We start from the raw sequence: 288358 nt of genomic DNA on the forward strand, positions 1-288358 counted from the left end.
TCTTGAGCAAAGAGACTTCTCCAATGACATCCAAACTTGATTTTTTATTTTTTTGCAGATCCATACTTTGCAAGGAGCTGGCCGGCCGGACAGTTCAATGGTTTAGGCATCTGGCCATGGAACAAGAGGCTGGGACTTTGATTCTCCGCTGTGCCTCCAGGGAGTCTTGAGCCAGTCTTGAGCAAACTGCACAGTCCCTGGGAGCCCCCTGAAGAAGAGAATTCTAAAGTACTTCTGTGTATTCTCCAACTAGAAAACCCTAGAAAGCGTCACCCTAATTCACAATTGTCTTGATGGTGTGGCATTATTATTGCTCATGTAAGGGGTTATTCTCCTGAGCTGGTTGCATTTAGTTTGGTTTGGACTTTATTGGTCCTTTTCCTTCCCTGCCCTGCTTGTACTTATCGAGAAGTATTTTTTAACAAAACTCAACAAATATGGGTTTTCTTTAAGAAGGAAATATGAGAATATATTGTTATGTGCAGGCTCTCTCCCTGAGCAGTAAGAAGGATGAGGGAAGCCATGCTTATCCAGGTTTCCTTGGAAAGGAGAGATCCGTTAGGAGCTCAGATGCTTTTTTAAAAAATATTTGAGTTTATTTGAAAATAGGTCAACACTAGTGGAGGTGGACAACTCCAATGCATTGATTTATTTGTTTGGTTTTTGCCCCACCTTTCTCCCCTAGTGGGAATGAATTGAACAGATTCCACATTAGATCTCCAGATCTTTGGATTCTTTAGTTTGTAGAGATTACAAAACAGAACCAGCTATCTGTCCAATAGCGATTCTCCCACATGGAACACTTGTAATCCCTTGTAGATCTCCATTAAGAACTGAATATATGAGAAATCCCCCCCACTCCCACGTGATGTTCTTATATCACTTTGACATGGCACCCAAATCAGTTTAACAGAAAAAAACCCCCCAATAATGTAAAGCTTATAGTTGGTGCTTGCTCTCATATTCCATTGCTATACCATTCCTTCATAGTTGACATTTATTGTTCCTTTTTACCACTCAGTGGCTGAAATCTTGTTGCTTTGTATAACAAAAGCTTCCAGCCTGCAGTTAAAGAGTCTCTGCTGCATTTCTCAGGGGCACCTGGGACTGCTGGCTTGCTGCATGCTTGGGACTCTTTAATTGCTGGCTATAAGTAGGTCGTAGGTCAATGTTACACCTTTTATTAAGCCAATGTGAGAGCCTAGGCTGACTTGGGTTCAAAATCCCTACCTAGGTACAAGCATGGTCGCCTTCTCTATGATATCATTCTCTATGATATCAGGAAAGAGAATGTAAAATCAGATGGTGGGCCCTTGTGATGCCACAAGGGAAGGTCTTCTTGATGTCATGGGTTGGTTTTTGTGTAACAATTGCAAAATATTATATGTGTAAATGGATTCCAATAGATATTCTGTATGGAGAATTAAGGCAGGGAAATCGCCCCAACGGGAGACCACTGACACAATACAGTGGTGCCTCGCATAACGATCGCTCCGTTTAGCGATGAAATCGCTTTGTGATGGACTTTTTCCCATCGCAAGAGCGATCGTTTTGCGATGGCCCCTATGGGGAAAATTCGCTTTGCGATGATCGTGGGGGAGCGCTCCCCTACGATCATTGCAAAGGCCCCGCCGGTCAGCTGTTCCAAAAAATGGGCTTTGTGCTGCTCATGGGGTAGCACTTCCCTGGGAGCAGCCCAAAGGCTCCCTTTTTGGAACAGCTGACCTTTGGGCTGCCTTTGGGCTGCTCGCGGGGATGCACTTCTCTGGGAGCAGCCCAAATGCCCACCCCTCAGCTGTTCTGAAAGGCAGGCGTTTCGGCTTCTCTGGGAGAAGCCCAAACGCCCGCCCCTCAGCTCTTCTGAAAGGCAGGCGTTTCGGCTTCTCTGGGAGAAGCCCAAATGCCCGCCCCTCAGCTGTTCTGAAAGGCAGGCGTTTCAGCTTCTCCCGGAGAAGCCCAAACGCCCGCCCCTCAGCTCTTCTGAAAGGCTGGCGTTTTGGCTTCTCCCGGACAAGCGCTTCTCCGGGAGAAGCCCAAATGCCTGCCCCTCAGCTCTTCTGAAAGGCTGGCGTTTCGGCTTCTCCCGGAGAAGCCCAAACGCTCGCCCCTCAGCTCTTCTGAAAGGCTGGCGTTTCGGCTTCTCCCGGAGAGGGAGAAGCTCAAACGCCAGCCCCTCAGCTGTTCTGAAAGGCAGGCGTTGGGGCTGCTCCGGAGAAGCGCTTCTCCAGGAGAAGCCCAAACGCCCACCCCTCAGCTCTTCTGAAAGGCGGCGGTTTCGGCTGCTCCCGGAGAAGCGCTTCCTGGAGAAAAGCCGGTGTGCGCTTGGGAGGAGGGTGGGGGAGCCTTTCCCCACCCTCCTGGCCAAGCGCCGGCCGGTCAGCTGGCCGAAAAAGCCGGTGTGCGTTCGGGAGGAGGGTGGGGGAGCCTTCACCCACCCTCCTGGCCAAGCGTCGGCTGGTCAGCTGGCCGAAAAAGCCGGTGTGCACTCGGGAGGAGGGTGGGGGAGCCTTCCCCCGCCCTCCTGCCTCAGCGTCAGCCCCATTTTTGGCCAGCTGATTGGCGGTTCCAAAATGGCCGCCGCAACCATTTTCGCGCAATTTCCTCGCTTACCGAGGGCGCGAAAATGGCAGCGCTATGGAGGATCTTCGCATAATGGTGAGTATTCGCCCCATAGGAATGCATTAAACAAAGTTTAATGTGTTTCTGTGGGGTTTTCCCACCCGCATTGTGATGTTTCCGGATAGTGACGATTAATCCGGAACGGATTAACGTCGTTATGCGGGGCACCACTGTACCAGGATATCTGCAAGTGGGATCTGAAGGCCTTAGGAATGGATCTCAACAGATGGGAAATCCTGACATCTGAGTGTTCAGCCTGGAGGCAGGCATTACATCATGGCCTCTCCCAATTTTAGGAGACCCTTGTCCAGAAGAACGAGGCAAAGAGGAAGTCGCAAAAGCAACAAAATCAGGGAGCTGGACAGGGGACAGACTGTATTTGCCTTCAGTGTGGAAGGGACTGTCACTCTCGAATTGGCCTTCTCAGCCACAATAGACGTTGTTCCACGTCCTCCATACAGAGCACGTTATCATAGTCTCTCGAGGATGCCTAATTCATGTATATGCATGACAGAGTAAGACAGGCAATATAGATTTCCATCTGTGCTTCCTAAACAAATATGAAGTACAGTGGTGCCTCGCTTTACGATTGCCCTGTTTAACAACGAAATCGCATTATGACGAAGTTTTTGCGATCGCTTTTGCGATTGCAAACCGATGTTTCCTATGGGGGAATTTCGCTTTGCGATGATCGGTTCCCTGCTTTGGGAACTGATTCTTCGCAGAACAATGATTTTCCAACAGCTGATTGGCGGTTTCAAAATGGCCATCGGGTAAACAAAATGGCCCCCCGCTGTTTTCTGGGACAGATTCCTCGCATTATAGACACCGAAAATGGCCGCCCTATGGAGGATCTTCACTGGACTGTGAGCTTCAAGCCCTTTGGAACATATTAAATGGGTTTTAATGTGTTTCAATGGGTTTTTTCTTTTCGCTTACAACATTTTCGTACTACAGTACAGCGATTTTGCTGGAACAAATTAACGTCGTAATGCAAGGCACCACTGTACTGGAGAAATATACAAGCATATTTGTGCTGAGCTACCAGTCCCGGGCACTAGTTGCGAGTGAGAGACAAGATGTGTGCCAGGCATTAAAGGCACCACATGAAATAAAACCAGACTTCCTCCTCCTCCAGCACAACTCACTCCAAGATTTGTCTCCCTGTCAAGAGGTCTGGAGAAACATAGCAACCCAGAGACCTCAGCTGGTGTTTTGAGACCTAGCAACATCAAAATGGAGGCTCCCATTAGGCAGGGTGAGGTGGCTTCTTCAGCCATTAGATTTTGGATGTTGCAGAAGGTTAGCAAATCGCTCATTATTTAACTTGTTATCACTGTATTTTAATTGCCATGTGTTGAGGGAGTTTTCCCCTCATATATGCAAAAAAAATCTTGGCTGGATTTGAGTGTTGTGCATGTTAGCAGGGTGCGTGAGGGAGGTTAACTTTCCTACTGTGCTTCAAGTGGCAGAATGTCTTGGTCTGCCTCTACTGAGCTTTTAACTTGGTGGATGATCTTGTCTATAGATGATCTGAGAGGAAAAAGGAAAAAATAAGCCTCATGCAGACTGTCACGAGCATTTTGAAAATATAAAGGTGATATGCAAAACAGACATTACAGTCATTCCTCGCTTTACGATTGCCCCGCATTACGACGAAACTGCATTACGACGATCTTTTTGCGATGGCAATTGCAATCACAAAATGATGGTCTAAATGGGATTTTTTTGGTTTGTGATGATCGGTTCCCTGCTTCGGGAACTGATTCTTTGCAAAACAACTATTTTAAAACAGCTGATCAGCGGTTTCAAAATGGCCACTGGGTAAACAAAATGGTTCCCCGCTGTTTTCTGGGATGGATTCCTAGCAAGACAGACAGCGAAAACGGCTGCCCTATGGAGGATCTTCGCTGGATGGTGAGTTTTGACCCCATTGGAATGCATTGAAGGGGTTTCAATGGGTTTTTTCTCCACTTTACAATGTTTTCGCTTAACGGCAATTTTCCTGGAACGGATTATCACTGTTAAGCGAGGCACCACTGTATAGATAACCCATCAATCGTGTTACCAACCTGTTATTCAATAGAAGCAGAAAGTCCTTAAAGGCTGCTTGTGTTAAGAGTATCACAGCAATATTTTCTCTCATTTGCCAAAATGTACACAATATTCTGTTTTGTTTTGTGGTTGGTCTTAGGATTTGAAATACCAGATTTCTTCAAAGTCTGATTTCTTGAGTATGGAAGTCTGCCTGAATCATGTATTTCCCACATTGACATGCTTTCAACTCTAATAATTGGTCATCTGTAGCATTGTACAGAACTGTTGAAACTGTACTAGTGTAGAATAAAACTGAAACAAGAAAGCATGAAAATGTGATCTACTTTTTGAACACCATGTGACATTATGAAATTAGGCTGGATATTAGTATAATATGCAAAATAGGACAAAGCAGACTTCTAAGAAAACATTAAAATCAATGAGAGAGAAAATCTGGCCTTGTTTGGAAAATGATGGAACAAAATTGTATTATTATGAACAATTGTATATAATATATAAAATGAAGGAAGGGACTCAACAGTGAATTAACTGGGTAGACCATTTGGAATTTCTTCATTTTAGTTCCTCATTTTTTAAATGACATAATAATATTAATAGCCCATTTTGGAATAGGCAGGATGATTAATGAAATTATCACTGTAAAGAACTTTTTCTGGTAAAACACTACATAAGTATCACTCTAATTTCTAATAATATTCAGTGTTCCCTCTTTAAAAGAACATTAAATGCATCAGAGAAGATGAAAGAATAGGAACAGGACTGCCTGAAAATGAACATCCACATAAGTGATTTTTTATTGTTAGAAGCAAAATGAGAAGCAGTGCGGTCTAGTAGGTACAGCCTGTACTGTTTCAGAAGATCTGGGTTCAAATTCCTGCTCTGCCATAAACCTCACCACTCATCCTTGTCAGCCTGACCTACCCTCAGGTTTGTTGTGAGAACAGAGTAATGAGGAGAAGTGCCATGTACACCATCTTGAGCTCATAGGAAGGGCATTACTGACATCAAACACTGATCTAGAACTGGAACAGCTTCCTCGGATTTTGATGGAAAGGAGAGAGAGAGAGAGAGTTGGGTGTCATCTACATACTAGTGACAACAAACCCCAAAACTCTGGACAACCTCTCCCTGCAGTTTCATGTAGATGTTAAATAACATAGGAGACAAAACACAACCCTGAGAGACACAACACGCCAACAGTCAGGGCGTGTGGCTCCTACATCAAATCACTTGAAAAATATACTGTACTTCGCCGACATTATATTCTTCTAATTCATCTCTTGTTCTGCTTTTCATTTTCTCGTACTGACCATTAGCTGTTCTCACACTGCTAAATTCATCATCTTCAGAAAATTTTAAAAATATTTTCGCTTAGTGGCTGATGGAGATCCGTGTCCGCCCAGTTCCAGGAAGCCCACGGACCAGCGCCGGGCCACAGACTGGAGATTGGGGACCCCTGCTTTAGAGTATCCCAAGGATGATACTCATTTTTTTTGTAGTGTGCCTGCCCTCCATTTTTGGAGAGGGTGGGTGGAAGCAGAGAAACTCCTGGGTCTTGTCATGGGCTCATCAGACGGGTTCCATGTTCAGCTGGCCTGTTTGCCATTTCCTTCACTCTGAAGCGGAGTGTCTCAAGCTAGTGTGCATGGTTAGGGAGAGCAGGGTCCATGCCCTTCCTGCAATGTATTTTATTCTTCCTTAATTTTGGCAAGCTGGGTCAGAATCCCAATCAACAACAACAGCGACAAGGACAACCTGTAGTCCGTGTCAAGGATGTCTCAAGAATCGAACACCCAACCTTTGGCTTCGCAGCCGGAGACCTAAACCACTGAACTAGCCACTATCAAGATAATTAGATGCTACCAAGTCAACCCATCTTCTTTATGTCTCTGCTAAGAGGCCCCTTCCTCTGCTTTTTGTGGGGCTTGCTGAACCTCAAGAGGCGACTTCTGTTTCTTAGGCATGTCCCTGAGAAGCCACGGCCACCTAGTTTATAACAAAGTGGAGAGCCAAGGACAGCATCCTAGCCGCTCCCTTGCTGGCCCTTGGAGCTCTGGAGAACCTCCCAGAACCTCTGACACCCTACAGAGTCCTGACTGTGGCTGCTCCTGGCCTGCTCCGGGTCATGATGGGTGAGCGGGGAGGAAGGGCGTGCTTGTGCAGGGCCATCACCACTTCCTCCTCTTGCATCATGCAGCTCTATACAGGGCAGTGCTTCCTCTCCCTCCCTCCCTCTGTCCAACCATTGGGGAAGACCTGATGACAAGGAGGTGCTGGCGCTGCTGTCATCACCTCCTCCCTTTTTCCTCCTCTTTTGGCTTTATCAAGAGCTGCGCTTGGCACCTTGTACTCCCCCCCCCCCGTTTTTTTCTTTCTTTTTGCTGCCTTCCTACCCCTGGTGATAGCTGTTTGTGGAGGTGGAGAGGCCACTGCACCCTCCTCCAGGTCTATGTAGAGCTGAGGTTGGCACAGGTCTCTCCTCACTTCTGCTGATGCCCTGCCAAGTGGCTAATAAAAACTGTCTCTTCCTTCCTTCCTTCCTTCCTTCCTTCCTTCCTTCCTTCCTTCCTTCCTTCCTTCCTTCCTTCCTTCCTTCCTTCCTTCCTTCCTTCCTTCCTTCCTTCCTTCCTTCTTTCTTTCTTTCTTTCTTTCTTTCTTTCTTTCTTTCTTTCTTTCTTTCTTTCTTTCTTTCTTTCTTTCTTTCTGTCTGTCTGTCTGTCTGTCTGTCTGTCTTTCTATCTATCTATCTATCTATCTATCTATCTATCTATCTATCTATCTATCTATCTATCTATCTATCTATCTATCTATCTATCTATCTATCTATCTATCTATCTATCTATCTATCTATCTATCTGCCTGCCTGCCTGCCTGCCTGCCTGCCTGCCTGCCTGCCTGCCTGCCTGCCTGCCTGCCTAAGCAACTCCTGTGCAGGCCCTTCTTTCACTCTCTCCTAATTAGTTTTTTTCTCCCTCCCTCCTTCCTAATGTACTTCTTTCTTTCTTTCTCTTCCCATGGTGGAGGGGCACCCCTGCCGTGATATGCAACACACTACCATCACTGCAATGCAAGTGCGGAAAAGATGGCACTTCTTGCTTGTCTCAAGCAATGGAGAAGCTTGGGCTGCTGGGAGCTCTTGATCCCATATTGCCCCCAGTATTTCGGCCTCATCTCTCTTCTTTTGTACATTATCCCTTTGACAATGTAGACAGGAAGTTAGTTAGTTTGTACTAACTAACTAACTAACTAACTAACTAACTAACTAACTAACTAACTAACTAACTAACTAACTAACTAACTAACTAACTAACTAACTAACTAACTAACTAACTAACTAACTAACAAGTTATGTGTGTGTAATGCATATATGTATTTCAGTTTTCTAATGCTTTTAAAGACTTAAATATTTTAAACTACTTAATGGATTTTAACTATTATTGTAGTTTAATTGCTTTTTAATCTGTAATTTATTGTGGTTTTAGTATCACTTGTTTTAACATTGGGAGTCGCCTTATCAGAGGAAAGGCAACCTACAAAAGATTCAGAACAAATAATAATGAAATGTGTATGTGCATATGTGCCCTTGCAGCTAGCTACTTTATTTTTATCCCAACTTTCTCCCAAAAAGAGACCCAAGGTGCCATAATTAAAGGGCTCCTTCCAAATACATTGTGGCTGAAATCCTGTTGCTTTGATTTATTCTATGTATGACTGATGATAGCATCATCAGCAATGATTATTTTTCAGAAACTGAACATTTCCAACTTATTTATTTATTTATTACTTAAAATATTTTTACCCCACCTTTCTCCTTGAAAAGGACCCAGGGCAGCTTACAACAGTGAAAGACAATATTTCATTGAAAACAATGACTATACAACGGTGGTTAACATCATTAAAAAACAATGTTTAAAGCCAAAAACAATGAGTATAAAGAGCCATCTTACATCATTAAAAGGCAATGTTAAAGCTTTTCTCTCCAAGCCTCCTGTGTAATCCCTTTTACAGCCAGAAAGCCTCAGGGCAGCAGGGGGAAGTCTTTAATTACTGAAAATCACTGCTGCCAGGATAACTTTACTAGTAGAAGCAATTTCGGGTAATTAAAGACTTCCTTCTCTTGTCCCATGGCTTCCTAATGATGAAAGAGATTATATGGCAGCCAGGTGAGCTTGAGGAATGAAGTTGGAAATGTTTGATTTTATGTCATCAGCATTATGTGGCACAAGTTATCGCGAATAGCTTACAGCCATTGAATAACAATAGAGAGCAGTGTAGTCTACCTCAGAGCTTTAAAAAGTTACTTTTTTTGAATTACAGCCAGCCAGCATGAGGGACTTGGGGAACTGTAGTTCAAACAGGTGACGTTTCCAAGCACTGGTTTATGCCAACACCCCAAATAAAGCCCAGATCTTTGTTTAAAAATCATATTTAAAGCCAGTATCTTCTTAAAGAGGTACTAGCTTTCTCACAAAACTTCTCACTGGCAGGGTTCATGCGAAGCCAAGGCCTTTTTTGGGAGCTCTGGATTACCAAGGAAGAGAGGGATGGTGGTACACATGTCCTAGTCACTCCTCCTTGCTGCTAAAATTGACCAAATTCTCTCCCTCTGGTCCATGGTGGATTGATTCTGTTGGGCAAACCTAGTAAGGAGCCAGCTCTCTGTCTTGTTTCTCCCTCAGCAAGCCAGAGAATAAAACCAAGGCTTGTTCTTTGGAGAAGGTTCTGCCTTGTCGGAAGGTGAGAAGCGAGCCAAAGGTTGTTGGCTTCTGGCAAGGTCTGCCTGTCCCAAGAAACACAAAATGGACTGAAGGTCTCTTGCTTGTGTTGCTGCTCTTACTGTCGACTGGGGCAATTTGCCAGTGTGAACCAGTCCAATGGCTCATCCCCAAGAACACAGCTATTTCTTGGATTCTGGCTGGTTGTTGTGACATCCAGACTTTGCCATTGAACCTTCCAGACTTGGAAGGATGTGCAGCTGTCTGCCACTTGGAGATACAAACCACTGTGTCTACACAGGACTCCTTCTCTTTTTTTAAAGGAACATGCAGGAGTGCATCCTTTAAGGCAGGCATAGGGTGTTTGGGCAGATCTGTGGGGGACAATCTACCCAACAGGCCACCCAACACCCCCCAAAACAAGAAAACAGAAGTAGCTAAAAGTCCCATTCTGGGCAAAATAATGGGGAAGTCAAGGGTGTCAAAAGTAAAAATATATATGTCAGCTGATTATCTAAAGTTTTCTTGAATGCCTCCAGTGTTGAAGCACTCACCAACTCCCGAGGTAACTGGTTCCACTGTTGTACTGCTATGACAGTTAGGAGGTTTTTCCTGAGATTCAATCAAAATCTGGCTTCCTTTAACTTGAGCCCATTGACACGTGTCCTGCACCCTGGGATGATTGAGAATAGATCTTGCCCCTCCTCTGTATGACAGCCTTTCAAATATTTGAAGAGGAAATCAACCCTGAGTGCTCACTGGAAGGACAGATCCTGAAGCTGAGGCTCCAATACTTTGGCCGTCTCATGAGAAGAGAAGATTCGAAAAGACCCTGATGTTGGGAAAGTGTGAGGGCAAGAGGAGAAGGGGACGACAGAGGACGAGATGGATGGACAGTGTCATCGAAGGAATCAACATGACTTTGACCCAACTCCGGGAGGCAGTGGAAGACAGGAGGGCCTAGCGTGCTCTGGTCCAAGGGGTCATGAAGAGTTGGTCATGACTAAACGACTAAACAATAACAATCATATTCACCCCTTAGTCTTCTTTTATTGAGGCTGAGAAAATTGATTCCCAAGTGAGCAAAGCAATATGACTGTCCAAAATGCAAAAATAAACCAATCCTCCTTTTTGAAAGACCTTAGTTTTGCTCCTGTTTTAATGAATTCAGAACCTGAAATAATCGTACCAGTTTGATATGGATTGGATGTAACTATTTTACTAAATTACAATATAACAAAATTGCAGTATTTGCAAGAGGAGTCTCTAGTAGGAATAGAATGTATATTCATAACTTTGTTGTTCTTTAAGAAAAACCTTGTTGGTTTAGGCTATCTCAGTTGGATAACAAAGATCAGTGAGGGATTTTAAAGCTGAGAGGGGTACAAATAGGTTTGTTCTCCTCTCAGCTTTAAAATTCCTCAGCTGTCCCTGTAATTAGTGTAAAATATTCCTAGTGCACAACACACACACACACACACAGCCCGAACACACAAGGACTGAAAGATGCAAATATACCATCACGTGCTTCAATTTTTTAAATATAAAGCAGCTACCAACCTAGTTTGGCACAATTTGCACAATCCTATGCAAAGTTGTGCGCAATGAATTGCACAAATGAATTGCCCAAATTGCAATTGCACAAACTGTGTAAAGTCATGCACAACAAACCGTTTTGCACAAGACAGCATTGCTTGCCGAAGAACACCAGGAAATGCCTCTCCATCCTGGCTGGGGAGGAAAGAATATTTTAACAAGGATTTGTGTCCCCAGTCTGTAGTTCCGATCGTGATTAGCAACTAGCTTTACAGAAGCACCCTCATGAGGACGGGTCCAAAGTTTCCCCATTTTCTAAAGTTGACTGTCTGCAAAACTTTGTGCTCCTGGCAGCGCTGCCAAAGTTCACAACAACCTGGCTGGGGATATGAATTTCTCCAGCTCATAATGTTCTGCTGAGATCGACATGGAAGATCATTTCCCTGAAGTTCTTCTGTAGCCTAGGATGTAAATGTGCTCTCCCACATCTACAAGTCAGCTCTCAGACTGATGGGTATGCTTTGTAAATGAATAAGAAAAGGCTATTCAAACGTAAATTCCTTACTTGGGATGAAAATTCACTTTTCACAAAAGATATATTGATTGTGATGAACCCATGTCACCTTACAAGCTGGTGAAAAATTCTCTTTTCCCAAGAATTCTATGAGAGAGGTATAAATGCATGGCAGAGACCGAGAGTAATCTTGTAAACCTCCACACGTTCTTGGATGGCAAGCCTGTTCTGTGTCATCATTGATTATAGAAGTTGGGGCTGATTGGGGTTGTAGTCCAATTACCTTAGTAGGACCACCTATCTTTCTCGGTTGCTGTGCTGAATACTGCCTTTGCTAATTCATTCAGCAGTATCATAACTAACAGTCCTTCTAGCATGGTTGTACAAGGAATTCACTTTAGAAGGCTTTTTATGTGGACTTGATTGTCCACACTCCGCTCCCCACCAAATATGGATGTGGATGTATTCAATATTAGCAGAATGCAAATAAATACATACACACAATATATTCTCGAAGCCTTGCACGGCTGAGATCTGATGGTTGTTCTAGGTTTTTTGGGCTGTCTTTTTCCTAATGTTTTGCCAGTCTCTGTGGCCAGCATCTTCAGAGGACAGGAGTCAGAACTCAGCTATCCCACAAACTGCACCAGAGCACAGACAGAGGTCTGACTCCTGTCCTCAGAAGATGCTGGCCACAGAGACTGGTGAAATGTTAGGAAGAAAAATCTCAAGAACACAACCAGGCAGCCCGAAAAATATGCAACAGCTATAAGTACACACACTTTGGTACACAGAAAAATGCACATACTTTGAGTCCACGTGAAAACACCATAAACATACTGGATTGGGGGTGTGTGAATGCATGCAAGGAACACACCTGAACTGAAAAATGTCCCCCAAGATGTGTGCATATTTATGAAATAAGGAAGAGAGGGAGAGGGAAGGGGAAGGGGTGGCTATATGATATGATATGATATATTTAAAATATTTTACATCCCCTTAAAAGGACCCAAAGCAGCTTACTTCATTAAAAAGCAATATTAAAAAACTGAAAACAGTAAGTATACAAGTATTTTGAAAAAGAATTAAACAAGTACTGTATAAATAAATAAAATTGATGCTAAAAACACATTTTAAAGGAATAGAGCGCAACAATCCATTTCAAAGCCCTCTCTCAAGCAGCCAGTCACTAAGGAAAATCCTGCCTGAAGAGAAAAGTTTTTGTCTGCTTGCAGAAGGACAGCAAAGTTGGGGCCAGCCTGGCCTCCTTTGGGAGGGAGTTTCAGAGTCTGGGAGTAGCGACAGAGAAGGCCCCTCTCTTGTGTCTCTACCAACTGCACCTGTGCGGGTGATGGGGCCAAGAGAAAGGCCTCCCCTGATAATCTTCATGCCAGGGCAAGCTCAAAGAAGGAGATGCTGTCTTTTTGATAGCTTGGACCCAAGCCATTTGGGGCCCAGCACTTTGAACTGCCCAGAATTCAAAATATAGATTTTGTTTTAAAAGAAAAATGGAAAGAAAGCAGGTACCTGAAGGAAGGTTCAGAGATATACACAGATATTCACACATGTGTCTTTGAAAGACATGCCCTCCACTCACCTCTTACATGGAACTCAGAAGTTATTCGTTTGGACTACAATCCCCAGAATTCCCAAGCAGAATGGCCTTGTAGTCCAAACAACTAAAGTTTCTAAGCACAGCTCTTTCCTCTGTTTTGACATCCAGACAAGGCTGGCGAGTAGATACCTCTCTCAAAGGTGATCATTGACATTCACGAACTAAAAATCAGCTCCAGGATACAGAGTCCAGCCTAAAATCCTGCCATCGAGCTGTTAGGAACCTCTTCCTGGTGCAACAGCAGTTGGCCTTTTCCCCCCAGAAAATCTGAAATGCTGTGACTTCTGTTTCCCTCCCCTTGCAAAGCAGGAGCCAGGCGGTGATTCTTCCTGGAGCAAAGAGAGGCTGGAATGAGTCAAGAATCCTGAGAAAGCCTGCAGAGCGATTAAGGGAGAGCCTGACCTACTGTTTCAGAGGGCCTCCTGCTCTGGAAAAGAAAGATACAACAGATCTGGTTCACAGAAGTCCAGTGGCTGGACGCTGATGATCATCTTGCTCCCGGCCGTACCGGAGTCTCCCTGGTTTCCTCTTCTCCAAGCTAGCTGTGTATAGCACCTGAATGACCCACTTAAGCATCCTCAGGAAAAGCTCCTTTCTCCTCTCTTCTGCTTAGTTCAGTGAACGTTGCTGCCTCTGAAATTGTGACCCAGCATGAGAAGGGAACATTTGGCCTTGCAGATGATGCAGGACTTCAGTTCCCATCACCCCCGGGCAATCTGCCTAATTGTAAAAGAGGAAGGGATGAGGGTTGTTGTTGTTCTTTTAATGGATGGTGGTGCTCCATTGTTTTTAAAGGTGCTTGTAGTATGGATTACCATTTTTTAAATATAATGCTTGTTTAATTTCCTTTTAAAATTTTTTGTATACTTACTGTTTATAGGTAAAGGTTCCCCTTGACGTTTAGTCCAGTTGTGTCTGGCTCTAGGGTGTGGTGCTCATCCCCGTCTCCAAGCCGTAGAGCCAGCGTTTGTCTGTAGATAGTTTCCGTGGCCAGCACCACTAGACATGGAACACCGTGACTTTCCCACTGAGGTGGTACCTATTTATCTACTCGCATTTTTACATGCTTTTGAACGGCTAGGTTGGCAGGAGCTGGGACAAGCAACAGGGGCTCACTCCGTCGCGTGGATTCGATCTTACGATGGCTGGTCTTCTGACCTTGCAGCACAGAGGCTTCTGTGGTTTAACCCGCAGCGCCACCACGTCCCGTGTTTTTTTTAGCTTTTAAATATTGTCTTTTAGCTGTTGCAAGCCACCTAGGGTCCTTTCAAGGAGAAAGGCAGGGTACAAACGAATGAACAAATGAATGAACAAACAAACAAACAAATAAATAAATGTGCTGAACATCAGGAGGGCCACAAGTTCCTCAACCCTGATTCACAGTGAGCCTGTTCTCCAGATTCCCCCCCTTCCTTCTTTTTTCTTTCTTTCAAATAAACGAATTCCTGCTGCAGGCTTCATGTCAACAGCCCTTTCATATAGACTGTAGCAAAGCAAATCACTTCAATTGCCAGCCGTTCTCTGAAGCCTGATCCCAACCGCCAAGGTCTGATAGGTCAGAGGCTGAAGGCCCACGTGTACCACGTCTTCTCTAAAGGAGAGCCCCTCCTTCTGCTTGCTGCTTTTTCTTCTTCCCTGAGGCAAAGAGAGACCTTCCTACAGGCTTGCGTTGGGAGATCTTCCGGGCATCTTCCAATAACTTTGTAGAACTGTTCTTTTAATTGTCAACACTTACATGAAGCCTGATTCTGCTGATTCAAACGACATAGTTTCCAAGGACGTTCTAACTCCCTTTCTTTTCTTGTCCTCCAGGACCTTTGATAAAATACCCTAGATTACCTGCGCGATTGAGGTCCAACAGGAAGATCAGAGAAAGAAACACAGAAAGTCCTTTTAAAGATGGGCCTGGGATTTAATGTTCTGATTCGGAAATGAGATGCAAAGCTTTTAATTGAATCGGAAAATCAAAGCATTTAGGCTGGTTCTTGGATATTTATATTGTCTGTATTCCCTTGCATTTATTTGATTAAATTCTGATTTAGCTTTGCATTCACTTACTTTGCTTATGCGACTGATCTGCAGTTTCAAAAGGGAGATGCATGCTTAACATTGTGCTTATTCCATCAGATCAATGTTGGGAGTCAAATAACTGCCGATACCAAGTTTTGGAATGCGTGAAGTAAGCAGCATCCATTTTGCATGAGGAGAAAAAGGGGACATGGGGGAAGAGTGATAGAAAAAGAAAACACCCTTTTCTGCACCCTGTTTGGGACGACACTTGTTTTTATTTGAGTGGAAAATAATATGAAATGCATAATAGATGTCATGTCCATGTTCAAGAAATGTTGCACAAGATATCCTTGAACTCTTGGGAAGAGTGTGCAAAAAAACCACGATTCCTCCTTCAGTACAGCACTATTCATTCTTCCATTTTTCAGGGGTTGGGGATGGGGCGGGGGGACAATTTGGGCAAGATGTGAATAGAAGCAAGCCCCAGTAGCCATGTTATGCACATATCCCTAACAACACAATGAGCAGTGTGTGCAAACCATCTCTGGCTCATCTTCCCTGTTGACTTGCTGAAAAAAGCATGCATAGAATCCTTTCCTAAAAGCTATAGCTGCACTTATCAGCAGTTTCGGAGAGGGATTGGATTATAATACGTCTTGATAATAGCTGATCATCAGTGTTTGGAAGACGGCTTCCATAAATGTATAAGCCCATCAAAGTCCTGAGATTTTCTTTCACAAAAGATTCTTTTGTCCCCTTTCTCTTTTTCATCTCCTTCGTACATTTCCAACTTCGTTCTTTATTAACTCTTTTCTGTTATACAGTGCTCTACTATTCTATGCAAGCTGCCTGGATAGCTCAGTGATTTAGGTATCCGGCTGTGGAGCCAGAGGTTGGGTGTTTAATTCCCCACTGTGTCTCCTGGGAGAAGAGCCAACCTATGTGGCCTTGGGCAATCCGCACAGTCCCAGGACACCCCCAGAAGAAGGAAATGATGCACCACATCAGAGTCCACTCTGTCTAGAAAACCTTGAAAAAGGTTTCCATAAGTCAGAATTGACTTGACATCATCATCATCATCATCATCAATTAATTAATTAGTTGATTAATTAATTAATTGATTGATTGATTAAACACCAGGCACAGTAGACATTATAAAACATTGACTGGTATTATATAACAGATACAAGTTTTAACCAAAAACCTAAGTATCTGTTAAATATCGGCACGCTATGTTTCTAGTATTGCCGTTTTTTGTAGCTCAGATGGTGTGATTTCTGAGATCTGCTTCTGCTTATAGTACTGGGTGAAGTTTCTTGATATTGTTCCCAAAGCCCCAATGACTACAGGGACCACTGAAGTGTGTTTCTTCCCAGAGGCTAGATGTTTCGATTGCCAGGTCTCTGTACTTTGTTAGTTTTTCCAATTCTTTATTTTCAACTCTGGCATTCCCTGGAATTGCAACATAAATGATCCAGTAATTTCTTCATTCTATTACTACTATGTCTGGTATGTTATGTTCAAGGTGTCTATCCATTTGAATCCGGAAATCTCACAAGATCTTGACTTCCTCATTTCTTGACACCTTCTCTACCTGATGTTCACACAGGTTTTTGGAGGCCAGCAAGTTATAATTTTTGCATAATGACCAGTGCACTAACTTTGCCCCTTTATAGTGTCTAACTTTGTAATCTGTTTGTGCAGTCTTTGGACATTCACAAATGAAGTGTTAGACAGTTTCATCTTTTTATTTTTCAGATTTGACATTTGCCGTTAGCACTAATTCCTTGGATCTTAGCTTTCATCACGTTAGTTTGGAGTACTTGTTCTCGTGCAGCAAAAATCAGTCCTTCAGTTTCTTTCTTAAGGGTCCCCAGTTTTAGCCATGCCCATGTTGAATTATGATCATGCTTTCCATCAATATTTCCCAGGTGTTGTCCATGTAGTAGTTTATTTTTCCAGCTGTTTAATTTATTTTCAAATTGTTGTTTCTTATTTTGAGCTTTTGTTTCTGTTGTTTTCAAAATATTATCTATTTTCACTGTCTTAAGTAATTTTTCTCTGCTTGTACTGATATAATCATCTAGGCTTCTTTTTTCCTCCTCTACTATCTGCTGTATTTGCAGTAATTCCTGGCCTCCAATTTTTTGTGGTAAATATAATTTATCCACATCGCTTTTTGGATGCAGTGTGTGATGCATGTTCATTAGTTACTGTATTTTTCCATCCAGTTCTTCTAATTCGTTTTGAGTCCAATCCATTATTCCAGCTGGTTATCTAATCACTGGAACTGCCCATGTATTTATGGCTTTGATTGTATTTTCACCATTTAATTTTGGTTTTAAGATTTTCCGCAGTCTTTTGATATATTCTCTTTCTGTCAGTTCTTTAAGTTTTGAGTGCACGATGTTATCTGCTTCTAGCATTCCAAGTATTTATAATTTTCATTCCTTGATAGCATTTTACAATATTGCCATTTCTAAACTCTATTCCATCTAGTTTTTGGATCTTGCCATGGTATATAGACAGAGCTGCACATTTGTCAATTCCAGATTTAATTTGGATATCTTCACTAAATATTTGCACTGTGTTTAGCAATGATTCTATCTCTGTGGAACTTTTTGCATATAGTTTTAGGTCATCCATATATAAGAGAAGATTGATTTTTCCAGCTTGTTCTGAAATATAGTAGCCCAATCCAGTTTTATTTAAAATTATTGACATGGGGATTAGTGAGATGTTAAACAGCAGCGGTGACAAAGAATCCCCTTGAAATATTCCTCCTTTGATGCTAACTTCCCCAATTTCTTCACCATAGGCCATTAAGACTTTTTTTTCCATTTTTTTCTTGAAGAACTTCTGAGTGTTTTTACTATTCCCAAACATTTTTGAGGCAGGTATGAATCCAGCTGTGGCAATGAGTCAGATAACTTTTTATAATCTATCCAGGCCATGTTAAGGTTGTTTTTTGTCTTTTTTCATTCTTCAGTATCATTTTATCAATAAGCAGCTGATCTTTCAGGCCTCTTGACTTTTTAAAGTTCTCTTTCTGTTCAGCTGCACATAGGGACTTTTCAGTTAAGTAATTATATATTGATCTTGCAAGTATTGTTGGAAGGCATGTATTATTATTATTATTATTATTATTATTATTATTATTATTATTATTATTATTATTATTATTATTATTATTATTATTATTATTATTATTATTATTATTATTATTATTATTATTATTATTATTATTATTATTTTTTTTTTATTTTTATTTTTATTTTTATTTTTATTTTTATTTTTATTTTTATTATTTTTATTATTCTTATTCTTATTCTTATTCTTATTATTCTTATTATTCTTATTATTCTTATTATTCTTATTACTGCTACTGCTACTGCTACTGCTACTACTACTACCATCATCATCATCTATGCAGGTATTATAAAAATAAAGTTAGTAATAATTATCCAATTGCTTGTCCCAACTAGAATAGGTCAAATGACTCAATGAGATTTATTTAAAGGATCACCATAAGTCAGTATTGAGTTGACGGCACATGATCATTATTATATTAAACTTGGATGGAATGGGATGGAGGGGTAAAGAATAAAGAGAGGGGAAGAAAACTAAATAGGAAATGTCTTAGTGAACTGGTCAGATATAAAAAGGAATAAGAAAAATGAGAGCATACTAGGGAAAGATCCACCAATATTTTCATTAGAATGCATTGGTCCCCTTCAAAGAAAAACATCAGAAATTCACTGAGTTTTTGGCAGCCATAGAAATGGAGTGAATTAATTTAATTTAGAGGAATGGCATAGAGGATTATGATATATGGCAATTAATGATAAATTGACATGTGATATGAAAATAAGATAAGGCCTATCAAAAATGGTGATTTTAAGAAAATATGGAGTATATTTTTGGAATATGTATTTTGGAGAGGGAAGGGGTATACATCGAGGGAAGAAACAATGAAGTATTGGAGAGAAAATGGATTGAATGAATTTTAAAAATATTATTAAAGCTAGCCCTGAGGGTGAAGGTGGCACTGCTGCATTATATAATTGTATTTTATTGTGGTGTTAAGTTTATGTTGTTTAGGTTGGATGTTTATTTAATAAAAATTAAAGATTTATATTAAAAATGCAGTGAATTCTTATCAAGAGAATATCTATACAAAACAAAGCACTGTGTGTGAGGTCCCTAATTTAATACATTTAGTAGCTGGGTCTTTCTTCCCCTCCCTTTAGAAAATGACCATAGCTCATTGATAGACCACTTTGGTTTGCCTGCAGAAGACCCCATGATCAGTTCCCGATAGGGCTGGGAGGGATCCTTGCCCGGAGAAGGCTACGGGTCATGGCACATAACGGTGAGCAAGATGCACCAGGGGTTTGACTCAGCAGCTTTGTCTGCCCCTGGAGATTAAGAACCAGAACGGAAGAGAACATTCTTTTCCTGTGTTCCTCACTGGTGTCCTTCTCTCCAGTTCAGCATTCAAGGCTGAGTGCCAGAAATCCAAGTCTGGGCTTTGCCTTTAACGTCTCCTACTGCTTCTTGACAAGGTTGAGAAAATAATTTGCTCCCCATTCCCAAATCTGAGATGGGGTGATGCAGGCTGAGGGTCTGGGGTACCCTCTTCCATGGATTTCACAGCTGGAAGGAAGGGAGGGAGGGAGGGAGAGAGAGAGAGAGAGAGAGAGAGAGAGAGAGAGAGAGAGAGAGAGAGAGAGAGAGAGAGAGAGAAAGAAAGAAAGAAAGAAAGAAAGAAAGAAAGAAAGAAAGAAAGAAAGAAAGAAAGAAAGAAAGAAAGAAAGAAAGAGGAAGGAAGGTAGGTAGGTGGGAAGGAGGGAAGAAAGAAAGAGAAGGAGGGAGAGAAGGAAGGAAGAAGGAAGGAAGGAAGGAAGGCAGGAAGGCAGGAAGGAAGGAAGAGGGAGGGAGGGAGGGAGGGATGAAGAGAAAGAAAGAAAGAAAGAAAGAAAGAAAGAAAGAAAGAAAGAAAGAAAGAAAGAAAGAAAGAAAGAGGAAGGAAGGAAGGAAGGAAGGAAGGAAGGAAGGAAGGAAGGAAGGCAGGAAGGAAGGAAGGCAGGAAGGAAGGAAGGAAGGAAGGAAGAGGGAGGGAGGGAGGAAGGAAGAAAAAGAAAAAAGAGAAGGAGGGAAGAAAGAAAGAAAGAAAGAAAGAAAGAAAGAAAGAAAGAAAGAAAGAAAGAAAGAAAGAAAGAAAGAAAGAAAGAAAGAAAGAAAGAAAGAAAGAAAGAAAGAAAGAAAGAAAGAAAGAAAGAAAGAGGGAGGGAGGGAGGGAGGGAGGGAGGGCCTTGCACCATGAACTAGGAAGACTTCGGTTCTCTTTGCGCTTACTTGGGAGTAAGTCCTATGGCAGTCTGTTCGAATTGCTTCCAGGATGGAATGGGAATGCACGTCTGCAAATTTACCTACACATCCTTACAATTAGCCGCTATTAAAGCCAGCGAGCCACGAGTAAGGCTGCACAGGATCGATCTGATGATCAAAATGCCAGGCTGGACAGCTTTCCCGGAAATTGCCTGTTAGCTCCGGCCATTCTCAGAGGCAGGACCAGCGTTTCCGCGTCTGACCCGATCCAGGCCCCAAGAACCTGCCTCAGGGGAAGCCGGCCGAGGGAGCCTGAAGCCCAGGCTGCCTTGTTTAATTTGCTCGCCTCTCCAGCGCCCGAATCTTCAGATGCAGCTTATATGAGGTCTCTTGCTCTTGAATATGGAGGTTCCATTCAGCGCAGAGCGAAGGCGGAAAGGACGGAGACAAGGGAACTCCTTCTGGTTTCCTCCAAGAGACACCTGAAAACGCGGCTGTGCCTTTCTCAACGTTTGAATCTTTCTTGCAAGGCAGAAATAAAGTTGTCCCGTCTTTTATCTCCACCTACCCCGACTTCGGCTCTCCTACGGCGCCCAACCAATTGCTCCCTTCCTCCCCACTTCCCTCCCCTCCCTTCCCCTCCCCCGCCCCACCTCCTCTTTGCCTCACACCCCCCTCCCCCGTTTCTTTCTTTCCGAAACAAACGCTTGGGTCTGATGAATTATTCAGCCTCCTTCTCTGCCGGCGGAAGGCAGCCCCCCCCCCAGTGGGAGCCCGGGCTCTCTTGCCTCTCTGGAAGACCGTCCCCACTGACGAACTTTGAGAGTCCACCTCGGGGCCTCGAAGAGAAGGATCCCGGGTCGGGCTGGGTCGGAGGATCGGACTGGGTCGGAGCTTGGCAGCCCTCCGCCTCCCATCGCTGAGCATCCACGGATTTCAGGGACCTGCCAGGTCCGCTTCAGCCGCTCAGGGACCCACTTCTTTAGGGAGAGGCGGTGGAGAGGTGTCGGTGCCCCCCCCCGTCCCTCCAATCCAATCTCGATCAAGTTGATCTACCTTTGGCCAGATCGGTCCTCTTTCCCGATCCCAGCGGAGGAGGTGTGAGGATCTCCGGGGTGCCACCGACTCACTCATTCACACACACACATACAGACACACACACACGCACACACACACACACACACACACACACACACACACACACACACACACACTGCCTTTTCCGCGTCCCCCACCCCCCCGCCGCCCCAGCGTCAGTGGGTGGCAGAGCGGACGCCGGGCCGCCGATCCGCCCCCCCTCCGAGCGAAGGGGACGAAAGTCGGGGCGAAAAGGAACCACCGCCGGATCGGTCCCGGACGTCGAGCCGGACGAAAGGATGCCGAGAGCATCGGGCGGCGGGCGGGCGACGGGGCGGCGCGGATTCTCCAGTGAAGGCGCGGCCGCCGGGAGCTGTCCAGGGTACTGAACGTCTCCGGTAGCCCAAGAAGCCCCTGCGCGGAGCCCGTCCTCTTGCCGGAGAGCGCCGGCTTTGGGAAGGCGAGACCAGCCTCTGACTCTCCTTCGGAGACTGACCCGCACCAGCCGCCTCGCAGCCGGGAAGCGTCGGCTTTTGTTCGGGCGCCTTCCGGGGCTCCCCGATCGTCGTCTCCGCTTCCTCGACGGACCGCGCCCGGAGCTGCGTGGCGCAACCCCCCCCCGATCCTGAGCGACAGGGGTGGCCAGATCTTGCGCTCCGCCTGCCTAACCCCAGCTGGCCCCGGGAGTGGCGGCGGTGGGGACTCGAACTTGTGCCGGGGCGCGGGGGTGGGGGGTCATGGTGCCGGCCCGCTGGGCTGGGGAGAGGGTCAGGGGCCGGAGCGATCGCCGGTGGGTCGCCGCCGCCGCCTCTGCCGCCGCCGCCGCGCAGGCGCAATCCTCCCCGGATCGGCTGAGCCTGCATTTCCCGAGCTGTGAGCGCGGCGTTGCTGCCACAGTCCGGGCTTCACCGGCCGCGGGAGCGCCACTACCATGAACTGCCTCGCCCGCTTTCCCACCGCGACTCCACGACGGCCCTGGGCGCTTCCAGACACCGTCCGAGATCCCCCTCCTCTTCCTCGCCGCCCCTGCCGCTGCGACCCCTTGGCCCCAGAGCCCGGCTCTGCAGCCGCAGGATGCCGGGGGGCAAGCGAGGGCTGGTGGCACCACAGAATACCTTTCTGGAGAACATCGTCCGGCGCTCGAGCGGTAAGAGCGAGAGAGAAAGCGCACCTGGTCTCCTTTCCTCCTCTCTGGTTGTCCCTGGACGGGCTCGGGGCGGGGGAGAACATGTTGGCGGAGTTGGGAAGGAAGGGGTTAATTTGCCCCCCCCCCCCCGCCCCGCAACTCTGGGAAACGTGGCTAGAGCGCGTCAGAAAACGGAGCAAAGTGGCACTTTTGACAGGGTTGGAGTTGCGAGGGGAACTTTTCCGGGCTTGTCCAAAGCGTGGAGGGTGCGAGTCGTAAGGACTTGCCAAGGGAAGGATCGGGCCCCGGGTTGCTGCTTCTTCTGTCGCCCTGGTTCTTTTCGCGTTTGCCCGGGATGGATCTGGAGAGAAAGATGGAAAAGGAGAACTTGGCCTTCTGGGGAACTGACAGGCCCTTGAAGGAAGGGCCTGGCGGGGGCTAAAGGGGGCAGCCAGGGCCCTAAGAGGGATGCGGCCCCTCCTTGTTGTGTCTGTGGGACACTTGGAAAGTCTTCGTGCGTGCGGGCTTGTGAAAGAGAGAGAAGGAGAGACGTTGGCCGGTGTCATTTAACTGGGGTCTCCTCGAGGTTAGCACTTTGTTTTAGCACTAGAATGAACTGCGGGGTGTCTCCTTGAATTCAGTAGGGCTTACTATGGAATTAGGCACTAAACTGCAACCTTAATTACCTTGTGCTTCCGCTCTTGAATATGGAAGTTCTATTCACCTAAGAACCCTACTTTGGAGGCACAACAACTCCCATCTGTCACCTCCAGACCTGAAACCAAAGGTCTGGAGAGGCATCGAGGCAGTTCTGTGTTTAGGAGCAGAATCAGTGGAGTAGGTTAAATGGCCGTCTTCCTACTTACTTTTCTCCATGCACATTTCTTTCTTTCTTTCTTTCTTTCTTTCTTTCTTTCTTTCTTTCTTTCTTTCTTTCTTTCTTTCTTTCTTTCTTTCTTTTTCTTTCTTTCTTTCTTTCCTTCCTTCCTTCCTTCCTTCCTTCCTTCCTTCCTTCCTTCCTTCCTTCCTTCCTTCCTTCCTTCCTTCCTTCCTTCCTTCCTTCCTTCCTTCCTTCCTTCCTTCCTTCCTTCCTTCCTTTCTGATTGGGAAAAGGGTTTTGCCCCCCCACTGCTTGGTGAGATGGATAAAATCTTGGGAAACGCCAAGAACTGATTTTTTTTAAAATCCAACTTGAAGCTGAGTGGGAAATTCGTTGAAAAGAAGGAAGGAATGGCTGGCTTCCAAACAGCACTTTTTGTTATTAAGATATTCATCAAAAGTTTGCATGGTGGAGTGTCTGTAGGAGAAACAGAACATAATGTGTTCAAACTGCATGTATACATGTGTTCACACAACATGTATTCTTGTTCAGATGTTTGTGACACCCTCTGTCGCTGTGCTTATTTCTAGTTTGTACTCAAGTATAAGAATCTTGTTAAACATGGAGTGCATATCAGCTTTCTTTGAAGCTAAAAAGTTGTAGGATGAGACCTGTGGCTGCTTTCCAGCCCAGGACAGAGCAGCAACAGACAAGCCTGAGATGAAACTCGAAGTGGACAACATTCTACAAATCTGGATTACTTATATTCATAAACATTAGAATAGCATGAACAACTTTTCTAGATAACTCAACACTGTACAGGTCCTGCTTCTTAGGCCCTATTTTGGGAATCAAGTAGGAAGAGAGAAATTACGAATAATGTCATCCTTCCATAATATACCTCGACAAAATCATATTGCCTGTCCCAAAGAGGGCAGAATAAATTGCTAAATATCAGGCCACACTTATCTAAATCTAGCTGATTCAACAGATCTATTCTATTTGGACCTAGCGATGAGATTGAAGCTTAGATACTGCAACAGAAATGTAAACCCAGAAACCCCACATAAACATATAAACATTCCATTTACCTATGAATAACTATACAGGAGTACAGATTGTCAGTCTACTTACATAAACTATATTTGTGCCTAATTTAGCATGTGAACATTGCTAGAGAGTATCCGGAGTTGTCCTTAAACCAGATGCATAACAAACTTTCATTGCCTGTAAACTATCAAGAGAAAGGGAACATTACTTATTATACTTCATGGATAGCTTTCTGTGGTCAAATTGATTGCCAGACATAGCAGGCTATTACCAAAATAATTTTTTAAAAAATATCTAATGTATAGTATCACTGTGCTTCTAGAATAAGTTCCTGTAACATACATGTAATAATTTATATTTAAAAGCATTCTTTACAAATCAATTGATCTATTGTTTTTGTATACTGTATTCTACTTTTCTCCCATGGACCTTGGGGCATGAGACATTGAATTATTTTATTACTGTGTAGAGAGACAGAGTAGGCTGAGAGGATACTGATGGGCTCAAAGGCATTATGGGAATTTTAAAAACTCATTCTACATTTGAACCCAAGACATCCCCACCCAACACCGGCACACCTCTGGTATCTTTTTATCCCTTCACATTCTGGATAGAAATGATCATTGGTTTTATTAAAAAAAATTCATATTCACTTCTAAAGGGTCAAGGCATCTTTTCTTTTGCTTATGTCTTATGACCAAGGTGTATCATTAATTGGTTTCTAAGAAACAAGGTGGTAGATGTCCTGTTGCTCTAGCAAAGGTGCAAAAAAAAAGACTTTGTTATCTGCACAGTTTCTCTGTTAAGATCATTTTTATAAAACTGTGACTGTACTTTTTTTCTTCCTCTGGAAACTCTCTTCTCTTATTTCAAATGGGACTGGAACTACTGCACACTGTTCCATTAAAGTAACTAAAGAGAATGCAGATAATTCCGTAAAGATACAGTCAGCAAAACCCTGATTAAGAGAACCTCAACCCCTCCCTTCCTCACAAGAAGTTTATTGCAGGGATGATGGATAGTCTATCAATCCATTTCCCCCTTAACGATTATTATTCTTGTATGGATTTGTGCACAAAGTTTCTCATACTCATAGGCATCCTTCAGTCTCAAGAGATTATGGTAACGTGCTCTGTATGGAGGACTTGGAACAGCGTCTCGTGTTTTGACGTGTATGCTAAGCTGGAGTGTCCTCTCCAGGGCACGAAGCCTGGGTAAAATAATATGGAGGATAAGCTGTTACCCAACCAGCAAATCCCCCCTCTCCACGTCACTGAAATAGTCCAATGGAAGGGCAAGAGCTAATGTTTCTAGATTCCTCCAATACCACATGATATAGACACAACTTGCACACTATTAGACATGAGGTAAGGACCTGTTCTGTCCCTGGACATTTTTTAAAATAAAAATGGGAACCATACAGGAGCATAGTGTGGAGATGCTACAACAGATGAACCATCAAATCCACTGTGCTGGGCTTGTAATGTGAAAGCAGACGGGGGGGGGCAGTCATTGTAGCATCCTTCTAATGCTATGTTTTGTGGGCTTCCCCCCCCACTTCTAAAAACAACCCCCCGTTCCCAGTTCTGGAGGCATGTTTGGAGGCAGGAAGGCAGGGAAGGTTTTCGACCTGTCTGTCTTTTGCTGTTTCTGCCATCAAAGTATCCAGTGCAGGGGAGCAACAGTGGTAGACCTACCCCTAACGGATGGGATGTCAGTTCTGTTGAACCTGCTTCCTTCCATGAAAAGAAAGAGAGCCATAACATCCCCCTAGGGACTAGAAGATTGCATCCTAAAAATTGTTTGTGAAATCCATAAAGGATAAGCCTACCAGTGACTACTAGATGTCATACCAGAGTGGAACTTCTGTCGTCAGAGGCTCCCTAAATACTGGAAGCTGACCAAATAATAGAAGGTATCCATTACATCTGTGGGATACCCAGTATGGAGTGTTGGACAGAGTGAAAGACTAGGATTCAGAAGGCCTGGGTTTGAATCTTTGCTCAGCCATGGACACTCACTGGGGGTCTAGACCTGGTAAATATTTCACTTACCTTGAAAGCCTTATTAAGGTCTCTATAAGTTGATTCCGACTTGATAGCACATAACAACCCATGACATATTGACAGAACCATCTCATGGACCAGAACTGGAGGGCACAAGATTTTCAGGGAGAGATGTCGTTGTACCCCAATAATGAACAACCTCACATGTAGACAAGCTCTCCAGAGGTGGACATCTAGTTGGTCAGTTTAAAAATGGGATGTTACTTTTGAAGAGCCTTGCATGATTTTTGTGTACACACTGTGGGTTGGAAGCAAGGTCTGCTAATGGAAGGGTTGAACAGTGTGTGTCTCTTTGATTTCTAGGCACATTTTCCTGCCCCCAGTGTCACAGCTCATCCCCCAGCCCTATGCCTAAGTATTCTACCAGTCTTGCCACGGGTGAAACTGTTTTGGCAAAGAAGGGATAAGGAAGCTGCTTTCTATGCACCCAATTACATGCACCTCAATCTAGATCCAACACAATAAAATTCCCTTAACAAAAACATGGACAAATATTTCACACCGAATGCAGGAAATGTAACCTTACAGGACTATTTTGTGACTGAGTACTGTCTTATTTTCAGCCTTTGAATACCGGAATATTAATTCAAAACAATTTGCGGAATGTTGGTCTGTAACACATATCAAGTTAAAATAATAATAAATCTGGTACTTCAGGAATGATGCTCGTCAGTGTTCTCTCCCTCAAATGAAAGTACTGAGCTGCAATAGGAATACGGTACTAGTATTAATAACTAGGTGTCGTCAAATCAATTCTGAACCTTTTCGGAGTTTTCCAGGGATACAGCACACAGATGTGGTTTCCAATTCATTTCACTCTTAATTCCATTTGCATTTTCTGTCTCTTGGAGGCCTGTGTATCCAGCCAGGATATGATGACTGTAATTTAGTTCAATAATCTTGATACACCAGGAAACATTTTAAAAAACCAACAAACCAACACAAACCCAGAATGAAGAGGCTCCCTTAGATGGGTCTAAGCAGCTAAGCATGCTAATTTTTAGGTAAAGGTCCCCCTTGACATTTAGTCCAGTTGTGTCCAACTCTAGGGGGCGGTGCTCATCCCTGTTTCCAAGCCATAGAGCCAGTGTTTGTCCGAAGACACTTTCAGTTGCCACATGGCCAGCGTGACTAGGGAACGCCGTTTTACCTTCCCACCGAGGTGGTACCTATTTATCTACTCACATTTACATGCTTTCGAACTGCTAGGTTGGCGAGGAGCTGGGACAAAGCGATGGGAGCTCACTCCGTCGCGTGGATTCGATCTTATGACTGCTGGTCTTCTGACCCTGCAGCACACAAAGGCTTCTGCGGTTTAGCCCGCAGCACCACCACGTCCCTAATTTTGCTTAGAAAATTTAGGACTTCTCTAGGTTGCTGTTATAAAGCACAGCCAGTGTGGTGTAGTGGATTGTGTAATGGGTTAGAACTTCGGAGACCTGGGTTCAGATCCCTGACTTTGCCATGGAAACTCACTGGGACAGTGGTGGAACTCCTTAAATACCTCATTACTTTGAAAGCCCTAGTAGGCTTGCTATAAGTCGATTCTTACTTGACAGCACATAACAAGGAGTTATAAAACATGCATATTTCAGAGAACATCCAGGATTAGGGGTTTGTGAGCTTTGCATGCCGTTTCTTTTTTTTTTAAATAAAAGTTTATAAAAATTCACAAACATGTTCATGTCTGAGATGAAACAAACGTAAGGTTTTAAAAAACAAAGGTATGCATCTGGCAGATTTCTCCATCCATGTTGGCGCTTTGAACGCTTCACCTGTAAAAATTAGCCCTTGTATATTTAGTTTGCTTAGTTCAGAATCAGGGTTGCCGACTGTTTTTCCCCCTCAGGGATTCCTCATCTTTAATACCTGTCTAGCAAGGACAGGCAATGACCATCCTGTCCTTTATAAGGAATAGTTGCACCTCTTGGATTTGCCTGGGCTAAAGGGAAGAGAAGTTTATCTTAATTCATTTTTGAAAACATTACCACATTCTTTTTTTCCTACTCATCACAAATATCCTGGGCCGAGTGTGCAGGCATCCTTCAGTCTTGAGAGACTATGATATCGTGCTCTGTATCGTGCTCTCTATGGAGATCTTGGAACAGTGTCTTGTGTGGCTGAGGAGGCCAATTTGAGAGTGACAATCCCTTCCACACTGAAGACAAATCCAATCTGTCCCCTGTCCAGCTCCCTGGTTTTGCTTGTTTCAGGACTGCCTCTTTGCCTCGGCCTGCTGTACAAGTGTCTCTTCAAATTGGGAGAGGCCATGATGCACCGCCTGCTTCCAGGATGAACGCTCAGACGTCATGGTTTCCCATCTGTTGAGGTTCATTCCGAAGGCCTTCAGATCCCGCTTGCAGATGTCCTTGTAACACAGCTGTGGTCTCCCTCGGGGGCGGCTTCCCTGCACTCATTCTCCATACAGGAGATCTTTTGGAATCTGACCATCAGCCATTCTCACGACATGCCCAAGCCAACGTAGATGGCGCTGTTTCAATATTGTATACATGCTGAAAATTCCAGCTCGTTCTAGGATTACTCTATTTGGAACTTTGTCCTGCCAGGTGATACCAAAAATGTGTTGGAGACAACGCATATGGAAGGTGTTCATCTTCCTCTCCTGCCGTGCACAAAGGGTCCAGGACTTGCTGCAGTATAGGAGTGTGCTCAGGACACAGGCTCTATAGACCTGGATTTTGGTGTATGCCGTCATGTCAAGTATGTCCTGATTATTAAGTGGCATCAAGTGGACACCAACCATTCCTGAGATTCTCAACGTGTAAGGGACTCAGAAGTAATGGTTGTTGTGGGTTTTTTGGGCTCTTTGGCCATGTTCTGAAGGTTGTTCTTCCTAACGTTTCGCCAGTCTCTGTGGCTGCCATCTTCAGAGGACAGGAGTAGCACTCTGTGCTCTGGTGCAGTTTGTTTGGGAGTTGAGTTGAGTTTATCTGTCCCTCCTTCTGAAGGCTCTGGGATAATTCAGCTTACCGAAGACCTCAAAGGTATACTCCTCTCTGGGACACATAGGGTGGGGGAATCAAATTCCCCAGTCACTTCAATGTACTAGCTATCTGGCCAGCTAAGTGTTACTCGGAGGATTTCTGCAACATGTCATTTTTTTTTTCTGCAGCCTGTGTTTGAATTTATAAGTGGGTTTGGACATGTTTATGAGTGATCAGGTGAGAAAGGGCAGATTGATCATAAACATGTTTAAATTCACTTCTGGGCTGAAGTATAAATTGCAGAGAAAGTGTGAAATGTCATAGAAATCCTTCCTGTCGTATTTAGGAATCTTTAGCATGGGTCTGCCCATATAAGTTGCATTTTCTTTTGCACTTGGATCCCCACTCAGGATCCTGGCAAAAAACACAAACACAGAAAAATGGATCCTTAATCCTAGATTCTGCCCACCTCTGGCTTAACTCTGGCACAGGTCAGAATCAGACGCTCAAAGTGGTTTCAGTATGCACGGAGCTCAAACAGTCAATTGTAGATGAGTAATAGTGGATGTAGGTCAGATCTAATGAACAGACTCAGAGACTTAAATCCTGTTGCTTAGAGTAGGCCCATTGAATCAGTGGAGATTTTGTGAATCAACTCCTCCATAAGTTCCACCAATTCAATAGGCCTATTCAAGTTGTGACTTACTACACTAATGAACAAGAGTATCATCCAGAGCATACTTCCTTCCATGGAGATTACAGATCATATTGTGGCACGATATGTTATGTGCTATCAGGTCACTTCGGACAAGTGCTCCAGGTAGATCACAGAGATTCCACAGCAGTGTGCAACTACTTTATTATTATTATTATTATTATTATTATTATTATTATTATTATTATTATTATTATTATTATTATTATTATTATTATTATTATTATTATTATTATTATTATTATTATTATTATTATTATTATTATTATTATTATTTTCCGTTTACTCTCAGCAACACAACTGCAATTCTGATAAACTCAAAATCATAATTATAATAACAGAATGTCTGTATATGTATAATACAATATTATGTGCTGTCAAGTCAATTCTAATTTATAGTGACCTTTTTTCAGGTTGTTCAGGAGGAAAATATTCAGAAATGGTTTACCATTCCCTTTCTCCTGGGGGGTGCCCTGGGACTGTGCAGCTTGCCCAAGGCCACACAGGCTGGCTTTGCTAACAGGGAATTCCCCGACTTCTGGCTTCGTAGCCAGATGACTCATATGTAATTATACGACCTCAAGCAACATGGGCCTTTTGTTTCTCTCATGGTGAGATCTTGTATTCTTGGTAGAGTGACTAGGGGACACACAAAGTGTACAATTGTGCTGTTAATATTCCACCTTGTATCCATGACGTGGAGTAGTAAAGGACAGTCAGGTGAACAATAAGCAGTGAAGCTGGAGCCACACATGAATGACAAGGGTTAAAGCGTGCTGCTTATATATCACCTCATAGTGGTTTTGCATGGATGCATTGCTGAGGTTTTTTTTCCTGGGCTTTCTTTTTGTCTCCTGACCGCATGGCCTGGGGGTGGGGCCTAGGGGTGGGACTTCCTGCTTTAAAAGAGCATGTCCCAGGACCGCGTGCCTAATGGCGCACGAAATTCTCAAATTTTGTATCTGGCTTTAATATGGTAAATAGGAAAGCCAATTAGATTTGCATAAGCCGGGGAGTCAGGAAAGTTTTAAGGATCAGATCATACTTTTGCACTATTAAAGAGCAGGCCGGGTAGGTGGGGCTCATCAGCTTTGGGAGGCAGCCCATCTAGGAGAAGGAAAACTCTGATTTCAAACCTCCACTGCCTTGTGGCTATATCCACCAATGGAAAAGGCTTCAGGAGTTAACCTAGAGGCAAAAATCCGGAGCTGGAGTCCCGAAGGCAGCATGTGTCGTTCTGCCAACTCCTGCGACGTTGCTGGAACCAGTTGTATTGGCTCTTGCCTTTCCATTGGACCATTTCAGCAATGTGGAGAGGGGGGATCTGCTGCTTGGGTAACAGCCTATCCTCCATATTACCTTACCCGGGCTTCATGCTCTGGAGAGGACACTCTTTGAATCAGAGTATGTTACCATAGTCTCTCGAGACTGAAGGATGCCTATGAGTGCTTAAAACACTCTCTGGGCAGTTTACCAGTTAATGATGGTGGCTACACAAAGGTTACTAAGGATCCTCCATTCAAAGCTACTATCCAAAAGGCAGGCTGTTTTGCTTTTGTTACTTTTGACTCTGGCAAACTGAAGTATGAAGGATATACATTTTCAGTCCATCATTCTGGTTCTATGAGTCATAAATTTGCCTACTCTTTTAAAAATTCAGTTGTATTATCCATACCAAACCACATTCTTAATAGCACATAGGTAGTTTCTTCCTGCTTGCTAATCTCGTGTTTGTTGATTTAGGGTCTGATCACTTAGTCTGGCAAATGCATACTTCAACTTCTCAGAATATTATCCTTCCAGGTATGCAAATCTTTCAGTGCACCATACCTGAGACATGAAACTTACAAACAAAGCCAGGGTGTCTTGTGTTATAATAAACAGGAGTTTTCCCTTAAGGGTGTACTGATCCTAGATCCCTGCTGCCATTGGTTTACTTGCTTTGATGTCACGGGAACTAAAGAAACATTCTAACTGCTGATGGTTGGGTCATTTTGACAAATGAAAGGAGCTGTAAAAGAAGCAGAAAGTGTGTCTGGCTGGAAATATATTTCATGAGGTTTTGGAACAAAATTTTGTTTACTCACTCAAATAATTAATGAAATACAAGGAGCAAAATGGGTTTGAATGGAGAGTAATGAAGCTGTAGCCCAACAGATGTTGTTGAACATCAACTTCTATCATCCATCACCCCCACCTACGAGTAGAACTGATGGGAGCCACAATCCAGCAACAAGTAGCTGATAACACTATTCACACCCCAGGACTCTAAGCAAGTGCCAGATGGAAAGAGGGTGGCTGAGCAAAGTAAGTTGAGAAGGGCCATAAACAGAGGTGTGAAGCATGGTAGCATCCATTGTAATCAAATCTGAATGCACTTTCTGATGCTGTAGTTAGTCTGTGGTTGACCTACTTTTCACTTATTTTGTCTCTCTCTCTGTCTCTCTGTCTTCATTGCTGCATTATGGAACAAGGCAAAATAAAAGGGCACATCAATTGAAAACATGACGCGCTTCTAATTCTGACATCATTTTCAACATAAAATTTAGCCAGGGCACCACGACTAGAGAGAATTGTGCAGGGGTGGTTGTGAGAGAGAAAAAGCTACAGCTTGCAAAGCATCTAAGGGGTTCTCTCATATTTGCTATTTCTTCCTGGCTGTTTCTTACCCAACATGTCTTCATGATAAAAACTCCCTTTGCCTTTCTTTCTTCTTCTTTTTTTACTGAGGGGTTTCCACCTATGTACCTTTGCACTCTTATCTTTTAATTTTGTTTTCACTGAAACCGAAGCGAATTATTTTGTTACGATCCAAGTTCCTTTCCCCTTTTTTGGCACATCAGCGACCGGCCTGAATTTATTAGATCATAGCCGTGGTGCAATATGACAGCGTCAGGGTCGTTTTTTTGGTTGCATGTACGTGCGCTGGGGCAGGGTGTGTGTGTGTGTGTGTGTGTGTGTGTGTGTGTGTGTGTGTGTGTGTGTGTGTGTGTGTGTGTGTGTGTGTGTGTGTGTGTGTGTGTGTGTGTGTGTGTGTGTCCAGTGAGCTTGGAACTTTAGTTTTAAGAGGAGTGGCTGCTCAAAGAGCCGTCCATAACGGAGCGATGGGAGGTTGATGCTCGGCACATCATTGTGCCACTGCTGAGTTACAGATGGTTCCAGCATATTGTTATGTTTATTTGTCCTAGAAACAGCTTCCTATGCTTTGTCTGGGGAAATGGCTTCGCTGTGCAGTTCTGATAGACAGAAACTCAAGAAACTGTACCGGGGTCATGAAAAGAAAAAGCAGTAGCATGGAAATGACGGCCTTCTCCATGAAATGAACAGCTTTTTGAAAGTCTCTTTCAGTATTCAAATTACATCTTATAGGCTGTCCCATTTCTACATAGGAGTGATTTTGCCGCAGGCCATTTAATCAGCTCATTTATTTCATTTTATTTTGTTACCCCACCTTTCTCCTTAAGAGGACTCAAGGCAGCTAAAAGCCCCTTAAAAGCCAATATCGAAGCAAACAACAGTGAGTATGAAAAAGATCAAATAAACACTGGACTAAAAAAAACCACAAGCAACACTAAAACACATTCCATGCAGTACAACAGTCCATTTAAAAACCCTCGCAGGTTGCCAGAAACTCTGCCTGAAGAGAAAGGTCTTTGTCTACCTGTCGAAGGGCAGCAAAGATGGGGCCAGGCTGGCCTCCAGTGGGAGGGAATTCCAGAGTCTGGGAGCAGCCACAGAGAAGGCCCCTCTCTCCTGTGTCCCTACCAGACGCACCTGTGAAGGGGGTGGGACCAAGAGGAAGGCCTTTCCTGATTATCTTAGCACTTAGGCAGGCTTATAAAGACTGATGCAATCCTAGAGATAACTTGGACCCAAGCTGTTTAGGGTTTTATAGATTAGAACCAGCACTTTAAATTATGTCCAGAAATGGATAATCAACCAGTGAAGCTGCTGTGACAGGGGGGTTGTGTGATCCCTGGAAGCAGCCTTAGTTAGCAATCTGTCTGCTGTGTTTTGGACCTGCTAACGCTTCCTATAGGTGGTCCCGCATAGAACACATTACAATAATCTGGCTGGGATATCACTAAGGCATGTATTACTCTGTCAAGATCAGACCTCTCCAGGAATGGGCACAACTGGTATACTAGTTTTAATTGGGCCACCACTGAAATCTGGGCATTCAGACTCAGAGAGGATTCCAAGAAAAACCCCCAGCTGTGCACCTGTGTTTTTACAGGGAGTGCAACCCTATCCAGCACAGGCTGCATCCCTATTACTTGATCTACCAGCCTTTCAGCTGACCGGGAGCACCTCTGTCTTGTCTGGATTGAGTTTAAGTTTACTCACCCCATCCAGTTCATTACTGACGCCAGACACCAAACTAGAGCTGAAACAGCTTCCTTCGATTTAGATGCAAGGAGAGATGGAGTTGGGGATTATCCATGTACAAAGCCTTGGGATCAATCTAACATGGCCTTTCTCTTCAATCTGAAAGGCAACTGCATTGGTCCCAATCCTTACGAACACCACATAGGGAACTATATTACAAAAGGAAAGGGATGGTGAAAACAACGTAGTGAATGGTATAGTAAGTAACATTTATAATATATCATTGGAAGCAGATGATCAGGACTTACTTAAATTCTTTTGGGAATTTGGTATGGAAGAAGAAATACGTTTTAGTGCTTGGAAAAATATATGGAACGTTAGAGTAGTGAAATATTATGTCAATAAGGATAAAAGAAACATTTTACAAATCAGTTTGGATATGGTATCTAACTCCAGTGAAATTAAACAAAACAGATGGTAATTGTTCCAAGATGTGCTGGAGAAAGCGTCAGAAGTACTTACTTTCATAGGTGGTGGGAATGTGAGATTATTGTTATAGATAGCTATTAATGATAAACTTGAATGTAATGCATAAGTTAAGAAGTGTTGGTTGTGGTAACTGGTAGAGATGTATTTATAGATATATGGGGATAATGTATTTATTTTGTATTAATAAAGGGGAAAGGACAACACCCAAAGTCAATGAAATTCTAGAAAGGAGATGGGGCTCCACAAGGGTAAATGTTATATAGCTGGTTACTTCCAAATGATCCTGGTGCGGGAGGGAGAGCACTGTGTATTTAGATATTTATTTATTAGATTTTTTTCCTGTCTGTTGGTTTTTGTTCAATTTTTTAAAAATTGAAATAATCCAGACAGTGGACACAGATAAGTCTTTTTCCTCCACCCCCCCCTCTTTTCCTATGCCCTCTTCTCTTCTTACAATATTATAATGACCTTGCCAAGTGGATCAATGCTGAAGAGTGTCTCCCATCAGGAGAAGACCCTAGCTGGACCATCTGGAAGTCTCTTAATAGACTGTGAAGGAAAGTAGGAAAATCAAAGAATAATCAAGTAAATTGGATACTTGGATACAGGATGAATTTTCTGGGACTGTGGAAAAATTCGATCAAGGCAGCACTTAACGTGCCTGCAATTTATGCCACGCCACTTGTACCAAAGAAGGTTTAGTAAATGGAAGGAAGGAAGGAAGGAAGGAAGGAAGGAAGGAAGGAAGGAAGGAAGGAAGGAAGGAAGGAAGGAAGGAAGGAAGGAGGACGGATGGATGGACGGACGGATGGATGGATGGACTAACTGACTGAATCTAGTGAAATAGTCTGGCAATAGATGTAGAATGGGGTTTTTCAACAATTTTGGTTGAAACCTGATTTTCCAGCACATAGTCTTTATAGGGACCTGTTTGTATAAGTTTGTATTGAAGGAGAATGCCCAGATCTTTGGGGGTGGGGGTTACAGCAAGCCCAAATTATAAATTAGGGTACAAATTGTATGAGATGCAGCAGAAATTGCTTAATCATTTTTGGTTTTTTTTGTTTTTTTGGAGGGGGGGGAGCACATTTACTCAATACACAAACCCACTGAAGCTAGGTGTGTAAAATCTGGCAGGTTTACCCCTTCTTTAAGGTTTATTTTGTCTCTCAATGTCAAGTATTCCAGTGCAAAAACAGAGCTATTTATGGTTTCCCAGTGCAAATCAATGAAAGGCAGGCAGCCTGAGTTTACAGATCGATTCAGATCCAGAGAAGAAATTGAATTGAACGGGACACAAATGGCTCCAGATCAATTCAGGATCTACTCTAGTCCCCAATAAGCTTCTGAACCCATGGAGGGACCTAATTTAAAACTATCAAAAGCATTTTTCCCATAGAAAATATAACATACTGGATTCATTCTGGGAAACAGAAGGTGAAGACCTCTGATTGAGATTATTTTGACAAGAGATTTCACATGGTTTATGGTACTATGGTGGCTAAAGAGGGAGTTTTCAGGCAGCATCAGAGGGAAAAAAGCTTTAATTAGAAATGAGCTTCTAGTCCTCAAGTTAAGCATGAAAATGTTGGGGTAAAGCTGGCAAAATGTCATATTTCAGATGGGAAGAGGACACGAGAAGATTCCTAGGAGTTATCAATGCTGTTCTCAGCTCTTTGTCATGAAGTATTAGAAACAGGACAAATTATTTCCAGTAAGCAAATGTTCCTTTTGTTTAATAAAAGGCACGTTATTTTGCTTTTCATTGTGTAGAATTTAGTTCCTCATGGAAATAATTTTATAATAATAATACTGCCTTTTAACAGTAGCCTTTTAAATGTCTTTCAGTATTGCAGACATAATTGAACATTATTAAATTCCATGGACAACCCGGATTCTTGATTTGATTTCTGTCTCAAACCACTTTTATTGTGGAATTAATCATACAGCTCTTCATACGGCATGCTGGCATGCTTTTCGGGTAACAGCTATGAAACTTCTGCATAGTGATTGGCTGATCTGCCCTTGTGTCATAGAATGGCAAAGCAGGAAGAGGTTTATGTAAAGTTTTTGTTAGCAGATTGCCAGTTTTCCCCACTAACCTAGACCCTCTGGTGGACAGAAGAATTAAAAAACAAAAGAGAGAGGAGTGGAGGCAGCTGTGTCAGGGTTCTGAACATATGACAGAATTGCACCAAATGGTACAAGGGTGCACGGATGTTGGGAGCCGGCAGTAAACTGCTCCAGGGAGTTATTAAGATTTACCAGGTTGTAGGCTTTAACGTAACCTTAGAAGGGACGCGGTGGCTCTGTGGGTTAAACCGCAGAAGCCTCTGTGCTGCAAGGTCAGAAGACCAACCATTGTAAGATCCAATCCATGCGGCGGAGTGAGCTCCCGTTGCTCGTCCCAGCTCCTGCCAACCTAGCTGTTCGAAAGCATGTAAAAATGTGAGTAGATAAATAGGTACCACCTCGGTGGGAAGGTAAATGATGTTCCATCTCTAGTCACGCTGGCCACATGACCACGGAAACTGTCTTCGGACAAAACGCTGGCTCTATGGTTTGGAAACAGAGATGAGCACCGCCCCCTAGAGTCAGACACGACTGGATTAAATATCAAGGGGAACCTTTACTAGGCTTTAACTTGCACGCCAACTCTGTCAGGGACGAATACCGAAACACTCACAAAATGGAAAGGGGTTCAGGTAGGGGGCATGAAGCAATACGTTTCCTAAGTATAAAACCCTCTTTTCCCAAGAATAACTAAACCGATGTGGTTTTTAAAAATTATTTTATTGTAGATGTTACAAAAAATTAAAAGAAATAAAGCCACAAGTAGTTTCAATAAGTCAACCCCCAAAAGTTCAAAAGTAATCAATATGTTTTCAAAGCAAATACACATTCAGAAGATTTACGGCTAGAGCAATTTCAAAGTAGTTCTACAAAAAAAATTAGAAAGCCAACTGTCCTAAACTACTTAGATAGAAATAGAAATTTATCAAAGTTCCAGAGCATATGCAGAGCATAAATCAATACTGAGGCATAAGAAGCACCCTGCTGGATCAGGCCAAGGGCCCCTCTAGTTCAGCATCCTGTATCTCAACAGTGGCCCTACAAGATGCCTCTGGGAGCACACAAGGCCACGAGACACCCATCTCCTGATATCCCTCCCCTGCATCTGGCCTTTTGAAGTACCTCCCTTTTAATCCTGGAGATTATAACTCCCCATCATGGCTCATCACCTGCGATGGACTTTTCCTCCAGGAATCTGCACAATCCTCTTTGAAAGGCATTTAGGCCAGATGCCATCACCACATCCTGTGGCAAGGAGTTCCACAGACTAACAACACACTGGCTAAAGAAATATTTTCTTTGGTTTGTGCTCACTCTCCCAACACTTCATTGGAGTGGATGTCCCCTGGTGCTGGTATTGCATGAGAGGTAAAAGAGCTTCCCTCTATCCACTTTATCCTTCCCCTGCATAATTTTATACATCTCAGTCCTGTCCCCCTTCAGGCGCCTTTTTTCTAGACTAAAGAGCCCCAAACGCTATAGTCTTTCCTAATGAGGGAGGGCCCCAGCCCAGTCATCATTTAAGTTGCTCTCTTCTACACCTTTTCCAGTTCCACAATGTCATTTTTGAGGTGTAGCCACCAGAACTGTACGCAATACTCCAGGTGCGCATAGCATTCTCCTCAGATAAACTAAGCCAATTCCCAAACCATTTAATACCCATTATCCACCTTTTCAGTGTGTTCCACCAATCAGTCTCAAATTGCCCTGAATCTTCCAGAAAGCAGTAAAGTTTTTGCTCAAGTAATTTCACTTCTTTTCCCTCCCTTTTTCTCTGCTGAAACCAGTTCCTCACTAATTAGCTTGGTATCAAAAGAGAGTATTTTCTGGCCTTGAAAATCCTTCCCTCATACTGATGGGATGCAGCCAGCAAAACCCTTCCAATTCACACACAATTTCTTCTGGTCTACCCTCTCCCAGCAGAGGCTAACGGGCTCAAGTTTCAAAGGCATCTCGATAGGGCACAAATTAGTAAACATGGACAGGAAGAAGAGTTTCCAGGCAGTTGAATGTCTCTGGTTTGCCATTGGCTGAGGTTCTTTGGAGGTCTCTAAACCACGACTGGCCAAGGACAAAACTATACATTACATATAGCCAACCATTAGAAGCTGAAATCACATTAGCCTTCAAGAGACATGATTCAAGCAGACCTTCATGCCTGAGCAATTATACTTGCTAATGAACTCCCCCTCTAACTCGTGAAGAGGAGGAGTTAGCCGTCACCTTCAGATGCCTGCAGCATTTAAGGAATGCCCTCTTCTTTTAACATATGGCACGTTTCTCAGTTGCTCTGAAGCCTGAGAGGACAGCATTGACTAAAAAAGGAGATCCTAAAACAGAGCAGGTGGTTAGTTCCCTAAGAGGGCTTTGCCCTTACCGATGAGATTTGATTAAGAACTCTGACTGAAGATTTATTGATTCTAAATGTGAACGAACTAGTTTTCATGGACGCAAAGAAGAATATCTGCCAGTACACCACACAGTGTATTCCTGCAAAAGATCCAGGTCTTTTTTTAAAATTAAAGTTAGTTTTCTTTTTGTTTTCTTTTTCTCTTTTTGCAAAGCCATCCCATCACTTCAGATACCTTAGAGAGAAATTGGATTGTGATCTTATGTGCAATGGTGTTTGAACTCTTCCCCCCCTCCACTTGGTAAAAGTCATGATCTGTTTCTCTCCTGCCAAGGACCCTGGCAATTCATCGTTGTCATCATGACGTGCCTTAAAATAAATTCTGACTTGTGGCAACCCTTTTCAGTATTTTTCAGATAGAGAATACTCAGAGGTGGTTTACCATTCCCTTCTTCTGGGGGAGCCCTGGGACTGTGCAGTTTGCCCAAGGCTACACAGGCTGGCTGTACTCTCAGGAGGCACAGTGGGGAATCGAACTCCCAACCTCTGGCTCCACAGCCAGATACCTAAATCACTGAGCTATTAAGCCACTTCTGACACATAGAGGAATACAAAGAATTTGGGGAAGGATTTTGAAACAGATGTCCACACAGAGGTGCCTAGAGAAGACATGGGAGTTTTTGGTTCTGTCTCAGCTCCCAGACCGAACATTGCCAGATCACAGGCTTTAGAACCGAGAGTTGAGTTTTGGGGTCCATTCTCCAAATCCCAGACTCTGGACTGGATGTTGTTAATATGGCAGTCATAGGTTTGGGGTTTATTCTTATTCTCCCTTCAGCGCTATCTGGAGGCTGTACTGCAATGGATGCAGGAAAATGGGCTGAAGCTGAACAAGACAGAGGTCCTGAGGGTGGGTGGCCCCCACCATTGGCAGTTTGGGGAACTCCCTCCCTTTTGGGGGGGACTCTCACCGCAAAGAGTGAGGTTCACAGCTTGGGGATCCATCTGGACCTGGCGTTCACCATGGGAACCCAGGTGGCGTCAGTGGCCCACTCCGCCTATTTCCATCTTTGACGGATTGCCCAGCTGTGTCCCTATCTTGATGTTGGGGCGCTCACCACTTTGGTCCATGTGCTCGTAATCTCGAGGTTAGACTACTGTAATGTGCTCTACGTGGGGCTACCTTTGAGATTGGTGTGGAAACTTCAAATGGTGCAGAATGCGGCAGCCAGACTTTTCAGTGGGGTGAGAAAACATCAACATATCTCTCCCTTGCATTGGCTGCCCATTTGTTTCCACATTGATTTCAGAGTCTTAATGATTACATGTAAAGCCCTAAACGGTGTAGGACCTCGATACCTGGCAGAACGCCTCCTCCCACCTAGATCTACTCGTATCACTCATTCTAGCCAGGAGGGCGGCTGAGGAGCCTAACGCCAAGGGAGGCCCGGAAGGAAAAAAACAAGAAACTGGGCCTTCTCGGCAGTGGCTCCCCGTCTTTGGAATAATCTCCCCGGCGAGATCCGCTTGGCCTCTTTGCTGGGTATTTTCAAAAGCCAACTCAAAACCTGGCTATTTAGGCAGGCCTTCCCTCCGGACACCACTTGATTTATCGTTTAACTCCATCTTGAATGACTGTTCACTGTTGTGAAATTGTTGTTATATATTAACTTTTTAATCTATTTGATGTGAGCCACCCAGAGCAGACACTGTCTAGATGGGCAGGATACAAGTTCAATAAATAAATAAATAAATAAATAAATAAATAAATAAATAAATAAATAAATAAATAAATAAATAAATAAACACACACACACACACACACACACACACACACACACACACACACACACACACACACACATTGTGTGATCTAGACATGTTGCTGATCCTGAGATTAACTTGTTAATGACTTTTACATTTCTTTTCCTGCTTTTGCTTCAAGCTTCCTCCAAAAATGATGCCAATGTTTAAATGCTTAATCATCTGCATGTTATGGACTACACGTTGAGCCTTCCGATGACTCCACAAAGACCTTAGAGTCATCCCCCTTAAAAGGATAGATACACCATTGTGTCTCCACATTGTCTCTCTCTCACACACACATTCCATTCTGCAGACTGGGCAATGAGCCCTCATGATATCAGAAAAACTCATCTGTCTCAAGTAGAGATGGATATGAAGCACTTCATTGCACTTTGTCCCAATTCGTATGGGTGGCATCACAGGTGCCATTTGTTTCCTCCCCCACCCCCAACCCAGCATGCCACCTAGGTTCTCCTTCTTGGTTGGCCCAATTTGGGCAGGAGCTCGAGCTTACCTTCCCCATCTCCTCTGGCAGCCGACCACTCAAGAATCCCCACTCTGGGTGGTTGGCTGCTGGAGGAGGCGGGGAAGGGAAGTCTGAGATCTTGCTTGGAATGGGTAGCTGACTGAGAAGGAGGACCCAGGAATAACGGATTGTGAGTGGAACAATGTGCTGAGGGGTTCTGGGAAGGGCACCTGTGAAGTTGTGTTGAGACAAAGCACAACAAAGTATAATAAAGCACTTCATGACCATCTTTAGTCTCAGGTTTAAAACCTAAAATCTCAGAAGAATGGGATACTGTTGGCCACGTGACCCTACACAGAATCCCCACCTAACATGACCATATGGAAAGATATCATGGTGTTTGTTATCCAATATGCCAGAAGGGGCCAGTGTTCCTCGACTTGTAGACAACCTATGTTTTGAGGAATGCAACTGAGCAAGTTTTTTAAAGAAGGGTTCTTGGCCCTGACCTTGTGGTAACAATAAGTATCAGAGTACCATGCTGGTCTTCAGATTACGGATTGAATTTGTCAGGGAAATCTGTAATTTAGCTCTTAAAACCCAGAGGTAAAGGTCCCGCTTGACATTTAGTCCAGTCACGTCCGACTCTAGGGGGCGGTGCTCATCCCAGTCTCCAAGCTGTAGAGCCAGCGGCTGTCCGTAGACCGTTTCCATGGTCACATGGCCAGTGCGACTAGACACATAATGCCATTACCTTCCCACCGTGATGGTACCTATTTATCTACTCGCATTTTTACACGCTTTCGAACTGCTAGGATGGCAGGAGATAGGACAAGTGACAGGAGCTCCCTCCATTGCATGGATTCGATCTTACAACTGCTGCTCTTCTGACCTTGCAGCACAGAGGCTTCTGTGGTTTAACCTGCAGCACCACCACATCTCACTAACACCCAGAACTGTACTCCAAAAAAGTAAGATTTCTTCACTCCACAGGAATTTTTGTTTTGTTGTTGTTGTTCAGGCTGTAGTAGTACTCATCTGTTGTAACAAAATTAAAAAATTCTGTTCTGCTGCTAAGGCAATAAACTCTGTTAAGTAGAGTGATAGAATCCTAGAAGACAATTTGAATATTGTTTAGTCCAGGACAGAGACAAATACAAGAAGCTGGCAACTGACAGAGAGCTGTCCAGCCTCTGTTTAAACATCTCCAAATAAACCAATGTATTGTGACCTTATGTTTTGCAAGAAAGAACTTATATACAGCCAAAGTGTACACATTGTTTCCTCAGAAGTAAACACCACTTTGTTCAGATGGGCTTGTTCCCTGATAAATGTGTCCAGGACTGTAACTGAAGTAGGCTTTACCCTGTAAAAGTATAGTGGTGCCTCGCTTAACGGTTACCTCATTAAACGACAAATCCGGTTTATGATGGGTTTTTTGCGATCGCTATTGCGATCGCATAACGATGTTCCTATGGGCTTTTTTTCGTTTGACGATGAGCAGTTCCCTGCTTTGGGAACCGATTGTTTGTTTAACGATGATTTTAAAACAGCTGATTGGCGGGTTGCAAAATGGCCACCCGCTGTGCAAAATGGCTCCCCACTGTTTGCAACACTGATTTCTCGCTTTACAGGCATCCGAAAAAGGCTGCCCTACGCAGGATTTTCACTGGAAGATGAGGTATTTCACCCATTAGAACACATTAACTGGTTTCTAATGCATTCTAATTGGATTTTAATTTCACTTGACGACGGTTTTGCATAACAGCGATTTTAACGGAACGGATTAACGTCGTCAGGCAAGGCACCACTGTATATAGTGTAGTAATCTCTATTGTAGCTGTATGGATAGCTCAGTGGTTTAGACTGCAGAGCCTGAGGTTGGGACTTCAGTTCCCCCCTGTGCTCCTGGGAGAAGAACCAGCCTGTGTGGCCTTGGGCCAACTGCACAGTCCCAGGGCTCCCCCTAAAGGAAGGGAAGGATAAACCACTTCTGAGTACTCTCTACCCAGAAAACGCTGGAAAGGGTCATGACTCACCATCAGTCAGAACTGACTTGATGGCACACAATTATTATTAATAGTCTTCATTGTATTTTATTGTACAGTGGTACCTCGCATAGCGACGTTAATCTGTGCAGCAAAAATTGCTGCTAAGTGATTTTGTCGCTATGCAATTTTAAAAAGCCCATAGAAATGCATTAAAACCTGTTTAATGCGTTTCTGTGGGCTTAAAACTCACCTTAAAGCAAAGATCCTCCATACGGCGGCCATTTTTGCTGCCTCTTATGTGAGGAATCTGTCCCTAAACACAGCGGGTGGCCATTTTTTTACCCGGTGGCCATTTTGGAACCGTAGATCAGATGTTTAAAAATCATTGCTTTGCGATGATCTGTAAGCGAAACAGGGAACCGATCATCACAAAGCAAAAAAACCACATAGGAAACATCGCAATGCGATTGCTTCTGCGATCGCAAAAAGTTCGTCGCTATGCGGTTTCATCACTAAACAGACTGCCCGTTAAGCGAGGCACTACTGTATTCTGGAATTTTCTTTTCTTTTGTTTTGTTTTTTTAAAATCTCTCTGGGCTTTTATCCAGGCCTTCAATTACTGTGATTAGAGACCGGCCTGAACCAACAGTTCTTTCTGAAAAACTGTGCATTGTGGCTACCAGCCCCAGAAAATTACAGGGAAATGTTCTCTGGTTCCCTGAGATAATGTACCTTCAAGCTATTTACAAAAGCTGGAATATTTACAATACTTCCCTTGCTATTTGAAATGTATAAGAGAATCGCATAAAACATGAGAATTCCGGTTAAAACATCTCTGACAATGCCTTAAAATGCCTATAAAAAGTAACTTTGAAGGTGTGTCTAAAATGTCATTTATTTTGAAGCTAGTTGCTGCATTACTTTCGAAATGGAACAGTTGAATCTTGTAACTATTCGCTGTTGGCAACATTCCTTCCAGTCTGTTCCTCTCAAGTTTTGAGCTATAAAAAGGAGTTTTGAAAATTAACTCTTAAGCCTCAAAAGAAGAGCCGTATGTCTCACTAAACTTCAATCGTAATGTAAATTCAATTACTGGGAAAAGGAATTGAATTTGGAAGCAATTAGTTACTTCCAAGTTCTGAGTGAGTCAGAATGCGCCAACTGTAGTCCACAGCGGCTTACCTGGCACAGATGTCTGGCACAGGTGATGGGAACAGGGTGTAAAGAACAGGTAAAGAACAGGTAAAATTGGAGGATCTCTACGGATCCCCATGGAGGGACAATCCTTGTGGGAAACTGGTCTGTCTCACCCCTAACATCAATCAATCGATTGATTAATTAAATATCCAAATATACGCATCAAACTATGTAACCGTCAGTGTAAAATTACCAATGAGGTCATTTTAAAAGCAAGCTGAAAGAATATGAACAATGTAAACTTTGAAAAAAAAATTAGAAGAATTTTAAAGAATTTGAATTTCAAACAAAATAATTTTAAACAAGCTGATAGCTCTGGGTGTTGTGATGCATTAACGTTCACACTGAAGCGCCAGTTGTAACATGGACCTCATCGCTTACCTCTACAATCTTATACATCTTTATGGGGCTGTGAGTCCTATTCAACTGTAATTCAGTTTTCATCTTCTATCCACTGTAGGCTAAGATCTCTGTGCTGATCATGCAGTATGTACGGTAATCTCGTACATGTTTGTTCCAAAGGAAACTCTGCTGATTTTAATGGGATTTTCATCCGCGCTTGTGAACCACAGCCTACAAATGTCTCTCTGCTTTATTTAGTTAGTTTGTTTTCCAGGGAGCTAAATCTGCAGCAAATAGTCTCTAGTTTCAGTTTTCATGTTGACAGCAGCTGTTCTGATGAGACAAAAAGGGAGGCTTCTACTTTTCACTAGTTATTCAATCCGATGAATCAGCTACAAGCATTCTGCTGCCCATTGACGAGCAGAATTTTTTGAAAATTAAATGTTTGGCAATAGCAGTAATGATGAAAAATGCTCGATGGTACATTTTACATTGGCATGGAAATGTGTCTGTTCCTGAGAATGGAAACAGGGATGTTTTCTTTAAGATAATGTCTGTTGTGACACAGGGATTAATTATCTTTTTAAAAAGAGGACTTTTTCCTCTCTCTTTAAAAGACTTTTTCTCTTTAGGCAAATATATGTAGACTTCAATTCATTCATTAAGACTCATTTGAATTCCCTTGTGACAAACGTTTCTTTAATTGCATAATGATGCTAGGAGAAACATATTTTGGGAAAACAAAAATGACACAGTACCGTAACAAATAGGAATAAAGCCTCCATATTCTGGAGCAGTATATTTCTCATTACCATGTGCCGAAGAAAAATGGTGGATAATCTCAGTTTCAGCCTCATCATGATGATCTGACTGGCCACTAGTGGAAGCAGAATGCCTGACTCATTTGATGTATGGTCTGAATAATCAAAGGAGTTGCTGTTTACTCTGCTGCTTATGTTGAAATTAGGAATATTATGAAAATATATTTAGTGGGCTAACTGTGCAGCTAGCACAGATGACTAAAGCTCAGAATTGTCCTTCCTAATGTTTTGGATTACAGCTTCCATGAACCCCAGCTGCCGCTGCCATCCATCAGGATGGAAGGATGGAAGATGTGATTCAAATCTCTGGAAAGGAGGTCAGGGAAGGCTGCTTTTGAAACAGAGTTCAGTGTTACCTGCAAGTGTGCAGCCCTATTTCCAGCCAATCCAAACTGAAACCATTTTGGACACCAGGGCTGTGATTATTGGAATGAGACTTATTGCATTCAGGATCTGTTGGGAGGCTTCAACAAGTTGATCTGCGGTTGAACCCCTTGGATCATGAGCTAAATATAGAACAAGGGAAGAACAGCTTCATGAAAGCCAGCGGGCAATAATTGCGTTGGCCACAAGGGGTCTCACTATTTGCTATTCCTTCCACCTGCAAAGATTTAGAAAACAGTAAAACAGAATTATTGAGCAATGCTGGTGGGGAATATTTGCAAGAACGGTAGACTAGATGAGAAATGGAGGGGCCGACGCCACACTCTTTGGACCACTGCAAGGATGGGCTGGTGTGCTCTTAAAGACAGCGATCAGGCAATGTCTTTCTTGGAGCGAACCAGGCTGTTCCCCCCCCCCCCACCCATCAGTCTTACTCTGCTCCTTTCTGGCCTCTGTCAAGGAGTCTTGACTTGGAGTGGGTGGGTGGGCTAGGCTTTTATTTTGTCCTTTTATTGCCCATTCTGTCCCTAAGCAGTGGGGTGTGTGACATCTTCAAGTTGGTTTGGCGATGACAGGTAGAGCGAAGACGCTCCCTTTCTCCTCTTCCCTTGCTGTGTTTTCTAAATAGATTTTTTAAAATAGGTTTCCAGAGACACGCTGTGCTAGTTCAGCCATAGACTTGTATGAGAGGGAGAGAGGAGCTTCAAAAGCTTTAGGCAAGACCTTGTTGGCTTCTTGTACCTGAGGTGGATGGGTGTGAATGTGGGGGTGGTGGATGTAACTGCTGGAAGTTACTCCTGGATCTTCCTTTGAGGCAGATCTCTGAGGTCTTCTGGGGAGAAGGGAGGGGAGATCTGTTTTCTTTGCCAGCGGCTCAGTGTCTCATAACAAACATCTCTTCTTCTGTTGTACCTGCTCTGGCTTCTTTATTGTTCTTACCTATTATTTGTCCAGCTTTCTGGATAGCTCTGTCAGTTAAGTATCCAGCTGTGGAGCCAAAGGTTGGCAGTTCAATTCTCCTCTGTGCCTCTAAGGAATAGAGCCAGCCTGGGTGGCCTTGGGCGAGCTGTATCATCCCAGGACACCCCCAGGAGAAGGGAAGGGTAAGCCCACTTCTGAGTACTCTTTTCCCAGTGACCCAGGAAAGGGTCATCGTAAGTCAGAATTGACTTGAAGGCAATGATGATGATGTGCCAGAGATCTTGGCAGGAGAGAAACACATCAGGAATGTTACCAAGGACTTGGAGGGGGTGGAGAAGGACTTCCAACACCATTGCACATAAGAGCACACAATTGTTATAGGGGTTTCAGGGTGTTTCAGATGGAATAAATTGGAATTGACATCGTTGTTATTTTTTCCCCCAGTACTATGTCATTAAATGCCTCCATATACTTCCAAGTCTGATCCAGCTGCCCTGGTTCTGACCTCCCATTTTATTACTTTTTTCCTTGATGGTCTGAGTCTGAAGTCAGTGAAAGAAATGTGTGGGTTTTTGTTTTTGTTTTTTGTTTTTGCTTAATTCTTCCAAAATCCCAGAGGCTGAGGTTTTGTTTCGGATGGGTAGAATGAAAACATGGCCTTATGAGATAAGATACGTTTATTTTATTTTAGAGTGTCCAAGAGAGAGTATTCAAGAGTCTCTCAGGAAAGTTATTTTGACAGGGCAGTTGGTTTTCCCATGCTCATTTGCCCGCGGAAGTAGCTGACAATATTTTGACAGCAGGGAGGCTGCATGAAAACGGTATTGTCAAAGAAACTGCCCAGGAATCTTCTTTTGCTTTCCCCTGGAACTGGCTGTAGCCGATGCAGCTTCTCGAAGATGCAAAGCTGTTATGCAGGCTGGCAAAGTGGAAGATTACGCTGGTGGTTTTTTCCCCAGTGGAGATTCCATTTACTCATTGACTACGAGCCCATCTACATAAAGGAAGTAAGAAGGCTCTCAATCATAGAGCATTTGAGATGTAATTTTATTTATTTATTTATAGATTACAGCATCCTCCAATGCTGGTCTGGGCGTTCTCTGTGTTGCTCTGTTCCTATTTGAAAGGAATTAGGGAGAGTGCCCCTAGTTTTTTCTTTTCCTTTATCTTCCTCTCTGATTTTCCCTCTCGGTCTTATTTCTTGCATCAGGAATCCAGATGGGAAAAAAAAAACATTGTTTAGTCCAGTTTTCCCCCCCCCTTCTAATCAACAACTTTTCTACATGTAAGGGTTATAAAGGGAGAGATACAAAGGTGTGGAGGGAGGACAGAGGGATGTGGGAATGGAAACAAACTGCAGTGATCATGGAGCCCAAGAAAGTAAAATCTGTCACTGCCTCCATCTGTGAGAGACACTTTATGGATACCTAAACGTGGCTCACCTGGGAGACGGGCCTAAACTATAATAAGGCCTTGAGGCCTAGTCAGGCCTACTCCACCCTGTATCTGCCCTGGTGGTAACTGGGAGCTAGGTGAAGCTAGGCCTAGCTCAGCCTCAAATCCTTCCAGCCTTGTGATTGGATAGTCATAGGGGCCTGGCTATGAGTGGTGGTGGTGACAACAACAACATGTTCCTTCTTTAGGCCTTAAGATGTCACATCCTCTGTTGCTGCCTCTGCAGTGAGCAGCCAGGCCACCGGTTTGACGGTGATGTTTCTAGCTGATGGGTAAAACCCGCCTTTGTTCCCATGGGGAGAAAGAGGTTGGGCAGGCCTCCCAGGCAGCAGCTACTATACCCAAGAATCAGCAGCTCAGGCTGAATTGCACACTGGTAAATATTCTGTTGCCACTCCAAGGATCCACGAACCAAGACCTGCAGTAGAAAATTCCTGGCTGTGGAAGAAAAGTGTGCCACCTCTTCCAGGAGAAGACCAATTATCTACATGTACATTATGGCAGTGGTCCCCGACGTTTTTGGCACTGCAGACCGGTTTATCATGCATGTGTGCAGGGCTGCATGTGTGTGGGGGATCTGTGTGTGTAAGTGAGGGGTGTGCATGTGTCTGAGTGTGTGTGGGGGTGTGTGAGTGGGGGGCCATGGGGGGCAGGAGATCTGTCTCTGCGGCCTGGTCCTGCCAAGGCCAGGGCCCAAGACCGATGGTTGGGGACCCCTGCATTATCTATCTATCTATCTATCTATCTATCTATCTATCTATCTATCTATCTATCTATCTATCTATCTATCTATCTATCTATCTATCTATCTATCTATCTATCTATCTATCTATCTATCTATCTATCTATCTATCTATCTATCTATCTATCTATCTATCTATCTATCTATCTATCTATCTATTGCACTTATATGCCACCCATCTAGACATTGTCTACTCTGGGCGGCTCACAACAAGATAAAAAATTATGGTTTCATTCCAGAATCATTTCAGAATTCCTTTGACACAAAAGCATTGTTCGCCCCCCCAATTCCTGCATCTAAATTTTAGGCAATCTCCCCCCTCTTCCCGATTGTGAACCATTTGCAAAGGACAAGAGGGGTTTAAGTGAAGGGGAGGACAATGTTACTCCTTTGTCCCCATCTTTCAGCACATATTGTTGTTGTTTGGTCGTTAAGTTGTGCCCCAATCTCTGTGACCCCATGGACCAGAGCACGCCAGGCCCTCCTATCTTCCACTGGCTCCCGGAGTTGTGTCAGATTCATGTTGGTCGCTTCGATGACCCTGTCCAGCCATCTCGTCCTCTGTCGTCCTACTTCTCCTCTTGCCTTCACACTTTCCCAACATCAGGGTCTTTTCCAGGGAGTCTTCTCTTCAGAGAATTCCCCCATTCACTTAAACCCATCCTGTCCTTCGCAAATCGTTCACAATCGGGGGGGAAATTGGCTAAAATTTAGATACAGGGATTTGGGAGGGGGGGACAGTACAGCACATACTGTACTACAATTTGGATCTAACCATACATGAGCATTTATCTTATTTTTTCCGTCTTTCTAAGGAACTGGGGGTATCTTTGACTTTGCTTGTCTTCTTTTCCCTCAGCAGATTTCTTCGGCTCTTTTTTAAGGACTATAATTCTCTGTGAGCAAAGGAAATATTAAGTAATGACTCTGCCCCTCACCCAAATGAAAGCCATTCCAATCTTTTCTAATCTTTTAAAGAAAGAAATAATCAAATGCAATTAGTTTACCCGCTCTTGTGGAATGATACAGCTTTTTGTGTCTTCATATCGTTATGTAACCTTCACTGTTAAAAACGATCACATGCATTAGTCAGAGAATTCTGGCATATTTTCTTTTTTGGCCAAAAAAAGCCTTCCAATGTTTGCCTTAGACTAGAGGATCATGTGAAGTTGGAAGGCGAGACTGTGCTACAAATCCAGAGGACCCAGGTTAAAACTTATTTATTTAGGGAATATTTTTAGAACCCTCTTCACCCAACCTATCCCCGAAGCCCTGTACAGCCAGATTATAAATTTTATATTGATGTTTTAATTTTTAAAATCATCTATGGGCAACAGAGCACAACAAAAGTGTGAAAAGCACCATAATATATCAGCAAAGCGGATGCCCCCCCTGCACAATTCATATTGTACGCTAAAAGCTTATAATGTAGACCTTGACAAAGTTACTTCGTTAAACTCCTAGAATTCAATATAGGTACAGCTACAAAATTAAGTAGAAAATGCAAGTCTTGGGACTTGTAATGTATGCATCCTCAGAGGCTCACTTGGACATACTGTACACATTTTTTCACTCTGATGCATATCCGGAGAATGTTAAAAACACAGAACTGTTGAATTAGCCAAAATTATTGCTACCTCCCATGTGCCTACCTCCGTATCTTAATCTCCCCTTGGTTATGATCGTAAATCGTTATTTTAATTTTATTCTGTTTTATTCATCCGTTGTGTTTTCATCCTACTTGTTTTGTTCCACAGTCCCTGGAGGCAGATTACGAAACAATAAGCAAGTGTTTTTAAGAATAGCTATAATTAAATCACAGTAAAATGACAACAGATTAAAAAGAAGCAGGATCCTCAGTCAGGATGGGAGGTAAACATCCAGCTACGTTGCACAGACCGGGAGAACTTTTTAAAAAGAATAATAGCGCAAGCTTGCGTCTTAAAGGTCAACAAAGAGTTGTCTCTATATACAGCAATCAAGGATCTGGAACCAAGGGGCTGTAGCAGAGAAGGCCATGCTTTTATTGCAAGGGCAACATTTTATTTCATTGCAAAATCCAGCAGTCAGAAGTAGCTGTGGACTCACTTTGTTTTCCCCTCCATATCATGTCTTCCTGTTTGGGCAGATGTTTAATTTGGTTTGTTATGGTTTGGTTTGTTGCGATGCTGGATTGTTTTTCGGTTGTCGTCAGCTAAAATCTTTTTATTTTTGAATGTTAACCTAGATTTATCAGATATACTGAGCCTACAATAATAATTTATTTATTTATTTATTTATTTATTTATTTATTTATTTATTTTATTTGTATCCTGCCCATCTGGTGTATACAACCACTCTAGGCGGCTTTCAAATAATGTAGACAACTAATAAAAATAAGGGGATGTGGTGGCGCTGCGGGCTAAACCGCAGAAGCCTTTGTGTGCTGCAGGGTCAGAAGACCAGCAGTTGTAAGATCGAATCCACGCGACGGAGTGAGCTCCCATCGCTTTGTCCCAGCTCCTCGCCAACCTAGCAGTTCGAAAGCATGTAAATGCGAGTAGATAAATAGGTACCATCTCGGTGGGAAGGTAAACAGTATTCCTAATCTAAGTCGTGCTGGCCATGTGATAACGGAAACTGTGTTCGGACAAATGCTGGCTCTACGGCTTGGAAACGGGGATGAGCACCGCCCTCTAGAGTCGGACACGACTGACTAAAATGTCAAGGGGAACCTTTACCTTTACCTAATAAAAATAACACAAATTTATTACATGCATCTTCCAATGACAATTTACAAAACAAAATTAGAGTAAAGAGTAAATGAAGAAAGAATGAAAAGAAAGAATCAAGCATAGACTGGAGGGAAGTCCTGAATAAACATCCATGTTTTAATTGGTTTTTAAAGATACCCAGTGTAGGGGCCACACGGATCCCCAGATGGAGATTGTTCCAGAGGCGAGGAGCCACCGCTGAGAAGGCACGGTTTTGTGTCTTTTCCTTCTGGGCCTCTCTCGGCGTCAAGCCCCTCAGCCTCACGTCCTGACTCGTACGAGTGATCTAGGTAGACCTTGGTGGGAGCAGGCTTTCCGCCAGATATTGAGATCCTAAACCGTTTAGGGCCTTGTAAGTAAGCATTAAAACTTTGAAGTCGATGCGGAATCGAATGGGCAGCCAATGCAGTGCAGCCAGAATAGGAGAAATATGCTGGTATTTTCTCGCTCCACTAAGGAGTCTGGCCGCCACATTCTGCATCACCTGGAGTTTCCGCATCAGCCTCAAAGGCAGCCCCACGTAGAGCGCGTTGCAGTGGTCTAATCTTGAGATTACAAGCGCATGCACCAAGATGGCCAGCGCCCCCGTATCAAGGTAGGGTCACAGCCGGGCAATCAGCCAGAGATGGAAAAAGGCGGTGCGGACTACCGACGCCACCTGTGTTTCCATGGTGAGCGTCGGGTCCAGATGGATCCCCAAGCTGTGCACCCCACTCTTTGCGGCCAAGGTCACACCTCCCCAAATGAGAGAGAGAGTCACCCAAGCCGCCGACCACAGGGGCACCCACCCTCAGAACCTCCATCTTGTCCGGGTTCAGCCTAAGCCCATTTTCCTGCATCCATTGCAGTACGGTCCCCTTCTTGGTGAACAGACTGAAAGAAGCATGAAACAAGACAGAAACACTTAGAAGTCCCCAAAAGTAGTAATGTAGCATGCAAAGTATAGACTGAGCTGGAACCTTTATCAGTGATGTGCTAGTTTTTGTTTCTTGCAAGAGATTTATTATATGAAGAGAAATCAAAGTCCTTTCCTTCAGCTTCAGACTGAGGTGTCACTGTACCTTTTCTCCTGTCTGTCTCCCAAAGCTGGAATAGAAGGCTATCAATGTCCCTCTTCAATCCGAGACAAACCCCACATAGCTTACTTACTTCTGAGTCCCTCCTCAGTTTGCCCGCCCGCCTTCCCCTCTGTGCGGAGATGTGCGTGTGTGTGGCTACACACTTTTGCTCCCAACGCTGCCCAATATTAGCTGCTTTGCCTCCCACCACACCAATGACAGCGGCTACTGCCAAAAAGAGTAATTAAAAATAATTACTTCAGAATAATTGTGTGAAAAAAACCATACAATTAAAGCAACCTTAAACCACAACTAATTAACTGCCCTTTAAAAGTGCCTTCATACCATTTAAGATTTTACAATTCCATTAAAGTAAAAATATTTTAAATAAGATAATAAATAATTCTCTTGCAAGCTCTTGCATGCGCTTAGACCAGGTTGCAGGCAGCGGTTAGCTTAGAGACTACATACAACTCCAACTGTATCATGTCTTGTACTGATGTAAGATAAATGTACCTATATAAGATTTGAAAAGATAGACATTTTCAAATGAAATATCCAAGTGTTTCATAGAATAAGTACACAAAAAAACAAAAACAGATAGCTATTAAAAGTTGGACAAATTTGGATTGATTGGCTCTGATAACTTCACGGAACTGATATTCAGACCATATAGTCTCCTTCTTACTAAAACAATAGGTAAAAGGTTCCCCTTGACATTTAGTCCAGTTGTGTCCGACTCTAGGGTGCAGTGCTCATCCCTGTGTCCAAGCCGTAGAACCAGTGTTTGTCCGTAGACAGTTTCCATGGCCAGCGCAACTAGACACGGAACACTGTTACCTTCCCAACGTGATGGTACCTATTTATCTACTCGCATTTACATGCTTTTGAACTGCTAGGTTGGCAGGAGCTGGGACAAGCGAAGGGAGCTCACTCAGTTGCGTGGATTCGATCTTACAATGGCTGGTCTTCTGACCTTGCAGCACAGAGGCTTCAGCGGTTTAACCCGCAGTGCCACCACGTCCCTTTTTAAAAAAATAATAGCCAGTGGAAAAGGACTTAAAATGAGTTAGGAATCAGGTTTTCAAGAAACTCTATCAGATGACCCTTTGGCCAAAATTTGGTCTCAGAAACTTTTGATGTGTCAGTTCAGTGACATAAATATTATAGAACATGATATAAAATTTCTAGAATGGTAGAATTCAGGAACAGTTTTGTATCGGAGAGACTGTTGACTCAGGGGCACAGACCAGCATATGCGATGGAATTGTCTAATTGTCAGAACTTTAAAAACTGAATAATTGAAGATTTGTCTCTTTTATTTTGAAAAAAGATGATAGTAAAAGATTCCAAGCTCTGTTTATTAAGCCTCTCTGAGGGGGAAAACAACCCCTTTTGTACAAAGAACTTGTTTGATTCAGTATTGTAATAATTTGTAATGTACTAAAAGGTTGGAAAATAGTGGTGACTAGTCATTGTCCGTGTGACATAATAAGATTTTGCTTACAGACAGTTTGGAAAAACTGTCTTAAGGTAGCTTAACAACAAGGGAAGAATCAAGCCAAGTGTGTATTTTTTTAACTGGTCTCCATTTCTTTTAATAAGTTAACGATGAAAGTGAATACATTCCAGATACTGTAATAATAGAGTGGAAAGATGGCATTCGTTAGAATAATATGAACGGGAGTAACTAATGGGTGTATTCAAGGTATCTTCTGGACTATCAATAAGATGGTAGAAGGTTGTGAATAGCAGTTATTATTAGTGGTGGGTTGGAAAGGGGACAATGAATAAATATATGGAAAATCAGATGTAAGGGAGTCTGTAATGAGTGGCTGTAGATGGTGATTTGACTTCTCATCTGTTAGTCTACACACAGTACTTAGCTGATGATCATGCCTACTATCCCTAACATGAACTGCTGAATCACTCAGAGGGTTAGGTCTCCAGTTGCAGAGCTAGAGGTTGGGAGTTTGATTCCCCGCTGTGCCTCCTTGGCAGGGGCTGGACTTGATGATCTACAGGGTCCCTTCCAACTCTGCAGCTTTAATATTATGATGATGGTACTATTATCATGTGTAAACCCATAGCCAGAGCTTCAGAAACATACTTTTGGGCTACAGCTTACAGAATTCCTCAGGTGGAATGGCTTTTTTTAAAAATTTGGTAGCCTTAAGTCCAAAAAGGCCACCTTTTCCAAGCTCAGCTAATACCACGATGATGCGCACACAAGAAGGAGAAACAGGCAGGTTTGGGGGACTCTACATGCCTGCAATAATGTTTAAGGGGGCAAGGCAAAAGGGGTTCCTTAAAACAGCCCATTGAGAACTGAGCAGAGACTGCTGAGCATCTGGTAGCAGAGAAGAATATAAAACTGGGAAAGTGGTGGCAATGGGATGGAAGATCTTGGAGCCAAGGTGGCTCAATTTCTGTAGTCCACACTACCACATTTTGTTGCAGTGCCTTTCATTTGATGTGGCAGCGAATTTCAATACAGTATTGTCTTTCCTTCTTTCCATGCAGAATCAAGTTTTTTGCTGGGGAATGCTCAAATCGTGGACTGGCCTGTAGTTTATAGTAATGACGGATTTTGTAAACTCTCTGGATACCACCGAGCGGACGTCATGCAGAAAAGTAGCACCTGCAGGTAAGTCTCGTGGATTACTCTGCTTGGTGTAAGGGAGATCCTTTCGGATTTTTGATTTTTGAAATTGCTATTTAGCATAACAAGTGACTGCCCGGTAGCTAGAAACTTTCTGTTTTAAAGAGAAGCTGTCTATTCATTTCAGAATGAAGGGAAGTCTAAAGACAACGGAGCTCATTTAGTTCAGCTCTGATTCATTTTTTGAAGTCCCATAAAGAAAAAAAATGTATTCATGTGTAAGTGGATGAACCCAAAATCTACAGGTAGATCAGCCCGAAATTCACAGGCAAAGAATAACCTTATTAAGATCAACCACAAGTTCACAAAATATTCAAGGTTTCAATTTCTCCAGAATCCTTTGTGTGGCTTGATTATTTCCAGAGATCTGGGAACGGTATACACCCATATCTTGACCTTGGAATGCCATGTTTACCCTCAAGGGGCAAACCCTTTAGCAAGAATTATAAAACTGGGTGTGCCTGATAGATAGGCAAGGTAGAGAAGCTGGATCAATCCATAGGCTGGTGTATGAATTTGTTGTGCAGCTACAACTCTAGAACATGCAAGATAATAAAAAAGAGTAATTCTGAGCATGTCTAAATGGCACATACTACAATGGTGGCAGGTTGTCAAGGCTCTATTTCATGAAATGGCCGGTTGAAAGTCTAAGAGGCAAGACCCCAAAATGTGAGTGTGAAGGCCCGCATCAGACCTTACAAACCTGGGACAAAATGCTGTTCTTTAAAAAAGGGTCTTCTGGAGCTCTCTCTCTCTCTGTGTCTCTTGTGTTGTGTGGGACAAGATTAGGAATATTACACTTTTAGGTATTATTAACTCATCCTCTCTCTTAGTTTAGTGGATTCTTGAAGTATACCCAAGCTACCCCTCAAATTGAACACTCTACGGCCTGAATATCAATCTTCCCTCAAAGAAGGGAGCTTGCCACCTATATTTGCTTCAGAGGGTCTTTGTAACTAAATGTTGAGGAAAACAAGCTGTAAATTAGAGTTAAGCATATGTAGGCTGCAGTTATGCTACAGTCCAAACTATAAAAATGTCTACAAATATGTTGTTCTTGTTATAAAGCCAACAAGAATTCTCATTTTCTTCTTCTGCCTCCATTTCTTTTATGTCTTCCTCCAGTTTTATGTATGGGGAACTCACCGATAAGAAAACCATTGAAAAAGTCAGACACACGTTTGACAACTATGAATCAAACTGCTTCGAAATACTCCTGTACAAGAAAAACAGTATGTATGAAATTATGCAGATTCTGTTGCATTTGAAAGCACATTTTAATGGCAGACTGATTTTTCAAGTGTTGATCGTTGTGCAGCCAAGATGGTACTACCCATATTCAAAAGATGGAGGAGATAGCCTCAGTGGTGGCTCCCTTCTTTTGAAATGTTCTTTCTAAGGAGGTCGATTTGGCTCCAACTTTTTTATCTCTTTGGTATCCAGTTAAGACACCCCATCTCCTTCCCAGCATTTGATACGATGTAATCTCCCTGTTGAACTATCAGCTTTGTTGTTGTTTAGTCATTAAGTCGTGTCTGACTCTTCGTGACCCCATGGACCAGAGCACGCCAGGCCCTCCTGTCTTCCACTGCCTCCCAGAGTTGGGTCAAAGTCATGTTCGTAGTTTTGATGACACTGTCCAACCATCTCGTCCTCTGTCGTCCCAATCTCCTCTTGTCCCCACACTTTCCCACCATCAGGGTCTTTTCCAGGGAGTCTTCTCTTCTCATGAGATGGCCAAAGTATTGGAGCCTCAGCTTCAGGATCTGTCCTTCCAGTGAGCACTCAGGGTTGATTTCCTTTAGGTCAGTTTATTAACCTTATACTTTCCATTATGAATGGCTTTGATCATTTAAAATATTTTATCTGTAACATGTCTAGAGTTAAGCCTCCCCCCCAGAAAAAAAATCACACAAGAAATGGAAGTAATTATGCTACTGTTACTACTAATATCCAGTTAAGTACTCTGTTAGTCTGTTTCCACAGGCTGGCAGAATTACAAGGGAGAAAGAAATGGAAGGGAAGAGGGGAAAATATTTTTTCATCTTGTTTCCTTTCTCCTTTTCCCCTTAATTAATATATTTAGTATTTATTATTTCCATTTCTATATCACCCCATTAGTGTGAACACTCTCTAGGTGGTTCACAACCTGGAATAAAATCATATGATAAAAACTGCAGTGTATAATAAATACAATAAAAACTCCATTGCTAGCTAAACCAATAAACCTGCCTTTAAATAGAATTGCACAGATGAAAACTAGAGATGAGCTAAGCTTCAGTGGTTTGGCAAAGCTCTGTAGGAAACGTATTCCAGAGGGAATGGGCCACAACTGAGAAAGTTCCATTCCTGGTTCTGGCTGTTTTGGCCTCCTTGGGTGTCCTAATTTTTAGCATCAAGGGCTGTGAGGAACAGGTGGGAGGGATAGTTTTTTTGTGGGAGAGACGATCCACCAAGTATTGAGGTCCTAAAGCGTTAAGGTCTTTGTGGGTCATAACCAGCACCTTGAATCGGGTAAAGGAAACTAAGAGGGAACCAGTGAAGGCATACGAAGACTGGGGTTATGTGTCCATATCTGATGGTACCTGTGACCAGTCTGGATTCTGGATTATATGGACCATTGATCTGATTGAGGGGGGGGGCTCCTCTTGCATTCCTTATTGATGTTGTTCTGTCCTGTTCAAGTTGCCTCCCACTGATGGTGACCCTTTGAATGAGCGACCTCCAAAAGGTTCTGTCTTCCAACTGCCCTGTTCAGCTCTTGTAAACAAAAACCTTTGGCTTCCTTTAGGGAGTCAGTCCGTTGTGTAGTCAGTCTTCCTCTCTTCCTGCTGCCTTCCACCTCTCCCAGCATCATTGTCCTTTCCAAAGAATCCTGTCATCTCAGGATGTGCCCAAAGTAGGACAATCTCAGTTTCAACATTTTTGCCTCCAGAGATAGTTCAGGCTTGATTTGATCTAGGACCCACTTGATTGTCTTTTGAGCAGTCCAGGGTATCTTTGCAAAGCTTTCCTCCAGCACCACATTTCAAACAAATCATTCCCCCCCCCCGTCAGCTTTCTTAATCGTCCACCTTTCATATTCATGCATAGTGATCAGAAACACAAGAGTGCTGATGGTCTTGATCTTGGTGTCCAGTGACACATCCTTACACTTGATGATCTTTTCTGGTTCCTTCATTGTTGCCCTTCTTCGTCTCGGTCTTCTTCTGATTTCTTAGCTGCAATCTCCATCTGGAGTGATGATTGCATTCTTAGCCTGACCAAAAGAAAAGGAGAGATTGGCTGAGGACCAGGGAAAAGGGACAAGTAAAATCATTTCTGCCTTCCCACGCTTCATTTTAAAAACACCTCGAACATTTCACAAATCTTGTTCAAATCAAAAATATATCATTCTAAAGTCAGGCAAAGCAAAGGTGATCATGTTACTGGGAAGTAACATCTTCCAAAGCAGGAAAGATTCATTTTTCTGAACATGTGACTTGCCGCTTGGTGGCTGATTCAAGATGACCGAATGAGCCTTAAGGTTGAATAGTGACTTGAAGACAAGCCTCTCCATGTCATGTCTGGCAACTTCCCATTTTACCTATGGCTGTGCCTTCAATGGGTGGGTAAAGCACCCTTTTACCATGTTTATTTCTATACACTGGTGCCTCACTTAACGACAATAATCCGTTCCAAGAAAATTGCCGTTAAGCGAAAACATCGTAAAGTGAAATTAAAAAGCCCATTAAAATGCATTGAAACCCATCCAATGCGTTCCAATGGGGTAAGAACTCACCATCCAGCGAAGATCCTCCATACGGTGGCCATTTTCGCTGCCTGTATAGTGAGGAATCCATCCCTAAGCATAGCGGGGAGCCATTTTAAGCACCCGGCAGCCATTTTGAAAACCCAACGATCAGCTGTTTTTTATCGTCGTAAAGCGAAAATCGGGAACCGATCATTGCTAAGTGAAACTCCCACATTTAGACCATCTTTTGCGATCGCAATTGCAACTGCAAAAAGATCGACGTAAAGCGGATTTGTCATAATGCGGGGCAATCGTTAAGCGAGGCACCACTGTAGTTTCGAGGTGCATGGAAGTTAATAATATCAGTGGAAGTCACAATAACATTGGGAAAGTCATTTTTCCAAGCTCAGTCTGGCAAGGAAGACAAATATGCCTCTCTCATAATGCTTGGAAATAAGTAAATTAACCACCACCTTTGAACTGCAGTGCTGGAAGGGACCCTATGATTCATCGAATCTTCTCAAGGAGGCCCAGTGGGGAATTGAACTCCCAACTTCTGGCTCCGCCACCAGAGACCTAAACCACTGAGCTTCTCACCAAAGCTGTTGTCCTGCTCAGAATGGGAAATGGAATTATCGACCTGTGCAGGGAATCCTTCTGAATTTCATCTATTTCAAGACCAACTCCTGGACATGAATTAGCCGATGCAGAATCTATTTCTAAACGGAACTGAGAGGAGTTTGGCAAAGTCATATTAAAGTGTTTGTTTACTGATCCGTGTTAAGTATTCTTAGATGTGAGCCCTGGATACAAGAAGATCCATGTCAGATCAAACTGCAGTTCTCTCTGATTCAGCAATCTCTTCCTCCTTGCACCCACTTTGGGAAGCCCACAAGCAAAACACAAACGGAGTGTGTTTGTAAGGTTAGCAGCTATTGCCCCAGTAACTGACACTTCACACTTATTTGTATGGCCAACAACCAACATACCTTCCAGTAAAGGAGAAGAGGCAAAACCAACCCCCATAGCATATTCTGAAAGCAGGAGCGCATGAATTTTTGGGATTTTAAAGAGTAGTTGAGTAACCAGCACATTGCTCTTTGGAAGCTCAATGGAGTGAACGTGTCTATGTTTGGAGGAATCCTTTTTCTGGATATCCAAAGATCTGCTGCTGCTGAGCGTGGAGGTCCCTTGAAGCTCTGATGACTATCGGCAGGCAGGCTGACAAGTCTTCTTAGTCTAACTCCTCATTTTGAAGGTATCTGAGTTAGGGTCAACCACCAATTCTTACAACAGCAAGTTCGTGTTTTGTCCAGCCCAAATTCCATCAGCTTTACGAGATGTCTGAGAGTGATAGTTATATCAGAGTCACCTGCAGAGCTGGAACTAGTAATTTTTACCACCCAGGACAAGCTGCACCCCCTGAGGGATGGGCACGGATCAACCCCAAGAAAAAGGAAGAGGAGAATGTGGTCATGTTCGGCCTGCAAGAGGGATAGGATAATACTATGGGATGCCTCCCAAAAGGGAAACAAAGTTTATGCCTTCAAGGTGCTTAGGGCCAAAAGAAGCTGCCATTAATTTTCCTAACACTCCTTCACGGCCACACATCTAGATTTTGGTGCCCTCTACATGTGGGGGCCGTTAGGCAAAGCCCCAGTTGCCTTGCCTTGGGTTACATACAGCCCTGGTTACTTCTCACTGTCTATTTTTCTTTCCTGTCCCATGGATAACTTTTATAAATCTTGATCATCTGGCTGCACTTGGCATTTCGTGTGAGAGCTACTGTTCTAAGAACACTCTTGGAAATGGCCTCTGGTCAAAATACAGGGCAAACCTGATGTTCTGATTGGTCTTATGCTGCCCTGAACATATGGTGTTTATTTCCACTGGTCAGACTGTATTCATCTATCCGAGGTCACAACTTGGAAAACCTAATATTTTTTTACACCAGAATTTCCAATACCCTCCAACCATTGTGGCTGATTTATCTCAGGCTTGGAGTTTGGAGAAGTTCCTTTTCTGCATGATTAACTCCCAGTAACTTCCACTAGTAGGCAGAGAATGAGAAGTAACTCTCTCATCCACTGCCTACTGTTCTCTGAAGCACCACCTATTCAAAATGTCAGGAAAGGGTCTTTTCTGTTAAATGTTCCTAGATGTATTGATTTATTTGGAACTAGCAAGGGATGGGGCTGAGTCTTAGATGTTCTGTATGTAGAGCAGTTCCTCTTCCATGAAGCTCTTGAGCTCTCTGAATTTAAATCAACACTTCTAGACGATGGCACAAATTCTTGAAGTACCCTTCTTTGCTCTTGATGGCAACCTCTCATCTTTTGAGTTTCTGGTTGTCTGCTCTTTTCTGCAGTGCTTGCACTTGTTAAGGCAAATCTCCGGAGTCAACCATGCGGGTCATGGTCTCAAGAGCTGCCATTCTCGTGTTTCCAGTTGGCTGCCAAGCAGAATCCTGAAATCATTCACTCATACACAACACACGCCCCTCTCTCCAACACATAGTCAGAAAGACTTTCTGCAGGCTTGGTTTATTAAAAGGATTCAGTTCCTGTTTTGGAATGTAACTCCTAGGATCTTCTAGTCACCTGTCTGAAAGATTTTTAGGCAGTTTGGGGAGTTGACATTTTTTTTAAAAAAGGGTTTTGTGTGAACAGGACAATCTTGGATGTGTGGGTATTAACTGAGTTCACATTGTGGACAACCTATGGTGCAGCCCACTGGATGTTACTTCCTGGCAAGCACATGACACGCCTGCCCACAACCTGACCTTAATCCATGCCCATGCTGGACATTTTTGATCTAGCATTAGGATTCATTTGCTGTATCAGGCGCACACTTTAGAAGGTGCTATAAAAAGCAGACTTTACCTCCTGCAAAGCCACTACAAACTTTGGCACAGGTTCCAAGAGAATTGCAAACTTCAGGATCCTTAGTAAGGAGCAATTCAAGAGAAAATTGGACATCCATCAGGCAGATCTGCTTTGATTTGTATTCCTGCCTTGAGCAGGGGTTGGACTTGATGGCCATAAAGGCTGCTTCCAACTCCATTATTCCATGATTCTAAAGTGCTCACTGGAAGGACAGATCCTGAAGCTGAGGCTCCAATACTTTGGCCATCTAATGAGAAGAGAAGACTCCCTCATGTTGGGAAAGTGTGAAGGCAAGAGGAGAAGGGGACGACAGAGGACGAGATGGTTGGACAGTGTCATTGAAGCGACTAACATGCCTCTGACCCAACTCCAGGAGGCAGTGGAAGACACTATTAGAGTCCCATAGATTTTAGTGCTTTATTCTGCCATTATGTGCAGTGTTCATTATATGGCTTCAGTGTGTTGAAGGGGGGGACTCACTTGTTCTGCAGAATAATTAGGAGTAATTATGATGGCAAGACCACCTTTGTTTTATTATTTTCCTCCACATCAGGTGTATTTTATTTAATGTCCTTTTGATTGCAGGAACACCTGTCTGGTTTTACATGCAGATTGCGCCCATAAGAAACGAACACGACAAAGTAGTGTTATTCCTGTGCACTTTTAAAGATATCACTTTATTCAAGCAGCCGATCGAAGATGAGTCAACCAAAGGTAATTTTTTTAAAGACATGTGTTTCTATCTTGGAATGAGCGGTTGATCAGCAAAGAAGTACTGTAATGAATGAATAAAGACCAAGATTACAGTTCTGATATCCAAATTCCAGTCCAAATCTTAGTGCATCCAATGGACTCACATTAAAAGTCATCAAGCAGTTCTCAGTGTTAATCTGTTTGTCAGAAGTGGGGAGCTTTCCAGACATGCCAACCCCAGTATGTGTGTGTGGTGGATTATGCCTACCAAATATCAAGTAAATAGGCACAGAGAGTTTGTGTTGGGCGCCATTCAAAAATCAGAACAACCAGTTCCTTTTAAAAATTTCTTGGAAGAATCAGAAGAAAGTTGATGGGACAGTCGCAGGCACACTTTCAGAGCGATAGAAGAAGGGGTGATTTTTCCAGGGCAGCCAGGAGCCCTCAGCACTGAAATGCATTACAGTGGTGCCTCGCTTAGCGATTGCCTCGTTTAACGATGTATTTGCTTAACAATGGTTTTTTTGAGTGATTTTACGCTCTGTTTAGCGATGTTTCCTATGAGGAAATTTCGCATAGCGATGTTCGGGACCTTGCCTCGCTTAGCGATGACAGTTTAGGTTCCCCTGTTTCGCTTAACGATGTCCATTTTTGCAATTTTAAGTGTGTCTTACAATGTTCAAAAACAGTTTTAAATGCTTGGGATCATTAGTGCACCCTGCAAAACCTGTGCAAACTTAATTTGGCTTTGTTCTGAGTCTTCGTTAATATTTGGTGAATTTTTTTCTCCCCCATTGGAATGCATTGAACTGTAGGTTTGACAGTTTCACAGCTGCGTTATCTACTTCCTAAGCCCCACTCTGTAAACTTCCCAGAGTGGCCTTGGTTGCCAGATGGGTGGTATATAAATCAAATAAATAAGTAAAATAAAAAGATATTGGTTTCAACTGAGTTTTGAAGGACCGGTCAGCATTCACACATTTCTTCATAGTTATTATGGAAAAGGCAGGGTTGTAACTCACAGTTTGGGATTTCAGAGGCTTCATTGCTTTATCAGTTAAGCCTGGATCCCATGGAGACTGACATATGCAAGGAGAGAATAGAGGAATGGGGAGCAACATTTAGGACTCAGCATGCAAGGGACACAGCATACAATGGCCACAATGGCCCTGAGCCTTTCTGCTTCATGTGTTCTGCCCAAGGAGGAGTGGCCGGAGGCAGGAGATATTCTTAGGATAGTTTGCTTTGTAATCTTCCATCAGCAAATTAATGCACTATCTACAGTACATTACGATACCCCGGGGAAAAGTGCTTATTATCCATCCATCCATCCATCCATCCACCCACCCACCCACCCACCCACCTACCTACCTACCTACCTACCTACCTACCTACCTACCTACCTACCTACCTACCTACCTACCTACCTACCTACCTACCTACCTACCTACCTACCTACCTACCTACCTACCTACCTACCTACCTACCTACCTACCTGAGATAAGCGCTGAAAAAACCTCCGCACTATGATGGTGTTGTCTCCGGGAAAACTTTTCTGAATAACCATGTTTTCAAGGATCATTTGAAAATCCCCAGTGAAGAGGCCAGGTGAATTTCAGATGGGAGATTATTCCAGAGGTGGCGGGGGGGGGGAGCAACCGCTGAGAAGGCCTGGTTTCTAGTCTTCTCTTTCCTGGCCGCTCTCGGGGTCAGTGCTCTCGACCACCCAGCCTGGGAAGATTGAGTAGGTCGGGCAGATCGTACTGGAAGGAAATGTTCTGCCAAGTATCAAGATCTTAAACCATTTAGGGCCTTGTCCATTAGCATCATCACCTCGAAGCTGGCATGAAATGGACAGGTAGCCAGTGAAATGCAGCCATGGTAGGGGAGATATGGTAGTATTTCTTCACTCCACTCACTAATCTGGACGCCATATTGTGAATATGTTGGATTTTCTGTAGCTGCTTCATGGGCAGCCCCACATAAAGAGCTTTACAGTAGTCTAACCTCAAGACTACCAGTTAATGAACTAGCGTGATGAGGGACCTGGTGTCAAGGTAAGGATGCAGCTGGGCTTTCCGACTCAGGTGGAAAAAGGTGCAACGGACCACAGACACTGCCTGGGACTCCATTGATAGCGCTGGGTCAAAACGTATGCCCAGACAATGAACCTCATCCTTAGCTGAGAGAGTAGCCCACCAGAAGAAAGGAAGGCCCCCAAACTACAGACACTAGGGGCCCCCACCCACAGGATTTCCGTCTTGTCCGGGTTCAGCCTCAGTCTGTTGTCCTTCATCCATCCCAGCATGGCATACAGGCAGCGCTCAAGGGAGGGGGCTGTAGAAGGGTGGAAGGAGAGATAGAGCTGGGTGTCATCTGCATGTTGGTGAGCTCCAAAACTCATGATGACCTCTCCCAGTGGCCTCATTGGGATGATGATTGACCCCTGTTGGACTCCACAATTAAGAGTCCAAGGAGTGGACATCATCTCCCCAAGCTGCACTCTCTGAGGATGGTCCTCTAAGGAAGGATTGGAGCCAGGCCAAAGCCAAGCCAGGCTCCCAACTCAGAGAGCCTCCCCAAGAGGATACCATGGTAGATGGTATCAAAGACCACTAAGAAGTCAAGGAGGACGAGCAAAGACATTTTGCCCCTATCCATCTTCCTGAAAAAGTCATCTTGCAGGGCGACCAATGCCATCTTCATGCCATGATGTGCCTGGACCCAGACTGGAAAGGGTTGAGGGCATCGGTCTCCTCCAGGAGTGCCTGTAGCCAATCAGCCACCACTCTCTCCACTATCTTCCTTAAATATACTGCATGACAGACTTTTACTGAGGAAGTGGTCTGTAGTATATTAGCATCTAGGCAATGCAACTCAATTAGGTTATGGAGAGAGCTCTGGCATCTGCGTAATTCATAGTGTCTCATTTCCAGACACCACTGCCAGATCTGCAGAAGGTGTTCAAGCCAAGTTTGCTTTGGAATTATGAACCAGAGCAATACATAAATTGTGATGTACTATGAGATGGTGTGTGTGTGTGTGTGTGTGTGTGTGTGTGTGTGTGTGTGTGTGTGTGTGTGTTAAGCTGTGTGTGTGTTTGTGTGTGTGTGTGTTTGTGTGAAGCTGTGGGGTGAAGCATCTTCTAAACTGATGGAATGTATAATTTGGAAGACAATTTTATTAAAAAGGATGCTAACTTCTTATTTTCTGTGGCAAGCAAGGTTTGTACATAATGCATAAGCAAAATGTCATCATCTCACAATAGTTGAACAGTATATAAATACGAAGTGGTGAGTGTTCATTATTCATGGAAAGAGTAAGTTTCAGGGCAAAAAATTCAATGGAACGAAAATATTGATGCTAACATGCAGCAGACATCCATGTCTCCCTGTTACGCTCTCAATGAGCGGACCTTTTCCATGTGCTTCCCTGAAAGGTTTTTGGTCTAAGAAGACTGCTGGATAGCTCAGTGGTGTACGCAGAGGTTGGGAGTTTGATTCCCCACTATGGCTCCTTGGCAGGGGCTGGACTTGACAATCCATAGGGTCCCTTCCAGTTCTGCAGTTCTAAGAGGATGATGATTAAATGACTAAGTGCTCTTTTAAGGTTTAAAATAGTAACAAGTTAGACACTGAATCATTTGATGGGGTCCATTTCTGAGCAGAAACTCATTTCATTCCAATCATCATCATCATCTAAAAGATTTTTAAGTACTTTGGCATTCAATCTAATTGCAGTTTTATAATAGCTCTTTCATACATAGGCACTGGGTGCACATCTCAGATGAGTAGAGACTTGGCCTTCAGAATGTTACATTTTCAAAGGAGCTCCTTGCTTTATTAATTACATCTCACAGATAGGTTGCTATCCTGTTTATTATTGCACTGACAGCACAAATAATTTGTTTCATTGAAGGTTCGCGACTTACGTGTTGTCCTTACCAGGGAGAAGAATACTAGGAAATTATTCTCTTTTTCCCTCTAGTGGCCAATTTTGACTTAGAAATATAAAAATAATTTTAAAATAACATAATAAAAGATTACTTCCTTGCCACAGTCTGCTGTATGTTAGCATCAATATTTTGATACAAATAAAAAGGTCAGGTGATAATATAATGGATTTTTTTTACTGGAACAGTAAATGGCGGATGCCAATCCCAAGTTTCTAAAATTGCCTTTTAAAAAAGTAAAATCTTGAATTAACTCTGGTCTAGCTCCCTTCTCTCTGCAGACAGAGAATGGCTATACAACGTCACTCCTTGGTCCAGTATTCTTTGTAAAACAATTTTTAATGATCCAATAACCTAAGGAATTTGGACCAACCTTTCAAAAACAGTGTGGCTTATGTGAATAGGTTAACTACTGTTCTCTGTCTTACAGTGTACATATTGGCTTTGTATATAATGGTTGCAGCTATGATTTTTTTAAAGTCTCTAGAACTCTGTTCAGAAATTTTGTATTTTATATTATTTTATTTGTTGCTTTATTGATCTGTTGTTTTCTTGAAATTGCGATGATTAGTATGGTTTATTGTGTACATTGCCTTAAAGCTGTTGTAACTGGTTAATTGATGAAAGAAGGTAATGATAAAGATAATTGAAAAAAATCATTTTTTTTCTACACATACAAGAATATAGCATGGAAAACAATTTGTCTGTTTATATATAGAAGAATTCTCCTAGTATCTTTTGGAAGACATAGCTTTCCCTCTACTTCTGTAATGTTCTTTTTCCTCATGGAGAGTTTCCTATTACCCTGTTTCCCCAAAAATAAGCCAGGGCCTTATATCAATTTTTGCTCCAAAAAACTCATTAGGGCTTATTTTCAAGGGATTTTTTTCTCTCCCATGTACAACAATCTACGTTTATTCAAATACAGCCATGTCATTTTCTTCAGGTTGCTACACAATGGTGGAAGGCAGGGTTTCACTTAACTGGGGCTTATTTTTGGGGTAGGGCTTATATTACGAGCACCCTGAAAAATTGTACTAGGGCTTATTTTCAGGTTAGGTCTTATTTTAGGGGGGAAAGGGTATGCAAAAATAATTAGTGCTTTTACCCTTCTCTTCTCTAGATTATTTTAAAAGCGCTTCTAATTCATTCAAAAGTGCAGATCAATAGAAAGAAAAATCAGAGAGGAGAGATGAAATCCTACATTAAATGTGCATTTTCTATTTGGCTAACTCATACACAGAGATACGCTGTTGTAAAAAAATATGTATATTAAAAAATCAATTTCCATTTTCAAAATACATTTCAATAGAGCAGTTTCTTCCACTCCTTTTCCATTCAGGATTTTCTGGCGCAGGGAATCCACAAATATCTTTATCTGCCTTTTACTAAAGGTACACTGCAGCCACTGATAGCTTCCTCTTGTTGGAGTTTTATTTAGTTATTTAAAATATTTCCCCCCATCTTTCTCCTTCAGAAGGACCCAAGGCAGCTTACATCTTTAAAAGACAATATTTAAGCCAAAGAACAATAAATACTATATAAGTGCTAAGAAGGATCAAATGTATTCTCGAAGGCTTTCACGGCCGGGATCTGATGGTTGTTGTGGGTTTTTCAGGCTCTTTGGCTGTGTTCTGAAGGTTGTTCTTCCTGACGTTTCGCCAGTCTCTGTGGCCGGCATCTTCAGAGGACTGGAGTAGGAACACTGTCCATGCTCTGTTGCTGTTTGTTGGATAGTTGAATATTTATAGCTGTGGGAACAGCTTTTGTCTTTTTTTTCCCCTCAGGAGATAGGGTGATCAGCGTGTTTTTTGTTGTGATAAGGAGGGAGAGATTATCTGTTACAGTGATTGATGGGTGTCGTTAGCTGGTCTTTTTTGTGGAATGATCCCTGGTCCTTGTGGCTGGGTAGAGTTCATTGACCTTTTACAGGCTGTACTTTTCAACATTGGGAGCCAGGCAGCGTTTAGTTTTAGGCCTTCTTCCGTTTCATTGAAATTCTGTTGATGTTTATGGATTTCAATGGCTTCCCTGTGCAGTCTTAAAAAAAAAAGACAAAAGCTGTTCCCACAGCTATAAATATTCAACTATCCAACAAACAGCAACAGAGCATGGACAGAGTTCCTACTCCAGTCCTCTGAAGATGCCGGCCAGAGAGACTGGCGAAACGTCAGGAAGAACAACCTTCAGAACGCGGCCAAAGAGCCCGAAAAACCCGCAACAACCATAATGATCAAATGAATACCACAGTAAAAGATGGTAAACAGAAGCACCGTCAAAACACATTCAAAGCAGCAAAGCCACAACAATCCTTTTAGAGGCCCACTCAGGCAGCCAGGCATTAAGTATTTCGCAGAAATTTCTTCAGATTCTGTTTTTCTCTGTAAACCTGGCTTATCCACCCATTCCCAAACCAGTATGTGAATTGAAACAGGATTGGCCAAAGTATGGAACCTCAGATACCCTTCCTGTCAAAAGAGAATGCTGGGAAAAATAATTCCCTTCACACACATTTTTGCAGTGGTAGGTTCTACACTTGCCCTCCTTCAAAATCCCACTAAGATGAAACCGAGAACAGCCAGTTCAACTATTTCATAGTTGGTGCTGCTTTCCAGGGCTTGTATGGTATCTGGATACATCCCACGGGTGGGGAGGGGAATATCGGTCCGTTGCTCTAGATCAGTGGTTCTTAACCCCTTGAGCCATTGAGGAAGTTATCATCGCCCCCCTCTTATTTCTTATTATATCTTATTTATTTATTTATTTGTTTGTTTGTTTGTTTATTTAAGACACTTAAATCCAATAACCCCTGAAAACAAAATTCAATTCCAAGAAAATGAAATGGCCCCAAAAAGTAACATTTAATGATTTAGTTGCAAGCGAATTTTAAGACTCAAAAAGAAATATAAAAAGGGCATAAAATGCAGGAACTAAAAATTTCAAGACGAAAACTGTGAAACTAAATTAAGATTGGAGGAAAATATATATTCATGCACACTGTAAAAAGGCTGCAACCATCTTCACAGGTTTGGCTTGCTCCAGCGCCCCCCTACCACCCCCCTTCTGCTCCAGCGCCCCCACGCCGCCCCTTTTCGTTCTACAGCCCCCCTGAAAAATGAAATCGCCCCCTGGGGGGCATTATCGCCCAGGTTAAGAACCACTGCTCTAGATCGCCAACCTTGAGTCTTTGGGTGTTCTTGGGCTAAAATTCCCGGAAGCCTATACCGCTAGCTGTGCTGGCCAGGATTTCTAGGAAATTTAATCCAAGACTGTCCGGGGACCCAAGGTTGGGAAGAAAAGCTCTATAAAATACTCAGCAGGGACGCGTTGGCACTGTGACTGTGCACCAAGCGACATGATTGGCTCAGAGGCAGAGCTTCTGTGTAGGCAAAATGAGGCAATCATTTGCATTTATTATTAAACCGAGCCCTTAAAACATTGAACAGCTAAATCTTGGCATGTCTTAAAAAATGAAGAGGGAAAGAAATCTGAAATGCGCATTTTGTGCTTCTTGAAAATGTTGGCGCTCTATAGAAGTTTCAACCCCTGCAAAAAACGGGAGCTGAAAATGCCTCCTGCTTCTCTTCATACATAGATGATAAGGCTCCAGCAGAGAACTAAGTAGCTTTCGCATTCTGCCTGCTGACAGCTCTTCCATCACCAGAAAACTTCCAGATTCTTTCCCACAGCAGAAGTTGGCTCAAGGCAAGGCATCAACTCAAACCAGCCGTGTCTTGACTTCTTTGGAATCAGCAGAGGTTTCTATACGAGCTCCCGGAATTCACTGAGCAGCAACCCACCTGGCAGCTGCAGCCCAAAAATACAGATCTGCCCATCTCTAAGATGGAACCCACGGCTGAAATCCTCTTGCATTGCTACGCAAAAGGTGTAAGCTGCTTCAAGAGAAGCTCTGTAATGCCTCGGCCAATGAAATGTTCCACGGGGCATGAAAGCTAGCCTGTTTGACAAATCTTAGTGGTTGGAAAAAAAGGTGTGACCCACCCTTATTTTCACAGGATTGTCCCAAAAGATAATTTAACAAGCTCTGCGTGCGTGGCTTAGAAGTGTGACTTTTCTTTTTCTTGGCTGGTTTTGCTGGTTGATATATTCTCCCTAGTTTGACTCTTTCTCAGTGTGTCTTGCTCTATCAAGAATATAGGTTGCTTCCAGCATCACAGGGACCTGCGCCTACGGGCTTGCATTTAAACCATGGACGGGCGGATTGCTATTTTCCCACTGCTGGTGTCCCTTACATTTATGTGAGCGAGGGTCAGCAGGCACAGCACTGTAATTACCCTCCTGTGGTCCTCCTACCCCGAACATTGTTGTTAACCGAAGCATTTTTGTTACTGATTAAGATCTCAAATGCCACTCTGACACATCGATTTAAAGGCCTTCATTATTTCCTTCAGCTTTTGAAGAGGAGGCGGTCTCCGACAAAGAGGTTAATTGCCACCCAATGGAGCTACACTAATGTTTTATTAAGGAGAGAAAGAGGGAGTGGAGAGGGGTTGAGGAGAGACAGACAGGAAACCTGTCATAGTTGTCTTTTTGGCAAAGAAGACCTGCTAATAAGAAAGCCGATGGAACCTGGCTCCTGAACCAGCCTTAAAAATAGCGGAATGAGTTCCAGAACTTTTTTTTAAAAAACTTTAGCTTCCCTGCCCCCCCCCTTTTTTTGAGAAAATAAAGATGGTGTCACCTGCTTCTCCTGGTGATGACATGTTTGAGGAAAAAATGGAACGTCATCACTGGGAAAAGTGGGTGTTGCAACAATCTGCTAAAAGAGGGTCTTTCATCTCATAGTGGCTATGGGATTCTGGCACCTGTAGCCCGAAAAAGTAATTTTCTCCATTCTCTAACATCTTCTGATCTGATCAGTAGCAGCTCACAGAGGCAAGAGGGGTTTGGCATTACATGCTGCCCGATCCATGGAGCTAGAGATGTTGTAGATGGAACCAGGCAACTTCTGGAGATGAAGGGAATGCTGTAGTAGTAAGCCACACTCAGTTTTCAAACTTCCCCTCTCTGTAGTGATGAGGAGTTTCTATCATTCCCATACAGTTAGCACTGGAGCATCAGTAGCAAGGCCATGACTACAAACACCGTCGTCGTTTAGTCGTGTCCGACTCTTCGTGACCCCATGGACCAGAGCACGCCAGGCCTTCCTATCTTCCACTACTTCCCATAGTTGTGTCAAATTCATCTTGGTCACTTCGATGACACTGTCCAGCCATCTCATCCTCTGTCGTCCCCTTCTCCTCTTGCCGTCACACTTTCCCAACATCAAGGTCCTCTCCAAGGAGTCCTGTCCTCTCATGAGACGGCCAAAGTACTGGAGCCTCATCTTCAGGATCTGTCCTTCCAGTGAGCACTCAGGGTTGATTTCGTTTAGAATGGATAGGTTTGTTCTCCTTGCAGTCCAGGGGAACCTCAAGAGCCTCCCCCAGCACCACAACTCAAAGGTACCAATTCCTCAGCGGTCTGCCTTCTTCATGGTCCAGCTCTCACCTCCATACATCACGACAGGAAAAACCATAGCTTTGACTATTTGGACCTCTGTTGGCAAACACCAGATGCTTCCTTTTATGGGAAGAAGAAGAAAAAGATTAGAGATGACTCTCTAATCCAAAGTAACATTTGGTACCGGCTGAGACACATTACAAGGAGTGGGGCACCTTATCTTGAGACTGAACACATTTGGACAGCTTACTGGACAATTTGAAGAAAACACCATGTGCACAGTACAAAGTGAACTGCATAAAATGGGAATGGCTAAAATTCTGTAGTTCAACAAAAATGCACAGACACTTTAGCCAATTGCCAGAATCCTACTGGCATCCTTGTATAGTTTCATTCATATGCTTTAGTGAATTGCTGCTGATTCATGGGGTGCAAGGGTGTGTCTCAGTTGCCCAATAGGGCAGGCGACCAGACAGACAATTAAGTCATGCCCCCACACCTTGTCAATTAGTTCAGCATTTTATGCAATTCTTATGCAAATGGCCAACATGGTGAAAATAAGGCAAAACATTTGTTTCTTTAAAATATTTTTACCCTGCCTTTCTCCTAAAAAAGAATCCACATCATTTTTACATCATTAAAAAAGATTATAATGAAAGCCAAAAACAGTAAGTTATTTGAATATTAAGAATATTCTCATACTTCCTAACTGTTAGAGCAGTACGACAGTGGTACCATATGGCCCCTTTGCTGGGTATTTTTAAAAGCCAATTAAAAACCTGGCTATATAAACAAGCCTTCCCTCCGGACACTATTTGATCTATCTTCTTGTTTTTCCATGTTGAATGACTTTTTATTTTTGACAGTGATGTTATTTTAATTGTTTCTTTTTTTATGATGTACGCCACCCAGAGTAGTCAAATGACTAGATGGGTGGGATATAAATATAATATTTAAATTAATAAATTAATAAATAAATAGTTGTTGTGGCTTTTTCGGGCTCTTTGGCCACGTTCTGAAGGTTGTTCTTCCTAACGTTTCACCAGTCTCTGTGGCCGGCGTCTTCAGAGGCCAGCAAGGGGATGTGATGTTGCTGTGGGTTAAACCGCAGAAGCCTCTGTGCTGCAAGGTCAGAAGACCAGCCGTCGTAAGATCGAATCCACGTGACGGAGTGAACTCCCGTCCCTTGTCCCAGCTCCTTGCCAACCTAGCCGTTCGGAAGCATGTAAAAATATGAGTAGATAAATAGAAACCACCTCGGTGGGAAGGTCACAGCATTCCATGTCTAGTCGCGCTGGCCACATGAGCACGGAAACTGTCTTCAGACAAACGCTGGCTCTGCAGCTTGGAGACGGGGATGAGCACCGCACCCTAGAGTCGGACATGACTCGACTAAATGTCAAGGGGAACCTTTACTTTTACCTTTTAGGGACAACCAATACACCCTTTCCCTTTCCTCTTATACAATGCCTCAGCTGCTGTCCCACACCATCCCTCTCCCTGCCCAGAACCATTCTGAGGGCTGCTCCCTGACTCACTCCATATGAAAGCCCATCCCTCCACAAGCATACAAAAACCCAAGTCAACACTTTCTCCTCAGAAATACATACATTAAGCTAAATGCTTAGAAATATGTACAGATTTCCATTCAGGAAAAGAACTCCCAAGTTTCTGATCTATGAGCAAAGACAGGAAGGAAGTATGACTGGAATTCAAGAAATGCAAGAAAAAAACAGAGCAATCCTCACACCCCTACTTCTGGGCCAAGGAAATAAAATCCACTTCTATTCCATGCCTGCCACAGTTTTATTTGTTGTTGTTTAGTCGTTAAGTCATGTCTGACTCTTCGTGACCCCAGGGACCAGAGCACGCCAGGCCCTCCTGTCTTCCACTGCCTCCCGGAGTTGGGTCAAATTCATGTTGGTCGCTTCGATGACCCTGTCCAACCATCTCATTCTCTGTCGTCCCCTTCTCCCCTTGCCTTCACACTTTCCTAGCATCAGGGTCTTTTCCAGGGAGTCTTCTCTTCTCATGAGATGGCCAAAGTATTGGCCATCTCATACAAGTTTTATTTTACTTGTATGTTAATTGCATTCATCCAGCTTTTCTACGTATAAAGTACAGTAGGACTCTGATATCCGTGGGGTGTTGGTTCCCCCCTACCCCATGGATGCCGAGAATGGCAGATATGCAAACCCTATATATATCCTGTTTTCCCAAAAATAAGATAGGGTCTTATATTAAATTTTGGTGCAAAAAACACATTAGGGCTTATTATCAGGGGATATTTTATTTTTTTCCCCATGTACAACAATCTACATTTATTCAAATGCAGTTCTGTCATCTTCTTCTGGTTGCTGCACAATGGTGGAGGATGGGGCTTCACTTAAAGGGGGCTTATTTTGGGGATAGGGCTTATATTAGGAGCATCCTGAAAAATCCTACTAGGGCTTATTTTCAGGGAAACAAGGTAGCATAGTCTCTGGTTCCCTCTGGTGGCCAATTCTGGCATTATACCTTGGAAAGATGTGTTTCTTAGTTTTTTTAATTTAATGTTTTCAGGCAGTGGAGAATCCTGTGGATACAGTAGTCCTACTGTACTCAGATGGCAAGGCACATAACAGTCTGGATAATCTCATGGGGTCCTTCCCCAGGAGGTACAGTTGGGATTCAGACCCCCCCAACCTCTGATAGCTGGGTGCTCCATTCTGTGAGTTAAACCCCTACAACTTCACTCCTAGCTCACCTGCTTTCTAACAGGCTCAAGATAGCACACATGGCTTTCCTTACCACTCCAGCTAGTCCTAACAAGAACCCTGGGAGGTTCCAATCAGCTCTGTGCTTTTAGAGTAAATTGTCCCAAAGAGGTTGCACAGAGAATGCTTTTTTAAAAACCTGTAATTCCCCATCAGGAGAGGGGTTGAGTTGCATCTGGGTGGCATCTCTGTGTAACATACCGCTTTATCCAACTTCCATTGCTTAACACATTGCGTATCCTTGCTCTGAAATCTTTTTTATTAGTGAATCTCTCCCCTCAAGAAATTTCTTCTTAGTGGTTCTCCTGTGAAAAGTTCTGCAAATTTCTTCACATGCAGAATGGGAGGGGGAAAAAAACTTGAGGGTAAAAAATGTATGAGAGATGAAAACTGACAGTTTCATCCATCCAGGCCCAGGGCTATGAGGGCTTAACTCTTTAATACGGTGGCTTTGAAGCCCTGTGTATTCAACTGTGTTAGATCTGAATAAAGATGAAAGGAATACTTGCAAATGTTGTCACTTTTGATGAAAAAGGGTGTCGTGACACATTGAGACACCTGTTCATAAAACTGTCAAATGCTAGGAGATTTTTCACTGCTGGATGAGAGTGAAAACACTCAGATTTTTATTTGCCAGCAGCTTTTTTTAGCCTGAAAAGAGAAATGAAGAAAAGAAAAAATAAAAGAAAAAAGATTGAAACAAAGCTGGGAAAGGGGGGGGGGGAGTGGGTTTTGTACTAAAAAACATATATATTTACATGGAACCATGCATTTTTGCAGAAAATGCTCATATTTTGCACAATGTGTGAGGATTTAATGCAAAATACAACTTAAAGTGCAAAATTAAGGTGTTGTGGACAAAATGCTTTTGCAATTTTTCATTGTTGCAAAATAGTTCCGTATTTTTGAAAATTGAAAGAAAGCTCTTGCAATATTGTCCAGCCAGGAGAAAACCTTTGGTGTTTTTTATTATCATTCATGAGAACAAAATAGTGAAGATTCACATTTTGGAACTGCAATGTCTGTTTTTCTCCTCTCTTATATTTGTTACCTATAAAGCAGGCCAGTATAGTATGGTTCTTTATATATAGGGGAACAACAGTAGCTATTGCATTTGGCCAGTAGAGAGAGGTGGGAAATTTGTTTCAGATGTTCAAAAATGTCACAGAGGAATTCATTTTGGGATGAGAAAAAAAACTTGAAGGTTTATAAAGATTGAATGCTTGAGACGGGGAAATAGAATAATTAATAGACCAGCATGTAGAGAGAGATAGAGACCTTACGATATAGCAAATGTTAGCCATTCGAAAAGAAAAGAGAAAACAAATTAGGAGAGGAAGAGTTAATTGAAATACATGTAGTAAAACCTGGATTATTCATTTCATCCAGGGGAAATGGCTTCAGGGTGACTTAATTTTGGGAGCTTTCCAAACTCCTGCTACTGGAAACAGTTTGCCAAAATTTGCTAATCACATATACAGGACAGAAAGAACTTAAGGTTTAAAAAAAAAATTGGAAGGCAGGAGAAAGTGAAATTGGCAGGTCTTCTTGTCTCTACACTGCCGTCCCCAGGCGCACAGCACCGTCCTTCCAGCTATGTCCCTTAAGACCCAATGAAGGACATCTCCCTCTTTGGCCAACTTTGCCATTCATCCTCTTTGCAACAATCTCGCCAGGCCTTCACTCAGAGCTGGTTTTCCAGCTTCCAATCTCTTTAATGCCGAACGTCACTAGAAAGCAATTAGTTTGATTTATGAGCCCAGAGGAGACAGTTTGATGTCAAAAGCAAACACAGAACCTAGTGAATAACTCCCTGCTTTGTTTGTGTAATACGTTGGCTTCGTGCCCTTCTTTGTTGGGGGGTCAGGTGACACATTACTTCGGAGTTTCCAGATGGGCTGTTGTCTAAGTTTGCAGCTTGTTGTAGTAAAACCAACAGTCTCCTGGAACCTTCAAGATTACCAAGATGTATTGGATGGAAGCTTTTATGGATTGTTGCGCATTTCTTAAGATATACTTAAAGATGTGAAACTTTGAAGGTGCATCTGATAAATTTATTTATTTTTATTTATTTATTTATTGTATTTATACCCCGCCTATCTAGTCATTTCGACCACTCTAGGCGGCTTACAACATAAAGGATAACAAGTTCAAGAAAAATTTATAACAATTAATTAATTAAATGATTCAGCAAGATGGGAAAAATATAAAATTAATCAAATAAAGAGAAAAAGAATAAAAAAGGAAAGAGGACAGGAATTAACTGGAAGTGGGCTGTAGTCCAAGAACGCTTATGGCAAATAAAATTAGTATGTCATTAGAGTACTTCAAGATTCTCATGGGTGTTTCAATAGCTCAGCAGTTGCACGCACTCCCCCACCAAAAAATCAGAGCTATCTTGCTACATATGCTCTTGCTGGTCTTGGATGCTGGTCTTGGATGGTTTTTTTTCTCATTTATTTTAAAATCCCGTGCTTGAAGTTTGTAATTTAGATGTTAATCAATGCATCCATGGCTACAAAACGTTTTGAGATATACAGCCAGTCAAGTCCCATTTCAGCTTTTATGAGTGAGTCATATAGGTCTGCTGGATAGCTCAGTGGCTTAGGCATCTGGCTATGTGGAGCCAGATGTTGGAAGTTCAGTTCCCTACTGTGATTTCTTGACAGGACCTGGATCCATAGGGTCCCTTCCAGTTCTGCAGTTCTATGATGCTGATCTCGGTTGTATATAAAATATGAAAAGCTAAATCCACTTATTCATTCCAGCTAGAACAATCTATCAGTTCCAGTGGCCAGAATCCTACTGCTTACATACACTGATCTAAGTACAGCAGCTTATTGACAGATTACCACTAATTCAGAATTTGCTGCTTGCATTCCTCATTGGGCGCCAGTTGCATGACTTGGTCTGTGATGAGAAATACAACTGGTGCCACCCTAGTAATTTGCTGCTGCAGTTTAGAGTCTTGCACTAATGCTGATGTATGTAAGCCATAAGATCTAAGTCATAAGAATTCTGGCAATGGGACATCATTAAGTCAACATTTACAGATGCTCCATTGTAATAGGTTCTCCTTTATTTTTCTGACCGTGCATGTGGTTTTAATAAGTACGAAAAGTGTCCTGTTGATTCAGTTGGTTTCCTCAAGGGATGTAAATTGTCACATGCTGCATTCTTCTCAGTGATAAGGATGGAGGAATTTGCTCAATACTGTTCTCCCTGTGGTGCCCATTCTTATTTATTTTTCAAAATGGCACAGTTACTGTAGAATTAGGACAGTGTTTCCTTTCCGTCATGGAAATGAATGATTCTGAAGCTTTGGAAGCTTGTTGTTTGCCTCTTTCTTTACAAGAATCACCTTAGAGCTTCCGCATTGGAAGGGACCCTAGAGATCATCAAGTCCAGCCCTGTCAAGGAGGCAGAGTGAGGAATCGAACTCCTAGCCTGTGGCTCTGCAGCCCAAAATCTAAACCACAACCCGTCAGTCTTTACTGTGCTCGCTGTCAGTGTCCAGGCCTTTCTTCTCAAGTGGAAAAGTTCTGTGCAGATATAGTACTTTATGCAAATTTGAGGGTGGGGCTTTATGGGGAAGACAGCATGTGGCCTCCTGATTGGCTGGAGGTGAGGAATCTTTTGAAGAGAATCAATGACATGTCTCATTGATTCTGGAAAGCTTAAAACAAGAGAAGGAACTAAGTGAGTATTAGTCATATCCCTACCTAGTCCATTCTAACTGGGACCAACACTTGGATCTAGCTGCTTGAAAGCAACATCAGTCTAGGTTAGATGGGAATCAACAAGTGGTGAATTACTTGCCACTTCCAAAGCTCAGCCAATCAGATCAGGAAAGGATAGGATTTACTGGCCCACTGGGGTTTATTTATTAGGAATAAAATGTATTTATTGGGGGCTGATACACCCCACTGGTTCCAGACCGGTATGCTGGAGTCTCATCTAGGAACATAGCTTGCGGTAGACGTTTGCTTCTGAAGCCTTCTGGTTAGATTGCTGCCAGAGATTTGCGATGGAGGGCAATTTTTGATTTACAACCATCCAAGAGAGAAACCTGAGTCTCTTGCTGAGTCTACAATTATAATTCTTCCAGGAAATCTTATTTCCCCTTTGGAAACTATGAATTATAATTCTGGCATCTTCCAGTTTATTGAATGGAATGTTAAATAAATAGTACCGGTGCAAATGGAGAAATATCTGAGGATCAGATTGCTCTCATGCAAATCATGCAAAGTTAGGGCAGAAACACTGGGTGGCAGGTGGGAGGGGAGCCAGGGCAATAAAGGATGTGTGGCAGACAAGACTCTCTTTTCCAAGACAGGGGAATAGCAACAAGGGCTGGGAGACCGTCCCACCTTCTGGAGTTGCTGCTGAAACTGTTGGCCACATACTGCATAAACAGATCAGGGATTTAGGTGAAATCTCCATTCCTTTGTATTGAGCCCCAAAATCCAATTGGGAAGCAATGAAGTTAAGATAATATAGGTACTGTGCTTGGGAATCAACAAGCTGCCATGTGAACTTTACTAGAAGTGTGCAGGTGTTTGTTTTGGACTACAACTCCCAGACTTCTCCAGACTCTTGCACATTATTGAAAAGTCTGAAAAGTTACTTCTTTGGATTGTAACTCCCAGGAGCCCCATAGCTAGCATAACCAGGGAGGACTGAGCAGGGAGTCTACTGGTCTAATGTGAAGAACTGCTGGGTAGCTCAGTGGTTTAGGTGTCCAGCTGTGGAGCCCAAGGTTGAGAGTTTGGTTGACAGGGGTGGCTGGACTCAATGATCCATAGCTCTGCAGCTCTAAAATGATGATGATGATGATGATGATGATGATGATGATGATGATGATGATGATGATGATGTTGTTGTTGAAGGAAAGCAGTCCTCCATTTGAAAGGCAGTCATCCTTTTTTGTTGTTGTGGGTTTTTCGGGCTCCTTCACAGTGTTCTGAACGTTTCGCCAGTCTCTGTGGCCAGCATCTTCAGAGGACAACACTCTGTGCTCTGGTGCAGTTTGTTTGGGAGTTGAGTATTTATGGCTGTGAGATCAGCTTTTGTCCTTTTCAGGAGATGAATGATTATGGTGATCAGTGTGTTTTTGTTGTGGGTGTATTGTTGTGATAAGAGGGATAACAATACACCCACAACAAAAACACACTGATCACCATAATCACTCATCTCCTGAAAAGGACAAAAGCTGATCTCACAAACATAAATACTCAACTCCCAAACAAACTGCACCAGAGCACAGAGTGCTACTCCTGTCCTCTGAAGATGCCGGCCACAGAGACTGGTGAAACGTTAGGAAGAACCACCTTCAGATCACGGCCAAAGAGCCAGAAAAACCCACAACAACCATCAGATCCCGGCCGTGAATACAAGTCGTCCTTTTGTTTCCTGCTTTGCTGGAAAGATGTTCCTCTGTTTGAAGCCAGCCAAGGCCCCTTGAAAGATAAGAGAAAAGTCAAGGATCTTGAAGTTGCTCATCCACATCATGGAGCATCTGTCCTGCAGACACCACAGGAACATGGATCACCCAGCCACAACCTTCCCTATCCAAATGAGATGAACTGTAATTTTCTCTAAATTATAAAAAATCATTTCTAATTTTGTATTTGTGTGCATAAATTAACCTACCCCATTTTATGATAACCAGCCTTCTTTTAAAATCCCTTTCAGGGATACAAAGCCTCCTTTTTGGGCTGAAGTGGGAAGCTATAGACCCTGCAAATTACACTTTCCAAACTCTGTTGTCATTTGGCAGTAGAAGGCTGGTGGTGCCTTCTCCAGAATCCGGGGGATTAGAGGAGAGTCCAAAGGAAAGTAGGAGCAAGAGTCAGGAGGAGAACATTATTGTGCAGCTCCATTGATCGCTGGCAAGTGGAAGCATGTTACCTTCATTAGACTAAATGAACAAGAAGGCTGGAAGGACAGGGCCTTTCCCCCCACCTCCGTGTCCTGCCAAGCCGCTGCACAAGAAGTCATTTTGAGAATGGCTCATTGATTTGAAGGAATGGCCGATTTAGCAGAATAGGAGGGGGGGCGGGAAGGTTAAGTTCCCCCAAGGCTAGGATGATTCTGTGCTTCTGCGTTTGCTTGAGTAGCCAGAGGTGTCCTGAGCTGAGGCCGCTTTTTGAGCCATCTCTTGGCAAAGGGTCCTGATGAATGTGTTCAAGCAGCTCAAACATTAAATGAGTGCGGTGAAAAATGTTCCTTTCTGCATGAAGAAGTTAACTGCATTTAACAGCTCTCCCAAAACTAGGGAAGGAGAGAGCCTCGGGGCTGAGAAGATGCGGAGCCCAAAGTCCAACTGAAGAATGGCAAGAACTACTAATTAGGTCCACCTCTATGAAGTGCAGAATAGGTACCCTACTCTTTTCTGTATTAGTCTGTAGCCTTCTGCAGCAAAAGTAGTCAAGGACTAGGAAGTTTTGTTTCATGTGGGTTTTTACAGAGGCTAGCCCACTTTCTCAGGTGATGTAGGTCAGTGGTGGGGTGTCTTCTTCTTTGAGCTTCAACTTCTAGTGCTTGGTCCAATCCCAGCATCTCCTGGTGGAGCTTGGAAAGAACCCTATCTGAATCTCTGAAGAAGTGCTGTTCAGTCACTGGGCTTTGAGTAACTAGCCATATCCTGAGTCATGAGGCTGACTCAGTAGAAGACACCTTCCTCTATTTGTAGTACTGCTAGATCCGAATCCAACATTCAAAAAGTGAGTGTTTTGGACTACAGTTCCCTAGCATTCCCCACGTGGTGGTGCTGCGGGTTAAACCGCAGAAGCCTCTGTGCTGCAAGGTCGGAAGACCAGCAGTTGTAAGTGTCAGTATTTGGCGACAGGAAAATGCGCAGAGTTAATTGAAGACACTTACACGTTCTTCTTCTTTAGCAAGACGGGTGTATTTACAATATTTACAAGTATATACAGGCTGGCATCACATCAGAATGGCAGGAAATCATTAAACAAACCGGCATAGAGGATAGCAGCAAATGATGGAGAGAGAAGAGAAAGCTATGAAGACACTGTTCACTTATATACATATACAAGGCTTCTTTAGTCCAATTAGAAGACACATTACTTCATCTTCTGCACCTGGGTGTCTTCTCATTTTCAGACATTGCATCATCTTCTCAGCAATCACAGTGACTCAGCATACACACATCTGTTCACAATGGCAGCTCATTAATAACACATTTATCCAGGTTCAGGCCTATAAAAATTACAATATCCTGACAGTTAGAATGACTCCACGTGGCAGAGTGAGCTCCCATCACTTGTCCCAGCTCCTGCCAACCTAGCAGTTTGAAAGCATGTAAAAATGCAAGTAGGTAAATAGGTACCACCTCGGTGGGAAGGTCATGGCGTTCCGTGTCTAGTCGTGCTGGCCACATGACCACGGAAACTGTCTTTGGACAAACGCTGGCTCTATGGCTTGGAAACAGGGATGAGCATCGCACCCTATAGTCGGACGTGACTGGACTAAATGTCAAGGGGAACCTTTACCTTACCTCCCTAGCACTCCCAGCCAGCATCTAGCCAAGTAGCTCCTTCAATCCTGCTCTTGATTAATTGACTAGGTCAATATCATAGAGCACATTTTCATGAACGGCTGGATAGCTCAGTGGTTTAGGTCTCTGGTTGCAGAACCAGAGGCTGGGAGTTCGATTCCCCGCTGTCCCTCCTTGACAGGAGCTGGACACCATGATCCACAGGGTCCCTTCCAGCTCTGCAGTTCTCAGATGATGATGATGATGATGATGATGATGATGATGATGATGATGATGATGATTATTATCGTCATTGTCGTCGTCGTTGTCGCCGCCGCCGCCGCCGTCGTTTTTGTAAGAAAAGGGAAGGAAACTGGGAACTGTAGTTATATTGTACTAAGATGGAGTCTGTTAGGTTCTGTGTCAGATGAATTTAAAAGAGATGTTTTTCAGGAGCTTGTTGTGCAGAGTTGTTTGCCTGATTCACAAGGTTGGACAGTCCAGGAAAAGGAGACGAAACAACAGACCACTAACTAGGAGAAGAGAAGACACCTGGAGCCTGAATCATGAGAATTTTTTTTGGGGGGGGTGATTGGAGTGTTTTGAATTACGCCTACTTGGACTTAATTGGTTGACAGCTTGAAAGAGTAATTAGGAAGGAGGTCCTAAAGAGATGTAAAATGAGAGGGTTTGGGTATGTGGAAAAAGGTTTGGTGAATGCTGTAGAATGGGAGACACAGAGGCTTGTTTTTCTTTTACCAAAGAAGGGGGGAGAATAGCACAGCTTCTAGATGCCAACATGTAGGGACAGAGAGCAAAGATGATGATCTAGCTGTTTTTATTTTAATTAGAAATTGCAGGTTTATTTAAACATTGTAACAGATGGATATGCTCAATGCTTTCAGGCTATAACTGCATGCTGATGAATCTACTTTATTTCCTTAATAAAACAAATACAATTCTTCAACAAGGATCTAGTCTCTTGATACAGCAGGACTATCTAAATCCAGTGTGGATGAAAGAGAAATAATGGTTGCTACTGCAAGTTAAAAGGCCCTACTGTCCTACTTTGCAAGACGGGTGTGCGTTCTAAGGAAGCACATAGTCCATGGTTTATTGCTTTGGAAGCAGTAAGATTCAGGCTTGCCTATGGAGCTTACTACGCACTTCTGAGGCCTAAAGGACCTATCTCAGGAAATAAAGGTGGAGCAAATCATTGACTGCGATCATTGTCTCTTTAGGAAGACGCGAGCGTTACAATTATCATCATCAACAACAAAAAAGACATCTCTGATGTTATTGGAGAAGCATTTTCCCCCCAATAAAAATAATATATTAATTAGGTATTTTTTTTATGTGTGTGGTCAGAAAAACTGTAGGAAGCTTTCTGCTTTCTCTGTTCTCATACAAGATACAAAGCCCTTTTATTTCTGATTCAGGCTAAAAGGCAACTGAACAGGAAGGGATGAGAACAGAATTTTCCAGCGTACAGAGACTTTCCATTCGAGGGAAAAGACAATAGACCATGGGCTGCCTATTGCAAAATAGCTAGGCTCTATAATGAAGAATTTGTGGGAAGCTTTTTTAAAAAAATCTGAATAAGGCTGTTACTCTCCATTTATTTCATTCTCAAAGTTGTCCGTAGGTACGTATTCCTCTTTTTTAAGTTATTGCCTTAAGTTAGGGTTTTTTTTTGCATTTTATTCAACATTGCATTGTCTGAGATTTTGTTATGTATTTAGTCACTGATGTAATGATTGTTTCTAATGGTTATGTTATCAGCATGATGATTCAAACTCACAGTGACCTTTTTCAGGGATTTACAAGGATAAAATATGCAAATCTGGTTCATCCGCCTTCTGGTGGCAGCCTGGGATCACACAGCTTGCCCAAGGCTGCACAGGTGGCAGGATGCTACCAGCCACAAACACCCTCTGTGATCTCAGTTGGCAGCTCCAGCCAGTTACCCCAACCCACTGAGCCACACTGCTTCCCTGCATTTGCTATACGGATTGCTACTGCGTATGTTGAATGCTTCTTTGAAAACTCATAGTGGAAAAATAGTGGAGGATAGAAATAAGTGAACAGATACGTGCATACAGTATTTTTCCATGCAGGAGAACTATCTGCAATCCAGGTTGCGTATCCAGTTCTAACAACCAACTGATAGTAATATTTTTTAAAACGGTATTGCCTGTTTTGGAAGAATTATCTGGTATGTTCTTTTTTATGTCACAAGTGGAAAATCACTGCTGTTTGCAGTATCAGCAGATCTGGTGCAAAACTTTCTACAGTGGAATCTGAACAAAATGTATTGCTACAGTATCTATTGCTATAAACAGGACTATTACTCAAGGTTTACCAGCTCCCACCCCTCTAAAGGTTATCTTCTCTATCCAAGTCAGCAGTGAACACATCGAAAGATCAGAAACGGTCAGCTGAAAGCGTGTTCCGTCATTTCTCGCTCAAAGAGGAGGAAATAAAATATTAAAAGCTTTAATCTGATCACTATGCAGATTAATGACCTAAACTTCTGGGAATACGTCTTGACTGGCTGACCATCTGCCGTCAAAAATTCAAAATAGCTGACTAAGCTGAGATAATTCAGACAAATGTAGGAATCAGAGATGGCATACAGATAGGGCACTGCTGGCCCCAGGAACCTGCTTTTTCACCTCAGCCTGCATTTTGGAATGGGGCTCGGAAAAGGTTTTCCATCCGAGATCCTGCAAAGAGATCTGGTCCAGCCCTAGCACGGACCGTCTTGAAGAATTGCCTGCATGCTGACCTCGCATGGTTGCTGGCATCAGATCACACTTGAGCATCTCAGCCCTCTCCCTATGCAGTCTTGGGAAAGAGACAGCTTAATTTAAGCTGTCTAGCACCTTCCATCTCTAACACGCTTAACCCCTTTTTGCAATTTGCTGTCCCGTAGGGCAGCAGGGTGCGATTTAATACTCTTAGGCAGGGTTGGGCAACAAAGAAACACACAAGGCTGGATTTTGCATCCCTGGCTGCCCCCACTTAATGCAGCCTTTTTCGAAACTGGTGCTGCTGTCAGTGGAACCAAGTGGCTGAAAAGATGCAGCGCCAGAGCAGAAGCAGCAGGAGGAGCGACAGGTGTCCAGAGCCTTCCGTTCTGCCACGCAGATCGATGAGACTCTGTGGTGCCCGAGAACACTCTGACATTTTCTTGCTCTTAGTGTTTCTGCTGAACGTTGGTGGCGACCGTGATGGTGGCAGGAACTTCAGAGGCAGAGTTTGTGGTCTGATCTCAGCGTTTTTATGAGAAATTCTGTAGGTTTGAAGAAGATACTTTCCACTTCAATGTCTGAAGTTTTTTTTCCAAACTTGTATAAATAATGCTTGACCTGTAGGGATTTCAGATATCTATGCAGGCCTGACATAATGCTGAATCATCATCATCATCATTGAAAAACACCAGGCATAGTCAATCAAAATTATAAAAACATTGACTGGTATTATGTAACATCTACAAGTTTTAACCAAAAACCTATTATTATTATTATTATTATTATTATTATTATTATTATTATTATTATTATTATTATTATTATTATTATTATTATTATTATTATTATTATTATTATTATTATTATTATTATTATTATTATTATTATTATCATTATCATTATCATTATCATTATCATTATCATTATCATTATCATTATCATTATCATTATTATTGTCGTCATCGTCATCGTCATCACCGTCATCGTCATCATCATCATCACCACCACCACCACCACCAGCATCTCCTCCTCCTCCTCCTCCTCCTCCTTCTTCGGGGATATATATTTCCTTTTCTCTCTCTTTTCGCGCAGGCGTGAGCAGACAGGAAACACCCATATCTGTTTCTCAATGTGTTCCAATTTGTAATGACATTCAACAATCTATGATTAGTTTAAACTATGGTTAGTGAACAAGCGAGGATCAGAACCTGCGGCTTGTTTCAACGAAACATAGTTTAAAGTAGTAGTGGTTTTTCCTAGTTGAACATAATTACAAACCATAGGTATGTGAGTGTGACGGTGGAAATAACAGCAGGAAGTACTGGGATCATCTAAGGCTGTTTTCATAGAAACAGAGTTTGGAAAAGTTACCTTTGAGGGACTGCAGTTCCCAGAATCCTGCACCTAGCAAGGTTAAGAGCCTTGTGGCGCAGTGGTTAAACTGCTGTACTGCAACCAAAACTGTGCTCACGGCCCGGGGTTCAATCCCAGGTAGCCGGCTCAAGGTTGACTCAGCCTTCCATCCTTCTGAGGTCGGTAAAATGAGTACCCAGCTTGCGGGGGGGGGGAGGCAATGTGTAGGCTGCATAATTAACTTGTAAACCACCTAGAGAGTGCTTGAAGTGCTATGGGGTGGTATATAAACAAAAGGCTTTGCTTTTCACTTTGCTATAAGCTCTGGCTACAAGCATTATGGTCTTCATCCAAACCGGGCCACAGTATAGTTCTTTAGCAAGTCTATTTACATGAAGTGAAGTTATGACCTCGAACATGCGAAAGAGTCTCATTCTTGAGAAAAGATTATCAATCAATGGATCATGGCATCACTACATTTGTTACAGATGCTAATGAGATTTGTAAGGTCTCTGGTATGTGATGAGATGGTCTGCTGTCAAATGTATGCTGTTTGATTGGGACACTCAACTCTAAAATTTAACTGTTGCCATTGAAATGGTCCACAGCACCGTGTATTAACAAAGCTTGTGTATCTTTGAAATGCTCCAAGTCTTTGTTGTCATCCTGCAATGGACTAACAGGGTTACCCTCTTGGAAATTAGCTGACTACATTTAACAAAACTGTATCATTGGGAGACATTCGGAGATCGTAGACATATTTAAATTGATACATGTTGCACTGATGTCTACTTAGTTTGTGGTCTAAAGAATCAACTACTTAGTAGCAGCCCCCTGACTGTGAAACTGTCCCTACATGGATGGTTTCTCGGATCCCTTCTTTTCCTGGCACCAGAAAACATCTTTTTAAAGAGTTTATTGACAAACCATTGTGGACCTAACGATTAAATATTTGGCTCTATGAACAACAGATGGACACTATCATTGGCAATGCAAAATTGTTGCCTCTGCTTATTCCTAAATAACAGGTGGTGAAGATGCTTGTCAGTAAATATAACTCATCGCACGTTTTCTCATCTTCATAGGCTGGACAAAATTTGCACGGTTGACACGAGCGTTGACGAACAGCCGGAGTGTTTTGCAGCAGCTGACTCCTATGAACAAAGCTGAGGTGGTCCATAAACATTCAAGGCTAGCTGAAGTAAGTAACCACGGTTACTTCCTGTTATAGGCATTTGTCACCATATAAAGGGAAATGGGAAGGAGTGGTAGAGGGTGGAGGGACTTATAAGGAGAGAGGCTGTGAAACAGTGGAGCTTGGGGATGACCGTGTCATAAACCCGGATAATTTGCTTTGGGTTTCTATCCAAACTTTATAGGAGCTCTCCAAAGTATATTCCCAAAATATGTTCAGGACCTTGGATAGCTCCTTTAATGTAAAGAGTACAGCTTGGAGCTGATTCACTCCCTCTCCACCCCAATATAGTCAATATCTTGTCCTGGTGGTTGCTTGGGGAGTCTGCAGACCAACAGGGTTGGGTCAGGAAGAACTAGGGGGTTCTGTAATCACCATCAGAATTGTGACATATCTCAGCTTAGAAGTACAAAATGCCTTATTTTCGATTTAATTTGAAACAAGTCAGTTTATCCAAAATTATTCTGAATTCTTCACTGGTCTCTGCATTTGCACTAAAGTAATTGTGGTCGTGTGTGTTTTGCTTAAGGTTCTTCAGCTGGGTTCAGATATTCTTCCACAATACAAGCAAGAAGCCCCAAAGACTCCACCACATATAATTTTACACTACTGTGCTTTTAAAACCACATGGGACTGGGTCATCTTGATTCTCACCTTCTACACAGCCATTATGGTTCCTTACAATGTGTCCTTCAAAACGAAGCAGAACAACATTGCATGGTTGGTCTTGGACAGTGTGGTCGACGTCATTTTCCTGGTGGACATAGTCTTAAATTTTCACACCACCTTTGTTGGACCTGGCGGAGAAGTCATCTCTGATCCCAAACTCATCAGGATGAACTACCTGAAAACCTGGTTTGTGATAGACCTCTTGTCATGTTTACCTTATGACATCATCAATGCCTTTGAGAATGTGGATGAGGTAAGGAGTTTCTCCTTCATTTGTCCTGGACCGATTCATAGTTACTGCATTCGGTTGTGATTTTGCTCCTGTAAGTCACAAACAAATCTGGGATTACTTTAGAACATAAAAAGACTTCTGCTGAATAAGATAGAAGGGTCAACTTGTCCAGAAATTCTGTCCCCATGGTAGATGATCAGCTGTCTATAGGAAGCCTACAAAGATGTGATGACTGCAATACCTTGTTCCTTATGTTTCTGAGCACCTGATACACAGAGGTCCGTAGCCTCTAATACCTGGGGCAAGATGCAGCTATCATGATGAGTGCCCCATGATTCATTTTTTCCCTTGCCTTCTTCATCCCATGCACATGCTCGCATTAAACAATACATGCAATTTTCATAGTATAATGAGATATTTGGAAGGACCACTTTGATGACCTTTTTGTTTTAACCGCCTAAATAATTTGCCATTATTTGCAACCTTGACCAAATCACACTCATTCCTAAGTCCAAGTAATTTATAGACTAGTTACAAAGCACTGATCGCAATACACTATTATCCTTCTCTCCACTGTTCCACTGAAGATCCATTCCTTCATAGTTTCTGCATTTTAGCCTTTAGATGGGAGAACCAGCATAGTGTAGTAGTGGACAGTGTGTTGGGCTAGGACTCAAGAGGCCTGGATTCAAATCCTTGCTTGTCCATGGAAACTGACTGTAGTATGGTATTAGGAAAACCACTGCTTAAATACAGTATTTCACATACTTTGGAAACTCTGTGAAAGTTGCAATAATAAAATCAGAATCATAGAAAGGTGAAGTTGGAAGGGGTGTACAAGGCCATCAAGTCCAAACCCCTGCTCAACCCAGGAATACAACCAAAGCATATCTGCTAGGTGATTATCCAAGTTTTTCTTGAATGCCTCCAATGTTGGAGCACTCACCAACTCCCAAGGTAACTGGTTCTACTGTCGCACTGCTCTAACAGGAAGTTTTTCTTGAGATTCAACTGAAATCTGGCTTCCTTTAATTTGAGCCCATGGTTGCGTGTCCTGTACTCTGGGATGATCGAGAACAGATCTTGCCCCTCCTCTGTATGACAGCCTTTCAAATACTTGAAAAGTGCTATCATATCACCTCTCAGCCTTCTTTTCTCAAAGCTAAACATGCCCAATTCTTTCAGCCTTTCCTCATAAGGCTTTGTTTCCAGCCCCCTGATCATCCTTGTCGCCCTTCTCTGAACTTGTTCCAATTTGTTAGCATCCTTCTTAAATTTTGGTGTCCAGAATAAGTCAGAATTGACTTCATAGCACACAATATACACATTCTTTAAATAATTTCCTGTCTCATAGGAGGACTTCTCTTCTTTTTCCATAGGTTTGTTAGGTTTGGGTAGCTCAGTGAGTTGTGTACCTGGTGGCAGAGCCAGAGGTTGGGAATTTGTTAGGTTTGCCTAGAAGTCATGGGTGAAGGCCTTTTGAGGGTGCCTAACCATGTCCAATGCAATCAATCGGACTTAGGGGCATGCCCCAAAGAAGACTGGTTTAACACACCTAAGCAAGAGAGAGGGTGCAACTCTTCTGCCCTTTCCTTCTTAATTATTTTCTTCTGGTAAGAAGAAAAGAAAATTGAAAACATGGCGGGTGAGTGGGTGGGTGAGGAGAGTAATATATGGAAGATATATGGTTTACCTTTCAGATTTCTAGATTGAGCTGGAATTTTTAGCATGTATATGTTACTGAAACAGCGACGTCTATGTTGGCTCGGGCATGTTGTAAGAATGGCTGATGGTCAGATTCCAAAGGATCTCCTGTATGGAGAATTAGTGCAGGGAAATCGCCCCAGAGGGAGACCACAACTGCAATACAAGGATATCTGCAAGTGGAATCTGAAGGCCTTAGGAATGGACCTCAACAGATGGGAAACCCTGACATCCCGGCGTTCAGTGCATCAAGGCCTCTCTCAATTTGAAGAGACCCTTGTCCAGCAGGCCGAGGCAAAGAGGCAGTCAGGAAAGCAGCAAAATCAGGTAGCTGGACAGGGGATAGATTGTATTTGTCCTCAGTGTGGAAGGGATTGTCACTCTCAAATTGGCCTTCTCAGCCACACTAGACTCTGTTCCAAGTCCTCCATGCAGAGCATGATACCAGTCTCTTGAGACTGAAGGATGCCTATGCTATGGTGGTTGCAGGGCTGTCAGGCTTCTTAAGACCTAAAATAAACCTGGGTGGTTGAAATAACATCTAGGATTCAGGGGGGTGCCACTTACTTTGAGGGCATGATTTTTGTTGCTCCCTTTGGAGGGGGAGGGGAGGAGACTTCAGCCCACCAAAATCCATGAGAGGGCAAAAGGGTCCTGTAGACCTACAGAAGATATCCATCAAAAACTCAATGGACCTCCAGTACAACTGGATGGGGAATTGGGGAGATGGGAAGGAATCAGCTGCTTGGATAGCTCAGCGAGTTGTATATCTGGTGGCAGAGCCAGAGACTTTGATTCCTCACTGTAAATCCTGAAAGAAGAGTCAGACTGGCCAAGGCACAGTCCCAGAGCACCCCCAAGAGAAAGAGATTGGTAAATTAATTCCCACACCTAGAAAACTCTGGGAAGAGTTGCCATAAGTCAGAATCAGCTTGGGTGGTGATGATAGGAATGAATCAAGGAAATGGTGGAGGTGAGATGCATTCGGAATTTTGGGGGTCTGCAGTTGCATTTCCAGCAAATTGTACTGAATATTCAGCGTTGTTTTCCTGGATCTTTTTTTTCTGTGCTTACAGCATTTCTACAGCTTTGTTATGGGCAGGAATCTTGTTAAAGAGAGAAAAAGGCTTAATATCTAAGATCTGACCAAATAAACAAACAAAAAAGGAAGCAGTTGCAGCAGTCGCTGAAAAAGTGACGACTTTTAAATAAGCATACTGTTTAATCAATCATTCTAACACTAAAGATGTTAAGTTGGATGCCGAAGGAGCAGAAAGAATAAATATGCCAAAAAATGGCATATTCTCTTTTCAAATGAAGATACATGTTTGTCCCGTCCTAAAAGCATGAATTCATAATTTCAAGGATAGCTCTATTTTTAATGCCCACCCATGAGATCTTTACTAAATGATGTGTGTTGTTTATTAGCATCAAATCTTGTCCATTCAGGGAAACCTCCTGCTTTAGAACAGGCTGAGAAGGACGTTTAACCATCATGGCCCAGCCTGGGATGTTCTAGACTTGTGGCTGTTCTGCTGTGATCCAGACCTTGTACAAATCAGTCCTAATTGGGCTGATGCTTAGTCAGTATCTTGAGATTTTTTTTTTTCCAAATTCAGTGCATAGCCCTTTGGGGAACTCTTCCAAGAAGTTGCAATGAAGGCAAAACCAGCACCAGCAACAGAGAAATCATAGGCTGTGTCTATGCAAAGATTGTGGCATAATAACCACCCACCACTGAAAGGGGGTCAGTTAGGGCAAATGGTGGGTGACCACCCTTGTAGTAGCTGGAAAGAGTGGTAGATGTCATACATTTCCTCCAGCAGTGAAAGAATGAGAACAGCTCGATTCCCAGTGAGCCAACATTAGATTCTGGCTTAGTTCATCTAGGTGTCAACTGTTAAGGAATGTGTAGTGGGCCTACATTGTAGGTTTAGATATGTGTTGGTAGTTGAAATAATAATAATAATAATAATAATAATAATAATAATAATAATAATAATAATAATAATAATAATAATAATAATAATAATAATAATAATAATAATAATAATAATAATAATAATAATAATAATAATAATAAAATGGGGCCTTCTCGGTGGTGGCCCCTAATGTGCGGAATAAAGTTCCAGGAAAAAAAAGGAATGTGTAGTGGCAGGTGCTGGCTGGATAGTTCACTGAGCTGGATATCCAGCTTGGGAGTTGGATTCCCTACTATGGCTCCTGGGAGAACAGCCAGCTTGCCTAGCCTTGGGCAAGCTACATGGTAGTCCCAGAATGTCCCCATTGAATAGTAAACAATTTTCTATACCTAGACAACTTGGAAAGGATCACCATACATTGGAATTGACATCATGGCAAGGAAGTATTATTGTTATGCCTTCAATGGAGGAGGAAGGGAACTAACCAGGATTACTTAGCCCTTCCTTCTGTGGACTTTGCCTTCACTTCCTCTGGCCACCCTGCTTTCCATTCTGAAAACAACAGAATGAAATTCAACAGGGTTAAGTGTAAAGTACTGCACCTCGGAAAAAGAAACCAATTGCACAGTTACAGGATGGGGGATACCTGGCTCTGCAATACTATGAATGAGGAAGGATATTGGAATTGTTGCAGATCACAAGCTGAATATGAGCCAACAGTGTGACATGGCTACAAGAAAGGCAAATGCTATTACAGGCTGCATGAAAAGGAGTATAGTCTTCAAATCCCACAAGGTATTAGTTCCCCTCTATTTTGCACTGGTTAGACCTCATCTGGAGTACTGTGTCCCCAGTTCTGGACACCCCACTTCAAGAAAGGTGCTGACAAATTGGAACAAGTTCAGAGGAAGGCGACAAGGATGATCAGGGGGCTGGAAACCCAGTCTTATGAGGAAAGAAAGAAGTAGGCATGTTCAACCTTGAAAAAAGTAGACTGAGGGGGAGATAGAATAGCACTTTTCAAATACAGAGGAGGGGCAGGATCTGTTCTTGATCATCCCAGAGTGCAGGATGCACAGCAATGGAAGCCAGATTTTGGTTGAATATCAGGGGAAACGTCCTAACTGTTAGAGCAGTACGACAGTGGAACCAATTACCTTGAGGGATGGTGAGTGCTCCAACACTGGAGGCATTGAAGAGAAGTGTAGACAACCACCTGGCAGATATCCTTTGATTTGTATTCCTGCACTGAGGTGGGGGTTGGACTTGATAGCTTTGTAGTCCCTTTCTGACTTCATGATTCTGTGATTCTAGTCATGGTCAACACCAGCTATGCCTGCCTGCCAACCTGCATGGAGTTAATAAGACTTCCTGCCCAGACTTTGTCATCAGTCCCCATGCTAGGTTTTTCTTAAAACCAGAAATACAGCATCTTGATTTACTGGAGCTCCAGCCAGTGGCTGCTATCTTTTGCTGCAAGCCGGTGATCATGGGAATCATACTAAATGCCTATTCCTCTTCCAGGAGCTGTATATACATGTTGGTGCAGCTTTGGAAACATTCCTTTTTTTCCCCCCTCTCCCCATGAGAATCTCTTAACAGTTCTTGGACTGGACTGGATTGGATTGGATTGGATTGGATTGGAAGGAAGGAAGGAAGGAAGGAAGGAAGGAAGGAAGGAAGGAAGGAAGGAAGGAAGGAAGGAAGGAAGGAAGGAAGGAAGGAAGGAAGGAAGGAAGGAAGGAAGGAAGGAAGGAAGGAAGGAAGGAAGGAAGGGAGGGAGGGAGGGAGGGAGGGAGGGTTGCTTTGCTTGGGTATTGCTGAGATCGTAGAACTTAATGAATAATTCTGATCTAGGACTCAGGTGTATAACACAGGCATGCAGCTGCAATGCAGAAATTCAGCCCCCCTTGAGATCAATTTAGAAAATAAGAGTTGATGCTCTTGGATGCCAGTACTCTGCAGGTTCATGGTCTTGTACTAGCATATGAATCATCAGTGCACAATCCTCAAGTGAGCTGGTGTGGGAAGAGTGGATTACAAATCAAAATGCTGACTCCTCAGCTTATAAATGGCAGTTTCCATTCCATTCTCCCCACTACAGTGGTTGAAAGAAACCTCTCTCTCTCTCATTCTCTCTCTCTCGCAATGGAAAATGCTTCCAAATTCTGCCCTCCCACTGATATTTATATATATGCATTTTATTTATTGCACCAGTCAATAACCCTAGATCAGCAGGTAGCTTGTGAAAATATGATAGTATCTATCTTGAAGCCATCAAAGCAGCTTGCTATTTGAAATTAAACATTCCTGTCCCATGGCGCAGTGGTAAATTTTTGAAGTGCTGGAGAATTATGTTGGGAAATTCTTTGAATCAGGCAGGTGCGTCGATCCATGATCAGCGAACCAGTGCTAGCCATTTTCTTCGCCACAGGGAGCGAGTCTTTTGTAAAGCTATGGGCTCTTAATTGCCCATTTGAGGCCAAGGCAACTAAATGTGTTCCATCTATGAAAGCTCACCCTGAGACATTGCTGCTGGAGAAATCTCGAGGGAACAGGGGCTGGGGTAAGCGGGTGAGATGATTGCTAATCAAAAAAGTCTTTTTGCCTATCATTCAAGTCCCAACTTAGCTGGACCTTGGCGTACAGTTCTGGTCACCGCATCTCAAAAAAGACATAGTGGAACTGGAAAAGGTGCAGACGAAAGCAACTCAAATGATGTCTGGGCTGGGGTAATTCCCTTATGAGGAAAGGCTACAGCGTTTGTAGCTCTTTAGTCTGGAGAAAAGGCACCTGAGGGGGGACATGATTGAGACATACAAAATTATGCAAGGGATGGATAAAGTGGATAGAGGAAAGCTCTTTTCCCTCTCACACAATACTAGAACCAGGGGACATCCCCTCCACTGGAGTGTTGGGAGAGTGCCGATGATAAATCTATCCTCGCATCTCTCTTGTACCTTGAAAACACTGTTAGGGTCACCATAACTCAGAAGTGATTTGATGCCACATAAAAATATCAAGTTGATTGGCCAGGTTCACTGATGACACTATTTGGTTGTGTTGGAACAAAGTAGAAAAGGAGTTGGAAACTTAGGTTTTACATTGAACTAGGAGACTTGTGAGGGACGCAGAAGCCTCTGTGCTGCAAAGTCAGAAGACCTGCAGTCGTAAGATCGAATCCACGTGTCGGAGGGAGCCCCTGCCGCTTGTCCCAACTCCCGCCAACCTAGCAGTTTGAAAGCATGCAAAATGCAAGTAGATAAATAGGTACCACCACAGTGGGGAGGAAATGGCGTTCCGTGTCTAGTCGTGCTGGCCACATGACCACGGAAGATTGTCTTTGGACAAACGCTGGCTCTATGGGTTGGAAACAGAGATGAGCACCACCCCCTAGAGTCAGACACGGCTGGACAAATTGTCGAGGAGAATCTTTACCTAGGAGCCTTGCAGAAGTTCTCCAAGCTGTAAGAAACAGCTTGTACGAAATTGCAGTTTATTTACAGATGTATTATATTCCTTGCTTCATCTCCCTCTTCTGTAACACACTGGCATCAGTGAATATAAACTTCCCAAGGCTTTGGAAGTAACACCTCTCAGCAAGTCAGAGTAAACAGTTGGACCTCAGAGTTAATTGTGTTAGCTTTCTGTTTGCAAAGCTTGCTCTGGTGCCTGCAGTGGAGGTTAATGCACTGAGGTTTTTCAAATTACTGCTGAGCAAAGGAAGTCAGCTGCCTCCACCTCTATCAAAGCAGTAGCAGAAATCAGGTCCGTGGAATCCAGTTTCCCTTTGCCAAACCTGGCTTATAAGTAGCCTCTCTCATGTAGGATAGCCATGGGTGCAGCAGAGCCAAACAAGATGGAACAAATTATCAAAAGAAGAGAGAGGATGAGTTAGGTCTTCAGTTTGCATAAAATGCGGACCTGCTGATTTATATATTACAGTACAAATTTGGAAGAAAGGATTAGACTTTCAATTGAAGTGCAATGGCTAATATCCTGTTTACCGTTTACATATCCATTGAGTGCCAACTATAGAATTTGCCTTGGCAGTTTTACAAGGTGCTGGTCCTGTACCTGCTTGTGCATGCATGTCACTTCATCAGACTGCTGTAGAAGCTTCTGCAGTTGGTGCTCAGTGCATGTGTAAATACTGAGCAGGACATAGGCCAATATATATTTCCACAGTGGGGAAGACCAAAACTTCCTACTGTCCAGATGGCAAGCATTGATGGACAGCCTCAAGAATTGTGACACAGCTCTCAGATAAACTGGTAATTTATTTCCAGAAGATCCACAAGTCATTTGGCAGAGAGCTCCAGTTTTTTAACTTGTGGTATAGAAGCTGCATTAATTTGAGCCTGGCAATTGATGCATCTTGTTTAGCAGCATTCACACTAAAAGTGGGCAGGTGGGCAATTTTGTGACTGTTTTCCAACCTTTGTGATGCTGTTGACTTACAACGCCCATCAGCCCTAGCCAGCACAGTCAGTTATCATAAACGATGGGCGTTCCATTGCAAGAACATCTGGTGGGTCACAGGTTGTCCACCATGGAGGAGGACGACTCTGATGTCATGGGTTGGTGGTTGTGAATGAGCTCTGGATTTTAGTCTGACATTTACGGGACCTATCTGAGATGCTGAACCAGTTTTGGAAAACGGTGGGCAAACATAAGAAGGTTCTGGCCAAGCTGCGCCTTCCAGTTTTATGAAGCTCTCAGGCTTTCTACATTAAGTTTGTAGAATGCATACGGGCAGCTCGGGGATTTGGGGAGTTGTAGTCCATAAAAGGAATGTTTCCAAGCTCTGGCAGAAAGCCGTCGTTTATGATGTGCTGGGGACCAAGATGGGAAATGTTTTCAAAAGATGTGATCTTATGAATATTCTGTAGTACGCCAGTAGTGAAGGCAAGGGTAGTTTGTACATGGAGCTTTTAGGTATTTCCACAGAGATTGCCTGGGAGCCTTTAGCAGAGGTAGCCTGAGGCTGGGACAGGCCGGGAGTATTTGTTTACAGCATCCCACTTTATGCAAGATTTATAGCTGATCATTTAGGCTATAGGATATTGAATTCTAATTACTCTTCTCAGACATTTCCCTCCCTCAGCTGTGCTGGATGTGTTAACGGAGAGACAGATGTTGGGTATACATTATTGAAATTCAGTTCCTTTGTGGGAAACTTCTTAACGAATGCCTGGTGTAATTGAGAGCTTTTTCAGTTTCTGAAGCTTTGCAGGAGAGCACACAGTTTTCTTGTGTGTGTGTTTTTATTGGTATTGGGGGCATGGTTGGGAGAGAGAAGGGAGCTTTACTGAGGAAACAGGAGATACAAAGGGATCCTTTCTGATGCAGACTTAGAAGAAGGCTGACGGCAGCTAGCCGTGTTGATTTGTAACATTATTTCGCTGCACGCAACAGGGAACTGGTAGGGGGAAAACAGCTTATGGTTCAGAGCGCCTCCAGAATGGTAATCACAATAGTGTATGGAAAGTCAAGGAGGAGCTAAGGTGTAATTCAGCAAATCTTTCCTCACATGGGACCTCCTGACCTATTAGACTACAACACCCATCATTCCCGCTACCTTGGTGCCAGTCAGTCTGGTACGGGTGGAGTGGTGTTGTAGTTTAGCATGTAGAGAGTGTGCTTGATCCGGGGAGGTGGATTTATAATCCACAAAGGAATGGATGCTAGTGACATTTTTTGGGGATGTGATTGGCTGAGCTGCCCTGATGGGGTCCTGGGAGGCAGAGCATCTCCATGGGGCGTGAGCTGTTGTATCGGACTCATCAGCCTTTGTCCGACTGGCTTGGCTATTCAGAAACTTAGGTGCAAGAAATGATCGAGTCAATGGGATGAAACAGCCACCATGAGACTTCAGAGGGTCCAAAGCCATGCTCGGCTAAGAAAGGGTGCAATGGAACCGAGAGTGGAATCCATGAGCAGGAGGAGGTGGCCCGGCAGGATGTTCTGTTTGAGAAAGAAAAATCCAGAAGGCATGGGCAGAGAAGGGGCTCCAGGTGTAGGGTGGCCATGTTTCCTCCTTTGTAGTGGACTCTTCTCTCCTTGAAGATGTCCTAGGTTTTCAGAGATGGCCAGGCCAAGTCAGGTCTGCGTTCTGTCAAGATAAAGAATGATCACAAGAGTGATTGCCATTGTCCATCAAGAGGCTGAACCTACACAGTCATTTGAGCAGACAGTCAGGCCCTGTGGTGATGTATCAAGTGGCTGTGCTAGTCTGTCATGTGTTCTTGTCACCCTCTTCCCCAAGATGCTGAAATATACACTGGAATTTTCTTTGATTCACAGCCGTTAGTAGTCTGTTGTTGTTTAGTCCTTTAGTCGTGTCTGATTCTTTGTGACCCCCATGGACCAGAGTACGCCAGGCCCTCCTGTCTTCCACCGGCTGCCGGAGTTGTGTCAAATTCATGTTATTAGCACAAGCCAACTGTAATCCTTTGCAGCAGTGGTCCCCAACCTTGGGCCTCCAGATGTTCTTGGACTTCAACTCCCAGAAATCCTGGCCAGCAGAGATGGTGGTGAAGGCTTCTGAGAGTTTAAGTCCAAGAACATCTGGAGGGCCAAGTTTGGGGACCACTGCTTTAGAGATCCAAGGCTGCTTTAGACCACTGCTTTAGAGAGCCAAGGCCCTAAATGCCGTTCAGGTGCTGCGGTTGTCTACAAAAAAAGCCTTTTTTCAGTATTCATATTCCTGCTTATTTGAAAAGGTGGGACACAAAGCTGGAGTCCCTGCTTCCTGAGGTGGCACATCCTGATCCACCCAGGTATTCCTACCTATGGCTTAAACGTCTACATATATGTTGGCCAGACAGATGTGTATGAGTTGTCCTCCAGAAGGGTTGGAAACTAGCACTGTTTTGGCTTCTTTGCTACAAATACTTGAGTCGAGCGTGCACATCGCAGGGCCGTAGGCCACATCAGCGGCTACACACTGCAACCCTGTTCCTTGATCACAAGTGTAAGTCCATGGGGTTATGCAACTCTGGATAGGGCTCAACCCGTCCTATTCTGGCTGTGTGATGCTGCTGGCTAGAGTGCTTGAGACTTAGGCCAGCCTGAAATTTGGCTTTGCAAAGCAAGGGGCAGCCACGTTCCATATCTGCAGTCCTTTTAGACCTATTCATGGTCAGCTTACTTAATCATTTACTTGCAAAAGGACCTTCTCTCTGTGCAAGAGAGGAATCTTCAAAGATGTATGCCGCCGACATTAACACCAGCAAAGAAGGATTAAAGAGCTCATAGGGGCTTTGGGGCTAAGCTGGTTGTAAGTAGCTCAGCTGGAAATATCTCTGTTTTAGGTTTCAGTGGCTGGCAGAGTTTCCACCAGCTTATGATTGATGAGTGGATGCACACCAGACTCTTTGCTGGCATGCATTAAACAGAAAGGGTCCTTAGAGGCAGTGGTGGACTCTATGCTCCAAAGCCAACAATCAGCAATACGGTGGCTAGGCAGACACCCAACTTTATGGGATGATATTGTCTATTTGAAGGGCTCTGCAACCCAAGTCCAGTTAAAAAACTGAAGAGAAGACTGGGCGAGAGGTGGACATATCACTACTACATTGTCTCCCCTGCTATGGTAGAATGTATTTTATTTTTATTTAACTTGCAGTGGTGATGCTTAAGGCGATCTTGATAGCTCAGTGAGTTGGGTATCTGTCGGCAGTACCTGCTGTGGAGCCAAAGTTTGGGAGTTCTCTTCCACAGGGTGTCTCCAGGGAGAAGAGCCAGCCTGTGTAGCCTTGGGCAAGGTCCATGGTCCCAGAACGCCTCTAGAAGAAGAGAATGCCAAACCATTTTTATGCCATGTATAACTAGAAAACCATGGAAGGGTCACCATAACTCAAAACTGACTTGATGGCAGGCAGTGTTGCTGTCGTCATTGATCATCATCTGCCCTCCAGTCAATTCTGACTTACGGTGATCCCTTTCAGGGTTTTCCCGGTAGAGAACTGCAGCTTTCTAAATGAGCATCTTTTTAAGATGTATATATATATATATAAGATATATATAAGATGCTGTGTATATATATACATCATCTTAAAAAGCAGAGACATCACCTTGCCGACAAAGGTCCGAATGGTCAAAGCTATGGTTTTTCCTGTAGTGATGTATGGAAGTGAGAGCTGGACCATAAAGAAGGCTGACCACGGAAGAATCTATGCTTTTGAATTGTGGTGTTGGAGGAGACTCTTGAGAGTCCCCTGGACTGCAGGGAGAACAAACCTATCCATTTTGAGGGAAATCAACTCTGAGTGCTGACTGGAAGGACAGATCCTGAAGCTGAGGCTCCAATCTTTTGGCCATCTCATGAGAAGAGAAGACTCCCTGGAAAAGGCCCTGATGTTGGGAAAGTGTGAGGGCAAGAGGAGAAGGGGATGACAGAGGACGAGATGGTTGGACAGGGTCATAGAAGCGACCAACATGAATTTGGCTCAGCTCTGGGAGGCAGTGGAAGACAGGAGGGCCTGGCGTGCTCTGGTCCATGGGGTCACAAGAGTTGGACACGACTCAATGACTAAATAACAACAACAACAACAAATATATATACATGGGGTATTTGGCTAACATTTGCACATTGTTGCCTTGAGTCCTTTTTAGAAGAAAGGCAGGATATAAATTTTCCAAAGATTTGTTTATTTATTTGAAATATTTATGTCCTGCCTTTCTCCTATAAAGGACTCAAGGCAGCGATATGCAGATTTGAGCCAAGGAACCCATTCTCTTGTGCCTTCTCTTTTCCTGATCCATTTATTCCTTCAGGAACTCCCCCCATCACAGTAACATTTCCCTCTGAATGCCTTCCTTTGTTTTGTGGGGAAAGAACAGATGTTGCTCATGGGATTGCCTGTATCCCTGTGGCTTCTAGCTACTGACCCCTGATTGAACAGTTTAGGCCAATGAACCCCTCTGAAGTATATTTTGCGTTTAGATTTTAAATGTGCATGTTAAAGTCTGTATGAAATCGGAGGGGGAGAGATTCCAGACAGAGAAAGGCACTCCAGTTTTATTTCTGTACTGAAATAAACTCCAATGTTTTATGGATGGATAATATAATTACCCAACATTTTGACTAGGTGAATTTGATAATGATGCGTAGAAAAGGGCAATTTAAACTTGGCAAAGAAAGAGCAAACACTTGCTTCATTGCATTCTGTTAAATGGAACATCTCTGGCTGCTGACTCTTATGCTCTGGAGTTCTTTTGCTGCAGTGCTTCTGTAAGTGAGACAGTTATGGTTCCAGATGTAAAACTGACTTCTCTCTCTTCCCTGCCTCTGTTTATACACACAGACATATTACAGTAAATTAAGAGCTTTTGATTCCCTGTTGCTGAACATACAATTTCCAACATGAGGCATAGGGTCATTGAAAGAGGAGCAACATCCCAGCAAAAGTTCTCCTTTTAAAAGCACTTCCATAGCATATGATACTCATCACAATGACTAATTAGGCAACAGGTAGGCATATGGCTTGCTTGCAGAACAATGTAAACAGATGATGCAGTTTTCTTCAGCTGTTCAGAAATGTGAGGACAGCAAGCATATCCCAAATCACAGTGTCATAAATGCGATTCAAATCAGTGTAAGAATGTGTTTATCATCTTCATCGCAGTAATTAACCCGAGTTTCACTGATGTCAAGGCAACTTAAAAATGGTAGACTATAATGAATTGCATCCCAAGGAAATACTTCGAGATCTTGCTGTTTTGTATTTTGTGGCTCAGTCACACAGTACATGTAAGCAAGAAAAAACACTAAATGGTCAGAAAAAGGAAGTTTGATTTTAAAACAGCTGAAATGTTCAAGCAAGGCACAATTCTCAGCTCCCAAGACCACTGCCAGTGGCAGCAGCCCCAAGAAAACAAGAGATGAGAATTCTTATAAAGCAAAAGCAAAGTGTGCTGCTTCTAGACTACCCCATAGTTCTTACAGCAAAGTGGTTAAATATCTAATTATGCAGGGCACACATTGCCCTCCCACAAGCAAGCTGGGTACTTAAATTACTGACTTCCAAAGATGGAAGGCTAGGTTAACCTTGAGCCAGCTACCCGAGCCTGTCGGGATTGAACTCAGGTCATGAGCAAAGTCTTTGCTGCAGTACTGCAGTTTAACCACTGCACCACAAGGGTCCTTTTATTTTTCTTTATGTTATTTGGTGTGGTTGTGAACATGTTGGCTGAGGACTCTTCTGCCTTCTGTTTCTCTCTTTGTCACATTAAAATAAAATTGGTGTGCTTACCCGGCATGTGGAAAAACACAGTATACTAGACACTGTAGGCAAATAGTTTATTACATTGAATTCCAATCAATCAATCAATCAATCAATCAATCAATCAATCAATCAATCAATCAATCAATCAATCAATCAATCAATCAATCAATCAATCAATCAATCAATCAATCAATCAATCAATCAAGACCTTGCTTGACATTCTGCAATTAACATGAATTGGCCAGAAAGGAAAAGATTATGTGAAGGCCAGTCAATCATACCTCCTCACCAGGCCAGTCCCTCTTCCTCCTGAGTCCTTGAGTGATATTAACTGTAGAGGTAAAGGTGTATTCTGTGATTCCCTATAACCAGTATTTGTATGTATATGTATATGAATATCAAAAACATTGATATATCTTGGCACTCTGGAAGGTTTTTCATTTAAGGTCCTACTCCTAATTTAAAGATTCTTCCTCTGTTAGGTGTTCTATAGTGTATGTCTTCATATATTCTTCCCTTATTTTTACATCATATAACGGAATACATAATACTTGATTATAATGTTGATATTGATAGTATATAATATTTCCATATACAATGTATAACGCAATCATTATTATATAGTATTATATAGTAATATTATAAATACACAAATAGCTTTTCTTACTGTCAAACAAGGATAAAGCATTCAGTTCCATGCTTTGGAATAAACTAAGCAAGAAAAGTTTCTCTAAGCAGTTTTTTCATCCATCATAACTTCTTTGCACCTGTCATTTTGGAATTTTGCAATGCACGTTGAGGTACCTTTATGGTGCAGGACATTTTCCTACAAATGATCTAAAAATCCACTGAGTGGGGAAAGGACTGCAAACCACCCTCAGTGGACACACATGCCTTCTGAACTTTTGAGAGTTGGTATACCATTCATATGGACAGCTCACGGACACACCGGTGTGATAAATGAACCCCATCTTTTTTTAAAAAATTGTAGTTTCCCCTTTCACCACCACCACCACCACCATTATCAATCATTTCTAAAAAACCCTGTTGCTTCATGTAGTAAATTGCACTTGATTAGGCCCATTGAATTAATAGGAACATGTTGAATCAACTCCTCCATAAGTTCCACTAATTCAAAGTGTCTACTCTAGTCCTGACTTACTAGGCTAAATTAAAATACAGATACAAGAGCGGACGATACCTTTATGACCATTAAGAAATCAACACACAATACGTGAGCTTTAATGGATCAAACCCACAGGGTTGTAAGCCAGTGTGAAGAATTTAAAGACCAAAAATTCATGGCAAGATGGATTTCGCCAGGCACACTTTACTTAAATCTAAGTCAGGAAAGATGCAGGCTAAATTAAGTCACCATTTGAGTAGACCCATTGGAATCAATGGAACTTATGGAAGAGATGACTCACCAAATCTCCTTTGATTCAGTGGGCCTACTCTAGTGCAATTTACTACACCAAACAACAGAAGGTTGGCAATAATGTCAAATCGATGGGCTCCCAAAAGAACAACTGTTTGTGTGAAATTTGCCGAGTTTTGTCTGGTTGAAAAGGGTTTACTGTGCCAGGAGATTTCCTCCTGTTTGTCAAGAATCTTAGAGCCACTTGTTGATTTATCTGTTGTAGCCAGTGGGTTAATATATAGGAGCATACAGATTTTCCAAACCAAGTTTCAAAGTAGGTCAGAGTGGGCAATGAAGTGGTCAGACCTGAAAAAAGCTAAAACACTTAATAGTCTCCTCAGTGCGCATCCGGAATTGTAAGGAAGAAGCCTGTTATTATTCCTTGTACGTGGAGGAAAATAACCTGCCAAATTGTGCCACTCCAGAATTTGTCTATACAACTTCAAGGCAGCTTCCCAAGGTGTGTTGCCGACAGCATAAACAAAGACTTTTGGTATATGCTGCACTGGTTTTATTTATTTAAATGTATTTAAAATACGTATGTATTTTATCCCACTTTTCTCCTTAAAAAGGATCCAGCTGGCTTACAGCATTAAAAGAAAATAGTTAAAGCTAAAAACAGTTAGTATATGAATACTAGAAAGGATCAAATACCACACAAAAAAAATATACAACAACAACGCTGGACAGATGCAACACAAAAAGCATATCCAAAGCAGTAAGTAAGGCACAACAATTCATTTCAAAACACCACTCAGGAAGCCAGTCATTCAGGGAACGCTTTCCTGAAGAGAAAGGTCTTGGTCTGCTTGTGGAAGGAAAAGAGAGATTAAGCCAGTTTGGCCTCCAGTGGGAAGGAGTTCCACAGTCTGGGGGCAGTGACAGAAAAGGCCCTCTGCATATCACCACCAAATGTACTTGTGAAGGTGGTGGGACCAAGAGAAAGACCTCTTGGGATGATCTTAACACCTTTGTTTTTTACATTTTCATCATTGCTCAGTCAAAATAGATCAGGAATGTGCAGAGCATGGCCGGCAGGTTCCATACAGCTCCCCAACCCTTATTTGTCCACCAGATTTTTTTTAAATTACTGTAGTTGACTACCAAAATCTAATGGCAAAGCATTAAATCCACAAAAGAACCTCACTGAGGTTAACGGGAAGCCTTTTTGTCAGTATTTATTTGAGAAAGAAACCTTCAATTAGCGCTCTTTCCCCAAGTGTTTCTCAGCATCTGTCTTCCTTAAATCTTGATGGTTTATTGTAGAGGATTAAACCTTTTGCTATTTAAGATCTTAAGTACAGATGGGCATGAGTGTAGAAAAAGACTCACCAAATTCATTCAAAAATTGCTTATTCATCAATTTGTATTCATACAAATCAATGCCCTCAACAAATACAAATGAACTATTTTTTGTCATTTTTGATTTGTTGATTCATTTGCCTATGAAACAACTTCCAAGGCACCTAGACACACCTAAATTACAGGAAAGCTTCCTTTGACTCTCCTCTACAAGCCCTCTAAGTTTGGTGAATATCGGGTTTCCCCAAGCCAGCTACTAAAGGCGGACCCACTTTGTGAATGTATAACTTAGATGTCTGAAACCCAATCTTCACTACTCGTGGAGTGATTGTAGAGGAGATTCAATAGAAGCTTCTCTGTGATTGGGGGACCTCTTAGTGGGGGGTATAACTCAGATGTACGAAACCCAAACTTTAGCAACCTTGCAGGGTTTGTAGAGCAGGGGAAGCTTCCCTGTGAATTTGTCTCTAGGTGCTCGGGGGCATTTTATAGGGTTTTAAAGTAAAAAAATGTAGTGATGAATTGATTCATTGATATGTCAGAAAAAATTTGCAGATTTGTAATTTGTGATTTGTTGACCTTGACAAATCATGAATCAAAATGAATCAGCATTTTTCCTGATTCGTGTCCTTCTCTAATCTTAAGTGTTAATTGCTATTTCAGAGGCTTTAAATCTGCAGGACTTTTAACCATCATTAACCCCAAAGGTGCAATTCTCTGCTCCTGCTGCCTTATTAAAGTAATTATGATGGATCCTGTGTAATTAATTAACACTTAATGAATTAGTCTGAAGAAATAAATCTGATTTTCACAGAATGAATACTTTCTTATAATCTTTTATGAAATATGGATGAAGTTTCAAACGTTAAAGCCAACATCTTATCATAACAATCTGCTGGGCATACAGCGGGAAGAGGAAAGGTCTCCCTTCTTGATGGGTCCGTGGTGTTCAGTAGCTGCGCAAGGTGTTAAGTTTTTTTGCAAAGCTTATAAAGGTGTTTCTTCCTTTTTCAGGGGATCAGCAGCCTCTTCAGTTCCTTAAAAGTGGTACGTCTTCTGCGACTGGGCCGAGTTGCCAGAAAACTGGACCATTATTTGGAATATGGTGCTGCAGTGCTGGTGCTTCTGGTCTGTGTCTTCGGACTAGTAGCCCACTGGCTAGCTTGTATATGGTACAGCATTGGGGACTATGAAGTTATTGATGAAATCACAAATACCCTTAAAAAGGACAGCTGGCTCTGCCAGTTGGCAGAGAGTATTGGAACCCCTTATCGGTACAACTCCTCTGGATCAGGGCAATGGGAAGGAGGACCCAGTAAAGACTCACTTTATATAACTTCGCTCTATTTTACCATGACAAGCCTTACGACCATAGGATTTGGAAACATTGCTCCGACCACCGATGGAGAGAAGATCTTCTCCGTAGCCATGATGATGGTTGGCTGTAAGTAGAATTTTTTCCCCCCAGTTTCTTCACTGTTCTTTCATGGCATTTGAGATTTTAAAATATTTTCATAGGTGTAACTTTGCCCGGAGCATCAAAGTTTAGAGGGCACAGAAAACCTAGAGGCGAATCTACCATTAGGAATGTGAATGGCAATACCTCCGATTTGTTTTCACCTCCTTTTGTTTGTAAGTTTTTATTTTATTTTGTGGGACATCACAGTCTCTTCCTTCTGCATTATAAGGGGCTTATGCCTGTACCTTGTGGGTTCCCTAACTGTGCTGGATCAGGATAAATACATTGTTTGGGATACCAAAGTGGTTAGTTACGGCTCAGTGTCGTACCCAGATCATGAAATCAGCACCCATTGGACTGACCTTGAATGTTAGACAGTTTGGCCTGTACTGATTTCAGTAAAATTGGGGATAGGATAGCAGGCTGGTTAGGACAAGTTGGTCTGGAAGGCTCACCGCTCACTGATTACTTGGAGTGGCTCTGGGCACATTGCCATTGGCAGCTATGTTTCCTTTTGGTAGCAAAAACATAGATTATGTCTTGCAAATGTCATAGATAGGGCTATAACCATTCTCGTGGAACATCTGCATTCATCTTACTGGTTCACTGTACACAGTGGGGTTCTTAAACAATTTTTAAAGGGTATTGCTAAAAAGGTATTATACGAGTAAGATAAATGTGTGTTTAGAAGGGCAGATATCATTGTCAGCTTGGAGTTGCTCAAGTTGAATGCAAAGTCCTTGGTGTAAATTCAGTTTGCAACATAATATACAGTAGGGCCCCCGTATTCCTGGGGGATTGGTTCCAAGCCCCCCGACCCCGCAGATGCTGAAATACGCAGATTAGAGCAAATGCTACTACAGTATAATAGTGAACCCTACACATAGCATGGTCTCTGGCTCCCTCTCGTGACCAGTTTTGGTAAAGACATTGTAGGAATATATTTCTCTGGTGAACGCTATACATAGCTTGCTCTCTGGCCCCTTCTAGTGGCCAGTTCTCATAACTTCATATATTTAGGGGATTTTTCTTTTAATATTTTAAATATTTTCAGACCGTGGATAAACGAATCAGGAGTTACTGATCCCACAGGTAAGGGGGTCCTACTGTATACTATATTGAATCTATAGCTGGTGTCAAATCCATGATTGTGCCCCCCTTTTTATGTGAGCTTTCTCCCTAATTTGTAGGGAAAAAGCTGAAAAAGGAAAACATTCTGCATTAGAAGGGTGTGGGTCTCTGGTTCACCATTGTGTTTTAATGCTATGTAAACTGTGCATATAATCCTGTTTCTCTGAGCATAGCTGCTTAGCAATGTCAGTACCTCTTTCAATCTGTTTATGACCGTGATGAGGTTTTAAAGGGTGCAATCAGGCTGGGCTCAGGGAGGTCAATCTGAATTCATCTTTCATATCAAAAGGTGTTGGATGTGTTTTAGTTTGTTCCCCAAAGGTGTGAACACTCTGCAGCTTAAGCTGGCCTGCGCAGTGTCTGTTTTTATCACCTGAGCATGTTATTCCTTGGGAAATGGAGAAAAGAGAGACAATTTCTAGATGCAGGATATTGTCGGATTCCCTACCCCCACTGCTGCTGTGTGAATCCTCTGGAGCATCCTTAAGAACAGCAACACAAAAGAGATTGTTTCTCTCTTGGTGGGTGATATCAAAGCCCCCTTCAGATAGATGAAACTATACCACAGTATAGTTTGAGAGGGTTAACAATGCCACCAGGATGTTACAGAGTACAGTATGATTTATTGGCAGCTGGGATAATTTTGTTTTATATTTGGACGTGAACTGACCTAATTCGTGCATCCGATACCAATGCACAAAACTGAGCCGTGGCAATTACTTCAGTATTCAAACATTTCTGAATTTTGCTGCACCATCTTCCCTCAAAGAGTACACACAAAAAATGCACACAGTACAGATGATGTGTGTGCAAAGGTGTTTCTCACCAAATGCTCTTGAGCCAGCAAGTCTTGACCACCTCTATAAAAGCTGAAGTTTTAGAAGTTTGCTGGTCTGGAGTATTCAGGTGTGTGTTAACACAATGCCAAGGAGGAAACAAATCAGCAGTGATCATAGAGAAGCAGTTGTTGCTGCTCATCAATCACTTGATATTTTTAAAAATTATCATTGCAGTTTAATTGCTTTTTAATGTGTAATTATTGTGTTTTTAGTTTTACTTGTTTTACTGTTATAAGCTGTCTTGGGCCCCTTCCTTGGAGAAAAGCAGCCAACAAATGCTACAAAATAAAGAAAGAAAATAAAGAAATCCCTACTTTTTTTCAAGCTAAAATAGATAAGAGTTGAACCTCCTGAAGTATTTGTCTTCATCTGTTCCTTTGGGAATACATAATTTGTGAAAACTTTTAACTGGAATGGTGGCTAGTAGGCTACCCATTTTCTTTGGACCTGGGAATGATGTTGTTGTTTAGTTAAGTTGTGTCTGACTCTTCGTGACCCCAGGGACCAGAGCACGCCAGGCCCTCCTATCTTCCACTGTCTCCTGGAGTTGGGTCAAATTCATGTTGGTCGCTTCGATGACACTGTCCAACCATCTCGTCCTCTGTCATCCCCTTCTCCTCTTGCCTTCACACTTTCCCAACATCAGGGTCTTTTCCAGGGAGTCTTCTCTTCTCATGAGATGGCCAAAGTAATGGAGCCTCAGCTTCAGGATCTGTCCTTCCAGTGAGCACTCAGGGTTGATTTCCTTCAGAATGGATGGGTTTGTTCTCCTTGCAGTCCAGGGGACGCTCAAGGGTCTCCTCCAGCACCACAATGGGAATGATAACCATTTTTGTTGTTGTTGTCATAGCTAATTTTTAAAAGTAACTTTCTCTACAATAACCTACCATAGCAGAAGATGAACATGAGATGATACAGGAGTTGTCTCCCTGCATCATGCTAGATTCTCTAACTGCTACACCACATGGCTTGTTAAGAGCCCCTGTTTTTCTTCCGCTCTAGGATTGCTTAAGGGTGAGGGAATTGTGAGTTGAATGGCCCTGAGTAATATTCATACCTCAGGAATCCTGAAATAATTATCCTGAAATAATTTATTTTGGTTTAAGAATGCCAGACTACAGGGGACATTACTAGTTATTTAGTAGCCATTTTGCTTCTGATCTTTTTAGGGGAGGAAATGGCATTTTCTTTAAACAGGAAGTGACCTTCTGGTTATGGGGTGGAATGGGAAGCATGGCCTGCTGCAATTCACATGTGTCAAAACTGGCTGGATGCCACCCTTGTACTATTGACAGCTGCCCGCACCTGACATTTCAAGAATCTGACTGGATAAATTTGCACTGTGAATTACCGTGTACGTGATTCCTGTTCGTACCATTTCTGAAGTGCCGGGTGGTGGGGCCACGCGAAGCAGAGAACAAGGCCCCTGCCCCCTTCGAAATGTGTGTGCAAGCTTGAATGGCAAGGTCTACAAAATGAAACTCTCTCTTCGACCCAACTCTTGAAGGCAGAGGAGCCCTGTCCTCCTGTTCATGCGGCCACCCTCTTGGGCACGACACTGTTGTAAACCAACAAAATCTTAAGACGAAGCTTGTGTTAGATTCTTGAAAGGGAGCAGTGCTCCCCCCCAAAAAAAAATTAGAAACAAGAGGGCAGGAAAACTTCAAGGCACTTGTATATTCCAAGACATGAAGGGTGTGTATGTAGGATAAAGCCCTTTTGGGGTTTATACATCGAAAGCTTGAGAGGGCCTGATTAAAAATGCAAGGCTTATCGCCCGAGGTGTCCTCAATAACAGATATGTTTTCCCCCTGCATTTATTTTGGAACTGCTGCAATGCTGCAAATATTCCTGGGCCTCGGAAGAATCTCAGAATACTGGTGAAGGGGAGGTGTGTGGCCGTGGCTTCTGAAAAATGCCTTCAAAAACATGAAGGGTGAATCGTTCCTTTTTGGGGAACGTGGGTAAACATAAAGTGTACAAAAACCACTGCCGGTGTTTTTAACAGCTGCTTGAGCGTCTGCTGAATAGCTCAGTGGTTGAGGTCTCTGGCTGCGGAGCCAATAGCTGGGAGTTTGATTCCCCACTGAGCCTCCTTAACGGGGGGCTGGACTTGATGATCCATAGGTTCCCTTCTCGCTCTGGAGTTCTACGATTCTAATTTCAGACCTTAGCAGGACCAACATGCTTATTTCTCATGTCTTGAAAAGCTTTGTCTGCTGCTTTCTAAAAAAATCAAGCTCAGGGATAAGCCTGGATCCCCCCCCCCAGTTATTTGGCAACTGTGTGTGTGTGTGTGTGTGTGTGTGTGTGTGTGTGTGTGTGTGTGTGTGTGTGTGTGTGTGTGTGTGTGAGAGAGAGAGAGAGAGAGAGAGAGAGAGAGAGAATCTCTTTTTTAATTCTCTGTTTTAGTTATTTTCAACCATTATAAATATTGCACCTGTTTTACCAATACGCCATGAGAACACTCATTAATCTAACTTTTCTTTTTTAAAAGAACAACTGTGTTTCACATCAGTACCACCGGCACATTGGCTGAATGCGTGCCGGTTTTGACATCAGCTTGAAGCCTTCTCAGGTGCTGCACCTTCTTTATAGAGGGATAGCCCAGAGCGTACATCAGGCATCCTCTCTTTGTGTTTTTTTTTAAAAGTTCCTAAAAGTTTTAGAAAAGCTTTTTCCTCAATTACCTGGGAAAGGGGAGGAAGACAAAGAGATACCTATTATACTGAACAATATTTATTTTGCCACTGGTCTTCTTACTTGCGATCGTTTGTTATAGTTACTTCTTATATCATTTATGTTTTACATATTTATGACTCTTCATTTCTGTTCTACACTACCCAGAGTAGCAATTTGCTATAAGGGCAGTATAGAAATAAAATAAAACAAAAAACAAACAAACAAATAAAAAAATTAATTTTGAACATCTCCCAAAGCCTCCTGTTGTTGTTGTTGTTTTACCTTGAGCGGGGTCCAGAGTTCCCATGAATTCCCATGCCACTTTTCAAATACTTGTCAAATACTTGAAAGGCAGAGGAGGGGCAAGATCTGTTCTCGATCATCCCAGAGTGCAGGACACACAACCATGGGCTCAAGTTACAGGAGGCCAGATTTCGGTTGAATATCAGGAAAAACTTCCTACCTGTTAGAGCAATATGACAATGGAACTAATTACCTCGAGAGGTGGTGAGTCCTCCAACACTGGAGGCATTCGAGAGAAACTTACACAACCACCCGGCAGATATCTTTTGACTTGTATCCCTGCCTTGAGCAGGGGGTTGGGCTTGATGGCCTTATGGGCCCCTTCCAACTTCACTGTTCTATGAATTCTGCAACACTTATTGGTAAAATCCATCTTTGGATGAACAGGATGGCATTTTTTTCATCGTTCCCCGCTCCTATTAATTTTTGCTCTCCCAGATCTGCTCTGAGGGGAAGGATCTTCCAATTTTTATGAGTCCACGGGGGCTGCAAGGGTAAAGGGATCTCCCTCCTTATTAAATTGAAGGGCACTGAACCTGGTGGTAGCACAGTAGAGATTGTTATTACAGTGGTGCCTCGCTTAACGAGTGCACCTTATAACGATGAATCCACATAGCGATCACTTTTTCGGGATCGCTAATGCGGAGGCATACCGATGGTCGCAATGGGCAAAACTCACATAGCGACGATCAGTAAGCATTTCGCTTACCGATCTTCGCTTTGCGATGCTGGCGGATCAGCTGTTAGGCGGTTCCAAAATGGCCACCGGAAGCCCCGAAATGGCTGCGTGCAGCGTTTTCGCGCCCTCCCCTTGCTTACCGAGGGCGCGAAAATGGCTGCCGATATGGAGGAAACTTTGCTGAACGGTAAGTTTAGGGCCCATTGGAACGCATTAAACGATGTTTAATGCATTCCAATGGGTTTTTAATGTTCCGTTTAGCGATGTTTTCACATAGTGAGGGTTAATCCGGAACGGATTAACCTCGCTATGCAAGGCACCACTGTATCATTTTCATGAGTGGCTCCTTTTTCAAGTACTGTAACCAGGAATGACAGAGGGTTTGTGTGTGTGTGTGTGTGTGTGTGTGTGTGTTGCATCTTTGTCATTATGCTACTGTTACAGTTATTTAGCATTATTCACGGTGGTTGGGTGTACGTTCGGGCAGGTTTCCAAGAAATATACAGACCAGGAAGTGTGGGAGGAAACTGTCTACACTTCCTGAAAAGCTTAGAGCAGTCCTTCACATTGTTAATAGGGTGCTCTAACTGTTCCACGAAATGGTGGACCGTGGCCTCCCCCGCTTCCTGAATTTGTGTGTAGCTGTTGGTGGCGAAGGAAGAGACAGGTTTTCATACTGCTGGAGCGGCACAGGGCCCTAATTTTCTAGTTCTAAAAAAAGCAGAAAACACAGAGACATGTTGCCCACCAGAAATAAAAGAAAAAGCTAAGCGGTAACAGTAATTCAGTGAGCAATGCAGCATCAACACAATGAGTTGATGGTGAAACCAACATAATAGCAACGGCAGGGGGACTCATAGACCCCCAAATCAGCTGGGCCCGTCACCCCCAAATTTTGGGGGAGAGGGCATCGCTGCTACACTCACAAGCCATTTGTGAGCAATGACTTGCTCGTTGCAGTTAGTAATACTGTAATCAACTCAGTCGGTTGCTTTTGAAAAGTAGTGTGAAGAATACTGTCCTCGGCTCCGTCCATTTGTGGGAACAGCTTAGCTTCACGGCCCGCTTTCCATTCATCTGGCGTTATTTGTTATAACTGCATTTTAATTGGAAGGCATATGTCCTTTAAGCAGCAAATTATGAGTCTGTCTTTTGTTGCTTTGAGACTCAAGCTGTTTGCAAGGACTGAGTTCTGAAGTGATAGCACTTTGGTGGATTAAAGCAGCCTTCCACCAGCCTGGCGCTTTTCTTAATCATCATCATAATGATCTTAGAACTGCAGAGCTGGGAGGGACCCTATGGGTCCTCGGGTCCAGTCCCTGTCAAGGAGGCCCAATGGGGAATTGAACTCCCAGCCTCTGGCTTTGCAGTCAAATGCCTATCTAGCAATGCAGTTTCTAATGTGTTGGACTACAATTTCCATGATCCCCAGCGGGCACGGCCTTTGAAGGTTGGGAAAAAACTGAATTAGAAGGATGTTTGGACTGGAAAGTATGCAAGTCAGGGCAATCTGATTTTCTCTTTGGATTCCAGGGAATGAATTGTTGTATTTCTCTAGTTCAAACACATTTAGTTCAATCTGGGCAATTGCAGCATTGTTTTAACTGCAGTCCTAATTGAAGAAATTTTGTTTAATTTCAGTTGCTTGTTTGCTTTTAGCCTTTGCACTTTTTTTTATTCTGACTCAGCCCCGGAGGATGCACGTAGCCGAAGTTTAATGAGCCTTGTTGAGTTAAAAGGGAAATATTCAAACCCTGTCCACAAAGACATGAACCTAGCACATTATCCTTAATGTGTTCTTTCAAAGTTCTGGCAGAAGTTGCAGAGGCTCATGGCAAGGATGTGCCCGGCTGCTGCCATTCATTCACTCCCTCCAATCCATAAGGGCTTCTCTAAATTGTGATGTTGCCAAGCAGGCTTTGGTCACAGTGACTTTACAATAAGGAAGGGCAGCCAGATCCTGTCTGGGATGGAACATCACATTGAACATTCCTGAAGGTTTTCAAAATAAGACGCACGGATGTTTAGTTTTACATGCAGGAGGCAGGTGTACAGTGTACACCCTCTCTGTACAGTGAGGGTGGAGCCCTGCTTAAGTGGTGGATATCAATTTGGGCAGATGGGTTCAGTGGGAATATGGGACTAGTCTATTCTCCTCCTAAAGGTAGTAGGAAAAGACCTTGGTCATCATCTACTCTTGGGATGGGCAACATGTGGACCAAGACCAGCATGATGACTCAATATCATGCTCTTTGGTCCTTGGGATACCCCCCTAGACTTTCATGCAAAAATATGCACGGAAGTTTTTGAAATAATACCATTTTCCAGACACAGAAGGCTCTTGGAGTTGTGGTTTTGCTCTCAAGTGGAACACAAGCTCCCAAACCCAGAAGTAGAAGTCCAGAAATTGGAAATTGAATTTTTTAAAAAAGAAAATCCACAGTTTTTACATGGGGTGGTGGTGGTGGAGGTAGAAGTCCTGGAGGCCCCTGGCAGTGTAAAATTGGCCAGAGACCCTCCCAAGTTGTGCACTCCAATTGATACCAATTTAGATTACATGGAAAGACAGTGTGTTTTAGTGGTGATGATATTGTGCTAAGTCTTGGGAGATTAATGGTCTAGGTCTCACTGAGCTGTGTCACACAATCTGCGATCTTGGGCCTGACCTACTTTATAAGGCTGACCTACTTTATAAGGCTGTCGTGAAGATAAATCGGGGGGAAAAATAACTATATGCACCAACTACCTTGATCTTGTCAGGAAAAAAAAGTCAGTATGTAAATAGTGTAGCAGATAGAGTGATGGACATGGATTCAGGAAACTTGGGTTTGAATCCTTGCTCATCCATAGAAGCTTACGAGGGGTGTGGAACTGGGAAACAACTCAAAAATCTCTTGAAAGATATGTTGTATGCTGATGACAGCACCCTTAGAGAAAGAGAAAGAAGAGAGAGAGAGAGAGAGAGAGAAAATGTTTAGTGGTACAAATTATTTAGTCCACCTTTCATTCTTTCATTCCTGAGATACATCCTAACTCTTCTCTCATTTCAAGAGGAAAGTTTTATATTCTAAATTTGATGTTATCTAGCAACCTACAGCCTTTGGTGGTAAACAGCATATACAAGGAAGTATGTAATTTTGTCTGTCCTGAGTCTGCTGGCAGCTAGATGCAGCTAAATGGATGTATGGAGGAAAAGAAACATCATTCTTTTCCGTACGATTTCTACAACTTCCTCATTAAGTCATACTGGGCTAGCCTTCCCTTAGAGAGAGAGAGAGAGGTGGTTGCCTCAGGTGGCAGATGCTGGGAAGTAATAGTAAGGTTTTGAGCTGGGGTGGGTCACACTCTGCCTTGCACCTTTCAAACTTCCCAACTTTCAGAGGAAATGGACAACACTGCCAGTTTTAAAAGATCTAGTTGCCAGTCCTTTCTGCCATTTCATTTAGGAAGAGAAAAGGAGCACATTCTTATTCTCTGCTTCAGGCAGCCAAATGTCTTGAGCTGGCCCCTGTCATGGGCAAGCATGGAAACATAGGCATAGGAGGCTGGCGACTTCGAATGGAAAGGGTGGGGGCAGCAAACCCTGTCTGGGTTGTAGTCTGAACATTATAAGAGTGATTAAAAGTGTAGATTAGACACGGGCACTTTGTATTTGTTTCCCTGGAGAAAAAATTATGAAGTGTAATGAGTGGTTGGCTGCGTGCGGAGGCAGGCAAACTCTGGCAGGCTCCTTCCGTGGTTGGTGTGATGATGATGACTATGGAGCTGAGTGCTGTGCCCATTCCGTTCTGGGGGATGGTAGGATTGGGCAGGATTGGACCACCGTGCCGTCTGTGGTTCTGCCGTTCATTTGTTACTCCAGGGAAACACCTAGAAAGGGCCCATGTCTAGCATCGACCCTTGTTGCCATATACTTTCAGCACCTTGGAGAGCTCTCAGAAGTTTCAGGCGAAAGTCTGGACTTCTTTAACTGCCCCATAAGATTGGAGCTACCAACCTCCCCTGACTAGAGCGATTAATGTCCCCCATGGGTGGAGACTGAGCCTGTGCTGCACGAGTGCCTGCAACAGGGGCAGGCAAAGTGGGGTGCTTCTGGACAGTGTCACACTGCAGCTTCTAGCATTTTCCACTAGTGGCTCTGCCAGGTACGTAGGAAAGCAGATGGAAGATAACGGACTTCGCCAGCATTGGAAAGGCTGCACTTTGCCTAATAAGATGCATATAAATGTGACTTGCATCTTCCTAATCCTCATGCAAGCCACCACACTGGAATGAGAGCCCGGAGCTGCTGCGTTAGCTCCCAGGACATCACACCTCCCTTGGCAGTGTTTAACATTTAACGGCCTTTGTGGACATCGGATTCCTCCAGGGAACCTTAGACCTCTCTGCCATTTGGCACCAGGCCACCCTGTTGGCACCGGTCCAAGGAAGGCCCAGCACAGGAACAAGTCGCTTTTCAAGTCAGGGTGGAAATGCAACGTCAGGAGCAAGCCTGAACGGTGGTAGATAAAAGGCCTGTCGGGGACGGGGGCCTGGCGTGGAGCCCAGGGACCAAATCTCTCCTTTAAATAAGCACAGCCTTGACTCGGGAAAGTGAAAAGTCAAAATAATCCTGACTCTGTGAAACCCTATATATATTAAAAACACCCATAAAATAAAATTTGGGAAAAATGACTGGTTAGAGAGGCTTGGCATGGAGAAGTCACAATTAGAAACTATAGGGGAACTTCCGGATCCATATTTCTGATCTGACATTTCAGAAAACACCTAGAGCACCTTCTCAGAAGGCCGTCTCTTCACCAAGCACCCTCCACAAGTAGCAGGTGGCACGAATGTGCAAGGACAGGCTTTTATTTTTCCACAGTGTTACAGTGTCTGGACAGGTCTTCTGTTTGCCTGGGTTCTCACCTGATTTGCTCCTGGTTACTAGAACTCTTTCAGCCTTTTGTTTCTGTTCACGGGTTTTTCTTCACAAAGATACTGGAGTGGCTTGCCAGTTCCTGCTCCAGGTGGATCACATTTAGTCGGAACTCTCCACTATGACCTGTCCATCTTGGGTGTCCCTGCACGGCATAGCCCACAGCTTCTCTGAGTTGCTCAAGCCCCTTCGCCACGACAAGGCAGCAATCCATGAAGGGGGATTCATGCGAAAGGCAGGAATGGAGTAATCCCAAACCGGAATTAAGATTGCCGGAAAAAATGTTGACAACCTCCGATATTCAGATGATACCACTCTGATGGCAGAAAGTGAGGAGGAATTAAAGAACCTCTTAATGAGGGTGAAAGAAGAGAGCACAAAAAGTGGTCTGAAGCTCATCATAAAAAAAAAAACTAAGATCATGGCAACTGGTCCCATCACCTCCTGGCAAATAGAAGGGGAAGATATGGAGGCAGTGACAGATTTTACTTTCTTGGGCTCCATGATCACTGCAGATGGTGACAGCAGCCATGAAATTAAAAGACGCCTGCTTCTTAGGAAGAAAGCAATGACAAACCTCGACAGCATCTTAAAAAGCAGAGGCATCACCTTGCCAACAAAGGTCCACATAGTCAAAGCTATGGTTTTTCCAGTAGTGTTGTATGGAATTGAGAGATGGAGCATAAAGAAGGCTGACTGCCGAAGAATTGATGCTTTTGAATTGTGGTGCTGGAGGAGGCTCTTGAGAGTCCCCTGGCCTGCAAAGAGAACAAACCTATCCATTCTGAAGGAAATCAACCCTGAGTGCTCACTGGAAGGACAGATCCTGAAGCTGAGGTTCTAATACTTTGGCCATTTCATGAGAAGAGAAGACTCCCTGGAAAAGCCCCTGCTGTTGGGAAGGAGTGAAGGCAAGAGGAGAAGGGGACGACAGAGGACGAGATGGTTGGACAGTGTCATCGAAGAGACCAGCGTGACTTTGACCCAACTCCTGGAAGCAGTGGAAGACAGGAGGGCCTGGAGTGCCCTGGTCCATGGGGTCATGAAGTGTCAGATATGACTTAAAGCCCAGAGTGGTAGAATATACCAGATGGGTGGGGTATAAATCAATCAAACAAACAAACAAACAAACAAACAAACAAACAAACAAACAAACAAACAACAACTAGAACTCTACTTAAGGCTAAGGTACTGATAAGAGGTACAGCTGGATGAGGACTGAATGAAGGTATGCATGATTGTGTCAATGGTTCAGAAATAGGAAGAGTTACTGTACAGGACTTCGGCTCCTAGAACACTCCAGGCAAGATGTTCACTTTGTGCAACCATGTAAAGTGTTTCCTTCTCCAGGCTGTCTAAAGCAAAATCATGAGGAGTGCCGCCCCTTGCATCTTTCTTCCTTTCCTTTCCTTTTTTTTTGTTGAAAAGTGAGTGAATAAAAATCTAAGAGCAGAAAGAGAACTGGGAAGGTTGTGTGTTTTTATCTAGGCACCGTGTGAAGAAGTGACTTCTTTTTTCTGCACTGAATCACCGCCACTCTGCCTTCATTAGATGATCCCGGGTTCTTTCTAGTATTATGAAAGAGGAGGAGGAACTCCTGGCTCTCTTTATCTGCACTGTGTGCATATTTTCATACACCTCTGTGATGCCCTCCATGGTTGCCTTCCTTTCTAAGTGAAAGAACTCACATGACGTGACCTTTCCTTTTACAGGTTAGTCCAACATAGTGATAAATCTGATTGCCTGCTAAGAGCAGTACTAAGAGCAATTACAAGCAGCCTCCATGTGATAAAATTAATACACTGACCTAGCTGTTTGGAAGCAGCACTAGAAAACATGCCACCTTTCATTCACATCAGTGATGGTCGGTCATTGAAAGTATGGAACCCTAGACCTTTCAGGGTTTCAGCACCTTGGATATGACCAGTGAAGAGCAGGCAAAAACACGGAGTGGATTTGCAATACCCTTGAAATGGGAGTCGCCAGCCACCACTGATTGAAAAACATGTTTGTGCAACATTCCTGGTATTCATTTGTATGGACAAGTGTCTTGGGGCAAGGTTTATGGGAATTAGAATGTTGCTACCATTTTCATGGGACTTTATCTGCAAGTATTCTCGTGCGAGCTTCATTTTTCTTCTTATCAGCTTCGTTGGATGTAGGAGGTTTATGTGAAGAAAAGGAACAGGAAGATAGGGCAGAAACAAGGCATGGAAGACTCTCATTCAACTATAAATGCACCAAAAATATTTGTGTGTGGGAAACCATATGTGGTGGCTCTAACCATGATTCTAAATTAGTGTAAGCAAACTGGCGAGGGAGACCGTGAGAGTACCGATTTGCATTCCGTACAGAAAAGCACCTAGATAATATAACAGCTGGTAATTGCTGTTATATCTGTATCATCATCTTTTGGTAAGCCTGGTTTTTAATTAATCCACCTAAAACACATAACTTCTTTTGTGTTACATTAGACGGACAAACAAATCCAGTAGGGGGGAGGAGGAATCAGCAAAAGTATTAAGTCAAAATTAGTGCAGAGGTTTAATTTGCATTCCTATCATTTTGCTGATTTCAACGGGCAATTAATTGTTTCACTGGACATGAGCCAGTGGCCATCGCATCTGTCAAGAGGCAGAGGCAGGTCTCCTGTGGGTTTTCTTTTTTTTAGTGGCTGAAACCTACGTGACACTTGAACGTCAGGAAGGGAGCCAGTGCTGGCCTGTATCAGAGGGAGGTCTCACCTAGCGTATTGGAGGTGACATGAAAGAGCAGCTCTTTTGTAGCTGGTTTTTTGCTTGTTTGCTTTGTTTTTATTTATAAATTAAAGAGTCAGTTAGGGAGAAGGGGGTGAAGAGGGGAAGATGCAGCTGTGGGATTTTCTGCCTCATGTGCCAGAATAACTTGATTGGGTATATAGAATCCAGGAGTTGGACAGGATCTACGTATAAGGCCATCGAGTCCAACGCTCTGCTCAATGCAAAAATACAAATTAAAGAATATCTGCCAGGTGGTTGTCTAAATTTCTCTTGATTGCCTCCAGTGTTGAAAGGTTCACCACCTGTCATGGTAATTGGTTCCATTGTCGTACTACTCTAACAGCAAGACATTTCCCCCGATATTCAACTGAAATCTAGCTTCCTGTATATACTGTAGAGAATCGTACAGCCTGCTCTGCTTCAAGCAACAACATGTCCCAGGGTGGCCTTGCCCAACATATCATTTCCTTTCTTTGGATGGTATGTTTACATATCTAGACTGCATTCCTTCTTAAGGGATTGGTAAAGGTAAAGGTTCCCCTTGACATTGAGTCCAGTTGTGTCCGACTCTAGGACACGGTGCTCATCCCTGTTTCCAAGCCGTAGAGCCAGGGTTTTGTCCGAAGACAGTTTCTGTGGTCACGTGGCCAGCGCGACTAGACATGGAACGCCATGACCTTCCAACCGAGGTGGTACCTATTTATCTACTCACATTTTTACATGCTTTCGAACTGCTAAGTTGGCAGGAGCTGGGACAAGTGACGGGAGCTCACTCTGTTGCGTGGATTCAATCTTACGACGGCTAGTCTTCTGACCCTGCAGCACATAAAGGCTTCTGTGGTTTAACCCACAGCTCCACCACATCCCTTCTTAAGGGATAGGAGCTTGCAATTAAGGAAGCTTGAAAACCTTGTAGAAAGACTGCTAGCTGCATTGCAAGACATATACATTGAGTCCAGTCCGTGGAAAAACCTTTGCTGTAAGAAATGAATCATGCATTGCATCTAATCCTTTGATCTATCACTAATCAGTGCATTGTTCCTTGATGACTCAGCTGGATGTCTGGACAAGCTTCATGAAAAACTACAGTATATGAGAAGAGATTAATATTTTTTTTGGTAGTAATAGTTTTGTGATGTTTCACACATGCTACACTGAGTGATCAGCATATACAGTATAAGCAAACCTGGACTATTCCAGTAAATAATGCGTGTTTCTGCCTGCTCTTTAAGGCTGAAGTTTTGTCCTGCACTTGTGGTAGCCTTACTTTCAGTCCAACTCCATCTTTTCATTTTTTTTTGCTTTGTAACCAAAAAAGAAGCTGACAACAACGTTGAAAAGGGCTTTGGGCACAGCAGCATGTGTGAAGTCACGGAACGTGCTCGTAGGCTTGGTTCTTTTAATAGCAAAGCAATGACAGAATTGAAAAAGAACAGCAGATTAAGTCCAAGGAAGTGTTTTTCGGGTGAAGATTGTAGTCAACTTCAGTTGTGCTCCCATGCAACAAAGTCTATTTGGGGTTCTCTGCTGATGGTCTGACAAGCATCAGCATCAGCATCTCCTAACCCATCTGGTAGAAGTTGTAGGGGGGCTTTCCTGAGTTAACATTTCTCAAAGCCCATTTGAGATTTTTCTCAAACACCTCCAAAAGAAAATTGTTTTGAATAATTTTTTTCCAGTTTTCCACTGATGTTCGTGTGTGTTTAATGGAAGCCACTCTTTGAGCCTATCCATACTCGCCTAGTTATGGTATATGGTTCTCTGATAGCAACGTTTGGCCTGGGTGGGAGGGTAAAGACATCATTCACTTGCTTTCTACTTAGAATGAGCCATCCTTCTTCTTTAAGAACTGTCCCGCACCAAACTGGCACAGGGCTAGGGCATGCAATCTTTTTGGGATGATTCATTGAGGTTCAAAATAGTTCTTTGTTCTGCCTTTGCAGATGGGTACCAAGAGTAAGTAGAAGGCATTGGAGATAGGGATCTTTTAAGCACTGACTGGCTCACCCCCTCATTTTGCAGTGCGGACAGGCCCCTTTCCCTCTGGAACAATGTTTGTCCAGGGACATTGTGGAGGATGCGAAAGGAGGCCCAGGCTGCCAGAATGGTTGCTGTGACTTTTTCTCCCAGTGTTGTCAATAAAATAAAATAGCAAATCTTCAACGAAAGGAAGGAAGGAAGGAAGGAAGGAAGGAAGGAAGGAAGGAAGGAAGGAAGGAAGGAAGGAAGGAAGGAAGGAAGGAAGGAAGGAAGGAAGGAAGGAAGGAAGGAAGGAAGGAAGGAAGGAAGGAAGGAAGGAAGGAAGGAAGGAAGGAAGGAAGGAAGGAAGGAAGGAAGGAAGGAAAGAAGCAAGGAAGGAAGAGCTATTTTGTTGTCCTTGCTAAATGGGGAGACCCAGAAACTGTTGAATGTTTTCTCTTTCTTCAATCAAAAGTGAAGTGGTCCCCCATTTTTGCTCGCTTATAAATAGGGCGAATCATACTAATGCATGGAAATTTTGTTTGCAACCTGGACATTGAAATGACCAGCCACCACTGCTCCCCAATGTGGAAGAGCTGTTTAACAGACTACCATGGAAGGTGATGTATCCTCCTTTATTAGAGGTTTTTAAGCAGAGGTCAGATCCTTGCCTCTGAAGGATGCTTTAGCTGTGTCTTTCCGCTGTTGGTATGGGTTGGATTAAAAGATCCTTGGGATTCCTTCCAGTTCTACGATTCTGTGATTGTATGGTAAAACTGTGCTTGGAGTATTCATTTTTAGATTGCAAAGCGGGAGGCAGGGAGAATGGATTCTCGTTGAAAACTCCTTATAGATCGACAGTAAGCGTGCCTGGGTGATGCATAGGCTAGGGAACAACCTTGGTCTTTTTTGTGGGGAGGAGCATCAAAGCAGCCCATTCTTTACCTGCATTCAAAAATGGCAGAGGGAACAAAGAGTTAAACCCATGACTTTGTATGGCTTCTTATTAGCTCTGCAGTTCCACGGGAAACATGTTCATTTCACGTACTGGCTGATCTTTTCCAATTGTGTTTCCTGTAGTGAAGGCCAAGATGACATCTCATTTTCAAGCTCATGATAATTCGTCTTAGCAGTAATTCTGCACTCCACATCCTTAGAAAACGGCTGTCTGCTCAGCTGTGTGCACGCGCAGTGTGCGTGCGTGTGTGTTAAGCCCTGGAGCTGGTGAGTGCATATGCTGCAGTTCTAGTCAGAGTCACATGCCAGTAATGATTACAAGTGATCCTAAAAGAGGGCCCACTAGCTCATCGGGCAGAACCTTCCACCAGCTGGCATGGCTGGTGCCACTTAACTTTCCACGGCAGCCCCTCCTGATTAGATAAGGGCAAAAAAAAATGTCCTCTCCCTGTTTCGAACGCAAATCGTATCACAGATGCCCAATTCAGCTCTCCCTCACGGAAGATGCTTGTGTTCAGCACTAGGACGGATTTTTATAATGTAGAATTAGAGAGGATTTTCCCCTCCCGCTCTGAGGAACGCATTAGTCTGGCTTTTAAAATGAAATAAAGTCACTTCTTGCCTTTCGTGTTCCTGTCCGTTGTCTCTCTCTCCCCCCCCCCCCCAAGATCATGACAGCAATGCGTTGTTCATGCAGCATTAAAAGAGTATCTTATGGGGATCAGAATTGTCTAGAGCATGTTAACATCCTACAGCTCACTTCAACATACACATGGCAATCTTTTTTTAGTCAGTGCCTGACTGAAATGGGATTGAGCTGAGGGAAATGTAGGGAAAAACCTTAGGGATTGACACTGTCCCCAATGCTGTTTAATATCTGTGTTAAGCCATTGGGGGAGGTCATCAGGAGTGTTGGAGTAAGGGGTCATCTGTAGGCTAATGACACACAACTCCGTCTCTCCATTACCACCTCTGTAGTGGATGCCACCTGGATGCTGGAACGTTGCCTGGTTGCAGAACTGGAATGGACCAGGGCTAACAGGCTCAAACTGAACCAGGACAAAACAGAGATTTTGCTCCAGGGGGGACGGACCTCCGATAACTTGGGGGGGGGATGGTCCCTAGGTTGGTTGATACTCCCCTCCAGTTTGGAGACCAAGTGTGTAACTTGAGCGTTCTTCTGGACCTGGCTTGGGAGTCCCAGATTGCAGCCGTGTCCAGATCAGCCTTCAACCAGCTTAGGCTAATTGCCCAACTTAGAAGAGGACTCCCTTAGGACTTTGGTGCAGGCCCTGGTCAGCAATGCCCTCTATGTGGGGCTCCCCTTGAACCTGATCCAGAGACTTCAGTGGGTCCAGAAGGCGGCAGCCACACTGGTGGTGGGTGCAAGTAAATTTGATCACATGACTCTTGTTTTGGCCTGCCTCCACTGGTTGCCCGTGGTATCCTTGATCAGGTTCAAAGTTTTGACACTCGCATACAAAGCCCTCCATGGTTTGGACCCATGTTGCCTGTCAGAGAATCTCTGTTAATGTCATCTGCCCGACCCATAAGGTCATCCCAGTTGAGGGTCCTCTGGGTGGCCACCCTGAGGTCAGCCCATAAATCCTCTACAAGAGGTAGGGCCTTCTTTGTGGTGGCTCCAACTTTATAGAAGCAACTTCTGGAGGAGCTCTGCCTCCCACTCTCCCCGTGAACTTTTAGGAAGCAGTGAAAGACATTAAATTTCAGGGAAGCTTCTACACTGGCCCCAGCTGACGAATTTCCTTCCCTTTTTCTCTCTCCCCTCCTCTTCTTCTCTCTGCTCTTTCTCTCCTTCTGCTCTGAGATTAGTTGGTGACATCTGTGGTTTGTGTGTGGGGGGGGGTTGTTATCAGTTTTAATATTTCTATTTTCATTTTTGTTTTTGATTTTATGAGTTGTAACCCACCCAGAGTAGTGCTGTGACACTAATGGGAGTTGGATACAAATTGAATGAATGAACGAATGAACGAATAAATGAACGAATAAACAAACAAACAAACAAACAATGAGTGCTTCAGGTGTCTGGATAGATCAGTGGTTTAGTTTTCTAGCTGTGGAGCCAACGGTTGGGAGTTTCCCTAGTTACAGGAAATGGATAGCCATTTGTATGACAGCCGTTCAAGTAGGGAGAAGAGCAAGCCTGTATAGCTTTGGGCAAGCTGCACAGTCCCAGGGCACCCCCAGAAGAAGGGAATTGGAAGCAACTTTTCTGCCTAGAAAACTCTGAGATTGCCATAAGTCAGAACTGACTTGATGACACATGATTGGCAATAGATGTTTCAAGTTATATGAGATGTTCAAGGAGTTCTTTATCATTAGAACCTCCTCATAAGTATCTGTGGCCCAGGTCTTCTTAGTCTTATTCTGACATTCTATCTATTACACTACGAGGACTCTCTGTGAATGATTAATAACACAGTTTAAGTGCCTGGGTTATCATTTTGACACTTCACTTGCTTGATAGCAGAACCTGGATTTGTTTTCAAGAAAAATGCGAGGAAGAATAAGACCCTAAGAGATGTACATATAGTTTTCTGGTGGAGGAAAATTAAAGAAGATATTTTCAGGAAGCTAAGAGACAACACATTAACGATCCGAGATAAGGAAATTAGTTTTGAAACAGATTCCATGGAAAATTCAAGATATTAGAAAACAATATTAACGATCCAAGATAAGGAAATTAGTTTTGAAACAGATTCCATGGAAAATTCAAGATATTAGAAAGCAATACTGTATTCCTTTCTGCGAACAAATTAAATGAGAAGAACATAAATTTTAGATGGTTGGTACCAGAATGAATTTTGGTGAACTGGCAATGAAGAAGATTTAGGCTAGTTAGCTTAGACAAAGCTAGAGATTTTTATGAGAAATATATAGCCACAGGGGAAAAACAAAGTTGCTCAACAGAGGTGGGAGAAGAGAGACGGATGACAGCATTTGTAGCTATGAAAGGGGAGGAACATAAGGACTGACCAGCAGCCTACCAGATCGTACAACGAGAGACAGGGATTTGGATTCTGAAGCTACTGAAAAGAGGAAAACTAGAGCAGTCAATCCAGCATATAAATAAACATGGAGACAACGACAGAAATATTTTCAATTAATATAAATGGATTGAATTCCCCAAATAAAAGACGAAAAACTTTCTTGAAGCTTCAAAAAGAAAAGGCGGATATAATTATCCCTCAGGAAACCCACATCAAAGAAAAAAATTGTAAACTATTTGAGTGCCCTAAATTAGGTAAATTCTTCTACTCATGTGATCAAAAACAAAAGAAAAGGAGAGTGGCTGTTTATGTGAAAACTTCCAAAGAATCAAAATTTATCTACGCAGATCAAGAGGGATGAATTCTAATGGTGGAAGCAGAAGTCAGCAATAGAAAAACATTGTTAGTTGCTATATATGCTCCAAATGAAGCACAAGAAACGTTCTATAAAAGACTTTATAATCTTTTGATGGAGAAAAACCATCAAAATATTTGCCTAATTGGAGATTTTAATGCTATAGTTGATCAAACAAAGGATTATAAAAAGAACCACAAAGGGAAAGCGAAAGAAGGATACTGTATTACCTACAATATTTTTCCAAATGGCAGAAGAGTTGGGGTTAGAAGATACATGGCGTGGACATAATGGAGAAAAACTACAATATACATTTTACTTGAACCAACATAGATCTTGGTCTAGAATCGATGTGATATGGACAACGATGGGTTTGAGGTCAGGAACTGAATATACAAACAAACACATAGGAGGGTCATAATCCACTTAAAATCATTTGGAAAGACAGGAGGAAACAAAAGGGATGATGGACCCTTAACATGGCAATTTTGAAAGAACAAGAATTCATAGATAAAGCTCATGTTACTTTAAAGAAAACAAAATACAGCATTCTCCATTACAGGTGATACGGGATGCAGCTAAGGCGTTATCCCGTGGCTTTTTGATTTCATGTATAATTAAAAGAAATAAAAAGAGAAAACAAGGATATGACAACATGAAAGAAGAACATAGACTGGAATTAGAACTTCAAAATAACCCTAATAACGAAGTGGTGAAAAAGGAAATGGACTTGTTGAAACATATATTGAACCTTATGGATACAGAAGAAATGGCGCAACAGATAAAAACTATAAAACAAAAAAAATGAAAATGCAAATAAGCCAGGAAGATGGCTAACTTATACACTGAAGAAACAGAGAGAAAAGAGACAAATAAATAGATTAAAAGATATAAAGGGTACTTTACAAACTCAAAAAAGTCAAATACATAGTATAATAGTGGACTTTTACACCAACCTCTATAAAGCACAAGCAACAGACAGGAATAACATAAAGGACTATTTGGAAAAACCAAACCTTCCCAAACTACCTGAAGAAGCTAGAAAGATAATAAACGCAGAAATAACATTGCTGGAAATTACAGAAAGTATAAATAAACAAAAAATGAGAAAACCCCAGGCCCAGATGGACTCCCCGCTGAATATTATAAAACATTTTGAGAGGAATTAGCAGGACCTCTGAAAAATGTTTGCAACCAAACACTTAAAAAACAAAGATTCCAAAATCTTGGTCAGAGGCAATTATTACACTAATACCTAAGGAAGAAGCTGATTTGACTCAAATAGGGACATATAGGCCGATTTCTCCGTTATGTGGATTATAAAATATTTGTGTCCATTACGGCGGAAAGACTTGAAAATATCTTATGCAATTTATAAATGGCTTTCTCCCCAAAAGGCAATTGAAGAACAATATAAGAACTATAATAGACATTATAGAATATTATGAAGCACACCCAGAAAAACAAATGGCCCTCCTATTTTTGTACGCGCAAAAAGCTTTTGATAACTTAAACTGGGAATATATGAAGAAACAACTTGAAATGATGGACTTTGGAGAACACTTCTTGATAGGGGCAATTTATACAAATCAATCAACAAAAATAATCATTAATGGAGAAGTAGGAGGAAGTATTGAGATTGCAAAAGGAACAAGGCAAGGATGTCACTTTCCCCGTTGCTGTTCATCTTTTCATTGGATCATATTCCACTGCTGGACACCAGTTGTGGTGTTTACACCTCGTGGCCCCTGCCTGCCTGACTAAACACAGAGCACACGAAGGCAAACCAATACTCCTTTTCACACGCTGCCACCAGTTGATCACTAAATCAACATACTTTACTTATGGAAGGATGAAGATGAAGGTCGAAACCTCACTATCTTTTAAATAAAACTAGCCTATTGATTACAGATGTTTGATAATTAATCATATGTAACTTATTTATCATCAGTCTTAACCTTCTATTTGTTATGAGTTTTATTCACTCTTCACACTAATCACACCTCAGATCTCCCAAATATCACTCTCTATATCTCTCTCCCTCTTGACTCTGACTGACTCACTCTCTGACTCCGCCTCTTTTTACATCTCTCTCAGCTCCGCCTCCCAGCAATATTAGCCTGCAACATGAATATTCATGACTACTTAACCTAATAAGGGTGAAAGCTACACAGAGAAATTAGACAGAATCAAGGAATACAAGGAACAAGGATTAAAGACGAAGTTCATAAACTTCAAGCTTTTGCAGATGATTTGGTTTTTATTTTAGAAGACCCATTAAAATCAGCCCCAATTTTAACTTCAGCAAATTGAAGCATTTGGCGAGGTAGCTAGATTGAGAATCAATAGAGAGAAGAGGAAATTCTTAGCTAAACATTTAACCCCAAAACAAAAAAGTCAACTTATCTTAAATACAAACATTCAAATAACAAAGAAAGTAAAGTATTTGGGAATTTGCTTGACAGCTAGATACTCTTCATTGAAAGAAGATAATTATGTGAAATTGCTTTCGCAGATTAAGCAAGACTTGGAAAGGTGGGAGAAACTACTACTCTCCTTTCTAGGAAGAATCACAATGGTTAAAATGAATATCCTCCCCAAACTACTCTTTCTCTTTCAGAATTTACCAATGAAGCTAGAGCAAAAAAAAAAAAATAGAAAAATTAAACAACTTAGTTTCAAAGTTCATATGGCAGAAGAAGAAACTGAGAATTAAACGCAAATTACTACAAGACACCAAAGAAAGAGGAGGATTTGGCTTGCCAAATTGGAACTTAAAATATTATCAGGCAAGCGCATTAACGTGGATTAGGGAATGGATAAAACTAAAAAATAAGAGAGTACTATACTTAGAGGGACACGATTTGCAAGTAGGATGGCATGCGTTTTTATGGTATGGAAGGACTAAAACTCATAAATATTTTGAAAGAAATAAAATAAGAAATTATCTCTTAAGGATTTGGGAAAAAGCTGAAGTCTAAAATATATGACAAAATACCTAGATGGGTCTCACCAATGGAAGCGTTTACATACCCAAATTTGCTAAACTATTATTTGCTAAAAATAACTACCTATAATGAGCTTTTGAATTCTGAGGGACTTTTAAAGACAAAAATTCAATTAGAGAACCAAGGATTAGTCTTTTCATGGTGGCCTCAAATGCAAATTCAATCTTTTTATAATCAAGATAAGAAGGCACAAGGTTTTTATAAAGAATATCCAACATTTGACAAAATATTACTTACTATAGAAGAAAAACAAATTCAGAAATTGTATAAATTTTTACTGCAATGGGATACACAAGATGAAGTTAAAGATACAATGTTAAAATGGTCTAAAAACTTTGGCTACAATATGGAATTCGAAAAATGACAACAACTTTGGACAAAAAATTATAAGTTAACATTAGCAACTTGCTACAAAGAAAATTTATATAAAATGTTTTATAGATGGCACTTGTCAGCAGCTAGACTTGCAAAAATGTTCTCAAATATGCTAAACAAGTGTTGGAAATGTAAAAATCATGAAGGAAGTTATTATCATGTATGGTAGACTTGTGATAAAGCAAAAAATATTGGGCTAAAATCCACATGTGGATTAAGCAAATGTCAAAACAGGAAATAGAATTTAAACCGGAAATATTTTTGCTAGAATTACTACCAAATACTGTAGATATACAATTGTTTAATACTACATGTTTTGACAGCAGCTCGGTTATTATGAGCACAGGTTTGGAAAGATGAAAATCCACCAAATGATGATATGATCATCAAAAAAATATTAGAAAGTGCGGAAATGGATAGATTAACTAAGAGGCTAAAGGGACAAGAAGAATCATCTTTTTATTTAAGCTGCAATTTCTTTTATAATTGATGGAAAGTAAAAATCCCACAGTAACGGAACAGAAAATGAATAAAAAGTGGGATGTCATAAATAGGATCTCATCAGAATAATTATTCCAATATACAAGATTGCTTCTATGTTGAGCCTTAGGCTTTTTTTGCATTATCTTTGTTTATTGTTTGATGATTAGGGATTATTACACTTTATGTTTACTTTTTAAAATACGCATTGTGCTATATATCTATATTTTTAAATCTTCTGTTGCAAAAAAAAAAAATAATTAAAAAATGCTCAGAATTCCCAAGTAAGCATTCTAAGAATATAATCATCAGGATAATGATGAAGAAACAGAATGATTTGCAGTGCTGAAAATGTGGGGTTTGCATAGCATGGTTAGCCATAAATGCTAAAGAAGAATAGAGTGATGTAATGGTTACAGCCTTTGGTTAGGGAGGCAGCGAAACTTAATTTCAAAACCCAATTCAATTTTGGTGCTCTTGGGCCAGTGATTTCCTAAGGTTGTTATGTGGATAAAACTGGAGGGGGGGGGGGGACAATAAGCATGATTCGAAGATCCTTGGAAGGTAGTAGTAGTAGAACACCAAGCGAATGTTTCTGAAATGCAGGTACGCATGGATGGAAGAAAACTGTACTGGATTCTGTATGGAACATAAGCAATGCGTGCTCATTAATTCTAAACTGCTGGCACACAACCCATTAAAAAGCTGTCCCTGGTGCACAAAGACGGAATTTGTAATGTAAAACAAATGCGTTTCTGTACATTATTCTGTTCTACTGCTTTAGTTTCACTGTTCTTGGCAGATAGTGCAACTGCGACAGCAACACAGTGGATGCTTTACAGTTTCTGTGTATGTATGCCGTACAATCGATTCCCACTGATGGAGACTCTTTCCATGGTTTTCTAGGTAGAGAGAATACAAAGAAGTGTATTGCCACTCCCTTCCTCTAGGGGCGCCCTGGGACTGGGCAGCTTGCCCAAGACCACACGGGCTGGTTTTACTTGCAGGAGGCAAAGTGGAGAATCAAACGATCAGCCTCTGGCTCTGCAGCCATTTATTTATTCATTTATTTATTTAAACTATCTTAATTCCGTCTTTCTCCAACATCGTTAAAAGGACAATATATTAAAGCTAAAACTAGTAAGTGTACAGATATTCAAAAAGAATTAAACAATTATTGTATTAAAAATGGTAAATAAGGTCAATACTCAAAGCAGATTTAAAAGCAACAGAGCACTCACACTGCCAGTCACTAAGGAAAAGCTTGTCTTTGCCTGCTTGTGGAAGGACAGCAAAGATGGGGCCACGCTGGCCTCTTGTGGGAGGGAGTTCCATAGTCTGGGAACAGCGATAAGGAAGGCTGCCTCCCCTGTGAGGGTGGTGGGACCAAGAGAAAGGCCTTCCTTGATGATCTAAATGCCCAGGCAGGCTCATAGAGGGAGATATGGTCTTTGAGATCGCTTGGATCCAAGCCGTTTTAGGGCTTCATAGGTTAAAACCAGTGCTTTGTGCCCAGAAATAGATCGGCAGCCACTGGAGATGTTGCAACAGGGGAGTTATAGATTCCCTATAACCAACCCTAGGTAACCACCTGGCTGCGGCATTTTGGACCCTCTGAAATTTCCAAACACTTTCCATAGAGTGTGTTATAGTAATCCAGCCAAGATGTAATGAAGGCATGTGTCACTACGGCCAAATCAGTGTTCTCAAGAAACAGGTGCAACCGGGCACCAGGGCTCAGAGACAAATCCAGGAGCACCCCCAAGCTGTGCACCCCTGTTTTCAGAGGGAGTGTGACCCCATCCAGTATAAGTTGAATCCCTCTTCCTTGATCTGTCTTTTGACTGGCCAGGAGCACCTCTGTCCTGTCTGGATTAAGTTTCAGTTTATTCGCCCTCATCCAATCTAATTCGGACACCAGACACTGATCTTGAGCCAAAACAGCTTCCTCAGATTTAGATGGGAAGGAGAGATAGAGTTGGGTGTCACCCCCATATTGGTTACACCAAACCCCCAAACTCTGGACAACCTCTCCCAGTAGTTACGTGTAGATGTTAAATAGCATAGGGGACAAGACAGATCACGGAGGGACCTCACAAGCTGAAGGCCAGGGTGTAAACAAGAGTCCTCTACCCTCTGGGTCTTGGCCCCTAGAAAGGACTGGAGGGCACGCCACTGTAAAATAGTACCTCCGAGTCCCAACCCAGAAGGATACCATGGTTGATGGTATTGAAAGCCAGTGAGAGATCCAGCAAAACCAACAGGAACACACTCTCCCTGTCCAGTTCCCGGTGTAGGTCATCCACCAAGTTGACCAAAGGAATCTCCATCCCACAACTGGGCCTGAAGCCAGATTGAAATGGATCTAGATCAGTGATCTCCAACCTTGGGCCTCCAGATGTTCTTGGGCTACATCTCCCAGAAGCCTTCACCACCACCTCCGCTGGCCAGGGTTTCTGGGAGTTGAAGTCCAAGAACATCTGGAGGCCCAAGGTTGGGGATCACTGATCTAGATAATCCATGCCATTCAGAAACCCTTGGAGCTGAGAAGCCACAGACTGCTCCAGCATCTTGCCCAAGAATGAAATACAGTATTAGAGACTGGGCGGTCATTGTCCAGTATTGTGGGCCCCAAGGAGGATGTACCTAAGCCACACAACGGTCGAGCCAGCAAGGTGTTTTAATACATGTTGTCAAAGGATTTTAATAGATGCCAAAAGCCAGCCAGCTATCCCACCCCCTGCTCATTGCCATGAGACTCAGGAAGCAGCATTTCCTGTTCCGGTTTTGGTTGTCAGTACCAAGAATCAGTGGGTTGTGCGTACATGCACACGTACATATATGCACACACACACACGCACACACGCACACACACACAGACACACACACAGAGACTTCAGAGTTGTTTGTGAGGACCTGGGGACCTTCCTCTTCCTCTCCTTTTCATATTCATGCCCTTAAAGACTGGGCAAGTCTTAAATGCTGCCAGCCTGAATTCGTCCTGCATGTTCTTAATAGTAGCAGCCGTTCTTGTTCACAAAAGGTGCAGTACAGAGTGACTTAAAGAGACTTGCACGTTGTCAGAAATTGTTTTGACAACATGAGTCATCAAAAGCAGAGGACCAGAAAAGGACCTCGAGTTACATAATGCGCCATGTGCTGATTTGCATGTGTAGATGCAAAAGGAAGAATAGTTTTAATAATTTAAACAGAATTGCATGAGCAGTGAAGAATACGACTAGATGGGCTGCATGTCTCTTGAATCTGTTAAGCGCCCAGGCACAGGTAGTATCTATGTACTGGCAGATTCAATGTCCATCCCTGAAGCCTTTAAAAGGAACATTGTTTTTCAGCAAGCACAGAACTACGCTCTGTAGAAAGGGATACCTTCCTGTCCCCTCACTGAGTGTTTCACTCAATGCAGAAAGCTGTCTTTCTCTGGGATGTATGTATGTATGTATGTATGTATGTATGTATGGATGGATGGATGGATGGATGGATGGATGGATGGATGGATGGAGGGAGGGAAGGAGGGAGGGAGGGAGGGAGGGAGGGAGGGAAAGAAAGAAAGAAAGAAAGAAAGAAAGAAAGAAAGAAAGAAAGAAAGAAAGAAAGAAAGAAAGAAAGAAAGAAAGAAAGAAAGAAAGAAAGAAAGAAAGAAAGAAAGAAAGAAAGAAAGAAGCTTGGCCTCTCCCAATTTGAAGAGACCCCTGTCCAGCAGGCCGAGGCAAAGAGGCAGTCCAGAAACCAGCGAAATCAGGGAGCTGGGCAGGGAACAGATTGTATTTGTCTTCAGTGTGGAAGGGATTGTCACTCTCGAATTGGCCTCCTCAGCCACACTAGACGCTGTTCCAAGACCTCCATTCAGAGCACATTACCCTAGTCTCTCGAGACTGAAGGATACCTACAGATAGATAGATAGATAGATAGATAGATAGATAGATAGATAGATAGATAGATAGATAGATAGATAGATAGATAGATAGATAGATAGATAGATAGATAGATAGATAGATAGATAGATAGATAGATAGATAGATAGATAGATAGATAGATAGATAGATAGATAGAATGATGGACTAGGACCAAGGTTCTAGATTGTGTACATGCATGACTCCATCTTCACACAGCTTTCAGATGGAGCCCTGCCTAGTGGGGCTGAAAATTAGAGGTTACGTTGACTAGGACTCAGGAGAACTGGATTGGAAGCCCTGGTTAGCCATGAAAATTCACTGGGATTGTGGAATTGGTAAAACCATTTCTTTAATATCTCACTTTCCTTCAAAGCTCTTTCTCTTCAGCCAAGTTTTCCCTGAGCGACTGGATGCCCCAGTGGAGTTTTAAATGGAATATTGCACCTTTCTGATTTGAATGTGATTTGGCGTTGCTAATATTTTTAATATGGTGTTTGTTTGGTCCTTTTGCATTTATATACTCACCATTAAATATGTGTTAAGTATGTCTTTTAATGACATACGCCACCTTGGTGCTTTTGAAGAGAAAGGCGGGGTAAAAATATTTTCAATAAAGATTAGGGTTGCTATAAGTCAATTCTGACTTGATGGTTCATAGCATTGTATATAGAGATATGCACATCTCGGTCTGTCAACATGCATAATTTGTGCTGTGGCCAGTCCTCAAGAATGTTTCCCCTGAGCAAGATGTCATAAAAATGAAAGCAGGCAGGTTATATAAGGCCCAAAGTGCCATAACAATTAGAAAAGCAATTGCAATAGAGTTAGTGCTAGTTTTAAAAGTCTTTCTTCCTTTTTTTTGCATCACGCTTCTTAACATGTTGCAAAAACATTTATCCTCCCTCGCTTTTTTGTAACAATGACACCTTCATTATTTTGTTCTTTGTCCACCTTATTTGGACTGATAGAAGACTCTTATCGATTTATCTACCAGTCCATACTGGTTTCGTTAAGCATTAAGTTGTAAAGTAAGGCTTCTTGGCCGAGGTCCGGCTGAGCTGCCTATTAGAAAAGAGGCTGCCCCAATGCTTACTGAGAACTCCTCCCAAGCTCGCCTTTCTCGAGATGCGCACAACTTAGTTGTGGGTCTGGCGGGGAAAACTCCTGGAATGGAGAATTCTAAGATCTGGAGTAGAGATGGGCATGAACCAGTTTGTACAGGCAGCACATCCCACCTCTTCATCGATCCAGCCATTCGTCAGGCTCAGCTTACGCTTGCTTTTTCCACCTCCTCAGCTGATCTCCCAGTCACAAGCAAGAGCATAGACCTCTGCCTTTTGTCTGAGTGGCAGATCAGCCAGGAGGGCAGGTCAGAGAAGCCTGAGTTCTTGCCGGGACTGGAAGATCAGTTGAAGAGATGCAGGAAGCTAGGCCACTGGGCCCAGGGAGTGGCTGACTGAGCCAGAAGAGGCTGGAGCAGCTGTTCATAAAGCCGACTTTATGAACTGGGACGAACTGGTTCATGCCCATCTCTAATCTGGAGTCTTTAAAAAAAATCCCAACCCACAGAACATATGGCAGATGTCTAAAATCCCACCACTCCTGGAGACTGTCTCTGAGGTTTAAAGGCAGCCCGTGCAGACGCACTTGGCCTGCCCTTAATTTAGCACTGAAGGCTTAAGCGAAGAGGTTCAAAGGATTGGGACAAATTCCAAGGAGATCCTATAGAAAAGCAACGTGGCCTCCCCATAAAAGAAAACTGAAGGGCCTTCCAAGTTTTCTCTGGAAAATAGCCAGTTTCACTTCGGCTGGATTGCTAATGATTTCCAAGTTTCTGTCTAGATTTTGTTTGGTTGGCTTTTGCTTGGCTTGGCTTTTTTTTAAAGCTGGGATGCAGGCATATCTTTTCAATTACCTTGGCTTTCAGCATCTTAGTCACTGTGTAATTATTTCCCTCCCTTTTTCTTGGCCTTATTGTTCCACTAATTTCTTTGTCTGGCTGGTTTTTATTAAGGACAGAACTACACGGAGCAAAACGACGGTAGCTCCGTTTTTGCCAGAGAAAAGCGGCTCCTAGATTTCAAATCCAGAGGGAACAAGTTGGAGCTTGGGGGGAGGGATTAATTATTTCTGGTCCCCTCAGTTCTCTGCTCTAGCCTGTCTGATCCACTGCGGCTACCGTTGCCCTCGCTGGCTTCACGAAATGGAAACGCAACTGTGCAAAGGGCCGGCCCTCGTATTAGGCAGGTTGAAGTGCCTGCCTCAGGCCGAGGAGCGTCAGAGAGATGATGAATTGCTCCTTCTCCCTGCTGCCATTTTGGTTCTCCCCCCCTCCCCCTGAACCTTGTTTTCCGGAACCAACCAGGAAGAATTGCTGGGCTGGAGGCGAGGAAGGTTCTGGAAACGATCGGTGTGCTTTCCACAATGTCCAAACAGGGAGACGAATCTCAGAAATGTTGCTGTGAGAAGGGAAGGTTTGGTTTTATCGCTGTGACGGATTTAAGGCCTGGACACACATTTCTTTTCGAGACTCAGCTGGTGCCAGGGCTCCCTCTCTTAATATATGTTATAAAATAATATTTTCTTACAGGGTGGTACAGAAAATCCACATTGTTTGCTTTGCTCTCTGTCTCACACAGGCATGATATTTTCCCATTACTATACAAGCTGATTGGATATCTGAACGATTTTAGGTGTCCGGCTGCAGAGCCAGAGATTGGGAGATTGGTTTTTGACTGTGCCTCTTGCAATGAGAGGGATGTGGTGGCGCTGTGGGTTAAACCGCAGAAGCCTCTGTGTTGCAGGATCAGAAAACCAAGCAGTCGTAAGATCGAATCCACGCGACGGAGGGAGCTTCCATTGCTTTGTCCCAGCTCCTTGCCAACCTAGCAGTTCGAAGGCATGCAAATGCGAGTAGATAAATAGGTACCACCTCGGTGGGAAGGTAACGGCATTCTATGTCTAGTCGCGCTGGCCACGTGACAACGGAAACTGTCTTCGGACAAAACGCTGGCTCTACAGCTTGGAGACAGGGATGAGCACCGCCCCCTAGAGTCAGACACGACTAGACTAAATGTCAAGGGGAACCTTTACGCTTTACCTTACCTTGCAATGAGAGCCAGCCTGTGTGGCCTTGGGCAAGCCGTACACAGTCCCAGGGTATCCGCAGGAGGAGGGAAGGATAAACCTCTTTGGTGTATTTTCTACCTAGAAAACTCTGAAAAGGATTGACTTGAAGGCACACAATTATTATTGCTGGTTGGAGAGCAAAGTAAGCTAGGTATCTGACTGTGGAGTCAGAGGCTGGAATTTGATTCCTCACTGAGCTTCCAGGGAGAAGAGCCAGACTGTGTGATCTTGGGCAAGCTGCATAGTCCCAGGTCTCCCCCTAGAGGAAGGGAATGGTAAAACATTTATGTGGGTTGGACTCAATGGCCTTATAGGCCCCTTCCAACTTCATTATTCTATGATGCCATGAGTCTGTACCCAGAAAACTTTGAAAAGGGTCTCCATAAGTCAGAATTGGCTTGATAGCTCACAGATATACGCACTATGGATATCACAAAGGCCCACCCTTTGTTTCAGGCTTCGGCTCTGAAATCTCTGAGAAGGGGTAGGGGCCAACCTAGCAACCCTACACATAAGGAATGACATGTTCGCTGCGGTTAGTGCTCGGAGTGCCCTTACTGAGCTAATTCATGGGCTTCCTCTCTTTCTGCTTGGAGACGTACACTTTTTATTCCAACAAGCTTTTAATGCTTAATAGCTTGCTGCTTTATCGTAATGATTCCCGACGGGCTTTGCTTTATCATTGTTTCTAGAGCTTTGCTTTATTTGTTTGTATCTTATATTTTTATATTTTACTGACTGATGATTTTACTGAGCAAACTGCTTTGAGTCCATTAAGCAGGAGAGAAGAATAGCAAGAACAAGAAAGGGAGTACAACATAAATCACAAACGGTACATTATTGTTATTTCTTCCCCTTTCCCAATTAGTATGATGAATACTGTGATCAGTTTAGCTCCTTGACTTTCGCTACTTCTCATAGGAGAAAGAAGTTAGATCCTAGACGAAGGGATTCAAGAAGCCCATGCTTTAGAACAGACCTGGAGAGAGCTGCACTGTTAATAAACCAGGTGGAGGACAGAACCCCTAAATTGGAAAGTGTTTTGCATTTATGTACTCAGCCATCACTCTCATGGTAAGCAATCCCCATTACAGTGGTGCCTCGCTTTACGACGTTAATTCATTCCAGCTAAATCGCTGTAGAGCGAAAACGTCGTAAAGCAAAAATAAAAAACCCATTGAAACGCATTGAAAACCGTTCAGTGCCTTCCAATGGGCTGAAAACTCACCGTCCAGCGAAGATCCTCCATAGGGGCAGCCATTTTCGGTGCCTGTGCAGCAAGGAATCCATCCCTAAGCACGGGGGGTGTGTGTCAATTTCTTCAGCTGGCGGCCATTTTGAAACCCAACGATCAGCTGTTTTTGACCGTCATAAAGCGAAAATCGGTTCCTGAAGCAGGGAACCGATCATCGCAAAGCGGAAAAACCCCATTCAAACCATTGTTTTGCGATCGGAAAAGCGATCGCAAAAAACTCACCATCAAGCGGATTCGTCGTTAAACGGGGTAATTGTAAAGCGGGGCACGACTGTACTCTTTTCCTGTTATCCTCTTTCTTTTAATCATCAGTGTCCTTTCTCATTCAACCGGATGGCCTGCACCTGTACACTCATGGCAGCATCCTCCTATCCTTGACATTTCATTGTAAGCTGCCATGACTATGGCTGACTTGCACTCTGAGGCTCGCTTCCGTGTTCAATAACCACCAACCTCATTCCGGCAGGGAAAAGTGACTCTGTTCTCTGTTCCACACAGCAGTGGGGAAAACCAATTTTTTCCTGTCTGATTTTTAAAAATCACAACCAGTGTATTATGACCTCCTATGAGGGAATGAACAAATTGAAATGCCACCCTGTAGTTTTATATAATTTTGCATTTTCAGCTCCCTGGCTAGACCGTACAGTACGACCACAGCATCCCCATGGGATAGGTTTCAAGCCCTTCCCCCTCCTCCCCACGAAAGCTGAAAAGTATTGAGTATTGAACTCTATACACTGCATGGTCTCTGTTCCCCTCTAGTGGCCAGTTCTAGTAATTACACCCTGGAAATATACCGTATATTAAAACATATTTCTGGGTTTTTTATTTAATATTTCCAGGCAGTGGATAAATGAATCGGTGGATACTGATCCTGCGCATAGGGCAAATCCTACTGTACCACTTCATCTGCAGCTTGCTCAAGGCCACACAGGCTGGCTCTTCATCCACAGTAAGGAATCGAACTCTCAACCTCTGGCTCTGTTGCTAGATACTTAATTCAGTGAACTATCCAGCCAGCAAAAACCCTATTCGGATCACTACAAGTTGGTTCTGACTCAATGGCACATGATATAGCACAAGCTTCATTTTGGATGGTGAGAGGGGGCAGTTTCGGACAGGATGCTTCTGATTTGTAGAAGTATGTGTCACCTCACAAAGTGATGCCACACAAGGCAAAATTCTAGATGCAGGCTCCTTTTTTCATTACTTAACCACTTCTCACACAAATGCAAAGCAGTTTTCAGGGCTGTGTTTCAACAAGTGTGAATGGCTGTGAGCTCAGGAGGGGATCCTGTAGATCATCCTGTCTACTGCCATTGGTGTTGTCAACATTCAGGCTGCCCTTTGCTGTGTAAAGCACGGCATCTATGTTTTCCTGCTGACAATATCAGGCCATTTCCTGATATGGGTACAGAATATCCCACATTCATAAACTGGAGTGTTGGTTTGGGTTTTATGTTTCTCACCATTTTTTCAAGAACTGAATTTTTTATTAATCCAAAGTGGACAGAGAGGGTGAATGCATCCCTGGCATTTTTACATTAATTGCTGTTTGTGAATCACCATTTTTTCTTTTATCTGGCTTAATATTTACTTGCTCCAAGCAAGCCCACTATAGATTTTTTAATATTTTGCTTCCTTCTGCTTATTAGGTAGGAAGATCAATTTATGTGGTGCAATCTCCCAAGCTGCCTCAGCTAATGCATATATTAGAGGTAACCCAGAAGTTAATAATATGTGTGCATTTTTAATCTATCCTTAGAAGAAGCCAAAGGCAGTTAAAATATTGTTTATTGTAAAGATGGATGAAAAGTCCCCCGCTGTGGTGTGTTATGTAGGAAGTTTTCCACTAACGCTATGAGGAGAAGAGTTTTATTTACTAATATCTGGTGGGAGTTCCTTCAGGCAGCTTTGAACCTTAAGGACATGGGCAAATCCTGGAAGAATATGGAACTTGAGTTTCACATAGTCATTAGGTGGGAGGATGGCTTTGAATGGGCAGTTAATTCCAAAGCAGCCATGGCTTATAGCTCGCAGTGTTTAATTAAGTGGGTGATCGTATAAGGCATGGTCCCCAATCTTGGATAACCCACGTGCTCCAGGACTGCCGTTCCGAGAAGCCTTCATCACTAGCTGAAGCCTCATGGCATAGTGGTGCCTTGCTTAACTACAATAATCCGTTCCAGGAAAATCGCTGTTAAAATTTAAAAAACCTTTGAAACGCATTGAAAACCATTCAATGCATTCCAATGGGTTAAAAACTCACCGTCCAGCAAAGATCCTCCGTACGGTGGCCATTTTTGGTGCCTGTATAGTGAGGAATCCGTCCCTAAGCACAGCGTGGAGCCATTTTAAGCACCCAGTGGCCATTTTGAAAACCCGACAATCAGCTGTTTTTGATCGTCGTAAAGCGAAAAGTGGTTCCTGAAGCAGGGAACCGATCATCGCTAAGCAAAATTCCCCCATTTGACCATCGTTTTGCGATCGCAAAAACATCGTAAAGCGGATTCGTCGTAATGCGGGGCAATAGTTAAGTGGGGCATGACTGTACTGCAGTGAAAACTCTGCTCACAACCTGAGTTCAATCCTGGGCTCAGGTAGCCAGCTCAAAGTTGACAGCCTTCCATCCTTCCGAAGTTGGTAAATTGAGTACCCAGCTCGCTAGTGGTCTTGGTGGTGAAGGACAATGTATAGCCTGCATAATTCTATTGTAAACTGCCCAGAGAGAGCTTTAAGCACTATAGGGCAGTATATAAGCAGCACATGTTGGTTTAGCTGTGTTAGCCAGGGTTTCTGGCAGTTGCAGTCCAAGAACACCAGGGTTACCCAAGGCTGGTAACCACTAGCACAAGACATAATTTTAGAGAAGAAATGTATCCAGGTTGTAGCTATTGATTGAGGGGATAGTAGTAGAGGTCATGTCAGGGTGTGCATCTACAAAACACAACAGGGCTGTTCATTGCCAAATAAGAAGCACAGCAGTGATAGTCATGTAGGTCCCAATCCAAGGTGTGGCCCATGCAAGCCAGCCTATTCCCATAATGGAGCTTCTCTTGCTGGGTCAGAAAGGGTGGATCTGAATACCTTTGAGATCAAGGCTATTGATTGATTGATTGATTTGATTTGATTTGATTTCTATCCCACCCATCTAGACCATAGGTCTACTTTTTAAGTAGACGTATATTAAGTACTCTTTCTCCACTTGAACCTAAAGCAAATGATTTGTAGAATATGATTTTAGTAGTTTATGAATCCTTTTTCAAGTGGGAGCGGGGGGAAATTAACATAAAGTGAAAAGCAAAGGGTGCTGCTCATATACCGTCCCATAGTGCTTAAAGCACTCTCTCAACAGTTTACAGTTTAATGTACACATTACTCTCCCCGCCCTAGCAAGATGGGTACTCAATATATTGACCTAGGATGGAAAGCTGAGTGAACCCCGCGCTCACTAGCTGAGCCTGTCATATTTGAACTCAGATTTTAAGTACAGTGGTGCCTCGCATTTCGACGTTAATTCATTCCAGCGAAATCACTGTAGAACGAAAACGTCGTAATGCGAAATTAAAAAGGCCATAGAAACGCATTAAAACCCGATTAATGCATTTCTATGGGCTTGAAACTCACTGTCTAGCAAAGATCCTCCATAGCGTGGCCATTTTCGCTGCCCGTGCAGCTAGGAATCCGTCCCAGAAAAGAGCGGGGAGCCATTTTTTTTACCCTGGGGCCATTTTGAAACCGCCGATCAGCTGGCCGAAAATTGTCGTTTTGCGAGAATCGGTTCCTGAAGCAGGGAACTGATCATCGCAAAGCGAAATTCCCCCATTGAAACCATCGTAAAGCGATCGCAAAAGCGATCGTAAAAGGTTCCCCGTCAAGCGATTTCGTTGTAAAACAGGGCACTCGTCTTGCGAGGCACCACTGTATAGTCTTGACTGCAGTATTGCAATTGAACCACCGTGCCACAGGGCTTAGATACCCATCAGTAGATTCCGTAAACTTTGCGTATTTTCCATTTCCTTTTCTGTGAGCGCTGCTTTAAACTTTGACTTAGAGAAAAGTATGGCAATTGTAAACACACACACACACACACACACACACACAGAGAGAGAGAGAGAGAGAGAGAGAGAGAGAGAGATCCTTTACTTTCCAGCCTATATGCAGATGCAATGCTTGATTAACTGACATAACAATCACATATGGTGTTTTATGCTTTCCCAACGCAGATGCTTTAGGTAATTAGAGGAAAAAGAAGGTAAAATATGGGCCTAATTGGCAAGCCAAGTAGAAAGAATGTTTTCATGCACAGTTTATAAACGGAAGCTCGTGGAAGACTTTATACAGGTGATCCAGCTATGTGGCACAGATGGCTAAAATACAAAGCCGTGTTTAGGGCTTTATAGCACCAGTGATGGCACAATGATGGCATTCCACTTCCTGTTTAATAATGCCCCAGTAATTCAAAATCACGTGTCTTCCAACAGATTGAGAGCCCATAATGTTTCTGCTGGCACTTCCATGATTACAATGCTCGTGGGAAGAAATTAAGGAAAAAAGTAGTCTGTAGCAAAGACTAGTTTCTTGCATGCTTGGTTATTTATAAAAACATTGCACACTCTTTAGTTTTAGACTAATTAATCCAGTTTTACGTACTGGTTTGAACTTTGACGACACCACTGGCATTATGAGGCAGAACTTGAAAACGTTGTTTTATCTGAATTGTATCTGCTCAGATCCTGGCTATGCTGGCTGGGGAATTCTAGGATTCGTAGTTCAAAAATGTAACTGCTTCCAGAGAATTGGGAGTAGCTGCTGCAGTTGTAGGTTCACAGTAACAGTAGTTTAAAGTGCTGGCATTTGTCTCTGTTAAACGTCAATGTTAATGAGTTTATTTATTTATTTTAAATATTGTTACCTTGCCTTTCTTCTTAAAAGCACCCAAGGCCACCTACATCAATTGAAGAGGCAATATTTAAAAACTAAAAATAACAAGTATACAAATATTTTAAAAAGAATTCAACGTATTACATTAAATAGGTAAATAAAACCAATACTAAAAACATATTTCAAAGCAACAGAGCACAACAATCTATTTTTAAAAAATCCTCTCAGAAAGCCTGCCTGAAGAGAAAGGTCTTTTGCCTGCTTGCAGAAGGACAGCAAAGATGGGACCAGCCTGGTCTCCTGTGGGAGGGAGTTCCAGAGTCTGGGAGCAGCCACAGAGAAGGTCCTCTCCTGTGTCTCCACCAAGCATGGCTGTGAGAGTGGTGGGACAAAGAGAAAGGCTCTCATGATTATTTTAATATCCAGACAGGCTCATAATGGAAGATACAGTCTTTGAGATAGCTTTGACCCAAGCTGTTTAAGGCTTTATAGGTTTAAAACCAGTGCTTTGAATTGCGCCTGGAAACAGATCAGCAGCCAGTGGAATAGCTGTCAACAAGGCGGTTATATGTTCCAAAGGCATCACCACATACAGCATGTTTGTTGGTGTTGTTTAGTCGTTCAGTTGTGTCCGACTCTTCGGGACCCCATGGACCAGAGCACGCCAGGCCCTCCGGTCTTCCACTGCCTCCCTGAGTTGGGTCAAATTCATGTTGGTCACTTCGGTGACACTATCCAACCATCTCGTCCTCTGTCATCCCCTTCTCCTCTTGCCCTCACATTTTCCCAGCATCAGGGTCTTTTCCAGGGAATACAGCGTGTTACAATAATCCAACCGAGATGTAACTAGGGCATGTGTCACCGTGTCCAGATCAGACCTCTGAAGAAATAGGCGCAGCTGGTTCTGCCATGTAATGGGTTTACATCGTCAAAAGTAACTGCCACAGACGTCTGGGCAATACTAGGAACTGAGGAAAGCTCAAGTTTGCTCAGCCTGTCAGCCTGTCTTTTTGCGCTCACAGGATGAATCTAGAGCAGTGGTTCTTAACCTTTGTTACTCGGATGCTTTTGAACTGCAACTCCCAGAAACCCCAGTCAGGACAGCTGGTGGTGAAGGCTTCTGGGAGTTGCAGTCCAAAACTCCTGAGTAACCCAAGGTTAAGAACCAATGATCTAGAGGATGGCCAGGCGCTCATACATCTGATCCCAGCTTGGTTGTTAAGTGCTGTGTCAGAAAGGTCTACAAGTACTCCCCCGTTTGACTGAACAAAAAAAAAAAAAAATCCAGTGAAATCCTTATTGGTGGGTGTGGGAATCTAGCACTCATATTAGTGACAGGATAATTGACATATATGTTGTTTGAGTTTTATTTGCAACCTTGCATGCTGCCTGTAGTTTGTGAGGGAGGGACTTTCTGGGCTGGGATGATGATCTATCCAACTTTCCTTCTGACCTTTGAATTCAAAGTGAATCCCATCTTTCTGCTGAGTGCTCTTTCACTCTCTTTCCTAATTTTGTGGCCGTTGTCAGTTTGCTGTTGATCTCTTCCGCTGGTTGCCAGGATACACTCAGCGAAGAAAGCAGTGTACTGTACACAGGTCTGTAATTTCAAACAAATGTCAGTAAAGAAATGTTTTTACTCTTTCTCCTACAAATATCTCAGAGTGAGTTACTGAGACGTTGAGTGCCAGTTCATGAAAAAGGTGTGGACTCTCTGGAGAACTTGTAGCTGTTCTCCTCTGCAGAACTCCATATGTCTGCTGCATGGAGAAAAGAATTTTATCAGAAGTCCAAAATTCTGCAACTTATTTGTGATTGCTGCTGCTTTCCATTGGACAACAGTCTCTTCCGTAGCCTGTAGCTTTCCAGCCTTCCTATACTTCATTTCCATTCCCGGGACAGGCATCATAGCCTATTCAGAACAGAAAGAGGAAGAGAGAAGTTGACGAACTTGCTTTTTAAGGGACTCCTTTCCAAAAATGGACTTCCCTAAGCTCTTACCTGAGGAATTGTGGGAAATTTAAAGTGGCAGCTCCCAGCTACACATTGTACGGCCCCAGCCGACATCATTGCCAGGGGTCCCTAAATGCTGGGCAGAAGATGTTAGTCACAGATGCTTTCTTAGTGCCTCCCTCCCTATTAAATACAGTGTGTGTGTGTGGGGGGGGTGTCTGTGCTCAGCTGACATCTTATTCTAGCTAGTAAAGTATATTGTAGTCAAACATTCTGTGAATATTTACTCTGCTAAAAATAACAACCGTACAGGGCCAAGAAGAGCAGGAATAAACAGGCCACGGGGGATGTGGATCATTAATGCCTTTTGAGAAAAGAGAGAGCAATAAAATTATTCTGCTTGGGTTTTGTTTTCTGTTCTTGCTGCTGTTGTTTTGCCGCAGCACCTCCGCTCTGGAAGACGCCTCGGTGAAGTGTTAATATCCTGGATAGAAATGAGCAATGGGACTTCCTCAATAGGCCCCTTTCTGCTGTGGGTTTAGGCAACTATATAAAAAGGTAAATTCTATTAAACCGATTAAACAGAGTCTCTCCACAAAGATCGCCCACTAAGGAGGGAAGCTACGGAACTATATGTTCATTATTTATAACAGGAATAAAAGGAAACAGTGTAAAAAGCAAGCAAAGTAACACAGGCCAGGTGGAATTATCTTTACAAAACCTTTCTTTTCTTCCTTCTGATTGTTCTGTTGTTTTTTTGTTTTCCCTCCTGAAGCAAATTACATTTTCAGGACTTAGAGACACGGCAATGCAGTATTTTTAAATTTTTGTTTAAATAGGCTTTCTGATCAACCGGCTACAGTGGCATGACTCAGATGAGAGGCTTTTGAATTGTTAAAAGATTGAGGCTTTATGGTCCCACGGAGCAAAGGAGTGTAAACTCCTTTGGAGGATTTGCTTGGGTAACTCAGGGTGTAGATTTCTGCACCACACAGTACATTTTGTAAAACTGAGATAGCGACCTGAATCCTGTGAAGCTTTGGGCTAGCTGGTGGTGGTGGTGGTGGACGGGATTTTTTTTTCTTCCCCAGTTGGCAGATCTGCATTGCATGTCAGCAACAACCATATAATGGGACAATGGTAAACTGTAAAACACGTGAGCGCGACCTGCCGCCCAACCGCGAGCATGACACGCCCCCCTGGAAGTCCGACACGCCCACCCACGAGCGTGACACACCCACCCATGAGCACAGGGTGCCCCCGCCCCACTGCGCATGGAGCACGCGCCCCCCCCAAACTGGTCAGAGGTCCCAAAAAGGTTGGGGACCACTGATCTACAGAGGCCATCCTCTTGGTCTTGCTCCATTCACAAGATCATTTGGTGGCGACACAGGAAAGAACCTCTGTTGCTGCTCCCAGACTGTGGAACTCCCTCCCACTGGCCCCAGCAAGCAGGGGAAGACCTTTCTCTTCTGGCATGCTTTCCCTGAGTGAATGAATGGCTGCTGGTTCGGGTTTTTTAAAATGGATTGTTGTACCTTACTGCATTGAATGTACTTTGGCGTTATGGTGGTGGTGGCGATGACCAAACTGGAAAGGAGCAGCAGCTCAGTCATCAGTCTTCAGCAGAAATTGTGTCTGTGTAACTCTGTTAATACAGGAAAAATCAGGAATACAGTTCATACCTGAGACAGTAGAATTTATGGCTCTCAGGTTGTTTCTTCCTGGTGTCCAGTTAGCTGCTCAGGCACCTGTTTGGCCTTGAACCACCATCTCCACCCTTAAGGGCAGCCTCTTGTGTTTACTTTAGCTTTTTTTGACAAATAGCCTAGAGGGAAATAACAAGCTGGGGGGGAAAGCCCATTTGTTTCAGTGGGACCTTTTTTCATGCAGCTTGTAGGTGCCGCAGCCAGACTGGGCACACAAGAGGGGCCTCTCTGTTCCTCTTGTAGCCTCGGGATCCATAGCAGCCCCTTCCTGGCTATGCTGTGAACACTGCGTCATTAGACTGGAACATGTTCAGCAGAAAACAAACCCTATGATGAAAGAGTGAAAGAACTGGGCAGGTTCAGCCTTGAGAAAAGAAGATGGAAATAGTACTTTCCAAAGTCTTGAAAGATTGTCATACAGAGGAGTGGGTAGGGTCTGTTCTCGATCGTCCCCAGGTGCAGGACACATAACTGTGGGCTCAAGCTACAAGAAGCTAGATCTAGGCTGAATATCAGGAAAAATGTCCTAACTGTTAGAGCAGTACGACAATGGAACCAATTACCTTGGGAGGTGGTAAGCCCTTCAAGGCTGAAAAGGAAATTAGACAACCCTCTGTCAGATATACCGTATTTTTCGCTCCATAAGACGCACCTTTCCATAAGATGCACCATTTTTTAGGAGAAGAAAACAGGAAAATATAATCTGTTTTCTTCGCTCCATAAGACACACAGACTTTCCACCCCCCTGTTTTGTGGGAAAAAAGTGTGTCTTATGGTGCGAAAAATACGGTACTTTGCTTTGGATCCCTCCATTGAGCAGGATCAGGAGTTGGCCCCATAAGCCCTTTCCAACTCCATTATTCTATGATTCTCTGAAAATACCAATATATTTCACTTAAGGGCAGAAGTCCATCATTAAAGTTACATATATTTTGCCATCTAAAGATCCAGTCCTGTGCACCCATGTACCTGGAGGTGAGATACTTCTGACTGAATTTTTATGGGTTTGCACTAGAAGTGTACAGGACATTGGCTTTTCAGCCCATCTTAAAATCGTTGATGTGCCCACACATTACAAATAGTTGATTCGGATGTCTGGATGCTCCTCCAGTGAAGCTTAAATCAATGAATGAACAAAGTGTTTACTGTCTGAGGAAATACTTGCCGCCTTCCCGGAGGGAGGCAAAAAGTCGGCTGACCCCATCCTTCTCAACAGATGCATGGCAAATAACAAATGGAGCCAAGAAATCTTATAAATCTAGGGCAATCAATAAGAAATTTCCCAAGAAATGTAATGAGTAATGACTTTCAGCTTTGCTTTATTTATTCATGGCACAGTCCGACCAAAGTTAAGAATTAATTTTCAGTGAAGGATTTATAAATGTAATGTTTATTTTTCTCTTTGAATTCAATGAAGCTCCTTGAAAAAAACTTGGGGTGGAGTGTGTCTTCATTATTGGTAAACAGATGCAATTGTCTCCTTTTGTTTCATTTTATCTTTTTCTTAAATTGGCTCAAAGTGGTTCGATGTTTATTTTTATAACCAAGGAGCCAACAAATTATCCAGAAGACCCTCACGATCCTGTTTTTTTTCTTCTTCCTTTCTTACCACAGATTAAATATCATTGTGCATGTCCTGACCCAGTGTGGTGTGGTGGGTAGAGTGATGGGTTAGGACTCAGGAGACCTGGGTTTGAATCTCAGCTGGGCTGCTCACTGGTAGGGAGGGTTGGGGGTGGAACCAGTAAAACTATTCCCTAAATATCTCATTTACCTTAAAAGCCCTATTGTTTTTGCTGTTTAGTCATTTAATCATGTCCAACTCTTCGTGACCCCAGGGACCAGAGCATGCCAGGCCCTCCAGTCTTCCACTGCCCCCTAGAGTTGGGTCAAATTCATGTTGGTCGCTTTGGTGACACTGTCCAACCATCTCGTCCTCTGTCGTCCCCTTCTCCTCTTGCCTTCACACTTTCCCAACATCAGGGTCTTTTCCAGGGAGTCTTCTCTTCTCATGAGATGGCCAAAGTATTGGAGCCTCAGCTTCAGGATATGTCCTTCCAGTGAGCACTCAGGGTTGATTTCCTTCAAAATGAATAGGTTCTATTTGCAGTCCAGGGGACTCTCAGGAGTCCCCTCCAGCATCACAATTCAAAAACATCAATTCTTCGGTGGTCAGCTTTCTTTATGGTCCTGCTCTCACTTCCATACATCGCTACTGGAAAAACCATAGCTTTGACTATGTGGACCTTTGTCGGCAAGATGAAGTCTCTGCTTTTTAAGATGCTGTCTAGCTTTGTCATCGCTTTCCTCCCAAGAAGCAGGCGTCTTTTAATTTCGTGGCTGCTGTCCCCATCTGCAGTGATCATGGAGCCCAAGAAAGTAAAATCTGTCACTGCCTCCATATCTTCCCCTTCTATTTGCCAGGAGGTGATGGGACCAGTGCCATGATCTTAGTTTTTTTGATGTTGAGCTTCAGACGATTTTTATACTATTAAAAGCCCTATTAGGATCCCTATAAATTGGAATGGTAGCGATTCTAGACAGTGATACTGGATGGAAGCCAAACCTTATCATCAAGCATCTTCAGCCACTATGCCGTAGGACCCTTGTACCAGCTGGATCAGTGTCTACTGATTCACTTATCCACAGTCTGAAAATGTTAAAAATATTAAATTAAGAAAACCCTACAAATACGGATTTTCAAGATGTGATGATCAGATTGGATACTAGAGGGAATCAAACACTATGCTCTTTAGGCAAGCCAGCACCATGTTCTAATGGAATGTTGAAAGTTAGAAATTTTAACGTTTTCTAAGTTTTTATACTTATGTGACTGGTCTAAGGACCATAAATAAACTATTATTATTATTATTATTATTAAGCCAGCACCATTTTGCCTGGTCTACTGACAGCTTCCTCCAGAGCAATGTCATTGTTATAAAGTTGTATTGGCTGGCGAGGCAAAAGAAGAGTTGTGTATATAAGTCAAACTAAAAGGAAATGGATTCTTTATTGTCTTTGAAGAAAACCTGCAGAGCCACTGAGATATTGTGTGTGTGTGTTATTTTGTGTGTGTGTGTGTGTGTGTGTGTGTGTGTGTGTGAGAGAGAGAGAGAGAGAGAGAGAGAGAGATTTTCAGTCTTCAACTTGACTGTTATTCACAGATTCTATTGAGATAAAAAATACAGCTATAAGGGCGTCCTGGATCCAACAGATTGTGTTACCACCCGCTTTTCGCTATCTGTGTTGGGTGGGCCTTGGAACTGATTCTCTGTGGATGGGGGGGGTCTTACTGTATTCTCCTCCTTCCTGCCCTTCTTGTCCAATTTATTTTACCTTGCATGATCAGCCGTAACAACCTGTTCTTTCACCCATCTGTGCTTCGCAAACCAATCCTTTATATATTAGCAAAAATCATTTGCAATAGTGTATGTCTGAAGACAAAAGTGTGCAAATTTCACCGCGACAGAAAGGGAGAATCACAGACTAATGGGAACGGTCTTTGCCTGCTTGCGAAAGGACTGCAAAGATGAGGCCAGCCTGGTCTTCTGTAAGAGAGAGTTCCAGAGTCTGGGAGCAGCGAGAAACTTTATTCAAACCTTTCAAGTGAAAGAGAAGTCATTACCTTTCAGTCTGAGGTAATCTCTTCCACTGCCAGACTCTTCTTACTAGTTTTCATTGTAATGCCAAAAATCTTTTAACAACTTATGATTCCTGCAGGGCTTTGAAATTGGGCAAATCGTGCAGCACCCTAACGCAAAACAAAGCGGGGAAGGAAAAGCAGGTGAGAACTGAGGAAAATGCAGGGAAATTAAGATGCTGCTCAGGCTGATTGGCTAGAAGATTCTTCCCCACCTGTTGACAAGCTATGCTGAGGTGAATCGGTCAACCCGTCATGGTTCCGTGGTGCTGATGTGAGAGGCGCTCCTTGCCTGTGCATCCCAGTGGTTTGCATTGGTTGGGGGCCAATTGGCTGCCCTCTCAATGGTCTAGCAACCCATCTGCATCTCAGTTTATGTCAGTCCTGCTGAGATATCACCTGCACTCTCCCAGCGCTCTGCTCGTGGAACAGAATGTACTTCTTCTCTTTTTTTCCTTTTTCTTTCTTTTTTTTAAAAAAGAAGTCTATAAATAGATGCTTGCTTAGCTGAAATCTGTGCTCCCTGGAACAGCTTTATGAACATCCGCATATTGTTACCTGGCTTTGTTTTTGTTTTTTAAGCCAGAGAAGACAGCTGCCATATGTTCGCCCTGACAGACAATCAAAAGCAAAAGCCAATTACGACAGCAACATTACAGGCATTAAATGCGAAATCCGTGGTGAAAAGCCAAGAGGGACGGCCGGGATTCTGTGATCACACCGCTCTGCTGTCGCTTTTTCCGGCACAACCCTCTTTTGATCCCCATGAAACTCATCAGAACTGTAATTAACTACATTGACATCTGACGGCCGTAATTGTTTTGCTTCAGCAGAATTATCTATCTTCCGGCTTGATGAACATGCCTCATTATCAGGACAGAATGTACTCTGTGGACAAACATTTTTTTTTAAAAAAATAAATTTGCCCCTGGAAAGGCCTCCCCACCACACGCTTTTTGCTCAAGATCTGCCAGGTACCCACCAAATAATGTCTGTTTATCAGGACGGAACCCAAACTCTCCTTTATTTTTATTTATTTTTTGGATTAGGGGGAGTATTTTGGGCCAAAAGAAAATGCTTCCAAATGAGCTTGGGGGTGTTTTTTTGGCATTCCTTACCATGCATTGGGTTCGTTGTTAGCACTTCTCTGATTTACTTTAGTCTCAGTGGTGCTGTCAGCAGCCAAACCCTGCTGGATGCCAACCTGTTCATGGCAGACTGTCTGATCGCCATAAGATTCAAGAAACGGTACCCTTGTCCACCAGCTGCTGCCATTTACTCCAGTATTTATCAAGAGGCAGCCAAATGTGGCCGGCTGAACAGCACTCTCCTATGATGCTATGCACCAGGGGTGGGCAATTACTTTCTATAGGGGGCCACATGCAAAATCTGAACTGTGTTCGGGGGCCAAACCAATTTTACTTAGGCCCCCATTAGGTGGGTAGTAATAGGCCCCCCATTGGGTGAGACCCTGCAGTGAACGAACTACAAGGCTGACATAGTTAACTCCCTAAACCTTTTAGGGAGTTAACTATGTGAGCATTGTAATTCGTTCACTGCGGGGGGGGGGGGAGAGGGAAAAAACCCAACACAGAGCTAACTCACCGGTCCTCCATTCCCCCCACGGCCTTCCTCTCCGACTGTCTTCTATCCTGTGCAGGTGACGTGATGCGTCATCACGTTGCCGGCACAAGGATTGCTTCCAGCCTCTTGAACCCCGGGGTCCGTAGCCTGCGGCTCAAGAGTAACAGTCAAAACTTGTGAGATCCCAGCGTCGGATCGCATGGGTTTTGGTTATTGCTGTGCTGGGTGACTGGAGCCGGAGTTCCGGCTCACTCAGCAGCGCCGGGTGCGCCGGACAGGAGCAGCGATGGGCGGGCCGGACAAGAGCGGCTCGCAGGCCGTATGTGGCCCGCGGGCCACACTTTGCCCAGGTCTGCTATACGCTGTAACTGGCTGGTGTCTAAATCTATCCTTTTCTTTTTCTCAGGAACCCACTAAATTCTCTGTCAAATGACAAGTAACAAAGCATGTATGGTTTTAAACATGTTTTCAGGAGCCTTGCAGTACAGTGGTTGAACTGCAGTACTGCAGTCAAGACCGTGCTCACAATCCGAGTTTGATTCTGGGCTCAGATTGCCAGCTCGAGGTTGACTCAGCCTTCCATCCTTCAGAGATTGGTAAACTGAATATTTCGCTCCTTTTTGGGGCCAATGTATAGCCTTCGTAATGAAATTTTAAACTGTCCAGAGAATGTTTTAAGTATTATGGTATATAAAGAGCACACTTGCTTTTTTGCTTTTTTAAAATATTGTTTTTACTTCTGGTTTTAATATCGATACTTGTTTAGTGGTTTTCTAATCTAGTTTTTAAATGGGCTCATTTTATAGTTTTAATTATTGTGAACCTCCTGGGGTCCACTAAGGGGAGAAAGGCAGCAAATAAATAGTATAAATAAATAACATTTGCTTTACATTTTAACATTTTCCCCATTGAGGAAGGCACTACCCCTTTTTTGTCTGGGTGAATCTGGTAAAACATAATTTGGCAAAGCACAGGATCTGCTGAACTTATTATCCAGTGCTAGAAAAAAGATAGCAGTTTGAAAGCAAAGAAAAACGTGGGTAGATAAATAGGTACCACCACGGCGTTCCATGTCTAATCGCACTGGCCACATGACCACAGAAACTGTCTTCGGACAAACGGTGGCTCTGTGGCTTGGAAACGGGGATGAGCACCGCACCCTAGACTCCGACACAACTGGACTAAATGTCAAGGGGAACCTTTACCTTAGAAAACAGAATGACATCTGTTCACTTGTCTTCATCCTTGGCCTGGCCGATGGGACCCTGCGGCACCTGAATCACACTTTGTTACAGAATTCACACAGACGGAGTGTGACAACGGAGACATTTGTCCACATGAAGAGTTATAAACGAAATCCCAAAGCTTCACCCCCTTGCAGTAGACAAGAGGGTTTTAAAAAAATGATTGGCATAAATATTGTCCAAAAATATTGGTTTGCATTTTTCCCGTTGGGTTATTATTTTGTCTGAGCTGTAATGTTTTGGGACTAGAGATGGGCACGAACCTCAGTTTGGAGGTTTGTGCCAGTTTGTCAGATGGACACACACACACACACACACACACACACACACACACACACACACACACACACACACACACACACACACACACACACACACACACACACACACACACACACACACACCCCAGATCCTCCACTCACCTATTAAGCTTTATTCAGGGATATTTTTAATTAATCTGGTGTATTTTGTTGTTGAACAAGATGGTTGGACAGTGTCTTTGAAGCCACCAACGTGAATTTGACCCAACTCTGGGAGGCAATGGAAGACAGGAGGGCCTGGCGTGCTCTGGTCCATGGAGCCACGAAGAGTCGGATACAACTTAATGACTAAACAACAACAAACAAACAACAATTTTGTTGCTGTTTTCTTCTCTTTGGAAATTCCAGTGTCCAGTCGGGCTCCTGTATCCATGGAGCCAGTATCTGTAGTTTCCGTTGTCCACAGTTGCCACTGCTGCAATGCAGACCACAGTGCATGCGCACACATTGCAGTGTGCATGTGCACTTACCTCCCCCTCTCACCCTTCCCCCCCATCCACTTATGCAGATGGGTTCACTACTATATGCGGTTTCAGGCATCCGTGGAGAGATTGAACCTATCCCCTGTGGAGGGTGTTTGTGTTTCATGCTGCTCTTCTCCTCCTCTTCAGGTGTTCAACCTGTCCTAACAGGAGTGTATGTGTCCCACCTCCACCTCCTCTGGCAGCCGCCCACTCAGACTAGGAGGCAGGGCAGGGATTCCTGCAACACTGCCTTTGAGTGGGTGGCTGCCGGAGGAGGTGGAGGAAGGAAGTACGTCCTTCTTCTGGGACTGGCCAAACACCTGAAGAGGAGGAGAAGAGTAGCATGCAGTGGCTGCTGAGTGGAATAGCCAGGGGTGGGGAGGCAACATGTGGCATGTGCGGTATCAGTCTGATGAACCAACACAAGCCATCAAACTGAGGTTCGTGCCCATCTGTGTTTGGGAGCCATGTTTTTCAGGAGGTCAAGTGGTGGAAAAGCTGGTGTAGCATTTCCTGCATTTTATTAGGGTGGCCCCATTCATGGAGGAGGCTGATATTCTCAGTGGGTTCAGGAAATGCAAGATTGACTAATCCTAACCCTAATTTTAACGCATTCTGATGATGCTCAGTACAATATGAAACACAAACACCCTCCACAGGGGATAGGTTCAATCTCTCCACGGATGCCTGAAACCGCATATAGTAGTGAACCCATCTGCATAAGTGGATGGGGGGGAAGGGTGAGAGGGGGAGGTAAGTGCACATGCACACTGCAATGTGTGTGCATGCACTGTGGTCTGCATTGCAGCAGTGGCAACTGTGGACAACGGAAACTACAGATACTGGCTCCATGGATACAGGAGTCCAACTGGACACTGGAATTTCCAAAGGGAAAACAACAAAATACCCCAGATCGCTTAAAAATCTCCCTGAATAAAAGCTTGATAGGCTCATGGACCATGAATTTGGCACATGTTTATCCTTATGTAGGAAGGAAAAAAGGGGGGAGGGCTGATTGCATTGTTTCGGTTTCCCTCTATCCTTCAAACTGTTAGGAGCTTTAGCAAATGTTCCTTTGTAAATCACCTTTTTGATAGATAGAGAGGGTTGTTTATTCGTTTATAGCACTTTACCACTTTTTCTTTACAAATTCCAAAGCAGTTTCAGCAATCCTATAAAACAAATGGTAATATATATATAAAAAATAAAGCAATAGAAGCAACAAAATCCATAAAAACAATTTTGTAAAAAGCAGGTGTAACACTTAGCATTAACAGTCAGGAAAATGTCTGAGTGGAAATTGATGGTAGAAACATACAGTCTGGTGCAGCAATATATCTGTGAAGATTCTCAGTCATCCAGGTGATGTGGAAGTTGAGTCATGGCAACTAGACTTCTTTCTTGTTAGGTTGAAATGTTTCGCTACTCATCCAAGTAGCTGCTTCAGTCTGAGGAGAGTTGGTAGGAGACCCCTGATATAGCCTCCAGGTTGGTTTCACTTTCATCAGATCTGAATAGGCTCGTTAGAAGCACAAAGGACTGGGGGTGAGGAATAATCTGGAGTCTTTCTCCACCCATTGTCACGAGTAATTAACGGCCGTTAACAGTGGTCTTCCTGGTGTGTGTGTCCTAATCATTCTGGGGATGGATGAAAGGGCAGCATGATAAATAGGCCTCCACCCCTGATGGGTGAGGGATTTTCTATATGCACATGTAGAGTAGGGCCTCCCTGACTCCTCTCTCAAATACACTCTGGTGTATTACTCCAGATTTTACCAGAGCTATCAAGGGTTCTGAATGTGCCCTCCATGTTGTTCAGCACCTTGGAGAATGCTTTTTAAAGTTAGGACTAAAACTCGATGCAGATTCACTGCCTCTGTGAGATCAGAGTCAGCAGACACTACTGACTGGGCACGTCCTAATTTCAGGAGGGAATCAATTGAAATACAACTTCAGGTATGTTTGACTATCTCTTGTTATGTTTTAACAGACAAAAAGATGTGTTTGTCATTGTGGGAGTTGTGTTTCTGGAGTGTGCCAGCAATAACTGTCATGTCGCCCAATTTTCCTCTAAATGTGACAGGAGCTCTGTCTCCATGTCAAAAAAATTTGCTGGGAATAAATTAAAAGAACTGCAGAAGGAGCCACCCTGGAGTGGCAGCAGGTTGTTCAGTTCTCCTGTGCTGCCTTGGTGACAATCTGCCGAATTGACTCGCTGAGTTTTTTGATGGAACCCATCAGCGTTGACCTCATCAGCTTTTGGGCTGCCCTACGATAACAGGACCTTGTAGTTCTTTGTGTCTCATGCTTATTACCTGTGACATTCCTGACATAACAAGGCAAGTGTAGGAAAAAAATCTGATGCGGCTTTAATCCACAGATGTCAGCGACGGCTCAGTAATGATATCAGAGACAAGACCATTCTGTGGAAAGCTGGCTTGCCAGCCGTTTGACAGAAAACCAAGCTTCCAGTTTTCTTGTGTGGCAGCTGATGCTACCGACAGCTCGAGGGCCCGGATGATCAGAGCAAACAGATGTGATCAGAGATGCGTGCATGTGCGCACGTGTGTGAATGCCGACGATGCATTTAGAAAAGAAAAGGGAAATGGAGAACTGTTCAGTTTGTTCCTCTACACTCTTACAAGCACTGAATGATTTTGTAAAACCGATTGCTCGTTAGCTGCTGGTCTGAATTTCTCAAGAGAAAGGAGCCGGCATTTATTTGCGCACTCTGTGGAAAGTAAAGAATATTATTAACAGGGAGACAATATCAGGAAAAATTAGGAAACGCTATTTGTCGGCTAGGTTCAGCTGCCCGTCTAAGTCGGTCCTCACAGATCTCGCTCCTGTGGGTGCTGATATCATGAGAGGCCCAGAAAACACCAACTCCAAGCTGCGCCTCCCCAGCTGTGGCACCATCCTTATGGAATGCAATACCCTGGGAGTTTGTGCTGGCGTCCTTCGTGCCTTTAAAAAGCACCTCAAAACATAGCATTTTAGAAATCATTTTGGAAAGGTTCTCTCCAAATAGCTGGGATAGAGGAGGAAGCAGAAGGGATGAATATTGTATCGAGCAACATTTATTCTGCCACCGGCCTTGTTATTTGTAATTGGGGCATTCGTTGGTACAGTGGTGCCCCACATAGCGACGTTAATCCGTTCCAGGATTAACGTCGCTATCCGGATTCGTCACTTAGTTAGGCATCCTTCAGTCTCGAAAGACTATGGTAACGTGCTCTGTAGGGAGGACTTGGAACAGCGTCTAGTGTGGCTGAGGAGGCCCATTTGAGAGTGACAATCCCTTCCACACTGAAGACAAATCCAGTCTGTCCCCTGTCCAGCTCCCTGATTTTGCTGCTTTTGTGACTTCCTCTTTGCCTCAGCCTGCTGGCCAAGGGTCTCTTCAAATTGGGAGAGGCCGTGATGCAGTGCCTGCCTCCAGGCTGAACGCTCAGATGTCAGGGTTTCCCATCTGTTGAGGTCTATTCCTAAGGCCTTCAGATGTCGCTTGCAGATATCCTTGTATCGCAGTTGTGGTCTCCCTCTGGGGCGCTTTGCAGGGTGGAACCCATAGGAACGCATTAAACTCCGTTTAATGCGTTCCTATTGGGGAAAGACTCACTGCTATGCGGGGAATCCTCCATCCAGCCGCCATTTTCGCCGCCCGGTAAGCGAGGGCAGGGGGTGAAAATGGTGCGGGCGGCCATTTTCTGCACCCGGCAGCCATTTTGGAACCGCCGATCAGCTGTTCCCAAAACATCGCAATGCGAAGATTGGTAAGCGAAACGTTTACCTATCATCGCAATGCAATGTTTTGCCTATTAAAACAGCGCAATGCGATCACAGCGATTGCAAAAAAGCATCGCTATGCGGATTCGCCATTAAACGGTGCGCTCGTTAAGTGAGGCACCACTGTAGTAGGTTTTTTTGTATAATTTATGTTTTAGATACGCTGTTTTCCCAAAAAAATAAGACCTCACCTGAAAATAAGCCCTAGTTTGATTTTTCAGGATGTTCGTCATATAAGCCCTGCCCCCCAAAATAAGGCCCAGTTAAAAGAAACCCCGCCCTCCACCCTTGTGCAGCAACCGGAAGAAGATAACATGACTGTATTTGAATAAATGGAGATGGTTGTACATGGAAAAAAAAAATAAAACATCCTCTGAAAATAAGCACTAATGCGTTTTGGGGGGCAAAAATTAATATAAGACCCTGTCTTATTTTCGGGGAAATACGGTACATTTTGTTTTAGTATCTGTTGTACACCGCCCGGAGTAGCAATTTGCTAGCTAGGAGGTATATAAATAAAAGGAAGGAAGGAAGGAAGGAAGGAAGGAAGGAAGGAAGGAAGGAAGGAAGGAAGGAAGGAAGGAAGGAAGGAAGGAAGGAAGGAAGGAAGGTGGACATACTATGCAGGTGAAGGAAAAGGCTGTACAGTACGAACTTGTGTCTACACTTTCTAGTGCCAGATGCATATTGCTATGTTGCATTTTTCACTGGGGTACCTAATAAGGTGAAAGTGGAATAGAAATGATAATAGCTTTAGGAATGTGAAACCCGTGAAGTAATTTCTCAGGAGGGTTCTGTATGTTCTTATGTGAAGCAAACTGAAGACGTGGGTGATGCATCTTAATACAAGAGCCTTTGTGGTGTAGCGGTTAGAGTCTTGGAATAAGTCATAGATGACCCAGGTTCCAGTCCTCACTAAGACATGACCTTAGCAGACTCAGATCTGCAATTGGATATGCTGGAAAGTTAAGTGCCTGATTACATCAGGGAAGGATCACATTAACAGGAGCAACCTCCCTTAAAGTGACCTCTCCATCTGCAGAGGAATCACTGCAGCTTGTACCCCCCAAAAAGAGACATCCTACAGCTAGACTAAAAAGATCCAGCTTGGGGCATGGATTGGGGTCTGGCTGGTGCTCATATCTTTCTATATTGTTTGATTGCCAGGAAACAGATATCATGCCAGACCACTCCACGTGTGGTCTAAACTGGGATCTATTCCCCTGTGTGATCATGCCTTCAAGCTCTCTTAGCCTGAGGTACTCTACAGGGTTGTTGTGAAGAGGAGGAGAATCATCTGCGCTGTCTTGAGCTCATTAAAGGTTAAAGGTAAAGGTAAAGGTTCCCATTGACATTTAGTCCAGTCGTGTCCGACTCTAGGGCACCTGCTCATCCCCGTTTCCAAGCCATAGAGCCAGCGTTTGTCCGTAGACAGTTTCCGTGGTCACGTGGCCAGTGCGACTAGACACGGAACACCATGACCTTCCCAGTGAGGTGGTACCTATTTATCTACTCACATTTACATGCTTTCGAACTGCTAGGTTGGCAGGAGCTAAAGGGCATTAAAGGTTAGACAGGATATAAATATAATGAAGAAACAAATAATAACCTGTGTTGGGATGTTGCCATCTGTCTCTCACAAGTATGGATGATTGTTTTGGGAATCCCTGATGAAGGAACTCTCCAGATAGTGAGCAAAGCTGATAAGAGTAGACCCGTTCTAGATGGGTGGTATATAAATCTAATAAACAAAAAGGCATATAAATAAATAAGACCAAAGGCTGCTGTCAAATGATGCTTAAATTGGAGTGCAAAGGCAGATCTGTAAGTCAAAGTTCTAGTGAGGTTTCTCAAATCCTTCATGGCCTATTTTTCCCCCAGAGAAAAACACCAATCTGTGCAGAATGACTACAATTCCTGCACAAATGGGCATCTTCCCTGTGTAGATTTCTCAGGAGGGGACATTAAGATGCACAAAATCTGGCAGTTTCTTGCACAACACAGCAAGGGACTTAAAAAAAACCCAGTGCACTCTTCTGTGTACTGGACCGCCACTTGTGCATAGCATCATACCTGGGATTCTCAAATGGGCCCGTAAGAACAAAATTTTAATCAATCAGATGCTTATTGATAATCAGTGCATACACTATGCTTAGTGTGAAATGCTTATAATGTGAATTTCGCTTGCATGTGAACCTTAAGTGTGCTAAAGCATTTACAAAGTGGTTTCATCGGAGAAAAGAGTGTGAAAAAAGACAGTTTATGCTGGGAAGAGAAATGAGACAATTACGACAAATGTTAAGGGCCATGTACGAAAACAAGAAACCACGAAAGGAGAAGTTCGATATTGTTTTAGGACAAAGCAAACAATGTAATCTCTCTGTTTCTGTGTGCCTGTTGCCTTTGAACTCAGAAACTGTGCTTCATGCCTTTTGCTTTGGCTGGAAAACAGTTTTATAATGGATACTTTAATAATTTTCGAACAGTTTTGGTGGTGTGACTATGCTTTCCCTCTCTCTGTGGTGAGTGGGGATAGCTAGGTGAGACACAGTGGTTAGTGACGTGTCCACTGTACTTTTTGCATGTTTTTTTCCCCCAAAATGACTGTAATACAAAGAATGTCTGTAATACAGAGAAAACCCTTCCAGCAAGGAAAAATTACGAATGTATAATTTCAGCAAGGTCAGAATCTCTAATAAAATATTGGAAATGAAACACAGAGTTGTATGCGTCAGCAGGATTATGCTTTCACGACAACCCAACTCTCTCCTTGTTATAAATTGATTAAGGAGGAACAAGACAGAGAAGCACTTGACGCTCGGTGTGAAGAACTCCACAGGCCAGCCTGAAATCACACCAACCTAGCCTTTGTGCGCTAGGAAGGAAGAACTGAAAAACTGGAGTGATGTGAATCGCCTCTTTCCAACTTGGGGGTGGTGGTGAATCACTGATCAGAAATGTTATTCTTCCTCCCCCAGCAGATCTTGCTTTGTGTGCATCCGATTGAAGTCTTAAATAATGAAGAAAGAGCCAGGAATTGCCCCAGTGAGGGCTAGGGAAGCTCTTTCCTCCACCAACAGCATTTTTCAATCTTTCAGGCTTTTCCCCCCCATCAGCTCATCTGTTTCTCTTCTCACGCCGTTATGTACATTTGCCGTGGGACCATATCACTTTCAAGAAGATTCTCAACTTTGGGTTGCCAGATGTTTTTGGACTAAAACTCCAGAAGTCTTCACTGCTTAGCTTGGGTGGACAGGATTTCCGGGAGTCGTGGTCCAAAAATTATTATTATTTATTTAATTTATATCCCGCCTATCTAGTCGCGGTGGACTACTCTAGGCGGCCATCTAGGAACATCTAGGAACTCAGTCAGGAAGCACCGTGCTAGGGTCCTCTCATACTCAATGCAAGGCAGCAAGTTGAGTAAAACGGAGGATCTGCAAGCTTTGTTGAACCTCCTCATTCTGTTTTCTGAAAGTCGGGTAATGCTGTAAATATAGCAATTCCTGGGGATCTTGAGGGTTGTTGTTTTTTGGGGGGAGAATAAATAAACATTTTTAAAAAGCAATGTAAAATACATGACAGTAAAGCAAAATTATTTAAAATGATACTAGTTTTTTTTTAAAAAAAACAAGATTTGTCAAAAAAAATAGGTAGCCTAATGTGGAAATACATAAGAGTTGAATCAAAAAGAAGAGCAATCTACATCAAAACTTAACACAAGTTTAACAAAAGGAGTGGTGTTAATGAAGTGTCTGGGAAGAGAATGAAAAATACAAGTCCCTGTGACTGTATGCAAAACTTGTTAAGGGGAATCACATGGAAAGGAACAGGTCAAGGGTCTGAGAGTTTCTTGAGCGTTTGATGCTTTAATTTTTCCGTCAGTGCCATAGTCCGGAGTAATTCTCTTCATTTCTTTAGGGACATATTTTTGCCGTTCCTGCTGCTGAAAGCTATTTCTAGACTTGCGCCAAATATATAAACAGAATCCCCTGTTCGATGCTTTTAGTGGCTATTAGGAGCCTCGTGGCAAAGTGGTTAAACTGCTGTGCTGCAGCCAAAACTGCTCACAGCCTGGGGTCCAATCCCAGGTAACTGGTTCGAGGTTCACTCAGCCCTCCAGCCTTCCGAGGTTGGTAAAATGAGTACCCAGCTTGTTGGAGGGTAGCCTGCATAATTAAATTGTAAACTGCCCAGAGAGTGCTGTAAGTAATATATAAGCAAAAAAGAGAAAAGAAACACACAAGGACAAAAAAATAAAAATAAAATAAAAAACCAAAAAAGATAAAAGAATTGGAGAGATGGACAGGTTGTTCAGTGATCTTTTTATGTCTCCTAAAGAACCTTTACCTGGAACTGGGAAATTTGTCTAGATATCCCCAGGCCCAGGTGTCCCTTATGATATCACAGGATTCATCTCGGAATCTCAATGGAATAGGAGGCAGCTTAGCTGGGAATTCTAATTTACTCTCCCAAGTATGCAGAATGAAGGAGAAGATGGGACTGTGAACTGCCTTTATGTATAGAGCATCTTTCAGAGACATTGCAGAGCTTAATTCTAAAACCTTTTACATGCAAAGCACTACAGTATTGTTAACCAACCTATGCTTATGTTTTGCCTTCTGGCGCAGTAGTTAAAACCGCTGTACTGCAGCTAAAACTGTGCTCACGACCTGGGGTTCAAATCTCAGGTAGCTGGCTCAAGGTTGACTCAGCCTTCTATCCTTCTGAGGTCGGTAAAATGAGTACCCAGCTCGCTGGGGGGGCAATGTGTAGCCTGCATAATTAAACTGTAAACCGCCCAGAGAGTGCTTGAAGCGCTATGGGGCGGCATATAAGCAGCACGCTTTGCTTTGCTTTCTTTGGGTCAAACAAGCCAACACCCTTATCACGACCATAGAAACAGAAATCCTGTAAAAGTTAAATGGCATCTTTTGGTCCTAGCATGAGTTTTAAAAACCTTTCTGTGTTCTAGATTAGATTGCCTTTGTTTTGTGTTTTGTTTTCCCTAGTGAGTGGGTTTGCTTGGGCATGGAGCACTGAAGGAATTGTCTGCTTGGTGGGAAAATGTTATATTTCTCTTACTGTGCAATTCGAACTTTGGAATTGCTGCATTTGGAATTTGGCTGTTGTCTGCCTTATGCCTCACCTATTTACCTCAGTTGAACTGACAGTCTCTTCAGAGCTCGGAGAAGTTAGTTTTCAGGGCTTGTAATGTTTAGAATCTCCAGAAAATTTAGGAGTTTAGGACAGAACAGTGAATAATGGGTCTTGTCAGGTCTCTGGAACCCCAACAGCTTCCTGAACAGACTGCCCACTGATGGTGGGCCTGGATGCTGAGCAACTTTAATTAGTGTATAGCTAATTATTGCTTTCAGAGACTCTTTCAGAAGAAGCGTGCTTCTATCATTTGACGGTCCTGCTGAGCTACTGCCTGCCATTCAGATACTGAATACCCCAGGACGGTACCTTGATATTGCAAAAGGGTTATTGGGATCATAATTAAAGCAGGCACACAGCTGAGATTCCCATGGTGGCCCGTGGATAATATGCCTGGAATTCGAAAAAAAAAAATTGTAGATATTAAAAATAGTCATGGTGCCGATGCAAATAGCCAGCAGCTTCGGCACCCAGAATTTAAGCAGATGAATCCTCTCTACTTTATGTGCAGAGAACGGGATGAGATAAGATTCACATGTCTAATTTGAGTATATGAGACTAACTGTGAAATGCTTAATGTAGAACTACTTCTGTGTGTGACATGCTGTCAAGTCATTCCTGACTGACAGGGCTCCTATGTAGCAGTGACTTCCAAAAGGACCGATCATTAATAGCCTTGCTCAGCTCTTGATAACTAAATCCTCTGACTCCCTTTATTGAGTTAATGCATCTTAGATTCAGTCTTTCTCTTTTTATACCATCATCTCCTTTCACTAACAGGAGGTAGGTGCTAAGCGCCCCCCCGTGGATACATGAAACCATGGATAGTAGCAAACCCATTAAAGAGAGTGAGAGGTGGGGGAGGGTGAGAAGAGGACACATGTGTGTGTGTGTGTGTGTATGTATGTATGTATGTATGTATGTATGTATGTATGTATGTATGTATGTATGTATGTATGTATGTATGTATGTATGTATGTATGTATGTATGTATGTATGTATGTATTGTGGTGTGTACTTCTGTACTACAAGCTGGTTTATAGCAGTTCTCTTCCAGAACTGCCTTTCAAATTAATCTATTTTTAAAAATCACCTTTTAAAATATATATATCACCTTTCTTTGTTGTCCAATACAGCAATGGGGAGAACCATAGCATGGATGATCTTGGTCTCCATGGATATATCCTTACTACTAAAGATCTTTTTCTGCTCCTTCTTTTACTAGGGTTACTAAAAAGGTACAAACATCTGGATCTCCATGTTGACTCCACATGAGTTGGGATCCTGGAAAATCAAGGTCTTGAAAGAGAAAACTTGTACTTAAAAAAAGAAAGGAGAAGAGAAGATGGCATGAGGTTCTGTCCTTTATTTTCCAAATGCACGCCTATAGAGTCACTTCTTCTAGATTTTAGTGCCGTCTAAATTCTGGTGTTCCGGAGCAAACGTCCAGTTGCTCCACCCTAGGTATGGTCTTGTCTGTGATATTAAAAGGGAGGAAGGTGGAAAGGAGTATCAGCTGCTCATACCCATCTGGCCGCTGAGGCTGGGTCTTTGTGTCACCAACCCTACTTATGGGGGGAAGGCTACGCAGCTCTGAATGTTCTCAAAGGTTAGCTCCATCTGCACCTCCATATATTACGTTGGGCTGTTCTTTTATTTCATTTTAGTGGGTAGAAAGAACTCATGGAATGTTCTCAGGCCAATTGCTCTTCCTCAGCTTGACTTACCTCACAAGATTTTTGTGGGGATTACGGTGAGGCGAGGAGACCATTTGAACTGCCTGGAGCTCATTTTAGGAAAGGCAGGATGTAGTGCAATAAAGAAATACAGTACATCCATCCATTTTCAATACATAATCCTGGAAGGTTTTTAAGTTGGAAAAAAAAATGCAGCAAGTAAGGCATCTGTATTGATAGTGCACCTGCTAAGTGGTGTGCCTCCTAAAATTGGTCTTATATTGTTGAATCTGGTATTTTAATAATATACCTATTTCTACATTACACTAGTTGGAATCATTGGGCGGCAGCCTAGCTGAGGTAGAGTAACTAGATCTAGTGGGTTTTCTCGAAGTATGCCTAAGTCTGAGTTCAGCCTTCTTTCCAATAATCTCATTTTCTCTTCCCCTCACTTTGGAAACGAAAGTTGTGTGACTTAATTGGCATTTGCGTAAAAAGATTTTTAAAAAAACATTATGACATGTGTAGGAGGGTTAAGGAAAGGCACAGATGTAAATGAAATATTTATATTTTCACACCAAACTTCACTGATTGACCGAATGAGTAAGCAAGAAGCAAGAGTTGTGAAGAGTATTTTTTTTTCCCTGCATTCTGTCTGCTGTGATTTTTTTCCTCCTGGTCTCACATAGAACAGGGTTCCTTAGCCAGTTTCTGCGGATACCTGATGCTCTTGGGAGGTTTATCATGGCAAAACCAGCCCAAGATATTTTTCTGCCTGAGGCCAAAGCTGTAAGTTATTCAGGCGCTTGAGGCAGAGGATTTCACTCTGCACCTCTCTCTCCGAATCAAAATACAATAATAAATTAAATAAGAATTGGGTGTCTTTTTATGGCACTCAGAACGTGCAGCCTGAGGGGTGTGCTTGAGCAAGAAGAATCTTAATGACAAGCAGGTTTCTCAGGATTAGCATATTGAAATGTTGTGTAGATTAACCCCAATGTAAGGTTTAAAGGAGAATAGCAAGTATGTACATATAGGGGAATCAAGTCTTTCAAAGGCCTTACACCAAGCAGTAATGGTGGCTACCCTGGCTACCCTGTTGTTGTTTTGATGCATTGATGTATGTTAATTTTGGAGAAATGATAGGCCCTAAAGAGGGAAGCAAACTGGCCAGATTTGGGGAGTTAGTTTCATCTTTCCATAATAGGCATCCTTCAATGTTGTTTTTTTGTAAAGCAACCAGACTAGTAGGCTGAAGTAGCTTCTGCCCTACCTCGTTCTGCCCCAGATGTACCTGAGATTTATCTCCCCTCAAGGCTTCAGCTGGCTTGCTGAGACTTGTCATCATGTCTGCTGGGCACAATCTCAGCTTTTGTGTTGTGAGATGAACTATTTTTCCTTTATTGAAGACACAGCAACAATTTCTAAGTGTGTGCCTCTATGTGTATAATCAGCAAATGCAAATTTTATGGAGATCTGGACCACCTTTTGCCCTTTCCATGATGACACATTTCCTCTGGTTTGGACGGTGCTCAACTGCCCACCGGAATTCGGTCTGTGGTTGCAGCATGGCTCTTAACGGTATTATGATATTTTTGAGAGGCTTGTAGGATATTCTGGAAGCTAGGGGTGGTCTAGCTACTTTGTTGGATAGACTGAAAAAAAAAAACACTCTCCCAGACGGAAAAGAGCAGAGAGCAACCTAGGCAACCAAAAGAACACACAAGAGGTTCAGAACCCTTCTGCTTTCTTTCTGGCAGCAGAATTCATCTTGTTGTTGTTTAGTTGTTTAGTCGTATCCGACTCTTTGTGACCCCATGGACCAGAGCGCGCCAGGCCCTCCTGTCTTCCACTGCCTCCCAGAGTTTGGTCAAATTCATGTTGGTCGCTTCGATGACACTGTCCAACCATCTCGTCCTCTGTCGTCCCCATCTCCTCTTGCCTTCACACTTTCCCAACATCAGGGGCTTTCCCAGGGAGATTTCTCTTCTCATGAGATGGCCAAATTATTGGAGCCTCCGCTTCAGGATCTGTCCTTCCAGTGAGCACTCAGGGTTGATTTCCTTCAAAATGAATAGGTTCTATTTGCAGTCCAGCGGACTCTCAAGAGTCTCCTCCAGCACCACAGTTCAAAAGCATCAATTCTTCAGCAGTCAGCCCTCATCAGAATTCATTTTATGTAATAATTAATAATTGTTGTTTGTTGTTTAGTCGTTTAGTCATGTCCAACTATTCGTGACCCCATGGACCAGAGCACGCCAGGCCGTCCTTTCTTCCACTACCTCCCAGAGTTGGGTCAAATTCATCTTGGTAGCTTCGATGACACTGTCCAACTATCTCATTAATAATTGCATGCCATCAAATAAATTCCAACATATATTGAAATGTTGGAAGTGGATTTTTAAAGAAATAAATGAAATATTAAACTTAAATTGAGGAATATGCCCTAATATAGCACTTTTATCAATATTTGAGAGTGAATATTGGAATTGGACAATGAAAGACTTGATCACAAGTCTAGTAACAGTGGCTAAATTAAAACTAGCAAAGAACTGGAAAGTTAAGTGTGATCTTGAATTAAATGGTAAGAAGTGTGGAATACAACTATTAATGATAAATTATCATGCAATATGAAAGAAAGAAAAGGAATGGCAAATAAGAATATGGTTAGAGGTATATGGGGAGAATGTATTCATTTTGTATTAGCAAAGGGGAAGGGTTGTAAGCCTCCAGAGGAATCGATGTATTTCTGAGACAGGAAATGGGATTCCGTAAAAGGAAGAAAAATTGAGTATTGTATCTCCAATTGTCTCAGTGATGAAGGAACACTATATGTGCTGGTTTTCTGTAGATTTGTTTTTTACATGTGATTGTCAGATAAAATTAATTAAATAACTAAATAGATTCTATCCTATGGCAAACCCTTTCCAGTTTTGCTCAGCATAGAGCACTCAGAAGATTTACCATTCCCAGGCTGCCCTGGGACTATGCAGCTTGCCCAAGGCTACGCAGGCTGGCTCTTCACTCAGGAGACGCAGTAGAGCATCGAAGTCCTGGCCACCAGGTCCACCACCACATGCCCAGTTCACTGACTGGCCAAGTGGTTTGGGAAGTGACCAATGTTTATGACAGAGTTTAAAAAAAATAATCACAGAAGTGTTGAAAGAAAAGGCCTCTGAGATCAGGGGGAAAATATGGGCCAGTTGGATTTCAAAAAGTTCTTTGGCTGGACCACAGTCCCAAGGATCCCTCAACCAGCATGGCTCTCTGGAAGCTGTCCCTTTCCCAAGCTCTGGTTATTATTCAGGATTGACAATCCTAGATGTAACAGACGATCTGACCTCACATAAGACAACGTCCATCTAAATAGAGTGGTGCCTCGCTAGACGATGATAATCCATTCCACTTAAATCACTGTTTAGCGAAATCATTGTCTAGCGAAAAGCATTTCCCCATTGGAACTCATTGAAACCTGTTTAATGTGTTCCAATGGGGAAGAATCATCATTGTCTAGTGACGATTGGCCATAGGAAAGCCGCTTTGCGAACTGCCGATCAGCTGTTTAAATCGCTGCCTTGCGAAGCTTAGGTCCCGAAAACACCTGTTTTGAGAGCATAAAGGGAGCTGTCAAAATCGTCATCTAGCAAAAATTGGTTTGCGAAGCAGGGACCAAACATTGTCCAGCGAAATTCCCCCATAGGAATCACTGTTTTGCGAATCGCTATAGCGATCGCAAAAAGTCAATGTCTAGTGAAAAAACTGTCATGCGGGGTAACTGTCTAGCGAGGCACCACTGTAGCTTCATTTTAGCCAGTTGTTTTACTTGTGAACACGCTGCCTTTGTTTCAGTGGACTTCCCACGAGTATTAAGAACGGGACTGTAGTAGGGAAATAAATTTATTACTGTCGTTTTAAAAGTACATCACATTTGGGTTTTCAGAGAATCTGCTTTACACTTGGAGATGGTAAAATAGGACAGCTTTTGTTACAGGTAGGCGGTATGTTAATAAACAGAATTTCACACACAGCAATGTGTTCAAATGTGTGCCCACTGCCATGCAAAGCTGCTTTAAAAATAACTCAAAGATCAGTAGACATGGTGAGGTTTGTTTCCCCCACCTCTTCCAGAGGAAGTAATACAGTATTTTGTTACAAAGGTGTTGGTAAATGCTACTGGACAATGGCTAGTATCCTATGGAGGGTTTAGTCTGGTATACATGCAGTTGTATAAATCGTGGTGGGAAATTGCTGCTAATTAATGAGTTGTTCCTTGCATTACCCATTGCATGCTGCTCAGTCCCCTTCTAGGATTCTCGTCAATGCAACTGTGAGGTGGTTGAGGGAATGCATCTAGTTGCGTTTCTTAATTGTTTCCTGTTATCCTGGAGAAAAAGTGAGGTGCCAGAGAGATCTGTCTTGAGCCTCGTGTTGTTCAACATTTTTGTAAATGCCTTCCAAGCAGGGATGTAAAGGAGGCTCATCAAATTTGCAAACAACCTTAAACCGGGCAGCTGATAATTTCAGAAAATGGAATTGGGATTCATGGAGACCAAATCTGATTGAAAAACTAGGTCAAAGCCAACGAAATGACTTTCAACAAGGAAAATTGTGAAGTTCTGAATTCAGGCAGGAGAAATCGGCTGCATGTTTATAAAATGGCCAACAATTGACTTGGTAGTATAATCTTAGAAAGGCACCTTATGTTTGTAATGCCCTCATTGGAGAAGCGTACTTAATGCTAATACTGTACTCTTTCAGTGTCCCACTAAAACTTGTTTATTCAGCCAGGTATTTTAAATTTAGATGTGTCACTTTTTTTTAGTTGAAGTCATTTTTTTCTGTCTTTCAGCATCTTGATATTGCTGTTTAGATATAATGCTGATGTTATTGGAGCAGGTATATATAAGCTCAATGTAATCCTCTTTTGGATGAACACGGAGCCAAGAATCTTGTGACTTCTTAAGACTGACAGGTCTCATTGGGCATCATCGGCTTTCATGGGCCGCAGTCCCCCTTCATCAGATGAGGTCTCTGGGTTTGACTGTGTTCTCTGGCTCTGATGTTTTTCCTGAGCTCTGTTGGAAAAGGAGCAATGTATCAACCTGGTTTCAGCTCGAGAGACTTTATTTTTCAAATTCACTCTCCCTCGCCATGTCTGTCAGACTGTACCTCTGAAAAACGAGGCACGGTATAGGCTGGCCACACCCCTTCAATCTGCAAATGGGCACTCTTTCCACCTCAGGTATTCCAGGTTGTAAGCTTTATAAGACTTAGGAACGCTTCAAAGCATGGACCGTTCACTGTAAATAACTTGTCTGATATGTGGTTCAGCCTCTACTGGGGACTTTTCCTTCAGGTGCTGAATTCATGTCACCACAGCTGGAGGAATGGGACACCGAGCTATCTACGCAAGCTATCTGAGAAGCCATGGCTGTAGCAATGCATGTGAATGCTGCCTAATTTTGATTGTTTGCTTTTTCTCTTTTCTAGCTCTTCTTTATGCAACTATTTTTGGAAACGTCACCACCATTTTCCAGCAAATGTATGCCAACACCAACCGTTACCATGAGATGCTGAATAACGTGCGAGATTTCCTGAAGTTGTACCAAGTACCCAAAGGCCTTAGTGAACGAGTCATGGATTATATTGTCTCCACGTGGTCCATGTCCAAAGGGATCGATACAGAGAAGGTATGAGTACGTATGTGGAGACAAGTGGATGTGGAGTATCTGTGAAATCTAGTTGTCAAACAGTTAAACCTGGAGTGCGTCAATTCCGATCAAATTAGCCAACAGAGGGCAGGGAGTAAACATGCCAAATTCCATTGTTGTGTGTTCTTGTTTTTAATTAACATGTATACTTCAACATTTATTTGTTTGTTTGTTTGTTTATGTTTGTTTTTTTGCTTGCTTGTTTGTTAGATTTATGTACCGCCCATCTAGAACGTGTCTACTCTGGGTGGTTTACATATAATATAAAAATATATTTTCAACAGGGAAAAATGTAAAGTTCTACATTTAGGCAGGAAAAATCAGATGCACAAATATGAGATGGGTGACAGTTGCCTTCACAGTTGTATATGTGAAAAGGATTTAGGTGTCTTAATAGAAACTAAAGTATAGGGTCTAGATCCAGGAAAGTAATGGTACTGTTCTTGTACTGCTTTCATCAGAACTTACCTGGAATATTGCATCCTATTCTGGATACCACAGTCTAGCAAGGACATTGACAAGCTGTATCTAGTTGCAAGGATGGTCAAATGTCTGAAAAACAAACTGCATGAGGAGTGGTTGAGGGAGCTGGTTATTGTTTAACCTGAAGAAAGGGAGACTGGGGGTGTTATGATAGCCATTTTCAAATATTTATTTATTTATTTATTTATTTATTTATTTATTTATTTATTTATTTATTTATTTATTTATTTATTTATTTTATTTTATTTTATTTTATTTTATTTTATTTTATTTTATTTTATTTATATCTGGTCGGGCGAGGACCACTCTAGGCGGCTAACAATCATAAAATAATACAATAAAAATGTAAATAGACAGTTCTAAATGATAAAAACACTACATTACGATGCACAATACACAAAACATAAAACAATAAGAGAGGAAAGAAGGGGGTCATGAGTTATGTGATGGGAAGGCCTGCCGAAACATCCAAGTCTTTAATTGCTTTTTAAAGGTACCCAGCGAGGGAGCCCCGCGAATCTCAGGAGGTAGGTTGTTCCAGAGGCGAGGAGCCACCGCCGAGAAGGCCCGATTTCTTGTCTTTTCCTTCCGGGCCTCCCTTGGCGTTAGGCTCCTGAGCCTCACCTCCTGGCTCGCACGAGTGACACGGGTAGATCTTGGTGGGAGTAGGCGTTCCGTCAAGTATCAAGGCCCTAAACCGTTTAGGGCTTTATAAGTAAGCATCAACACTTCGAAGTCGATGTGGAATCGGATGGGCAGCCAATGCAGTGCGGCCAGAGTGGGTGATATATGTTGGTGTTTTTTCACTCCACTAAGTAATCTGGCCGCCGCATTCTGCACCACCTGTAATTTCCACAGCAGCCTCAAAGGTAGCCCCACGTAGAGCACATTACAGTAGTCTAATCTCGAGATTACGAGCGCATGCACCAAGGTGGTGCACGCCCCCACATCAAAGTAGGACCGCAGCTGGGCTATCCGCCTAAGATGAAAAAAGGCGGTGCGGACCACCGACGCCACCTGGGATTCCATAGTGAGCGCCGGGTCCAGATGGATCCCCAAGCTGTGGACCCCATTCTTGGCGGGCAGAGTCACCCCTCCAAAAGAGAGGGAGCTTCCCAAATGCCCAGTTGTGGGGGCACCCACCCTCAATACCTCCGTCTTGTCCAGGTTCAGCCTGAGCCCGTTCTCCTGCATCCATTGCAGTACAGTCCCCAGGCAGCGCTGAAGGGACAGAATGGCATCTCCTGTGATTGGTAAAAAGGGGATGTAGAGCTAGGTATCATCAGCATACTGATGACACACGGCCCCACACCCCATGATGACCCCACCCAGCGGCCTCATATAGATGTTAAACAGCATTGGGGAGATAATCAACCAGTTAAGATTTTAAATAGTTCAACTGGAATGCCATCACCTCCACTGGCCTTGTTGTTAGCCAGGCTTTCTAAGGCCCACTTGACTTCACTCTCCAGGATGTCTGGCTCAAGGTCAGCAGCTACATTGTCTGGGTTGTCCGGGATATCCAAATCTTTCTGATATAATTTCTCTGTGTATTCTTGCCACCTCTTCTTGATGTCTTCTGCTTCTGTTAGGTCCCTCCCATTTTTGTCCTTTATCATGTCCATCTTTGCACAGAATGTTCCTCTAATATCTCCAATTTTCCTGAACAAATCTCTGAAGGGCTGTCATACGGATGATAGGTGGGACGTGGTGGTGCTGCAGGTTAAACCACAGAAGCCTCTGTGCTGCAGGGTCAGAAGGCCAGCAGTCGTAAGATCGAATCCATGTGACAGAGGGAGCTCCCGTCACTTGTCCCAGCTCCTGCCAACCTAGTGGTTCGAAAGCATGTAAATGTGAGTAGATAAATAGGTACCACCTTGGTGGGAAGGTAAAAGTGTTCTGTATTTAGTCGCGCTGGCCACGTGACCATGGAAACTGTCTTCAGACAAACACTGGCTCTACAGCTTGGAGACTGGGATGAGCACTGAGCCCTAGAGTCGGATATGACTGGACTAAATGTCAAGGGGAACCTTTACCTTTACCATATGGATGATGGAGCAAACTGAAGGTGTAATCACATGGGGAAATAGATTGCATTTTGCACTCCTTGTGGAACATTCCAGTTTGATTTCTCTGCAATTATACCATGTATGGGGAATTGCACTCCAGCCTGACCATAGGCCATGCCCTTTTTGGTTCAGTTGTAGGGTTACTACAACTTAGGGCAGGGATGGAGCCGTTCCCCTACAAACAGAAGGGGAGCTTTAAGGGAGAACACCCCTTGCAGAGTGACCCTTTCTGGTGAGGTTGGACAAACATTTTTCCTGCCATTTCATCATACCCTTCTTTGCTCTTGAATCAGCGAAGACAATCCGAAGTCATTGATTCAAATTATAAGAAAGGTGATTTCTAAACATTAGGAAGAACTTCTTGGGAGTAAAGGGTGTTTGATAATGGAATGGCCTGCTTAAGAATGCAGTGGACCCCCCTTCACTAGAGGCTTTAAAACAAAGATTAGATGTAGCTCCGTTTATGCATTCGGTGAAGGAGTTAGTCTTAACCCATGAGCAAAGGGAGCAGGGCAGGAATGCCCCATCCATTCTAGGTCTTGCATCTGGAGAGCTACACATGTGGAGAACTCAGTCTGCTGGGGCCCTCTGTATAACCCAAAGCCCTGGAAAAAACAAAAACAGGTTTCCCCATAGTTTGGAAATATTCCACATAGAGAAACTCTTTAAGATTCAACTCCGCAATCACAAAAAGCAGGATGTAAGGAAAAGAGTAGCGTCTTCCCTCTGCTTACAGGTTAGGAGGATTAATACTTTTATTGAATACCTGAACAGGGCTTATGTGTTCTGAACATCACAAACAGAATCTCGCAATTGCTGGCGTTGTCACTGGGAAGTGATTTGAACATCCTGAGGTCGCCTGGCTTGCCGGCTTAAAGAGCCCAGAAAGGGGTGGGGAGCAGTTGATAGCAAGCAGGAAATGTTTGGCAGAATCAAAAAAGGTTTCTTAATTAAAATGTCCAGCTATTGCTCGTTGGATAGAGCTTCATAATTTCCCTCTCTGACTGTGTTTAGCGGAATAAAGTATGCAAAATAAAGATGTACTAAATTCTTTAGGTAAAGGTTCTCCTTGACATTTAGTCCAGTCGTGTCCGACTCTAGGGTGTGGTGCTCATCCCTGTCTCCAAGCCGTAGAGCCAGCGTTTGTCTGTAGACAGTTTCTGTGGTCACATGGACTGGACAAGGAACGCCATTAGCTTCCCACCGTGGTGGTACCTATTTATCTACTCGCATTTTTAATGCTTTAAAATGGCTAGGTTGGCAGGAGCTGGGACAAGTGACGGGAGCTCACTCCGTTGCGTGGATTCGATCTTACGATGGCTGGTCTTCTGACCTTGCAGCACAGAGGCTTCTGCAGTTTAACCCGCAGTGCCACCACGTCCCTTTTTAGGGGAGAGCATTTCTTCACCTCTTCTTAGTGACACCATCCGCTTAACTAAATCTGACCTGTTTCATGCTGTGGTGTTTACATTTCTACCATGTGGACTAGATCCAGTATGCTGCTAAACCATTTTGCTGCAGTCAACATAGGACAATACATGCTTGAAACCAGATCCTTTGAATAAGCATCCTTAGTTTAGTGTGAACAGGAACTGCTGTTGCATGCCCAGTTTTTCTGACCTAATACTGGGACTGCATATGGAAAGTCCTCTCGATGAGTTTTAATCCAGGCAATGCTCTGTTTGGGAAGGGGGGTCATAGGATCTGGATTCAGTCCCTCTCCTTGCACTGAACAGTTGATTAGTAGGATTTTCTTGAAAGAATCTGTCAAGTTACTGGTTTAATTGTTGGACTGGAGTATCAGGTTACACTTCAGATAATTAGGGGAATGTAAAGCCATCCAAAGTTCTCTATGCACTTTGTAGAGGTTTATTTCAAATGGATTCAATTGAAGCTAATTTGTACCTGTTGTTTCAGAATGAACAGCTGTGTACAAGCTGGACAGGCTTCTGTGCTCCCTCAGACCATGTAGGGGTTTAGAGCTTACTATAGACGATTCCACTCCACCAAGGGAGGTGTCTAAGTCATAAGAACGCAAGAAGAGCCCTGTTGGATCAGGCCAAGGGCCCCTCTGGTCCACCTTCCTGTACAGTATCTCACAGTGGGCCCAACAGATGCCTCTGGGAGCACACGAGACCACGAGATCCCTGCCTCCTGATCCCCCTCCCCTGCATCTGGCATTTGGAGGTGCCTTTCTTCTAAGCCTGGAAATTATACCTCCCCATCATGGCTTGTCACTTGCGATGGACTTTTCCTCCAGGAATCTGTCCAATCCCCTTTGAAAGGCATCCAGGCCAGATGCCATCACCACATCCTGTGGCAAGGACTTCCATAGACTAACAACACACTGGGTCGAGAAAGATTTTCTTTGGTCTGTTCTTATTCTCCCAACACTCAACTGGAGTGGATATCCCCTGGTTCTGGTATCGCGTGAGAGGGAAAAGAGCTTCCCTCTATCCACTTTATGCATCCCCTGCATGATTTTATACGTCTCAATCATTTCCCCCCTCTCAGGTTCCTTTTCTCTAGACTAAAGAGCCCCTTTCCTCATAAAGGAGGTGCCCCAGCCCAGTCCCTCCATCATTTCCAAAATATCTACATCTATAGCTCTAGAGATATAATCCTGACTTTTAACTACCTGCTGTTATGTCAAGACCACATTACATTTCAACAAACATATGAAGAGGTTTACTCTTTCTCAGCAGTAGAAAGAAACAGCAGCACAGTTCTTCAGCTGGATGTTTCCCCCATCATCATACAATCAGCATTGCTGTGCTGCAGAAAAAAATGGTTTAAGAAAGAACCCCAGTACAGTGGTGCCTCGCATAACGTTTTTAATTGGTTCCAAAAAAAACACACCTTATGCGAAAAAAACTTTATGCGAAACACCATTTCCCATAGGAATGCATTGGAAACCAGTTAATCCGTTCCAATAGGCACGGATTGGCGTCCTTAAGCGAAAAAACCCATAGGAAACATTGTTAAACGATACAATGTTTCCTCCATTGGAATGTATTGCAGCCGACTCAATACATTTCAATAGCTTTGCGAAGTCAATTTTTGCAAATTTAAGTGTGTCATAAAAGGGTCAAAAATGGTTTTAAATGCTTGGATTAGCTTCTGCACCCTCTAAAACGGATGCAAAAGTTAATTTGGCTTTGATCTGACTTTTCGTTAATTTATGGTGAATTTTTCCCCCCCAACTTTTGACAGCTGTCAAAATCTGACAGCTCCATTGTTTCCTATGGGGGAGAAAAAAATTCACAAAAAATTAACGAAAAGTCAGATCAACACCAAATTAAGTATGCACACATTTTAGAAGGTGCACTAACGATTCCAAGCATTTAAAACCGTTTTTCAACATGTTAAGACACTTTTGTAATTGAAAAAATGAACATCGTTAAGTGAAGCAGGGGACCTAAAACCAAAAACGTTAAGCGAAGCATGGTCCCAAAATCGCTATGTGAAAATCGCCCATAGGGAAAAACGTTATACGAAGCACAATCTGACTCTGAAAAAATAAACGTTAAGCGAAAAAAACGTTAAACGAAGCAAACGTTATGCGAGGCACCACTGTATATGTATTCCTTGCAACAGGATGGCTCACATTGCCATGTTATTCACCTCCAATCTCATCTGGTATATTTCAGGCAGCAAAGTGCTCCATTATGAGAAGTGTAATTCCTTTCTTTACAGTTCAGCGAATAAAAGGAGGAAGGAAGGATTGCATATGCCTGCAAAAAGAAGGGGAAAAAAAGAGCACCCTCAAAAACAATAAAATTGGAATCTATCTTTAAACTTTTGCAGCAGGGTTCCTATGGTGACGATAACTGTATGGGAATGTGAGAATATAAAAATAACTTCGGCTTGTGGTGGGGGGGAAGGCAACAGCTCTTAAAATAGTTTGTGTGTACGTGTCCACGAGGAGAAAAGCCAGTGTGTGGGAAGTTGAGGCTGGGTCTGAAGAAGGGCTCTGGGCTATAGATGTAAGAATATGTCACTCTCCTTTCTATTCGATTCTGTTACATCCCCTCGGCATTCTTATGCCATCCCGATGGCAGGCTGGGGTTACAGTCAATACAGAGTTTGAAACCAATTTACATTTTAAAAACTCTTTCTGTGCAGTAGCATCGTTACACATGAACAGGTAGAGACATACAGATATAAAACTGCTGGATAGCACAGTGCTGTGGATCGGTGGCTATGGAGTCAGAGGTTGGGGGTCTGATTTCCCGCTGTGCAGGCGAATCAACCTGAAAGGTCCCTTTCAGATTTGCAGTTCTGAGATGATTATGATAATATTAGGACTGTGTGCTGAATTTTGGACAGATTGTAAATTACTAACCCAGTCAGCCTAATTCCGGCTGTTATGATCACAGCAGAATGTCTAGGTTCTGTCCCAGGGCAAAGTGAAGCCAATTTATGAATTGATTTGTGTCCCAGAACAGAAAATGGAATCAGGTGGACTGCTCTCCTTCCCTCCTAATCATCATATTTTTCTTCTCCCTCTCCTTGTCTTCTTGTTGAACTACAGTGTAAAAGTGGACACCATGCGAACCCCAAAGTTAGCTGTCCAAAATAATAGCAGATGTGCTCTCTCTTAAGGATCTATCACATTTCAAAATTTTGCATTTTTTTGCAAATGCAAAAAAAAAAAAAGAAGAAGAAGTTATAGCCAGTGCATGTCAATGCAAGTCTTAAAAATCCAAGACACAAACTAAATCAGATGGTGCACAAATAACACTGGATCAAATCTTCATGGAAATTCTGCACTCCTATCTATCTTATCTTATCGCACCTTATCTTATCTTATCGTACCTTATCTTATCTTATCTTATCTTATTCTTTCTTTCTTTCTTTCTTTCTTTCTTTCTTTCTTTCTTTCTTTCTTTCTTTCTTTCTTTCTTTCTTTCTTTCTTTCTTTCTTTCTTTCTTTCTTTCTTTCCCTCCCTCCCTCCCTCCCTCCCTCCCTCCCTCCCTCCCTCTCTCTCTCTCTCTATCTATCTATCTATCTATCTATCTATCTATCTATCTATCTATCTATCTATCTATCTATCTATCTATCTATCTATCTATCTATCTATCTATCTATCTATCTATCTATCTATCTATCTATCTATCTATCTATCCTAATGTAATCTAATCTAAAAAGGACCATAGCATAGTGGGAAAATCCATGATCTGCACACAGATAGTCTCACGCCCACTTCCTGGCACTTACAGATAGAGCTGGTAGAACTTTTACCCAAGACCCAGGACAGCCACAGCTGGCAGTCAGGATCAGCAAGGTCAAGCTAGATGGACAAACTGTCTCTTTCAGTACAGTATAAGGCAGCTTCCTGGGTTCCTAAGCTACAACTCTTACATTCCTCCAGAGGTGAAAATGCAAAGACTGGTAATTGCTTGTTGCTGCCATGTTTCCAGCCCTCTCAAAATGGGCACTTAGCACATTTCAAAAAAAAAAAAAAAGTGATTTCTCTGCCTCTCAGGAAAGGAGGTGAGTGCCAAGAGAGCACTCTTGAAATAAGGTCTTTTGAGGGGTCATGAGAATATTTACAGCAGTTCTTGGGTACAGTTGAAACATTCCTCTTGGATTTGAACTCGTTTATCTGAATTGAAACACACAGACAGCAAGTGAAAAATTAATTGATTGCGTCTCCTACTGTCAGGGGAAAAATATCAGTTGGGTGATTACACAGAGAACTGCAAACTAAGGTCAGCCAACAGTGTCAGTTTAAGGCTGGGACAGAAACTCAGTCTTGATGTCTCTTTTCCTCTTCAGATTTCTTGATTACTGTTGAGTTACTGTGATGATGGGCAGAATGGATTGCTCAGTGGCTCGGCTCAGCTTGTTTTATTTTGCTTTCTTGCAGAAATGGAAACTGTAAAAGGTCTGGTTGTGTTCAACACCAGCAGAAGTATCAGCTTAACTCTTTTGTTCTTCATAATCTGGAGTGTTCTTTTTTTAATTATTATTTCTCTGTGCCGTCTCTATTCTTTCTCCCCTCCTTTGCCCTTTTCCTTTCTTACTGGCCTTCTCTTCCTCCATTCTGGTGCTCATTCACCTTTCTCCCCTGCTCTTCACCCTACCCTTTTCTCATCAACTAGTCAGCATCTCTTTGTCTCTCTCTCTCACACACAAAATCTTGTTTGAAGAGTTTGAGGATCCTGCAGGAGAGAGTATCAACTGGAGCTAGCTTATAATCATACTAGTGTGCCATCAAGTCAATTTCTGACAGATGACAGTCCTTTTCAGGGTTTTCTAGTTAGGGGGTACTTAGAAGTGTTTTATCATTCCCTTCTTCTGGGGGCATCCGGGGACTGTGGGGGTTGCCCGTGGCCACACAGCAATGCACAGGGGGGGAATTGAACTCCCACCCAGATGCTTACCTCACTGAACTATCGAGGCCCGCTAAGAAATGAGCTTCATAGAATCGTTGTAGGGTTGGAAAGGACCTTGGAGGTCTTCTAGTCCAACCCCCTCATACTTAGTGTGGTACTACAGCCCACAGAGACTGTACAGTACCGTGTACATCTCTCATTGTGCAAAGGGGAGACGTTCTGGAGGAATAGCTTTCCAGATCTCCATAAACAGAGGAGGCTCTCCAGAAAGTTTCTCTTCACATGATGGTGAAAGAAGAGGTGGGTCTGACGTGCTTTCCTCCTCACATTGTGCTTATACTCGGTTTGAAATGCCTGGAACCAGTGGGAAATAGCCTGCTTAATATTTATACACACAGACCTCAAACGGTGGAAGCTGCTGTGCTGATCTGACCTGTTCACACAACCAAGCAGGCCACTTGTGTGACCTGTACATTGTCAGCAGTTCCCACAGTTTGTGATCCATGTGCATACATGTTGAACATGTTTTCTGGAAAGGTTTTTTTTTACTGTGCCTTCAAACCCAGCTTGAACAGATGAAAAAAACGTTGCACTGGAAAACTGATAAATGTGTGTCCCTTGCTCCACCCCACCCCCAAATACATGCTGGTTACCGTTCTATACAGTCGTGCCTTGCTTAACGATTGCCTCATTAAACGACAAAACCGCTTGACGATGAAGTTTTTGTGATTGCAAAAGCGATCGCAAAACGATGTTTAGATAAGGAAATTTCGCTTAACAATGATCGGTTCCCTGCTTTGGGAACCGATTTTTCGCTAAAAGACAATTTAGAAACAGCTGATCAGCGGTTCTAAAATGGCTGCCCGCTGTGCAAAATGGCTCCCCGCTGTGTTTTCAGGACAGATTCCCCACTTTACAGGCAGCGAAAATGGCTGCCCCTATGGAGGATCTTCGCTGGACGGTGAGTTTTCAGCCCATTGGAACGCATTGAACCTTTTTCGTTTCGCAAGACGATGTTTTCGTAAAACAGCGATTTTCGTGGAACGAATTAACATTGTCTTGCGAGGCACCACTGTATCTTGATTAGAGGCATCCATATCAGGTTCTGGCAGTGTACAGGTTGTGATTTTGGACTACGAATCCCAGAATTCTCCTAAAACACAAATCGTTTAAGACACTTGACTGCAACAAACAAAAAACACAGCAATAAAAATGAGTTGTCCTGCAGATCCTCGCAGACGTACCATATTTTTTGTGTATAAGATGCTACTTTTTCCGAAAATCGTTAGAATAAAAATTGAGGGTTGTCTTATACACAGAAGTAAGCCAAGGAGAAAACCATGTGGTTGCAAAACTGCCCATGTCTCTGCAAACCAGTCCGCCTCCAGTCACAAGCGAAACTGCCGATAGCTTGTGTCTGCAAGCAGGCTTCCTCCAATCACGAGCCTTAGGTAACTGACATCAGCTGATGTGGAGGAGAGCATGTAGGCAATGCGGGCATGCCACAGTGACTGGTAATGTCGGAGCATTCTGAGCCCATAAAGATGTCAGAAAATTAAAAAAATAAATAATGCTTAAAATATTGATTTCCGAATTTTGGGTTAGAAAATTGGGGGGTTGTCTTATACATGGGGGTGTCTTATGCACGGACAAATACGGTAGTTCCCTCCAGAATTTATTTATTTATTTATTTATTTATTTATTTATTTATTTATTTATTTATTTATTTATTTATTGGCTTGTATGCCACCCACACTCTGCAAGAGTCTCCGAAACTGCTCCGACACCCACACTTGTCTCTTTCCTACCAGATTGTGATTTGGGCTCATCTGAGAGATCACTCTAAAGTAGCTCTGAGACATGTATAGAACTTTGGATGCTGTCAATCTTGCCTCCAGTCAGCTATATCCGTGACACAGATCCTTACTTCTCTCATTCTCTTCTGCAGGAAACCACTTTTTTTCCCTCTCACTTGGGACACGGGGCAATTGTTTTTTGGCCTCTCTCAAAGGGAGTTCTCACACTAGAGAGGATGATTTTTGTGCATAATCCGCCATTTGCTCAAATTCTGCAAGTTGTGTTAAATTGTACAAGATTACCGTAGCACTACCTTATTGCACACAATTTTAAAATAAGTGCTGAATAATTTGGAGCCTTCCCCCGCCCTGGTCATCTTAATGAGTCAGCTATGTGACCTTGCAGTGTGTGTTTGTGTGTGTGTGTTTGTGTGTGTGTGTGTGTGTGTGTGTGTGTTTGTGTGTCTTGCTTCACAAAGAGAAAGGATGCAGAGACATTCTGCATGAAACCTTGGTAAAAAACGAAAGCACTGACCCATCTCTTGTTGTGTTCTCATGCTTCCAGGCATTCACAAACTGATCAGCCTGTCTCACAGTGACAAGCAGCCTGTTTCAATAGGAGGGAAGAATTTAATTTACTGTAGCTGTATTAGGAAAGCTGTATTAGGTGAGCTGATAGTGAAGCATGATGGGGATTCTTATCCAACCACCTCACTCCAGCTCTGAAGCAAATTGAGCCTGAAAACCTTTCTCTTAAGCCATTGCCATTTGCTGGAGCCAAGACTATGTACGCACAACAGTTGAGCTGCACATTATTTAATGGTGAACAGTGCCGCTATTTCAGTTAAGCGGCTCCTCCTTTCTCTAGGCATTGATGTTAACTTCCCATATTTTCTCAGCAGAAAACCAATTAGGGCCTGCTTGCCGAACAGGGGTTCTTGGCTTGTTCTGCAAAATGTTATGTCTTTTACAGTGAGAGGAAGATCACAGGACATTTTATGTGTCTGTGTGTGTAATTTTTTGTGCTCATTATGCAATCCAGTGTTTAAAAAGGAAAGAAAGAAAGCTGATCCTGTGAAAGCAAGATTAATTACTGTACCTTTTGTCAACGCAGGAAAAAGAAAAAGAATTCTAATTGTCATGGCTTTTTGTAATTTGCAGACCAGGTCAGTAGATTTTACAGAGTGGGAATTGAGGTGGGGATAAGAGTAGACAAAATCCACCAAGAGAATTAACCTCCAAGGGTACTGTTACACTGGCAATAAGAACTGCTTTTGAATCGGTTTTGTGTAATTGAAATTGGTTTTAAAAATCCTGACTACACGATGCATGGGGAAGTCCACCTCTTACAGTGGTGCCCCGTATAGCGAGGTTAATCCGTTCCGGATTAACCCTCGCTATACGGAATCATCGCTAAGCGGGTAGGGGATACGTTTGTTACTTACCCGTTCAGCGAGGATTCCAGGTGCTGGCAGCCATTTTCGCACCTTCGCTAAGCGAGGGCAGGGCGCGAAAACGGCTGCCGGCAGCCATTTCTGGGCTTCCGGTGGCCATTTTGGAACCGCCGATCAGCTGTTCGGCGGCTCCAAAATGGCCACCGCAATACCCGATCTTCGCAATGCGGGTTTTCCCCATTGCGAAGATCGGGTATGTTTCCGTATAGCGATCCCGAAAAAGGGATCGCTATACGGAAACATCGCTATACGGTGCACTCGTTAAGCGAGGCACCACTGTATTTTGGCTTCAAAGTAAGTTTTTTGTTTGTTTGTTTTGTTTTTTTTGAAGAGGCCAGCAAGGGCTTTTAATTTAACATGCTTCTGAAATTGATTCGTTATGAATCTCTTCAGGCAGTGTGAACACCCCTGCCATATTAAATGCTCCATGGTGGGTGGTTGCGGGTTTCCAAAGTAAGGTCACTATATCGCTATGTCACTTAAAGTTTATCAAATACTGCCTTTGTGGGCAGTCACAGATGTCCAGATAATGTCACTATGTTGGTTAAAATTTATTTTTAAAAAAGAGAGACAAATGCAGAGATTCCAAAGGATGCCTGAAAACAAAAGAAATACCACACAACAATGAAAACAAACGGGAAGAAGGTTGTAATCACTGGCAATACGCCAATACTGTACTAGTGACAATGGATATCACGCGGTATGCAAAGATGCTAGTTAATGAAACTATTTAAAATCTCATATGTCGCTTCCTGAAGTGGTTTAAAGCCCTTGTTTATATTGGAATCATGGTTTTTGAAGTGAAGCTTCACAAAATGATACAAAAAAAGTTGCACATGTGATACAAAAACCACATGACTGAAAATCAATTTAAAATATATCGGAGCTGAAACCGATAGAACTCAGCAGTGTAACTATACTCCAAGATTCAGAAAGTCCTGGGTTCAACCCCGGTGGCAAATAATGTTAAAGGGATCTGTCAGAAGCCATGGAAAACTGTTGTCATTCAGAATAGCCCAAGGATGGGGACTCGGGTCGCGAGACTCAACTGTCAAGTCGGACTTAAGTCACAAATGGTGACTCAAGTCCAACTCAACGTGGGTGTTTTTTTTCAATGACTCGGACTTGAGTCGTGACTCGGAACCCACCCGACTCTCCATTTCTGAGGAAAAGAGCTTATTTTTAATAGGGACTTGGGACTTGGTGCCAAAGAATTGAACTTGGGACTCAGACTCAAAGACTTGCCAGCATCCCTGGAACAGACAGTATAGATTGATGTGGAAAAGCTACAATGAGGCCAGTTTCTTACTCCTAACACCTGACAGGGCCCAGACCAACTCCAAACCACGAAAAACATTTTTTTTTTTTGAAAACACTACAGGAAATAGACAAAGTTTCACTTTTGGTTATTTTAAAACACCTTTGTTAAAATGTTTTAAAATGTGTGGAGATGGCTGCACTGTGTTTGAAAGAAGAATCACTGCTCATGGCCATTTTCCAAGAACACAATTCTCCTTTTTTTCCCCATTGAAAAATGTTTACAGTAAGTTTAAGGACCAGGCAATTGGAGGAGGCTAGGACCACCTTCAGTCCTTGGTCTAGACTAGGGGTCTCCAAACTACAGCCCGCGGGCCACATCCAGCCTGCCTTGCCTTTTTATATGGCTCGGCGAACACTGCAGCCTCAGGTCCACAGGCTGAGGTCTGTTCTTTTCAGCCCGTGCACATGTGTGTTTCCTTCGCCCCTCAAAAATGTGTAACATGGATGATGTAGCCCTCATGCGTAAAGGTCTGGAGACCACTGGTCTAGACAGATGAATAATTTGAACAGATAAAGTGGTTTCCTTCTCATCCCAGTTGGTGTCTTGAAGTATGTTCATTCATGTGATGGTGAAATAATAACATAATAGTCCCTACAATCATGTCTGGAGTCCTGAAAATTTAAGTTGTAAACAGCTAATATCAGAATCCTGTATTTTCATTTTTTAAAAAACTCACTGATTATGCAACAGCCAGGAAATTTTTTTATCAACACTTGCTAAACTGGTCTTCCTTTATCAGGATCCTAGCCCCCTTCCCCCCCCCCCGCCAAACAAGCCAACATTTTATACAAGAGCACCCTAAATCCTGTACGGTGGCAGGAGACAAGCCATAAAGATGGAGGGAGTAGCTGCTTTATAATGCAATTCTATGATATATTGGGGGGGGGGGAATACATCCACAAGATGAAAGCTTTGCTTAGTGTTAATTGTGTAGCTTTGGGTACCTTTCTTGTTGACGGTTCTTAACCGATTTCATAGCATTCGCCAAGCCACCCAGAAGAGCAAATGATATTTGGGATGTTGAAAGTCTTTTAGCAGACATTTATCGGTTGTACGCAGCCTTCAATGACAAAAGTCTTTGTTGGTGGTCCTCTTGGCTCTCTCTCCCCCACCTCTTTATCAACCTGGTTCCCTGTAGAGTTCTTTCCAGCCATTTTGGAAACTTATCTTAAACAGCTCGACTGTGTTTTAAAAAGTGCCGTAGGAAAGGAAAGATGATAGGAGAAGCACCTCCTCAGGGATTTGACGCTTCTCCCATCAGGGGAGAAGCAAAACTAGATCATTTTCACTGTTGTCTGCTCCCTGTTTTTGATCCATGTGCCACATATATTTATTGATTCAAGATGTAGATTTAAAGGCATCTATATATGCTTTGGTTGTTGTGGGTTTTCTTTGCTGTCTGGCCGTGTTCTTAAGGTTTTTCTTCCTCACGTTTCACCAATCTCTGTGGCTGGCATCTTCAGAGGATATACTTTGCTCCAAATGAGAAATGGGTCAACTAAGAGGAGGATCAAAGAAGCGACCGATCTGTATTATATTTGCATATGCAAATTTGCATGTAGAGATGCAGATTTGGATGGCATTACCATAGGAATGCAAGAGATCACTCTGCATAGGGAAAGACAGTGAACAGTTGACTGCATCCCCTCCATGTCGCAAGCTTTATAATAGACTGTAGAATAAAGCCTGCTGTATGACAATTTTTGTGTTTGTTTTTTGTTTCCCCTACTGGAATCCAATTTCATCTCCACCTTCACCAGGGAGTAGGCAAGCAAGGTCCATTAGTTCTTCTGTGTTCAGCCCTAGAAGATTGGGAGCATCCAGTTTTCAAAGGCCAATTCGAGAGTGACAATCCCTTCCAGACTGAGGACAAATACAATCTGTCCCCTGTCCAGCTCCCTGATTTTGCTGCTTTCGTGACTGCCTCGTTGCCTCAGCCTGCTGGACAAGGGTCTCTTCAAATTGGGAGAGGCTGTGATGCACCGCCTGCCTCCAGGCTGAGCGCTCAGATGTCAAGGTTTCCCATCTGTTGAGGTCCATTCCTAAGGCCTTCAGATCTCGCTTGCAGATATCCTTGTATCGCAGCTGTGGTCTCCCTCTGGGACGATTTCCCTGCACTAATTCTCCAAACAGGAGCATAATTAAATTGTAAACCACCCTATGAGTGCTATAAGCGTTTACGGGGTACTGTCTGTCATAGAAATGCTCTTCATCTCAACCACCTCTCACCAATGTATGAGAGAATGATAGAATACAGCCTGCCACATAGCGATTTTTGTTTGTTTGTTGTTTCACCCACTGGAATCCAATTTCATCTCCACCTTCGCCAAGGAGCAGGCAACCAAGATCCGTTGGTTCTTCTGTGTTCAGCCCTAGAAGATTGGGAACATCCAGTTTTCAAAGGCCATTTATTGGTGCAATCAGGATCCAATCAAATTTGTTGTTGTTTAGTTGTTAAGTCATCTCCGGCTCTTTGTGACCCCATGGACCAGAGCACGCCAGGCCCTCCTGCCTTCCACTGCCTCCCGGAGTTGGGTCAAATTCATGTTGGTCACTTTGGTGACACTGTCCAACCATCTCATCCTCTGTTGTCCCCTTCTCCTCTTGCCTTCACACTTTCCCAACATCAGGGTCTTTTTCAGGGAGTCTTCTCTTCTCATCAGATGGCCAAAGTATTACAGACTCGGCTTCAGGATCTGTCCTTCCAGTGAGCACTCAGGGTTGATTTCTTTCAGAATTGATAGGTTTGTTCTCCTTGCAGTCCAGGGGACTCTCAAGAGTCTCCTCCAGCACCACAATTCAAAAGCATCAATTCAGATCTACTTTAAGTTTTCTGGGGAACTGGTATCTTGACTTGACCTTTGTTGACCCTCTACCATTCCCCTACTGCGACCTGAGAGGAAAACGTCAGCTTGAGTCCCTTGCTTCTGTTGAATTTGAAGTCTGACTGCTTTTAACTGAACTCCAGTTTGAGAAGTGACATTTGTCTTCAAAATGGAATATCAAACAGATCCTGTGGCTAGGGCTTTCCCCACGTCTTTGTTCTTTATGTCGGCCCTCTTTCCGTGTTCCTATTCTTTTGGAGGTGGCTCAAGGCAGGCTGTGCGCGTAGAACCTTTTTTGGCTTGTTACTTTAGTTAATTATAGACTTCTTCCTAATCGGTTTGGTCACCTCCATACCACCCAAGTCCTGGAGAATGAGATGAAAGGGCTACTGTTGTGTCTCCATTGAAGCGATAACACGCTTTAGATATCTAAGGCACATCCAAATTTTGCCTCCCTCCTTCTTATTACTCTCTCACCATCTCTTTATGGCAACTTAAAAAGGACTGCAATAGCTGCTCAGGGTACAGCCTTCTTTTGTCATACTGCACAATGCTATCCTAAATACATTGTACTTGGAAATAACGTTTGGTTGAATTCAGTGGCAATTATGGTACAGGAAGCATGCATAGGATCTGCTTGTGAGGATCCCAAAAGACTCTCAGCAATGATTAAATGACAAAGTATTCAAACTGTGAAATATAAAAAGATAATGTTTGGGCCTGAGATCTACTATAGAGAGAGTGAACGCTATATCAGAGAATTGCCTTTGGTGCCACTTGCTCTTATTTTACTAATATTTTCATTTTTGTGTACTTCTAGTTTATCATTGTATGTTTCTAGGTTGTAAACTGTCCAGAATAGCACATTGCATTAATGGGGTGGTATATCAATCGATCAATCAGTCAATCAAGCCATTCCTGTAATATTGTGGCAGATGAAGCTAAACGGCAGGAAATCTATGAAAATAAGAATACATCTGCTCTTGATGGTCCTGAATGCATACAACTGCTCCTCTGGTCCAGGGCCATCAGCAATGTTCAGCCCTGCAGTCCGTGCTGTTGAATGGCAACTCTCTCCACCCTTACCAGTGGTGAGGGATGCTGGCAGCTTCTTTCCGACAACCTTCAGAGGGCCACATATTTCCCACCCCACTCTTTTTCCATGATCAAGATCAAAGGGCCCGCAGTGGCTAGCATCTGTTTTTACTCTTAGGCAGTTTGGATGTGAAAGTGGGAGAGAGAAGAAAGCTGGGGGGAAAATAGTTTAATTCATAATATGGTAGGAGGAGAGCTATACCATGGAGCAACAGAATGATGAATAATTGGGTGCCTGAACTCTCCCTTGAATCAAAAATAACTAAACTCAGTCAAATCATGGCTGAAATCTCCTTAGAATGGCTGTCATTTGCATTTGGTCTGATGATTGAGGTTCACGAGGTTTAAATTTCTCTCTTTTCCTGGTTTGCATCAGTCTCTTGTCTTGCCTTTCTTGTCGTCCTCATCTGTTTCTTTGCAGTAATTACTATCAGTTCTTTTTTCCCCCTATAGGCAAGTCATCAAAAAGTTGTGTCTAGAATTCTGAATCTTTTTCTATCATCCTTTGTTAACACTTTTAAGGATTTCACCAGTCATCTATCGATGCCTTTTGTTTCTTTTGATTACAGGAATAGTTCTTTAGAATGAGGATATGTTCAGAGAGATATGTGGATAATTTATTGATTTTTGTACTAACAAGGGGGAAGGGTTGTGTCCCTTTACAAGAGTCAGTGCATTACTGGACGGAGAATAGGGCTCCATAGAAAGATGGAAATAGAATATATCCATTGGTCTGGGGACGGGAGAGGGCATTAAGTGTATGTACATTTTCTTTAGTTTTGTTTCTTATGTACAATAAAAATCATTTTTTCAAGAAAAAGAATAGTTCTTTTGCAATCTTCCCTGGTAATATTTCCGTTTTCAATCCACAGTTCTTGGGGTTCACAGTCAATTAAGTTTAGTCTTGCAGATCTGTTTTTCCCATGGTCTTTAAATTCTTCAATAAATCATATTTAAATCATATTTCGGCACTGTAGGGTTTTTTTTTAGTCTGCTTCAGTTTTACTCTAATTTTTTGCAGACAATAATAAGGAAAAAAATTATGAAATGATGTCTGTGATTTCTGAGCATGGTCAAGCACAATAGAAAAGACATCCATGGTGGTCATTGATGTTCTTCGTACCTTGGCTTTCAAACATCCATTGTACCGTACTTATGGCTCTTTTTTCCCCCCTTTCTCCAGGTCCTTTCAATTTGTCCCAAGGACATGAGAGCGGATATTTGTGTGCATCTCAACCGAAAGGTTTTTAATGAACACCCAGCTTTTCGGCTAGCTAGCGACGGCTGCCTACGAGCCCTTGCGGTGGAATTCCAGACAATTCATTGTGCTCCTGGTGACCTCATTTACCATGCCGGGGAAAGTGTTGATGCTCTTTGCTTTGTCGTCTCAGGATCCCTAGAAGTCATACAAGATGATGAGGTGGTCGCTATTTTAGGTAAGATGGTTTCTTTTTAATCATTTCTCCTTATTGTTGTGCCATACTGATGGTGAACAAGCAAGTTGCAAGCTAGTACCATTTCTGTGTAGGTTGTAAAGTGGTCATCGTGAGCTCCATAGAGGTTAACATAAGTGGGACAGTTTTGCTGGATCAGTCCCCAAACTTGGATCGGCCCACTTTCTATTCACTAGCTCAATGGTTCCACTCCTTGTTCTCTAGATCTCGGCAAACTTCAGCTCCTAGAAATCTCGATCGTTGATCAAGTCAGCTAGGGCTTCTGGAAGCCGAATTCCTAAAACATCTGAAGACCCAGTTTGAGTCCCACCAGCGCTGTCTGTTTTGGCAGGGCAACATTCTCCTGTTCTCTGTTCCATAAATTCTCAACACAAAGAGTCAGACTCAACTGGGTTTATCGGAACTTGGAGTGAGGCAACAGACATGGACAACAGGCTCAGAGTCCTCGGTCATGCTTAACAATACTAGTCCAATGTTTGGCTCCAAAGCCTCAGACCTTCTGGTTCCCTTCACTGGAAGGTTCAGAGGGCCATCAGAGGTTCAGCAAGCCCAGTTTCCGGCACTGAGGTCTCAGATAGTGTCCTAGTTTTGGGACCCAGAGTCAAGGCACCTCTGGTATCATGTTGTTCCTATGAGTGAGAGCCGGTATGCCTGCAATGAGGGCAGTTAGGTGGGAAGTATCTCCCCAGTGAGTCATGCTTGCTCCAGCTCCCTGATCTACTCTCTCATTCCTTGTTCCAACACCACCACTCATGCTGTCACATCCTCTTCCAGCATCAGCGCTAGATTGGTTTTCCTGACTTGGCCTCCATCTCCATCTTTCTCTGGCCCTACTAAGACGAGTGCGGTAGAGGGTTGCGGTTTGCATATTTATCGCCCTCCCTCTTGTGTGCATCGAGCTAGAACTCCCTTCCAGGGATCCTCCTTATAAATATAAACCGACTCCCCTGTGAGCTCCAGGTTCTCCTCCAGGGTTTCCTCCACCAAGAATGTCCCAAACCCTTCTTCCTGGGTGTCCCCCCAGGTTCTGTTGTCTAGACCCTTCTTCTCTTTCCCCCATGCCTCTGGCTCCCATTCCATGGATTTTCTCAGGGAGAGCCCCATGTTTCGAGAGGAGGCACTGCTTCCTGGGTGCATCGGTTTGGCAGTCAGCCTTCTTCTTCCAAGGATCTGCCTCCAGGGATAAACGGCCTCCCAATTTTTCCCTAGAGGTCATAATCCCCCAATCTCCAGGGTCTGTGTCTCACTCTCTTGGGAATGACTCATCGTGATTTCTGCCTCTCTCCCCTCTGGATCTTGGACTGGCTGGGCAGTAGCCTCAGGCCCTGGGTCAGAGTGTGATTGCTTGCTGATGGGGCATTCATACTCCTGTCCTCTCCACATGACTCCCACACCAAGCAAACCTTTGTCACCGCCTCTTCAGCAACACAGGAACCCTAATGAGAAAAATAATTAACACAAGCATGTGCCTTGCCTTTGCAGTAGATAATCCCAAAAGAAAATGGCTGCAAAGCTGAGATGGGCACAAATCGGTTCGTCCTGGTTCATCCCAGTTCGTGAAGGCAGCAGCACAGATGCTGCTGCTGCTCCCCTCTCCCTGTCTCCTCTGGCTGGAACAGCCCCTCACCAGGCCCAGCGTGAAGGCTTCCGGCATCTCTTCAACTGATCTCCCAGTCCAGGCAAGAGCTCAGGCTTCTCTGCCCCGCCCTCTTGGCTGATCTCCCAATCACAGAAAAGGGCGGGGCAGAGAAGTCTGTGCTCTTGCTCATGACTGGGAGATCAGCCGAGGAGGTGGGAAAAAGCAAGCAAGCTGGGCCTGGTGAGTGGCTGATTGAGCCAGGTGAGGCGGGGAGGGGAGGAGCTGCATCTCTCTTCATGAACTGGGATGAACTAGGACAGACTGTTTTGTGCCCATTTCTATTGCAAAGTCAAGTACTACTAAATTAATCCGGGATTAGAGTTCTTTCATCTTCTGCAGCCATTGTAATGGGTCATGATGGGTGACTTGGGGCCTTTCCAGACAGGGGAATTTGGAGCAGACTGGTTTTCACTTAGAAGGTTCTTATATTCAGTGTCATCTATTTTATCTTCCACTTGAGCAATCATTCTGTTCACACCAGAGATGTTTATTTTTCTGTGAGAAGGGTCCATGCAAATCTTTTGATTGCCAGTTTACTCATGAGTTAGTGTACCTGGTTAAGTCAAGAAGCCACAGTGGAGGCCAGTGCTGGTGGGGTAAGATCGTGGCAGTGTGAGGGGAAAACACGGGGGTGAAGGTTGGGGAGCTGGATGGGAGGCAACCCTCCCCCTTTTGCCCCTTTGTTTTCAGCTGAAGCTCTTAAAGGGGCAAGATGGATCGATCCAAGTGAAACATGAGTGAACATCATCATTTGGTTCGAATCATACTGGACTTACTGCAATCCATGTGCTAACCTATATGCCAGTCTGGGCAGGCCCTAGGGCAGCGATGGCAAACCTATGGCATGTGTGCCACAGCTGGCACGCAGAGCCCTTTCTGCGGGCATGCGAGACATAAGTCGCCAGATCGCTACTCCCCCCCCCCCCGGCAGCCAAACCTCAGGAAGCAGCTGCAGCCACCATGCTGGCAGTTCGACAGGTGGCGGGCCAGGATCCAGAGCAGTTGACACTAGCGGCGGATCCGGATGGGGGTCTCGAGGCACCTCCGTGCCCGAGATTCCCCCTTCCGCTGCCACTTCCAATTATGTCACTTCTGGTTCTGGTTCTGCCATCGCTGTGGCATGCCGCCTGCTGGGTTGTTGTTTTTTCCCTTAGTTTGGGCACTCAGGACCAAAAAGGTTCACCATCACTGGCGTAGGGTGTAGTGGATGCCTAAATAATTGTACCTCATGCCATGGTAGCCCAGCAAATGGCTAAGGCTTCTCACTCAATGGCCCCTTTATTGACCAATTCTGAGGTTGCACCTTGGTGCCTCGTATTACGACATTAATTCGTTCCAGAGAAATCAGTGTAGAACGAAAAAGTTCTAATGCGAAAAAAATCCCATTGAAACGCATTAAAACCCATTTAATGCGTTCCAGTGGGCTAAAAGCTCACTCTCCAGCGAAGATCCTCCATAGGGCGATTGCAAAAGCGATCGCAAAAATGTTGTTGTAATGCAGTTTCATCGTAATGCGAGGCAATCGTAAAGCGGGGCACGACTGCATTTATAGAAATGCTAAAGACAAAAAGAAAGACTATGTCCTTTGCCTCTTAGGTTTCATAAGAGAATGACATAATACTGAAAAGAATCCAGTAAAAATGCCCTTTAAAAGTCATTTCTTTGGGAATTACTAGCCATTAAGTATTACTCATTGCACCTAAAAAGTCCATTGGAAACCGCTAGTTACATAATGACTCATTGCCTCTAAAAATCAGTAGCTACAGGTAACCATGGGATTTCCAAACTTTAGTCTTGTGATAATCCAAAGTGTTTTGGATGACCTAGTTTTTAAGGGGCAGTTAAGATCCTCCAGCCATCAGGTTCCTGGTGGACACCAAAACCACTATAATCGGCTTGTTTGTAAGGATTGTCCTTTGGGACTCTCCTATGGGAACGGACATGATGAAAACCTAGTCTTACCAATCTACTCCCACACCATGATATGCCACGGCCTCTGAGTCGGGTCATTCCATTTGCTGCTTGACCTAACAGCTGTTGGTCAGCCTGTCCTCTCCAGACTGATCTAATCTTTTCCTAAAGCCATTTTTTGACAAGCAGTTCCTTTGTGGCCTTTCAAGATTATGAGAAGGGGGTTAATGACAGAAGTATGACTGTTGAGAGCTCGAAAAATAGCTGGCATAAAGTCATGTGATTGGTTCAAAATTGGATGCGTAATGGCTGGGAGATTAACATAATTTTCTAGCCCGGAGACTATTACCTGTCAGTGACATAAAAAAATCAACAAAGAAAAATGGAATAAATGGGTACTATATTCCCTCTTTCCATTTGCTTAAATTTAGCAAGGAGCTGGAAATGCAGTATAATTGCCTATTGTAAAAGATTGCTGATGCTTGAAATTTTGGGATGCAGCAGCCCAACGAAAAAGATTATTCCTGCCGAATTCCAGACAAGTAGCTCCTGAGATTTCCTGGAAAAACAGACATAACTTTTCTTATTTTTCATACTGTGTGAACTTGCGGTATATCATACCTTCTGAGCTCATGGTTCTGGACAATATTCCATACATGGCTCTACCATTTATCCTATCAAGCACTTGTATTCCCTTTAATATGCTTAATGTTTGCTAATGTGAGTGCTGCTCTTATACAGTGTGGTATTATCTGTGATATATGTGTGCTTGTTTGTGCACCGAGACTTTATCTATAAAAGCAGGAGAGATCCACTAAGCAGGACAGTCTGAAATCGAAATAAAATACAATCTTATAAAATTGTAGTCGAAATATGTGGGGGACAGGGAGATAAGGAAAGGGCCTTTACATTGATCAGAATGGTCAAGTTTGGTTTCAGGTGTAGCCAAATAGGTTTGCATAAACCTATACACAAGCAGCTGGACAGACAGACAAAAAATTAATCACTATTGAGACATGGCATCTTGCAAAATTTGATGGACAAATACAAGCTGAGTCCTTGGAAACTTAGGTGTGGGTCTGCAAGATGCAACTTCTAGAATTCTGCCTGGGGAATTATTGGAACATTCTTGGAACTGACGTCCAACACCCCCCCCCCAAAAAGCAAATAGAAAGTATCTTTAATAACCACACCATGAGAAAAGGAAGATCATCATCATCATTGAATTGCAGAACTGGAAAGGGACCCTATGGATCATCGAGTCCAGCCCTTGTAAAGGGGGAACCATAGGGAATTGAACTCCCAACTTCTGGCTCCACAGCCAGAGACCTGAGCCACTGAGCTATCCAGCAGAGCTTTTGCAAAAACAGTCAGCCTTTTAAAGAGCTTTTGCTGATCAGTGGCTAGCGTTTGACCGATTGCACCGACTCAATTACATTTTAGCTTCAGAAGCATATTAATAATGGTGTAGTTAACAGAGGGTCTTCAACCAAGGTTCACAGCTTCCCTTTGAAGTGGGGAATGACAACATTTTAAAGGCACTGGCATTATCATGCATCATTGAAAGATAAATAAAGCTCGCCTTCTTTCTGCAGCACAAAGCTAGTAACTCTCCTGAATACCGATAACACCGTTAACATTTGCAATGAAAGCTCAGTTCAGAAAATGGCACCAACAGAACGTCCGGGCAAATACGGTTCGACTATAGAATGTCTGGGTTGGATATTTGGTCATCAGTTCCTTAGAGCAGGAGTCCACAACCCCCAGTCTGTGACCTGGTGCCGGTCCGTGGGCTTCCTGGAACTGGGCCGCAGACACGGATCTCTGCCCCCATACGCACGCACGGTGGCGTGTCGCCCTTGCAGAGGGGGCGTGTCACACTCACAGAGGGGCGTGTCATGCTCATGGGTGGACACCCCTCCATGAGCACGACACACACACCCGCGAGTGCAGGGGTGGCCCTGCCCCCCATGCATGGAGCCCGCACCCCCCAGCCTGTCCGTGGTCCCAAAAAGGTTGGGGACCGAGTCATGTTGGGCAGAACAGGTGACATTTTAATCCATGAATAAAATATGTAGAGTAGTAAATGCCCCGTGTTTTTCCCATCTGGTTTTTTGTTTGGTTTGTTTTGGGGTGGGTTTTTTGGGGGGGGTCTCTGCATTCACTGGTTAAGGTTAAGCCATCTCTAAACAGCACAAAATGTAGGCTGTAAGAGTCCCTGTTCCAGCTTCAGTTTGGTGCATGGGATGGGGTGAAGAAGTGTGGGGAATGTTGGTCTTATGGAAGCAGCAATGGCTTAGTTTCGAATGCTGGGTTATTTTGTTGGTTTGTTCCTCTCTTGCTGTCTGCCCAGCATAGTAGAGAAGTGCTAAAACCCAATGGGGTTCATACACTAGAACTAGTTGTACTGGCTGGAGTTTCTGGGAATTGCAGTCCAAGAACACTTGGGTGACCCAAGGTTGGGAACCACTAAACTAGAAGAATAGGCCACTTGGATGGATCAGATCATCCCTCCTTCTGTATCCCCTTCCCGCAAATCCAGAGTTTTTCTGGAGGGAGTGTTCGGTACGGGATTGCCAGATCTCAGAATGCCAACTCAGAAGATTGCTATGGGTTCTCTAGAAGTCCCAAATCTCAGGGCGAAAGGTGCCGAGGAGCAGAAAGTTTGATTCCCCCCTCCCCGTGTGGTAGCCTTAAGTCCCAGGGACTCATCTCCGTCCACCTCCAGCTGTCACCAGGGCTCATGGAATAGTGTAAAGATCTTGGGGTGTACATTGTACTTTGCATCCTAAAAAATAGCCCAGGGTGAGAGACTGGGAGTAGGGAGATACTTGGTGAGTGCATGGCCTTGAGTCCATCATGGCATTCGGAATAAGTTAGAGAATGCAGCGCTCATTTTGCAACTTGTGAAATTTCTTATACACACCCTGGCAGCTTGGGTTCAAAGCCTGGTGGGAAACTGCCCATGGACAGCATGTCTTCCACATGTCCCAGCAGAACTATAGGGTCTGGAAAAATATACTTAATTCTGCACACTGGAGGCAAACCCTAGAATAAATGGGAGCAGTTACTATGGCTGCCAGCTGAATTTTGCCACCTTGCCCCAGCTGTGTCTTGCCATATCATTCGGTTGACCAGGTTTTTGGCCAGATAGCCCTAGAGGTAGTTCCAGACTCCCTGCCAATCCTTGCCTGCCCTGCATCTGTGACATCATAACGACACAGCCCTCTGACATCATAAGAGAGTGCGCTGTGACATCACGAGGACCCATCCCCTGGCTTTTCAGCCTGAAAATCCCAGAGAATGGGATGCTGTTGATGTTGTAACCTTAGTTGTCTGATCCTCTGGACCTGAGGGGATGGATGATCAGGGAAAGGAGGCTGAAAGGGACATTCCTGTTTCACAAGCAGAAGTCTGCTTACATAATGTCAGAGCCCAGGGTTAAAATGATTCATGTGTACATCAAAAGTATGAAAAGCTGACAGGATCAGGAGGCAGCAATGGATGAGATCAAAGGCCCAGTTAGGGCCTCCAGGAAATCCATGAGCATGATGGAAAAGCAAACAGTCTCTTCTGTTGTTCTCTCCCAACCGTTCTTGGAGGGATCTAAGTATGAATGCTGCAATATATACCGTGTTTCCCCGAAAATAAAACAGGGTCTTACATTAATTTTTGCTCCAAAAAAAACGCATTAGGGCTTATTTTCAGGGGATGTTTTATTTTACGGTCACGTCATCTTCTTCCGGTTGCTGCACAAGGGTGGAGGGCGGGGTTTCACTTAACTGGGGCTTATTTTTGGGGTAGGGCTTATATGACAAGCACCCTGAAAAATCATGCTAGGGCTTATTTTCAGGTTAGGTCTTACTTTACGGGAAACGGTAACAGACAAGAGAAGTTGTCATTTATAGATTTAATAAAAATAAGGTGCTGTCAAGTCAATTCTGACTTATGGCAAGCCTTTCTGGGGGTTTCTACTACTCAGAAGTGTTTTACCATTCCCTTCTTCTGGGGGGTGCTGTGGGACTGTGCAGCTTGCCCAAGGCTGCACAGGCTGGCCTCTGGCTCTGCAGCAAGATATCTAAACCACTGAGATATTCAGCCATTTATAGACTTATCTTCCATGAATTCATCTTAATACCCTCAAAGCTAGTAGGTGTCATCATATGTTTGATGGCAGCAAAGTTCAAATATCATGTGCAGAATTTGTAGTGAGTCTATGGCTCTTCAGTTTCATGGTTGATATTGACATCTGGCATTATGAGAGATGCTCAGAAGAGCATATTTCTGCCTATTTTCTCCACTTTGTGCACCATTGTATAAGCCTCTGTCATGTCTGTCTTTAGCTTAGTATCCAGCACCATGTTATAACTTTCTACTCATTGCCCCGGGCATACCTATGCTAAGGGAACCCAAGCCATTCATCTTGTTGTTGGATTGTGGATTGTCCACACCTTCTGTGACATCTGAGCAGCTGAGCTAATGGCAAAGTTCTTCTCTGTGCCCCAAAATTCAGTGTGTTCAGTGATACCTGGATGGGACAAGTGAAAATGGCAAGAGAGGTCCAGTAGATGAAGACAGGTCATGGATTGGTTTAAGCATACTGTGGTGCATGGATATGGCATCTTTACCATCCCGACTGTGACCCATGATGTGGCTATTGGGGAAAAATGAGAGTATACCACCTTGCATTCTTGAAAGAAGGATGGGATAGATGTGCCATAGGTAAAGGTAAAGGTTCCCCTTGACAGTTTGTCCACTGGTGTCTGACTCTAGGAGGCGGTGCTCATCTCCATTTCCAACCCACAGAGATAGCGTTTCTCTGGTCATGTGGCCAACACGACTAGACAGGGAACGCCGTTACCTTCCCACCATGGTGGTACCTATTTATCGACTTACAATTACATGCTTCCGAACTGCTAGGTTGTCAGGAGCTGGGAGAAGTGACGGGAGCTCACTCCGTCGCATGGATTCGATCTTACGACTGCAGGTCTTCTGACCTTGCAGCACGCAGGCGTCTGCGGTTTAACTCACAGCACCACCACATCCCTAAGATGCGCCATAGGGTCATATTAACTAAAGAACAACAGTAGCTACCCTTGTTTGCTATTTTTCTTTTTAAAATGTGATAGCAGTGAAAACTTTTGATTTTACTTCCTTATATTTTGGAAGTTCAGTATTCATGTCATACACAGGCTGACTAGTGGGGATTTCAGTAAGTCTGAAGTTCAAGGGAAGCGGCTTTAATTACTGGAGTGCCCTTCATTCTTCGCATTGTCATGGGCACCCCATTTGGTGAATTCGTTGCATTTATTTTGCAACCTGGAAGCTGATCGAAGGGATATAAATCTAGTTGGGAGTGAATTATACGGGAAGAGTTTGACTCAGGCCTTTTGCTCATGTACTTTGGCAGACACTTTAGGGAAGGAGAGTTGTGATTGATTGTGCTGGTTTTTGTTCCAAACAACACACATATAAAAAAAAAGGTGGTGGTGGTAGTTGGAAGTCATTGCAAGGATGGGGGAGAGAGAGAAGCGGTGCCAAATGGATATGCAAACTCCCTCCCACTTTCCTCACTACAGTGTGTGAGATGGCAAAGGGATGATCAAAACAGTTGAGAGGCTCATTTTTCTAAATCTGCCCTACATAGAGGAGTTCAAGCAGAAGGAAAGAAGATTCTTACTGGGAGGGAAACTGGAGGCCTCATACTGAGTCAGATCCTGGGCTTCAGGATGATTCTTTCTTAGCCCCTGAGTGAAAATGTGTCGGTTTCCCATTCAAGCAATAACCAGACCAGGTCCTTCTTAGCTTTCAAGATCAGAGGAGAGGGCTCAGACCGTCTTCCGGTAGTTTCTGAGCCAGGACTACACGACTGCAAGATTACAACATGGCTTTCCAAAGGACATGAGAATCTTATTTCTTTTAGATCGCAACTCCCAAAATTCAGCATGATTCCTTCACACTGGAAGGATCCCGGGAGTTACAGCCCAACACCAGTAATTTAAGAAGAGTTTTTTAAAATCTCAATGTGGCCCTCCATCACCATTCTATTGGCCTTTCAAGAAGGATGCTGCCCCTAGTGGTGCCTGGGGGTAGTGCAAGAGTTCATGGGATACATAGTCCTTTTAGAAGCACCTTCTAAGGAGCCTAGTAGGCAGTGAGACCACCTGTCCCATGCTCCCTTTAAACTTTCATCCCACGGTTCTGTCTGGGGAAAATTCCTGAATTCTGGGGGTTCCAGCCAAACAAAATGACAGTCCCGTGCTTATTTTCTAGTTCTGTGCTTCTCCCCCCACCCGCCGCTGTTAGTAAGAGGAGATACCTCTCCTTCCTTGAACTGCTTTTCTCAAAATTACACCACTGCTCACCATTCATATAGTTGTGCCCAAGGCAACTTTCGCCAAAGCTGAAAAAAACAAGCCAGGAAAGATAAACACTGGCTTCTCTGAGGGACATATAAGTCTGGAAAACAGACAATAGTTTGTTTAAAGGGTGTTTTAGGCAGGTGAAGTGAGAATGAGATACAGTAATGGGCTTAAAACATTTCACTAAAGGAAGTGAGACTAATGGAAAGCTGAGTTTTGTCTGGAAAACCCTCCTCACCTTTCCTGTCGTGATGTCACCAAAGGGCTACTGCCATTCTTAGTGCTGAGTGAGGGTGTTCAGCCATAGAATGTCGGGACACACTATACCTTTTGTGGGTAGAGAGAAAGGTCACTCTGGGTTAGGGGACAAGCTCACCTAGAATGTAGGGACAGGAATAAGCAGAATTGCTTTTGGAAAGAAACTGAAGGGGCAAAAAAGCTACGGATGTGAGGTTAGTAAACTGTATACCCAGCTTGTTGGGGGGGGGGGGGCAAAGTGGACCCTCGTAATTAAATTATAAACCACCCAGAGAAAGCTTTAAATTCTATGGAGCAGTAGATAAGCAGCACAATTAAGTTTCTTTTTTTTCTGTAGGTATTTTTCTCCACGCCCCCCCTCCTTTTTTAAAAGTGCAAGATATATTTGGAATTTTATACGGTAGTGCAGAACCTGTGTGGCTTTTCCAAAAGTTGTTTGGAAGCGGGCAAGTTCAGAAGCGCTTTGAACTTCCTACTCAGATGTTCCTCAAACGCAAGCGTGTCGTCTGCCGCTCTGCCTTCCCACAGGATCCCTGCTGCTTCGGCACGGATGACACGCGGAGGGGTGATGGGCAAGGTTTTAAACATCAGCCTTTTTGATCATGCTCCGTTGAAGAGAAGACAGAGCATGCTTGAACTCAAAACTCCCACATAAACAAACCAGTCTAGACGCTTGTAAGGCCTTGGGTGCTTTCTGGAGGAGCTAACAATGCCCTCACCCTGGCTTGCAAGAAGGGTTGAGAAGACATTAAATTGCTTTTCTCAACATTTGATTTTCCTCTCTCAAAGAGGGCTGAGTGTTGCATAAGACTATTTTTCTCTACAGTAGGAATGGCAAGATTTCCCCCTTTTCCTAGACTGCCTCCTGAGAGTAAAGTAACAGACATCATGGGAATGGAGATCCATCTTTCACCCAATGTTATCCACTACCATCCTCACCCAGACTTCTGCTCCCTTTCTCTGTATGAAGAAAGACACCAATTTTCATGCCTCTCTCTGTACAGATAGGGGACGTGGTGGCGCTGTGGGATAAACCGCAGAAGCCTGTGCTGCAGGGTCAGAAGACCAAGCAGTCGTAAGATCGAATCCACGCGATGGAGTGAGCGCCCGTTGCTTGTCCCAGCTCCCGCCAACCTAGCGGTTCGAAAGCATGCAAATGCGAGTAGATCAATAGGGACCACGGTGGGAAGGTAACAGCGTTCCGTGTCTAAGTCGCACTGGCCATGTGACCACGGAAGATTGTCTTCAGACAAAACGCTGGCTCTATGGCTTGAAGAGCGGGATGAGCGCCGCCCCCTAGAGTCGGACACGACTGGACAAAAATTGTCAAGGGGAATCTTTACCTTTACCTCTGTACAGATAATTCAACATCTCTTTTTACCCTCTTGTTGTTCCCCATGGGCTTGGACACTCACAGAGAATATATAAAGAAGTGCATAATTTAGACAGATCTGCGAAGATTTAGACAGATGTGCTTGAAACGATGGAAGCCATCATTTAAGAAGGACTGTAGCTTTACCTGCAGAACCATAGAATAGTTGAGTTGGAAGGGGCCTCTAAGGCCATTGAGTCCAACTCCCTGCTCAATGCAGGGAACCCAATCAAAGCAGATCTGACAGATGGTTGTCCAATTTTCTCTAGATTGAGACAATGTTAGCTCTCCTCCAATTATCTGGTCAAATCCTTCCATGCCAGCTATGAAAAAATAATAATAGTAGAAGCTCTAGGAAAGACTCCTCTCTGCCAATTTGAAAGTGACAATCCCTTCCACACTGAAGACAAATACAATCTGTCCCTTGTCCAGCTCCCTGATTTGGCTGTTTTCCAGACTGCTTTTTTGCCTCGGCCTGCTGGACAAGGATCTCTTCAAATTGGGAGAGGCCATGATGCACCACCTGCCTCTAGGCTCAACGCTCAGATGTCAAGGTTTCCCATCTGTTGAGGTCCATTCCTAAGGCCTTCAGATCCCGCTTGCAGATATCCTTGTATTGCAGCTGTGGTCTCCCTCTGTAGTCAAAACATAGAAAATCTAAAGCCAGTTTTAACTCACCACAGTACAACTAGCTATTTACAAGCATGATTTCCTGATCCATTCTCATGTTAATTTTCAGTTAATTATCTTTTAGATTGCTGTTGGAAAAAAAATCTAACAAATTATTCATGAGCCTATGCATTTGAGCAAACTTCGTTATTCTGAAGTGAGCTTTAACTGCTAACCAAGTGCAACTTGAAATAAGAGAACTTTGTAAGCAAAAGCATTTTGGCAAAGCTGTGCTTATGAATAAGAAGCTGACTTAACCACTGAAAGAATAAATTTAACTATCATAAATAAATAAAATTTTAAAGCATTACATAATGTGGGTTATCCACTAGCAGCGAATGCAGCAAGACAAATATTGACTTCCTGCCATGTTGTTATCTGAAAATCATTAGTGGGGTTATGTTATTCCCAATTCCCCATGTTCTTTTTTCTAATGTTATTAAATCCTTTAAAAAAAGATCCATTTACAATGTTCCTATAAATTCTATTATGAAAGATAGCTTCAAGGCTTGCAGATAGAAAACCAATGCAAATATAAACAGATTGATTTAGCTCCATGGCCACACTCCCACCCCTCCTGGTATCTCATAACTGCGGTGAACAGCAAAGGATGCTTATGCTACCCTTGGTTTTCTTCAGATATTCTTAATTAGGTATCAGGATGCCTTAACCCAGGTCTGACTCTGATGACAAAAGGGTGAATGGGTGGGTCAGGCTTACCAGCAAGAGTGTTCCAAAGTAGATATATTGTTGCAGCTTCACGGCCCAGGAAGGCATTTTTGGAAGGCAGTGAAAGGTCACAGAAATAAGCAAAAAGCTTGCTTCAAAGAAAGTAATGGGGCGACAGTCCTCCAGAGAGGAACCATTTGCTCTGTATCTCCAGCAAATTAGCATACAATTTTGCAAGGCATACTCAATGTATTTCTGCATTCCAAAAACACAGAGTAGTTGTGTTGGTTCCAGCCCTGAGTGTTTATAGTAAATAATCTCTCAGGACTTCTGATACTAGGTTCCTGATAAAAGTCCTGAGAAAGGAAATCAGCTCCAGATCTAAAGTTTTGAACCTCTCAGTCAGGACCCAGTTAACTAACTCTCCGGAGAACATTTTATACACTTTCAACTTTGTGCTCCCCACCACCCTCAAAATGAATTTACATATTTATTTGACTTCATGTTTTATAGTATCCTATTTCTCTCCAGATATATAGTGATCCATTTCCAGTGATATAACGTTTACTTTTGAAATTCCATATTTCTTTAAAATCATTTGTATTCAATATTCCTTTTCTAATCTTGGTTTCACAGGTTAATTTATCATGTATAGCTATATTCCACATTTCTTTGTACCATTCTTCCATTTAAAATTGATTATTATTCTTCCAATTCTTTGCAAATATCAACTTTACCACAGTTAGCATCATCATCATCATCATCATCATCATCATCATCATCATCATCATCATCATCATCATCATCATCTTTTAGTTGATTATTATTAACCATATTAAAGAAAGCAATCATTGGAGACAATCGTACGCCAATTTCTGTAATCTTTTTTGAAAGCATTGACCAATCTCTCTTCCTCATTTCACAAGTTCACTACATATGTAATGTCCTCTTTTCTTTTTTATATCTCCATCATAAAGATAAACATACACATACATGTTAACTTTAATATATGGCTCCAAAAGGTCAAGGAAGAAATTATTTAACAAGGGCTACAACACATAGCCCTTGGAAACCCACAACCTGATCCTCTTGAAAGTCATGACCACCAGACTCAGAAGCACTGCTTTAGAGCAATACTGTATTCTCCTAATGTGTCAAAGGGGCAGAGGAACTAAAGATCAAATTGCTAACATGCACTGGATTATGGAGAAAGCCAGAGAGTTCCAGAAAAACATCTACTACTGATTCATTGACTATGCAAAAGTCTTTGACTGTGTGGACCACAACAAACTATGGCAAGTTCTTAAAGAAATTGTGCTTTTGCCTGGTCACAAGCTTTTGAATTGTGGTGCTGGAGGAGACTCTTGAGAGTCCCCTGGACTGCAAGGAGAACAAACCTATCCGTTCTGAAGGAAATCAACCCTGAGTGCTCACTGTAAGGACAGATCCAGAAGCTGAGGCTCCAATACTTTGGCCATCTCATGAAAAGACTCCCTAGAAAAGACCCTGATGTTGGGAAAGTGTGAAGGCAAGAGGAGAAGGGTACAACAGAGGATGAGATGGATGGACAATGTCATCGGAGCTAACAACATGAATTTGACCAAACTCCGGTAGGCAATGGAAGACAGGAGGGCCTGGCGTGCTCTGGTCCATGGGGTCACAAAGAGTTGGACACGACTCAACGACTAAACAACAACATACATAGTAGTGTGTGGCCCCATCTTACCGGAGCAGTGAATCTGTTTAGGATTGTAATCTAACCTTTGCAAGGTTTTAGCCGTACAGTGGGACTCCCTTATCTGTGGAAACAGCATCCACTGATTCAATTATCCACAGTCTGAAAATATTAAATATATTAAAAGAAAAATATATTAAAAGAAAAATATATTAAAAGAACTGGGCACTAGTGGGAGCTAGAGACCATGCTATGTATAGCATTGGGTATTTAAAAAGTGTTCATTTGCATTTTTCAGCATTTGTGGGGGAGGGGAGGCTAGGAACCAATTCCCCTTTACTATATTTCCATAATCCTTTCAATCCCTTGTATAGTTCCTTTTAAAAAAAGCAGAGGAGATTGATCGCTCCTGTAAATTGGAATTAACTAGCCTGTAGTGGTCGAATTTGCAGAAAGGTGAATAAGCTCATATTTACATCAGTAAAACATTCCTAATTTGTCAGGGCTTTTCTAAGTTCCGAATGATTCAGGTACCCCAAAAGGAAGGTGTCTAGAGCAGAAGGCAATGTAAGAGTCAAGTTTTCATGGAAATGTTCCCATTGTTTTCTCAGGGAAAGGAGATGTGTTCGGTGACATCTTCTGGAAGGAGACGACTCTGGCCCACGCCTGTGCTAACGTTCGAGCACTCACCTACTGCGATTTGCACATTATCAAGCGGGAGGCCTTGCTGAAAGTTCTGGATTTTTATACTGCTTTTGCAAACTCCTTCTCAAGGAACTTGACGCTGACTTGCAACCTGAGGAAACGGGTAAGGATCAATTTCTTTAGTCAAATGAGAACAGATCCAGCATTGATTTGTGATTTGTAATTCAGTGTGTTCTTCCTCAAGCCGCTATAAGAAAGCCGTCAGAAGCACCCAACCATTATTCCCTTCGAGTGCAGAATTTGGCATTAGTTGAGAATTTCAGTTTGTTTCTCTTCCCCACCACCGCCACTTCTCCTTCATCTTTGCCTTTAAAAGCAAGCTTTTGGGTTGATCCTCGGCTAGGGACGAGGGAGAGCCTCCACTGATTGTTTTGAATCTTGCACGCTAAAAGATGTAAGTTTGAGGTCTGCGCAGACCTTGAGGCGGGAAAGAAATGACCTAACAATAAGAGCTCAAATTTGACAAGGGAGCTCAGCAATTGGCCGCATTGTTGGCTGGCCTTCCTGCCCCTCCCTGCAAAATTTCGCTGAATTTAGATTTTGTTGTTGATTTCCCCAGCATTTCTATATTTTTGGGGAAACTTCTTTTTTTTAATTACTCAAAGGGAAATGTGTATGGCTCGTTTTGCCCTAGAAGAGGGTCATGGGTGTGTTTTACCTGTGTGACTATTGCCATAATATTATAATCGTCGCAGTGTTTATCCAACTTGATAGGTCTGCTGTTCTGTGATCCTATGAAATGGCTTTCATTGCATGATAACGGATAAATTTTATCAATGAACAGGCAGATTCGGGACTTGGTGTGGTTGGGAGCCTATAAGGAACAGATGAGAGCATTCTTCTGAGCCTGTAAGGGCCTTGGACAATAGATTTTTTTTAGGCTGCATGCTTCTAGTTGTGCTTTGTATTTTGTCCAGTGCTGCCATTTTGGGTTCGTAGGAGTGTTGCCCTCCTTTTATATTTTTATATGATGCTACTTTATGGGCTGGGTAGGGGATAGTTGTCTTTTCTATTTATTCACTGTTGGAAACCACCCAGAGTAGTAGTTGGCCACTAGATGGCATGGTTTTGGAATGAATGAATGAATGAATGAATGAATGAATGAATGAATGAATGAATGAATGAATGAATGAATGAATGAATGAATGAATGAATGAATTACTTTTGGCTGCAATTGAAGTATCTGTGCAAATGCGTTTGAATATTCATACCCGGTTGCCTTGTGAGCTTAGAATAATGATCTCAAACAAAGGCTAAAATCCTGTTGTGCAGCTACACCTAACTTGAAATTGTGCAAGCATTTGTAAAATGTTTACCCAGGTAGAAGTCATGCAGCTATACAACCAGGTGTGCAATCAGTTGCTCAGTTAGTTGTGCACAGGGACGTAATTCCCTGTGAACCTCTGCAGGCATAACATTAAATGATGCCAAGTGCAGGAGAATTTCAGTTGTTGTACGGCTGCTCCTAAAATCAGATAACAGAGAGGGTCCAAAATAAGATATTCCTGTTTATTTCATACTCGAGCAGCAAGTCTTCCTATCAGTTAACAGTGTGGGAGATAATAAAAATATTAGCTGCTAAAAATATACCTTGAAGATTAGGTTGGGAGGAGACACTTTAATTTCAATACCACTGGGGAAAAAACATATTCTTTTTATTACAGTGTTTAAAGAACCAGATTAATGAAGGTCATATTCTTGTCTACATGAGCAAATTCCTTAAGTGTGATGAATGGGTTTATGGAGCATTAACTCCAAGATTTTTATGGCTGGGATGCCTTCCTTTTTTCTATAGCCTTACTTTATCATTCAGCAGATAAAAAGTTCAAAGGTACAAAAATATCTTAAAATACTATAATAATCTGTAATAAATTTCAGCATTGCTAGGCATTGAGAAAGTCCCTAGATTTCAGGCTGTACAGTGCAAGGTGTAAGAGATGTACCATCCATCACTCTAACTCCCACTTAAGACTGCCATCCTATGCATAACATTTTGGGTTGGGTCATATCTTTATTGGATCACTAAAGGTAACAAAAAGGAAGTAGCTCCCTTATAGTAGTCATAAGCATACTGGGATTATTCTCCAGATGAAGTGAGGTTCCACCAGATGTTGTGTCAAATTGCAGCTAAATAACTAGATGCCGTTGATGAGTGACTGTGTGACTGTCACACAGCTAGGCATGTGACCAGGCATGCAAGCAGCACTTTGGCGATTACTTACAATGTGCTGCAATGTGATTTTACTCACTCCAGAGTAAAAATCCTGGTACAGTGCTGGCTACCGAGTCAGACTACTGGTCTCTCTAGCCCTGTTGTGTCAAAACCAACTGTAAGCATACACCCAGAGTTTCCGATGAGATCCTTCCTTACTTCTATGTAGATATCCCTGATGGTTTTCCACCCTAGTACTGTACTAACCAAGCTTGTTCAGTCTTCAAAATCATCTGAGATCAGATGCATTACAGCAAGCATGATGATCTTCCATGTTCTCTAGAACTTTTCTTCAGGGTTAGATAGAACAGATTTGGTGGTGGTGGTAGGGAACTAGGGAGAAAGTAAGTAAGTTAGAGACTGCATATTCAGTAAAGAACAAAGAGGCCATGGTATTTGAGCATAATCTCTCCTGCCTTTGTAGTCCACTTTCTCTGCTACTCCAAGTCCTGTGCAGTCTTTCTCCCATGCTGGATGCCATAGTTCTGAGAGGTCTTCCAGATTCATTCAGCTATAATCAGGATCCACCAGGCTTCTTCAGTTGACAACATTGCTTTTCTTGGTGGAAATGAGACCAGAAGGTCCATCTGTTTCTTTTTCTCTGCCCAGTTGCTAATCACAGATCCTGTGTGGGCTGATAAGCAATTTAAGCCCAAGCCAACCCAACATGCTTCCCAGTCTTTATTTGGCAATGATAGTTGGCCCATTTCCCCAACTGTTCTCCCGACTAGGAAGGTCTCAAAACATTGTGTAACAGAATGCTTGGATGCTCAGACTCTAAAGCTTTAGATGTATTGTTATGCATTGCTGCTCCGACTGAGTCTTTAGACCACTTGTGTTTACCATCTCCCAGATTGGTATTTGTTTGTTCCTTTTTAGAATTTGCATACTTGTTTTAGCTTTCAGTATTATCTTTTAATGATGGAAACTACTGTTGTATACTGATTGTCTTCAGCTTTAAATATTGTCTTTCAAGGATGTAAGCCATCTTGGATCCTTTTTAAGGAGAAAGGCAGAGCATATACAGTGGTGCCTCGCATTGCGACATTAATTCGTTCCACAAAAATCGCTGCAGAACGAAAATGTCGCAATGCAAAATAAAAAAGCTCATAGAAACACATTGAAACCCTTCAGTGCGTTCCTATGGGCTGGAAACTGACCATTCAGTGAAGATCCTCCATAACGTGGCCATTTTCGGTGCCTCTTAAGCAAGGAATCTGTCCCAGAAAACAGCAAGCGGCCATTTTGTTTACCCGGTGGCCATTTTGAAACCGCCGATCAGCTGTTTTAAAATCGTCACTTTGTGATGCTCAGTTCCCGAAGCAGGGAACCGATCATCGCAAAGCGAAATTCCCCCATAGGGAACATCGCAAAGCAATCACTTTTGCGATCGCAAAAAATATGTCGCAAGGCGATTTCATTGCTAAATGGAGCAATCGCTATGCGAGGCACTACTGTAAATAAATAAATCAAGCAAGCAAGCTGTTGCTGTGCATGATAGCTAAAGCATGCCCTTCATAGAATCTTTCGTCAAGTACCATCTTAATTTCAAACTGAATAAATGGAATCCTTTCCATCCATTCTGCATCTTTCTGAATTTGGCCTTTTAGAAAGCCATGAGGGCTGCTCATCTGGAGCAGCAATATAGCAGCTTGATTTCAAGATGACAGCATGGAGAAGATGACCTGGATCCAATTGCTAATCCCAACTGAAGTAGACCTGTTGAATCAGCGGGGTTTACATAAAGGTTGATGTTGGTGTGGGATGTTTGGTTGCTTCTGACTTAACAGCGATGAATTAATGATCTCCAAAAGGTCCTCTCATTAAAGCCTGGCTTGGTTCTTGCAAATGAAAGGCTTTGGCTTCCTTTGTGGAATCAATCCACCTCAGCTTAGATCTTCCTCTTATCTTCCGTGTTTCTTATCATGACAGCCTGATGGCCTGAATCCAGCTGCTAAGTCAGAATGAGTGCCAAGAGCAAACGCCCATCTTCTTAACTTGCAGCACTTCACCACTGAGATTTATACTGATGGATTTAGCCCAGCGGGCGCAAGTAACAGGGTTCTTCTGAGGTGTCCAACATTCAATGACCTCCACGTAGTCGTTTTCAGCTCTGACTTTTCAGCAATTGTTTAAGTGGGCCAACTTCAGTTGCATCTAGAGGTGTGAAGATTTGTGTTTTTGCACTACATTTCCCAGAATCTCCCAGGCAGCTAGGAGAGTTCTGGGCGCTGCGACCCAAAAGCACAAATCCACACTCATCTAGTTGCAGCTCACAACTGGATATAGACCAATTTTGCTAATGGATGGCAGATGTTTTATTTTTGCACCTCCCTGAAAATGAGAGTTGATTGTGTATGACTGATAAGGCAACTTGTTCTTCTTTTACCATTTAGGGGAAATATTCTTTTGCTTTTCTTTATGTCCAAATTTTAAGGATGTGACATTTTTTTAAAAAAAAAAAGTATTTTATGACCATGAGTTTTGAAGATATACAATTATTTTCTTCAGGTGTCAGGAAACCCTTTTCTGTTGTAAAATGGCTAACTTAAGAGACAAAAGTCATCCTATTGGTTAGAACTCACATCATATTTTCTTTTTAGGATTTTCTTCTGACATGGATGCCTATCCCTTTCTTACCCACCAAGATCTTTAAAGTCATGTTGTCTTTCTTTACACTTCATCCACTCCCCTCACACCAACCCTGCAAAGCATGTCAGCGGAAAGGAACAGCAACAGGTTTCATAATATCTCAGTGGGGATTAGAACTCATTAGACCTCCCTTGACTCAGCCCTGTTATCTAACTCTTACCCCATACTGCCTCTCCACACTCTGTGGCTTATCACGATCAGCTTCACTTCTCCCCCCCCCCCCCAATTAAAAACAGGCTGGACACTGATTCTGGCATGCTAAAGAATCAATATGTCCAGAATACTATCCTGGGCCTTTGGATGCCTCACATCCTGAAAAGAGAATGGTTTTACAAACCAAAAATTTTTATTGCCTGCAGTGTTTGTCAATATATTATTTCTTCAGGATGTAGAAGTGGACGGCTTGAGATAAGCTTCCCCAGAGGGACCTCCCAACCCTTTTTTTTAAAACTATCTGAGGGAAAGGACAAGAGGCCTCTTTGGACAGCCACTTCTTGCATTTCCTTTTCTTTGGGATGGTTTTTGTTGCTGCCTCTTGTACAATGTTATGAGCTTCCGTCCATAGTTCTTCAGGCACTCTATCCACCAAATCGAGTTCCTTAAATCTGTTCTTCACTTCCACTGTGTATTCATAAGGGATTTATGACTAGCCCAGTGGTTTTTCCTACTCTCTTCAATTTAAGCTTGAAATTTGCTATGAGAAGCTGATGATCAGAGCCACAATCAGCTCCAGGTCTTGTTTTTGCTGACTGTATAGAGCTTCTCCATCTTTGGCTGCAGAGAACATAATCAATTTGATTTCGGTATTGCCCATCTGGTGATTTCCATGTATAGAGTCGCCTCTTATGTTGTTGGAAAAGAGTGTTTGTGATGACCAGCTTCTTCTCTTGACAAAACTTTATTAGCCTTTGCCCTGCTTTGTTTTGAACTCCAAGGCCAAACTTCCCTGTTGTTCCTTTTATCCCTTGACTCCCTATATTAGCATTCCGGTCCCCTAGAATGAGAAGAACATCTTTCTTTGGTGTCAGTTCTAGAAGGTGTTGTAAGTCTTCATGGAATTGGTCAATTTCAGCCTCATCAGCATCAGTGGTTGATGCATAAACGTGGGTTACTGTGATGTTGAAAGGTCTGCCATGGATTTGTATTAAAATCATTCTATCATTTTTGAGATTGTATTCCAGTACAACTTTTCCCACTCTTTTGTTGACTATGAGGGCTACTCCATTTCTTCTACGGGATTCTTGCCCACAATACTAGATACGATAATCATGTGAATTGAATTTGCCCATTCCCGTCTATTTTAGGTCACTGACACCCAGGATGTCAATGTTTATTCTTGGCATCTCCTGTTTGACCATATCCAACTTACCAAGGTTCATAGATCTTACATTCCAGGTTCCTATGCAGTATATTTCTTTGCAGCATCGGACTTTCCTTTCACTACCAGGCATGTCCAGGCTGAGCGTCCTTTCTGCTTTGGCCCAACCACTTCATTAGCTCTGGAGCTACTTTTACTTGTCCTCTGCTCTTCCTCAGTAGCATGTTGGACACCTTCCGACCTGAGGGTCCCATCTTCCAGCGTCATATCTTTTAGCCTTTTGTTTCTGCCCATGGGGTTTTCTTGGGAAAAAAATACTGGAGTGGCTTGCCAGTTCCTACTCCAGGTGGACTGCGTTTAGTCGGAACTCTCCACTATGACCTGTCCATCTTGGGTGTCCCTGCATGGCATAGCCCATAGCTTTTCCGAATTACTCAAGCCCCTTCACCACGACAAGACAGCAGTCCATGAAGGGGATAGGCCTACTTGAATCAGAGGAATTTACACAGAAGTTGAATCACCAAATGACAACTAATTCAAGGGACTGACTCTAATGCCACTAACTATGCTAGCAACAGGATTTTAGCCAGTATCACTGAGAATATGTCATATATGGTACTGGTAACTGAGCTGCCTGAAAGATTCTGGGAGTTGTGATCTATAAAGTAACTTTCCTAGTCGCTTGTCAAGGGTGGTGGGCAGGGCAATCTCTGTCCAGTTTCTTTCTGTAATGAGGAGAAGATATCATCTTGACTCTTGCCTCTCGGCTGCAAAATAACTGGGAACGGTCCTGCTTTTCCCCCTCTTCTTCCCTCTCTTCCCTCTGTCCTCTTTTGCTTTTCACCCTGATGTATTTTTCCCCCCATCGAAGTGAACTGCTGCAGATGCAATTTAGCTAGATTATGGAGAAGTTATACTTGACAAAAATCAATATACTGTACTGTAGTTTCATCTTGCTCACCTCTGAGCAGTCCTTGAAGTATTCTTCATAAGATGCCATTGTCTTCGGCACACAACGCTTTGGGGGCTGCCTTTATTTGATTTTCCGTTATTGCAAAGTCCCTTCCCTGCCACACAATTTACTCCTGATAATTAACCTTTCGGGAGGGTGGGAGAGTGCCTTCTTTAGTTACTGAGAAGACATTAGAACTGTGATGGCTAATTATTTACTTAGAGCCATTTTGAGGTGGCTTGGGACAAATAAACCAGATCCTTTGCCAGAGTGACAGAATGAACTGCAATATTTGCAGGCATTAAGGGTCTGATGAGTAAATCAGCAAACCAAAGCTGTAGTTCAAGAATGAGCAACAGAACTTGGAAATAACATGTATAATTCAACCTGTTAACAGTGATCTTACATTCAGTGGCTATGCTGGCAGGGGGATCCTGGGAGTTATAATCCAAAAGTGTAAATTAGGATGACTTTATGAAGATATACCAGGATTGCTGTAGTATAGTATATACAGTATGACACACTTATATTTAGATTATATAATGTTTGGCATGTGCAGTATGAACCCATAGCATCATAGAATCATGGAATCATAGACAAGTGAAGTTGGAGGGGGCCTACGAGGCCATCAAGTCCAACCCCCTGCTCAAGGCAGGAATGCAATCAACGCATATCTGCCAAGTGATTATCTAAGATTTTCTTGAATGCCTCCAGTGTTGGAGCACTCACCAACTCCCGAGGTAACTGGTTCCACTCTCATACTGCTCTAACAGCTAGGAAATTCAATCAATCCATCCATCCATCAATCCTCCCCTGCAATCCCAAACTGACGTATTTAGGGATGGATGGATGGATGAATGGATATAATTTGGATAGTTAAATTTCATTTTTTATGCCATCTTTCTCCCATTGAAGAGACCCAAGGTGGCTTACAATGGCTTAAATGTTCACATGTGTTCATTCTTAAGTCTATTCAGTCCCATCTTTTTATAAATCTGTTGATATAAGAAAATTCCTAAAGGAAATTTTTATTTAGCTACTTTTCAGCAAGGTAACCATGTTAAAGGTAAAGGCAAAGGTTCCCCTGGACATTTAGTCCAGTCGTGTCCGACTCTAGGGTGTGGTGCTCATCCCCGTCTCCAATCCATAGAGCCAGCATTTTCCGAAGACAGTTTCCGTGGTCACGTGGCCAGTGTGACTAGACACAGAATGCCGTGACCTTCCCACCGAGGTGGTACCTATTCAGTTACTACTCTCATTTTTACATGCTTTCGAATTGCTAGGTTGGCAGGAGCTGGGACAACCGATGGGAGCCCACTCCATCACGTGGCTTCTGATCTTACGATGGATGGTTTAACCCACAGCGCCACCACGTCCCTGTAACCATGTTAATTGACAGGAAAAAAAGCTGACTGGGGAAAAATTGATTTGTTTGAAATATGGTACTGGAGGAGAGCTTTGCAGATAATCTGGCCTGCCAGAAAGATGAACAAGTGAGTCCTAGATCAAATAAAGCCTGAACCATCTCTGGAGGCAAAAATGGCTGAACTAGATCTGTGTAATTTGGGCACATCCTGAGAAGGCAGGATTCTCTAGAAAAGACAATAAAGCTTGGAAAGGTTGAAAATGAAACAGTTGTGGTGCCCAACAGGTGTATTTCAGCATATTTTGTCCATTAAAATCCACTTCCTCATAAACATGGGATGCTAAAGGCCACAGGTTTACATAACACAAAATAAACAGGTGTAGACCAAGCAAGATGTGGGGGTGAAATGGATGCATTCGACATGGGCTTTTAAAATGGCAAAGGCCTTGATAATGGTCAGTGATAGTACTGATTACATATGCAAAGTGTAAGATTCTGGAAAACGGAAGTCTCTTTTTCTCAGTTTTTAGCCTGGTGCAGCCCATGATGGGTTCGAGGGGTGGTCAATTGACCCCACATTTTCTAACGTTGATTGTTTCTGTTTTAAATTAAAAAATACTACCGGGGGGGGCAGCAGCAGTCTGTTGTCAGGGAAGTTCATTTGTTCTTTTAATATGCTGTAATGGAGCTGTAAAAGGAGAAGGGGATGACAGAGGACAAGACGGATTGACAGTGTCATCGAAGCGACCAACATGACTTTGACCCAACTCTGTGGGGCAGTGGAAGACAGGAGGGCCTGGTGTGCTCTGGTCCATGGGGTCACGAAGAGTCGGACACGACTAAACGACTAAACAACAACAACAACAAAATGGAGCTGTGGATACCCAGTGCAGTGTAGTGGTTAGAGTGGCTGACTCAGGAAGCCTGGGTTCAAATCCCACCTTACCATGGAAGCTCACTGGGGATGCAGAACTGGTAAAACAACTCCTTAAGTATCTCACTTACCTTGAAAGTCCTAGTAGGGTGTCTGTAAGTCACTTCTGACTTGACGGCGCATAACATAACATAATGGAGCTATTCTCTGCCATGTTGATAGTGTTCTAGAGATGCACTGTGGGTTGGAGGATGGCTTGTTGTCCTCTTTTGTGGGAGAAGGGAGTTGCCTGCATGGGACATGCATGGCTGCTGCTCTTTGGTGCTAGAAGCAACTGGCTAATTTGGTTGTTGCTGTTTACTTAAATGAAAGTTTACACAAATGCTTCCATTGCCTTCATAGCATCTCCGCCTTGCCCCACCAAATGTTACATGTTTGTGTTCCCCTGTTAAGAAAAAGAGATGGGTTTCCCCCCCTTCTTTCATTCTCAAACTCAGAAGTCATCCAGCAAGTTTCAAAACAGCACTCATTTTCTATTCCAAGCTGTCAAAACATATTCGCAGAAGAGATAAAACTTTGCTTGGTATCATGCACAAGCATGGGAAACCACTTTTTTTTCTCTCCTGTAAGAGGACTTTTTTGCTGGCTTCAGCAAGATTTCACATTTGCAAGAATGATGTTTGCAGCTGCTACATAAATGGCACAAATAGCATATATTTGCAGAAATAGCAACACTAACATGCAATAGCTACTGCCTTCTTGCTTCATGGTTTTTTTCACTAGAAGCATTGGATGGTTTGCTTGTGTCTTTTTGATCAAACAAGCAGTCTTGTGTTTATTCTGTATATGTGATATATTTCAGACTGGGGAAATTCGCTTGCTTTGTACAGAAACAGCTTTGTGCAAGTTGTGGGGCTGAGGGGGGAGAGATCTAATTCTCGAAGCAAGAAGTCTCATGGATGATTGGAAATATTGTCGTGATGTGACAGCCAAGAGACAGCCTGTCTCTCCAAGAATTAATAATTTAGCGATACTTCTTCAGAACACTAGTACTATTGTACAATTGGGGCGAAGATTTCAGGTTGCCTCTATTCTTATTATTATTAGTTTTATTTGCTGCATTTCTCCCAACAAGGGACCCAACGCGGCTCACAGCATTAAAATACACAAAATTAAAAACATAATAAGTTAAATATTAAAAGACAAATTAAACAATATATGATTTAAAATAAAATTAAAAGATTAAAACATGAAAACATGGAAAAGATTAAAATTAACATTGCTGAGCCACAGAAGACGAAACTTAGTGGTCTGTCTGCCTTTCAACAGGTCTGTTTGAGTTCTCCAAAATTGTGGATTATTGGGAGTAAATTTCAGATAATAGCCTTCTTAATGTTAGAACATCCATCAAAGGTAATGTTGAATTAATACAATACAAATGTCAACCCAAGAAAATTATATTTAAAACATTCACCTTTCCAAAATAATGTTCTTTTATGACCAGAATATAATTGGATCCAGAGGGAAGCATTTTCTACATTAAGTTAGTACAAAAAGTAGAGAAGGAAGGAAGGAAGGAAGGAAGGAAGGAAGGAAGGAAGGAAGGAAGGAAGGAAGGAAGGAAGGAAGGAAGGAAGGAAGGAAGGAAGGAAGGAAGGAAGGAAGGAAGGAAGGAAGGAAGGAAGGAAGGAAGGAAGGAAGGAAGGAAGGAAGGAAGGAAGGAAGGAAGGAAGAAAGAAAGAAAGAGAAAGAAAGAAAGAAAGAAAGAAAGAAAGAAAGAAAGAAAGAAAGAAAGAAAGAAAGAAAGAAAGAAAGAAAGAAAGAAAGAAAGAAAGAAAGAAAGAAAGAAAGAAAGAAAGAAAGAAAGAAAATCTTTTTGATGTAATTAAGCTTAACATTGCCTTCAAGACCTGGCTTGGTTTCAGCAAATGTTTCTGATAGTGCTGTAACATGACAAGTATCTCTTAGGGATAAACATGAAAGCAACATTAAAAATGTGTTAAATAAGCATGTGCCATTAAGTCAATTCTGACATACGGTGACCCTTTCCAGGGTTTTCCAGCTAGAGAATACTCAGAAGTGCTTTACCCTTTCCTCCCTCTAGGGGCGCTGTGGGACTGTGCAGCTTGCCCAAGGCCACATAGGCTGGCTCTACTGGCAGGAGGAACAGTGGGGAATTGAACTCCCAACCTCTAACTCCAGAACCAGATATCTCAACCACTGTGCTATCCAGCCAGCCTAAATGAATTACAACAAGAAATACTGCTTGCAAAAACACTAGGCAAAGTTGTGTTGGAAAAATGCATATATTAGAACAGGCGTGCATCCTTCAGTGGGTTGGGGGAGTTGACTGCAGCCCTTGATGCTGTGAAGATGGTCACCCCAATGTAGTAGCTGTTTCAAGGGGCCACCAGAAGCAAGCTTGCCCTTATTGACTGCATGAATGAAATTTTTATAAGGTTCATTGTACCTTACTGCTTTGCACGTGCGTTGATGTTGCTTTTGCTTACTGTTTTTTTAATATGATATTTGTTTGGTCCTTTTTTAGTATTCATGTATTCCCTGTCGTTCGCTTTAAACACTGTCTTTTAATGATGTAAGCCACTGCGGGTCCTTTTTAAAGGAGAAAGGTGGGATCGAAATATTTTAAATAAGGAAACCATGTAGAGCAATGGTTCCCGACCTTGGGCAATCCGGGTGTTCTCGGACTGCAGTTCCCAGAAGCTTTCTCCACCCGCTGTGTTGGCTGGGGTTTATGGGAGTTGCAGTCCAATAACACCTGGGCTTCCCAAGGTTAGGAACCCTAGCATTTAGGCAGGAACCACCGACTGTTTGTGAGGAATATCACTCAACCGATACAGCTCCAAATTGCTTTTTAAGCCTCAGAAGAGGTTGCTTTTGACAAGATGTTAACAAAGAAAAGGCAAGAAGACTTTGATTTGCGAATTGTCTAGCACTTGCTATGTTAGCCACAAACCTGTTGTACCTCCCACAAGTCAGTGGGCTAAGAGTTTAGGACGAAATGGCACATTTAGTCCTCCTTGTGCGGCAAATATGAAAAGGTACTTCACCGGAAGCCTACACATGGACACTTTTTTGGCATGCAACAATATCTGTGCAAGGGTGATCAATGAAAATGTAACCTGAGACCAAGATCTTCTGTTCCTTTAAAGCCGCGCAAAGACAATCGCTCTGCAGAAAAATCTTCTTTTCCTGCAAAAAAAAATATGCCAGCATGAAAGACTGCAGGTGTTTAGCAAAGCGTCAGGATCCTGGAGATTAACTAATTGTAGAGTCATCAATCATTTTCACTGCACAACCAAGAGCGGGGGCCCTCTCCCCTCCTCCGCCCGCCCTCCTCTTCGAAACCCTAAGTCCCCTGTGCAATCTGAACAGCACCATTTTAATGGCAAAAATGTTGCTTGCCGTACAAGGAGGATTATGCTGAATTTATTGGCAAGGCAATTGAAACAGCGGCAGGATAGTTTGTTTTAAAGGCCAGGTTGCAAATCAAAGCCAGTCCACCTGGGAAAAGCGCAGAGTTTCATGGCAATAAAAAAACATCTCTTTAGGTGGTCCGTTATCCTTCCCAACGCTTCCAATTACTGGAATGAGCAAAGCTGGGTGCAGGGGAGGGTGAGCCTGTATCGTGGGAGGCAAATAAAACCCAGTAGCAAGATGCTCAAATTCTAAGTACCAAGAGCTAAAGCTCAGCAACATTACTTCCTGTCAACTACAGTTCCCGGAATTCATGGACTAGCACTGGTCCAGGATCCCTAAGCCCACACTAGTCACATTGGCTGGGAGTTCCTGGAAGGTGTGAACCAAAAAAGTCATATCCCCACGTTCTGCCAGAGGTGTTTGGCCTGTGCCTTTTGCTCCAGCCACTACTCTCAGGTGGCTAAACCTGATATCTACCAACCTGTTTTCAAAACAGCATTTCAAAATCTATGGAGGTTATTTGTTGAACTCCATGCCTGACTTTCCAGGTAGGGTTGGAGGGCAGGTCCCATAGGCACTGGAGCCTGAATAAGTATAAGGGTGGAGAATCATGGGACTTGAAGTCCATCAACTCCCATGGATGTTCTGCATCTGTGGCACGGCAGGTAGAAGACAATCCAGAATTTCTTTCTGGAGAGGGTGGTGCTTTGGGGGTGGGTCAATTATTGGACGGATAGCAAGACAGCCTACTATGGCCAAGAGAACAAGGGGGTTGTCAACAGAAGTGAAATATTTTTCAGGTCAGTTTTATAGACATTGGGGGAATGCTTGAGTTTTGGATCCTGCTGACCCACGCCTGCCCCAATATATGAACCGAAAAAGCAATCTTTTGGATCAGACCCATGGTTTGATGTCTGTGGTAAGGCTTTGGTCCCTTGGTGGCCAACCAGATGCCTATAGAAAGCCCAGAAGGAGGCTACGAAGGCAATGGCTTCTCCCTGTCCGTATTCTCCATCAACGGATTCTACGTAAAAGACGTGACATGATGTAGTAGCCCTATTGAGATATTCCTGGATTGAGAGGGTGACCAGTAAAGAAGTGTGAAAGTGAATAAATATAGATCAAGAAATTGTATATCTTATAGATGCCTGTTTTAGAAGAGGTAGCCTTGTTAGTCTTTGCTGGCATATTAGGCAAAAACAAAAGAAGGAAAAAACAAGACAAAAACATTGTGTAATCTTAAATACTAACTGTTATAATTTAATGTGAGCTTTTGTAGACTTCCCTGTCTACAAATCTCACATTAAAATATAGCAGTTAGTTTGAGGAAGTGGTCTTGTCCATGAAAGATCACAGTAATATTGATTGATTGATTGATTGATTGATTGATTGATTGATTGATTGATTGATTGATTGATTGATTGATTGATTGATTGATTGATTGATTGATTGACTGGCTGACTGACTGACTGACTAATTGATTGATTGATTGATTGATTGATTGATTGATTGATTGATTTAACTTATATGCTGCCCACTCTACCCAAAGGTCTCCGGGCGTTAACATTAGTCTTTATATAACATTAGTCTTTATGGTGCCACAATGTTTTTGTCTTATTTTATTTTATTTTCATAGAATCATAGAAGAGCGAAGTTGGAAGGGGCCTATAAGACCATCAAGTCTAACCCCCTGCTCAATATAGGAATCCATATCAAAGCAGATCTGACAGGTGGTTGTGCAAATTTCTCTTGAATGCCTCCAGTGCTGGAGCACTCAACACCTCTCGAGGTCATTGGTTCCATTGTTATTCTGCTCTAACAGTTAAGAAGTTTAGTTTTATTTTATTTTGCCTGAAACTGTAAAGGGCAGTGTCTTACCCAATATTTATGGAGCTCCAACTGCAGAAGCATCTGCAGTGAGCTGACAAGATGGTGGTTGTGCGCCTGGTCCGGTTGCCTGGCAACCGCCTCCACCTTAGACTGCTTCAGCTGCTTCTGCAGGTGGAGCAGCACCTCTGGGTGAATATTGAACACGTCGTAGCCATCAAATGCAAAAAAAACCTAAAATACTTCATTGCCATAATGAGAAACAGAAGATTGTTACAGCTGCTCACTGAATGAAAATAACTGGTGAAAGAAATGCCAGAATAGCAACCTTCATCTCTTGTGAAGAGTGTCCTGATAGACTGAAATGATTTGAGACAGGTCTCTGTGTACTGCGATTTCTGATGTCTGATTGACATCCATTAATTCTTTTGCATAGAATTTATCATGTTTCTCTTATGGAGATTGCAGAGAGGCATTGTTGGCAAACGATGGCATGGATCATACGTATTAGCTGAGGAATAAGTAAAAATATTGCGTCCGCCATTGTTAGGTGCCATGACAGTGTTGCCAGAATAAATGTGGGGGCAGAGCTGGCATCTGGGTTTGTAGTAGCGTACAGACCCCATTGTTGTATCAGTGCTGTGTAACTTATTGTGTGTCAGTTGTTGCTTGAGATGGTCGAGTTGTCTATAAGCAAGTATAGGCCTACTGCCAAGTGTTTGGTAGAGTGACATTGTAGTAAGTGTTGTTTACAGACGATTTTTAAAGATTTCAAGTGGTTTTAAATGGTTTTAAAACATTGAATTGTCCTTATATTGTGCCGCACCCTGCAATCATTATATGTTGGGCAGAATAGAAATGTTCTAAATAAGTAAAATGAAATGAAATAAAATAAAATAAGCGACTACATACTGCTAATTCCTTTGCAACCATCATACGTCTGCCCATTAGGCAGCTGAGACATTAGCGTAGCTTATCAAGTTTTTCCCTGCCATTCCACAACAGATACGGCCTTGTTATTTTTAGTCCCTTGTGGTTGTGTCATGCCACTGGCTGTGTCTAAATTTGTTATCCGTTGCTCAGCATTTCCAGAACCTCCGTGGGCCATTCCCTGGCATTCCCCTGATCTCCACGGAGCATAACAGCACTGAAATGAAATTCTTTTTGGCTGCAACATGTAATGACCTCACTTTCACTTCTCTGATTTTGCTGTTTTCATGGAATGTTGTTTTTCAGACTCTCAGCCACCCGCCCCCAACTTCCTGTGAGCTGCTTGATGGCTGTGACCTATCAACCTCCACAAACAGTTAACATAAAATTGGGGGAACACTACATTTATTCTGTCTAGTGCCACATTCCTTTGGAGGGCAAAACTTCACAATCTTCTGAGGTCTTGGTTCTGTCCCTTCTTATCCTTAGGCTTTGGAGGGAATGCACTTGCTCTCACAGCCCCCACATTTTCTCACAAAAATTGTGCTTTTTTAAAAAAAATTGAAAAAGCCCCTTTGCACTCTTTAGAGACCAGGATTTTTTTAAATTAAAATACATGATTTGGAGTCTGCGAAGGTTAACAGGAATGTTGATGGTGGCTTGCATCCCCCACGTATAGGGGAACACATTCAGCTCAAACCGACAACAGACCAGACCAAAACTACTGTATTTTTCCATGTATAAGACTATACTTTTGTCTAAAATCTTTAGACTAAAAATTGAGGGTTGTCTTATACACGGAAGTAAGCTGAGGAGAGAACAAAAGCAAGTAGAGGGGAAAGTGGGGATCAAAGTGATGCTGCAGCGCTTTGATCCCTTTCCCCCTGCACTTGCTAAACCCCACTTAGATTTCTTAATTTTGGATTATACATGGGGGCGTCTTATACATGGGAAAAATACGGTAACTTTTTCCCCTGCACCCTATTCTTTTTCTTCTACTTCTTTCCCACCTAGCAAGGCTGATTGCTTTTGCAGAAGCCTGAGCTATGGAGGTGAGGGCTCCTTGATCCCATGAGTGGGAATCACAAATTATCCTCCTTTTGCCTTTGCAAGTCATGCTATATTGTTCTGGCACTCTTGGCACAAGAATAATTTTCCATTGAAATTGAGCAAAATTACCAGATTGTAGGATATTTTGCGAAGCGTGTCTGCTGCTTTGTTTCGTGGACTTTTAAGGATTCTGGGCACCGGAAGGGTTGGCTTGTTCTTACCAGTCCGCCAGGCAGCCATTCTGTTTTCAGCGTCTGTGTTTTGTGCTTTGTTTCTCAAACAAAAAGGGTACTTGTTTTGCACCAGTGAACAGACCTGGACGAGAAGAAACAAGCTCATAATCTAGCTTTCACCCGCAAGCGAAGGATCTCATGTTGCTTGAAAAATGGTTCATTGCCATGTCTGTCTGTCTCTCTTTCTCTCCAAGCTAAATTGACAAGAATGAGGGATGTGGAAAGTAACTACCTTGCACTGATCGCTTGCAGAGGTCGTTTGAGGTTAAGCCAAGAGCCACATGAGATCACAGCAAGAGTGAATTTGGGATGGCTCTTTTTGAGTCAGGCCAACAGAAAAAAATCAAAAAGGGACAGGAGTGTGTGTCTGGTGGTGGGGGAGAGATCTTGTTTCTTGCGTGTTAGCTTCCGTTGCATTTCGTGAGATGCCTCCAGTTAAGAATGTCCAGAACGGAGTGGTAGCAAAAACGAACCTCAGGTGGCTTTTTCTGTTTTGTCGCTTTGTGACACACACTTGGGGAAACTGTTACTGTTTATTTATATATTTTCTGTTTCTATCCTTTCCATCAACTTTGTCTGGGAGCTCTGAAATCCCCTTATCATTACTTAATCCAGTTGCTGTCTGTTTTCTGCCTGCATTTTGTAAATAATTTTATATAATGTGTTACGCTCAAGAGTTGCTACATTTGGAACAACTGAAATGCCCTGGCCTTTTGAACAATGCTGCATGTTCACTTTTGATGGGTGTTATATATTTATAGACTGGGTTATATAATGAGGATTACTTATTTCTGTCCAGTGTTCTATATAGAAAAACACACACACCAAAAACTGCTCAGTATGCTCTGTGCTTAATGCATCCTTAGCACAGGGATTTTCAAGTATAATTGGGCTGGGAGGCGGCTTCTTCGCTTGCATCTCCTTAACAGACCTCCTGTCTCTTTCTTTTTTAAAAAAAAAAAAAATCTAATTATTTCAACTAAAGCTAGAGAGAGTGTAAACTGAAATTCTGGAAGAAGAATTGTTTTTACTTTTAAAATAAAACCGACCAGGGATGGGAATTCTTTTAAGTAGGGGGAAGATTTCTATGACTTGTCATATTTTTTCTGCAGCCTGTTTGAACTTAAAAGTGGGTTGGACATGTTTATGAGTAATCTGGTCAGAAAGGCCAGATTACTCATAAACATGTTTAAACTTGGTTGTTGTAGGTTATTCGGGCTGTTTGGCTGTGTTCTGGAGGTACAAATGGCCAAACAGCCCGAAAAGCCTACAACAGCCATCGGATCCCAGCCATGAAAGCCTTCGTGAATATGTGTTTAAACTGGCTTGTGGGTTCAAGTATAGGCTGCAGAAAAAAATATGACATGTCATAGAAATCCTCCCCTCTGTTTATAAGCATGGAATTCTCAGCTGATCCTCCCTTCCTCCCTCCCTTCCTGGTTATGAAGATGCTGGCAGACAACTCATTTTGAGCACCTCGTTCTTACTGTCCATGGAATCCCCCCCCCCTTTTCTTTGGTCAACTTCCCTGCTGGCTCCATTGTCACAAGCAGGGCAACTTTGGCTTGAAAGCAGACTGGCGTTGGCACTGGGGTTAATGTTCGGACCGTATTACTGTTTCATAACCCTAGGGATGCAGGAAAGATTGGGGTTAGGATAAGGATGCCGAGAATCTCACATTACCGCTATCTTTCCTGTCTGTGTCTTAGCAATAATGAAACCTCCTCAGTTTTCCAGGGCTGACTGTCAGTTAACCTTCACTTAAGCTTCAGTAGGAACACAGTCAACCCCACCCCACCCCACTCCAGGTTCTGAACAGTCCCTAGATAACCCTTAATACAAGCCACATTGACAGAAAAGAACATAATGGCAAGCTGACTGTTAAAATCCGAACTCATGGCGTGGGACCTCTGTTCATCATGCAAGTTCCTCTCACTGGGGAAATGAATTCTAACAATGAATTCCCACCGCATTAATGGGTCTAGGTCTTACAACACCGTGGAGCATTTCCGCTTCCCTCGAGAAGTCATGAGTAGAGCGAATAATGCATAGTACTTCTTTTCTCTCCTCTCTCTCCTTGGGGCTTTGACTTTTTTTACTTGGAGGTTTGGTTTCAAAAATATTTCTCTTGTGTGAGCTTTCCTATTCTCAAGGAGATAAAAGAGGGAACAATGGAACTGTTTGTTAGTAAGATTTCCGCCCAAGTGAGAGGAGAAACGTTGTTTGATTTCCCCAGGTACAGCAGTCCTTGCGGGGAGGGGGGGGGCTCAGAGCTCAGATTAGAACATCTTATCTTTTTTTGGATTGATACCTCCCAGAAAGTTCCAGCCAGCATGAGTGCCAGGAAATTCTTGAGAGCTGTAATCCAGAAAAAGTAACGTTTTGAAGTGTGGAACTATCGTGGATTCAGGATTGTGGACATGTAGTTTTGTCTTGTACTTCGAGCATGTCGTAGGAAGAAAAGACTTACTGGGAAAGAGAACACTTAAAGAAGTTGAAGGCAACAGGAAATAGGAAGGCTGAACATGATGAGATAGATTGACTCACTAAAAGAAACCACAACCTTCAGTTTGCAAGGTCTGAGCAGCTCTGTGAAAGACAAGAATTTATTTATTTATTTATTTATTTATTTATTTATTTATTTATTTATTTATTTATTTATTTGGCTTTTATACCGCCCATCTAGATGAATCTACTCTGGGTGGTAATAGTGCACGTCACTATTCATAGGGTCTGCATAAGTCAGAAGAAAGTTGACTGCATGTAACCACAAAGTTTTGTAAGGGACTTTCTCCATTTCATTCATTCATTCATTCATTCATTCATTCATTCATTCATTCATTCATTCATTCATTCATTCATTCATAGATAGGCCACCTTTCTCCCAATAAGGCGACCGAAGGCGACTCACAGTACTGAAAGGAATAACATTAAAAATACAATAAGTTGTACATTTTTAAAAAAACTATAAAACTGATTAAAATAACTTTGAATGATTAAAAACATTAAAATCTATCTTAATTTTAAAAAGCAGCATTCAGGGATTCAGTTGTAATTGTTAAAAACCTGCCTGAAGAGATGGGTCTTTAGCTTTTTTTGGAAGGAGAAAAGGGAGAGGGCTAACCTGAACTCCCGAGGTACAGCGTTCCACAGCCTGGGAGCTGCCACCAAGAAGGCCCTCTCCCGTGTCCCCCATCAAGCATTATTTCCCAATAATGGTCTTAATACTGCCTCCTTTAAGCATGCTGGGATCCTGCTCTGCTGTAAGGAGGCATTCACCACTTTCTTTACTCACTCGACCATTCCCGCTCTGGCTGCTTTTATAAGCCAGGAAGGGCAAGAGTCATTTAAGAGGAACCTAAAGTTTGCCAACATTTCAAATGTTTCCAAATTTCTTTTAACAAGTTCATCCTTTTTTTCCAGATCAATTTTAAGCCGAATTGCCCATACGTTTTTGTTTCTTCAATAGCTGGCATCATTAAGGAGGTTGGGGGGAAAAACCCAGTTCATTTTGGAATTATATGAATTTATTTCTTCCTTACAAGCAGCAATTTGATGTGTGACTCAAATTAGGGTCCAAGTACATAATACAATGTTGATGGGTTGTTAGCTGTCTTTGATAGACTGATGGAAGCTTGATTGGAGTGTCGTCATTTTATTAAAGAGGTAATGTGAATATAAATGTAATGATTTATGAACTGTTACCATTGTGATGAATTCACCAGCTATGAAATTATATATTGTACTGATATATCAATTTATTGTGAGTGCGTGAAGCAATTTTTAAGTGGCACATAAACAAATTAATGAGAGCAGCAGCTATATTTACTATAGCTGACAGGATGGCTTTTTTCCCTCAAGCATCTGCTGGAAGCATGGTGCAGCAGCTTGGTGCTGAGCTTGTGGCTTATGGCATAAATGCTCTGGAAAATGGTAGTAAGCTAAAAGGAAAAACTGATGATGAAATCAACTTAGGTTTATTAGGTATAGGATGAAAGTTGTGAATGCCTTTTATTCACATATTTGGTCATCAGTGGTATATGATTGCTGAACATGAAGGTTCCATTTTTAGCTTATGAGTGATACACGAAGCAACCTAGTCTTTGTTTTGTTTTTCCCTTTTGTTTTTCCCTGAAGCTGTCCATAAGAAATTAAGAATTATGGTTGTGATGCAGCACAATAGTTTTGGAATCCAATACCATCAGAACTGAGAACTACTGCTTCTTGCTGCATTCTTCTGTGGACCCAAAACAGCTGCTCCAGAACATCTCTCAGACCAGATTTTTTAGGGTGCATACTGTGCTGTGGGAGTGAGAAGGGGCTGGCCGTTCTAGCCGAAGCAGCTGTCTCCATCATTGGATCCTGGTCATCTGCAGCATCATAAACAGTTGGCTGGATAGCTCCGTGAGTTGGGTACCTGACTGTGGGGCCAGAGGTTGGGAGTTCGATTCCCCACTATGCCTTCTGAATGAACCGTCAACCTGAGTAGGCTTGAGCAAGCTGCACAATCCCTGGGCACCCCCAGAAGAAGGGAATGGTAAACCACTTAGAATCATAGTATCACAGAATAATGAAGTTGGAAGGTGCCTACAAGGCCATCAACTCCAACCCCTTGCTCAAGGCAGGAATCCAAACCAAAGCAGATCTACCACTTCTGAGTATTGTGTATCTGGAAAACTCTGGAAGGGGTTGTCATACGTTTGATTTACCATTCCCTTATCTGGTGGGCCAGGACGTGAACTATCTATTACCATCCACAAACAAATAGGAGGTTGTTCATGACTTTGTGTACTTGGCTCAACGATCTCTGACACACACACTCTAGATGTCGAACTGGATAAATACATTGGCGGCTACCATGTTCTCTAATCTCACAAAGAGAGTATGGCTCAATAATAATCTGAGAAGAATATAGAGCCTGTGTCCTGAGCACACTCCTGTACTGCAGTGAGTCCTGGACCCTTTGTGCATGGCAGGAGAGGAAGCTGAACACGTTCCATATGCATTGTCTCCGATGCATTTTTGGTATCACCTGGCAGGACAAAGTTCCAAATAGAGTAGTCCTAGAACAAGCTGGAATTTTTAGCATGTATGCATTACTGAAACAGCGACGTCTATGTCGGCTAGGGTATGTTGTGAGAATGGCTGATAGTCGGATTCCAAAAGATCTCCTGTATGGAGAATTGGTGCAGGGAAATCGCCCCAGAGGGAGACCACGGCTTGTGATACAAGGATATCTGCAAGCGGGCTCTGGAGGCCTTAGGAATGGACCTCAACAGATGGGAAACCCTGACATCTGAGCGTTCAGCCTGGATGCAGGTGTTGCATCACGGCCTCTCCCAATTTGAAGAGACACTTGTTCAGCAGGCTGAGGCAAAGAGGCCATCCCAAAACCAAATCAGGGAGCTGGACAGGGGACAGATTGTATTTGTCTTCAGTGTGGAAGGGATTGTCAGTCTCAAATTGGCTTTCTCAGCCACACTAGACGCTGTTCCAAGTCCTCCATACAGAGCACGTTACCATAGTCTCTCGAGACTGAAGGATGCCTAACCTAAAAAAAAAATCTGGGGGATATCCTGAGACTTGTGTAGGTTGCCCACGGCCATGTAGCTTGGTACGTGACTGCGGAGCCAGGAGCCAGGAGCTTGACTCTTCTCCCTGGAAGTGCAGTGAGGACTTGAACTCCCAGCCTCTGGCTCCACAGCCATGTACCAAACTCAGCTATCCAGCCAACAATAATAATCATTGGCTTCAAGTCAATTCTGACCTTTGCTGATCCTTTCCAGAGTTTTCCATATAGAGAATACTCAGCAGTGGTTTAACCATTCTCTTCTTCTGGGAGCACCCCGGGACTGTGCATTTGCCCAAGGCTACCCAGGCTGGCTCTTCTGGGGTGCAGATTCTGGAATCAAAATCCCAACTTCTGTTTCCACAGTCAGATACCCAAACCACTGAGCTATCCAGTTAAAACATAGTCAAATAGATAAGAATAAATGTGGCTGAATTTTTAGACCATTAGAAAGCACATCAGTTAAAAAAAAATCATTCTTCCCATTAAGATCCTGTTATTCATACACATCCCTTATATTCATTCAGTTTTGTTCTTTGTCGTCCAGGAGCTAGCTTTTCTTTAACATTGAAGTACTCTTTTGGTATCAGACTGCAATTTACTTTCGCAGGTGTATGGGCTTCAGTCCACAAAGGTAAAGGTTCCCCTTGACATTTAGTCCAGTCGTGTTCGACTCTAGGGGGCAGTGCTCATGCCCCGTCTCCAAGCCATAGAGCCAGCGTTTGTCCGAAGACAGTTTCCGTGGTCAGGTGGCCAGCGCGATTAGACACGGAATGCCCTTGCCTTCCCACCAAGGTGGGACCTATTTATCTACTCGCATTTTAACATGCTTTCGAACTGCTAGGTTGGCAGGGCTGGGACAAGCGACGGGAGCTCACTCCGTCGTGTGGATTCGATCTTACGACGGCTGGTCTTCTTACTTTGCAGGACAGAGGCTTCTGCGGTTTAACCCACAGCGCCACCATGTCCCTAACCCATAAAAGTTGTTGCCAAATCAAATCGATTAACTTTTAAGCTGCCACACAATTCTTTGCTGGGTTCGCTGCCACAGACTAACACAGCTATGCACCGATAATTTCCTTAGCCTATTTCCCCTTACTTCCCCCTCCTCGTTAATTCCCCACCCCCGTGAAAATTGTTCTAACCTTATTCCGGGATTTTGAGTATCTTTTTCTCAGCGCTGGGGCTGTGGAGTGCATGACTGCGTTTTGTAAAGCGCCCAGAGTACCAGCTGACAGCAGCAGGAGGGGAGTGAGATATAATTAAAACTGTAATTTGGTGTCCCCTACAGCTCACACTGCAAGATATGGCAGGAAAATGAAGTAAAGCAGGACTCTTAAATGAAGATCTATGGACCCTGTATTTGGGTCATAGCAGGGAGATAAAAGGATCTAGCTGTCTCCCCCCACGCCCCGTTTTTCTTCTTTTCTTAGTGTTCCAGTCAGCTTCTAATAAACATGTTGATGTTCTAAAATATCTTAAGCAGCTGCATGAGCTCATACTGTATTTGAAAGGGGTTTCTGAATTTTTGTCTCTGTGTGCGGTGTGTGTTTTAATGAAGACAAAGGGAGTTAAGTTTTTTTTTCAACACATCCGTTTTCCCCCCTGCCACCTCTTGTGTGTGCCGTTGAAAATCCTCCCAGCGAGGGATCACCACAAGGAGTCTTATGACATCTTAAAGACAAATTAGATTTATTTGGCATCACTTTTCATATATGGTAGGCTGCTTATTCAGATGCACAGAATGTTGAGACTACCTATCCCATGCTTCTGAAGACATGGGCTACAGTATGTAGCCAGTATGTTGTTACCAGGTACGCTGTTCAGACATACCCAAATCTTTAAACTATGGCAGCAGTGTGCCTTGACAGCAATGGGGCTGAGTATATTTCTCACCCACAGAGCGATTCAGAAGGGGGAATTTAACGAAAACAACAGAATAAAAACATAGCACGGACCCACATTGGTTTATAACTAATATGGGGAAGTATAAGCTCAAAAGAAGCCAACTCGCATGGCTGAGAGGGTTTGAAGGATGGGTTTTTGCCAGAATCACACACATACACTCCCCCACACAGGAAAGGGGGATCAATGGCAGGATTGGGGGGCTAGATAAAGTTAGACTATCTTGGGACTATACACAGTTTGGAACTCCAGCTGGCAGGATCAGCTGGAGGGGGCAAGCAGATATAGAAAGGAGCAGCTAATCCTGATGCCGAACTTAACTGGAACTGAGGCTGTGGCTACACGAGCCAATTGTTGCATTGAGTTTGCATCCTAAATATGGAGTCACATGATACACAGCCATCTACCTGGGAAGCATACTAACTGCAGATCATATCTCGCTCGGCCAAAGGCATCTACCTTTTTTGTCTCAGATCTTTTTAAAAAAATGTTGCATTGATGTGTGAACAGTCTTAACACAGTTGTTTTGTACTGATGTCACTGTGCAGCACCCCTTTAAATTGTTTTAAATTTTTCCACGGCCTTTGCATCGATGCATCCATTAACATCTGACAAAAACATGCCAACAAGAAGGGCAGCGCTTATTGAGTAGGAAGGAAATGACTTGGCAACCCAAAAACCCATCCTGCAATAAACGCCACATGATTCCAAGAGGCGGTGAGTGCTCCAACACTGGAGGCCTTCAAGAGAAACTTTGACAACCACCTGCCAGATCTCCTTTGACTTTTATTCCTGTATTGAGTAGGGGGTTGGACTTGATGGCCTTAAAGGCCCCTTCCAACTTCACTTTTCTGTGATTCTGTATTTGCCCTCGCAGACATCCAGGCAATCCGTTTAACTCAGAAATAAAAAGGAGCTGATTAATTTCTCTGGCCTTCCTAAAGGCCTATTCTCTTTGACTTGAGGCATTCATGTCATGTACTTTTGACGGGAGTAGTTTTTACTATAAAGCCACCATTTGTTTATCTTTTTCTTGCATGGAGGGTGAGGACTCCTCACCAGTAAGAAGGGATTTCCTGGCACTCTGAACAAAGAATTGGTGACAATGATATTTTGCGAGATTTGTGGAAAAAAATAGAACTGCTCTTTTGCTGAAGGATGTGAAGCACTGCATTGGTTGCTTGTATCTTAAGAATCATCCAGTCCTACTGCATTTGCTCTTTCTGTGTCTCAAAGGAAAAGAACCACAGGGGCATCTTGTACAAGAGATTTATTAGGGTAAGAAGAGGTGCTTTTCTCACTCTCTTGCAAAGGTTTACAATTTCTCATTGAAGTCTCCCTTCCTGTGGAGTCAGCCTAAGGTAGCGGAAACCAGGAATTTAGCAGCTATTCTTTCTATCCCAACTCTGTGGTAGAGGGCTAGATAAAAGCTGATGGAACAGGTCACATATTTAATTTCTTTATGGAATTGCTTACATTTGTTTTCTTTGGTTGTTGTGGGTTTTTCGGGCTCTTTGGCCGTGGTTCTGAAGGTTGTTCTTCCAAACATTTCGCCAGTCTCTGTGGCCAGCATCTTCAGAGGACAGGAGTCAGAACTCTGTCTGTGCTCTGGTGCAATTCATTTGGATAGTTTAGTATTGTTACGCTTCTGGCGCAGAGTAAATGAAGACACTTTACCAGCTCTTCTTTGACGGTTATATTTACATATATGTACACTTATATACAGGCAGGTCTCTACAGCACATCTAGAAGTGTTCACACAGTCCGACAGCATGCGTGGCAGAAAATCACATCAGAAGGAGAGAACATATCACAGACACAGTCCATATTTATACATAATCTTGTCTCTGTCCAGTCCAATCGAGTTCCAGGTGACCTCATCTCTGCACCTGGTCTCTTTCTGGTTTCACCTCATTGCATCAGCTTAGGATGATTCAGCTTTTCTCTCATCTGCACATAATGGCAGCTTGTTAATGAAACATATATGGGTTCAGGCCTATAAAATTCAATACCCTGACAAGTATGTATAGCTGTGGGAACAGCTTTTGTCCTTTTCAGAAGATTGGGTCGCAGTCACACCCAGTAACATTCCTGTGGAAGACATCATTGCCAATGTGGAATCAGCATTATATTATCTTCCAAAAGAAAAAGCAGAAGAAATAAGAGGTGAAGTGACAAGGATCCTAGGAAAAGCAAAAATCCCAAAAAGCAACATAACAAGATAACATAATCCCACACACGACACCAGAACACAGACAGAGTTTTAGCTCCTGTCCTCTTAAAATGCCGGCCACAGAGACTGGCGAAACGTTAGGAAGAACAACCATCAGAACACGGCCAAAGAGCCCGAAAAACCCACAACAACCAATTGGTTAAGCGTTTACTAAAATGCACCCATTTCTTCATATCAGATATACAGTAGGATGCCCGTATCTGCAGGGATTTGGTTCCAAGCCTCCCTGTGGATGCTGAAAACTGTGGGGAAATAGCAATTGCTATACATAGCATGGTAAAAAGAAGGAAAAAAAATCCAGATGTCCCCCCCCCCACATATCTTACCAGAACTGGCTACAAGAGTGAGCCAAAGCATGGTCTCTGGCTCCCTCTAGTGACCATGTCTGATCATGAAATTTTGTATTTCTAGTTTTCAGACTGTGGATAAGTGAAACCACAGATACTGGGGTCCTACTGTAATCTGATTTTTAAATTTCAAATGGGAAAGAAAATCAGGCCCCCTCCTTCTTTCATCTAGGCTGGCTTTCATCTCTGCTGTCCTTTTGCAAGCAGGCAAAGACCTTTCTCTTCAGGCAGGCTTTCTTTAAACGACTGGTTGACCAAGGGGATTTTTTTAAAAAAAGGGATTGCTGTACTCTGTTGTTTTACTCGTGCTTTTAATATTGCTCTTATTTGTAATGTTTTAATATGGTATTTGTTAATTCCTTTTTTAACATTGTAATAATTCATTATGTTAACTTCTAACTTTGTTTATTTTAATACTGTAAGCTGCCTTGGATCCTTTAGGAGATAGCTAGCTAGCTAGCTAGCTAGCTAGCTAGCTAGATAGATAGATAGATGGATCGATCGATCGATCGATCGATCGATCGATCGATGGATCGATGGATGGATCGATGGATCGATGGATCGATGGATGGATCGATGGATCGATGGATCGATGGATGGATCGATGGTTAAGCAATAAATCAATCAGTCAATCAATCAGTCAATCAACCTAGATAACCATATAAAGACACAGCGGCTTTCCACTATTCTAGCCCAGCTTCATGTTGTAACAGGCAAAGTGTAACATTCTTCATTGTTCCAGGTAGATGAGATATTAGACGTTCCAGATTCACAGCAATGTTGTGTCTGATTTGACTTCCAAATAGCCATTTCCCCCAGATGTCTGCTGGATTCTGCCAAGTCTGTCAGGTGTATCCGCTGGCTTCAGTCCATGGATATTCCACTAGATTCAGCAGTAAGCTTGCTTCCCGCCTACCAAGTCCACCTTCTTTTGCTACTGATCTTTTCGCCCCAACCCCCTTATGACACATTGTGCTCGGCTGAATCACACGCATCCACCTTTCAAGCTAGCTCTGTTTCATTTGATCACTGAAGGTGGGAGGGCTGGGGACATAACAGAGACCAGGAGTGATCAATCTTTACACATTTCCTGCGTTTACTATGGGAAGTAATAGTATTTTCCAGTGTTCCTAGCGTAACACTTTTGAAAGAGCATTTAATCTTCACAATATGCTTTTCAGCCGGCCATTCTCATTCTTTTTTTTTTTTTAAAGTCATGGCCCTAAATACAATATGAAAGGAATACAAGCCAAATCAGGACTGTAAAAGTTGCGTAACAAGCCTTATAAGATGGTGTGTGAAGAATTGTTTCCAGTCTCTGGCCATCTTCAAATGTGCCGGTGGGCGGGTGGGAGGGAAGCTATATGATCCCTGTTGAGAATGGCTGCTTTAAACCATTTCCTCACCTGTTCTGGGTATCAACGTAAACGCAAGCTGCTTCCAAAACTGGATCAGGAAAAAAAAAGTTGTGTTTTTTTCCAGAGGGAAGAATCTTGATGATTTCTCTGTTTAGAGACACAGTATTTTGTTCAGAACATGTTTATGGATTCAGTTTTACTCATGAGAACAAAATGCAAAAACTGTGGGCTGAAAATCTAGTCTTTCTTTGAAAGACCCGTTACTTTTACTGACACTTTGAAAACCTCTCCTTGCCCTAGCTGATTAGACTTTTTCCTCCTCCTTAAGACAACACAGAGGGTAGACTTACTTGACCAAACCTCTCTAGGCTTCAACTTAGCCAGCTATTTTTCTAGCCAAGTCCTATCTGGCTTCAGTCATCCAGTCCCCAGCTGGTTTCTCTAATACCCAAGCTCCCACTGGCTACTATCTGAATTGACCGCATCCAGCTACTTTCCTAAACCAGTGCTGCTTTACTAAAGAACCCAGATGTAAACCTTATGTGGCAGTTAAACTGTCTATTGTTGTTGTTTAGTCATTAAGTCGTGTCCGACTCTTCGTGACCCCACGACCAAAGCATGCCAGGCCCTCCTGTCTTCCACTGCCTCCCAGAGTTGGGTCAAATTCATGTTGGTCGCTTCGGTGACACTCTCCATCCATCTTGTCCTCTGTCATCCCCTTCTCCTCTTGCCTTCACACTTTCCTAACATTAGGGTCTTTTCCAGGGAGTTTTCTCATGAGATGGCCAAAGTATTGGAGCCTCAGCTTCAGGATCTGTCCTTCCATTGAGCACTCGGGGTTTACTTCCTTCAGAATGGATAGGTTTGTTCTCCTTGCAGTCTAGGGGACTCTCAAGAGTCACCTCCAGCACCACCACCAGTCTGTTTCCAGACTGTCCATTAGACATGGGCTATCCATATTCATATCCCTGGGGATACAAATGTGAATCATGGCACCTCAGTTGACACGGAGACCATTTCCCTTCCCCCAGAACCAGCCGGTCCAGTCCCTATATGCTGCACAGTGCTCAGCTCTGTCATTGGCATTGCACCAATTACAAAAGGAGCCCAGAGAGCTCTTCCCCACCTCCCTGTGCAGCTGATCACTCATTGGCTGAGCAGGGAGACTCCGCATCCTGCCTCCTCACCAGAGTGGTCGGCTGCCCGGGGAGGCAGGGAAGAGCTGGGTGGGCTCCTTCCATGATTGGCATGACTATGATGACGGGGCCAAGTGCCACGCAGTGAACAGTGAGTGGACTGACCGTTTCTGCGGAGAAGGAATGGGTCTCCATGGCACCTGTGGTTCTGCAGTACGAATAGGTCATACCTACTGCCCATGTATTTGAAGGGTTTAACCATCTAGAAGTTTGCTCTGGCTTAACATAATGTCTCTATACTGCACCCTGATGTGGTTCACATGAAAAATGTTCAATTATCTCAAGAAGGTGTGTTTCATTGTCCACACATCATACCATGTCTTTTCTCCATCACCCTCCTTGGCAATTTCCCCCACCTTTTTACCTCCCCTTTTGGCAGCATTCAGATCCTTTCTTCTTCTTCTTCTTTTTCTTCTTCTTCTTCTCCTTCTCCTCCTTCTCCTTCTCCTTCTCCTTCTCCTTCTCCTTCTTCATGTGAAATAGTGCTGAATTGACAAGACACAGCAAGTATTTCAAATAGTACTCTATCAGAATAATGCTGTAGCACTCAACTAGAAGGATTTTTTTTACAAAGACAGTATAAAACTTGCATTGCAGTTGTATTCTTTTCCAGTGCAAGGAGAAGCCAGGTGAAAAGAGTAGGGTTCACCCCCACACACACACACACAAACACCCTGCCCCACTCTGTGCATCATCAGTGATGTCTATTCGTCCAGATAGGCGGGATATAAATCAAATAAATAATAATAATAATAAATAATAATGTCATCTGGACAGGCCCATTGATGGCACTAAAGGAGTGATGTAGGTGATCTCACAAGCCAAAATAATATGACTGGGAATGCTGGTTTTTTAAAAACCACCCAGAAGCCCTGCTGAACAAACAAAATACAGTGCATACTCATGTGAAAGATGGATCTACTTGTAATTAGCGCTAATGACATGTAGTAAATGGAATAAAATCAAAAGTGAAAAGAAAGGCACCAATGGAAGGAGAAATACCTGTGTTTCTATTACCTGAGTGCTTGTGGATTTGCTGTGATGTAATTGGCTAAGATGTCTTTAGGAAGCTGATCAATTTACCTGCCTAGACAGCACCCTCAGTCTTTGTGGTGTTTACTTTCGAACAAGTATACTTAAGGTTCTGTTTGTCATTTATTCCATGTGTCAACTGCAGGCAGTTCACTGACTTCTGGAGTTGGTATCAGTGAGGTTGTTATACACCATGTTGTGTGATTATCCTAACATACATCAATACCTGTCAGTCCACCTTGCTTAACTTGATACTCTCAGGCTGCAAGGAAGCTATTGCTTGCTCTCTTTCTTCTCGTGTCTTGCCTGGGGCCACTGGATCACGATTGGTTTGCTGTGTATTTGTGTGAGGAAACCCAGGGAAAGATGCCCTAATTTGTCCCTGTCAGAAATGTTGCAGCATAACATATGACAGGGAAATATCTACAGGTGGATCGTCAATCGTACAGCTGCAAATGAGGGAAACACTGAACGGCCCTGACATCCTCAGTTGATTGAAATGGTTTAAAATGAGCCAGCATTGTTTTATTGTCCCCACGCCGTCTCTAGCTACTGGGTGGGATATAAATATTTATTAAGGGGATGAGAAAATTAATGATATATGAAAAAGTATTTAATAAAGCAATATGTTAAAATGAAATCTGTCATTGCCTTGCGGATGGGTTTCCTTTGGGGTAGCAAGAACATGCAAAATCTCCAGACGACAAGGCCAGGAATCCAGAAACTACAGTAGAACCACTGTATCTGCGGTCCCAAACCTCCACCCACGAGTGCCAAAAACGGTGGATAATAGTGAACCCTGCATATAGCACAGCCTCTGGTTCCTTCTAGTGGGCATTTCTGCTAATTATACAGTGGAAATATATACTGTATTTTTCTGTATACAAGACGCCCCTATGTATAAGACACCCCCCCACTTTTCTAATCCAAAATTAAGAAAAATAAGTGAGGCTTAGGAAGTGTAGGGGGAAAGGGATCAAAGTGCTGCAGGATCACTTTGATCCCTGCTTTCCCCTCCACTTGTTTTTGTTCTTGCTTAGTTCCGTGTATAAGACGGAAGTTGTGAGCCGCCCAGAGTAGACTATGTCTAGATGGGCGGCATATAAATAAATAAATAAATAAATAAATAAATAAATAAATAAATAAATAAATAAATAAATAAATAAATAAATAAAGACGAGCCTAAATTTTTAGTCTAAAGATTTTAGACAAAAGTATAGTCTTATACACGGAAAATAGGGTAAATACATCGTTCTGTTTTTTTAATAAATATTTTGAGACCATAGATAAGTGAAACTGCAGATACTGATCCAACAGATACAGTGGTCCTACGGTTTAGTCAAAAAAGATGGCATGTTTTCAAGCACTAGTTGGGGTCAAAGAAACTGCACAAAAGGAAGAAAGTGGCAGTCTTCTTGTTAAGCATGCTAAGATTTGGCAGAACATACAGTATCTGCTTCTCCAAGCAACATTCATTTCTCCCTCACCATGTATTTTGTTTCTCTCTATGGCAGATTATCTTCCGAAAAATCAGTGATGTCAAAAAGGAGGAGGAGGAGCGCCTACGGCAGAAGAACGAAGTGACCTTGAGCATCCCGGTGGACCATCCCGTCCGAAAGCTGTTCCAGAAATTCAAGCAGCAGAAAGAAATGAGGAACCAAGGCACGACCTTCACTGACCCGGAGAGGAACACCCTCCAGGTGGAGACTCGGACCCTGCAAAATGGGGCCGCCATCACGGGCACCAGCGTGGTCACCGTGTCTCAGATCACACCCATCCAGACCTCCTTGTCTTACGTGAAGACTGAGGCCATGAAACAGAACAATCGGGAGGCCCTGGAGATCAACCCAGAGAGCAGCGGCGGGGTTACTGGCGGTGGGGACCCTAAATCCCTCAAGGTCACTAGCCCCGTGCGGATGAAAAATGGGAACGGCAAAGGGTGGCTTCGACTCAAGAACACCATGGCGAGCCAAGAAGAGAAGAGGGAAGACTGGAACAACGTCACCAAAGCAGAGTCCATGGGGCTGTTGTCCGACGACCCCAAGAGCATCGATTCGGAGAACGGCGTGACGAAAAACCCGCTGAGGAAAACAGACTCTTGTGACAGCGGGATCACGAAAAGTGACCTTCGTTTGGACAAAGCTGGGGAGAACCGCAGCCCCCTGGAACACAGTCCCATTCAAGCGGACGCAAAGCACCCCTTCTACCCGATCCCCGAACAGGCCTTACAAACGACGCTCCAGGAGGTGAAACACGAACTCAAAGAAGAGATCCAGCTGCTAAGCAGCCGAATGGCCACCCTGGAGAAGCAGGTGGCTGAGATTTTAAAAATACTGTCTGAAAAGGACACCTCACAGACCGCTTCTCCCAAATCCCATTTATCTCCTCAGCTATCGTCCCAAATACCCTGTCAGGATATTTTTAGTGTTTCGAGGCCCGTGTCGCCCGAATCGGAAAAGGATGAAATCCACTTTTAATATTCACTCATTTCTCTTTGTATACTAAATGTATACTGTGAAATGGGCCTGCATACCTGCAGATATAGAGGTGCATATATTTATATACACAGAGAGACACACGTCGGTCTGGGTCTGTGTGTAAGGTGTACCCATATATACACACACGTGTGTGTATGTATAAATAAATTATAGAGAGAGATATATAGATATATATATAGATAGATATATCTAAACATATATATTTTCACTTGCATTCAATATGACTTGAACACAAGAAAATGGATTTTGATATGTAAATATTGCATGTCCAGCTGGATTCTGGCCTGCCAAAGAAAACAGTTATTAATATAGATATTGCTTGTATAATATGCAGTTGACTGCATGCCCACTTTCAATTTATTTATAATCTCTATTACAAAATAAAAGAATGAATTTTGTTTAAAAAAAGAATAGAGCGCAGGCAATGGGTTGTTTAAAGAATTGGGGAAACCATCCTGTCCATATTGTTTTTGTGTTTGATCTGTTTTCTGAAGTGGAGTTTGTGAAAAACAAACACACATCGGAGTACGCAGGGTATGGGGAAACCTCTTAGTCTGAACATGCTCGTTGGTTCTGTCCAAGGTCTCAGGGAAACCTGAAGGCTAGCTTTTGGCCAGCAGTCTTTCCCCCATCATGTTCCAGATCTGGAAATGGCTGTGTTCTGCCATTTAAAAGAATAAACAAACAAATTCTTTTAACTCTTGGGGAGATGTTTGGGGAATTTTCAAGGGTGAGTAAGGATTCGAACCCTTGTCTCCCAGGTCCTAAGATGACCTCCTACCTATGACATCACACTGTCTTTCCTGAAGATTAATACTGGAATGTTTTTTCTGCCTGGCTGATACTCATTCTTAGCTATTCTTCTGAGCTCCAGAATGCATATGGAAAAGTATAATTAGGCCTATGTTCACAGCTAGACCTACAGTATAGCACAGAAGTGAGTACGCCCCCTCACATTTCATAAATATTTTAGTTTTTCATGTGACAACGCTGAAGAAATGATACTTGGCTACAATGTAAAGCAAGGAGTACACAGCTTGTATAACAGTGCTGTCCCCTCAAAATAACGCAACACACAGCCATTGATGTCTAAACCGCTGGCAACAAAAGTGAGTACATCCTAAAGTGACAATGTCCAAATTGGGCACAAAGTGTCAATATTCTGTGTGGCCACCATTATTTTCCAGCACTGCCTTAACCCTCTTGGGCATAGAGTTCACCAGAGCTTCACAGGTTGCCTCTGGCGTCCTCTTCCACTCCTCCGTGACGACATCACAGAGCTGGTGGATGTTAGAGATCTTGCGCACCTCCACCTTCCGTTTCAGGATGCCCCACAGATGCTCAATAGGGTTTAGGTCTGGAGACATGCTTGGCCAGTCCATCACCTTTACCCTCAGCTTCTTTAGCAAGGGAGTGGTCGTTTTGGAAGTGTGTTTGGGGTCATTATCATGTTGGAATATTGCCCTGCGGCCCAGTCTCTGAAGGGAGGGGATCATGCTCTGCTTCAGTCTGTCACAGTACACGTTGGCATTCATGGTTCCCTCAATGACCTGTAGCTCCCCAGTGCTGACAGCACTCATGCAGCCCCAGACCATGATACTCGGACCACCATGCTCGACTGTAGGCACGACACACTTGTCTTTGTGCTCCTCACCTGGTTGCCGCCACACACACTTGACACCATCTGAAGCAAATAAGTTTATCTTGGTCTCATCGGACCACAGCACATGGTTCCAGAAATCCATGTCCTTAGTCTGCTTGTCTGCAGCAAATTGTATGTGGGATTTCTTGTGCATCATCTTTAGAAGAGGCTTCCTTCTGGGACAACAGCCCTGGAGACCAATTTGATGCAGTGTGCAGCGTATGGTCGGAGCACTGAGAGGCTGACCCCCACCCCACCCCTTCAACCTCTGCAGCAATGCTGGCAGCAGTCACACGTCTATTTCCCAAAGCCAACCTCTGGATATGACGCTGAGCACGGGCACTCCACTTCTTTGGTTGACCATGACGAGTGGAATTCACTCTGTTCTGAATGGAGCCTGTCTTGTTAAACTGCTGTATGGTCTTGGCCACCGTGCTGCAGCTCAGTTTCAGGGTTTTGGCAGTCTTCTTATAGCCTAGGCCATCTTTACGTAGAGCAAGAATTTGTTTTTTTCCAGATCCTCAGATAGTTCATGACCATGAGGTGCCCCGTGGAACTTCCAGTGACCAGTCAGAGAGAGTGAGAGCGGTAACACCTGCCCCCCTTCACACCTGATACTTCTGATGCTAACGGATCTCATGACACCAGGGAGGGAAAACAGCTTCTTGGGCCCAATTTGGACATTGTCACTTAGAGGTTGTACTCACTTTTGTTGCCAGCAGTTTAGACATTAATGGTTGTGTGTTGCGTTATTTTGAGGGGACAGCACATTTACACTGTTATACAAGCTATACACTCACCGCCTTACATTGTAGCCAAGTGTCATTTCTTCATTGTTGTCACCAAAATATTTATGAAATGTGAGGGGGTGTACTCACATCTGTGATATACTGTAAGTGCCTGTGCAGGAGCTTGTGCTGATCTACAGTGCATTTCTCAGTGTCAAAGTGGTTCTCACGCCTCCCCTACAAAAAACTGTTTATATTCTGTTACTTTGCACTGTTTACCCAAGGTATATGAGGTCACTGAACCACTAGCTTCTAGCAACTAGTGGGTATGCTGGGTTGAACAAGCAAAAGATGACGCTGAAGGACTAGACAAGATTCTTTTGAAGTGTGGTGCATTTCTATGATGATCCATGGAGTCAATGCAGAGCATGCCTGTATTGGAGTGGCATCACCTGCCCCCAATCCTTTCTGTTCAATTTGCCATTCATGGGTTCAGATGTTAACCGTTAAAAAGATGTTCCAAAAAAGAGAGGAAAAGGACACTGAAACTCTTAATCCCATATAAGGAAGACACAGCGCCTACATCCAAGAAGACTGACAGCTTCCCCCTCCAATGAAATCTGATATCTCTCCTACACACTCTAATTGCAGAAGCCCTGTGGAGAATTTGTGAGTGAGGCCACCAGCCATAGCAGCTGGTTCCCACGTTTTTGAAAGTCACTTTGCAAAGTGGGGGAGAGTGTGGCATATTACCTGAGATTTTCCTCTTTTTTTTAAACTCTGTTTTTTAAAACTTGGCTAATTACCAGGACTGAGTATCAATGTGCATGTGCAGATGGATGCCTGCATTCTTGTTAGAGTCAACTTACAACTTCATTCTGGGACATTAGGGTCTGGCTTTCTTCCTCCTTGCTGTTGGTTTCCCTTTGTTTGCAATCATGGTGGTGGTTACCGTCAAAGTTCACAGTAGCTACCTCCCGATTCTCTTTTTCTTGTGTTCTCTGGAAGGAGCAGGCAAATAATTCTGTGGGTGCCATGTATGGATCAGATTGTCATAACTTTAAAAGGGCAGAGGATGTGTTCGGGCACCGACTGGTCCAAAGAATCAGTGCCTATCCCTAACAATGTCTCCTATACTTATAAAATTTTAAAAAGTTCAAAGGAGGAACTATATGTTCCACACTTAGTACATCTGTCTGTGGGATGTTGGAAATTACCTAAATTGTACCAATGGCAGCAGTTAAGATGGTCTACAGGATACCCTCTTCTCCTCACTACCCATTCACAGTTGTTGAAAAACAGCCCTGACCATTGCTTTGTGTTCGGGTGAGAAGTGGTTAACTGATGAAAATAGGAGTCAGTTTCTGGGATTTTCCCTTGCATGGTGTCACTTTGTGAATGACTGAGCATGAGAGGGGATCCTGTTGACCATCTTGACTGCTGCCATTGGAGTTGTCAACATTCAGGCTGCCGTTTGCTATGTAAAGTTTGGCCACTTTTGTCCTGCTGGCAACACAGGCATGATATTGTGCAGCAATACTGGGTCATTTGCTGGATTTTTTGAACCATGGGTAAAGAAGCCAGAACATCCCACATTCATGAACCTAGGGTTTGTCTTGTTTTGTCTTTTGCATAATTGCATTTCTCTTTATGCTAGTCTTGCACCCATGCATTCCAAGTAATTGTACTAGTTGCTAGATGTCATTAACTCACAGTTGAATATACAGTGGTTCTTTTATGATCTATGTTTGCAATAAGAATGTAAGGGTTCATTCTCTTCTCCAAGGTTGAAAATGGGGGGAGGGGAGGGGGAATCAGCTATCTCACAAGGCAGTGGAATATTTTCTGCCTTTCCCCTTTATGAGCAGGATTCCCCTTTATGAGCAAGATTTTGGTGCAAATAATGTCCTGGCACAAATTGTGCAAAACTGTGACTGCTGCTGCTTTGTTCCTTCGTCTTTTAAGAATGAGAAGCAGTGGATGGGTTGCTTGTCTCTTTTGAGGAACAGCTGACCTCCCAATGCGATGGGTGCCCTATCGCTGGAGGTTTTCAAGATTGAACAGCCATCTGTCCGGAATGGTTGGAGAGTGGTTTGGTCTTGAACGGGCAATGAAGAGTGTCAAGATTTACAACAGACCTGTCCCTTGTGTATTCACATGCACGAATTTAGCTACTTGCATTTATGTCTCCTTAGTAAGGACCAGCTTTTCGAACTGTTGTAGTGAGTGCCTGCATTTCAAAATTAACCACTGTGCTGCTGCTTTTTGAACAATGTGTGCTATATATGTATGTGTTTTGCTTCTCAAGGGGGAAAGGCTTCTTCTTCTGCCTGGAGAAGCTTTGCATCCAGAAAAGTGCCAAAGTAATACAGACAAACCAAAACAAGCATATATTAATTTATACCAAGCCCAAACAGATTAGCAGTTAGAAAACCCAAGACCTGCCACAAATGTCACACTATAGAAAGTTCCTCTTCCAGTTCCAGATAGGTGGCCCTGCTCTCTTCTATTACGTTCAATTCCATCTTCCCATCTGGTTTCCTCACTGCCATAAGGATCAGCCAGCCTTCCACGATGGCTGAACATGTCCAGTCTTCACTTGCTGGTTTTGAGAACCCTGTCTCTAAGGTTTCTTCTGATGCACAGTTTTGAATTTCTGCTAAAATTCCATATTTGTTACACAGTAGAAGTACAGAGACACATAGAAGAGAATAGCTTCAAGTTCCCAGATATTCCACCCCTTTCTCATTAACTGGTGCTTACAGTCTCACTCTGAGACATTTATAAAAGAAAGAATAAAAATGTTCCATTACTCACAATTGTGAAGAGATCAACAGCAAACTAACAACTCTGCTTCCAACAAACTAAAGAGATGGAAAGCAATCAGCAGAGAGGTGGGGCTTTCTTTGAATTCAGAGGCTGGATGGAACAATTGGTTAGTGCTGGATAGACAGTCACTGCACCCCAGAAATTCTGTCATAGTCAAGCAAACTACAGGCAGAATGCGAGGTTGTAAAAACTCCAACATCTCGCTGAAAAGACATTTGTATTTTTGCAAATTCTGTGATTTCCCACCACAGTTATTAATACTTTGCAGTGTATTTAGCTGCATAGAGGAGCGTGGTGGTGCTGCGGGCTAAACCGCAGAAGCCTCTGTGCAGCAAGGTCAGAAGACCAGCTGTCGTAAGGTTGAATCCACATGACGGAGTGAGCTCCCATCGCTTGTCCCAGCTCCTGCCAACCTAGCTGTTTGAAAGCATGTAAAAATGTGAGTAGACAAATAGGTACCATCTCGGTGGGAAGGTCACGGCGTTCCGTGTTGTCATGCTGGCCACGTGACCACGGAAATTGTCTACGGACAAACGCTGGCTCTATGGCTTGGAGAGGGGGATGAGCACCACCCCCTAGAGTCGGACATGACTGGACATTTGTCAAGGGTTTTTTAAAAACCTTTTCCTTTTTTTACCTAGCTGCATAAGAATTGTCACTTGGAGAACTGAGTTTGCACTTGCACAAGACTACAGACTGGGATAGATGTGGTTTCTACCACAATTCATCACACAATTTAAAATTATGGATGTATATGAGACCTCAGTCGTTTAGGTATCAGGCTGTGGAGCCAGAGGTTGGGAGTTCGATTCCCGCACTGTGCCTCCCAGGAGAAAAGCCAGCCTGCGTGGCCTTGGGCAAACTGCGCAGTTCCAGGGCGACCCCAGAAGAAGGGGATGGTAAAACCACTTCTGTGTATTCTCTACAGAGAAAACCTTGGAAAGGGTCGCCATAAGTCAGAATTGACTTGATGGCACGTGATTATTAATATGAAATATGGATAAGCCTAAAAAACAAATTAAAAAGTTAAGATAATTTGACTATTTTTGATCAGAAGCAGGCTACAGGCTATGGCAAAATCCTCCTGTTGGCTATGCTTTTTCTTTCTTTCTTTCTTTCTTTCTTTCTTTCTTTCTTTCTTTCTTTCTTTCTTTCTTTCTTTCTTTCTTTCTTTCTTTCTTTCTTTCTTTCTTTTTCTTTCTTTCTTTCTTTCTTTCTTTTCTTTCTTTCTTCCTTCCTTCTCTCTTTCTTTTTTTCTTTCTTTCTTTCTTTCTTTCTTCCTTCCTTCCTTCCTTCCTTCCTTCCTTCCTTCCTTTTCTCTCTCTCTTTCTTTCTTTTTCTTTCTTTCTTTCTTTCTTTCTTTCTTTCTTTCTTTTCTTTCTTTCTTCCTTCCTTCTCTCTCTCTTTCTTTCTTTCTTTCTTTCTTTCTTTCTTTCTTTCTTTCTTTCTTTCTCTTTTTGTTTGTTTGTTTCTTTCTTTTTTCCTTCCTTCCTTCGTTCTTTCTCTCTCTCTCTTTCTCTCTTTCTTTTTCTTTCTTTCTTTTTTCTTCCTTCCTTCCTTCCTTCCTCCCTCCCTCCCTCCCTCCCTCCCTCCCTCCCTTCCTTCCTTCCTTCCTTCCTTCCTTCCTTCCTTCCTTCCTTCCTCCTTTATTTATTTATTTATTTATTTATTTATTTATTTATTTATTTATTTATTTATTTATTTATTTATTTATTTATTTCGTATACTGCTCCCGTTAGTGCCACTCCACTACTGTAGGCGGTTTACAATCAAATAAGCAGTTGAAATGGAGTAATATAATAAAAGCCATATCACGTTCAAACCAGATAAGGCTGTTCTGTACCACATCTAGAGGAAGTTATCTGCGCTCTTGTTCTAGAGGCAACCAGGACCTTTCGGAGCGAGCCCCACTCCCTTCAATATGGCAGCCTTTGCCTTGTATGGTGGCCAGCTGGAGGTGACTGAGATTTGCAGAGGGGGCTCTGTAGGTGGAGGGTTGCTCCTTTGCAGGGAGCAGCAGGATTCTGTCATCTTCCTATTTAGAAATAGGGCATCACAGCACCCAACAGGATTTTGCAATGTGTCCTTCGTATGCACGCATTGCCTGATGCTTGCAAAACGGCTTTATGGACCACATCTTCCAGAGTTCCCCTGGCCACTCCTGGAAATTGCAACCTAACAAACCAACTTGGGTGACTTGCAACCATCTGTTGAGCATCTGGTCATTCTCTCCTCCTGTTTTTTTTTTTTTCAGAATTAAGTAATCAAGCTCAGACTGCTGCCAGCTCCCTGTTGTTTCAGTCAGGGTTTCTTGACAGCTGTGACTGAAAATGTCAGGTGCTGGTTAGGTTATATAAATGCACAAGATCTCCTTACATGTAGACCAGGTGCCATCATGAGCACAAGCCAAAAACCCTGTCTTTTTCTGTGCTGTGCTGTGCAGGTGCTGCTCCCTGGTGTGTAAGCAGAGCAGCCTTACTGAACATTCGCACTCGGTATAACTTCACACCTCCAGGCAGCGAGGAAGCTTGTAACTAAATGACTCAGATCAAAATTTATTTGACTCCACAATGTTGATTACGTCTCAGGTGACCGACTGAGAAAGACTGCGGCCTGCTAAGAAAAAGGGTTTCCTGGAAGGCACACAGGGGCACCATCCTGTCAAGGAAAGAGGGTGCAAACACACACACACACACACACACACACACACACACACACACACACACACACAACCCATGGACATGGTGGAGTTCCATGTTGTCTCCTAGAAAGAGGTGCACAAGCCAGAGGTCAAAGGGGTTGTGAACGCCCCCATGCGCCAACACAGGAGGAAGGAACAACCAGAAATCCCCATGGCGCAGTGGTTTAACTGCAGTATTGTAGTCAAGCCTCTGTTCCTAATCTGAGTTCGATCCCAACGGGTTCAGTTAACCAGCTCAAGTTGACTCAGCCTTCCATCCTTCTGAAGTCAGTAAATTGAGTACCGAGCTCACTGGAGGGGCAAAAATATTCCTTGCCTGAATTATGTTATAAACTACTACAATGGGGTGGTATATTAAGTCGAAACAACAACCACATCAGCCATGCAGTTGTTCTGTCTCCAGCGTTTCTGCAAAACAGTGTTCACTCCCCTTTAGGGCACACCAAAGTCCCAGTCTTTTCCAGGGAACTCTCTCCAGCAGTAGAACTGCAACCCCAAGATCATATGGAGTTCTCTGACTGTTTGGTGTTATGCTCTGTGTGTCTCCTCAATGGTGTTTAGGCTGCAGGAGCAGGACCACGTTTTCTGGCCCCACTTTGCCCTCCACGCGATTCAGCAGAAAGTCATAACAGGGGCAAATGAACAGAGAGAGAGAAAGAGGTTCTGAAACACTGAAATAATGATTATACTCAGCAGCACAGGTTTTCCATTCGCCCTGTTCTTGCATGCTACAAAGACTTATGGATTTTCTCTTTGTGTAGGAAACATGTTAACAGGGTAACAGAAAGAAACAACCATCTTAAGAAGCTGCCATTTCCCAAAGGATTGGAACTTGTGTTTCTGTGCATCCATTACAATTGACAAAAAAAAAACAAAACCATTGATTTGATGCTCTCTGTTTGGGAAAATAATATTCAAGTTCTAATTTCCTATTGATGACCATTACTTTGCTTTCAAAGGTGAAGTTAATCCTATAGTCTAAACATGTGCTGTATGGAGGGGGTGACTCTTTTATCTATCCTGAATCTCTCCCTGGACTCTTAGTTTAGCTAGGCATCCTTCAGTCTTGAAAGACTATGGTAATGTGCTCTGTATGGAGGACTTGGAACAGCATCTAATGTGGCTGAGAAGGCCAATTCAAGAGTAACAGTCCCTCCCACACTGAAGACAAATCCAATCTGTCCCCTGTCCAGCTCCCTGATTTTGCTGCTTTTGTGAGTTCCTCTTTGCCTTGGCCTGCTGGACAAGGGTCTCTTCAAATTGGGAGAGGCCATGATGCAGCACCTGCCTCCAGGCTGAATGCTCAGACATCAAGGTTTCCCATCTGTTGAGGTCCATTCCTAAGGCCTTCAGATCCCACTTGCAGATGTCCTTGTATTGGAGTTGTGGTCTTCCTCTGGGGTGGTTTCTCTGCATTAATTCTCCATACAGGAGATCTTTTGGAATCCGATCATCAGCCATTGTCATGCCATGCCCAAGCCAACGTAGACGTTGCTATATTCGCGAAGGCTTTCATGGGTGGCCACGCCGGCCACAGAGACTGGTGAAACATTAGGAAGAACAATCTTCAGAACACGGCCAAAGAGCCCGAAAAACCCACAACAACCAGTAGACGTCGCTGTTTCAGTAATGTATATATGCTAAAAATTCCAGCTCGTTCTAGGACTACTCTATTTGGAACTTTGTCCTGCCAGGTGATACCAAAAATCTGTCGGAGGCAGCATTGTGAGAAAGTGAGAAAAGCTTTTCATGATTTTTTTTTTGCATGTTGACAGGTCTCAAAGTCAACCTAGGGAATTGTTCATTGCAATTCAGTGTATAAGTTGTTACAGGATCAGATTTAGTCAAGCAACATGTAACAAAGGAGCACAGCTGAGTTAATTGAGGCAGCTGTGTGACAACCAATGTGATTGGATGATCCAAGAATAAAGCTAGCCAAGCTTACAGACACAAACTGTTGGGTAGTTGGATAGTTTGGGTGGTTGGTTGGTTGTTGTGTTGCTGGTGATCTTGTTGCTGAGAACTGTATTTACTGCATCGTTGGATGAAGACTTGCCATATTGCAAGGAGAAGATCCTGGGAGAAGACTATCTCCGTGGTGAGAGGAGAAGACTTCGTGGATGCTGGACTATTTATATTGGTAACAATCTTTGGTTACTGAAACTGTAATTTACCATTGCATACTGAGGAACTACTGTGAATGACCAGGACTGTATAAAGACCAAGAGAAGCTGTATTTACCCCTGTATATATGGACTTTAATGTAAATAATATTTTCAACACTACAACAGTGTCTGTTTGGTTTCATCTCTGAGCAGTTCACTTCACCATTACGCCCCCTGGCGTAGTCTGGTAACGCAGCACCTCTGTCAATTGGTTATGGGCCCAGACAGCGCACCAGACTGCATACAGGTATAAATTTAAGAAGTTATTGAAGAAACTGCTGAACAGAGAGAGCCTAGTAGTGTGGTCTACAGTCTGTGGTAAAGATGGCCAACGAAATGTCTATGGCTGGACTGTGCATAAAAAAGTTGAATGGGGAAAATTATGCAACTTGGCAGCAGAAGGTTCAGTTGCTATTACAAAAGGAAGCATTATGGGACATTGTGGAAAATCCCCCAGCAGTTCTAAATGAGAGGAAAAAGAAACTAAATGCAAAAGCTCTGGCTATTATTGGGTTAACTCTAGAAGACCGTCTTCTTATCCACCTGAGAGGCCAAAACTCAGCAAAGAAGGCATGGGAGGATTTAAGGAGACTCTTCGTAAGAGATAACGTTGGAAGCCAGATTCAAATTGCCAGGAAACTTTTTCGAACTAGACTGCAAGCTGGAGGGTGTATGCTTCAACATTTAGAGGCAATGAAGTCAATGTTGATGGACTTACGAGAAAAGAACATCACATTTACAGAAATACAAGAAGCATTTATTATCCTGTCTTCATTAGATGAGTCATATGATCAGCTGGTGACCAATTTAGAAATTCTTCCTCAAGCAGAGCTAACAGTAATTAATATAACAAGCAAACTGTTGGAAGAGGAACAAAAGAGAAAAGATAACAAACAGCTCCGAGACTCCAAACTCACTAATCACCGTGATAAGCTGAAAGAAAGTGAGGAGGAGGGGGACACAGCTGCAAGCATTCATTCTGGAAAACGCTGTTTTTCCTGTGGCTCAAGAAAACATCTGATGAAAGACTGTAAATTTAAGAAAGGAAAAGAAAAACAAACCAGACGCAAGAGAGAAACACTAAGCCTGACTGAGGAAATTTATAACTCTGAACAGGGAGAAGAGTGGATTGTCGACTCTGGAGCAACTGCCAGCATGTGTAAGAGTAAACAGCTAATATTTAACTACCAACCTGTATCCAACCAACAAGTATGCTTAGCAAATGGTGTTAGTGCTAAGGTACTAGGAAAAGGTAAAGTGAAATTGCCTTATATTGCTAGACCAATAGATGTTTTACATGTTCCAAATTTGAAGCATAATTTACTTTCTGTGAGTTCATTAGCAAAGAATGGGTTTGTTAGCACTTTCTATGAGGAGAAATGTGTAATAACTAGCAGGAACAATGAAAAATTGAATTGCTATGCTAGAAACAATTTATATAGACTAAACTGTACTAAGGCTAACAATGTCTATGAGAACAAATGTATACACAAAGATTGTATTCATTTATGGCATCAAAGACTAGGACATGCAAACTACAAAACATTGAGGAAAACAATTGAAAACTCAGTAGGAGTTAATTTAAAGCAATGCAATGAATATGTGAATTGTCAAGCTTGCCAATTAGCCAAGAGTAAGAAAGCTCCTATAATGAAACATAGTGATGTACAAGTGAAAAATATATTAGATTTGGTGTCAGTTGATGTAATTGGACCCAAAAGTGCATCATTAGGAGGAGCCAGATACATTCTTTCTATCCAAGACCAAAAGTCCAGGTTTGGATATTGCTATCTCATGAAGGATAAAAGTGCAGTACATGTAGAGTTTGAAAAATGGCTCAAATTTGTAGAGCATAAAACAGGGAAAAAGGTTAAGGTGGTGCAAACTGACAATGGAACAGAGTTTACCAATGCCAAATTTCAAGCAATATTAAAGAAAAATGGTATTACTCACAGGAGAGCCGCTCCCTATACACCTACTCAGAATGCCTTTATTGAAAGAAGGGGCCAAACTCTGCAGAACATGGCTGAGGCAATGATTAGGGGGAGTAATCTATCAGAGAAATATTGGGGGGAAGCTACACTTTGTGCGAATTTTTATATTAATATTCTTTGGCACAGTGGGATAAACAACATACCCTACACAGTTTGGACTGGGAGGAAACCAAATTTAAAATTTTTACATGTATTTGGATCTCCTGCATGGGTTCACATCCCAAAAGAAATAAGGAGAAAGGGTGAGAAGAAAGCCAGGTTGATGTATTTCCTTGGATACCAACAAAATAGGAGAGCATTTAGATTTGGATTGCCAAATTCCAACAAACTTGTAATAAGTAGCAGTGCTTCATTTAATGAGCACAGTAACTGGGACAAAATATGTAAACCCCCAGAAACAATAATTAAAATGTCTGAAAGGAATGAAAGTAGTGATGATAGTGGAGATGAAAGTGACTCTCAACCAGAGCAAGAAATAAAAGGAGAGGTAGAACCTGAGGAAATGCAAACTGATAAAGAAATTCCATCCAACTCAGAAAGGAGGGAAACTCTCGAGGAGGAAAGAGAATTACCTAGGAGGTCTAGCAGAGAGAGAAAAACTCCAGACAGGTACAAGCCTGAGACCTATTATTGTCTCAATGTGGCTGAGCCAGAGACATATGATGACATATGTAATATGCCTGAGAAGGAACAAATAAAATGGAAAGAGGCAATGGAGAAGGAGTTAAATTCATTAAAACAACTAAAGGTTTATGAGGAGGTGAAACTGCCTGAAAAATCAAAAATAATTGGTTCCAGATGGGTATTTAAAAGGAAGGTGGATGCCAATGGTAATGTGAGGTATAGAGCAAGGTTAGTAGCAAAAGGGTATGCACAAACTTCAAACGACTATGATCAAGTTTTTGCCCCGGCTCTAAGACCAGAGACATTGAGATTTGCTTTAACCTATGCAGCCAAGCATAATCTCATGACCAGGCATGTTGATATAGAAACAGCCTATTTATATGCTGACCTGAAACACACCATTTATATGGAAATTCCACCAGGAATTGAAAGGGAAGGTAAATGCTGGATATTGAAAAAAAGTCTATATGGTCTCAGACAAAGTGGCCATGAATGGAACCAACATTTAACTAAAACTTTAAAGGATAATGGTTTTGTGCAAGGAAAGGCTGACCCTTGTTTATTTATAAATGAGAAGACACAAGCTATAATGTTAGTATTTGTGGATGATTTAGCCATATTTACCAAAGATAAGAAAGAGGCTGAAGTAACAATCCAAATGTTAAAGAAACATTACAAATTGAGAGATTTAGGAGAAATAAGTAACTACTTAGGAGTAGAAATAGAAAGAAGCAAGAAAGGATTTAAAATAGCCCAAAAGAACAAAATATTAAAACTCCTAAAACAATATAAAATGGAGGATTGTAAAGGTGCAGCAACTCCAATGAACATAGAGTTCGAGAAAGAAAATATTAATGGCCCAGAATGTGATATTGATGTATATAGATCACTGGTAGGCAGCTTACTATATTTGAGCAGATGGTCAAGGCCAGACATCTCTATAGCTGTAAATCTGCTATCTAGGAATGTGAGCAAGCCGAATGAAAGGCACTGGCAATCAGCAAAAAGAGTACTTAGGTATTTAAAGGAGGCACAAAATAAAAAGCTAAATTTAGAACCAGTGGGAGAACTGACTATTACTGCTTATGCCGATGCAAATTATGGTAGTGATTTAACAACCAGAAGATCAACATCAGGCATGACTGTACATTTGGGAGAAAGTTTGATAAGCTGGAAGACAGCAAGACAGAAATTTATATCATTGTCTTCTGCCGAATCTGAGTATGCAGCATTATCTGAATTGTGTACAGATCTAGTATTCTATAAACAATTGGCACAAGATCTGGGATTGAATATAAAATCTCAAATAAAGGTTTTTGAAGATAATCAAGCTGTCATACAGATGGCGAACTCACCAAATGTAAGGAGCAGATCTAAACACACTGATATCAGATACCAAAATGTTAAACAAAGCATAGAAAATGGTTTAATTGAACTGGTATACTGTGGAACAGAAAATAATAAAGCTGATTGTTTAACAAAAGTATTGGGGCCAACTAAACATAATAAAGCATGTGAAATGTTGGGAATGATATAATGTATATGAATGTAAAAGGAACTCTGTATATGTTCAAGGCAATGTACTATGTAAATACATATGTTACAGAATTGCTATAAACAATTGGAGGAGATTGACAGGTCTCAAAGTCAACCTAGGGAATTGTTCATTGCAATTCAGTGTATAAGTTGTTACAGGATCAGATTTAGTCAAGCAACATGTAACAAAGGAGCACAGCTGAGTTAATTGAGGCAGCTGTGTGACAACCAATGTGATTGGATGATCCAAGAATAAAGCTAGCCAAGCTTACAGACACAAACTGTTGGGTAGTTGGATAGTTTGGGTGGTTGGTTGGTTGTTGTGTTGCTGGTGATCTTGTTGCTGAGAACTGTATTTACTGCATCGTTGGATGAAGACTTGCCATATTGCAAGGAGAAGATCCTGGGAGAAGACTATCTCCGTGGTGAGAGGAGAAGACTTCGTGGATGCTGGACTATTTATATTGGTAACAATCTTTGGTTACTGAAACTGTAATTTACCATTGCATACTGAGGAACTACTGTGAATGACCAGGACTGTATAAAGACCAAGAGAAGCTGTATTTACCCCTGTATATATGGACTTTAATGTAAATAATATTTTCAACACTACAACAGTGTCTGTTTGGTTTCATCTCTGAGCAGTTCACTTCACCATTACGCCCCCTGGCGTAGTCTGGTAACGCAGCACCTCTGTCACATGTCATGCATAATTTTTATTCAATTCTGACACGCCCCTTCGTTGCCAACTTTTTACCAAGAGAAACAGTCTCTGGCATGAGGTTCTTCCACCCCTTTGATCCCTATTTCCCATTGTCTGATGGTATGATCATATGGCATAATTGTTCCCTACTTACGCTGAAATTAGATTGTAGCATAAATTTAGGGTCACATGACTCACGGCCATTAGCGATTCATTTTCGCGACCAGTGTTGTAACTGCGGCTTATTTCCCACTCACCAGGAGGCTTCTGGGTTTTGTTGTTGTTGTTGTTGTTGTTGTTGTCTTCCTTTCTTCCTTTCTTTTTCAGACTACTCTTCCCAGAATTCCACAGCAAAGAAAGACAATAGCACTTTAAGATATCCCGCAGCTGTACCTATGGAATAAAAGGGAACTACTGCCCGTAATTATGGGTGCTTTTGCAACATTGCATGCTGCCTTTAGTAAGTTTGGCTGGGAGGGACCTTTTTGAGCTGATGTGAGTGTCAATCAAATCTGCCACTAACCAATTGTTCCTTTCTTGTTTCTAAATTCAGTTCTGCTCTGTGTCTTTTCCCCTCTCTTGAGCCCGTTGAAGTCTGTTCCTGGGAGTAATCTGTTTCTTAGTATTTATTTATTTTTTTTATTTATTTATTTTATTTATATCCCGCCTATCTAGTCGCAAAGGACTACTCTAGGCGGCTTACAACAGGGAAGAATACAATAAAAATAAAACAACAAATTACAAAACAGATAAAAGTAAAAAACAATAAAAGATAAGAAAATCAAAAGTAATCTGGTGAGAAGGCCTGCCGAAACATCCAGGTCTTTAGTAGATTCTTAAAAGTGCCCAGCGAGGGAGCTCCGCGAATACCAGGAGGTAAATTATTCCACAGGCGAGGAGCGACCGCCGAGAAGGCCCTATTTCTTGTTTTCTCTTTTCGGGCCTCCCTCGGCGTTAGGCTCCTCAGCCTCACCTCCTGGCTCGCCCGTGTGACCCGGGTAGAACTTGGTGTATATTGTCCTGTTCACAATTTTAAGTCATGAAACCTCTTAGTTATTTGCGCTGCAAAGGTGTTAGAGTGGGTTGTTTGGTCCTTATGTGCCAGGTCATGAGAAAAGGAGTGGACTACCTGGGGATCTTCCAAGCTATTCTCCGCTGTGAGACTCTGTACTTCTGCTGTATAACCAAAGGAATTTACCACAAATTGAAAACTCTGCAACAGTAATTCCTTTCCTTGTGCTAAATTACTTGGACACAAAGTGTTGCCCTTATAACAAGTAGCTGTGTCCCACTGATCATTTGTTACTCTCCTCAGAGACAGAAGTTCCTCTTTTTTTGGATCAGCACTCCCAGAATCATACATGCTTGCTAGAGAGTTAGAACTCCCCAACCTCTGATTCCGTAGCCAGATACCTAAACCACTAAGCTATCCAGCAGATCTTGGAATTCTAGGAATTGTAGTCAAAAATGTTACTTCTTCCATCTCCACCTTTTCTGTAACTTTTCCAAGTCTACCATACAATATCTGTTTTTCAGGTGCATAGACTACGTAAATTTTTCCAAGTGTGGCCTCTTCATTAACATGTATAAAGGGGTTATGATAATTACTGGCTTTACTTCCACTACTAGAAATATGTCATTTGGATTATTTGGACTTCAGCTCCCAGAATTCTCCATTCTGTGAGTGCCATGGGAACAGATCCACACTTACAGACACTTATATTTTGCTCACCTGGAGAAAGGCCTAGCTCAAAAGCTTTCATGTTTGAGTTCCAGCTTTTTTTCTTGTTGGAAAAAGAAGCAGTCCGATGATAGCTAGATCTGGAGCTAGGCCTTACTCCAGGTGAGTGAAATTTAGGTGTGGATCTTTCCGACAGAGCTGCTGGAATGGAGAATTTTGGGAGTTTGTCCATCTGTCCGTCCGTCCGTCCGTCCGTCCGTCCGTCCGTCCGTCCGTCCTTCCTTCCTTCCTTCCTTCCTTCCTTCCTTCCTTCCTTCCTTCCTTCCTTCCTTCCTTCCTTCCTTCCTTCCTTCCTTCCTTCCTTCCTCTCTCCATCCACTGAAATATTTATAGCCTACCTTATATCACAGGATCTCAGGGCAGGTTACAAAGCTGAATTATGGAGAGACCATATGATCCTCCTTGCCTACTCCTAGCAAGTGTTCTTAGGGCAAGAGGAGGAAAGGAAGGTTGCCCAAGAGTGAAAATCTAAATGTAGATTTAGGAAGAAAAAAAACTTGGAAAAGACAACACTCCAGCCTACAAATGGCTACCTATCAATTCATTTAGATGTCTTATTAAATTTGTCTGTGCTCTGCCCCAACACCTTTAACCCAAAAGGTCTCTGTGCCCTACCCCAAAATTGCACAACCCTAAGCAAAATCATATGGATCGAGATTTCTCAGTCCATCCACATGCGCAGCCACCACTGTTTAAATCGATGGCAGTACCTCGAGACGTATAGTGGCATAAAGCCCATGAGTACTAAATTCAATTTATTGAATTGGGTGATGCTGTGGTTGGCTACGGAGACCGTTTTAGCTGTTAAAAATATCCATTCTCTGGAAGTTTTGGCAGAGCACCAGTGCGGCAATAAAGATTTATCTGCAGATCCGTCATCCCTGGCGGGACCGTTAAGCATGCAAAGCAAAGGGATTTATCGATTGTCACGAAATAGCTTACTTCACGCTAAATGGCAAAAGTAGCTTTGCGAGATATATCCTTCTCCCATTCCAGTAAAACAGCCGCGGGACAGCTTGGCATTGATTGTCATGCCAGGCTCAGCAAAGGACACCTGTAATCCATCAGCCAGCAAATGGGGAGTGTCGTAAATGCACTTCTTTCTCACCATAAAGATGCATTTTCCATTCATTCCTGTTATGGTCCTACTATCAGGAGCAAGCTTCGGAACCATTTTTACAAATATCCCTGGATTCGTTTCACATTTAGGTTCAGATGAATGAGCTGAATCGTCTTCAGCTGATGACTTGAGTGGCCACGGTGAGTCATGCCTTTGTTATATCCCATTTGGATTAGCATCATGGGGTTTGGATTACCGTACATGATGCTGCCTTTGGAAAGTATTTGGAAACTTCAACAGGTCCAAAATACGGAACTCGCTCCCCTCAGATGCCAGGCTGGCCACCTCTTTTCTGTACCATTTTGCAGATAGGCAGAAACAGTATCTGCAAGCGATCCATCCCGAGACCACTTTGCAGATGCGAAAAAATACAGATTATAGAGAATCCTATACATACATGGTCTCTGGCTCTCTCTAGTGGCCACTTCTGCCAATTACATCAGGCAAATGCTTAGTTCTGAGTTTTTTCATTTAAAATTTTCAGACTGTTAATAAGTTAGTTAGTAGGGCATCCTTCAGTCTTGAAAGACTATGGTAACGTGCTCTGTATGGAGGACTTGGAACAGCATCTAGTTTGGCTGAGGAGGCCGATTCGAGAGTGACAATCTCTTCCACACTGAAGGCAAATACAATCTGTCCCCCGTCCAGCTCCTTGGTTTTGCTGGTTTTGTGACTGCCTCTTGGCCTCGGCCTGCTGAACAAGGGTCTCTTCAAATTGGGAGAGGCTGTGATGCACCGCCTGCCTCTAGGCTGAACGCTCAGATGTCAGGGTTTCCCATCTGTTGAGGTCCATTCCTAAGGCCTTCAGATCCTGCTTGCAGATGTCCTTGTATCGCAGCTGCGGTCTCCCTCTGGGGTGATTTCCCTGCACTGATTCTCCATACAGGAGATCCTTTGGAATCCGACCATCAGCCATTCTCATGACGTGCCCGAGCCAACGTAGACGTCGCTGTTTCAGTAATGTATACATGCTAAAAATTCCAGCTCGTATAAATAAAACTGTGGATACTGATCCCACAGACATGGAGGTTGTACTGTTGCTGATTGCATTAGAAGTGTATGAGGGGTTTGCTGCTGATTTTCACCTCCCTGTGTTTATTTTACACCTCCCTAGTTTGTTTTACAATATTTAAACTAGCTACCTTGAGAACTACAAGGTACAAATATTTTAAATAAATGTGGAAGACGAGAGATGGCTGCCATCTGTCCCTTGAGCATTTTCTTCTCTGTTTAGACTAGTGGCCCCCAACATTTTCAGAACCGTGGACTGGCTGGGGTGTGTGGTCCGTGCGTGGGGGGCACCCCCCCATGCTTGAGGGTGGACATGGCACGTTCGCGGATGGACATGGCACGTTCACGCACATGTGCGGGTAAGTGTGGCATGCTCATGGATGGGCGTGATGTGCTTGCGTGCATGCAGGGTATACGTGGCACATATGTGCGTGAGCACTCTACACCCACCTGCAAGTGCACCACATCTGTCTGTGAATGCGTCCGCTCACCCGCACATGTGCTGAGTGTGCCACGCCCACCATGCATGCATGTGGGGGGGATCTGTCTCTACAACCTGGTCCTGCGAAGCCCACGGACCAGCACTGGGGTGCACACCAGTGTTTGGGGATCCCTGATTTAGATCATCTGTGGTCTCAATATCTCCTCACGGAGGAAGAGAAAGGCCAAATATAAACAATAAACCTTCATTGATACCAACACCTGTAGAATTCGAAGTCTGTGGAAGGCTGGCAACCATTTCTATTTCCAGATAAAGGGCAACCAGATAAAGGCCGACTTGTTTTTCAGCCTTTAGAAGACATTCAAGTTCATGGCGTAGTCACTGTATTTCTGGATCTGTTTTTTTTAAAAAAAAAATACTGAAAATAAGGAATTTCCCCGAAATGTCATACATCAGCTTACCCCCTGATCTCCCGTGTTTCCCTATAGATTCTGGCCACCATTCAAAGTGCTTGTTATTATCTGGAAAGCCCTGGGGGGGTGACGTGGGGCTAGTCTGTCAGAAGGATCTCCTCCTCCTGCTTGCACAGGAGGCTCAGCGTTAGAGATGGGCACGAACCTCCAGTTCCACCGTTTGCGCCAGTTTGGCTCTCCGCCCCCACCGGTGTTCCACGGTCCTGAGATCACTACAAAGCCAAACCAGCCCTGCCCATGTGGGCTGGAGAATTCTAGGTTTTGTCGTCCAGAAAAAAAGGAAGTTTTCCAAGCTCTGCACCAGATTATCCCCTCACACCTGGAAGTCAGGCCTGTAGAAGACCGGAGACGGCTTCTCACAATCAGCCACGTGCGCCCAGAACATTTGCTTCTATATTTAGACTGTCTGTGGCCACAGAGCCGAGCGCATGAAGACATCATGTGGAAGGGATTAATGACCAGTCAGTACACGCAACGCCATCGTTTACCTCACAGTTCCTTGGCAGGCTGCTGTGGAAGCATGCTGGGTTTTTTTTCTTTTTCTTTCCCAGAGCCGAATAACAAAAACGCTGTTGTGAAAAACTCTGTAGATAAGCCACTAAGCTGGGTTGCCATCCAGAATGGCGAAAACATGCTCTCATTCCAAAAATTAAAAATTAAAAAGGGCAGGGACAGGAGAACATCCAACTGCCCCTCATTATATTTTTGTGAGAAGAAAATTCAAACCTTTTCTGACAAGCCCTGCTTGAAGCCGGCTTCTGGGTTTTTCCGTTGGGCTCTAATACACTTCCAGCACAGCTGGAATTATATCGGAGCTAACCGGCATACCTAAATAAGACTTAATATGTGTGTGAGAGAGAAAGATAATGTGAGAGAGGACATTAATCCAATAAAAAGGAGTCAAAGCTTGCGTTATTTATTTTATTTTAGTTACTGCAAGTAAGTTGTAGAGAGAGATCCACAGCCTGGCCCAAAAGCATACATTTTTGTCAAGAACATACCCTACTGCTTTTCCATTTGTTTCTGCTGCCCTGTGATGAATGTTCTCTGAAAGACTCACAGTAAACATAGGTGCCCATACAAAGTCTGGAAGTATTCCATATTCGGACAACAGATTTCAGAATCTCCAGCCAGCCTGGTGGCCACTGAGGTTGCATCTTCTCACTTCAAAGTTGTCCAAGGTTTCCAATATGAGCCTGGAGAGATCTTGTACAAAGTCTGCTGATTCGTTCCAGCTAGCTTAGGATAATCCACGCCAAGAGTGGGGAAAGCGTCACCTTTCTGGTGGTTTCAGTTACAATCCCATCATCCTCAGCAGTTAGCTATGCTGGTCAGGACTGAAGATCTTCGGCCAAGGTGGCAGAGGAAGATGGAAGTTCTCGTCCGTAACGTCTGGAAGGCAACAGGTTGAGTAAGGATGTTCCGCAAAATGTTCAGACAAAATGGCTTCCCCAGTCCTACTGGAAGATTCAGACAGACATATTTCCAAAACCGTATTTATTTATTTATTTATTTATTTATTTATTTATTTATTTATTTATTTATTTATTTATTTATTTATTTATTCATTCATTCATTCATTCATTCATTTATTTATTTATTTATTTATTTATTTGCAGTGGGGTCTTGACTTGAGAACTTAATCCGTATTGGAAGGCGGTTCTCAAGTCAAAAAGTCTGTAAGTCAAGTCTCCATTGACCTACAGTGCATTGAAAACCGATTAATCCCGTAACAGGCCGTTTTTGTTCCATTTTGTTTTTTTTTCTGGTCTGTAAATCAATTCTCTGGCTGCAAGTCAAACCTAAATTTTGCGGCCAGAGAAGTCTGTAACTCAAAAAGTCTGTAAGTCAAGCCGTCTGTAAGTCAAGGGTCCACTGTATTTACAGTATTTGCTTGCTTGCTTGCTTGCTTGCTTGCTTGCTTGCTTGCTTGACTGACTGACTGACTGACTGACTGACTGACTGATTTATTGATTGATTGATTGATTGATTGACTGACTGACTGACTGACTGATTGATTGATTGATTGATTGATTGATTGATTGATTACATTTATATACCACCCATCTAGAACGTGTCTACTCTGGGCAGTTTACGTATAACATAAAAATAAACTAAGGTGAAATCCAAGTTAACTTACCCAAAGAGAAGGACAGAGCAGCAGATAGATAAAATGCCATCTGTCAGACAGAGACTTCCAGGAACATCATCATCAACAACAACAAGAACAACAACAGCATGCTGTCAAGTTAATTCTGCCTTATGTAGACCCTCTTCAGGGCACCCCAGGTATAACATATTCAGTTCCGTCTTCTGAGAAAGTACTTAATCTTATTGACTTGGTGCATCATAGGCAAGTGGCTGAAAGTACAATATAAAGGCCTGGCTGGCTCTACCATTAGGAAAAGTGAGGAAGCCCCCTATGCCAAAATAACTTGGCTATATTTCTATGATACCTTGGAAATGTAGGGTAAGAAGTAACACCACTACCTGGAACTAATTACTTTTGATGTAACAAGGGTTGCACAAAATAATGTTACGTACTTGGCTGATTAACAGATTATGCCTTCTAGTAACTTTTATAAGTCACTTTTAGCACTTTGTTTATAGAGTATCTTTAAAGGCATTTAAGGCATTTTAACAAGAATTCTTTGATGTCATTTTCTTCTCAAACTTATTTTTTTACAAAGGAAGTAATAGCAACTATTGCTTGCATTTCTTTCCATTACTTGGCAGAAAATAATAGAAAGTAGAAAAGTCAGCAGCAGAAGTAGTTTAATGGGCAACTTTTCTGACATTGTAATGACTAATTACAGTGGATTACTCCTCAATAACAGGAATGAATTACTTTTAACAAGTTACTGTCCAAGCCCTGCTTTAAATATGATGCACCCTGTCTTGTGGCATTTGTGGTGGTGGGGAAGCTATTTGGTGTGTTTCAGGCAGAACAATGTCTCAGACTTGTCCCCGTAACAGAGATGTATTCTGTGAAATTAAAATACAGTGGTGCCTCACTTAACAACGTTAATTCGTTCCAGGGAAATCGCTGTAGAGCGAAAACGTTGTAAAGCCAAATAAAAAACGCCCATTGAAACGCATTGAAAAGCGTTCAATGGTGTTCCAATGAGCTGAATAACTCATCATCCAGTGAAGATCCTCCATAGGGGCCGCCATTTTCGCTGCCTGTAAAGCGAGGAATCCCGTCCAAAAACACAGCAGGGAGCCATTTTGAGCAGCCAGCGGCCATTTTGAAAACCCGACGATCAGATGTTTTGATCATCCTAATGTGAAGAATCGGTTTCTGAAGCAGGGAACCAATCATTGCAAAGCAAAAAGAAAACCATTAAAACATTGTTTTGCGATCGCAAAAACATCATTGTGAAGCGGAGTCATCATTATACGGGGTAATCGTTAAGCGGGGCACGACTGTATCAGCTGACAGTCAGAGATCCTGAAATGGCACCTCCTTCTGGTTGAGCTGGACCAATCAATGCTTGGACATTTTCACTTCTTCAGGGCTACTACTTTTATCAATGCAAAAATAAAACATTAAAAGACAGAAGAGGGGATAAAAAACCAAAGCAAATTCTCCTCTGGGGAATCTGCTACTTGATTGTACTGGGTACCCCATCAGTTTCTTGGATTGGTCACTGGTTCTTGGTTTTTAAGTGCTATCCATGATTCTGGGAAGGAGAATTTAAGCAACTCTGAAAGTATATAAAGGGTTTCTGGTATCAAGATTCATTTGGCACCCTACTGAGGAATTTCAGAAAGAAAGTGCAGCAAGGAATTAACAACTCTGAGACATTGGGTTACGATATTCCTCCAAAAAGGTCACAAGTACATGAAAAATTGCAAAACTTTTTGATAATTAAAAGGCTCTTCTTTTTAGCCATAGACACCCACTGTAGGGATGCCAGAATTCTACAACCTTTTGCGGCTGACCTTTGAAGCTGCAATCCTAAATTCATTTTCCTCAGAATATCATACTGAATAGAGTGGGATTTAATTTCAAGTAAGCATATCTAAACTTTTGATGCAGGCGACCATGTCATATAACAAAACAAGCAAACAAGAATGAAAGCCCGTGGCATCTTTAAAACATTTATTTTAGCAAGAACTCTTATGGGCAACAATCTTTGCCACCAAGCATCACATCTGGGGCAGTGTAGATGCTGTCCTGGGTACAAAGGCAGTATCCATCAGAGACTGGTTCCAAGCCCCCTCGCTGATGTGAAAGCAACGGATATAATAAAATCATTCTAGAACCATTTAAAGTAGGGGAAGGTATCTTTACTTACAGTAATCATTTGTTGTTATAGTCAGAAGAAAACAAGAAAACTGGCATCCCCAGCATGCAGGAGCCCTTGCATGCTTGCTGCTTGGAGAATGGTCAGAGGAAGGAGAGCTTTCAGCAAAACAATGGGAGAAAAAACAAACAGGAAGAGGGGCAGAGGGGTGACTCAAATTCCAGAGACAAAAAAAGAAGAACTTTACCGATCACTTTAATAGTAAAGAACAACCAAGATTAGGCTGCAATGCCCTGTCCCACTGATACCCAATGTTAGTACATGCAAGGTTGCTATTATCCCAATCGATAGTACACTTACAGAAGCTTTTTGAGACCTTCGCGCATGTCCCATCAAGTGCTAGGTAGAACGGGGACTTGGAGGTGGGACTTCAATGCCTGCCTTCAGTCACAACACATCTGCATGCTCTTAACAAGAGCACCTGAAGAGCATTTTGGAATAAGGAGGGTGCACATTCCACAATGGGAAAGACCAGGATGTTAAAATGACATGGAACCTAACACGGAGGGCAATTGCATGTCTGCTGTACACTGATGCATGTCTGCTTGTCAAAAGGCAACACACTGTGACAATTCACCTCCGTGTGACCATTCTGTAGGGAATTGTATTACTGGCACCAGTTTTTTTTCCCTCTCTCCTCTGTGCAGTTCTGTGAGACCTTCAGACCTCATCTTCTTTCTTCCAGTGGCTGCACTACATGAGGGATTCTGGGAACTGTAGTAAACAAGAAGTAATTTTCCCCCCCTAAGCTATGGCCATGGATATACACTTCTATTTCTGTTTCCCCTACCTCTGAGTTTTGTGAACATTGGTAAATTCTGATTGAAACAACAGCAAACTGAAAGCAAAACCCACACCTCTCCCTAGAAAAGGCAACACTGCAGTGTGTAAGCTTACACACCTTGTACTTATTACAATTATGGGGTTTGAGTGTTTATATTAAGTTAAGGGACGGGTCAGCAGGGGGGAAAGCTGAACATTATGTTTGATTAGAGTTCCTGATTTTCACCTTTCTGTCCAATTCATCAAATCAACCGCTTGTAGCTGTGGCAGATACAGCCCATTTACTCCAGAAAAGAAAACATTAAAAGCCAACTGACCTCCTCTGGTGTAAATGGACTGTCCATTGGAGGCACATTGTTATTGACCTAGCCAATCAATGGGGGGGGGGAGAGCTATTCAAAAGAAAACCACATTTTGAGCACATCTCCTGAAGCTCAGAGGGGGAAACCTGCCGTTTGCCCCAAATGACGAATGACACACTGAGTAGGTTCCACTTAGCGAAAAGTTCCAAGTGTAAATGCTTGTTGGACTTAAGACAACATGGGTTGAAAGCCTTTTGCAGAGATAAAGCTCATTTCGAAGGTAACAAATAAGTCTCAAAGGTGTGCAAATGTGTGTGACAAATGTAAGGGGAGTGGATGATGGAGAAGCCAGAAAGCTTCAGGGCGCCTTTTCTTTCCAGAGACGGGAAACATTTGGGTTTTACGACTGGGCATGTTGGCTGTGGGATTCTGGGAAGTTTTCATTTTGGTCGAATTTTGATGTTCGAATTTTCTCAACATCAAGCACAGTGATGGTTGTTGTGGGTTTTTCGGGCTCTTTGGCCGTGTTCCGAAGGTTGTTCTTCCTGACGTTTCGCCAGTCTCTGTGGCTGGCCTCTTCAGAGGACTGGAGGAGGAACTCTGTCCATGCTCTGTTGAGCACATCTCCGGAAGCTCAGAGGGAGAAACCTGTCGTTTGCCCTAAATGATTGAAACAACAGATCATGGACAGAGTTCCTACTCCAGTCCTCTGAAGATGCCTTCGGAACATGGCCAAAGAGCCCAAAAAACCCACAACAACACTGTCTACTGTAACCTACAGGCTGGTGACTCAGATTTTACAGGTGGGTGAATCTGCTTTGGACAGTAGTTTTCATTTTAGAAGAGCTGCCCCAGTGCTCAACCTATTTGGGGGCTATGGCTCAGGACCTTGAATAGATCCCATCAAGGGCAGACCGAGTCCTGGAATGGATTTGGTGCCCCTGTGGAATTGGAGTCAATGGGCAAATTACCTGAGCCCTTTTTGTAACCCTTTTCAGCACAACCAGCCCAGGAGATGATTTGCTGATCACAGCAACAGGGAAAAGAGGGGAGCAAAATCAAATATACAGAGAGGTGGGGCAGGGAGAGATAGATTTTTTTGTCTATCGGTATCTTGCATGAATTTAATTTCAATTCATGCCTGCAGAAAGGGTTAAACAGTTTCACCTGTCTGATTCCCCCCATCTACTAGGTCTTATTTTTGGCTCTGGGGTGGGGTAACTCAGGACTCCAGACAATTTTCAGCTTACACCTTAGAACAAAGCAAAAATGTGGGTATCTTTTTGTGTTTACAAGGTGGTGCTTTGTATTGTCATAAGAATCATCCCTTTCCAAAAATAGTTTTGTGATGAGAGGTTGAAGTTTTCCTTCTGTAATGTTTCCTCAAGCAGGTGTGCAGACATAGGTTATCTTATGGGGTTTCATAACCATGACAACCGCCTCCAATGTGCTCTTCCTTTTTTTTTTCCCCTTTTGGCAACTTTCAGAGTGGAAATCAGAAGGACCAGACTTAAAAGGGGGCAGGAAAAATGAGTACAGGTGAGCCGACATTATAAACAGAAGCAGAAAAGTTTGCTTCGAAAAAAAGCGGTGGATTACTTTAAAAAAAAAAAAAGACAAACCCACCTATCCTGCAAAACTAATTTAAGATTGACAGCCAGGATGGGCACATTTTTAATTTGGAAGAAGAAGTCAGTCTATTGGGAATTATTTTGTGGCCCTGTTTTATTTTTATTTTTATTTTTTGTTACTGATGCTGAAATGAAATTACCTTTGCTTAAATCACAGGCACTCTGAAGGCATCATAAAATGCTAATGATGACATTTCCTACAGATGGCATCTTTGAAGCCACTTCTTTTATACACACTCGAACGCTGGGTAGGCTTTTACAGAAGGAGTTGAAAGGGATTAGGTAGAGCTAAAAATAAACTCGGAGGTGGTTATAATCTAGGTTAGTTAGACCCCGTTGTTGTTTTTATCTCACATGGAAATTTCATTAAGGGTTCGGAGGGTAGCAACCTCGGCCCGTCTCCAAACAGGGCTGAAAAATAAAATGCTCGTCACCGAGACTCCATGTTCAGTACTTTCAGCTTATGTCGACCAAACGGAAACCTAAAGATAGAACTAATTATTAGGGCAGCCACAACAACGACAAGAGTTTCCGAGGGTTGCCGCCCTGTCTTAATATCTTTAGAAAATCATTTTAAAAGTTCAGGCTGAAACTGGGAACGTGACCGTTAAAGCGATCTGCTTAACATCAGCCAGAGTTCTCTTGATGTTCACATACGATTTGTGGCGCTTCCAGGGCCTAATTGACAAGGGTGTGTCTCATTATGCAACTGAGTGCATGGCTGGACATATAATGAGATATGCCCACCACCACCACCACCACCTCATTAATTAGCTGCAATTAGCCTCAGCAAGTTATGCAAACACCAGTGCATAGTATTTTGGAAATTAAATGTTTAGCACATTTAATCATTTTAGTACACATTAAAATTTTAATCTATTATGTTAATTACAGTAGCATGCTGAGGAACGTGATCCTTAACAGTTTAAAAATCACTTTAAATGGCTAGAAAGGGCTGAACTTAAGAAAAAGGTAAAGGTAAAGGTTCCCCTTGACATTTTTTAGTCAGTCGTGTTCGACTCTAGGGGGCGGTGCTCATCCCCGTTTCCAAGCCGTAGAGCCAGCGTTTGTCCAAAGACAATCTTCCGTTGTCATGTGGCCAGCGCTGTTTACTTTCTCACTGAAATGGTACCTTATTTATCTACTCGCATTTACATGCTTTCGAACTGCTAGGTTGGTGAGGAGCTGGGACAAAGCAACAGGAGATCACTCTGTCATGTGGATTCGATCTTACGACTGCTGGGGTCTTCTGACCCTGCATCACACAAAGGCTTCTGTGGTTTAGCCCGCAGCGCCACCACGTCCCTGAACTTAAGAAAGGTTGTGACTTAAAATAATGTAAAAGGTGCATCATTTCTCAACCTGGTTGGCATGTAGGTTAACTGCTGGATTGCTCAATGGTTTAAGTCTCTGGCTGCAGAGCGAGACATTGGGAGTTTGATTCCCCACTGGGCCTCCTTGACAGGGGCTGGATTTGATGATCCATAGGGTCCCTTCCTTTTTTTCCTCTTTTGAAGGAAATCAGCCCTGAGTGCTCACTGGAAGGACAGATCCTGAAGCTGAGGCTCCAATACTTTGGCCACCTCATGAGAAGAGAAGACTCCCTAGAAAAGACCCTGATGTTGGGAAAATGTGAAGGCAAGAGGAGATGGGGACGACAGAGGATGAGATGCTTGGACAGTGTCAACCAAGCTGCCAACATGAATTTGACCCGATTCCGGGAGGCAGTGGAAGACAGGAGGGCCTGGTGTGCTCAGGTCCATGGAGTCATGAAGAGTCGGGCACGACATAATGACTAAGTAATAACAAGAAGGGAACCTTCCAGCTCTGGAGTTCTAAGATGATGATGATGAGTTAATAATTGCCAAAGTCCTGTTGCTTAGAGCAGTAAATTGCACTAGAATAGGCCCATTGAATCCATGGGGACTCAGTAAGTCATCTCCTCTATAAATTCCATTGAGTCAAATAGGCTTACTCTAACTGTAACTTTAGCACAGTATATTGCAGTTAAAGTAGGCCTGTTAGAGTCAATAGAATTGACTCACTAAATCCCCATCAATTCAATGGGCCTACGACTCTAGTGCGTAATTCACTATACTAAGCAACAGAATTTAGGCCCATTTAAAAACATCATTTCCTCATTTTGCTATTTGAAATTTAATAAATATGGCCCATTAAAGTGATTTGGACCAATTATTTCTAAGTTGGAGGAGCAGTTGTAGCAAAGGGCAGACAAAATGATCAGATGGCTAGAGAGCCATTGTTATGAGGAAAACATAAAACACTTGGTTGTTTGTGAAGATGTCATCTTTGCTCACGGTGGGCTTCCTCTCCTTTTAGGCTTAAATTTCCTTTTAAAATCAGCAACGGAAATAAAACTTTAAGCATGGCATAAAATGATGGCAAAAAACGTAATTAGATGGCGCTAAGAATTAGAGTGGCAGAACAAGGGGGGAAGAGTCCACAAGAGATTGCCTTCAAATCCTCCCCCCCAAAAAAACCCTCTTAGCCCTCAGCAGCCTCTGAAAACCCTTCAAGCCACTCAAGCCGCCATTTTGTGTGGGAACAGGGCAAAGTGAAAGCTTTGTGTCATCGGAGCTAACCAGGGTTCACAATCTTGAAGTCTCTCTCCCACCTCACCCCCATTCTTATCCTGCTTATTTTGGGCACTGCTAGGCCTGAGTATGGGTGTCAGTGTGGGTGGATGCCTGTGTTTCTCTTACATGGGCGTTGATTGGCTAGGTCAGTATTCGTGCGCTGGGTTAGCCTTTCCTCTGCCAACCTCCATCTTTTTTTCCTGTTGCTATGGCGCCAATCCCACTGCCTCCTGGCTTTTGCGCAGTTGCTAGAAGGGCACCTCTTAGCTTGGCGGTGCCATAATACCCACTACCATAGTAAGCAATAGCATGGACCTATAAACCCTTCCATTTACCTGATGTCTTAAGAGGGAACCCCTACATATTTTTTAAAATTTTTATTTTATTTTATTTGCTATGGAGTGTTGCTCTTCTGTTGTACTTGTTACAGTCTGCACCACATTCTTTGACTGGTATGTTATTACCTCAAAAGATATTTGGTTTTTTTTACCACCTCATATTCTGCATTGCAAACTTTTGTCAGCATTATTCCCATGAAGAGCAATTTATATTCAGACTCATTAAAACTACCAAAAAACCCCCAGGCTAAATAACTACATATACCACATGTCTGGCAGATGACAATTCTCCTGCACAGTGCAAAGCAATCACTTTCTATTTTACTCAACTGGTTGAAATATAAAACAGGGCCGGCCTAGAGGAGAGATCATCCTCGCTCGCTTGTTTTCTGACGGTGCTCTCTGTTCTCCATTTAGGATGATGTCACCTCATAGCCAGATGGTTATGTTGTGTCTTCGGAACTTGGCTACAGGGCTGCTTCTCACATTACAGTATGATAACGAGTGTCACAGAGCTGGCAGGTGGAACAGATGCTGAGGGAAATAGGTGTTTTCTAACAGGCTTGTGTGGCTTTTCACTTCGTGGGGAAGAAATCCACAAGGGAGAGTTCATAATGGAGAGGGCAGACAAATTAATTTGGTTCACCTTTCAATGTGAGCTTACATATATTTGTACAGTGGTGCCTCGCATAGTGAGGGTTAATCTGTTCCGGATTAACCCTCGCTATGTGAAAACATCGCTAAACGGAATGTAAAAACCCACAAATCGTTCCAATGGGCCCTAAACTTACAGTTCAACGAAGATTCCTCCATAGCGGCCATTTCGGGGCTTCCGGCGGCCATTTTGTAACCGCCAAACAGCTGATCTGCGGCATCGCAAAGCGAAGATCAGTAAGCGAAACGCTTACCGATTGTCGCTATGCGAGTTTTTGCCATAGGGACCGACGCTATGCCTCTGCATTAGCGATCCCAAAAAAGGGATTGCTATGCGGATTCGTCGTTATACGGTGCGCTCGTTAAGCGAGGCACCACTGTATTTCTTCTAACACTGCATCCTGCATTCCATGTAAAGGCTGAGGCTAGAAGGCATGGGTGGGACCCATGTGAGCAACAGGGTGTGATTCACTCCACCGCCTGCCATTCTCATCAAGTCTCCTTTACCCATGTTCACTTCCTTGATGCATGGAGTGGGATCTTGCAAATCAACCGTTTTAATTAGTCCCACTATCTAAAGTTTTAACAAGTTTAACATTCTTCACCTAAGGGCCTGGCCAGACTGGCCATCTGGGAGTGGAATGGATTGGGCTCAAAAGGGTTTGTTCAGGCTGAGAGATAAAGGGGTATGCTATTTGGGATGCTCTGCCTGTCTGGAAGCAAACAATCCCTTGTAGCCCAATCAGTTGTAATTAAGTGCTTCCCCTGATCATTTGCAGAGGGTAAGGGGAAGTGAAATCAAATTTTAAATATCTGCTAGTTCCTGGAAAAGACTCTGATGTTGGGAGGTGTGAAGGCAAGAGTAGAAGGGGGATGACAGAAGGCAAGAGGGGAAGGAGATGACAGAGGACGAGATGGTTGGACAGTGTCACCGAAGCGACCAACATGAATTTGACCAAATTCTGGGAGGCAGTGGATGACAGGAGGGCCTGGCGTGCTCTGGTCCGTGGGGTCACAAAGAGTCGGACACGACTTAATGACTAAACAACAACAAGTTCATTGTTCCTCTCTCCCTCCTTCTGTGCCATTCCTTTTTCTTCCTTCTCCATTCTCTGTTTCCCTTCATTCATCCCCCCCCCACTCTCTCCTTTGGAATCTGCACCCTCAGTTGGAAGCTGAGACTGCTAGCTCCTAGCTCCACTCAGGGTAGACGTTGGTTTAGGTGCGTGGGGTATAAACTGAATACTGCAAATGAATGAATGAATAGGTTAAACAACCAGTGTGCCAAAAAGAATGCATGCCCTAATGCAAGGCCAGAGAGGTGCAGGACAGCTCCTAAAGGGGAAGGATGGCTCAATCTAAGTAGGAACAATTACAGATGAGGTCTTTCCCCCTCCAATCCAAACTCTGCCAGCGGCTATCAATGTATCATATCTATATGCCAATCTGGATACTATGCTTCTTTCCCTCCAACTCTACAACCTCAGGCCAAATCATTTTCTTCTCCAGAGTTAACGGTGATGCCCCTGGCTCTGCTTCAGATACCCCACTGGGTATAGGTGGGAAACTCTTCTCCACACCGTGCCTTCTTGGGGAGAGGGTGTTTGACAACCCCTTTTTCTGGGACTTGGACCAGCTATCCAGCACTATAAGTCATTTCTGATTTGACAGCACGCAACAAGCTTGAGAGTACAGATTATCATGTGATACATCACCTATTTTGTAAGCTACTGCAGGAGACTTTTTGGCTAAAAGCTGGAGCATAAATGCATGAAATATAAGTGTGTCCCTGTTGGTTTCCCTCAACCTGGGTCCAAGCTGGCGACGTTCCTTCTTTCTCTCTCGCTGCCACCAGCGGATTTCAGTAAAGAGCTTTACTCTCACACTTGCTGTCAGTAACAGAATTAGTTTTATTAAAGTGTATGATAGGGTGACTCAAAATCACAGATTGTCTTTGTTCATTTTCATTAGATCGCAATCACTGAAATATCATATTTTATGTTCCACATTAGACCACTTCTTATTTACTTATTTTTAATTCAACTAGTGCATATTTATTTGTAATAATTCTCTCTCTATCTCTGACTATCTCTCTCTTAGCAAACCTCACTCCTTCTCTCTAACTCTCTAACTCTTTTATCACCGTCCACCCTAAGTGATTCCAACTGTCCTCCTTTCTTTTTTTTTTCTCCTCCTTGGTTCCGCCCTCCTGTCCTATCATTGGCTCCCACATCAGGGTTCTAACGTGATGGGCAGGCGTGACATTTGGACTGTCCGTCACAATAAGCAATAACAGCATACCCACCATTAACTAAAGCAAGAGGGAGCACACTTTTCAGCTTGAAGAGCCAAACTAACCACATCTCAACCCACTGTGGCTGCTTATGCAACCACCTAGATTTGGCATCAACTATAATGGGCTTGGTGGTATATGACACTGCCCTTCCTGTGCCAGAAAGCGCTATCATGGAAGATAAAAGGAAGAGGGAAGGATGCAGGAAGAAGAAGGGAAAGCATAGGAAGCAAGCATTGGGGTGGGAACATTGCCCCAGCTAGGCTTGAAGAGAGATGTATGCCTGTTTTTGGGAAAACAAGAGGGATCAGATCAGCCATTACATGTCTCTTTGTTCTTTGGCTCCTTTTAAAGCATTAGGCCTTCCTTATTTGGCTGCATGGATCTCAGCCATGAAAAGAATGCTGCAATCATTTCAGTCAAGCTAGAAATGATGATGATGATGATGATGATGATGACGACGACGACGACGACGACGACAACAACAACAACAACAACAACAACAACAACAACAACAACAACAATTTAACATAGGACATCCTGTCTGGTATAGCAGATAGAGTGATGGGCTAGGTCTCAGGTGTCTTGGGTTTGAATCCCCGCTCAACTAGAGGAACCAACTGGAGGTGCGGAACTGCTAAAACGGCTCCTTAAATATCTCACTTACCTTGAAAGCACATTTATAGGGTCACTATAAATCAGCCTTGACATGATGGCACAGAAAAAACAAATTTAATACAGCCTTGAATCTGCCCATCCACAATGAATACCTGGGCAACAGTCTGAGCCTGGCACACGTGGCATCTTGCCCACCTGAAGGCACATCTATTTTAAAACTATAATAACCATTTCTAATTGTGAAGCTCTAAATTAGCACATGCGGTTCTATTCAAAGCATTTCTCTCTTTTGTTCACTTCCTTTGGTGATCCATGCCTTCCTTTCTCTTAATGAGTACGTGGCTGGCCAAAAAGTGCTGTTCTCACAAACAGAACATTCCGCATGGGAGTCTTATAATATAATGATTCTATTTGGGAAATATCGGTTGCATCAGGTGGCGCATATAAATTAGTGCATGGAATTCTACGCAAATCATTGTTTTGTTCTCTTGCGCAAAGTGTTGGGGGGTCAGATTCTGTGTGAGTCTGCCTGCTAGGTCTTGGCCATCTTGACTTGGCATTCTGACAGGTAGATCCAAACGAATCGCAGCCACCTACTGGAAGCAAATAAATTCAGTTTCATGCCACTTTAACTCGTATGGCTCTGTCTGAACAGCATTCAGGGAACCACAGTTTGGTGAGACCCGTAGATTTCTCTACTATTGCTTGGGAAGAGGGCCTTTAGAGCAATCCATCAGAGAATTCTAGGTACCTCCACAAATGTTGTTGTTGCTGTTGTTTAGTCATGCAGTTGTGTCCGACTCTTTGTGACCCCTTGGACCAGAGCACGCCAGGCCCTCCTGTCTTCCACTGCCTCCCGGAGTTGGGTCAAATTCAAGTTGGTTGCTTCGATGACACTGTCCAGCCATCTCATCCTCTGTCATCCCCTTCTCTTCTTGCCTTCACACTTCCCCAACATCACTGTCTTTTCCAGGGAGTCTTCTCTTCTCATGAGATGGCCAAAGTATTGGAGCCCTGGCTTCAGAATCTGTCCTTCCAGTGAGCACTTAGGGTTGATTTCCTTTAGAATAGATAGGTTTGTTCTCCTTGCAGTCCAGGGGACTCTCAAGAGCCACAAACTTGCACATCCCCAAATTCTGTAGGACAGAGCCTTAAGAATTAAAGCACTATCAATCTTAGGCAATTGCATAATTCAGACACATTCTGAGCCGCCACTGTAGCATTTCCTCAGATCAGTGGGTTCCCAACCTTAGGTCCCCAGATGTTCTTGGGCTAAAACTCCCAGAAGCCTTCACCACAAACTATGCTGGCCAGGATTTCTGGGAGCTGTAGTTCAAGAACATCTTGGAACCTAAGGTTGGGAACCCCTGCCTTAGATGATGGCGCTCCAGATCTCCCATCAGGCTTCAGCCTCTTCCACTCTCTGCTGTCTGTAGCTGTTTCTAGGAGCAGAACAAATGTGCATGTCTCGAGGTGAACTCCAATACTTTCCCCCTATACCACTGATGTCCATTTCTTTCTTTATTAAAAACCAATTAAGCAGCCCTTAAGTCTTTTTGTCCATAGTAAAGGATGCCCCCCATTTATTCTGTTACGCCCCCTGCATTTGTCAAACACTGTTCTATCCCCTCTCAGCATCCTTCTCTCTGAAAAGCAGAAGTCTGCCATCCATCTCCCCCCCCCAAGTTCCTTTTAAATCTCGCTTGGCTGTGCTAGAAAGAAACAGAACTGTCCACCCAACTGGGATAACCGTTCCCTTTGTTATAGCATGTCTTTTGTATGCTGAAATAAAGGATAAAGAGAGTTTTCAGTTCTGCTAGGCTTAATCACAAACACATTTTTTTTAAAATCCTGGTAGGATGGACTTCAGTCCTTCTTGCATGGCAGAAATCAGCTTAGCTAAACTCTGTCCTTTAAAAAAAAACCCATTTTAGAGTGCTAAGTCGCGTGGCACACCCGATCGACAGCTTTGTGCTCGTAAAAGACACGGATGGATGGATTTTGAAACAAGGGAAGCTCAGAAAGACCAGGCAGAGTTGAGTCTTTCATACGTGCTTCTAATAGATACCTCAAAGCTAGGGCTTATCACTTGCCCAGACAGCCCATCTAGATAAGATTTCCCTTGCGGAAGTTCCAATACAAGCACAAAAATTGAAATTTTAATTTTTTTCTCTCTCTGTACAGTTGAAATCCAAACGTAAGCTTTACTGAAAGATTTTAATGTGACCTGAAAGGGACCTGTTGTTTAGTAGATCCATGGGTAACCTACACCCACCATGTGTGGGGAAGAAAGTGATTTATCATAGCTCTATTTAATCACTGACAACTCAGCTAAAATCTTGTAGCTTAATGTAGTAAGTTCCCCTAGGATGCAGTTTGCTACACTAAAGTAGGCCCACTGAATCAATGGAGGTTTGGTGGGTCAACTCTATACACTCTATTGAGTCCAAAGGGCCCACTCTAACCATAACTTATTGTATTATGACTCATTTGGAGTAGGCCCATTTAAATCCATGGAACTTATGGAGGAGTTGACTCACCAAATCCCCACTGATTCAATGGGCCTTTTCTGGTGTGACTTACTGGTACTACTGTAAGCAACAGGATTTCAGCCACTTATCAAGGACAGAACATGGAGAGACAGAATGGTTTCTTATAGGCAAAGGTGTCAGACAATGGTGCAATTTGTCCCTTTATCTGTTCAACCTGTATGCAGAATACATATCAAAAAGCAGACTGGATTCAGATGAAGGAGGAATGAAAATTGGTGGGAGATCCATCAATAATTTAGGATCTGCAGATGACACCATTTTAGGGCTCAATCACATGTGAGAAAAGAACTCCAGTTTTACTGATTCTTTTCATACCTCTGTTGTGCTGATACATTTTTTTCCGGCAGTCACGTAGTATGTATATCAAGAGGAGAATTCGCATTGTTTTTAACTGTACCTATTCATTTATTCTGATTTGAACCATTATTTCTGGCTACACAGTAGAATCAATTTGTTTCCTATGATGTTTACCAAACTTTTTTTTTAAAAAAATCCCTAACTGATATATTAATAAATTGGCAAACAATTCCCATTCTGGAATGCCTGATCCAAGGTGTTTGCATCTCGGACAGTAATTCACTGTTTACAGCGGTCCCAGCTCCCAACTGTAAGGCTGTGACATTGGCAGGAAGATATATCAAATAGTAAACAAAACAGATGGCACACCAAGTCAAAGCATGCTGAGATTGTCCCTGGAAAGCTGGAGATCTCGACTTACCGATGTACCAATATTCTGCTGGCGATTTTTTTTTTAAAAAACCATATTTTCCATGTATAAGACACCCCATGTATAAGATGCTCCCCACTTTTCTAATCCAAAATTAAGAAATCTAAGTGGGGCTTAGCAAGTGTAGGGAGAAAGGGATAAAAGCGCTGCAGAATCGCTTTGATCCCCGCTTTCCCCTCCACTTGTTTTCTCTTCTCAACTTACTTCTGCGTATAAGACGACCCTCAATTTTTAGTCTAAAGATTTTAGACAAAAGTATAGTCTTATACATGGAAAAATACGGTAATTGCAGGACAGCTGTGCAGCAGTCATGGAGGTCATCTAGCTTGGGGACCAAGGATGGGGAAAGAATCTATAGGATTTTGCACACATGCTATGCAGGCAATGTGTACCATTTAAAACCACCCTCTTGGTGAGGGGGAAATAAACTGGAAATAAACCACTGGCCTGGAAAATAAGTCAATTTTGGCCATACACCGTGTGCTTGAAAATTTATGAAACAATCTTAAAAACACAGCCATATCTGTATAACTGGAGTTTTTTCAAGCCCTCACTGGCAGAAAGCAGCAATGACTTCAAAGGACTTTTAGTGAAAGCGAAAATCATGACTACAGAAAAACTACACAAATTTAACATTGACAATGAAGAAATTGAAATAGGTAGTGATTTTGTATACCTTGGGTCAATCGGAAATCCAAATGGAGACTGCAGCCAAGAAATCAGAAGAGGACCAAGACTCAGAAAGCCAGCAACAAAGGAATTTAAAAAGATCATCTTGTGTAAGGATGTATCTCTGGAGACCAAGCCCATCCACACTACTGTATTTCCAATGAACATGGGTGTGAAAGCTGGACAGTAAGAAAGCTGACACGAAAAAAAAATGGCTCAGTTTGAAATGTGGTGCTGGAGGAGAGCTTGGTGAATACCCAGGACAGTCAGAAAGACAAACAAGTGGGTCCTAGATCAAATCAAGCCTGAACTACCTCTGGAGGCAAAAATGATGAAGCTGAGGCTGTTCAACTTTGGGCACATCTTGAGAAGGCACGGTTTTCTGGAAAAGACAATAATGTTGGGAAAGATGGAAGGCAGTAGGAAAAAAGGAAGACTACATATGAGATGGACTGAATTCCTAAACAAAACATACAGGAACTGAGCAAGGCAGTTTAGGACAGGACTATTTTATGCTATTTTATACTTTCCCCCTTCCAACAATATTGATTCTCCACCTAGAATGGGTATTGGAATATTGTTCCTGCTAGCATTTTGTGGTTGGTTGCATCATAGCCCTCTGATGCATCCCTCCTGTGGGACAGGTACATTTCACTGGGCTGTCCTACTCAGAGGTCAGCATTCCTCTAGTTAGACAGGATGGGTGAATTTAGTTCACTGCAATCCTCAAGAGAGTTGGCACAGGTAGTGCTATAGGCTCCATATGGATTCTGGTGTCGTTCAACATCTATGTAAATAACTTGGATCACAGTGCAAGTGCTTATCAAAATTGAAGATGACACTAGACTTAGTGCAGTGGGGGTGGTAATATTTCAGAAAATAGGATCAGGATTCCAGAGGACCTTGACAGATTGGAGAACTAGGTTGAAAAAACAGTTTTGACAGGGGGGGAAAGTGAAATTATGCATTTTAGGCAGGAAAACTCAACTGCACAGATGTAGGCTGGGTGACAACGGGTTGAACTACACATGAAAAGGATTTATTCATTCATTCATTCATTCATTCATTCATTCATTTGACATCTAGACTGCCCATCTGACAAGTGGTCACTCTGCATGACATACAACAATAAAAGAACTATAACACATACCATTCAAATTATACAACAGATAAAGCCGCCTTGGGTTCTTTGAATAAGAAAGGCAGGGTTAAAGTATTTTAAACAAACAAGCAAACAAATAAAAAAAAAGTTTAAATTTGAAAATTCGTCATGGGGCTGTAGATGTTAAACATATACTCCAGCAGAACTTTTAGGAATGGCATGATTTAGAAAGCCTGCTGAAAAAGGAAAGTTTTATAAAGACATTTAAAAAAATCTCCAGGGAGGAGGCCAGGCAGATCTCGAGCATCAGTTCATTCCAGAATAGAGAAGCAGTTCCTTGTTTTCTCCTTCTAGATGCCTTGCTAGACATCAAGATACATGTAAGTCAGCAGTGGAATCCTCAATTCTCGGCTGCATCAACATTCGCATAGGGTCCATATGCAATTCTAGGGCACAGCAAAGCCTCTTCATGCATTGGCGGTGGGAGCAGTACACCCACAAACCCCTTGCATTCAATCCAGCATTCAGGCATCTTGACTGGAAGTCAGGAAAGACAAGGGAAAAAATCAGGCATATCTTAGTACAGTCAATGTAATTGGGATCTGCTGATGTAAAGGAAGTGAGGAGATGAAAGCTATCTTTTCCATCCAAAATGCTTTGCTGGCTGAGTCAAAGGACATGATTCTAGATGTCTTATTAGGCAACGAGCTAAATGTAAGTCAACAGAGACCAGAATTGTGCTCAGCTGGAGTGAAGGCTCAGCTGGCAGGCTTCATGACCTGGGAAAGGCCTAACTTCCTGTTTGACAAGGAAGCATCCCAGTGGAACTTTTCTTTTGAAACAAGCAGTCAGGTTTACCCAAGGCTCAGAGCCTGCCAGCTTGGTCTTTTCTCCAGGTGAGCACAATTTAAGTGTCTGTAAGGTTTGGGCAGAGACATCACCTTGCCAACAAAGGTCTACATAGTCAAAGCTATGGTTTTTCCAGTAGCAATGTATGGAAGTGAGAGCTGGACCATAAATAAAGCTGACCACTGAAGAATTGATGTTCTTGAATTGTGGTGCTGGAGGAGACTCTTGAGAGTCCCCTGGACTACAAGGAGACCAAACCTATCCATTTTGAAGGAAATCAACCCTGAGCGCTCACTGGAAGGACAGATCCTGAAGCTGAGGCTCCAGTACTTTGGCCATCTCATGAGAAGAGAAGACTCCCTGGGAAAGCCTCTGATGTTGGGAAAGTGTGAAGACAAGAAGAGGGGACGACAGAGGATGAGATGGCTGGACAGTGTCACTGAAGCTACCAATATGAATTTGACACAACTCCGGGAGGCAGTGGAAGACAGGAGGGCCTGGCGTGCTCTGGTCCATGGGGTCGCGAAGAGTTGGACATGACTTAACGACTAAACAACAACAAAGTCTTTTAAAAAAAGAATCCAAAATGAGCATCCCTGCTAGAAGGCAATGTCTCACATTGCCAGGATCCTTGTGCTGGGTGGCATGGTACGTCACAGGGTGCTGTTTATTCAAGCCGTCTTAATGTGCAGTCTTATAATGTACAAGTGGTCCTCGTTCACACTGAAGAGAACATACGCTGCATTTGTTAACTGTACATAGAGCTGCCTTTGCAGGAATCCCTCCAGACATGGCATGCATCCACAGTGATGCAGTTATGTGCAAACAGATGTTCCACAAGGAGAGCACAATTTGTACTCACTGATGTCTTTTAGAGACTATAATGCCAATGTTCATGGCAAGCAAACATGAGTCTTCTCAGGTGAAGGACAGCGGAATGAAGAGAGTAGGAAATAATGTTAATTATCTAGAGACCATAAACTCATGAGAAGCACCATTTTTCCTAAATTTGTCCTAGATCAAGCCACCGGATGTGTTATTCTCCTAAACGTAAAATGTGAGCATTCCTGGGCATTCATTTATATGCATATATATTCCTTTAAAATATTTATTTCCCTCTTTCTGCCCAAAGAGCAATGTACTATAAAACAGAGGCAAACATCCTTTGAACACTAATTAAAGCATTGTTTTAAAAATAGATCTTTGACACTCCTGTTAAAGGCTGAAAGCCATATGATTTCATAAAGTCCTGCTGCCCGCCAGAAGCTTGGCCATAACAGAGCCAACCTACTTCAATGAGAAGAGAGTTTTGCATTTATATCTCAAATATGAGGGTTCAAAGCACTAATAGCTCATGGCAGGGGTAAGGGGACACCCTTTTGAAATTTTCAAGTGAGCTCTCTCATCTGAGTTCATTAGCTGCCCCATGTTCTAGAATGAAAAGTGGGCATTTGGTGTAATGTCATACCTGTAAGAGCCCTACAGAACTTTACAGACTTCTAGAGCATTGCTTTAGACCAGTGGTTCTTAACCTTTGTTACTCAGATGCTTTTGAACTGCAACTCCCAGAAACCCGAGTCAGGACAGCTGGTGGTGAAGGCTTCTGGGAGTTGCAGTCCAAAACTCCTGAGTAACCCAAGGTTAAGAACCAGTGCTTTAGACTACAACTCCCAGAAATCCTAGCCAGAGCAGCTTATGGTGAAACCTACCAGGAGTTGTAGTCCAAGAACATCCAAAGACTCAAAGCTGGGAACCATTGCAGAAAGAAAACTGGAGCCTATGTGGCATTTATCCCAATTAAAGGTTGATTCCAGAATGAAACTAAACAACCCTTGACAATCGTATCAAAATTCGCTTGAGTATTCAGGTATAAGTCTTTTTCATTGCTGCTGTGATTCCAATCAACATCAGCTTGTCCAGTTCTACAAGCTTTATTGATCTAAATTGCTTTTAAGTTCCATATGCAGAAAAATACGTCAAAATTTAAAAACACTCATGTCTTACAGCTTTAGAAAAATTGTAGGCATAAATTCTTTAAAATATATAAAAATTACATATAAGTAGTTGGCTTCATTCAATAACAGAGCAAAAGTATAATAAAATATTGAAAACAATGTTTTAGGTTCCATTCTAAAAATGCAAGAGACTATAGCCTTAAAGGGCACATTTAAAAATAAGACAGAGACTAACTATACTCTGGTTTCTCTTCAGATCGTATAAATCTTTCGCCTTTCTTTCTGTTGTTCCCCCCCAATCCATAAACAATCTCTTTTCATGGGGCCTGGAAATCTGAATGCCTAGAAAGCTAAGAATATTTTTTCAATTGAAAATACAATTATTATAGCACATGTTACAATTCTCAGGGCTTGAAAAATGCACTTGTCCACTCATCTGTGATGAGTGAAAAATGCTGCTGGACGAATCACAGCTCCCTCCCTACCTGCCTCCTTCCCCTCTGCCTGTCTCTGTTTCTAATCCTGTAGTCCTCCCCTCCACCTCCCACAACAAAAGGAAAACTGCCCTCTTCTCACGAGAAGAAAGTTTGAGCGGTACATAGAGATATAGCTCTGCAGGAGAATGTAGAGTAGTCCCATGCTGGAGAACATGGAGATTCCCTGCTCCCAATTTCAACCAAACAAGGACACATCCTGGGGTGGGAGGGAACCATGGCTCCTTAAGAGGCCGGGCGCTTTTGGTTTCAGTTTTATTTTTGCTGGGGACATTCAAAAGAAAGGCATTCAAAATACAAGCTTCATGACCCCACAGGCACGCAGGTAATAAAGCAACCCATGTCTGAGGGTATAAATCAGTGATTCCCAATAAATTGCAAGGCTATAGTTTTGTCATGCTGACTGGTAAAATTTTTGACTGACTGGTGAGACCTTCTAACATTTTTCAAGCCCTGACAATTCTAATAGTTTATAACTGAAAATCCAGCAAGCTATCACCACACTTACAACATCAAAGTTATGAGTAAAAATTTTGCAAGGTCTTAAGGAACACAGGCTGGTGCCATAAAAGATCTAGATATGCCCAGAAACCTGGAAAGTGAGAATATTATTATTTTAGAGAGTGCAAACCATAAGACCTGCCATCTCTATATTTACAAATTGTAACATTAACATGTAGGCTTTCAGGATGTTATTATTCAGTAGACTTGCTCAGCTGGAGAACTAGCTTATTGTTTTGAAACAACTATAGCAAACTATTATTCAAGTCTCATTTTAAAAAGCATTTTCATTCAGTGAAATTGTATCTCATCACTTGCAATTTGTTTTATGAAACACTGGCAGGGGCACAGGCAAACTCAAATGGAACAATGCATGTGTATGCACAAAGATATTGGAAGCACATACCATTCAAGCTTTATTCAGCCATTGATTGCCATGTTCTCCCAACATGGCCTACCTTGTGCTATCAGTTTTTGTCCTTTTTGTATGTACTGTATTGTAAAGGAAAAGTTTTTGCTCACATATAGGACTTCCATGTGAGAAAGAACCTTGATTTCTCCCATTTTTCACACAATGTGCCATTATCTCATCAATCCTGTTTCTTTTCTTAACAATAAAAAAATGAATGTATTGTTACATTGTGTGTTGTCAAGTTGGAGCTGGCATATAGCAACCCTAACAGAGCATTCAAGGTAAATAAGTTATTTCAGAATTGTTTTTACCATTTCCACCCCCGTAGTAAGATTTCAAAGTTGACCAGAGATTCAAACCCAGGCCTCCTAAGTCCTCGTCTGTTACCCTGTCCACTGCATCACATTGAACTGAGTGAATTTCAGATACAAATTATGTTTCCAGCATTGCAGCAAGGAACAACGATGGGTTGTTTTTGAAACACTGTAAAATGTTAAAAAGTAACGAGTTACTTTTTAAAAGTAACTTTCTCACCTCTGGATCAATGCTTCCCAAGGAATGGAAGATAAAAGAGAGGAGTGTAGAGTATAGCAAGGGAAGGCTAAGAGGTTAACTCAGTTTGGCCACGTGAGCTGGCCTCAAACTATAATAGTTTTAGACCTCTCGCTTGGGCTGGCTTGGTGATTTAAAAGAAGAACTGACACACACACCCCAGCCTGGCTGGGCCAAGAGCTATGCAAGGGGCTGAATTGTCTTTTAATTTTTATAATAGCTATAGGCTCTTTTAAAAAGAAAGTTGGGGTGGAGATAGTTTAAACAAACAAACAAACAAATGCTATCATCAACATGATTTCAGTATCCTGGACAGTGCCAGATGATTGTAGGAGTGCTAATTAGAGATGGGGTATTCATATTTGTATACGAATACAAATACAAATGCCCCTGCACAGGTGGACATAACGAGGGTCCGGCCACCTGGGGCTGGACTGTCCACTCGCCCGTCCGCTGTTGCTGCAGGTTCCGTGCCCTCTCCAATCGCTCTGGAGCGTGCGGTCGACTAGCCACTCGTCAGCCTGGCAGGGAGGCTCGTCTTCCCTCCTTCTGCCAGGAGTGAATAATCAACCACGAGCTCCAGCAGCGAACAGTAAGTGGACGGTTCGGCCACCTGTTTGGGGAATATTCGTATACAAATACCCCCATCTCTGGTGCTAATGTTGTCCTTATCTTCAAAAGTCTTCCACTGCCTCCCGGAGTTTGGTAAAAGGATGCCCTTATAGACCCCTTCCAATATTATTATTCTACAATTCTTTGATTCTATAGCTCTAGTAAAGTTCGGACTATAATCTAGAACTGATTCTCTGCCTCTGAAAAATCAGGGTCCTCAATCTCCACTGACTACACACAAAGGTGGCTGTGCCCACCTCATTTGGCCAAGTCCTGCATTCCTGTTACCCAAAGCAAGAAATGGTGTCAGCAATTTGATTAATAGGTGGCCCCAGCTGCCCCCTTGAGTCACACACAAACAGCCGCACCATTTCATTGATGGGTTGCAACTCCCCAAAGGCCCTCCCTGATGAGGGGTAAACAAAATTCATTTATTCCTTTCCTTTGCTGGCTGCTTCTCTTTGGCAATGCCACAATCCTCTGTTTTCTAACAAGCTAACACTGTTCAGCTGTGTGTCGTTCCCAAAGATTGCCTGTTCCATCGGTTGGATGTGGCTTTGAAAACGGAAACTTGTATTTCTTTCTGTATAATTTGAATCTATTCCCTCCATCATCTAAAGACCTTTTTTTTGAGGAGGATATTTGGCCTTCTGACACATTTACATACTCGGAGAGCTCAGATATAAAGTCATACTGCAAAATGAAACAAGCTGGGGTGTTAATTATTCAAGAAGGCTTTGATCCTTTCAAAGAGTGGCATTAATCACATTAAAGGTCTCTCCCTTTCATGTATTTCCTATGCATGAAATACAAAGCTCGCAGAGGTAAATGAGCATATTTTTTATTTCTTCTGAGATTTAAACATATGCGCGCACAACCATTTGAATCCTCTTCAACCTATTGACTGTCAGAATAGCCTCATTGCGTGCTTTTACGTAAATCTAATTAAAGTATTGAATATAACCCAATTAACAGCTATTCCCTTAAAGCAACTTTTCATATTCATTCAAGCCAAAAATGCACCAGCTGTGTGAGATGGAAGACTGGTGCGGGCATTTTATTTTTTTGGTGAAGAGACAACTCTGTGCTCAAAGAATTCCCAAACTTCTAAAAGCTTACATGTACGTTTCTTCTTAAATTGAAATTGAAATCATGTGCCAGTCTCACATTCAGCATGTACAGTAGTCAGGAAAAAGTCTGCACCTGCATGGCATATGCTTCTGTTCACGATTTTAGTCGCCCTCGTCCATGTCTCCCTCATTTTTCTCCCCTGCTCAGCATAAATTTCATATCTTTTAGGATGCTTTGCTTAGCATAATGTATGCTGCATGTTCTGTTTTATACTTTTCAATTTGATTGATGCTAACAAGCTTTGACCGTAAATTTGTATGTTTGTTTGTTCATTCATTCTTCCCACCCCACAATAGACTATCAACATCCTGTGTCTAAAGAACGTGACTCTCATTAAGCTCTTTTGAGATTTCCTTCTCCATTTTTGCTATTCATGAAGGTGGGATGGGAATGCTGTTGTTTAGTCATTAAGTTGTGTCCTGATACAGACTTCTGTATCAGGCTTTGAATAGAAAATTGTACAGCTGCCATCAATCTGTACATGACTAAAATAGGAGATTCTATTTAATCAATCAATCACTCACTCACTCACTCACTCACTCACTCACTCACTCACTCACTCACTCACTCACTCAATCAATCAATCAATCAATCAATCAATCAATCAATCAATCAATCAATCAATCAATCAATCAATATTTTATTTAATTTAAATTAATATTTATTTTAATTTAATTTAAATTAAATACCGCTCCATTAGCTGAAGCCCTGTTCTGAGAAGTTTAGAACGTAATGAAATGAAATGAACCATAAGCAAATAAAATAATTAAATAATACAAATCCAACAGGGGCGGGGGGGGAGGAACGCAGCCATCCCGCCAAGACTGTGTAATGTTTCCCTTTAGGAAGGCCCACTGTGAAGCAAAGAGAAATTAAGGGGGGTTGCACAGGAAGGCCTTTCTGAACAGTAAGGTCTTCAGAACCCTCCTAAAAGCTGAGATGAGGGAGGCAGATGTAACTTAACAGAGAGCTGCTTCCAAAGAGCTGGTGCCACTGCCGAATTTAGGTATCACTGATTTTCATTGGCTCATTGATAGGAAAACTGCACCTTGTGGCCAACTGGGGTTTAACCTAATCCCTAACAACATGGTATCTGGCCTAGTTTTTGGGCTTTCTCCTTGAACCCAAAGTTCAAGTGTTATACCACCTTTGTCTGATTAAGTTTTCTGGAGAATTCCAAAGGTCTTCTTATTTGTAGCTTTTAAGTGATGCAGTGAAGGATTAAAGGTTATCAGCACTGAACGGTACAATACCATTAATCTGATCAATAAAACCAACACAATGTGACACGCCGCCCCCCCCCCGCGCGAGCACAATACGACCGCCCTGAGTGGAACATGCCCACCGAAGATACAATACGGCCATCGCACGAGTGTGACACACCCCTGCGTGAGCGTGACACGCCCACCGCGGGTGCGACACACCACCCTGTGAGCGTGCAGAGATTTGTGTCCACAGCCCAGTTCCGGCAAGTCCACAGACCGGCACCGGGTCCCAACCTTGGGTCCCCAGATGTTTTTGGACTACAACTCTCAGAAATCCCAGCCAGCACAGCTAGTGGTGACGGCTTCTGGGAGTTTTAGTCCAAGAACATCTGGGGACCCAAGGTGGGGACCCTCTGCTACAGAGCCCTGCCGTAGCTCCACCCACCCTGCGAGGATTAAGTTCTTGGGTTCATTACAGGACACTGTCTTGAAATTTGTATGAATTGTGCATCACAAACTCAGTAGCTCTTTCTGACAAGGTATTCCATCGCTCTGTTGAGCAGCCAACTAAAATCTTCTTTAAAAGAGCCTTGATGTGGCTGAGTCATGGAAACGCAGCGTTAGAAAATCCATCTCAAATTTTTACGTGCACTGAATCATGGGACAGGCACCCTCTAGAGAGTAACTGGCAATAAGATTACCCATCCCATGATCCACTGGGACTCCTGGGAGCCATGACACTCTCAGCCTCCTTGGGCAGTTCCTTCCTCCTTCTTGAAACCCAAATGACGGACAGGAAGATCTCCTGTTGGTGATGAGACCTCCTCTGTATACTTTTGTTTTTTCTCTACACCTCCCAGATTTCTGCCTAGGGGGATTCCAGGCTAATTCTTGGAGTTACAGTCCAAAATGAATGAATGAATGAATGAATGAATGAATGAATGAATGAATGAATGAATGAATGAATGAATGAATGAATAAATAAATAAATAAATAAATAAATAAATAAATAAATAAATAAATAAATAAATAAATAAATAAATAAATAAAGTCCCATGCCTAGTATTTTCCTTCTTATCACTTGTTCTAGTTTTCACTTTGGAAATTAGGCACTTGTATGAACTAGAATAGATTTAAAATCCATGTTTGTTCCCAAATCATACCACCACACTCCTTCCTTTGTCATAAAAGTGTTTGGTCTTTCCTTTGTTATTTTAGCATCAGCAACTCCCATTCGGTGGTAGCATGCCTCTGAATATGGAGGTTTCATATCGCTGTCTCAACTGAGTAATCAAAAATAGAAACATCCTCCTCTTGTGAATTTGTCCAATCCTGTTTTTCTGTTAGTCATAATCGTATGAAAAAGCACTTTCCGATTCCTGTGGTGGTAATTCATATTTGAATGCTTCCACTGAAAGAATATCCATGCTCATAGAAACCTAGAATGTCAGGCAAAAGGCTAGGTTGGAAGTCATTCTTGAAAAACTAGCTTTCTATATGCGTAGATATTTTTATACTGGGAAAAGTGTATTAAAGTATCTCAGGAAAAACCTGGACACCTAATCTTGCTCTGTAAATGGTTGTATATTTAGATTAGAAAGGTAAGACCCAGAGGGTATTCTAAGAACCCACAATCAGCTATGGTTGCCACTGACTCCCTCTTAGTTCAGTGACAATCTTGCCATCAGCCATATTGATTTATCAGTTCAAGTCTACTCTCCCAGACAAGTGGAATCTAGCACACAGACCATGGAGATGTCTGATGGAGGATGTAAGCTGGTAGATGGAATGAACAAACCTTGGATCATGGGTTTTAGACTAAGATACCTAAAATGTACTGGGACACCCATATTTCCATAGTCTGGGCATGAAGCAATCCAGCAGAGGCAGGCTGAATTTGAGTCCTTTGGAGGCCCTAAGCCCTGCAACAATTATGGTGCCCCCTATTAATATAATGAAAACAATGACAAACTTAGACAGCATCTTAAAAAGCAGAGACATCACCTTGCTGACAAAGGTCCGCATAGTCAAAGCTATCGTTTTTCCAGTACCGACGTATGGAAGTGAGAGCTGGACCATCAAGAAGGCTGACTGCCAAAGAATTGATGCTTTTGAATTGTGGTGCTGGAGGAGACTCTTGAGAGTCCCCTGGACTGCAAGGAGAACAAACCGATCAGTTCTGAAGGAAATCAACCCCGAGTGCTCATTGGAAGGACAGATCCTGAAGCTGAGGCTCCAATACCTGTACTTTGGCCATCTCGTGAGAAGAGAAAACTCCCTGGAAAAGACCCTCATGTTGGGAAAGTGTGAGGGCAAGAGAAGAAGGAGTCAACAGAGAATGAGATGGTTGGACAGGGTCATCGAAGCGACCAACATGAATTTGACCCAACTCCGGGAGGCAGTGGAAGACAGGAGGGCCTGGCGTGCTCTGGTCCATGGGGTCACAAAGAGTTGGACACGACTTAACGACTAAACAATAACAACAATTAATATAACACACGGCAGGTCCCACAGCTTGAAAAACAAAAACAAAAACAAAAAAGCACATTATATGCATGATACTACGTTAATTTAATTGTATAGCATGTGGTGAAAAAGAACTATATATTGTACACAAAAATCATATGTACACTCAGATTAACAGCTTCCAGCCAAATCTTGCAGTTTCACACTTTGATTAATGTAGACAGATTATGCCAGATTCTGCAAACTGAAAAGCACCTACAAGAACTTAAATCTACTTTGGGGACGTTTTAACAGCGGTTGTTATTTCTTCGGCTTGCACGTATCGTGCAGAAGCAGTGGGTCTAAAAGACCAGTAGCTCTTTCTATCCTTATCCCCACCCAACCTCCCAAAATACAGAAGTACATAAATAAATAAATAAATAAATAAAAACACCAAATCGGACTTGCTAAGAGGGAACCACATTTCTCTCCTGAAGCCAGCAGATGTTCATGGCCTGATACCAACAGATACTGGTCGCCAGAAGCTGGCAAAGTTTGCCTTTGGGTAGACAGTGGAGGTCCCAAGACAAGAACATGTTGCAAACCTCACCTTGAATCTGCGAATTGCTTCTTCCTCGCCCAAAATGAGAGTGGGAAATTGTGCCTTCCCTCCAAACACACACCTCAAGGGCAGCCCATGACTCTGCCTTTGTATGAGTGGTGCCTCCACACCGGATTGTAATCTGAACTTTACGGGAGCTTTCCAAGGTGCTGAACCGCCACCCCATATCTTCAGCATTTGGATACATCCTGTAAGGTTCAGAGTAAAACCTGGAGCGAAGGCACCTCTCTCGCAAAGTTGCCCTTACCAGCAGCCCCAGGATTTATACATACATGGGCATGTTCCCTGAGGAAACCCAATAAACATAGTTCGTGCTAAGTGGCATGGGGAATCGTGACACATTTATTTCTTCCTGGATGATCATCTCTACTGATACTCTTGACACTGCAGCCCCCCTGGGTGGGAAAGGCAAAAAGAACATAACACGGTTAAGGGGAAGAGGCAAAGGCCTCACCTGACATGGCCTTTAGACAAAGCCCCATGTGGTTTGCCCTCGGCCCTTCCTCTCCACCCCATTACAGCATTGCCCTCACACAACCAGGCCATGTGCAAAGCACAACTCCAGAACTTCTAAAGCACATGCCGTCCTGAGACTGTGTACAAGCCTCCAGAGGCACAGAGCACACGCTGGCACTAATGAGAGGCCCTTGTTCAAATACATTAGCAAGCTTCGCGTCAGATTAAATCTGTACCAGTACTGTTTTTTTAAAAAAAACTTGAAGAAGAACAGAAGACTCAACTAATAGGCTTCCAGGTTGTACAGATGTAAAAATGCAGGGTGAAAAAAAGTGAATCTCTCTCTCTCTCTCTCGTCCCTCCTTTTTGCCCAACGTGACAGAAAAGAAGAGCAGCTAATGCTGGGTGTGGTAGCTAGAAAGTTTCCTCAAAAATGTGGCAGGGAGAAACCTTGGAAAGCCATGGAAATGGATGCAGCTTGGTGGCAGAGCACCTATTTTGAGTGCAGAATTTATTTGTTTCTCTTTTTGATTGTTTGTCTCCCCTTTCTGCTTAAAGAGAGAGAGAGAGTCAAGGAGTCAAGGCACTTAACATCATTAAAA

At 42.9% G+C, this 288358-nt stretch overlaps 1 protein-coding gene across 1 annotated transcript; it reads left to right on the plus strand.

Annotated features, from left to right (window-relative positions):
* The first annotated feature begins 22330 nt into the window (after window positions 1–22330).
* On the plus strand, window positions 22331–238645 carry KCNH5 (potassium voltage-gated channel subfamily H member 5). The gene is made up of 11 exons (XM_020809805.3): window positions 22331–22622; window positions 55898–56021; window positions 57162–57268; window positions 63240–63368; window positions 88208–88323; window positions 88847–89239; window positions 106813–107242; window positions 170925–171124; window positions 189714–189966; window positions 205151–205347; window positions 237254–238645. The coding sequence occupies exons 1-11, from the start codon at window positions 22550–22552 to the stop codon at window positions 238214–238216; spliced, it is 2985 nt and encodes a 994-aa protein (XP_020665464.3). The 5' UTR covers window positions 22331–22549; the 3' UTR covers window positions 238217–238645.
* Window positions 238646–288358: the final 49713 nt, after the last annotated feature.

This window comes from Pogona vitticeps, chromosome 1, assembly GCF_051106095.1.
Source record: "Pogona vitticeps strain Pit_001003342236 chromosome 1, PviZW2.1, whole genome shotgun sequence".
In the NCBI taxonomy this organism is placed as follows: domain Eukaryota; kingdom Metazoa; phylum Chordata; class Lepidosauria; order Squamata; family Agamidae; genus Pogona; species Pogona vitticeps.

Coding starts and splice junctions, on each gene's coding strand:
- KCNH5 (XM_020809805.3), top strand. CDS start 22,550: ATGCCGGGGGGCAAGCGAGGGCTGGTGGCACCACAGAATACCTTTCTG. Junction 22,623..55,897: donor CATCGTCCGGCGCTCGAGCG/GTAAGAGCGAGA, acceptor CTTTCCATGCAG/AATCAAGTTTTTTGCTGGGG. Junction 57,269..63,239: donor ACTCCTGTACAAGAAAAACA/GTATGTATGAAA, acceptor TTTTGATTGCAG/GAACACCTGTCTGGTTTTAC.